General features: G+C 35.8%; 7 protein-coding genes and 8 long non-coding RNA genes across 16 annotated transcripts; 3 read left to right on the top strand and 12 right to left on the bottom strand.

Moving 5' to 3' along the window:
• Positions 1–24,662: 24,662 nt before the first annotated feature.
• On the bottom strand, positions 24,663–33,849 carry LOC121424546. Its single transcript, XR_005971400.1, has 3 exons — positions 33,784–33,849; positions 33,389–33,497; positions 24,663–24,755 (listed from the first exon to the last, which is right to left on the bottom strand). It is a non-coding gene; the product is annotated as an uncharacterized LOC121424546 (long non-coding RNA).
• Positions 33,850–62,897: 29,048 nt separating this feature from the next.
• Positions 62,898–67,604, bottom strand: LOC121424300. The gene is made up of 5 exons (XR_005971358.1): positions 67,279–67,604; positions 65,921–66,019; positions 65,013–65,174; positions 63,685–63,958; positions 62,898–63,302 (listed from the first exon to the last, which is right to left on the bottom strand). It is a non-coding gene; the product is annotated as an uncharacterized LOC121424300 (long non-coding RNA).
• A 9,631-nt stretch (positions 67,605–77,235) lies between these two features.
• LOC121424462 lies at positions 77,236–82,182 on the bottom strand. Of its 2 annotated transcripts, none has more exons than XM_041620157.1 (5): positions 82,162–82,182; positions 81,197–81,413; positions 79,844–79,860; positions 79,004–79,170; positions 77,236–77,864 (listed from the first exon to the last, which is right to left on the bottom strand). In XM_041620157.1, the coding sequence occupies exons 2-5, from the start codon at positions 81,398–81,400 to the stop codon at positions 77,578–77,580; spliced, it is 675 nt and encodes a 224-aa protein (XP_041476091.1). In that variant the 5' UTR covers positions 81,401–81,413; positions 82,162–82,182; the 3' UTR covers positions 77,236–77,577. The 2 variants fall into 2 exon arrangements, with proteins under 2 accessions (XP_041476091.1, XP_041476090.1); XM_041620156.1 differs by lacking the exon at positions 82,162–82,182 and adding an exon at positions 82,067–82,155.
• Positions 82,183–94,774: 12,592 nt separating this feature from the next.
• Positions 94,775–101,580, top strand: LOC121423492. Its single transcript, XM_041618841.1, has 7 exons — positions 94,775–95,074; positions 96,001–96,259; positions 97,417–97,686; positions 98,744–98,846; positions 99,162–99,302; positions 101,046–101,259; positions 101,557–101,580. Exons 1-7 carry the CDS (start codon positions 94,775–94,777, stop codon positions 101,578–101,580), a joined length of 1,311 nt encoding a protein of 436 aa, XP_041474775.1.
• Positions 101,581–101,629: 49 nt separating this feature from the next.
• Positions 101,630–104,830, top strand: LOC121423428. Its single transcript, XM_041618764.1, has 4 exons — positions 101,630–101,670; positions 101,771–101,885; positions 102,891–103,124; positions 104,584–104,830. Exons 1-4 carry the CDS (start codon positions 101,640–101,642, stop codon positions 104,807–104,809), a joined length of 606 nt encoding a protein of 201 aa, XP_041474698.1. The 5' UTR covers positions 101,630–101,639; the 3' UTR covers positions 104,810–104,830.
• Positions 104,831–116,476: 11,646 nt separating this feature from the next.
• Positions 116,477–181,616, bottom strand: LOC121423798. The gene is made up of 24 exons (XM_041619284.1): positions 181,521–181,616; positions 177,809–178,198; positions 176,196–176,294; positions 165,630–165,974; positions 163,416–163,517; positions 162,664–163,044; positions 161,167–161,265; positions 155,065–155,421; positions 148,457–148,567; positions 146,359–146,484; positions 145,609–145,881; positions 145,105–145,217; positions 143,704–143,923; positions 143,107–143,223; positions 141,716–141,837; positions 140,554–140,700; positions 139,887–140,063; positions 138,804–139,238; positions 138,252–138,449; positions 137,313–137,425; positions 136,488–136,771; positions 121,989–122,055; positions 120,732–120,990; positions 116,477–118,662 (listed from the first exon to the last, which is right to left on the bottom strand). The coding sequence occupies exons 1-24, from the start codon at positions 181,600–181,602 to the stop codon at positions 118,210–118,212; spliced, it is 5,070 nt and encodes a 1,689-aa protein (XP_041475218.1). The 5' UTR covers positions 181,603–181,616; the 3' UTR covers positions 116,477–118,209.
• A 337-nt stretch (positions 181,617–181,953) lies between these two features.
• LOC121423491 lies at positions 181,954–193,692 on the bottom strand. Its single transcript, XM_041618840.1, has 7 exons — positions 193,611–193,692; positions 192,511–192,852; positions 192,059–192,157; positions 190,578–190,919; positions 189,323–189,421; positions 182,113–182,466; positions 181,954–181,967 (listed from the first exon to the last, which is right to left on the bottom strand). The coding sequence occupies exons 1-7, from the start codon at positions 193,690–193,692 to the stop codon at positions 181,954–181,956; spliced, it is 1,332 nt and encodes a 443-aa protein (XP_041474774.1).
• A 548-nt stretch (positions 193,693–194,240) lies between these two features.
• Positions 194,241–196,460, bottom strand: LOC121423797. The gene is made up of 3 exons (XR_005971311.1): positions 196,379–196,460; positions 195,931–196,029; positions 194,241–194,555 (listed from the first exon to the last, which is right to left on the bottom strand). It is a non-coding gene; the product is annotated as an uncharacterized LOC121423797 (long non-coding RNA).
• A 2,498-nt stretch (positions 196,461–198,958) lies between these two features.
• On the bottom strand, positions 198,959–205,565 carry LOC121423455. The gene is made up of 3 exons (XR_005971288.1): positions 205,405–205,565; positions 204,988–205,086; positions 198,959–199,109 (listed from the first exon to the last, which is right to left on the bottom strand). It is a non-coding gene; the product is annotated as an uncharacterized LOC121423455 (long non-coding RNA).
• A 3,751-nt stretch (positions 205,566–209,316) lies between these two features.
• Positions 209,317–212,578, bottom strand: LOC121423456. Its single transcript, XR_005971289.1, has 3 exons — positions 212,521–212,578; positions 212,076–212,174; positions 209,317–209,597 (listed from the first exon to the last, which is right to left on the bottom strand). It is a non-coding gene; the product is annotated as an uncharacterized LOC121423456 (long non-coding RNA).
• A 7,822-nt stretch (positions 212,579–220,400) lies between these two features.
• Positions 220,401–229,067, bottom strand: LOC121423490. The gene is made up of 4 exons (XM_041618839.1): positions 228,988–229,067; positions 225,489–225,824; positions 225,068–225,166; positions 220,401–220,777 (listed from the first exon to the last, which is right to left on the bottom strand). The coding sequence occupies exons 1-4, from the start codon at positions 229,058–229,060 to the stop codon at positions 220,401–220,403; spliced, it is 885 nt and encodes a 294-aa protein (XP_041474773.1). The 5' UTR covers positions 229,061–229,067.
• Positions 229,068–232,939: 3,872 nt separating this feature from the next.
• On the bottom strand, positions 232,940–238,229 carry LOC121423842. Its single transcript, XR_005971317.1, has 4 exons — positions 237,976–238,229; positions 236,910–237,070; positions 236,466–236,542; positions 232,940–235,166 (listed from the first exon to the last, which is right to left on the bottom strand). It is a non-coding gene; the product is annotated as an uncharacterized LOC121423842 (long non-coding RNA).
• A 3,634-nt stretch (positions 238,230–241,863) lies between these two features.
• LOC121423843 lies at positions 241,864–247,515 on the bottom strand. Its single transcript, XR_005971318.1, has 2 exons — positions 247,474–247,515; positions 241,864–241,947 (listed from the first exon to the last, which is right to left on the bottom strand). It is a non-coding gene; the product is annotated as an uncharacterized LOC121423843 (long non-coding RNA).
• Positions 247,516–248,071: 556 nt separating this feature from the next.
• Positions 248,072–274,245, bottom strand: LOC121423489. Its single transcript, XM_041618838.1, has 9 exons — positions 274,142–274,245; positions 258,409–258,450; positions 255,631–256,733; positions 253,932–254,142; positions 252,031–252,201; positions 251,107–251,277; positions 250,380–250,478; positions 248,570–248,908; positions 248,072–248,220 (listed from the first exon to the last, which is right to left on the bottom strand). The coding sequence occupies exons 1-9, from the start codon at positions 274,230–274,232 to the stop codon at positions 248,072–248,074; spliced, it is 2,376 nt and encodes a 791-aa protein (XP_041474772.1). The 5' UTR covers positions 274,233–274,245.
• Positions 266,852–268,577, top strand: LOC121424518. Its single transcript, XR_005971397.1, has 2 exons — positions 266,852–266,892; positions 268,410–268,577. It is a non-coding gene; the product is annotated as an uncharacterized LOC121424518 (long non-coding RNA).
• Positions 274,246–288,358: the final 14,113 nt, after the last annotated feature.

The following is a 288,358-nucleotide window of genomic DNA, read 5'->3' as shown; positions in this document are numbered from 1 at the left end:
GACCAGCTAAGGGCTACGTCGTAAAAAATTGAGTTTGTGAAGGTAACGAGCTAAAAATGCCTGCGTCAGAAATGTGCTATTTTGACACTGCTATTCGCAGCACCAGACTAGCCCAATCCCTTTATGTGCCCGACTTTCATGACTTTTTGAATGGATGATCGTTGTTACTGAATGCTTGTCGTGCGGACTATTTTAGTGCTGGCCTGGTCCAAATCATAAAATCGCGAGTTACAAAAAAAAATGGTATAACCGGCTCAGTACAAAGATTCCCCTTGAGGATGTGCTCCTTCCCCGATCAACACCCATTCTGCAAAGCCTCCTGTGTTGATTTAACACCAGGACGGAATCGATATAAATATGTCAACACCAGCGAAGTATTGAAACAACACCAGTTCGGAATCAAACCGATGCTGTTTAAATACTAATTCGTGTATAACCACCTATAAGGTGTTAGACCAAAGCGAAACTGGTGTTGTTTAACACTTCTCTGATGTGGACATATATAGATTCCAGGCTTGGGTTTAATTAACACCGGAGTTTTTGCAGTACACATGTATAACAACTAGATTGATAAAAATAATGTCTATTTCAAGTTAAAGTCAAACATTATGCACACTGACGATTATCTACCACAGGTTTTAACATATTTTACATGTTTAATTCGTAAAAAAGAAAAAAATTACATTTCATATATATTAACATTGCACTCTAAGATATATATCATTTAACTCGATGCAAGTAAAATCGTTTGAAATATATTTACTTGAAAGATCAATAGCGAAGATGTCAACATCTATGAAGAGATTGGTTGCGTAAAGTCCGCCTATGACAGCCATCCACATCCGATTGATTTCTACATAGACATCATCAGAAGATCTTATTGTAAAGCGATCTTCGATGATCCTGATGACAGACTGTGGGTCAGATGGATCAGTACCTCTCCCTATTTGGATTTGATTGGAAGATCTCATATAGATATCTTGGAACACAATTCGAAATCCATTCGTATCATTTGTTTGTAGCACGGTTGCGTGGTAAAATCGCCTGGTGTAGTTGCTTGGTATGTAGATTGAATACATTTCACCTGATTGCAGATACGTCGCTGTGTAATCTATTTGTAAATCCAAAGAAAAGTTGTAAATAAGATATTTGACCAAACCTACCAGAGTGAACACACAGTCACCACAATGTGATACACAGTTTAACAATGTTGCATTTTACCCTGTTTTCACTTAATCATTTTATACCGCATATGATAAAAAAGTTTTCACGTAGTTTGACAACATTTTATACCCGAACACTGCGAGTTAACAGGAAAATGAAAATTAATCCATTCTATTCAAGGGAAGTTCACCCTAATAAAAAAAAATGTTGCATAGATGCCCGAAATTGGATAAGATTGAAGGAAAACTTCATTTTTTTAATTTGTGACGTCGAATGTGAACAGTTGTCTCAATATGTAAATCTAATTTCTTTTAGTTGTTCATGAGGACTAAATAAATTCTTCTTTCAGAATTTTGGATAATGATTTATTTGCTTGTGGTATGCTTAAGTACAATCAATAAAATGTAATTGTTTTTGAGAAGATTTAATTTCAAGATCTTTAAATTCTTAATATATGGAAAGCTACTTCCATATGAGGCTACAAAAAAAATCTAGCATCTTTTTTTTTATTTGAGAGATTTTTCTGTAGCCTTCGCCAATCTTTTTCTATTTTACTATTTGTTCTACTCTGTATACAATGAACTTGTTGACAGGGTGGACTGACAAAAAAGTAGACATTTGATTTACAATAACATATCAATTAACCTTACAGAAAGTAAATTAATTGACCGAAGGATCAAATTTATCTTTACTTTTGAACAATCGCAGAAGTAGTCCTGATATGAACACATATCACATAATCACGCGAATTAAAGTACATTTTAACAATGTGGCCGTGACTGGTGTTTTATATACACGTCTGTATTTATCAGAAATATCACTTTAAGTAACCTACTTTCACTTCTAAATAGATGATAAAGAATGCGGTGGAATTAATTTGAGCGGAATGAGAATGCTTCGTAGTTCCTCTTGTACGATAAGCTTAAAATAATAATAAAAAAATGAAATAGATAATGATACCGATAATTTTTAGAACAATAATACTTATATGATAAAAATAGTAATGAAAATGTTAATAGCGAAACTAATAATAGACATGAAAAATAATAAGATTAAGTATCATTAGATAAAAAATTATTTCATTTAGAATTAAATGACAGAGTATTGAGAGCTGTTGAATGGTATTAAGGATGAATATTACTTGTCCATTGACTTACTACACGTCGATTCGTCCTCATGATAATTGCATTGGTAAAGTCCATCGCAGAGATCATTAGATGATACGTTTATCATTGATATTGGGCAATAGAACGGGACTGGTACATGTGAAAGAAGAGAGGCAAAATAAAGGAAATGCTATAAGATTAAACATAGTGACCAATCAATAAAACGATTTGTGCCTTAACTATTCCAACGTTGTCATTTTAAGAAAAGAGAGTAGATTTATTTTGAAGGATAATATCACATGAAAACATGAAGTTAAGGTTCCCCATCCGCTTTAAAACGAGGGAGAAGATATAATGCACTGATTAGGTTCTTCAGTCACCAACGTTTGAGGAAGGCAACTGACACCGCATTCAGGAACTCCAAGTTATATATCATTTAACTCGATGTAAGTAAAATCGTTTGAAATATATTTACTTGAGAGATCAATAGCAAAGATGTCAACATCTATGAAGAGATTGGTTTCGTAAAGTCCGCCTATGACAGCCATCCACATCCGATTGGTTTCTACATAGACATCATCAGACGATCTTATAGTAAAGCGATCTTCGATGATCCTGATGACAGACTGTGGATCAGATGGATCAGTACCTCTCCCTATTTGCATTTGATTGGTAGCTATCATATAGATATCTTGGAACACAATTCGAAATCCATTCGTATCATTTGTTTGTAGCACGGTTGCGTGGTAAAATCGTCTGGTGTAGTTGTTTGGTATGTATACTGAATATATTTCACCTGATGGCAGATACGTCGCTGTGTAATCTATTTATAAATGCAGAGAATTTTATCATTAAGATGTTTGATGAATGAACACACAGTCTCGACACTGTATGTGAAACATATTTTAACAGCGTTGCATTTTACCCTTTGTTCACTCAGCCATTCAACATGTTTTCACGTGGTTTGTCAACACTTCATACTCTAACACAGCGACTTATAATAAACAAGAGAATGAAAATAACCCTAATTTATTCAAGGGAAGGCTCATCCAGATGAAAAGATTGTTGTAAGAATGAGACAGATTGGTGAAGGTCTGAGAAAAATTACGATTTTTATTTTATTCACGATGTCACATAATGAGCAGCTGTCCCATATGTTACGTAATATACAATACATACATTTCATTTCTTATGATTATTCATGGGACTTAACAAAATATTTTTTGAATATTAGATGATTTTTTCTGATAATATACTGAACGTAGACCGACACCTAAGCCGATTTTCATTTTTTAAAAGGAAATAACATTTTTTTTCCCCGTTACTCTTGCAGCCAATATCTAGAACATGTTATCTGAGTTGCAATATAAAGCAGATCATGAATAGTAGTGCTTTGTTACAAAAAGTGTTTGTAATTGGGCTTCTGTTAATATATATTCTAGTACCCGAAAAGTACAATAGTTGATATCAATGCCTCGTCATTTTGCCCCCCCCATGCATATCTTCGCTTTTTCTCTTGTGTTTGTTTTGCCCCCCCCCCCCCGTTTCTTCTTACTTTGGTCTTTAACTTTGATTTGATTGTTTGGTGTCCCTTTAAACCCCTTTTCCACTAGGGCCAGGACAGCGTCAGGACAAGGCGCGGAATGTAATAATTACAATCCGCGACCCTTCCGCAACCTGTCCGGACATTCCTAGGAGTGTCCGCACGCTGTCCTAAACCCTTCCTGGTGTTCGGGAAATCAAAATTTGTCCGCATCCAAATTTTGGTCGAGACCAAAATTTGGACGCGGATAATGAATTCCTGACACCTTCGGGACCCTGTCCTGACGATGTCCTGATGATGTCCTGCCCTTCCTAAACCCTTCCGCGTCTTCCGGAAACCATCCGCAATCAGGTCAGCTTCAAGAAGGAAAGAAGAAGCCATGCGGATTTTATCAGGAACATGCGGATTGGAATAGGAAGGCAAGCGGACAGTTTCAGGAACGTGCGGACAGGAATAAGAAGGCAAGCGGACTGTTTCAGGAACGTTCGGACTGGAATAGGAAGGCAAGCGGAGTGATTCAGGAATGTGTGGATCCAATGCTAATATGTATGGAACGAGTACACAAGTAGCAAAAACCATTTGCAAAAGCACTAGATGGAGCAACGGGATAATACAAGACAAGAAAATTACAAAAAGTAAAGAAATACGGGGTCAAGGGGCCTAATTAGTATATACTAAGCAAACCTGAGAACCTAGTATTTCAAGCAGTGTTTTAAACATAATTACGCGAGCGCAAAGCACGAGTTGATTTTTTTATTGGAGGGGGGGGGGGGGGGGGTTACAGACTTGAAGAAGGAATATTTCAAGCATTTTCTACTGATCTGAAAAGTGGACTTTTAAAATATTTCTTGCAATAGTTAAACTGGCAATGATGTGAGCAGATTATTTTATTCTGTACTGATCATAAAAAGATGTTTCATGCAACGTTTGATTATGAACTAGATTATTTTAATGTACTCGACTGAAAAAAGGACCTAATAGGCAGCGCTTGACTTTACAAATAGGACAAATATCATAACAAAATTAATAATACAGGTGTAGATTCCAAACTGAAATTCAAGTGTATATTCCTATTACATTTTAAGCACTTTGTTTGATCATGAATGAGGTGTCATTAATAAGAAATAATAATAAATGGTAGCAAGTTTATAAATATCGCTTTTATCAGAACGGCTCAAAACGATTTACAGCAGGGGCAAAACGATTTACCCCAGGATTCATTTCAATCCCGCATGAAAAGTGCACGATTTCCACACCCTGGGAAGCATTCCTTGCATTTATCCCGGTCTAAAAATTGAGCTGGCAAATTCAAGCATACAATAACTTTCGCTTCCAATCGGGTACCCATTTAGCACCTGGGTGGAGAGTGGCAAGGTATGCAATACGTCTTGCCAAAGGACGGTTTAGACCGCGGTGAGAATCGAACACACGACTCTCCGTTTACAAGGCGGGAGTCAGAACCACTACACCACGACTCTTTACAAAAAAATAGGCCTTTCTGAAAAAAAAGTCGTGCACAGAGCATGTTTCTCATAGCATAAAATATGAGCGCGAAGCGCGAACTCACTTCTTTCAAACATCAAGGACGAAAAAGAAAAGACCTAAGTATTTTTCGTAAAAAATGAACAGCGTGCACAATCTTCTTATGATTAAACTATTGAAAGTATGAAGCGTGAAATGGACCATTATTTTCTAAAAATTGAACTAGCTGAAACGCAAATATTCTCCCCGTCTGCAGGTCTGTCAATTTCTTCACTTTGGAGGCCCACTGACTCTTCCTTTTACCCCCCCCCCCCCCCTCTTCTTTGGTTACTCCATTTTTCCTATTTTTACGCAGTCAATAGTGCGTAGCGTTCGCATTCGGCCTCCTGGAATTGCCCATTTACATTTTCTTACTTAGTCTATTTCAATTGGTACAAGAGGAGGCAAAGGCGATTAGACACTGGATTCACATTTTCGTCTATAAATTAAAAATGATATTTCTAATCTTACACTTTCATAATCTCGACCAATTATTTTCTGTTCATTATCGCGATTTTTTTTCCTCGATTCTATTTCACCTTATTTCATTCTTCTCCTTCGTTTATTCCTATTTCTTTTGTGCTGTTTGTATATCTATTTAATACTGGGGGGTAAGCCAGCAGCAGGGAGAGGAGGGCCGCATCAGCACGGCACCCCCTTTTTCTTTTCCACCATATCATTTTTTTTAAGTTTCCCTTTCCATTTCACTTATTTTTCTTCTGTTTGTATTTTTTTTAAGGGGGAGCAAGACCACCTCACCCCTTGATCCGCATGTGCCTGTCGAATGCAATTTGCATCCTAACTTCCTGTTTTCTTCCTCTGTTGTAATATATGATTATGTATTAAATTGTAAAAAAATTATAAGAAAGTAATGTTATAAAGAGAGCCCCGACTTTGCTATGAATATATGCAGTCTTTTTAAAGTTACCTTAGTTGAAAAAAAATCAAGATCCGAGATAATTTATTGTTATGTATAAAAATGCACAAAATCTGCTTTCAAAAAGTGAATACTACATTACACCGCTAACACACTTTCCTTTATCCTCCACATTTCAATCAAATAATGCGAGCGCGAAGCGCGAGCTGAACATTTTTTACATTCTTACCTAAATACTGGGCATTCTAAGCACCTTTTAAAAGCATGAACAGGAAAGGAGTATGACTATACACTTGATGTGAGCGCGAAGCGCGAGCCGAAACGAAATTCGACATATCACGTTTTGTAAATCAGAAAAAGGATGGATAATTGGATAGATGGATAATATTCCTACATTAATAATAATATTTGGTAATCTGATCTGAAACTGGCACAAGATTCGTATCTAAATAAACATGCGTGCGTGTGTTTAGATCCGGACCTAGAATCGGGAACTTCCAATTACATTCTTTATTATAATATCAATAATAAGAGCGCGATGATCGAGCTAAATATATTTGATTTTAAGATCTAAAAAAAAAAAAATTTAAGCGCAGTTACGAATTGGATATTGATCTCGCTTAATAAATGATGCGAGTGCGAAGCTCAAGTTTATATTTTTATCATTGCATATATTTTGAGTAGCAACCGGGACATTTTAAGGTCATTTTTTGTCTTCAAATGACTATGATGACTATCTTCCTAAGCGAGATATGAAACTTGTCGATATTCCATTCTGAAAAAAAACCGGACAATGATTATTAGGAAATCGTGAAAATATTGTTACATGACTTATTAATCAAATGAGGCTCGAAATTGATATTAAGGTCAGATAACTGGACATTTTGTAATCATGAATAGGATACATGGTTGATATATTTTTAACAAAAATAATGCGAGCGCAAACTGTTATCCGAAAATTTTAATAAACTGTCATAAAAGAGGAATTTAAAATAATTTGTTACAATTGATACAGGTATACATAACTCCCCAATCAAAATGCAAGCGAGCAGCTTTAGCTGATACTATTCACAATCAGACCATCCTAAAAAGGGATATTTAAAAAAAATATGGAATACACGAAGAGAATAGTTTTTGACAAATCAAATAATGCTAGCGCGCAGCGCGAGCGGAAAATGTTCATATTTAGACCATAAAATATAGTCATCTTATAGAAAACTATAAAATCTATTTGTAAATCAAACAAATTGAAAACTTAATTTCCGAGAAATGTTTTGTATATTTACTTCAAAACTTGATCTTTTAAGCTCAATATAAGTCTATTGAGCAAGTTATACATCTCATAGATTAGGCAATGCGGGCACAAAGCGTGAGCAAAAATTTAACATAGTGACATGAAATCCCCCCCCCCCCCCAATCTTATATAATTCACTCGTCTTTCTCCTCTTGTTTTTCCTCTTCGTTTTCTCTTCTCTTTTCCCTTCTGGTTCTTTTTTTTCTCGTTCCAAATATTGGGGAAGGGGGGGATTTGATATCAAATGCCCCCCTTCCAAAAAGTGAGGGGACGCGTCGCCCCTGTCCCCCTGGGATGTCCACCAATGTATGCAATTTGATTTGAAATAAAAGAAAATCCTATATAGTCTTTGTAGTCGAAGAAAACCAAAATAACACCCCTAAATTCATTTAAAAAAAATGTATGGATGATAATTTTCATGGAGTATTCGCAAGTTGTCCGATTGTCCTAGTCCTTGAATTTACCACTCGTGACGTTGTCCTAAATGTCTCCGGTTCTGTCCTAATACGATCTGCATGCTGTCCGCACCGAACGCCGACAAATTTATTTGGATAATCTTGTCCTAGGACAGTCCCAGGAGTGACCTACGACAATACGCAGACAGTCCTGGTTGTGTCCTAGGACAAGATCATTTGCATAATCCTTTACGGAATTTGGTTGCGGACAGCATGCCGAAATGACAAAAGTAGCTTCCGCAACCCTTCCTGGTCTTGTCCGCGCCCTAGTGGAAAACCGCCTTTACCCGCACGTAGTGAGTATATACTGTATAGACCAATTTCACAACGTGAGAGGGCAGCAGACTGGTCGCCATGCTGCGGTGGGCGAATCAACTTTAATAGTACACAAGTCAATAGGGTATTTGGTACATTCGTTCGATTTTTTTTTATTTTGGACCAACTGAGCAGATTTCTTGTAAAATTCACAATGAGCATTAATCGGAGAAGTTCAGGTCGCAGCTGTGCTGTGTTCAATTGCCACAACAATTGGAGAAATCTTCAGGATTGGAAGCAAAGTGAATGTGAAATTCACTCGCCTTGGAATCATGAAGCCAGTTTGTGTGTGAAGCCGTACTCCCTGCATAGGTTTCCAGGCCGTGATGAAGGAATGCGTCGCCAGTGGATAAAAAACATCAACAGAAAGGACTTTAAGTGTGTGTGTGTGTGAGAGAGAGAGTGGGGGGGGGGTGGCCCATAGGTAGATTTACCTAGATGAAAAAAGCATTATGTTGTTGGATCTGGACCCCATTTCATAAAGAGCTGTTACAATAACTCTTTCTGGAATGACAACTTTCACCAAAAAAGCCATTCAAGGCCCTGTTTCATAAAAAGTTGCTATGATAGCAACTCCTACTGGAATGGTAACTACCATGGCAAAAGTGAGAATTCTGCTTCCTGATTGGCTTTTTTAATAAAAGTTGCCATTCCAGCAAGAGTTGCTATCATAATTTTTTTATGAAATGGGCATTCTCACTGTTACCATGGTAGTTAACATTCCAGCAGGAGTTGCTATCATAACAACTTTTTATGAAACAGGGCCCTGGCCCTCTCTTCCCCTTCCTCCTTTCTCCTTCCTCTCTGTTTTATTCTCTTGCCTTGCCCCCTCCTTTTGGATACTTATAGGCCTGCATAAAATGTGGTGGTGGTGGTTTTTTTTGTCGGGGGGGAGGGAGGGGGATTTATGTGATCATGCTTAGATGGAAATATCAGTCCCCCTCTCTCTCTATCTCACACTATCCCTCTCTCTCTCTCTCCCTCTCACTATCCCCTTCTCTGTATTACACTATCCCTCTCTCTCTCCCTCTCTCACACTCTCTCGCTAGCCCCCCCCCCTCTCTCTCTCTCTCTCTCACTACCCCCCCCCCCCTTTCTCACTATTCCCCTCTCCCCTCTCACTATCCCCCTCCTCTCACATATACTCTCCCCCCTCTCATCCTCTCTCTCTCTCTCTCACTCTATGTCTCGTTCACTCTCCCGCTACTCTAACACAATTTACTAGCAACAAGAAGTGAGCTCCCTGATGAAAACCAACAGCGATTCTTGGTCATCATCAACTCACTTTTACTGACAAAACTAAGGGGAAAAAGTAGCCAAAGTGCAAAAATTCATCATACCTTCATCGGTCAGATATGACCATTGTCTTACATCGTCTACCCAGGTGTCCATGCTTTATTTTATTGATTTATGATGAAGTTAATGACACAATATCAGAGCTTATCTGTAATCTTTCATTGAATTTGTACACAGAGCCAATCGCGGTCAGCGCACTTGCCCACCGCAGCAATGGCGTCGCCGATAAAGGGCTAAATACATAAACCTGCCGTGAAATTGGCCTATACTTTGACACACAGTATAGTTTCCCCTTGACAAACAAAACTTGTGTATTCTATCATTCTCTAATTTAATCCTTTCTCAACTGCTCGCTGATGAATGCATGGTCACGGCTTTGTCTTATATTCTTTATTTTTGGCGACTCGTTTAAGTTTATTTGAATTATCTTCTGTGTGTTTGTTTGTCTTTTTTTTTCCTTTCAAGTCATTACTCATTATATGCTTGTATTTGCTTTTTATCCGTTGTCTATACGTTTAGTCGTATTGACAAGCTTTTTCCCAGCCCCCACAGCTATTATATCCTTTTCTCCTTAGGTGGCCAATGACTACCCTTTATGGCAAATATTGTCACTTCTGGTACTGACCTAACTAATGACGATTTCCTGAATGTCTTTCAATCATTAATGCATTCCCACTCTAACGATTGCGACAGTGATTTTGTTCATGATTAGATCTCTACTCTCAACTCAAATAATTTGGATTTTGTAGCCCCTTTTGATTATAATGAGCAAGAACAGGTGAACCCTTCCTCTTACTACACTGAAAATCAACTTGTTTCTCACTTAAATGTCTTAAACCATGTCAATGACTCCATATAATTTTTTTAAGAAATTGAATTCGTCGGTAGAAAAAATATTGTAATTGGAATAATATATAATATATCCACCTCCTAATTCCAGTCATATTGATTTTTTTGTTAAATCTCGAAAACATTCTTTCTAACCCAATTTTATGGAGTAAATATATTAAGTTGATGACATCAAATAAACCTTGTGAATTGGTCATCAATTTTTCTGGTGGCCCCGAAAACATTACTGACAAAGAAATTGCCGACAAAATTAATGATGGCTTTTTGGAGATTGCCGAACAGATTCCCCCATTATCAACATCCAATCTCCCAGCATCTTTCCCAAGAAGAAAAAAAATTCCCTTTTAATGTACAACCATGGAATGTCTATCGCGAACTTCAGAAACTTCAAGTAGAAAAGAGCGCTGGTCCAGACGGCATTTCTACCCGCTTGATGAGAGAATATGCCCTCGAACTTTCCACACCGATCTGCGAAATAATCAATGCTTCACTGGAACAAGGTATTGTACCACAACAATGGATCAACGATAGTGCCTGTTCCTAAATCTTCCCCTGCAACCATTGATAAACTGAGACCGATTGCCCTCATCAGCCATTTCGCAAAACTTGCTGAAAAATTAGTTTGCAGGTGGCTACTCCGAGACATAGAAAGCACATTGGACCCTCATCAATATGGAAACAGGGCTAAGACATCTACCACGCACTACCTTGTCAACTTGTAAGACTTCCTCCATTCCAATGCTGACAAACCTGGTTATACCTCAACAGTGGTACTGACGAACTTTTCAAAAGCATTCGATCTTGTAGATCAAAATATTGCTATTCGCAAAATCTTTTCTATTGGAGCTATACCTGAACTAATCCCATGACTGTCGAGTTTCCTAACCCAATGAACCCAATGGGTGAGGTATAGTGGTGAATTATCAGACCAGCAAGTAACACATGCTGGCGTCCCTCAAGGGACACGATTGGACCCCTTGCTCTTCCTCGCATTCGTGAATGATGCCCTCCTTGAATCATCGGTCCCTAGGTGGAAGTATGTTGATGATCTTACACTGGCAGAGAGTCGACTATCAACATCCACTGGCAGCATTTCAATTGTTGTGCAGGAACTAGTGACTTGGTGTAGAAACGCTAAATGAAGCTTAACATAGGCGGATCCAGGGGGGGGGGGGCCGAGGGGCCCGGGCCCCCCCTATTGGCGGAGCAAAAAAAAGGGGAAAAGGAAGGAAAAAAGAAAAAGGGAAAAGAGAGGAGAAAAGAAGGAAGGCAAGCATAAGAGGAGGAAGATGAGTGAATAAAATAAGATAAGGGGAAGACTTGGAAATTATTTTTTTTTAAATCTTTCATGTCGGGATATAAAATTTTCGCTCGCGCTTTGCGCTCGCATTGCCTTTTAGGTGATATCTTGCTCAATATGGACCTTAAAATATCAAATTCTGAAGTCAATATACAAAACATATTTCAGCTGGGAAATTGAACTTTCATTATTTTGTTTTATTTACAAATTGATTTTTTAAAAGTGTAAAAATTTCTGTTTTATGGTCTGAATATTAACAATTTCTGCTTGCGCTGCGCGCTCGCAAAATTCCTAAATTATGCAAATGAAATGAAGTATAATTAGAATTTTATTAATAATAACGAAATACAAGTCGAAGAGGGATAGCATATTCCAGGTGCTAAGGCAGTGCTTCACACAAAAGAATTTCAAAGTAATTTAAAATTCAAATGAGCTAATTCCCCACAAGGCTATAAAAGAGCGAGGATAGGGAAGGCATTCATCTTTTCGAAGTAAATGAGAGCAAGGTAAACAAAGAACATTGATTAAATGGTAATACACTTGATTCAACCAACCAACATGAACATTCATGAGTTTGAAGAAACAAAGTCATTCGGATCCTTTACTTTTCTAACAATAAACATTCAGATCAGTTTCATTCAAACAATTATCATTCGGATCAGTTTTATTCAAAACATAATAAACATTCACATCAGTTATATTCACAACAATCATTCAAATCTGCAGAAGTACATTCAATCATTCATTCAGATCAAATATATTCAAACAATCATTCAGATCAGATAAAATAATCATTCAGATTATAATACCATACAAACAAGAACAAGATATTTGTCAACTTCTGTGATTGGATATATATGGGACGGGTATAGCACAAAAACTGCTGGATGGGACCCTCTTCGACTTGTATTTCGTTATTATTAATAGAATTCTAATTATACTTCATTTCATTTGCACAATTTAGGAATTCTATTACATAACATCTCATACAAGTCTTCAGAGGGATAGCATGTTCAAAGTAAGACACAGAAGTTGACGTTTAGAAACGATTGAGAAACAGATAAAAGGGACATAGTCGAAAAAATCAGGTTGAAATATCCGTTTAATGAAAATACAAACAAGCCATATGGCTTTAAACTGCAAACGTGGTCATCAAGGTATGACACATCATTGGTATAAACAAATAACTGAAATCGTGGAAGAACCAACCAACACCCCTTGGGTAAAAAGGTTCCTATAACCATTAACAGTTGTCTTGTTTTCTTTTTTGACATGTCGTACAAAGCAATCATTGAAAAAACAATATACTCTCCAGTTGGGAGAAGAAACTGTATGATATACATAACGAATATCAATATTTTTCTTTCATTTCTTTTTCCAAAAAGTTATGTTTGATATATTACATAATGGTGATAAATAAACTAGATTTCAGTCCGATTAAAAAACATTTCTTGTCAGGACATTACACAGAATCAACTGTCATCAACCCTCGAATTTACACCGTACATTCGATCCAAACAAAATGACAGTCATCATTGAGTGAATTAACGAGAATCGAGGACAGCTGATTGGAAGGAAGTTTCAACAGGTTTATGATAAAAAAGTCTGAACATGCGAGGATTCGACCAGTTAGCAGTCGAAATAATGTCTTTAAGTGTTGCACCATGAGCGAATGCTGACGAAACAGTTGCACTACGATAACTATGGGCTTTGAATATAGCTGTGTCAATCCCAGACAAACGTAAAATATCTTTCATCCAACGAGCTAATGACGAAGAAGTTACACGTTTATGGGGAACTTTCGTAGAAATGAAAAGTCTGCGCTCACCATTTTCAATCCTTAAAGGGGTAGTACGTTTCACATACTCTAGCAGGGACGATATAACACAAACTTTCTTATCATGTGGATATGAATTAAATTCAACAGTCTGGTTAATCAAACTGTTTTTGGTAGAAGTTGTCTTTTGTAACTCTGTCAAGTAGAATACCGCATGATTATTTGATATAGAAGAAGAGGAAATATCTAAACATAATAACGTCTGAACCCGCTGGGCGGAAACAAGGGCCATCAAGGCCAGAAGTTTTTTACTTAACAGTGTTAGGGTTAATTGTTCATTATCGGGTAAAGACTTAATGTAGTTCAAAACAATTGACACATCCCACATACTATTGTACCTAGGCTTAGGGGGATTTTCATTGAATATCCCTTTCATTAAACGTACGACTAAAGGGTGTTGACCCACTGAATGCATCTCAATGGGTGGAATGGCAGAAGATAAAGCAGATCTGTAAGAATTAATTGTGGAATAAGCTTTGCCTGAGGAATGTTCATGGGCAAGGAAGTTAATTACATCAACTATAAATGGTGAACAGGGATCAATTTGTTGTTTACAACACCAATCACACCATTGATTCCATGCAGATTGATATTGTTTAGATTTGATTTGATTGATTTGATTGATTTATTTATTGACGGTAAAAGCCCTGTTCAGCTACTAGGCTGGTTTACAAAGGGGCCGTGCAAAATAACAAATACATAAAACATGCATGACAATAGAGATACATATTATACAGAACTCAATGAAAATAGGAATTACCGATGACACAATGATAAAGGAAAAATGAAAAGTAAAATCAAATTGTGTATATGTAAAATGAAAACATACAATTATAAATTTCGTTAAGCTACAAAATTGCAACGTATTTAAGATTATCTAAGGAAATATGAATAAATAAAAAGCATAGAACTATAATTTATGTCATGAATAAAATAAATATATAAGGCTTACTTAAATATGCCTAATACCATGATAACATGTAAGTTATAAAAACAAATTAATGCAGTAAAGTGAGATGCACAAACTTATTAAATTATTGAAATAGAGGAGGTATAATACGGACTAAAATGTATGAAAAACTCAAAAATAATATAATAACACAAAATTGCAAGTAATGTAAAACAGAATAAAAGAATTCTTATAAAGAATAACAAAAACAGACGTTCCTTGTCTCCAAGATCGGGCGAGTAAGTTGGCAGCTGATTTTGAAATGCCTGCTGCATTCCATCGTCTGCCGAGAGTATCCAAGCGGCTAGGTGCAGACTTACTGGATAGTTGTTGGGGCGACGTAGACAGTTTATTGGGAGAAGAAGGGGTGGGGCAACCAGCATGTGGAGAAGAGAAGGGAACCAGTGTTGCGCTCTCCACATCGGGGCTATGACGAGGGCCAGTCTTGTTTGGTCTGCTTGAAGTTTGAGAAAGATTCTAGGGATAAGGCAAAAGGGTGGAAAATATAAGGAGAAAAGAATTCCCACGAAATGGAAAAAGCATCAATAATATATGCAAATGGGTCGTACTTCCAAGAAGCATATTTTGCATGGAAGTTGTTTATTTTCAGATGATGCAAACAAATCAATGTCAGGGCAAATGTGGTATTGATAATGCTATTAAAAATACAGGGCAGTAGGCTTAATTCCTTGTTCATGTCCCTCCTTGAAAGGACATCAGCAAATGAATTATCTTTCCCTGCCACGTGAGAGGCGGAAATCCAAATTCCTTTTTTAATACACCAAAACCAAATGCGTAACGCTATGTCATTTAAAAAGGGTACATTACCTCCCATCTTATTAACATAAGCGACCGAGGTGCTATTGTCAGAGAAAATACGAATATGGATATCCTGACATTGGCTACATAAGGTATGTAGTGCTTGTTCTATTGCTAGCAATTCAAGAGCATTGATATGCAAATCTTGTAACCCAGAAGACCAAAAACCTTGAGAGAAAGAATTATCTGAATGACGCACAGCTCCCCAACCTGATCTGCTTGCATCAGTGGATATTGTTATGGAAATAGGCAGGTCGTGAATACCGGTTGAAAAGGAAGCTGGTTCTTGACCAACCCACCAAAATATTTCCTTACTTCTGAACCTAATCTAATAAAAGAATCAAAATCGCCGAATGAGTTCTGGAGAACTCTTGTTTTTGCTTTTTCGAGAGATCGAAAATGTAATTTGCCAAGCGGGAAGGCAAAAAGGGAAGAAACAATTGAGCCAATGAAACTGGCAAAGTCTCCTATCTTTACATCGTCAGAATTTAATAACAAACTCCCTTTGGAGTGTATGCGATGAACTTTATCTTGAGGTAAAGAAATAGTCATTTTCTCAGTATTAATGTCAAAACCGAGATATAAAGCTGATTTCTGGGGAATCAAACACGATTTTTCAAAATTGATGATAAATCCTAAATCATTTAATAAATCACACACGTAGTTTGTATGATCTCTGCTTTCTTGGCAGGAACGTGAAATAATTAAGATATCGTCTAAATAAATCAAAATCCTAATACCCTTGCTGCGAACTGCTGCAATTACAGGTTTCAAAATCTTCGTGAATACCCTGGGTGCAGAACTAAGACCAAAAGGAAGGCATTTGAAAGCATAATATTTTCCATCCCACAAAAAGGAGAGATAACCCTGGGAATCACGATGAATAGGAACTGAAAAATAAGCGTCTTTAAGATCAATAGACGTCAGAAATTCATCTCTATGAATCATATTTTTTAACAAAGAAACATTCTCCATTTTGAAATGTTCATATCTCACAAAGAAATTCAAGTTCTTGAGATTGATAATTGGTCTCAGATCTCCGGATTTCTTGCGAATCGTAAATATGGTAGAAATGAACTTGCATTTTTCTCGAGAAATTTCCTCGACCGCATTCTTTTCTATTAGGGTACAGATTTCACTGTCTATTGCCGCCTTTTCGTCTGATGAAAAGGGGAAATTAGAAGGCAATGAATATTGAAAGGGCTTATGCAAAAAATCAATCTTATATCCTGATATTGCCTGTAATATCCATCGATCAGAAGTTATATGAGACCATTTATCAACAAAAAACTTAAGTCTCCCTGCATGAGTAGGAATACTCACTAGTTTTTTGCATTATATCTTGATGGGTAATCGGTAGACTTTCCATGAGGTTTCTTCTGATAGTTGTAGGTCGACTGATGAGGAGGCCTCGACATCGTCGCCGCGGGACGGGATTTCTTGAAGGCTTCCCGGCGTGATGCTTGGAAGTCCCTTTGGTATGGGCTGAACTCCTTATCTCCGCGATTTCCTCGACGGGAAAAGGAGCCTCCGCGACTGGAGGTACCAGAGCGTTTAGGAAAGGCAACTTGACGACCGACGTTGAAGGCCTCAGCCACAGACTTCAATGTAGATGATAAGTCATTTCCAAATAGACCATCTGTTATTGGGATAGACTTTGAACATAGCCCTTGGTATTTTGGGTTAAGGAAGGGTCGTATGGATTCCCTTCGTTTCATACTTAGCAAGTAACTTGCATGACCAGTCGATGTCCTGCCGTCAACAGAAAGACTCTTGAGTAAATCAAAGTCTAAAGCTTTTTTGCCTTTAGCCGACTCTTGGAGGTGTGAGATTATATGTACATAAGGCAATAGACCTTTGACCACATTAGATTGAAGTTTTTGAGTTTGCGAATCAAAAGCTCTCGCTTGGGGGGGAGAGATTGCCACACCTCTCGCTCCACTTTGGGCACAGTTGCATTAGACGCGTTGGATGGAGGATTATACTTCTCTTGGATTTTCGAAAGAGCCTCTTTCTGAGGAGGAAGGGTCACCGCCTTGTTAAGGCGCGTAGCCAGACCGTCTGAGATGGGTGGAGACAAGTTGTTCTGCTCATCATATATGTTACTAAACTCCATATCGTCTAGTAATGCTCTCTCCCCTTCAAGCGGGGAGGAAATTAATGAGGCTAGAGGATCGTAATCATTGCCTTCATTCATCATAGTCATATTAATAGGCTCAGCCCCTACAGGCGGGGACGAAATTTCACTCTGATTATCAGCGAATAAGCTAACGATATCATCCATATGGGCCTCCGAAGTCCCGGTTACAGCACCAGGGGTGTCACCCGTGTGTTCCCTCACACGACGGGGAGGTTGGCCAGCATTAATCATGTTAATAGAGCTGGCAGTAAGGAGAGACACCGTCTCTGTCAATCGCCGAATCTCGTCTGCCTGGGCGGCTAGTTGGGTCTCCATGTCGATATCCTGTTGTGTAGAGGTCCTCTCTGATTGAGACATAATTCCGTCATAGGGCACTGCCGACACACGCTGAAAAGATGAATGCCTTCCCTATCCTCGCTCTTTTATAGCCTTGTGGGGAATTAGCTCATTTGAATTTTAAATTACTTTGAAATTCTTTTGTGTGTAGCACTGCCTTAGCACCTGGAATATGCTATTCCTCTGAAGACTTGTATGAGATGTTATGTAATAGAATTTGATTTGTAAGGTACCTATCAAGTTATTTTCCTGTATTCCATAAAGTTCTCAATATATCCCTATTTAGGTCAGATTGTCAAAACGTATCAGCTAGCGCTGCACGCTTGCATTTTGATTAGTGAGTTATGTATATCTATTATCTCAATATTAATTCTAAAACAAACTACTTAAAATCACCATTTGATAACAATTAATCATAAATTTCTGCTCGCGATTTGCGCTCGCATTGATAGATTTTAAACTCATGCATCTTATGCATAATTACAAAAGTGCTTAAATGTCCAATTTTCAGGCCATAATAGTAATAGATTTTGCGCTCTCATGCTTAGGAAGAGAAATAGGAAGATAGTTATCATATTCTTATGATGACATAATGTCTTTATAGAATATCCCGGTCCTATGTCAAAACTAAAAGTAACAATAAGTGAAAATATCAGCTCTGTTTTAACTGTGATCCTTCTTCACCTCACTATTTTTCCACAAAGTGCTTGCAATACAGAGCTTAAAGTGACCCCTTTTCAGATCTGAATATCTTATATTTTTAGCTCGCGCTTTGCGCTCGCTTTATTGATTTTCATGGTAAAAAAAAAGGTATTTAGAATACCCAAATTCTAGGTCGATATCTCAAACACACGTTTATTCAGATACGCAGCTTGTTCTCCATTTAACTAATAATCCAGTTTCAGATAACAATATAAAAAAATTGTCTGCTCGCGCTTTGTGCTCGCATTATTAATGTATGAAAATTTCCAATAGATTAACCTTTTCATGATTTACAAAACATGAATAGAGTGTCCAGAAATTTTCCGCTCGCGCTTCGCGCTCGCATCAATAATGTTCAGTTTTTGTCTTATCCTTTCCACGATTACAAAAAGTGCTTGAAATTTCCATTATTCAGGTAGAAATGTCAAAAATTTCCAGCTCGCGCTTCGCGCTCGCAATATTTTAATGTTGAAACATGATAACGTCTTCATGGCTAAGTTCAAGCAGTCCATAACAAATACGTTTTCGATCAGCTCAAAACGTATAAAAAATTTTCCGCTCGCGCGCTGCGCTCGCATTATTAATGTAAGGAAGATCCTTTTCATGATTTACAAAACTTGAATAGAGTGTCTCGTTCAGTAGGTCTAAATCACGAAATTTTTTGCTCACGCTTCGCGCTCGCACCAATCGTTTAGTTATATACCTATTCTGTTAAGTTACAAAAAGTGCTTAGAATTTCCATTCCTTAGGTAAAAATGTCAAAAAATTTCAGCTCGCGCTTCGCGCTCGCATTATTTGATTTTTTAAAATATGTAACGTCTTCATGGCTAACTGCAAGCAAGTCCTTAACAGTACCTTTTCCATCAGTTCATTTCTGCTCGCGCTTCACGTTCGTAATAATTATTCACTTGCATACACATCTTTTTTCAGGATTGCCCAGAATGTTCAAAACTTTTAGAAAAAAGTACATAAGATTCCCCCCCAAAAAATAGCTCGCGCTTCGCGCTCGCATTATATAAATAATGATTATGGTATTATATATTTATGTTTATTCATAAGAATAAAGCTAAGAAGTGACTAATAGGACTACCCCTTTAAATATACCAAAAATCCCGGCAAATACCATATTCGAGTGGCCGATCGGGAAAATATGGCTGAAAAAAATTCCGCCCCCCCCCCCTATTGGCGAAGGCTGGATACGTCCCTGGCTTAACCCTAGCAAATGCCAATCCCTTCAAGTGTCTTTCGGTAGAAACCCCCCATTGCCACAAGCAATTAGCATCTCTAATCAAGTCATCGAAAATTAAAATCATGTAAAACTGTTGGGTGTCTCAATCCAAAATGACTAGAAGTGGAGTCTTCACATCACCGACATCGTATCCAGAGCAAGTAAAAAACTGTACATGATTCGTAGTCTGAAAAAGTTCAACCTCTCTAGAAAAGACCTGCTTACTTTCTTTACATGCTATCTACGACCCATTCTAGAGTACTGTGCACTTGTGTGGCACCCGTCCATAACAGCCAATGAATAGAATTTATCCAGAAAACAGCATTGCGTATCATTTTGGGCAAAGATTATTACTCATATGATAATGCACTTTCAACTTCTGGCCTTACAACCTTATATGACAGACGTGTCACGTTGTGTATGAAATTTGGGTTACACTTCGTAATTCCGAAGGTTCTTTATTCCGAAGGTTCGTAATTCCGAAACACGTAAATTGCCTATACCTCGATGTTCGTTAATCCGAAAACGAAAAAGGGTTCGTTAATTCGAACATTTGTAGCGTAATTCCGACGGTTCGTTATTCCGAAGGTTCGATAATCCGAAAATGTAATAAGGTTCGTTGTTCCGAAGGTTCGTTAATCCGAAAACGAAATAAGGTTCGTTAATCCGAAAACGAAATAAGGTTCGTTAATCCGAAAACAAAATAAGGTTCGTTAATCCGAAAAATGAAAACCGGGAAAGCAGAGGCAGAGGCAAGGGGAGGGGGGCGGGGGACACTGTTGCCGTTCAATTATAATGAGGATGGGAACTCAAGAGCAGCCGAACGGCCAAAAATGAAACTCATACGTCAAAATGGGCACTTTGGTGATATTTTCACCTTAAGATTATCATCTGCTTGAAGTCATTGTGTGTTTGATAGTGATTAAGTAGAGAAAAACTTTTTTGAAGTGACTTCTTATTATGGCAAAATGTATATTTAGGCTTTATTTTTCGGGAGAGAGTATAATGAGCGAGCGGCTTGGTAAAACAAATTCAAAGGTGAAGTTGTAAAACGTTTTTTTGGGTCAATTATTCTTAAAATGGCATTATTGCGAGGTGTTGCGAGCGTGAATCACAAGCTAAAACTTTAGGGTATTTCAATAAAAAATGAAAATAAGTTTTTAAAAATCCGAGCAGATTTCTGCTGTCATTAAAAAGATGTGCATCTAACTAAAGAATTAACACGAGCGCAAAACGCGAGCTTAAACATACTGACCAGAAAAGGAACCTGTTAAAAAAAGCATTTAGTGACCTCTTTAGGATGCATATTTCACCAATCGAATGAGAGTGCGAAGCGCAAGCTGAAAATTTGCAATATTCCAGCCTGAAAACTTAACTTGTATACTTTAAAAAGAGTATTTCATTTTGAAAAAAACATGAAAAACGGCATATTCATTTTTGAAAAAGGAACTTTCCCATTTTGGAAAATATTAATTTCCCTGTTCTTTTCATTTCATTTTTGGGGAGCAAGTGCCCCCTGCCTCCCTCCCGGCGGATCCAATTTTCGTCAAATAGGGGGGGGGGGCAATTTTTTTTCAGTCATATTTTCCTCGATTGGCAGCTTAGAGTTGATTTTTGTTTGTTTCTTTGAAAGGGTAGTCCTAACGGTCAATAATTAGCTTTATACTTATAAAATAAAGTAAAAACCCTTTTTAAATAATGCGAGCGCGAGCTATTTATATTTTAATATGATGGGCAATAAGTTTGTGATCTTCAAAACGAAATGCCTATGTAACTAAATTTAGATAATAACTGCGAGCAAGAAGCGCGAACAGAAATTTTTAATATATAAGCTCTGACCTGATCTAAAGGGGACATTTTAAGAACTTTTTGCAGTTAGCCATGAAGCCGATGCGTGTTTCAACCAATGGCGGCGGAACTTTTTTTTATTTTTTCGGGGGGGGGGGGCAGCAAAGCAAAAAAAGGCCAATAGGGGCAATTTGGTGCAAACGGATATTTTCACCATGAGATTATCATCTGTGTAAAGAGGCTGTGTGCTTTGTAGTAATTAAATTGAGCAATTTTTTTATAGGTGATCACTAGAGTTATATATTTACGTTTCATTTCTGCGAGCGTAGCGAGCAAGCGGTTTGGGGAAAAAAATCAAATCTGAAGATGTAAAATTCGCCTTTTTGGTCAATTACTGTTAAAAGGGCATCCTTGTGAGATGTTGCGAGCGAATCACGTGCTCAAACTTTTGGAAATTTCATGTAGGCCTAGAATGATAATAATGATAATATTGATATAGATTATTATTTACCAAGGAAGCCACTCCAGTTCTGAAAACTGTTGTCCCAGCTATTATTATTTTTTTGTACAAGAATGCTTAGAATGTCCAGTTTTCAGGTTGGAAAATCGGAAAAATTTGGCTCACGTTTCTCGCTCGCATCAAGTATTGTTTATTGGGGAACTCATTCTATTCCTGGTTACAAAAAAAGTATAAAATGTCCAGTTTTCAGGTTGGAATATCACAAATTTTAAGCTTGCGGTTCGCGCTCTCATTATTTAGTTCGTGAGATATATATTCTATTCATGAGTCACTAAATGCAGTCCTTAAAAGATTACTTTCTGAAGCCTGTTGCATAAAACTTTTTACCTGAGAAAACTCTGGTAAAAACTGAAAACTAAGATTAGTCTGATTTCCGCCATTGACTTTAGCACAGGGCAAAAACTCCAGTAAAAACAATTTGAGTTTTCTCAGGTAAAAAGTTTTATGCAACGGGCCCCAGGTCACTGTACAGCTCGCCCTCGCATTAATTCTTTAGAAAGATACACATCTTTCTCACGATTACAAAAAATGCTCCGAATGCTCACTTCACGTCTTGTTACATGAAATGTCTACTAGTTTGAGCTTGCGATTCGCGCTTTCAACATCTCACAAGGATCATTATTAGTATTATTTTTATTTTTATTACCAGCAGAAGCTGTTATTAAAAATGACATCCCCTCCAATACAAATCCTATTATCTAGAGGTTACTCGCACGCGACCAACACACTTGATCCCCTGCATCTTTAAACCATTTGCTTAGGCATCAATTGCTCAGATAAAATCGAAATCAGCCTATACTTGATCAGGGCGCCTATATTCTTAATGAAATACATGCTTTTGGCCACAACACACGCATGTATCATCGATCGTTATTACTATCATTGCATAATATCGTGTAATATTGTAATGACAACATCGTTTTTGTTACCAAAATGAATTATTTTCATTTTCGGAATTACGAACCTTATTTCGTTTTCGGATTAACGAACCTTCGGAATTACGAACCTTATTTCGTTTTCGGATTAACGAACCTTCGGAATTACGAACCTTATTTCGTTTTCGGATTGACGAACCTTCGGAATTACGAACCTTCGGAAATACGAACCTTCGGAATAACCGAACCTTCGGAATTACGAAGCTTCGGAATTACGAATGTATGCGGAAATTTGCACTGTCCCTTGAAAAGTTCTTCCTCATTGGCTACCCCCAAACAATCTGAATTTAGAGCCCTCCGAAATAGCGAGATATATAGACTGACGAAGTGCCGCACAGAACAAGAAAAGTACCATGCCCTATCTAATCAGGCTTTTGAATGATAGATGAGTAACACATAATGATGTTTCTATGAAGCTTAAATATGCTACGTATTTCCCCAAATGAAATTATCTTATAATGTATTAATTACCCTTTTTATATTAAATATTATCAATTTCCTATGTATGTTTAAGTAATTATTCCAAACACCAGATGAACGAAACAATGGCCAATTTTACCAATTATGCCTTTATCCTATTTTTGTAACAATGCCCCATTTATTTTGAAACTTAAATAATAATTTGCTGAAAGATGGTTCCCCCCTTCCATATATCGTTATTCCCATTATGTTCAACCTTTTCGATTTTTTGTTCAGCAGGACCGTTTTTTCCTCTCCATGTTCTACTTGTAAATGCTTCCTTACACACACTCAACTTATCATTTCTCTCATTTTGGAATCACTATTATTCATTGAAATTATTATGGTTAATCGGAATTAGTATTGCAAATAAGAATAATTATTTTTGTAAATTTGAATTATCACTGTATATTTGAATTATTATGGTTAAATTGAATTAAAATTATTATTTGTAACAGAGATTTTATTCATGTCTATGTGCAATTTATATGTTTTTATTGTAAATTCAATGACAATTCAGCCTTAGTAGCTGCTAAATTGAATAAAATATATCTTGAATCTTGAGTAAGGATTGCTTTTAATGGGTGATTTTAATGCTAATATACTGAAATATGATTCTGATTCCTTTGTTCAGGAGTTTTATGGAACATTACTTAGTCTTACGTTTAAGATAAAATACACATTCGATTTTACAAAAGTGTCTCAATATATAATATATATATAAATATAACACTTTTGAATCCTGCTCTTTCCGTGATGGCATGATTATAACAAGCAAGGTATCATTTCAAAGTATATTAAATAATCTTGTGAATGATGCCAAATATGGCCAAACTCAGATTTCCAAACCTTTTTTGATGATGTTTTATCCACATTTGAGAGATAATACACGCAACATCCCCAAGGAAACCTTGGGGCTGCTTCAGTACCTCCGCTTCCCAGGGCCATGAACATACTTCCAATTATCAGTAAGTTACATTAGACAACGTAACTGAGAACATTTGAAATAAATGGAAAGCATAGTTATTTCATTTGGTTGGGTAAAATGATTATTCAAAATAATTTCGTTCAAATAGATCTATAAATGTCTCTGAAATGGAAATCAGTGGATATTACTGGACATATGATATCAGTGGCAGCGGAACTTAGGAGACATATTTTACTCCCCTCCCACTTTTAAAAACATTCCACGGCTCATGGGTATGGAGAAACCTGAAACTTACTGCAATTTGATTCATCCTCGTAATAATCACAGTCGTAATGTCCATCACAAACCATCGCCGTAGACACGTTCATGTTTGATAATGGACAAGGAAAATGCTCTGTAAGCGTAAGAAAGAAAATAAAGTGTGATATTTAACAATAGTTCAATTACAAGGATTACACTATTAAGCTTAACTAATGCTATTTTGTTCCATTACATTTTAGTTAACATGGAATATATATCCCCCCCCCCCCCCCGACTGAATAGAGAGAGAAGAAAAGGTCTCAATGTCCAGATCCGGAATAGACAACGTCAATATACCGTGCGAGTAAAAAAACATACACCCACCAATCCCAAGTTTAAGGAGAAAAAATCTCATGAACACATAATTATTTTGTATTCACGAATAGTATGTTTTTCCAAATAGTTTGATACAATTATTATGTGGTATAATATGTTAACGCTTGGATGATCAGGAGGTATCCTTTGCACTGATGTAAATTTTGATTTGCGCCAAAGTCAGACATGACTGCAATGCGTGCATTTAAGTGTCAAATTATTTTATATTTTCCATAAAGGCTATGCATTTAAATCGATATGAAATATCGGGTATGATCGTGGATTCTACTTCATGGACATCGGGCGGATTGCTGGAGTATGCGTTGTGTATTGAGTTCCCCCTCCCCGTTTCATACAGTTAAGGTATGGTACAGGGAAAAAGAATCACTCAGTCCCTCGGACAGGACGTTCATTGTAGGCCCCAACTAAATGATTTTGAAGGACAAGCCCACCCCTAAAAAACGTTGACATTTTTTAAGTTTCCCTTAATCTCACAAAAGAGGTATATCCACTTTCTCAAGTAAAACAACAATTAATTACCCCTGAACAAGAACAATTTGCATTTTGTAGAACTATATGGTTCAAGCAAGTTTGTTCTAATTGTTAGATCTGTAATTAAAAAAATAAACATTGTTGGATTCAAACAATAAAAAAAAATAGTGATTGAGGGACATTATCGACCGTCCCATTTGCATGTCACTGAGTTGTGCCTATCACTACTGTATGAAAAATAAGCGAAAATATAAAATGTCATAACTCTCTTTATTTTAAATCCAATTTTGATTAAAGTGTCAGCGATATGCTTCTCTGATATTTCGCTATCGATTCAAAGCAACATTCTAGGGGAGGGTCGCGGGGGGGGGGGTGGGTAGGGACCAGGTCTGAGTATGTTGTTGAGTTTGAATTTATTTGAGTGAAGAGGCCGATGTGATGAGTTAATATATATATATATATATATATATATATATATATATATATATATATATATATATATATATAAATATATGGGGGGGTGGGTAGGGACCAGGGCTGAGTATGTTGTTGAGTTTGAATTTATTTGAGTGAAGAGGCCGATGTGATGAGTTTATATATATATATATATATATATATATATATATATATATATATATGCTGATGGCCTCAATTCGTTTAGGTTTTATTAATGAGTTATTTTTTTTGTATTTGGAAAATCTCTGTTTTTATTTGACACTGAAAAAAATAAATATGTTGAATTTACTGTAGAAGTTTCTTCTTGATAATATAGGGTATTTATATTGCGCACATATCCACCTTGTTAGATGCTCAAGGCGCTCCTATATTACCCGGCTAAGCTAGGCGTTCATAGCGCACACAGCTTTTTAAGGAATTACTTCCTCCCGGTACCCATTTACCTCACCTGAGTTGAGTGCAGCACATAATGATGCATACAATTACCATCAATGTTATATATAATGATGTATTGGAAGATGTCTGACATTGTGTTTTATTGTGACATTCATGAAAAAAATGTTGTTAAATTTATGAGTTGTCAAGGTATTTGTAAAGACATAAAAGTTTTATTTGTTATATATATTTTATTTTGCATATGAATTGAAGTTGTCAATAAAAACTACTCAACACAAAAATTTTGGGGGTGAGCTTGATCCTTAATAGAAATAGACCTATCCGACGTGGTAAGAGGAATAGGAAAATTAGTTCTGGGAAAAATATAACTTATGAAAAAAAAATAAGACGATTGACCCTGTTTTATAACACGTCCTCGCATTGGCCTAGGCTAAACGGTTCCATGACATTTGCTCCAGCGACAATTGCTCCGATGTAAAATCTGCACGTTTAACCTAACCTCCAAAACTAAATAAACGATAATCCTTATCTTTACATTATTTTGAATAAAAAGAAACCCCTCTCTGACCCTACGCCCTCTGGCTCACTCGATTTTTATATTATTTTATAACGTTTGTTCCATCATGTACTTTTGATTTTTTTTAAATAATGTTTTTATTCTGATTTCATGAACAAAAAGTTACATAACATTCCAATTTAACATGTCAAATCATATATAATACTTTACACTTCATATTTTCATTTTTTTTCACTAACTTAATAAAATCATGAGTCATATATATCTTAAAAAAACAATGAAATCAGTTATTATAAAATGCTTAAAGACCAAACTTCCCCTCCCCCTCCCTCTTCCTGCCCCAACAAACACACACACACAACACACCACTGTCCAGAAGATCTGCTCACACTCATCATAAATAAATCATGTTTAAAAATACAAAACAATTCGATAAACAATTTTTAATATAACAAGCACACGGGAGAAGAATATTATATTGAAAGTAAGTATAAAGACTTACAACTTAACCTTGTCACAATTTTACTGTTTCCCATTCTTGCAAGTGCCGCCCTAATTTCCCCATTTTAATAGCTATTTTCTTTTCTTGATCCTTATATTCTAAAATAAGTTTATGTATATCGTAAATGGTTGGTAAACCCCCCTCCTTTCTAAATATAAATAATATATATATTACCATAAAAATAATAGTATTACAACTTTTTATTCTATTTGTATTGCCTGACAAACCAACAAATATATCCCGCCAATTCAAGTCTTTTATTTCATCTAATTCAAAGCGCTGTATCAAAGTTTCCCATATCAGTTTGACCTTTAAGCAAGACAAAAATATATGTGAATATGTTTCCGTTTTCCGTTTACAGTACGAACAGAGATTATCTTCAACAAATCCAAATCTAAACCAATTAACTTTAGTGTGAGTTGCCCCATGCAGAATCTTAAATTGAAATTCACTCTGTCTTCCAATTAATAATGTTATTCTTGGTCTAAAAAAACATTCACCAATTTCTTTCTCTGTATAATTATAATTATTTTGTCCATCTCTTATCTGTAAATCATATGACTTTTGCAATTCTTTAATAAAATATTCATATATTTTTCTTGATGGTACCTCCTTAAAGCTAATTTTCCTCCCCAACAGAACCAAGTTTATATTATAGTTAATTAATTCTATCTCACAAAATTGTATCGAACCTAAATCATTTCTCCAATCACTTGGAATTGCATGATATATTTCACCTATTGTCGTGATTGTAAACAAAAGATCACTTCCCATACCAAGGTTCAAAAAGTATGCGACTGGTTTAACATGTCCATTGTCAATGATATGTTCAACCTTAATTAACCCTCGTTCTAATAAATCTTTATCAAATATCATCTTATTTTCTATACAAATATTCTTATTATTGAAAATGATTGGATTTTTAGAACCATTGAAATGTCTTAAATTATCAATCTCTTCCCAAGCATCTAGCATTTCCAAATAATAAGATGGAATATTCAACTTACTTTTTATCTTTTAAATTTCATAATCACATAAAAAATTAACCTTCCTCCAACTGAACTTAGGGAATAATCAAAAATTAACTTCCACCCCAGATTTCTTTCTCCATACAAAAGTCTTTTTACCCACATTATACGCTGCGTTCTAACAAATATTTCAAAATTCATCATTTTAACCCCACCACAATTATAATTCTGATAATTTTTTATTTTAATACGATCTTAATACGATATAAAATCAAAAGATAATTTCTCGATTTCTATATACACCCATGAGGGGACAACAAGGATGGATGAAACATAATTTAACTTTGTCAATGCATATGTTTTCAATAAATGTATTTTTCCCATAATAGTCAAGTCTCGTTGTTTCCACCAACCTAAAAGCTTGTTTATTTTGCTTAATATTTCTTTATAGTTCAGATCATCTTTTAATCTAAAGTCAACTGAAAATATTACTCCTAAAATTTTAACTTTCCTAACATATTTTCCAAATACATATACAGGGTGATTTGTTTTTCCATTTTCCTTACCCATGTACATAAAATGTGTCTTGTCCATATTTACCTTTAAGCCACTGACTTTTTCAAATTCTTCAAAAATATAATGCAACCTTTTTATTGAATTCATGTCTTTCAAAAAAAATGTCATATCATTGGCATACAAGACCTGTCTTATTTCATGCTCCCCCAAACTTATCCCTTTAATAATTTTGTCTCTTCTTATTTCATGTGCCAGTAATTCTGTTGCAATCAAAAACAAATAGGGCAAAAGTGGGTCACCTTGTCTGACCCCCTTTCTACATTAAAGTAACCGGTGGAATACCCACCATTCATAACACAACTACTTATATCCTTATATAGTATTTTCACCCAAGAACAGAATGACTCCCCAAAACCAAAAAAATTGAGTGCTTTCAATAAGTATTGATGAGAAACAGAGTCAAACGCTTTTTCAAAATCTACCGCAATCAAAAATCCTTGTCCTTGCTCCAAGTAATGTCTAGAGTAAAATAATATATCTTGTATCTTTTATGTATCCCTACTGATCATAATGGATTATTTCGTTTAAAACCTGTTTGATCCTTGCTGCCAAAACCTTAGATAATATTTTGTAATCTACATTTAATAACGTAATGGGTCTGTAATTTTTAATATATAAAGCATCTTTTCCTTCCTTCTCTATCAATGTGATAGTCCCTTGTTTTTGAGAAATTGTTAATTCCCCTCTTATATATGTTTCGTTTAATACTTCTACCAACAAATCCCCTAACACTGGCCAAAGTGTATCATAAAATTCTACGGTAAAACCGTCATTTCCAGGTGACTTATTCCATTTCATTTCTTTTAACACCTTAAAACATTCTTCTTTTGTTATTTTACCTTCACATAATTCTCTGTTCTGTTTACTTAACTTCGTTAAAAAATAAACTATTATTATAACAACTTTCATTTTTCAAAGAATAGAATTTTTCATAGAAAATCTTTATTTCTTTTATAATATTAGTTTTGTCCCTAATAATTTCTTCATTTTCAATGATTAATTCATCAATAACACTTTTCCTCTTATTCATTTTTAACAGTTTTTCGAAGTACTTCATATCATTTTCCCCTCCTCAAACCAATCTGCTCTAGAGCGAACTTTAATTCCTTGCCGAGAAAAATTATATAATTCATTTAACTTATCTTTTTTTTCAATTTAATTCTATCAATCACAGATCTCGATGAACCTTCGAGTACCTGCTTTTCTAAAGTCTTGATTTCAGCCTCTACTGTTTCTATTTCGCGTTTTCGTAATTTTGCTTTTTCCCCGAGAGTATTTCATAGCAAATTCCCTCATTTTCATATTTTAAGAAATCCCAGAAGACTAATTTATTCGAAAACCTAGGTGCCCATTCATTTTTCGATTCAGATATAATATCATACATCTCTTTAATAAAATCTTTATCCATACAAAGACTATTATTAAATTTCCAGTAAAATTTTCCATAAACATAATTTTCTTTAAAATTCTAAGATTGTAGAATAATGCCCGAATGATCCGGTGTTACTAATACTAAGATTTCACACTTATTCACTAATTTTTCTAAACTGCATGATATAAACCAATAATCTAAACGACTTTGGACTAAAGGCGACCTTTGTCTAAAAGTGAATTGTCAAGCATTAGGATTCCTTTTTCTCCATATATCTTCTAAATCATACTAATTAAAAAATTCTTTCAAAACTGCACTAAACCTAGAGTTTGATATGTTTGGCCCTTCATAATCCATACTCCCGTCCATTACAGTGTTAAAATCTCCTAATATTATCGAATAATCCGAATCAAGAACTTTATGAATAATTTTATCTAGCTTATTTAAAAGATCACCTTGCAGTGCTACTTTGTCTCTTGTAGGAAAATACACATTTCCCAACAAAAATTTAACCCCTTGAATTTCTGCTTTAAGTATAATGTATCTTCCTTCTTTACCTGTAACAACAACATCCCTTTTAAAATTTAAGTTAGGGGAGAGCAATATAAGAACACCCCTACTGTGGTTTGACCCATGACAAAAGAACATTTGCCCACCCCATTCTTTTTTCCACTGTTCTTCTACTTCTATAGAACTATACATGTATGTTTCCAGTAAAAACGTCACATCACTCCCTTTTCTTTTACGCCATTCCCAAATGCGTGTTCTTTTAACCTTATCCCTAATAACCCTCTAACATTTAAAGTAATTCAGGAAGAATTTGGCATTATAAACCTCTGTAAGTAACTTAACGTCTTATTGTACTAAACAAATGAAACCAAGTAATACATTCGTGTCCTTCGTGAGCTCATATACCATATATCCATTTTATCACCAAACAAAGATAAGACGAACTGAAATAAATACCTCTTCCAGACTGCGAGCAGACCCCAAACCCAAACACCCCACACTACATCCAAATGACATTGTATACCCCTTTTCAAATAAACGAAAAAGTGTGTGAGGGATACAATCGCACACACAAGTACCGTAAACCATCTTTATGTACAACAGGACCACACGTGAAAGGCACTCCCGTAACCAATTAATATTTTAAAAAAGTAACAGAATTGTTTTCGATCTTTTTCAAAAACACTTTTTTTCCTTTTCTTCCTTTCTTTTAAAGAGGAAAGAAAAAGGATTTATAGATGTTTCAAGGTAAAAAGGTTGACGTTTGTAAAACCTATATAAAATTTTTCAGTTAGATAACAGACCGATTTAAACAGATTCGCCAAGCCCAGTCAGTCTCTTACTACCTACACGAAAACTGCAACTTCAAGAGTTTGAATATAGTGCACCGAACCAGTACGATATAACTAGTCTCGTATAAGCATGCATATTTCATTCTGCATAGCAAAAAAGTCCTTATCCTATTTAAGTCATGACGAATGACGAATAATAATAATAATAATAACAACAAACCAACCCATAATGGAAGAAATTGTGAAATCTCAACCTTGACTGATCATAAGCTACTCATGCATATAAATTATGTATTATCTAATCAAGCACCCATGATGATATACACACGTACACACACGTACCACACGTACCCACACACGCATCTTTAAAAAACATAAACTTCAGCGAGTATATACCTCCGATAATTGTTTGGCACACTGGCGGATCCAGGGGGGGGGCAAAGCGGTCACATGTCCCCCCCCCCTTTGAGAGGCACAATTAAAATTTGTAAAGTAAGAACGCCTTGAAAACTGAAGCCTGCTGCCCTTTTGAAAGTAAAGAGCCTTTTTGTTTTCTTTTGTGTGTGTGTTGCTTGTCATTTAATTTTTGGTGGACGAAATGTCCTTTTTTTTGGTTGAATACCTTTTTTTCTTCGAGGAAATAAGCCCCCCTTATGGAAATTAATGGACCCGCCCTTGGCTTGGCGTTTTGTATTGTGCTCGGGGGTATCAGAGTGACGAAAAGACGTGTGTTTGTGTATACTAGGGCGTGCGTAACCATTAACGAGAGGACTTGGGCTGATACAGTTGAGCAATTTAACAGGAACACACACACACAGTCACACTCCAAAATAAAACATTACACGCGCATTTGTTCCTTTGGATTCTTTTGACCAAAGTGTATCATTGGAGGTTCATAACAAAAAATAGCATGGGCGTCGGCGGTCATCCGAACCGTCGTATCACACACACGACGGTGTAAACCAATTTTAGAGAAAATCGATTTCAAAGTTTTCTAATATTTTCCCTAGCCTTGCAACATATTCATTTAATACTAGAAATGTACATGGTTGGAAAGACCAAGACAATTGCTTGACATTGGTATCCTCATTTTGACACAAAAGCAAGGATCACTAAAACATATCGCAAAAGAGTTCTATGCTTCTTTTATTCGGTTTGAGCGATTTGGATTTCGCCTGTACAAGAAACTCCATCGGGGATACAACGACCCTGACCGCGATTCCAATGCATGCTGTCAGTCAAAATGTCGTATCGCCTTTCACGTGCAAAGTCAGTGCAGTGCCCATGGCCGATACGACGGTTTGGCAATGGGATTTGCTCCTTTCATCAACAATTTTAATGGAATCTCCGTGAAACTCCCCTCATATCTCAAAAACGAAAATAAATTGCTGCCTAAAAATTTAGTTATGATTAGACTAGGACTTGTACTTTCATTATCTACAAAAATGTAAAATCGTTTTTTTTAAGCCAAAATTTACTGATACGACGGTTCGGATGAACGCCGACGAATGTGTGGGTGAACAATGAAGCAGATTAACATGACCACGCTCACGTTTCTTTTGCAATATTATTTGAACTTGTTTCATTTTTCATGTATTGATTTGTCTAGTGGTGGTCTTTTCTTAATCTCTCATTGCTTACTCTCCTACAACCTCGCCCCCTTTTTCTTTTTCCCTTAACATCTAAATAACTTGATAAATAAATGATATTAATCTTCACTTATTAAACATGTGTTAAAAAACAAGGTTTATCTCACTTATACATATACGCTATGGACCAAATTTCACCAATAAGTACATTTTGCATATGATAAATTTTGATTTGATACTTACGACCAGCTGCATAGTGGACCACAGTATACATCCAAAGAACAAGAAGAAGTCTGGAAAACGGATAACCTCCTCCGTAGATTCTCTCCATCATTCTTGATAAGCACCGCCTCTATGTGAGCACAACAACAAAATTTCAGGATGATACCATAACAAAAGGAATATCATTAAAACTCATGTAATGCATGTACAATGCTAAAGAATCGGAGGATCGACATTTCTCGAGTAACTCATAGTCGTCAGTTTCCCCGTGGCCTACAAAGTAGAGCCCTCTTAAAAATCAGATAACATATTTTTGACTGCATATTTCCACTATGTTGAAGCAATTTTGGATTAATCCCTCATTTTATCCTTTTAGAATATTATCTGCTGAACTTGAAGAGGTCTTGTATACTCACGCTCCCCAATCCTCTATGCCTATTTGGATCAGAAACTGTCAAATTTTGTATCTGTCTAACCTGTGCTCTAGATCATTCGTGTTAATAAGTGTGCACGACGATCTCATCACAGTGGTTTTGTTAACACAACAATAAGCCAGTTGAATCAGTAACGAAAATAAAAGTTGCATTGTGTACATACCACAAGGTGTACATGTAATGGATGAATGCATATTGATCGGTAATATTTAGGATGTGGTGTCTGAAAGTATGGTTTACCTTGAAGCAAAAATTTTCATATTTGTTTTTTCTTTGTCAATATTCCTGGGCCCTGTCTTACAAAGAGTTCCAATTGATCCAATCAATCGTAACTGTATGGAAATCCATCGGTGTCAATTTTTTCTACAGGAAAGTTGCACAATGTCTTTTGGAAACAAAAGGCACAGTGAATTTTAAAGAGAAAAAACAATGAATGCATGAATATACATCATAGTTAAAATATTTTAAACAGACATGCATAATAGATGTTGACGTTGCCGGCCGTCCATAGTTAGGATTGATTGGATCGATCGGAACTCTTTGTAAGACGGAGCCCTAGAGATTGTTTAAAATCAGCAAGGACTATAGGCCCGTCCGCAAATTAAAAGAAGGATATAAAACAAATATATCAGTCGTTTCGGGAAACCCTCGGGGGGAAATAGTAATTGCCAGTCCAACCTCGGATTAATAAATCCCACTATACTTCCTCAAAGCCTGATATATTTGTATAATATAAAAAAATATCCAAATAAGCAGCTGACCAAACTGTCAAGCACACAATGACATTATTCAGATTACATTCTTGCATTAGCTTCACTCAGCATCCATGACTATTATCAAACCTATTATTTCATGCTAAAATTATTAGGCCCTACATATTAATTCCTCTTTTTTCTATGTTTCCTTCTTTTTCTATCACTCTTCTAAAAATTCTCTTCAGCTCCCTGTTTCTGTTTCTGACAATGACAATGTCACCCTTACAACGGTATTGAAGAATATCATATAACAACAGGAAAAAAATTCTCAGTATAAAATAACACCATATTTACATTATTTTCAATATTACATTCGAGTATACCAGCTAAATACAGGCAACAATTTTAAGAAGAGATTACGTGTTTATTCTAAAAAGAAATGTATAAAAATCAAGATAAAATGTGAGTAAACATAAAAAGATGAAATAATTAGACATAATTTAAACACAAAAACTTAACCATTATAACATATTTTCAAAATCATGCATTATTCATTTTAATAAAGTATTTTGACGAAATTCTATTTTGCTCTTTTATTCTAATCACTAACAATGAAACCGATTAAGAGTGATATTAAAGCGCGACGGAAGATGGCGCTGTGAAGCACATAACGTAATTTGCAACTGGTGAAAAAGACCGAGGAATTTTAACGAGATGAAGAGGATCTTAAAAAATCAAAATATATATAAGTATCTGGAAAAGATTGAAGACGAATCAGAAGCCATAAAAGAAGTAAAAAACAAAGAAGGACAACAAAATATGGAAACAGAGCCCGTTGTCGACCATGCCGGGTCGCGTGCTGAAGAACTAGACACCCGCGAGGAGCCGAGCCTGAGGCGCGGACTGGGGAGAGTCCAGCGCTCCGCCGGAGGATGGACATGTTGATAAAAAACGTCGAACGAACGGGCATGACAGCGAGGCAGGTAACCCGAATGATATGAAAGAAATGCTTCTTACGATCATCACCAAAGTAGATTGTACCAATAATAAAGTTGACAAGATGAATGTGAACTTAGATCTGGCCCTTCAGAAAATTAATGAAAATAGAAAAGACATTGACAAACTGAAAGAAAAGGAACAACACACTGATTTTGAGCTGAAGGAAATGAAGGACAGAGTTAGAGAGCTTGAGAAAGAGAATGCAAGAATGAAGGGTCAATTTGTTGATCTTGCAGCCAGAGAAATGAGATGCACTGCTGTATTCTTTGGCTTTCCTGAAGGCTGTGAGAAAGGCAATTGTGAGAAGCTGATTCAGGCCTTTGGAGAGTCTCATTTGGATCTACGAGGGCAGGATTTATGCATAGAGAGGGCACACCGTTCAGGTCAGCGATCTGAAAGAGGGGCACCCCGCCCGATTATGGTGGCATTCAATAGGTATACCACAAGAAGCTCTGTACTTGCAAGTGCTCGAAAACTACTAAAAGACAAGCCATTCGTCTACGAGGGGAAGGGGAACCCCATATTCATTGATGAAATGCTGCCGAAGGAGATAAGAGACCAGCGAAAGAAGATGTCGCATACCCGACAGAAGCTGAAGAAAGAGCATGGAAAGGCCTACTTCAAGTATCCGGCTAGGCTGTTTTATCGGGACAAACAAACACAGAAGGAAGAAGAGTATAAACAAGGCTTATAAGATCATTTTGTTCACCACGCAAAGCGTCACTCCAAGCATGAAGCAAGTGGTTGGGAAAGCCGCAATCATTCTGTTTTTTTGTTTGCCGTTATATTGTAATTGTTTGTGTTTTTTAGTGGGACCATCGTCTGATTTTTTCAAACAATGGATTTAAAATTAATGACGCATAATGTAAATGGATTAGGGGATTTCAAGACTAGAAAACGATACTTCAATTTCTTATCGAAATTAAAAAAGGACATAATTTTGCTACAAGAAACACATTCCACAGAAAAGGATGAGATATGGTGGAGGAATCAAATTAGATCAGACATATTATTTAGTCATGGTACATCAATGAGCAGAGGAGTTTGTATGATTTTGAGGAGAACACCTGATATTAAACTTCTCGACTCGATTAAAAATAAAGTAGGTCGCTTTTTATGCATCAAAGTTGAAGTACGAAAGGAAATATATATCATTGTTAATGTATATGCACCCAATAATGAAAAGGAACATGTGGAATATTTTACTGATCTTTATTTGAAATTACAAGAATTTAATGATGAAGGACACAAATGCATAATAGGAGGAGACTTTAACTTTATACAGGACTTGGATATGGATAGAGAAGGTGGTAGTATGAGAACAGTGTGGAAACGTTCATGTACAACAATAGAAAAACTGAAAGAATGCTTTTGTCTTATTGATATTTGGAGAACAAGAAACCAAACAACAAAGAGGTTTACATGGAGGAGACTTAATCCATATATTCAGTCAAGACTGGACTTCTGGTTGGTCACAGACGCTCTGCGGTCTGTTGTCGTAGAAAATGATATGTACCCATGTGTCTTATCTGATCATGATTATGTTACCTTGCAACTCCATATTGAAAAACAAAAAATGGGACCCTCATATTGGAAATTTAACAACAGCTTACTAAGGAATGAGGAATTTGTTACAGCTCTCAGTGACAGCCTCCCATCTTGGGTTGATGAATGTGAACAAAAACATGATAAGAAAATGTTGTGGGATTGGCTGAAATACAGAATTAGAAAATTTACCATCCCATACTCAAAGAAGAAAAAAGGTGAAAAGGAAAAACAAAGACAAGAACTAGAGGAGGAATTGAAAAATATATGTGAAAGTATTGAAATGGAAGGAAATGGCTTAGATGAAGAAGTTGTAGATAGAAAGAAATACATTGAAGAGGAATTACATAAATTGTATGATTATTTTGCAGAAGGGGCAATTTTGAGATCGAGATGCAATTGGTATGAGAAGGGGGAAAAAAAGCAACAAATATTTTCTTTCATTGGCGAAAAGCCAGGCTGAAAATACATCTATTGATGTATTAGATACGAATGAAGGGACTTTCAGAAAACAACCAGACATTCAAAGATTTATCAAGGAATATTTCACTGATTTTTTTAAAAACAGAGATATAGTAGATGAAGAGATCTCTAACAATTATATTTGTCATAGTAATCTGGAGAAAATAACAGAATCAGAAAAGGTTTCATGTGAAGGTTTAATCTCATGTAATGAAGCAAAAGAAGAACTGGTTAAAATGGCTAAAAATAAAACACCGGGAAATGATGGCCTAACAGTGGAGTTTTATGAAACATTCTGGCCCCTGGTCTCAAAATATATGATAGACTCTTTCAATGCAGCTTACAAGGACCAGTCTATGTCAGTTTCACAAAGACAAGGGGTGATAAAATTGATCCCAAAGCCCAATAAAGAAAGATCCTTATTGAGTAACTGGAGACCAATTACTTTGATAAATGTTGATGCAAAAATCCTTTCCAAATGCTTAGCCAAAAGAATTTCTAAAGTAATAGGAAACTTGATTAACTGTCAACAGACAGCATTTATAAAAGGTAGAAACATTGGTGAAGGAATTCGATTAATATCAGACTTAATGTTTTATGCAGAAAATGAAGACTTTCAAGGCATAATTATGGCGTTAGATCTTACCAAGGCATTTGACTCATTAAGCCACTCATTTATTTTTCAATGTCTGGAAGCTTATAATTTTGGGCCTTCGATTATCCAATGGGTAAAAACTGTTTATAATGATATCAATAGCTCTGTTCTCGTAAATGGATTTACTACAGGCTATTTCAAAGTAAGTAGAGGAGTAAGACAAGGGGACCCTCTTGCGCCCTTATTATTTATTTTGGGATTAGAGGTTTATTTGAATAGAGTTAGAAATAATGACAGTATAAAGGGTTTTGAAGTGGAAGGAAAGGTAATAAAATATACTGCTTATGCAGATGACATAACATGTTTCTGTAAAGACCGTCACTCCCTACAACATGTATTTTTAGAGTTTGAGGAATTTTCTAAAATATCTGGTTTATGTATCAATAAATCAAAAACTGAAGGCATGTGGATTGGTAAGAATCGTCATCTAGGTGAAAAGGACAGTGTTATCTTATGGCCAGAGAAAGGAATTAAAGTTTTGGGCATCTTCTTTTCATATGATACAGAAGAAGCAAGGAAAAGGAATTTTGAAACCAGAGTTAAAGAGATGAGAATTGTACTAAATAAATGGAAAAACAGAGGACTTACCTTGATTGGCAAAACACAGATATTGAAAACTTTTATAATGTCCAAAGTAATTTATTTATTATCCAACATCTCATTACCCATTGCTTTTGTTAAAGAAGTTGAGAAGCTCATGTTTTCATTTTTGTGGAATGGCCCAGATAAAATCGCACGTACTACTATGTTTGCTGATTATGCAGAAGGGGGACTAAAATTCCCAAACATTCAATGTATGATCAACACTCAGCTAGTGAAATGGGTCCAGCGATATTTCTTCAGATCAAATCATAGTTGGATAACCTTGTGTGAATATTTTGTAAAGTCATATGGTGGAAAATTTATATTTGTCAGTAATTATGCAATGGAGAAACTACCAAAAACTAAGGATATCCCTCCATTTTATATTGCTTTATTAAAAGCGTGGTTAAAGACGGATATCTATTTGGACTTGGTTACTAATGATACAAGCCAGGTTAGCATACTGAGACAAGGTGTATGGAATAACAAATGCATATTGATAAATAACAAGTCAATGTACTGCAGTGCCCTTCATGAAGCAGGGCTATCTAATATTTATCAATTATTTAACAGTGATGGAAATTTTTTACATTTTGAGTATTGGAATGGAAAAGGTGTTAAAAATAATTATTTTCTACAATACATGGCAATAATCGAGTCAGTGAAGAAAGAATGGAAATGTGAATTCCATTCCCTAATATTACAAATGTTTTGGGATAAAAATAATGAATATCAGTTACAACAAGAAAAAGTGACTCCTGCATTATGTAATGTGAAATCCAAAGCAATTTACAAGAACCTTTTATCTGGGTTGATAACCAGACCAGTTAGTGAACAATTATTTTCTACAACCTTTAATATTCAAGATGATGACTGGTCTCAAATCTACACCCTTCCGTTCAAGTGCACAATAGAAGCAAAAATGAGAGTTTTTCAATTCAAATTAATTCATAATATACTGTATACTAATCTTAGATTGTTTAAGATGAAAGTGGTCGACTCAGAAACTTGCACGTTCTGTCACTCAAATTTAGAGACACCTGTTCATTTGTTTTATGACTGTGATGTTATTTATAATCTTCGACGGGAATTTATCTATAAGATTGGCAAGAGCTTTAATACTAAGTTTGAAGATTTTACTAAGAAAAGAATGATATTTGGATTCATTATGGACTGGAAAGGCCCCCACAAAATGCGACTAAACCATTTGGTACTAATGTTCAAAAGATATGTTTACGTAGAAAAGTGTAAAAACACACAACCATGTATAAGAGGGCTAATATCTTTTATTTCTAATATTAAACTGATTGAACTTAACATTGCAAAACAGAGGCATATTGAAGGATTGCACTATAAAAAATGGACCCCTGTTGAAAAAATCTTTTGATTATACCATTGATATACAGATAATGTTATTTGTTACCCACTTTTCATGTACAACTGTGATGTATGTTTTTGTATCGTTTTGTTTGTGAGTGTATCCTATACCATTGTAAATGTGATTGATATCATGATTATAGCTGTACATACCGATTGTTTGATCAATAAAAAGTTTAAAAGAAAAACAAAAGAGTGATATTAAAGTGCGTATCAAAAAAGTTTGCACTTAGAAAAAGTCTTGTAAAATTATACATATATGTGATTTTTCCACATTTTAACATTGGTGGAGATCTGTTTAAACAAATTACAAAAATAATAGTTCAAAAATCATTCTGCTTGAGTAAGCACCGCTTACTATTTAAAAGTTCTTAAAATGTCAGAGAATTAATACACACACACACAAACAAATCTTCAACACGTCACTTTTGTAACAAAGATATACTCAGCTCCGTATATTTAGATCTATAATATGTTTCCATTATTATAGACTTGGGATCACTTTTTTAATCACTGTATTTTTGTGGTGCCCTCTATTGGTGGAAAGTAGGAATTTTAGGATTCTCTTTCTCACAAACTCTCTTTTTAAATTAGAAAATATAATGCAAAGAATTTAATCATTTTGGGGGCCTAAGCTACGAACTTTGTTTACAAATGATAAAACTATCCCAATTAAGTTTAATATTCGGACAGTTTGTCTTTCTCTGAATCTGCTGTGGTAAATATTCTAAAGATCAAACCAAGAAGAAAATATCACAAAACGAAAATCCCGCCCTGTTTTCCGCCTTATGTTGAAGGGGTCTTAAAGCTACGCACTCGATTTATCATGCAAATAAATTTTCCATGCTTCAATTTCTGAAGTGTTTCTATTATAATTATTATAGGAAAATATGAAACTAAAGGAAATATAACCACAGAATTTCACAGAGGTCTTATTTTCTATACACAAAGTGATTTGTTGCAGCCAATTTTAAACCAAAATGAATAGGAGTAGTTCATCACACTGTTCTCACGGTTTCACACAGAGAGTGCACATTTTGCCATGGAATTAGTTGCTTGCTAAATGAGTGGTGCGTAGGACACGCAAAATAATTAGGCCTAAAAATACGTCAATTTACTTCAGAGCAGCAAATTTACATAAATGATGAATACAGAATAGTAGACCTACTAGAAACTGATACTGATAGTGTAAAATGTATCAAGCATTTGTCCCAAGAACAATACGCATTTCTTCCGAACCATTCAACAATAACGTGCCTACATCGTGTCTTAGATGATTTCTATGATGCATTAAATATGAAAGAAATGGTTGCTGCATGCTTTCTAGACATCTCAAAATGTTTTGATTGTGTAGATCATGGACTTCTTCTATTCAAACTTGAAAAATATGGAATTATCAATAATATGCTCACTTTGTTAAAAAAAACTACTTAAATGATAGAAAGCAAGCTGTATTTTCCAATGGTAAATTATATGATATTAAAAAGCTTTCACTTGGAGTACAGCAGGGCAGTGTTCTGGCCCCCATCCTGTTCTAATTTTTTTTTTATAAATGACATATCTGAATGTATTACTGAAGGTACGTGCAGCATATTTTCTGATGATGTAGTAGTATTTGCCTCTGACAGTGAGTTGGAAAATGTAACAAAGAAATTACAGAAAGATGTAGACGCCTTAAATGACTGGTATAACCGAAACCGATTAGGCATTAATACAAGCAAAACAAAAACAATACAAATTAAATTAATATCATCTGATACATTAAATATATTCATTAATAATGATCTGATTGAACAGGTAAAGTCTAACACAATAGGGTAAAGGCGTATAGATTTTTTTTAAATGCAGTGTGGGGCTTTAATTTAATTTGGGGGGGGGGGGGTAAAACAGTTCCCAACATTTTTCAAGCGCTCCAATTAGGTACCCATTTTCATCGCCGAAATAAATTATTCACACAATGTGCCCCTTTCTATTTCCACGGTTGTGTGCCTTGTCCTAATCTAAAAAATGCCCTTTTGGGCACAGTCTAAATTTTGAAACACCTAATTTTGTTTCAGAAAGTTCATTTCGAATATGGGGTTTAGCTGATAAAATGTAGAGGGGAATTTTTACTTCCTGTTTTACAGAATACACCTGCAAATGGCATTTAATTTCGTGTGAGCCGTAAACACATTTCATTAGCTCGAGGATAAGCGCATTATTGTGCATGTTGTAAGATGACCTACCCAATACAATGTCAAGCGTGATTAATTTTGAAGCCAGCATAATAATAAAAAAGGTTAAAAAAACTATTTTTACGGAGATGTTTTCAAATGTTTTTGCATAGAACTCATTATTGTACAAGCAACACGTTCACATAGTTGTCTGGTAGCTTTGTGCTGTTCTGTAATGAAATCCAATCTGTAATCATGTGATTGTCTGTTTTAAGTATGTCTTTATACAAATTTGGAATGTTTAAATAAGCGAATAAAGTACATAATTAGAGGGAGAACTTATGATTATGATAACCAGGCGCGGTTCCATGAGGGGGCCGAGGAGGCCTTGCCCCCCCCCAAAAAAAAAAATAAGATAAGAAGAAAAAAATAGAGAGGAGGAGGGATAAAACGATATAGAAGAAGAAAGAGAGAGAGAAGGGAGGGAAGAAATAGGGGGAAGAGAGAGGAAGAAGGGGAAAGGGAGAAAGGAAGGGAAACAGAAAAGAAAGAGGAAAAAGAAAAAAAAAATGATATAAAAAGGAACAAGAAAAGGGGAAAAGAGAAAGAAGGGGAAACAACTAATAAATGAGCGGAAGCGCCCATTTGATGTTGACGGGAGCGCCAATTTTTTATGTTTGACGAGAGGCGAAAAATTCATGCTTTTAAGAGGGGGGAGTGTAAATTGATATTTCGCATGGGGGGTGCCAAATTCATGTTCAACTGAGGGTCCCACATTTACCTTAAACTAAGGGGGCGCCATGCAAATTCATGTTCGACCGGGGGCAAAACATTGCTCGCATTGCCTGTTTATAGTGAGATACGTGTCCTGCCCCAATAGGTAAAATGCGGCTGAATTAAAATATCCCGTTTTTGCGATAATAGAAAAATATGTGCCTGCGATTAAAGATGGGTTCACGATTACAAAAGGGAAGAACTGTTTAAAACATTCAACAGAAATGGCATTCTGGATGTCTTCCGGGAGTTTGTTCCAAGTTATTGCTCCGGCATATTCAAAAGATATTTTAAATAGGGATATGTTAGGTTTGGGTAATACTTAGTGAATTCGCATCCCTAGTGTTCATGACATGGCGATCGAAGTAAATTTCAATTTCATTTGATAAGCAGGGAGGGGCAACGCCCCTTATAGACTTGTACATTTTAATTGCCAGAAAATAATATCGACGTTGGTCAATAGTTTGCCAGGAGAGTTGATTTATCAATGCATTCCCGCTCGCAATTTGATAGTCAGAAATTCCAGATACATATCTGGCAGCTCTTTTTTGCCATCTGTTTAGGGACAATTTGTAGGCTGCTGGACAGTTACCCCAAACAGAGATTGCCTAATCTATACAGGGCTAGATTATGCATTTATACAAGATATTTAGTACTTGTGAACTCAGGAATTTATTCAACTTGCCTAAAGAGTACATCTTATAGGCAATCGATTTACATAATTCTCTTAAATATACATTCCACTTAAGGCTTTCATCTATCACAATGCCTAAATATCTTATAGATTTAATGTTGTTTTTTTTTTTTTTGGGGGGGGCAAGGCCTCCTCGGCTCCCTCATGGAACCGCGCCTGGTTATCATAATCATAAGTTCTCCCTCTAATTATGTACTTTATTCGCTTATTTAAACATTCCAAATTTGTATAAAGACATACATTAAAACAGACAATCACATAATTACAGATTGGATTTCATTACAGAACAGCACAAAGCTACCAGACAACTATGTGAACGTGTTGCTTGTACAATAATGAGTTCTATGCAAAAACATTTGAAAACATCTCCGTAAAAATAGTTTTTTAAACCTTTTTTATTATTATGCTGGTTTCAAAATTAATCACGCTTGACATTGTATTGGGTAGGTCCTCTTACAACATGCACAATAATGCGCTTATCCTCAAGCGAATGAAATGTGTTTACGGCTCACACGAAATTAAATGCAATTTGCAGGTGTATTCTGTAAAACAGGAAGTAAAAATTTCCCCCCTACATTCAGATTGTGCCCAAAAGGGCATTTTTTAGATTAGGACAAGGCACACAACCGTGGAAATAGAAAGGGGCACATTGTGTGAATAATTTATTTCGGCGATGAAAATGGGTACCTAATTGGAGCGCTTGAAAAATGTTGGGAACTGTTTCACCCCCCCTCAAATTAAATTAAAGCCCCACACTGCATTTAAAAAAAATCTATACGCCTTTACCTACTGTGTTAGCTCCATATATACATCTTCGTATTCTATTCATTTGATGTTCATTTCTCTTAATTCATGTATCTTTTTCCCCTTCCTAATTTTCATCTGAATTCACTGACTCCTAACTTTTCCTCTTATCCTTCTTTTATCTTCTTCTCATCCTTCTTTTTTCCCTTTTCATCTACCTCTCATTATCATTATTATCATTCGTCGCTTTCTCCTCATTTTTACCTCTATCATCTGCTCTTTTATGGACCTGCGAATGCTTGATCGTGCCCCCATGTCTTTCTGATTTGTTTAAGTAGTTTTATTTTGATACTTACTGTATTCTACATGTTTATCATCTCAAATGTGTAAAAAAAGAATGCAATATTGTTATATCATTATGTTATCATTGATGGTCTATTACGTGTCAACCAGTCTGTGAGCAAATATGCTTCAAACTTATTTGAATGAATTGAGTTGACTAGAGGAATTAAGTCAATTTTAGTCAATTCACCCATTCCATAGGTTCTTATTCGTCTTTAACTTTTTCATTGCATTTAGTACACAACTGTTGAATTTGTTTGAACACAATAAATTAAATCGCCTTCTAATGTCACAGTGTGTATTTCCTTTTTCCCCTATTATTATTATTATTATTAATGATGATATACATTTTTAATCATTTTTTTTTACATTTTTTTTTTTTTTTTTTGGGGGGGGGGGAGGAGATGAAAGCTGGAACTGGAATATGGAGGCGTAAATCCTACACTCCAGCTACAAAAGAGCTTCTGGCCCCAAATCACAATCTTCTCAGTTGATTTACCTATTTTCGGAGCTAAAATGTCTAAAGAATAATATACTGTTCACTCCAGAAGGAGCTACACTGCACTCTCAAAAGATGTAAACCCCACTCCAAACTGATTGGTTCCTCGTCTCACTCTGAGAGGAGTATGATTGGGGACCAGATTAGCTCATTTGCATTTAGAGTCTATGCTCACAAAACCTCATGTACATTAGATTTGTGCTTACAGACAATCAATAGATCAAAATAAGATAACATAAAGCCCTCTTTTCACTTTTCTGGAAAATACATTCCATTTCTTTGTTAAAATAGGTTAAATCAGACGTGAGATTTATGATTTTTTGAGTCAGATTCATGACAAAGCAAAACTATGGGCGAACAAATCGAGTATAGGCGAATTAAGATTTCTTTTATAAAAGAAGGCGTAAACATAGGGTATTTTTGCATTCAAAATTAAAGGACAAGTGGAATGCCTCTGGCGGTCTCACCTGCATCATGCGATTCAATATAGCAGCAGTGCTGACTTTGAAAAGTACTATAAAATAATCATTCACAAAAAACCGCTATTCATATAATGATACAATACTACATTCATTGATAGTTGACCTTGATCATGTGACCTAAAACTTTTCAGTGATACTTCATTACCCCCTATATCAACATTTCCACACTATGTCTATAAACTTTGAAAGTTATGACAGCAATCTAATAATTACCTCTAAAATGGCCAAAGTTCAATGACCTTAAATGACGTTTGACATTGGTCATGTGACCTGAAACTCGCGTGAAATGTTCAGTGATACTTAATGACACTTATGTCGAAGTTTAATGAACTAGACAAATAGACTTACATAGTTATACTGATAATTCAACAAATACCCCCAACATGGCCAAAGTTCATTAACCTCTGACCTTGGTCATGTGACGTGAAATTCGCACAAGATGTTCAGTGATACTTGGTTACTCTTACGTCTAAGTTTTATGTACCACACCAATAAAATTTCAAAGTTATGAGAGTAATTTAAAAAAAACCAATATGGCCAAAGTTTATTGACCCTTAATGACCTTTGACCTTGATCATGTGACCAAAAACTTGCACGGGATGTTCAGTGATACTTGATTACTATTATGTCCAAGTTTCATGAATCAGATCCATAACTTTCAAAGTTATGATGGTAATTCAACCCTCAATCTGGCCAAAGTTCATTAACTCTCAATGACCGTTGACCTTAGTCATGTGACATGAAACTCAAGCAGGATATTCAGTAATACTTGATTAAACTCATGTCTAAGTTTAGTGAGCTAGGTCCATATATTTTCAAAGTATTTGATGACATTTCAAAAGCTTAACCTTACGTTAAAATTTTGATGTTGATTCCCCCGGCCTGCCCAACATTGTCTAAGTTCATTTACTCTAAATGACTTTTGACTTTGGTCAAGCGACCTGAAACTCAGTATATTCAGTAATACTTGATTGATCTTATGGCTAAGTTTCATGAACTAGGCCCGTATACTTTCTAAATTATGCTGTCAATTCAAAAACTTAACCTTCGGTTAAGATTTGGTGTTGACGCCGCCGTCGCCACAGTCGTCACCGCCGCCGTAGGAAAAGCGGCGCCTATAGTCTCACTCTGGTATGCATGTGAGAAAAAAAAACCAACTTAGATATTGAAAATGCTCTACAATAATTGCTCAGCTTTGTGTTACAGGCCCTATAGATCTGCTTTTCGTGTGCAAAATTCTTTCACGAGACACGCGCACCATACGTGCATCGCCTAGTCGCCTAGCAATCTTGTTAGCGACGCATGTGAGTACCGTCTTGCTCACTCTCCAAAATGTATGCGATATTAAAATCCTAAAAACTAATGGAATCGTTAAAATTTAGTAAGGTTATGAATGTTTATCATTTACATTGACTATCAGTGTATCAACCTTTATCGAATTTACAGGCAAGTGTGGATAAGATTTCGAATTACCAGTAATTTTGATGAGTGATACAATATGCCAAAATTTATGAAAATATCATAGCGTTAATTTTAGATAGCATTTCAAAATCGTTTCAATATCTTCATAATTTTTCATTGTTTTGAAATACATCTTATTACATTAACTAGAATTTTCTCAAACTGATAACGTTGGTAGGCTATTTTCTCCATCTCTTAAAATGAAATGTCAGGCCTTCGAAATCAGGTTAAGTTTTGTTATATTTCTAAAAAAAAATCGTTAGATTCGACCTACTATACCATTGTTCTCCCGAAGAAGGTTTATCATCTCATAATGTTGTGTAAATGATACATAACAATACATCTTACGAGTGTAGCAATCCATGTTGGATAAAAGTCAACCGTGGTCACTGCAAGGGGACAAGGTACGTGGAATATACCACCCGACACCAGTATGGGACTAGATAATCCCGTGTGACACACCAGGGGATCAGCCATGTCTGCGCACGTTAAAATTTATCATTCTGCGGCTCTATATTCTCATAAATTTTGGCACTTTGTTTCACTCATTAGAATGGCTGGTAATATAACCGTCACTTGCTGGTAAATTCGGTATGAGTATGTACACCGATAGTCAATGTGAATGCTAAACATTCATAGCCTTAAATTTTAACGATTCTATTGGTTTCTAGGATTTTAATATCGCAGACATTATGGAGAGTGGGCAGAACGATGCTTACAGACGTTGCTAACAGGGTTGCTAGGCGCGAAAATCCGATTTAGCTCCGCCCACTTTTTACACTGAGTCGGAGGGATTCACGTACGTGCTCCAGCAGGGCGTCGATCCTTTTTTTCAGATGGGGGGGGGGCAAAATCATTTACGTTCCAAAGGCGCTCGATCGTACAAAACACCCATCCACACACACACACACACAGACACACACCCATATATGTATATATATATATATATATATATATCAGTGTTGTAGTGCCTTGATGCTCGGCCTTGGCCTTAAGGCGCCTATTTTTTCAAAGCCTTGGCCTTGAGAGGGCCCTGGCCTTGAGGATTTTGAGCCTTGAAATTTCAAGGCATTTTGTATTTTGTACTTTCATTTGTTTTATAAAAGTAATTATAAATGTTTCAATTGTTCTGTACATCTAATGACACTAAATACTACCAGTCAGCAGCAGCAGTAAGTGTACTTAGCAGTGCCATCAATTGCAATTATCATCACATAATTATGTAACAAAGAGAAGTGATGAAAATTAATATTATTTATTGGTAATATGATGTAATCATGACTAATAAGGATAATGACAATATCAATAATAATGATAATAATTATGATTAGGATTATAGTCAGTGGCGTAACTACAGGGGGGCATGGGGGCACGTGCCCCCCCCCCATCGGCTGACTAAAAAAAGGAGGAAAAGAGGGAGAAAGGAAGAGAAACGTAGTGGGAAAGAAGACATTAATGTTCATTATAATGTTATAATTATGTTATGTTACATTACATAAGAAACATTTTTTTCATATAAATGAAACATAATTGGCTCAGGGCATATATGTCTTCATTGTTCCTGGTGCTCTCATTGTCTGTTTACCGAGATATATAATCCTGTTATACTAAAACCTCCCGTTTTCCAGTCAATATACACCAAACTACCAAATATATTTCCTCGCACTTCGAGTTATTCTTTTTCATGTACAATAGTATGCTTCTTTTTCATGAATACTTTAAGTGATTGTCCCATTTTAAGGTCTTAATATAAAACATTTCCTGTCCGTGCTTACGTTCGCAGTAGTGGATTGGTGAAAGATGTCTGCTCTCCATCAATTCCTAGAATGAGTCCTTAAAATGTCCCTTTTTCTGTTTTCTGATCTGAATATCAAAAATTTTCAGCTCGCGCTTCGCGCTCGCATCATTTGGTTAGTGAACTACGTAAGGTCTTCTTGAATTCCTACAAACAAGCCTTAAAATGCCCCTCTTCAGGTCTGAATTTCCTAAATTTTCAGCTCGCGCTTCGCGCTCGCAAGATTTGATTACTGAGATGGGTATGTTAATCATGATTACAAGTGCTTTATGTGCATGTTTAGATGTAATTCTAACAAAATCAGCGAGCGCTTATTGGCACTCCCATTAAATGACTATGGTGAGATGTGTATAATCTTAATAGATTTAAGATTCCTAAAATATAGTCCTTAAAATCTTCCTGTTTATGGTCAATATTTACAAAAATTTCAGTTCGCGCTTCGCGCTCGCATTATTTAGCGAGACAGGTATGTATCATGATTACAAAAGATTAATTGTAATGTCCCTTTTTAGGTTTGAATATCAAAAATTTTAAGCTCGCGCTTCGCGCTCGCATTATTTGGCTAGTGGGATACATATAAAAATATCTCTATTAGGTCAGTATACCTGGCAACTGGGCGCGCTTCGCGAGCTCACTAGGCAGTTCCAAGTTTTTGCTGGTGACCCCAATGCCGTGACCGACGGTACGCCACTGATTATAGTGATTTTATGACAGGAATAATTCTGACAGATCTGACTGCAATTTTGACAACAATTTTCATACTTTAAAAATAGCTTACTCTAAAGAATGATAACAAGGTTGATTTCTATTCCATTAGGTTTTCCTTGTATTATTTTCTTTGACCAACAAGAATGTTTTAAGTCTTAATGATATTCTGAAAAGATTCGGTAAACTTGAACACAAACTTCAATTTCGTCATTTCCAAATGGGCTATGGCATCAATGGCATGATGAGCCAAAAATTTTGAGGGGCCAAGCATGGCATACAGAGCAAAATTTTAGGTTTCAAAATCAACAAATTTTGGATTGTGCTTGCATAAATTATTGTTAAGTAAGGTTCGCATTCAATTTACACCCCAAAAAATGCTTAGAATGTCTAGTTTTAGGTCGGAATATTACAATTTTTTTAGCTCGCGCTTTGCGCTCGCATTATTTGATTGGTGAGTTATGTATCCTATTTATGAGTCACTAAATGCAGTCCAGAACAGCTTCCTTTTCTGGTCAGTAAAAATTTCAGCTTGTGTTTTGTGCTCGCGTTAATTTGTTTAGTAAGATGCACACCTTTTTCATGATTACAAAAACAGCTCAAAATATTTAAATTTAATTTCTTATTACATCTTATTACAACATCTCGCAAGGATGACCTTTTAACAGTGATTAGCACCATAATTGACCCAAACTCAAATTTTACAACTTCAAAATTGATTTTTTTTTTAAACCACTTGCTCGCTATGCTTTCTATAGCGGGAAATTAAAGCCTAAATCAAAATATCTGTCTTATCAATTAGAAATCACTTAAAAAAGCTTTGCTGAACTGCACCAAAATTCTCATTTTGACTTATATTGTAAGTGCATTTTTGGCTTTGACCTCCCCCCCCCCCCCTCAAAAAAAAAATACATTCTGCCTCCCCTGTACTAGGAGAAAGAATGGGCATGCCAGGATCAGATCACCTTGGTAATAATAATTATTGCAATGTGAATCGCCTGGAACAATAATTAAATGTTTTTATGTCTAAAACTACATGATCTATCATGAAATTATTTTCGTTTTAAATGTACATGTACAAGGGTCCAAAAATTTGCTCGCTCACACCTTTTATACATTTGGTCCTGTGTGTCATGTATGCCGCCTAAGCATTGTTGTCTATTTTTTTTTCTCCGTATATTGTACAATTGAAATGCCTTGGCCTCAGCCTTGGTTATTGAAGCCTTGGTCTTGGGTATTAAAGCCTTGGCCTTGGAGGTTTGAGCCTTGACTACAACACTGATATATATATATATATATATATATAAAATAAATAAAGTTACACAGATAACGTGTGGTTCATCGGTACTTTATTGATTTGCTACTCTGAGTTTCACGCACATGCGATCTTCAGGCAACAATAAAGGCTAGTGGCAATACCATTTGAACATTAACAATTCACTGAAAAAGCGCGCATAGCGCGCAACCCCATTTCACGCATATGGAGCGCAAGCTACCATGGTAATTTAGCGCGCTGGGATGGTTCCACTGACAAGAAAGAGAGAGAGAGAGAGAAAGAAAGAAAAAGAAAAAGAAAGAGAGAGAGGGGGAGAGAAGAGAGAGATCGCGGGGGGGGGGTATGAAGCGACATGAGTCATATCTATATATATATATATATATATATATATATATATATATATATATATATATATATATATATATATATATGACTCATGGGACACAAACACGTATCTCACCAACAAATTAATGCGAGCGCAAAGCGCGAGCTGATTTTTTTTATTACTGACAGGAAAAGCGTGCCTATTTAGGACTGTTTGTAGTAACTCATGAGGAGGATACATATCTCACTACACATATTGTACGAGTGCCGAGAGTGAGCTGAAATATCTTAATGTTCTGACCTGAAAACTTGATTTTCTAAGCATTTTTGGTACCAATGATTAAGATTTGTATCTAAAAGAAGAATAGATGCGAGAGCGAAGCGCGAGCTGAAAAAATTGAAATTTTGATCTGAAAAAAAATGACAGTTTAATGGACGTTTTTCATACAGAACAAGATATATATCCAAGAAAAGATGATTGCAAATTGAAGCAGGAGTTCTTTTGAGGCTTAGAACTGAAAACGGGACATTTACATTCACGTATTTAATCATGAAAAGTATGGGTTTGTTACAGAATGATGCGAGCGCGAAGTGCGTGCTGAAAATTTTTATATTCCAATCTGAAAAGTGGACGTTTTGAGCATGATTTTAAATAAAGAACGAGTTGTGTATTTCAATCTCGCTTGCTGAACATTACAATCTTGTTTTTAATGCATATCCGGAATTGGTGGGGCGATCGCCCCCCCCCCCCCCCCCCCAGGATCGACGGCTCTGTGCTCAAGCTCCGTAGTAGCCTGGGCTAGTGGGCAAACTACTGACGGGCGAGGGCGCAGCCCGAGCGCCTATCATCACTGGTTATTTACCTTGTTCCGTTCGTAGAAATTCTACGAACCCCAACTAAGCTTCAATATGAATATTCATAACTGTTCGCGAACACGGACCAATATGCGACGAGGCTTGAACGTGACGTAGACTGCGATGATATTTGATTGGTTGAAACATAAAGTTGATCGCGATGTAAGGGTTATCTCATGAATGATGCATAATAAAAAGTACGTCACGCATATGATAACCATAAATGAATATTGATGACTTTACCAGTGATGATAGGCGCTCGGGCTTCGCCCTTGCTCGTCAGTCTGCTTCGCGCGACCAGTAACTTGCTCACTATAGCCCGGCGCATATCAGATAGGCTACATGTAGCTCTGTAGATGCGGCGACGAATTGAAGACGTCCATAGTCAGGTCCAGATTTTTAAAAATGTGCTCAGAAAAAGTGCTTTAGGCATTTTGTGTTAATGCTGATTTATCGATTGTTTTGAGGTAATTCAGGGGTGCTGAATCCAAAATTGCTGTTTGGCAAACTTGATTCCGACGTTTTCATCCTCAAATCGGCAAATAAACAAAATGGCTGCATTTTGATGCAGTTTCCCATATTAAACGATTCGTATGGGTGATATTATTTCAGAAATTAGGGTCTATGCCTTATTTTTGATACCCTGGGTTGCAAACATAATGCATCCGATTGATTTGTCAGCCATCTTTAATTCTAAGATGGCTGCCATGATTCACAGCTGCTAATTAATGAATGATATTGCCAAATGTTTGATAATCTGGGGGAAATGCTGGCATAATCACATTGTGATATCTTTAACGTGTCTGCCATTTTTTTCTCGCCAGCATAGCAGAAGCAAAACATGGACGCCGCTTTTCTGACGGCGGCGATGACCATGGCGCCGGCGAAGTCAACATCAAATCTTAACCGAGGTTAAGTTTTTAAATGTCATAACTTTTAAGGTATAGCTATTTCATGAAACTTGGGGTTAAACAAAGTCTATTGAGACATGCTACAGTTACAAAAAGTCAATCGTCCAGGGTACCTGGAAATCCAACATAGCGTCCATAATGGCAGTTGTCGTACCATCAACTAAAAAAAATTAAAGTATCTCATCAAAATGTTTCAAGGCAAATAACGAATTAGGAAATGTTTACAAGATAGTCAGTGAGTGTGTCAGAGACCTTCCAAAATTGCGTCTATAATGGACGTTGTAACTTTGAAATGGTCCAAATTCTTATAATATCAACCTGGTAGAAATAACTTTGGGGTCTACCGAGAAAAAAATAAAATATAACAAATCACAGAAGACGAATTACAGGGATACGCTGCTGTCCATTATGTAAAAAAAAGAAAAACGCTAAAAAAAACTGCATTCGAATTGGCCACCATTGATACAAAAATGGCAATACTTCATATCCCACCTAGCGCCACTATTTTGGTGTGTCTGCTTTGTTTAAGGCTCATAATCATATGTTTTACAAGAGTTAGTGACACAATTAGATGATGGGGCAACGATGAGTAGACATCCAAAAATCAAACTCTAAAAAAAATGAAGTACAATTTCACCTAAAAGTACAATAATTCACTGATAAGTATTTCACGACACAACATTTTAGTGCTTAGGACTATCCTATGGTTTCATGATTATGGGACAGCAGTCATTTTTACGCAATTTTAGAAGTCGCATTGGACTTTTTAAGACGAAAAGGAAAATTGACCATCCTTATAAATTGTCCCGATTTATTATTTTAGCCTTCAAACCACAACAGTGTAGATTTTGTTCACCTATAGTTATGACTATGTTTGAATAATGGAAATCTTTTTAGAATCGTTTTGAAAGCCATCTTTGAAAGACACTAACATAGGTAATAGATAAATTGTGAATTTTTAGGCCATGGCAGCCATTTTTACGCAATCTTGAATTTTTAGGTACCCTGGAGTGCTTATGTTCGCGCTTTCCTTTTGCCCCCTACACCATTGAATACATGTAAAAGATGTCTAGGGCCGATAAAATGTCGGTTATGTCATGTATGTTAATTGTCAGCGAATGGCGGCAATCTCAGACGCTATCTTGAAAATAACCACTTTCCTGGATGCGGATTTTAGTAGATTTTTAGTATGTTATTTCTGATATCAAATAGTGCCAAGAACAGTTGCCAAACATTTTTTATACAAAATTTGGGGGTTCAAAATAGAGCAAAACAGGTGTAGAATGACGGCCATCTTTTTTTTTGCCAATTTGAGAATTTTAACATCAAAATCAAGGTTGGCAAACATCATATCTCGACTCAGCGCCCTCAAATTATGCTAAAATACTTCTCACTTTAGCATTAACACGATTTGCCTAAGGCAGTGTACTTTTCTCAAATCTGGACCTGGCTATCTATGGAACGCTACCTTATTCGGAATCTATGAAGTGCCGTACGCTTCGGTTTGTAGAAATATCAGAATCAGTAACAGGAATTAACAATAAAAGTAGTTACGCAGTAACCCGGAAGATCAATAACGTAGTAAGAACAGAAACGTCAAACGTCGTAGTAACCCGGAAGACCAATAATGTGGTAGTAATACACCGTAACGCACCGTAACGGCTGCCAGAAAAAGGAAAACCAATATTATAAGAATACATAGGGTCAATATTAAAGTATCATCTTAACAATGGCATAAGTTTAAAGGCCACGCCCTAATCCACATAAAACTCCTATATGACTCTTAGTCAATCAATTCAATAATGCATGAGTTAAATACATGAAGTTATCAAATCTCTGCTAGCACTTGTATCAAAATTTAAGACATGCCTATGCTCTTAAAACATTAACAAAAACACACTTCCTACTTTTAAGGAGTATATGTCCTTTCAAAAGCAAAAGCTCACAAGCTAAATAACATGTTAAATATCTTTGATATTTTATATTAAATGAGAGAAATGCCTCGTATATTATCATGGCAATAAAGTCAAGCTGGTTCACTACATTCATTCTATGAACTTGTCAAACTAAAAGTAACTTACTGTCAGCAAATCTTGTTAGCACCAGGGTATAACGGGTGTGGCTATCTGGAGCTACACCAGCTCATAAAACGGGTCCTCTCAGAAGGAGAGCTGGCTGCAGACTGATTAAATCACGCTGAAGGGCATGCCTAGCATTGCAGTATACAGAAGGTCTACATAGCACCACGGAAAGGAATCTAATTATCGATACAAAAACTGCCCCTAACTTAGGCTATAAATCAGACTCTGTTAGCAATGATAGGGAAAATAATCAAGATTGTGACAATTGCCCCAATTTCTAAGAAAATGTTACATTTTCTCCAAAACAGTTAAAATCTTGATTTATTTCAAGTACAAAAAATATCAAGTTTACTTTCATGCTCAATATCAAAAGTGGAAAAATATCCTGATATCGAACCATCCAAGAAATGATAAACGATCAATGTTCACCTCAAAATTATATGTGAAAAATGTATTAAAATTAATGAGTACGAAAAGCATTGGGTATATTATTTATAAAAATATTAATCACAGCTTATCGGAATAGCTAATTCCCCCTTTTTTACTATATACACCGTACATAAATCTACTCCAACTGTAATTTTAAACAAATACCCAAAACAAATTAACCCTATAATATACTACCAGCTTTAAAAAATAGATCGAAACCAAATCTAATTATGTTACTATAGTTACGTTCTACTCAAGAAATCTGCTGCATGGTTCTCAGAACCAGTGATTGCCTCCACCCTGAACCTATAAGGCTGTAAGGCCAGTGCCCAACGCATTACTTGACGATTGATTGATTTATTTTATTTGTCAGGTAACTATGAACAAGTACAAGAAAATATGAACAGAAGTGTATACCTTGACAGGATTGCCATGAAATTGATGCACTTGGTACGATTAAGATAATAGTAAAGGCTGGTGATCAGTTTCCAGTACAAACTCCTTTCCATCCAGGTTGACCTAAAATTTACTGATACCCCATATCAAGGCCAAACACACTCTCTCTCAATGGTTGAATAATTCTGTTCACGCGGCAGCAATTTCCGACTCGCATAAGCAACTGGAAGTTTTTCGCCTTCCTCATTTCTTTGGAGGAGAACAACACCAAGTCCAGTTGACAATGCATCAGTCTTAACAATGAACTCTTCTTAAACAACAGGAATTAATACGCAAAATGGGAGCTTTACTCAAGCTCTCTTTCAGTGTCGTGAAAGACTCTTCTTCCTTTTCCGACCAATGGATTTGATTAGGTTATTTGCTCTTTGTTTTGTCGGTCAAAGGGGAAGCTTTAGATGCGAAGTTTGGTATAAACGGCCGGTAGTAATTTTTTTTATAAACATGAAAAGAATAGGCATCAACAATTTATGCGAGCGTGAAGCGAGAGTTAAGAATTTTTTGACCTTCCGACTTTTAAACTGCATCTCTTTAAAGCCTTTTGTAACCATGAACAGAATAGGTATCTAAGTAAACAACTGAGGCAAGCACGAAGCGCAAGCTGAAAATGTTTATTTTCCGAATTTTAACCAGAAAATTTTAGCACTTTCTGCAACTACGAACAAAATAGATGTTTCACTAATTGATGAGAGCGTAAAGTATCAACTGAAAAAAAAAAATGATTTTTCGACTTTCAAACAGGTAAATTTTAGCACTTTTTAAACATGTACAGAATGGCAGAATAGGTATCTCACTAAACAACGGATGCGAGAGCAAAATGCGCGCTAAAAAATGATTTTCAGAAGGAAAAGTTGATGTTGTATGGCTTAGGCCTACTTTTTGTAACCATGGAGATAATTGGTAGCCCTATCTGATCAAACGACTGAAATGAAGCGTAAAACGATAATTTTTTATTTCAATTTCACGATCTGAAAAGCGGATATTCTGAGCACTTTTTCTTACATTGGAAATGAGGGATACCTTCACTAAATAAATAAGGCGAGCACAAAGAGCGAGCCGAAATTTTTCGATAAAAAAACCCTATATTTAAATCATCTTTTACTAAAAAAAACACACTGTGTAACCCCCCACAAAAAATAAACTGTAAGCGCGAATCGCGAGGAGCAGAAATGTTTTATCTACTGACTTAACTAGGACACTTTAACCCTATCTAGGCCGGGGGGGGGGGGCTCGGAGGCCCCCTCAACGAATCGCGCGATATTTTCGCCTTGCGAAATTTTTTGACCGCGCCGCTCACTGAGTTTTTACTTTCAAGTCTCACGCAACTTTTGAGACCAATTTCGCGTCACCCGGGTACTTGGTTCTGAAATTACGCAACATTATGTAAGTGCATGTCAGACCGATAATTGCTCAAAAACGTGATTTCGTGTACAAAGTCAATGCAAATTGTGTTTTCAACCAAAATTCATAAATGTATGATTATTTTTAGTTTTGTTAGTCTAAATGTAATCATTTTATGCTTTTTATGATCACAGAGGAGTCCCCGACAAATTTCATTGAAAAAACAATGAAAAACAAAAGGTAAAAAAAAAGAAATACATAAGAAATTGCAAAAAACAATATAATACATAAGAAAATGATTTGATATCACAATTTTTTCATGTACTCTTGCTTAGGACACCACAAAAAGTTTCTATACCAAAAATTAGTACATTTGGAGCTTGATTTAGGGAGTTAGAGGGAAAGTATGATTTCGCATACTAATTACGCATAAATTTGCATAATCACTTAATAGCGATTCGCATGAAATAAATTACTATACAATCTTGTAGATTATGTCCTAGGCAACCCATGTGCCAATTTTCGGCGCGATCGCGCGGTCGACGGCCGAGACCCGGCCATAGGAACTCCCAAAATACCCCGGCCTAGATAGGGTTAAAGCTCTGATTCCATCTCTATTTTTTTTTCTTGTTTTTTTTTCTCCTCCTTTCCTTTTTTATCACCGCCATGGAGGAGGGGGGGGGGGGGGCAAAATCGAAAATCAATTTGGCGTACCCTAGTTCGAACATCAAGTGGCTCCCCCTAGTTCGAACATCAAATCTTTCCTTTTCCTTTTCCCTTCCTTTCTATCTTTACCTTCTCCCCTTTCTTTCTTTCCCCCTCTTTCTCTCTCTTTTTTTCCCTATTTCTCCCTTCCCCTCTTCCTCCCTCTCTTTCTTCTTCTATATCTTTTTACCCCTCCTCCTTTCTATTTTTTTCTTCTTATCTTCTTTCGCCCTCGTCATTTCTCTCTTTTCTTTTCCTCATTTCCCTCTCCTCTTTCCTTTTTTTTTTACTTTCCACCCTTTTCTCTGTTTTTTTTTTGCTTAATCTTTTGCTCCCCCTTCTTCCTCTCTTTTTTTTCTTTTCTTTCTCCCCTTTCCCCTCTTTTTAAAAAATCTTTCTTCCCCCCCTCCTCCTCCCCCCTTTTTTTTTTTGGGGGGGGCATCCTCGGCCCCTCATGGAACCGCGCCTGGCTATCAAAATCATAAGTTCTCCCTCTAATATGTACTTTATTCGCTCATCTAAACATTCTAAATGCCGTGCTTTTTATAAACACATACACAAAACAGACAATCACCTGATGCAGATTGAATTTCAATACAGATCAGCACAAAGCTACCAGACAACTATGTGAACTCGTTGCTTGTACATTAATGAGTTCTATGCAAAAATGATTGGAAAAAATCTCCGTAAAATAGCTTTTAAAACCTTTTTTTATTATTATCATGCTGGCTTCAAAATCAATCACGCTTGACATTGTATTGAGTAGGTCCTCTTACAACATGCACAATAATGCGCTTATCCTCGAGCGAATGAAAAGTGTTACGGCTCACACGAAATTAAATGCCATTTGCAGATGTATTCTGTAAAAGAGGAAGTAAAGATTCTCCCCTACATTTTTACCTCCACTTTTTTCCTAATTGACAACTAGTGCCATTAGCTAAACTCCACATTCGAAAATGAAATTCCTGAAACAAAATTAGGTGTTTCAAAATTTAGACTGTGCCCAAAAGGGCATTTTTTAGTTTAGGACAGGGCACACAACCGTGGAAATATAAAGGGGCATATTGTGTGGATATTTCTGTGATGAAAATGCGTACCTAATTGGAGCGCTTGAAAAATGTTGGGAGCTGTTTTTATCCCCACCCCAAATTAAGTTAAGGCCCCAAACTGCATGGCCCGAATTCACAAAGGTGGACTAAAGTTATACCGGGGTTAAATTTAGTCGGGGGTTAGCTAATACCGGGGTATAAAGTTAGTCCACCGCGCTATTCACAAACGGTGGACTTACTAATCCATGGACTAACTTTATACCGGGTGCTAAAGTTAGTCCACGGCTGAGTTATACCCCGGGTATAACTTTAGTCCATGGATTAAATCATGAACTGAAGCTAGCATACTATTATAGCACTGCACTGAGCATGCTCAGTGTAATAAAGCAGTACTGAGCATGCTCAGAGCCGTATTTGAGAGTTTAGTCTGCTAGGGCCGTATGAAACGTCGCCATCACATGAATTAGGAGGCAGAACTCAACCAAAAAATCATGTATCAGCAGCATGCACTTGAATTTCTTAGCAATGCGGTGTTGAGAACGAACATTGTCATTACTTATTTGTTAATATTGGCCAACTTAGGTTCGGACTAGCGCTACCTGCGTGCGAGCTAGCTCGGCTGCGCCTGCAGCATCGTACCGTATCTCTATCGAGAAGTTCAAGCTCACCACAATGTATACGGGTGTATACGGTACACCGTATGGTAACGTGAACAAGTTATAACTTTTTTTAGACAGCTGCAGCAACCGGCTGTTTCGAGGGGGTTGTAAACATTTTTTTTTTTCAATTTCTTATTTCTCAATTGGTGAGTGGAGGCAACGGAGTCCAGCGGAACAATCACAGAGACCAAAGTTGTTTTTAGTTTTGCCTTTTTGGTCTTATGTATGAAGTCCATATCGATCGGCATCGTAACACAGCAGTACGACGTGGATCTATAGGCCTACCTAATCTATCTAATAGTACTGTACTGCGTTTTTTTAGGCTTGAGGAAGTTAGATCTACGGAAGTTAAATCTATTAAATCTAAATGTTAGATTGAGTGCACATTATGATTTGTTTGAAATAAATCATAACCAATCTGATACTATTGTATAATCCTACCTACCTTATCGAAGTCCGGTGGAACTTTGCCCGGAGCTAGCTTTGATTGAAAATGGAAATATGGAATTGAATCTTTGTTTGGGTTTTGTCCCGGTCCCGGCGGGTTAAGGTTGTGTACGTTAATTGGTACATGGTATGGTGGGGCCAGCGTCGCGTGGGGCCAAGCGACATGACCTTGATCTGATCCCGCGTCCACAAGCGTGCCCCTTTTCCTTTCCCTCAGAATTGACTTTCCCATTTGAAGTATTTTTTCAATTCATTTATTTATTCTTGTCTTTTTATATGTATCTCGATAAATGGATTAAAAAAAATAATTTTAAGCGAGCAATTTTTTTTAATTGACAATTAAATTAACAAATATCCAAGTTTTTGTTAGATTTTCACATGATATATATAAAAGAATAATTCTATTTCACCCTTATTTCTTTTATCTTTCTTTTCTTGGTCATGAATTTATTATTTTTTTTTTTTGGGGGGGGGAAGAGCCCCAAGTCCCCCCCCCCCACTCTGTAAGTCAGTTCTACCAACATCTCTAAAAGGAGCTGAGAAACTCATTGGTAGCTCCTCCACACTCAGGTCACTCTTGCAATCGCATTATTCCCAACCTTTACCTATTCTCCAGTTTGTGCTTGCAGTATTTTTTTTTTTTTGGGGGGGTTAAGCTATTCACCATGCTTGCAGTATTTTTTTTTCTTTAAAAGAAACACAATTTCCTTATCAGAAAAATAAAGACTTATCAACCCTGGATAAGTGTAAAGGGTATTCCACCCAATCAATGATATATTTGAAATTGGGGAAATAACAGTGGTGTACGTATTAAGCCCAAAATTTTGAGGGGGCTAAATATGGCATATCAGGTAAAATAAAATAAAAATTGCAAGGAAAAATATTCAAAATTTTAATTGCAAATATCCAATTTTGTGATAGATTTGACATAATATTCAAAAAATATGTTTTACCCTTCTTTCTTTTTTTTCTTGGTAATAAAGATTTTTTGGGGGAGGGGCTTTTTTCCATGGTCAGTGGTCCCCCTCTATACTTTCAAACTGAAGGGACTAAATTTCCCTAAAAGAAAATAACTTTTAACAAAGATTTATGCTATAACACCACTGGCCATTCTCTCAGTGACACATGTAGCAACTTTTACTCCTTTCATTTCTCATTTGCTTCCATCACATGTACATTATTGTGCATCTTAACGTGCCAAATACTTTTCTCTCAAAAGTTTTACTATAAATAATTTTGCAGTATACCCTACAACAAGTTTCTTGAAGTATATCCTCCTGCACAAGCAAGCAATCACTTGACTTTCTTCATACACAACCTTAACCAACATACCATTACCACCGCCACTGTCTTACACATAACATTAATCTCTCCTTTGCAGTCTTTCTTATATAAATTTATTTTTTGCTTCCTGCAAGAACGATGAAACATGCAGCATATGGACAGAATTGATAAAAGAATTTCAGTTTTGTTTTCTCCTGACACAATTACTTGAAAACGATATCAAAATAAAAGGACAAGTCCACCCCCACAAAGTTGATTTGAATAAAAAGAGAAAAATCAAACAAGTGTAACACTGAAAATTTCATCAAAATCTGATGTAAAGATATTAAATTATGACATTTTTAAAGTTTCGCTTGACCACACATAACAGTTTATATGTACATCCAGGTCGGTATGCAAACTATTTCTTTTTATTCTACTAGATGAAATATTCGAATTTCTCTTCATTGTCAAGTGAACCCAAGATTAGTCACTCCCTGAGCATGTGGAATTTGCATTATTTTAATAATATCATTTAGTTTAGTCAAGTTGGCCCTCAATGTCAAATCTGTAAAAAAATGAAATGTTGTACAATTCATACAACAAAAACAAAAGAAATAGTGAAGGACATCATTGACTGTCTCATTTGCATGCCACTGATCTCCACATATAACTGTGTTGTGAAAAATAACCCAAACTTATAAATGTCATAACGTTCCTATTTTACATCCATTTTTGATGAAATTTTCGGCATTATGCTAGGTTGATTTTTTTCTATTAATTCAAATCGAATTCTTTCTGGGGAGGACTTGACCTTTAAAATCAAAGCTTATATGTACATGTGTAGTAGACAGAGCAGTTTATTTTGTACATTATTTTTTTTTAAAGTAGATTGAAATTCTTTACATAATGATACGAAGATTGAATAGACTGTTTACATTTTCTTAACAATGCATCAGAAACTCTGAATAAAAATAGATAAACAATGGATTAAAAAAAGTTTAGTCAAGATTTTAAACTCTACAGCTACAGCATGAATATCGCAGGTAATTAGGCAATTATATTTCTGAAAGAAATTAAAGGATGATTCTATCATAAAATAGTAATATCAAACAAATGATAATAGCTTGCAATGTATATATAGTGCTTACTACAGAAATGTATCTTAGTGCCTATGAAAATAGGTGGGGAAAAAAAGGATATTCAGCAAAAATGATATTATATAATTTAAATTTGATAATTAGGAAGCTGCATATGCTTAGAAATATGACCATTTAATTAACAAAGAGGTTTTGATATTGAAATCATGAGGCTTCAAACATTGATTGTTGTTTAAAAAAAATGGTATAAAAATAGACTTGAATCATAAGAATGACCAAGACCATCTCATGCCAAACTTAGTTAAGCATGAGCAAAATGTTGCTTATACCTCTCACATCCCTGCTTATACATTAGCCCATCGTGTGTGTCATTTATTTCCTGGAATTCACATCCCAAACCTTTTGTCAAACAAGAAAAATGTTGTGAATTTGGGTTTTTAAAAGCAAGATGGTCATTTGATCACTAATGATAAATCGGAATGCATGAATACATCCTATCAACTAAGCTACCATTTTGTGATCACAAGTGTCCACTTTCATACACAGATAATCCAATGGAATGCTTAATACCCGAAGCACATGGTCCTTTTCTATTGACAACAGAATGCAGGCAGGAATTCATCAAAGAGAGGAGCAACGGATACCTGCAATAAGGATCAAAACAAAATGAATATTAAAAAATTTGCTCTTCGTTATTCTTTCTGGAAATATATCTTCATTGATCAAGCAATTAATACCCCCTTTACCTGAAGAGCAAAATGCATTTTTTTTTTACTATTTTTCATTTCTCCTGCAATATGAAAGTTAGCAGATTATCTATATATTTTTCTTCTGTGAAATCTTTAAAATTGTCTTATTTCACATATAAAGAGTATAAAATTACAAGAAAATTTGACCAACAAGATTGAAATTTGATTAAATACAGTATGTAGTAGGGGCCAATATATGTTTTCTTCATTATCACATACATCTAGTAGGTGTTGAATACAGAGAATATCAAATTGAAAACTGAGTGTGTATACCAACCTATACATTTACAGAAGACCTGTTCTTCCTGCTAAGTACAGGGCTTGTTCCCCATCAGGACTCCTGATGTAGACATGGCCCCAATCGATAGCACCTACGACTCATGGAAACCTGTAGCAATCATCAAATTGTCGCTGGGTGGTTTGAATTTCTCGTCATCGGACACTTCATTAACTGTTACTCCTTGCCATTGCCTCAGAAAAATCTTTGATGATTCTGCACACGGATGACTATGATATAGTTGCTTTGTCTGCTTGCATCTTCTAAAAGGTACCTTTAGTTAATGAATGATAAGTGATGTTGTGTAATTGCTTTATTGATATGAAAGCCAATTGATACTTTACCATTTACATTTGCAAACATTGTGCTTCTGTTATGAGCTGATGTTTATGATGCACTGGAACTGATTAAAGAGATTTTTCTTAGATTCACTAAAAAAAATCTACTGCAATAACAATCCATGCAAAATGGAGAATATCTCTCTCAAGCTGGAATGACATACCAATATTTCTTTTTGGGTGATTATAAACCATCCTTCATGATAATTTTCCACTTGAATGACATATTTGTATTAAAAAATGTTGCTACATTGTAAAAAAATGAGAGAAAAATAAAATCCCCACCCATTTGCAACCCAAAGGGTTACATGTTTCATTTCCACAAAAACCTTTCTCTGAAATACCCCAACACTCCCCCTCCCCTGTACTCCTGACTGAAAGCAGAAACAAAAATCATACAATTTGGATGATGAATTATATTAGGTTTTTGCATTAATTATTTCTGTAAACCATGTGCATGTTATCATTAATATGCAAGAAGTGGCCTGATGATGTCACATCCACACATTTTCCATACATGAATGTACAAGGGTTCCACGATATTTGCTCTGGCGACAATTACTTAATGGAAAATCTGCATGCTATGCAAAACATAAAACTTAATTTTCATGACTAGATACTTCCAACCCTTGATCCTTACATTATTCTGAACTCGCAATAACTATCTTAAATATATAATCAGCAGTCAACCACATTTTTACATTCCTGGAGGAAAAAAATGAACGATTATAATTTCAAATCACTAGAGAACAAGTGGGGATGTGAATATTGCATATTCATGAGGATACACAGAACTGTTTCCCCCAAGTAATGTAAAACTTTAAAATTGAATCAATTCATAATTCTCCATCCAATATTGATGGTTTTTGCGAGCCGAATTTTTCTTTATAAAAATCTCATTATTTTTGGCCTGGAGAATCGCTTTCATAGAACATAATTTGACCAGCCCCCAATTACCTTCTGCTTTATAGTTCGCATATGCAAACTCACCAATGGCATAAAAACAAAGTCCTGTCAAAACATGTAACATGTCAGGCAATGTGTCGTTTCTCTCTGTTGGTAGCCCACTCTGAAAGGTTCATCCTTGTAGCATTCAAATGGATTCTTCCTGTCTCTTAATCCATGCTGTGGTCTTCCTATGTGTTGCTGAATCTGCATGGAAGTTGAAAGATTGTGTTTAAGAGTCATCATGAATGGGCAATTTACTCTTTGAATTTCATTTAATTCAAAAGTGTTTAAAGTGAGGAACAGAATGTCAAAGATTATACAGAAATCCCTAAAAAAAGATAGGATAAAAATGTCTAATTGTCATGAGTAGCTTTTCTATTTACCTACATGTACTTGTAAATGTGAAGAAAGAAAACTGCCAATTGTTGCTGATCATCATCATTGATCAAACCATGCGCGTCTAAGAGATGCTGAATCACTTTCAATTGGCTTGAATAGTGAAGGCAAGGCACTAATTTTATGGAACATTGTTTACACAAAAAGAGGGTATTGCTTGCGAGTGACTTTCGAATAACATATTTTCATGAATCTTCATCAAAGTCTCATTAAACTTTTTATTCTACATCCACCCCCCCCCCTGGCATTCATAAGACTGACTATGCTTTTTTTCTCTCTTTTAAATAAATATTCAACAAAATGTCAGGATTAATTGGAGATCAACAAGCCTTTAAAAAAAAGCTAGTGACCAGTACACATATGCTTATAACATACAAGCAAGGTCCCCCCCCCCCCCTCTTCCTTTTTGTCAATTACTATGACAAGAATGGAAAAGTAACATACATGATACATTAACAATTACAAGATGAATTCAAATCACAGAAATAACACTAAATGCAAAATGCCATTTTAATGATATCTAATTTTTTTCAATATGAATTGATAAGACATACCTCACTCTGTTGCAAGAAGGCACAGCAGTTCAAAAATGTGAGCCATGTTTGTCGTCTTGATTGATCACAATCTCACAATCTGCCGAGTATGGTCTGTTTCTGATATGGAAGAAAAAAAAAGAATGAAAAAATATTTATTCATCAATCATACTGCAATGTACTAGGCCTTATATCAAAGAAAAAAATAAAAAGCAGGTACAATTGTAGAATGATAAAATCCGCTGTTTCAAAGGAGTCTTTCAACATTTTCTGATTTTTTTGTGAGAGGGGATGCTGCGGAGCCACATGAAGTCTCAGGGAGCATATCTCTGACAGAAATAAACCTATTTATCGGTCTACTACAAATGTTTAGAACTAAAGATCAAATGCACTTGTAGTTATGTGCGGTCTCGTGTGGATTTAACATTGGAAGGACACCTTGTGAAAAAAAAATACTTGAAACAAAGAGAGTGGGGTAGAGAAAATAACCCCCAAAAGATAGAATTTTCAAAGACAAAGTTAGACCTCAGTTAGAATTACTCAAATTATTCAATTAGGCCTAGGATTTCCATTATTTTTTGTTTTGACGACACCGTAAATCTAGAAGTGATCGCAAATGCGATGCCGAAGGTAAGTAAAACTTAGTTTTAGTAAAATCAAAGTCATATTAAAATTAAGTTCATATACAGCTGTTGGAGTAAACAGTGGTGAGTGGAACCCAATCTTTTTAAAACATTTTTTTCCAAAAATATTTAAATCAGGGCTTAGCCTTAGACTCGAGTTGACCCTTATTAATTTTTTTTTTTACTCCAACGATGTTGTAGGACTAACTCTAACATGGCTACCAGGTAAGCCTGGCCATCTATCCAAGCCAAGGCAAAGCCAGCCCAGGGTAGAATGTCTAACTCTAACGTTAGACCGGCTCTTGTATTTGTAATGTTAGAATTTTTTTTTATTTATTTTTATCGCTGCTCTCCTTGGTCTTGATTCACTTTTCAGACAAAATTCGATGCACAGTATTGTGTTGGCAGGGGTATCGTAGACAACAAAAATTCCATGAAAATCACACAAAATCGAAAATCACTCAAAATCACTGCCTGGCATAACTAGTATCGGCCTTTCAATCACGCCTACCTCGCCTGTGAGTGTGACTGCTAATTGCGTCTCGCACTGCACTGCTCATCTGATAACCAAGAACGCACACAAAAATACATGGCTGGGACTGAGCAGCTTAGAGACGCGACGATAACAATGATTAAGATACCATTTCAAGTTTTCGAGTACACTTTTTGGAAAGTTAAAGCTATCAATGATAGTTACAGATGGAACTGAATTCTCCGTCATGATTTAAGCTCCAATAAATTATGTAATTTACTTACAATCTCGGTCGAAGTCGTGAAATTTTAAGCTTTAGATAAGCCGATCACACCGAATCTCATCTCCGTCCAAAAAACTTTTTTTCGCAGCAAACTTTTCTGCAACCGCAATGCTGCTCTCTGATTGGTTAAAACCGTGGACTAACTTTAATCCACCGATTTAGTCCACCCCAAAGAGCTGACTAAATCGTGACGTCAAATGACGCGTTTTATACCCCGGTATAACTTTAGTCCACCTTTGTGAATCGCAAAAGTTAGTACCTAGGTACTAACTTTAGTCCATGGATTAAAATGACGTCAAATGACGCGTTTTATACCCGGGTATAACTTTAGTCCACCTTTGTGAATTCGGGCCAATAAGATGAAGAAACAAAGTAAAACATTTAGCAATCATAATAAGTGTTATTATTATTTCGCATTTGTGTATTTTTTTTAGTTATTATTAAAAAAACCCACATCGCATATGAAATTTTCCATAAAACATTTCTTATTCGATGTGTTTTTTTTAATAATACATCGAATATTTGATTTGATTTGATTTTATTATTTACTTCTGCAATTACATCATTCGTATATAATACATTTTCCATAACATAACAAACATAGTATATTGAGAACTTTTTTGGCATGAATCATAACTAAGTGTACTAAAATTATCATTACAAACAAAACTGATCTCATACCAAATTAGTTAACATTTACAATTTGCAGGAGAAGGATTGTCATCATAAGCAGATTGCTTGAAAAAAATGACAACCCCAGGTTAAAACTCATTGATTCATATATAATACATTAATACAGCATATGAAATATGAAATATGAAATTTTCCATAAAACATTTCTACGATGTCTTAGAGCATGGAGCTATTAACACATGCTTAGAATGACCATTGCAAATATAGTGTATGAGGAATCTCATATTTAACAAGTTAACAAAAACTTGGTAAAGTTAATTTTGATCGACCAATTGCAGTCAATACAATCAATTTACCTCCTTGTAATACGGATACAGACAGAGAAGACTACATACCTAAGTTTGGCACTTCAAAATTCGAGAAATTTCTTAAATCTGGTAAAAATCCGGAGTTCAACAATTAGTCTTCTCCAACAAAGTGAAAGTCAACACATACCGACCGGTGTATATAACTGTCTTGATCAACGAGGATAGCTTCATACTGAAAATTGTGACGTTATATATAGCGAGCTTTATACATGGCAGACCCTACCTAATTTTGTTTGATGAGTAGCTCCCGGATGTGATGACGTACTCTTGGTTTCCAGTATTATTGGGTTTATTTCACCTCCAGGGTGGGAGGGTACTTGGTGGAAAATGATTTGGATTGGATGTAGCACTTCCCAGGCGTCGATGTCATTTTCGCTTAGATCTTGGAAAAGGAATACTCGATCGATCGAAGTTCACCGTCATGAGCACTCTCTTGTGTCCTCCCGTAATCTCGATCGGCATCACTATATCAACCTAGTCTGCATGCACAGACCCTGATTGAAACTTTGATCAGCAAGTGTGTCTCCACGCAAAGACAAGCACTTACAAAACTTGCTGTATTTACACAAGACAAGAGTAGGCTGCAGTTCAGACCCTTTACTCGAGTGGAGGTTTGCACAGCAGACTAATATCAACCGTCAGATATGTGGTGAACTGATGAGGTATATTCGGGCACATGCCACTGGAATTGGTCGCCCTTTGAATGAGAGAAAAAAACCTAGACATACAATATGTATCTGTCCGTGCAGAATCACGATAAATGTGACTTACGTTGTAGTATTTCAGCGTCAGGCCTTTTTAAAATTCATCTTTTCTATGTATATATTAACAGCTAGTAGTACTTCTTTTGGTGGCCTTGGCCTAGCATCGATCATTTGCTCTGTTTGAAATGTGATCAGGCGCGGATCCAGGAGGGGCCGAGCCGGCCCCGCCCCCCTATTTTTTGACAACCTGCAGAAAAAAGTTTACTCTTTACCTTGATAGAAACTACGAAAAACAGAAAGAAAAGTAAGAAAGAGGTATTTTACCCATGATGTGTAATTTACAGCCTCGTAACGACCGGCCCGACCCCGAAAGGAAACAAAAAAAAGGTGAGGGGAATCGCATTGCCTGTGTAATGAATCCCATTCAAGAAGATTAAATGACACTAATATATAAAACCAATATACAATATATCCAGTTCTGATATCAATTTGCACACAATTTTTGAGCACATCAAGCATTTATTATTTTGTTTGATTTACACAAATTGTTAATGTGTATCAAAATGTTCAGCTCGCGCTGCGCGCTCGCATTATTTAATTTGTGAGATACCTATATGCTCTTTGGAAATTTTTACCAAAATTTGTCAAAATGCTCCTTTATCATGTCAGTATATCAAAAAATTAAGCTCATGCTTCGCGATCTCATTTAATTGTTTGAGATACACAGCTTTTTTATTTAAATAAAACGCGCTTAGACTCATTTTTTTCAGGTCGAAATATCAGAAATTTCGAATCGCGCTTCGCACTCTCATTATTTATTTGGTGATACTTGTATCCTCTTCAATAATCACTAAAAACAGTCCTAATTGAGTCACTTTTCACGTTACTATATGATAAAATTTCGGCTCGCGCTTCGCGCTCGCATTGTTTAGTTGAATACTTATCTTTGTTCATGATTATAAAAACTGCTCTGAATCTTCAGTTCTAAGGACATAAAATATCAAAGATTTTTAGCTCGCGCTTCGCGCTCGCATTATATATCAAGACCACATGAGATACCTTCTATTGTTTATAGCAATAAAAACTAACATATACTTAAAACTTCAGTCTTTAGTTAGGACTACCCCGTGAAAAACCAACAAAAAAGCCAGATTGTAGCGGCCAATCGAGAAAAATGTTGATCAAAATATTTTTCGGCCCCCCCTATTAGCGAAAGCTGGATCCGCCCCTGGTGATGAGTTTTCTGTTCCAATAAAGAGAATAAAGTTGAATTCAAAAGAAATAATATGTGATATTATGATTATACTTGTACAGGAGACATTTGATCGTTTGACATTTGATATAAACTAAAAATCATACTCAGGACAGCTAGAGTTTGGGTTTGTAATATTATATACACTAAATAATGATTGTTGCAAACTTATAGAAAGTAACAACATAGCCCTAGTTTTATTTATAGTAAATAATGACAGGACAATTAATGAATAAGATACCCTTGGTATTTTCTTAATATAAAACAAAGATCTGGTAGGTGTTTTATATAAAGCTGTTTGTAAATTACGAATCACTTTCCTGACATCGTTTCTTTAATGTCTTTATGAAAGTGATATTTCGCCAATATGAACCAGTTGAATAAATGTCTTTTAATGACATCATGCAGAGTTGAAATGCAGTTGCTCGCATGCTCAAAATGTCATCTGTGGTTTCCTCTGAATCTTTAACTTTTTATATCGATCAGAATTGTTCTCATTCTGTATCTTTCTAAATTACATAGTTTTTTTAATAGGCAATATCTTTGGTTTTATCAATTTAAAAGTCTATTTGACCAATATAATCTTTCCAGTTTGCAAACACCTTTTGAATACCCACTATGTTCAGTTAAGAATGGTAAGTGTACAACAGCCAATTAATTCAGACTGTAAGAGATTAATAAATTATGAATCGATGGATGGAAAAAATGACAATACATGTTGAAAAGAGGGCCTTTACATCTCATGTTTATGCTCTTCTTCTATTCCTTTCCTCTTTTTCCGTTGATAGGGACGTTCGCCACCAAGGATTAATTACCTGGACCTTTCGCAAAAAATTCATATTTTTTTCTATCCTGGATAGAAATGTAATAAAGACTGGTAGGAAACCAGGTTTCCTGATTTTAATTCGATTGTTCCGGAGAGATAAACAATCGAGAGGGTTTATTGAAGTCATGGACCTGCACGGGAAAATAAAAGGGGTTTTCAAAATAGTTATACACCAGGAAACAGGAAATATTACTTCAGGGATGCCAGAGATTCAACCCTCAACATAACAATTAAAAATAAAGGTGTTTCTTTTTTTACTAGATTTCTGAAAAATTTGTTCGGTGATAAAGTTTGATTTACAGAATCTTTGAACAAATTTCGGTGAAGATAAAAGACAGTTTAGATTTCGGCATTTTGGTAACGATCATATTCATTATTATAAAATCATTGCCGTGAAAATTTAAGAAATACTCATGAAATTGTAAAGACCTAAGCCAGAATTTCGAGAGGCAGACATGGCGCATATGAGAAAAAAAATTCTTAAAAGTCGCGAACAATGGGGGTGTATTGCCCGACCCCCTGCCATCTATTATATACACAGGCCTTTGTATATATATGTATAATAAAAATATATAAAAACATAAAAACATATATATTGGCTTTGAAAGCATTACCATTTTTCTTCAGCATATTTTGTTACTATATATATATATATATATATATATATATATACACACACATATATATATATATATATATATATATAAATTTATATACATGATTCTAAGCACTGTTTGACAATGTTTGAAGGCATTGGATTTTTGAGACATATTTGAGAAAGCTTATTCAGGCTCTATACAAGAATCCGTCATCATCATCATGATCATCATGATCAACATTATCATTACAGAATATTTCAGTCAATTAGCCATTGGTGCTTATCAGCTATTTATATAACCATTCACATCATTAACATCATTCAGGTTTTCGCCATCACCATTGTCATCATCATCACCATCATCATCATCATCACCATCATCATTACCATCATCATCATCATCATCATCATCATCAACATCATCATCATCATTGTCGTGTACAGGATGAAGTGTTTAGTAATTTCTTATTTGTTTTTATACTGTTTTTGTTCAACTTGTAAATCGATTTTTATTTAGATTTGAATTTACCGATTGAGGGCGTATTGCTTTTTGTCCAGTCATGGGAAGCGTGTCGCTTGCCCGGGGGGGCCACTTCCATTCACGAGTGGATACCATGCGCGACCATGGGGTCTCGAAAAGCACCCTAAACACGTAATTTCCATATTCTGAAAATGCACCCCTTAACAAGTATTGGCGTGTGAAACCCTACCCTTAACAAGTATTGGAAACAAAACGATACTCTTGGCAAATATTCCCTGAAATGAACCCCTAAACAAGTACAGGAATGTTTTATTGTTACGGGTCCTTTGATTGTCGGCTTTACGGGGCTTTACTTTTTGGTTTTGTACGACCCCACCTTCTACACCTCGTGCAAATAGGACTCTAAACACGTAGTGTTGGGGCAAAAAGGACATCCTTTATAAAACATTTTAATTTTGTTTTATCATCACCGCAAATTCGACCCTAAACACGTAATTTTCCTAGCGAAATAGATACCCTTTTTCCCTTATTTTTGTGTTTTTGACACCCTTTTCACGTTACGTACGTAACGTGCCCTATCGTGAAAAGGTCATCCTTTTTACGTGTTTTTTTGGTCGCGCATGGTATCCACTCGTCAATGTAAGTGGCCCCCCCCGGGGTCGCTTGTCCGTAGTTGTGGTTAAATTTCTCTAATTTCGTGATACGAGCCCAATGACGTAAGTATTATTTGTTTATTTTGAAGTTTATAAGTTATATTATCGGATAAGCCGAGTGTCCAAGTTATGTAGGCCGAGTGAATGTGTGCAAATGTAAACCCTGCATACGTGTACATGCATGCATTACGGAATAGAAAGCGTACGAGGCGGTAGTTGTGTATAAAAGGCAAGCAACTTGAATTTGACGCCTTCGGGCCACTGATCTCTCCCCTAACTGGATATGCTGGGAGGGTCCTTTGTTTGAAGCCCGCGAGTTCTATTGTCCGCCATACCAGTTCCCCCAAAAGGAACGCGATCGCCCCATTAGCATGTGCATTGTGAGCGATATGCTAGCTGTCTGCACACTGAAGCACTCATTGCTTTTTATACAAAACTTCATATATTTAAGGTGCCAGAATTCGCAATTTTCTTGAAACCATGGTACTTTCCCAGTATACAATTCGGAAACATAATTTTGAAGGTGTTGGTGTTTTTCTCACCTACGGAAGAATGGATGAAATCCTTGATTTGTATAGGGGTATTTTGGAGGTTTTCCAAATAACCATCTTAGGATCGATATGGCGAGGACTTTCTAGGTTATGAAGGCTTATAACACTGGGCTTGAACCCCCCCTTTAATTTAAGTCTACCCCACCCCCCCAAAAAAAATCAAACAAGTGTAACACCGAAAAATTCATCGTTTTCAAACGTTGAAAATGTAACTTTCATATTTTATTTCTGATTTTGATTAAATTTTGAGCATTATTGTGTGTTTTTCTCTCTATTCAAATAATCATTTTCATGAGGTGGACTCGCCCTTTAAAGAACAAGTCCACACCCAACAAAAACTTGATTTGAATAAAAAGAAAAAAAATCAACAAGCATAACCTCTTCAATTATCCTCTACCCAGTTTGTTCATATACACTGTAGGCAGCGGAAGCGGGGGGGGGGGTCCTGTACCCCTAAATTTTAGGTGGGGGACAGACCCCCCAAAATTTATGTTGACAACTTTTTTTTGTTCTTTTTGCTTGTCAATTTTTTTCCTGCATCCCCTTTAAATTCAGGTGGACCCCCCTAAAATCGTTGTGGTCCGCCCTGAAATTCTGGTTGATAACCCTTTTTTGATGCTTGTCAGATTATTTCTTTTGTTTTGCATCCCTTCCTAAATTTTGGGTCGATAACCTTTTTTTGCTTGTCAGATTATTTTTATTGCGTCACCCCTAAATTTCTGGTTGATAACCCCCCCCCCTTTTTTTGCTCCACCGAGACATTTTTTCTTTGAAGACATTCGGCATCTCAAAATAAGTTCTGTGAAATTTCTGAAGTCTGTTAATCCGTCTCTGTAGCTTAATGTCTTTTTTACGTACTTAAAAAAAAGAGTTCTTGGAAAAAATAATTCGATCTATTGTTGACAGAGAAATATCACAAATTCACACGCCACAAGTTACGTAAGCCCCCTAAAGTCCTAGTCCTATACCGTACATGTACCTATAGCTTGTAATTTTCACAAATAAAAGATAAATAATTTTCAGAATACCTTGTAGATCCAGTCCTTGTCCCAAAAATCAGTCTATTTCGGTCAGGATCTATGCTTGCAAAAAATATTTTTTTAACTCCTCCGAAACGGCAGATTTTCAGTCTTAACTTAAGTTTCACAATACATGCTATACACGGTCAGTATTTTCGTGTCTCAGTCGTGATATTCTTCTGTCCAAACATGATTGATAAACTCATAAAACTTGGTGACATTTGTGAATATTAATAAACTGAATATTCATTTGAATCATGGTTTGAATTCATCACGCTTCCAGAGAAATCACAACAATCGATAACCCCCCCCCCCCGGAGTTTTAAAGTTTTGGAAACTTGCTCTGGTAATTTAGAATTACCACACATGTATTTGAGCACATGGGACTACATAAAGTCTACAACTATGCAGTTCACCAGCTTGTCTTATCTGTGAAAAGTAATCCCATTTTCTCTGTTTCCACGGTCGTCACAATAAGTGCAATTATACGTGGCACAGGACGACATCTTAAACTTTGTATCAGGTATAAATTCACATTGAAAAGTGCTGTTATAAGAGTTGATTTGGTAAGTATAATTAAGAATTGACACTATTGCCGTGTACCAGACTCTACTCCGATTTTGGCTTTTTTGGGGGAACTCGGCGTGCGGAGGTACCAACTTCCGGTGCTTCAACACGGAATAGGCCAATCAGCGTTATTGTTCCCATCCAGGTAGGGGAGAGATCAGTGCTTCGGGCACGTGATGTATGCATTGTCATAAGCTATGCGAACATCAAGAAGTAAACAGGAACGCATTCAAATTCGTAGTTGATTTCTTTTAACATGAAAATTGCTTTACAATAAGGTGAATTTAGGGTGTGTTAGGGCATTATCGTGATATTGGGAACCACCGTTCACTTCATACAGCAGCGCTTTATTCAGTCACACGCACGGTTCCCTATTTCCACCTCCATTCAGTTTGGTTCCCAAAACCACGATTTGGCCTGCATTAGTCAATACATGATATTTACAGTATGACCTTGATATGAACATGTCAAGGTCGATCTTAGTTGTTGACTAATTTATGTTGGAATGCAAGTCGACGTTATGCCTGTTTGGAAACCTGTAGACATTTTTATGTGTCATGACATGTTGTCAATTCAGCTTATACAAGTATTGTTTATTCTGTTATTAAATTGCAGATTGCCTTGTTTCGACGTATCACACGCCACAATCATCATCATCATCATCATCATCATCATCATCATTACCATCATCATCATCATCGTTATCATCATCATCATTACCAGTAGCGGACCGTGACCCGGAGGAGACAAAGCATCGGGGGGGGGGGGGCACTGCATTGTTTGTGAACAATGCCGTGCCCCCAATGCTTTGTCTCCTGGGGTCACGGTCCGCCACTGATCATTACCACCATCAACATCATCAGCATCATCATCATCATCATCATCATCGTCGTCATCATCATCATCATCATCATTACCATTACCATCATCATACCATCATCAACATCATCATCATCATTGCCATCATAGTAATTTTCTACTCTAACAACACCTACGCCAACACCTTCAACAATAAAGAGGGAGAAAAATCAAGAAGGAAAGAGGAGGGAAGAAAGCGAGGGAGAGAGAAGGAGGGGGCGAGAGAGAAGAGGAGGGGGGGGGGGGCAGAGAAGGAGAATGGGGAATGGGAACTAAGGAAGCTAGGTAGAAGTAAGGGGAAAACAAAAGTAATGCAAAAACGAAAACCTTTATCACTTTTGGATAAAGTTGGATAATTTGTTTAGGTGCTGGTGGCGACTTAAATACATCCTCCACGAATCAAAGAATATAACTAATAAGAATTTGTAATAAATCATTCGCATTTCATACTTCAAGGATTTGTTATCTTAAGATTATACATAAAATAAAAGTATCAGTCTCCATAAATATTTTTTTAATTCAATTCAATTCTTTATTCCATTTCCATTAAAAATAATACAAAGTAATATAAATCAGATACAATTTACAGATGAACATTCTTACTTCGTAAAGAAAAAAAAGTACAAAACTTAGCATAAATAGAAATGGGGGGGGGGGGTCCACTAAAAGCAAATCTTGTAAAGGTATCAAGCTTGTAAAGATATTCAAGGTATCATGCTGGTTTTAAAACCGACTGTTTTTTTTTGGTCTTTGAGAAAATTGTTAGGGTCTACATTCGACGAAATTGACAATGTGAGGGTTTCATATGTACATCATAATAAACAAAATTATGAAGTGCGTTCCACAAAAAGGGAAACCAATTTTCAGAGATAGACTTCACAATTATTACATTGTGTTTTACTATAAAACTCCTTGCATGATTGGAATCTCATGTCTCATTTGAAATCAACAGCTCAGCAATTCGTGGCAGGCGTGTCAGATTGCAAACAATAAATATTGAGGTACTTCAGAAACGATTCGCACAGAAATTATCGTGTGAATCTGAATCCGCTCTAATTTAAGGGATTAGTAACATTTTAACAAAGAATACGGTTGTCGTATCACAAACCAATCATGTGCAATTTTCTGCGCAACCTGGTTTGACATTGAAATTTTAAACTCGTCTTGCTCATTAATGCGTGACGTGTTTGTCTCAAATTTGGTATCAAAATGAATTAGAATAATTGAATAATAGGATAATTCAAATGAAAGAAAAAAAACACAGTGAAATCCCGGTTTCCCTTTCCTGGGACGCACTGTTTAGGCGAGGAATACATCATTAGGTTTTGCAAAGAAGTTATTATATCAATGACTAGTCTTACATTCTGTTTTATAATCTTTAGGCGATAGATCCGACGTATGGACAAGCAATTCGGTCGGTAATGAAGCGGCTTTTTTGTTGGCTGTGAAATTATGACGCCCTTCGTTTCTGTAATACAAATCTATGTACACAAGTCAGGAATGATGAAATTTTTATGAAATGTCTTTATTGCTATTTTTGTAAAATGATCCACAAACATTAATGCAGACATGATAAATGAAGGTACATGTTCATAGGCAGACCATTATTTAGACTTGAAATTGATCTTATCCTCGGTTTCACCAGGCAGTTCTCTTTTTCGAATTCTCCAAGTTATCGATATATTGGAGATCGACCGGCCAGGTTCACGTAATATCGGGGGATCGGTATATAGGTTAACTTGATCCGATTTCATTTCCCAGGTTAAGTCAATGCTGTTCATAACCTGATATCAATTGTATCGTTCAAGGAATTTGGTATTCACGTTCAAGACGGTGTTGGAGTGGAGTTCACGAGGTAGGAACCGGTACCTGTATCGGGGGTCGCGCATTGCCCTAGGATTGTGAGGATTGTAGTGTCTCGGTATTCTGGGGATGGGTTCTCGAGGTATGCTCCCAGGTGTTGGTCTCTCCGGTGGAATATCATTCGGTGTTTCCGCCACTTCTTCGAGAGTCCTGTCCACCTGTTCGGTTGGTAGACTGAATGGCTGTAGCTCATCAAGTGAGATCATATCATCGTCTGTAAGTTAGAGTAATAATATAAATTAATGAGACACGGTGATGGAAAACGATATTGAAGGTAATTTCGCATAAATTAGTTCACTTTGTCTGATTATAATAATGGGTTTAACATAGACGTACGTAAAATGTGCTTCCTGTTTTAAAATCATAATAGTTGATAGTAATAATAGTATGTGTTTTATATAAATGATGATTGAATGACATTGTTTTCGTTGAATTCTGGAGTTCATTTGTATCTTATATTAGGGCCACGATCATTATCATCGCCAATGGCGCAAAGCGAACAAGATTATCGCTATACCAAATATTCAATACATACTAACCAGAATAATAAAGCATAACAAATGAAAAAAAATCACTGAGCAATTGTGGATTAAATTGTTATTACCAGCACAACGGTCGTGACTAGAAATACCTCTGGAAGTGATAAGTACTCCATATGCAGGGGTCCGTTTATAAAGACTTGCTATGGAAACACATGCGCGGTTTCTATAATCAATTTATGATCAGCCAATCAAATTGAATGATTTCAGTAGCTTTAAATCGTTACTGAAAATCTAATATTATATTAAGTTACATGAAATAGGCCCCAGTTCTATCACATCGTCCAAGAGTGAGACACTTGATAATAAAACATTTCTATGGAAACGCAGCACCTGACACATTTAAAAACCGACATGACATGAACGTTTTTGCTCCAAGACCAACTTGCGCAAAGTCTAGCTGAACTGCGCTCTTGGAGAAAACTGAGGAAGTACTCTCCGCTCGACTTTTTAAACCTTTTTGTAATTTTTGTCATAGCATGGCAATCTAGAAATTGATAAGGCCTGATCATACGATCAGTTAAGTAATATAAATCTAGGGTTGTTCTGAAAAAAAATTGTGGTTGCGCATGTGTAAGCAAATAGACCTTCTACATTGGCGTCATGGCGCCATCTTAGAGGCTGAAGCCATTGCCTTGCATGCGTTGGAGATCTGCAGCTGGCGCATCTCTGACAACTCCATTTACGCATATTCGTTTATCTTCTGAGTGAGGGCGCTATGAGGTTATGATGTGATATTTATGCACGAGGTCTATAATGTTGAACTCAGCCAACGCCCCTCCCAACGCCCCGGCAGTTTCACGTCACTTCTTACCATTGGTATCAAGTCGACGAAGCATATGAAGGTATTCCGACCCGGTACCGCCTTCCACAATCCACTCGTCAATGTCTACCAGGCCATCATTATCAAGATCGATGCTTGCGAAAGCTTCTTCCTTGCTGATCAATCCAGCGAAGTATCTCGCAACTTCTTCGGGTATTCTGTTCAAAGTTAAAAGACAATAATTATAGAATGTGGTTGTAACATCGTTAAATTGCAGATTTCTCTTGTGGAAATTTAAGATAAAAAAGCTCCCTCCGAAGAAAAAATCTAACTCTGTGTTGAATGTATAATTTATAAAAAAGAATCAGCGGGTTATTTTTCTATAGGGGACGGGTACATTAGGAATTCAGAGTTTAAGTTGAAAGACAAGTAACAGCTCCACATTTATTCCCCCCCAAAAAAAAAAAATGGAAACTTAATCATTGGAATTTAGAAGGGAATATCCAAGGTTCAGTAACTATATCAGGTACCAAAAAAGTAATTTCAGTTGAAAATTAGTGGGCAATATTATATAATCGGTCAAATAAAAGAAGAAGAAGTGAATTCGCAACATAACAGGCATATAGGGGCAACGTTCATATACATGTAGCGCAGAACACGAAGGGAAGAACATTGTTATTTCAATATGCGTAATAATTATTTTAGCTTTGAGCCTCGATAAACTGACAACCGTGGTCAACGATGAAGGAAATATATTAGTTTATCAATTGAATTAAGGATAAAATGTTATCATTGGTACTTTCTATTTGTACATTTATATTACCGTTACTAATCGATTTAGCATGCTTAGAATGATTTAATAGTATAAGGTTCAAAAGTAAATTTCCTTACCTTGGACGGCTTGGTCCCTTTGGTTGAGAATGGCGAGGTACAGGGGTGAGGAGGCAAGAACAAATGAAAAAGATTGAATAGATGTGATAGTGGAAGGGGGAAGAAAGCGAGGGGGAGAACAAATGGACAATCATTCATACATATACGGCCTAAAATTGTCGCTTAATAAGTTTCAAGTTTCATAAACAAGATCTAGACATGCAAATGTGGATAAAATCACATTTTATAGTCATTTTCTTGTTTTCGTACATGGTTGGTGAAAAAAGAATGGAGAAGATGTGGAGCCCCCCCCCCCCGACTCATGCCGCGGTTCCTTACCCCCTTATTATAACCATATGAGTAAACGAAATTGAAATGAAAGGGATGCTCCGGCCTGAAGATATTTATATCTCAATAAACAGAGCCAAAATTCACAGAGCAAAATGCTGAAAATTTGATAAAAATCGGATAACAAATAACGAAGTTATTGAATTGTAAAGATTTGCATTTTTCGATGTAACAGTTATAGGCATGCCTTCATGAATATTCATTAGAAGGGCTGATGATGTCATATCCCCACTTTTTTATTTCGTATGTTATTATATGAAATCAGCTTTATTCAAGTTGCTTCTACCAAGACCTTAAACAAATGGATTGACAATTGATAAGTGCATTAGTAATTTCTTGCTGCAATTTATTTCATAACAATGGAGACACATCATTTATGAAAGATGAAACAATTATGATTTCATGGAATGACAAAAGAAAAAGGAAAGTGGAGGTATGACATCATCAGCCCACCTAATGAATATTCATGAAGACATGCCTAGAACTATTTCACTGGAATAATGCAAATCTTTAAAATTCAGTAACTAATCGTTATCTGTTATTCGATTTTGATGAAATTTTCAGCATTTTGCTTTGTGAATTTTACTCACTTTATTTAAATATGAATAATTTCATCCCGGAGCATCCCTTTAATAAGGATATGTAGTCTTTCGATTGCGCGTGTGAAGTACGAGAATTCTTAATTGGGAGCGTTTCATCGACATTTTTCGTCCGTCAAGTTGTCAGATCTGACAACTTTACTAGATTTTTATTGGTATAGAAGCACGGACTGTCACTATGAATTGACGGATGAAGAATCAAGTTTCAAGAATCTTTTATTGGTCAATGTATGCATGCAAAGAAATTTTGTTTCCAATGGCTTTCACAATAAGTATACACAGAAGACTTGTCGGATACAATGTCCGACATACTACGTTAATGAAACGCTTTCCAGATGAATATGCCTATGGGAGGATCGACGAATGTGATCGATTAGTCGTGTCTCGGTGGGAAAAAATGAATATAAATGAGTAGGGGTGAACTCACCTCTGGGCCTTCTGGACCTGGTCTTGGAGCTACACCTGGTCTAGGAGCTACACCTGGTATTGGCATTACACCTGTCGGTCCTCCGCCTCTTCCAAGGCCAGGCTTGGATATCTCCCACGATGGACCCGCACCAGACACACATCCCCATCCCATTGGGATGGTGCATACCATGTATGCGAGGGATAGAAGAAACGCTTTCATCATCCTTATCTTGCTCCTATAGGGAAGCGAAAACGGATGAAGAACAGAATGGGAAATCAGTATTTCTGAGTGAGAATTCTAGATCCTTTTGTTATACTCTGCAGTAATCAAGCTAACACAATTACAAAGAAATCACAATGTTAGCTTAAGGTTAAGAAAACATATTTTGAAATGCAAAAATCTATGGTTTAGTAATATCAAGAAACAAAACATAACATTTAGCAATCATATTGTTAAAGTGTCATTATTATATTTTGCATTCGTGATTTTTTTTATTTAATACAATAAAAAAAATCGAATGTAAAATTTTCCATAAAACATTTCTACAAAATCTTAGACTGACCATCGCAAAAATGGTGTGTGAGGAATCTCATATTGAACAAGTTAAAAAACTTTGTAAAATTATTTTTGATAACTTTGGCGGCAAACATTATTCTAAATCGTTAACATTATGCAAAAAAAAAAATAAACATTTTGCTCCATCTCTGATAAGACTCATATAAACCCCCTAAATAACAACCGCAATGATCAAGAATTCCAATTAGCTTTTTAGCCAGACTAAATGATAAATAAAAAAAATTATTAGTATCCCATTTGTCGATTGACCAATTGCACTTTTAATTAATTTACCTCCTAGCAATGCCAATACATACAAAGTAGGCTACATACCTGAGTTTGGCGCTTCAAAATTCTAGACCTTTCTTAAACCTAGTGAAAATCCGGATTTCAACAATAAGCTATCTCCAAAGAAAGTCAACACGCACCGACCGGTGTATATAACTGTCTCGATCAACGAGGAGGGCATGTAATACTGAAAATTGTGACGGTATATAGCGAGCTTTATACATGGCAGACCCTACCTAATTTTGTCTGATGAGTAAGTAGCTCCCGGATGTGATGACGTAATCTTGGTTTCCAGTATTATTGATACGCATTTGTGTGGGTGGGTTTATTTCATCTCCATGGTGGGAGGGTACCTTGGTGGAAAAGGATTTGGATTGGATGTAACATCTTCCCAGGCGTCGATGTCATTTTCGTTTAGATCTTTGAAAAGGAATACTCGATCGATCGAAGTTCACCGTCATGAGCACTCTCGTGTGTCCCTTGATATCGGCATCGCTATATCAACCTAATCTGCAGGCACAGACCCTGATTAAAACATGGATCAGTGTGTCTCCACGCAAAGACTAGCACGTACAAAACTTGTAATTACACAAGGCAAGAGTAGGCTGCAATTCAGACCCATTACTCGAGTGGAGGGTTTGCACATCGGACTAATATCAACTGTGCGATATGGGGTGAAGTGATGAGATATTCGGACACATGCCACTGGAATTGGTCGCCTTTTAAATGAGAGAGAGAGAGAGAAAAAAGCCTAGACATATAATATATCTTTGTACCTGCAGAATCACGATAAATGTGGCTTAAGTTGAAGTATTTCAGAATCGGGCCTTTTTAAAATTCATGAGTGGACGAGTTGGCAAGAGACGAAGTTTACCTATGAAACACCCACCTAGAGCACATGGATTGTTTTATTCGGACCAAAGAAAACTTGGCACCATTCGACAGATTGGAAAGTTTTTGATATGGTTGTTCCGGTGGGTCTTCCATATAAGGATTTATTTCTGCTTGCTTGGAAATCGAGCGGGGATGAAATCAAGAACAGGGTCATGATGTCATTCCTACTCAAGGATATTCAGTCACGCAGCTGGAAAATATATACAAACTTGTTTATATACTGAACTGCAAAATGGTATTGGTTTGGTTTGGTTTTATTTACTTTAGAAATTGAATAGAAGTGATATTTAGAAATCACAACAAACACATTGCACAAAGTATCAAGATTAATTATATAAACACTTCAAAAGATGCGAATGAAGCACCATATTCAGAGCAATTGATTAATGTTTCTGTTCCTCCTCGAGGTCCAATTAGGTAAATATATGGTAAATAGATTCGGAGAACCCTGAAAGTTTTAGGGGGTGTCCCTCGATCAGGATAGGTCCTCGTTTCCAACTATTCTTGGACTTTGATTTTTTTTCTGATATCACCCTTATTCGAAATGAAAATAAAAGTGAGTATTTCATTTCATTTGAGTGATTTTTGCATCTTTTCCATATACAAAGTAACAAAGACAAAACAATAGAGTACATAACCAAATATCTGACAATCAAACCAAAGACCAAAGTTATTTGTTATTTTATATAACATAACGATTTAAGAATGTTGCAGGGACTGCCACTATAAGCTCAGCTATGTACGTGTGCGTATGCTTGTAGTTAATTTAAAACTATTATCGATAACATACTTATGCACACATATGTATATACACTTTTAAAGCATGTGTTTTTAGTGATTTCATCAAAATCGATTTTTCATAAACTCGAGGGAAGTGATTACAATGAACTTTACAAATCTTCATTTTTGTTATACAACATAATTTTACAATAAACATTAACGAACTAATGAAGCAAATGATGACGGAATGAAATCCCTGTAAAGAAATGTACAAAAGTGAAACTTTAAGAACCGATCCTCTACTCAGGCCTCACAAAATTGCCTTATACGCCCCCCCCCGGTTGGTTTTTGTTTTGGTAGCTCTTTTTTGTTATAGGGATTGACCCTTGAAAGGTCTTGAGGCATATTGTTAATCCAACCACTTTCTGATATTTACTGCATTCACAATATACCCTTTTGTATTCGTGTTTGAATGTATTTTGAATGTTTATTTATGCTATTGTACCTCTATTTTTATCAGATTGTGGAAAATAAATACATCTAAAACTTTAAAAAGATATGATTATCAACATATCGAAAACCATGTCAAACTTCGCTGATGTGGTTTACGGTACACCATGTGGAGTGTTATAGAAACAGTGGATAGAAGAAGAGAAGAAATGGATAGGCGAGAAAGTGGAGATTAAGAGAGTAGAGTATTCTTTCTTGAAAGTAGTCCAGAAAAGGACTGTAAACCAGAAGGAATTGATGATGACTCCTGAAGACGAACAGTCAACCTGCCCGAAACGTCGAGTCTCTCTACTACCATGACTACTCATCATCTCTACTCGCCTACTCAAGCCAGCATCTCCTCATCAGCTCTACTACTCAAGCTGTTTCCACATGGTGTACCGTTAACCACATCAGCGATTGTACATGCATGCCACCATGCAAATCTTCAAACAACAAATGTCCAACTTGAATATTGCTCCTGATCGTATCCATTTTGCATCAGTACTCGGCCTACATGTATACCCCCAACCAACTTACATGTGAGGAGTGCACATGTATGTAATTAATTTGCTGCATCAGAGTGCACAAAAAGCTGTAAATAAAATTTCAACAAGAGAAAGGAAAATTTAGAAAATGACGCAAACACACGCAAACCCACCCACACACGCATATGTATATAAATGTATAAGTATATATATTGCTTGCCTGGAAATCTGAATTAATGCTCTGTTTGTTGCAGTATTACATAAAACATTTTCAACGCTTGATTTTTTTCTCATAAAAGAGGTGTTTTTTTTATCAATCAAAATCCTGAGTTTTCCAAACTTTACATTTTGAATTTCGTAGAATAGAAACAAGTAAAATGGATTGATTGTTTACCCCGCTTGGCCCTCTCTTATAATGCATACAGCTATTTCACAGTTTTCTCAATTATCTAAAGCTTTTAAATTAGGTCCCTTTTTTATCTTACAACCGAGTCTGCTTAAACTCGCATGTTGTGCTTGCTTGTCTTTAATTTGAATAAGCTAAAAGGATTGGGACACAACGAAATGCAATGTACAGATGAAGTTTAATTACTTTCTCATTAAGAAACTAATCTTTAATTAACAATTCAGTCCAATTCGTGTGGGATCTAGTTGGAGTGGTAATTAACCAGTTCACTGAAGTAATGTATAGCCCTATGGCTATTACTGGTTATCTGAAGGGACCTATCATTTGCATCTTCTGGACCGTATTCTGAAGTCAGGTTTAACTTTGTCAGGTTTAAAGTTGTGGTTCAAGTATGGGAAGCCAAAAGTATCATTTTTTTATTAAGTACGTTTCTTATGTTTACTGTGCTCTTTCCTGATTCATCGATGGTGAAGACAATAATCTATACATACTTCCTAGACAATAATGAATGATTTGAGAGCCAAATGAGCTAAAATATATCTCTACCATTAGTAATTTATGTTACAATTGGCTGTCCATACTTAAACCACAACTGTAAACCTGAGTTTAAATTAAACCCGACTTCAGAATTCGGACCTCTGTGTTTACGTAATGTACAATCTGGGGTGGCGCCATTGTGTAAAGAATGGAGTGAGGGCAAAAGGGTCTAAACATGACGTCTTTTTTTCAATAAAAACATAGCGGGGCTAGGAACCGTCCTAAATTTTCCTTAGCCATGTTTTTTCCTTCTTTTCCTCATTGTTTTCTTAATCCCGTTTTGATTTATATCTGATCACTTGATACAATCAGGTATTTTAGCAGTTTCCCCTTCTCCCACGTGGTACTACCCTGAGTACCAGCAATTCATCTTCGATCTCGTATAATTTGGCATAATTGTGTTGCATCAAGCGTTGTCGAAGCCTGGGTGTATATATCTCCGTGTAGAAACATGGACCTTCAGCGTGTTAAGAACTAGTGACTAGATCAGGTTACTTGGAAATTGGGACTTACAGATGGGGCAAATGTCAAGAGCAGGATAATGACGCCACACCTAATCAAGGTTATTCAGTCACACAGCTGCAAAAAGTCGTTATACCGAATCGCTGGTAAATATCGTTACGGAATAAAAAGTTCACTGTTGAAAATAAAACTGTAAAACAACAAAACAAAACAGTATTTATTATTGGCAGCTAGGACTCCCAAACAGTATGAATTGTTGAATTACGGTGGGCTGTAAAAATGCCCCACCCCAGAAAAAAAAGAAGAAGAAAAAATGAATAACTGTAACAAAAACCCACCATTTAAACATTCATTTAACATAAAAATCGCCATTAAGTTACAATACGAACACGACGATATTTGCACTGCAATTAACGTAAAAACACGATAGTCCGTTGGTATTTTTACAAAGATCATTATAATATTTTAATATGTTTTACATTTAACTTGTAATTCTACGTTACACATCACTGTATACATGCGTTTGGTTTGTTAAATCATTGCGTCGTCTGTTTTTAAAAGGTAAACATCCTATAAATTTACGATTTTTCTTTGTAAAATCACTAGTATTGATTCTGCACGGGTCCAAGTCACTTAGCATGTTGACGCAGTTTACATTTTGTTAAGTAATCTATTAAAAGTATGGTTATGATTATGTTAATATAATGATTAAAATGATTAGTTGCTTCCTTCAATTCAACCCAAACTCAGTAAATGCATGATATACATGTATAGATGCGTTTAATTGCAGATTCCTGCTCTTATGGAACACTTCACGCGTACATAATTACATTAGCTCGGTTAAGTCAGAGTCTCACAATACAAATATTTGTGATCAATATCAAGATGGAAAGGACGAATCTTACAATTTTTATATCAATCTGGTGATCAATACATACTTGCATCTATGATCTCGATTAGAAATTGTTGATTGTTGACTTGTATTATGGAGTCTGGTTTAACTAAAACTCAGGTTTAAAGTTATGGATAAATATGGACAGCCAATTGTCACATAAATCACTAACAGTAGAGATATCAAATTTCAGCTCATTTGGCTCTCAAATCATTCATGATTGTCTAGGAAGTATAAATAGATGATTGTCTTCACCATCGTTGAATCAGGAAAGAGCACAGTAAACATAAGAAACGTACAACTTCATAAAAAAATTGATACTCATGGCTTCCCATACTTAAACCACAACTTTAAACCTGAGTCTAAGTTAAACCTCACTTCAGAACACGGGCCTTAAAGTTTTCTGTTGCAAGCCTAGGTCTAATGATTTGTGGCGATGGGATACTCGCTCCCCCCCCCATCAGAATTAAATCTTGAGTGGAGTTGAAAACAGAATCTTACTCTAACTATAATGATTTATTCATGAAGGTTTATGCCGTCATAATTAGATTTGTCAATTTGACACGTATCATTTGAGCCCAGGTTCTGGTTGTTTGATGTCTAATAATTTATTCATGAATATTCATAAACCCAGTGATTGAGGGTGTTAATTGTACACACCCTGTGTGAGTCAATTACAGTTTGGATAAATCTGGAAACAAGATTTATGTTCTTCCATTATACGGAAAGGAGTGAAACAGATTGAAAACAGGAAAATTTACAATGACTTTTTATCACTCATTTTAGGGATCATGTGGAGACATCAGATTTGCCAGAAGAAGAGTGATTTCAAACCTATCGGCCGGATTAAAAAATGAAACATAAGGTCACTAAATCCTTTAATTGGCAATATGGTGTTTTGAAAAAGATTTACTCACAGGATGTGTGTGTGTGTGTGAGAGAGAAATTTTCTCATTTTCATATGTTTCACTACAAGAGAGTTGCCACAAGTTATTTGCATTTATCTAATCTCTCTCGCTCTCGCTCTCTCTCTCTATATATATAGTCGTTTAACCAAACTCTTATTAGCTCTCGGTGATAATATTTATGGAAAATAAATATATTTTCCTTTTAGATTGTTCTGAATTTATAAGGATTAATAGATGGAAAAATTACGTTGATGACGGTACTGTTATCACTTTATCAACTGAATCGAACTAATTGTAGATGTCAAGACCTAACGAATATCCCAATTCACATTTATCATAAAAAATGATGGTATATAACATTAGTGTGAATATGGGCATTTTCATAGTGAATATTCCGCCCCTTCACAAGGTAAAAAAAATTGAATAATCCAGTGAAAATATGGCTAATGACGAATATTTAGCACGTGTGAAACCAAACTAGAACATGATTAGAATCACGGACGCTTATCACAGTCATGGTAACAATAGCGATCCTCATTACAATGATTATTCAAGATTCACGTGTGAAAAGGCCCCTTAAATCATTGTAATGATGATTGCTCTTGTAATCGTGACTGTGATTCGCGTTCGCGATTCTAATCATGTTCTAGTTTGGTTTCACACGTGCTAAATATTCGTCATTAGCCTTATTTTTCACTGGAATCATCATTCAAATTACGATTATTTTACAGTGTGAAAGGGTGGTCAGACAGGTCTAGGCTAACTGAAGGCCTAGTTATTTCCTGTACATTATGTTAATTGCGTGTAGACGCGGAAACGCGAAGGATTATTGTGCCACGTTTGTTGGGGCAAAACTCGGCTAAAAATATTAATACTTTTTGTTTGGTTGGGATGAGTGTGTATATGTGTGAATGTCTACTAACCTTCTTCTGGGGACATTCTCTTTCACTTACAGTTAACCAATCATTGAGGGACCTCCTTGGACTTTCAAAAATACCATGATAATCGATGTTTTATATCCCTCTTGTGAATATTCATGAGTATTCTAGATAAACGATTGGTCAATTCGCGATCATGTGACAAAGTATAATTTCAATAGGAAAGCACATTGCTGCAAGTAGCTCCGTATAGTTTTCTTCTAGATCGGTATGTATTTCGATATACTTTCATGGGGAGAACTGCGCATGTTCATGCTCGATATGTTCCACAACGTTGAACTGCGCATGCCTCCTTGACCCGTTATCCGCCAAAATGAATAAATGAAATAAAATACAATCTCTTGCTCAAATTACTTACCGAAAATCTGAAAAAACGAGGGTGGATTCGGGTATACATCATCATGCAGAAAATTTAATTCCATGACGGCCTTTCATACACGATTATTCCCACTATATTTTCTCAAAGCCTGATATATCTGTATAATATAGCTCGGTATAAAATCTAACTATAGTTCTATATGTGAAGGGGGTAGAAAGATTCCCCGGTTAGCACAATATGATCACATTATTGATTGAATTAGTAACTTTTGACTGTTACAGTATTAGATTGCCAAGTTCATCCTCTCTTTGTCGATTAATGCTACGTGGGTCCCGGATTGTCAAATAACAATATTGTGTTTATCTGTGGGTGTGTATGAGAGAGAGAGAACAAGGACCGGGGGGGGGGGGGGTGTTTATGTAGTAGAACCGGCTGCGAATACATTCGTAATTCCGAAGCTTCGTTATTCTGAAGGTTCGGTTATTCCGAAGGTTCGGTTATTCCGAAGGTTCGGTTATTCCGAAGGTTCGTATTTCCGAAGGTTTGTAATTCCGAAGGTTTGGTTATTCCGAAGGTTCCTATTTCCGGAGGTTTGTAATTCCGAAGGTTCGTAATTCCGAAGGTTCAGTAGTCCGGAAACGAAATGAGGTTCGTAATTCCGAAGGATCGTTAACCCGAAAACGAAATGAGGTACGTAATTCCGAAGGCTCGTTAGTCCGAAAACAAAATGAATAACAAACCTTATTTCGTTTTCGGACTGACGAACCTTCGGAACAACGAACCTTATTTCGTTTTCGGATTATCGAACCTTCGGAATAACGCCACAAATGTTCGGATTAACGAACCCTTTTACGTTTTCGGATTAACAAACATCGAAGTATAGGCAATTAACGTGTTTCGGAATAACGAACCTTCGGAATTACGAAATGTAACCTTTTGGCTGTGGTGTGGTGGTGGTGGTGCTGCTTTGCAAAGAAGAGAAAGTGGGAAAACCGCACACACCAACGTATATTGATAAATAAACAAATACATACATATATATATATATATATATATATGAGTATGTGTGTGTGTGTGGGTTTGTGTGATGGGTGTGTGTGCGTGTGTGTGAGGGTGCGTGTGTGTGTGTATTGTGAAAGAAACGGGGGAGAGTGATAGGCGGAACTGGTTTTTAAAATATTTTAGTTTTTCTCGCTGTGGACTGACTGAAATTCTGGTTAGTTTTGTTTCAGCTCGAGTATCAATTTTATGAGCTGTACAATAACCGATTAATCGACCTAATTTGTTGTTCTGTAAATTGTAATTATCTCAGTTATTTTTCAATCATTTTTGATGAGCTGTGATTTAACACGTGAGTGAGCGGGAATCTGAATTGCTCATTTGTGCCCTGTAAACTCCACATACCCTTGGTCAATCGTAGCTGGCGTCATGCCAAAATGTTGCAATAATAGACATCAATATTCTGATAAATACAAGTATCATCAATGAGAAATGACGGAATCTGAGCACAAATTCTACTATTCCGCCAAGCAAAATTATGGACTGTGCTGCTCACTGACTATGATTTTCCATTCCTGCGCATCTAAAACAGTTGTATTTGCTGATTTTAATCATTAGTATTCACTGTATGTGGGTTTCTTCGTTCTTGCGCATTGATAAAGTCAGTATAGCTTTACAAGTAACAAACAAAATATAAACGAAAATCATGTGTTTCTTTGCATTTACATGTTTTAAATTTATGTTTTTGCGAGGAGAGATATTTTTCAATATTGATTTGAAATGGGATATTTTAAGTCCCCTCCAATGCTCTTTACCGGGATGTGTATTTTACCGAATAGACGATGCAAGAGATACTTTAGTTGCTTAGTGACTTTAAAAATATTATATTTTCTAGTCAACCACTCCCTTTTTTATCTTTCTTCTCCTTCTTCGATTTTCCTCTTGTTGTTATCATCTATTTCCTCTCCTTTGTGACCCTATCTTTCTCTTTGTCCATTTTCTTTTATTTCATATTTTAAGTCTCCGGATCCACCTATGTGTATTTGAAAATATGAGGATACGGACATAGTAAGGAATAATTTGTTCCCAAGTTTAGGGAGCCGAGTGACTCTTGAACTGCTTTTGGGTATTTTTTTTTCAGGACAATCCTCTATTCGTGTTAAGAATATTTTATAATTCATCTAAGAGGAACCTAAAGGCTCTAATCTCTATTTATGGTCACTTTCAGACCTTGATGCTTGAAACTAAGATATTGAATGTCATTTCCTTGATTTACTTTAAGTTGTGTTCATTTAATGAAAAATGTTGTCTCGACAAACCTCCGCTATTATTACCTATAGATCCCATGACAGATTAAGTTATCGCAGGTACGTATGCACTTCCTGATTGCAGTTGTAATTATAGCCAAAACTAAACAGCATTTCAGGCAAATTACAAATATATGATACTGAAATAACTAACAATATTGTTCTTAAAACGCTATTGCATCATGAAATTTGAGCAATTTGATAACAATCAAATTTGCTTTCTGGGCCCCTTGAAAGAAACACTGATGATATATTTTCGTCATAGGTGAATGTAATATTATAAGTGTTAAATTCCCCCCTCAATTACAGGTGGTGTCAAGAGCATAGATATGAACACTTGGTATCAGAGTGGTTTTTAAGTGGCTGAATGTATTTTTCCGTCAGTATATGTAGTTTCAATGTATAATGTAACATGTTTTCTACGAGAGGAGACATATTTGAATCTCCTAAATCCTCTTTTGGGGAGATTTGGTGGAGTAGTACCCGGCGCATTCTGTCATATTCTTTCCGATTTGCGCCGACATTCGGGTCGTCACCTGAGCACCTGGGCAACATTCGGCTCGATTTTGGCCAATTGTGTTTTTTCTTGATACTATTTTGGGTTTGCATTTGGCTTTGATCGGAAATAGCCAAAAATGATTCGAGTAAATTCTTGGCGATTCTTTTTTTGATTCCAGACCTATCTGATTCGGGAGCTCCCCAAGACACAAACCAATTGGTTCAAAATTCACCGAATTCAACCGAACAGGCCATATTCGGGCAGAATCGTTTCTAATTTATTCGGGAAAATTTGGTTTTTGGGGTTGACCATGGCTTTACCAAATTGGACAGTAAGTCTATATATGGCCTATGGCAAGTGGAGGTACACGCGTGGTGCACTGTTTCAATTAACATTAACAAACATTAAGCATATAAGTAAACGATATAAAGCAATTCGAACCATACATAATATGTCTCTTTTCCAAATCAAACCAAGACATTTTTATACAATTCATACTGAACAACAAAATGACCACCAGAGAATCAATGTAGAACAGGATCTTGACATACATGCTTGACACAAATTTCAATATTCGAAGGGGGGGGGGGGTGTCCCCCGGAGCCCATGCACAACGAGTATTCTAATAAAAAAAATTAGTTTGAATTAATAGAAAATGGTATCTATTCATAATGTAGGTTAATACGATGAACCATTCTTCCGGTGTCCATTTTGCATCTTATCTTTGACGAAAAGTTGTTCTTTTACACGGCTTATGCTCCATATTCACATTTTGTTGCTTTCGGTGACCTTTTTTATATAGGTATTAACGTTATCCATAATTCATACACAGAGGTACATAAAATCGTAAGCAGCATGACAGGCCGTGTACAATTTCAAGAATTATGGGCGTGACTTATCAAATGCCAATTTAAAAAATTATTAAATTGGAGTGTACTTAAGTTTGAGAGCCATTTGCGGATTTTCTAGGCTCAAGGACTGTTGATTTTAAATCTTCTCCGACTTCGAGAGTTCTACATCCTCATTCAATAGCTTTGTGGCAGGTATGTGTCTCTATTTCCATTCCGTATATTAAAGTTCGAACATTAACTTTTCGTCTTTTGTTCTTCTTCGTCGTCATCGGCGTCTATACCGTCTCTGATTTGCTCTCTTTTTGGCTCTTTTTTTATTCTTGTTCTTCTAAATAATGAGTAACAGATTGGTAAATTGTTCGTGCTGCATTACAGTTTTTTCAAACTAGGGTTTAGCAACTGTCACACCTTCCTCTTCGTCGTTTCTCCTCTTCCTTCTTCTTCCCCTTCTGCTTCTTCTTTGTTTTTTCCCTTCCCTTTTGCTTCCTTTTCTCCATCTTTTATCTTCTTCTTCTTCCTCCTCTTAATAGAGACTGGTTTCATTATTACAATTAGCATGAAAGATAGTTTATTATAAGACTGATAGTTTATGACCACGCGTATGAATCATTTTGTAATATATATTCCTGTTTACAGAATGGCGTTTCGGATTCGTTCGTCCTCTCTCATATTGGTTTCTTTAGGTAAGATTACAATGGGAATCACTAGCGTACCAATGGGGGGGGGGGCAGACCCCCCTGACGAGTCACAACCCATGCAAGGGACGTATCTCTGTCGTCCCTGACGAGTTTGAAGTTGAAGACCTTTTTTTTTTTTGCTTCTCTATTTTTTTTCTGGAGCGAAATCCTTTATTTGTGGTTGAAGACCCTTTTTTTGCTTCTACTGATGGGAATGATTTGATATTGATAATATTTCTGGTTACATTAACCGTCTCACAACTTTCTCATAAAACAGATTGGTCTTGTCATTGTCTAATCAATGCATATATTGCTTTAAACACGTTTTCAAACTATTCGTTCATTCTAATTACTTTGATCAGAGCCAAATCTAGATTTTTCTTCCGTTGGCCTTCGCTGATGAATATACATTTCATTTATTTATATTAGTGAATATTAGTAGCGAGGTCAAAGAGCATCTTGTGACCAATATGATTTTTTTTAGTTATGATGTGAATGATGTTGAAAAAAGGGATTATTTTCTTTAATCTCGATATTGATTCACAGGTATGTTGACTTTCTGTACAATACCTGCAAAGAGTAATAGACAGTACATCTTTGCCCCGATGCCAAACAAAGACGGTGTTAATCATGACATTGGTGTTGTTATCCAGGCTTTGGAAGAAAATGAAACATACATTCGTGTACTTTTCCCAAGAAAGTCGTTTGAAGATCAAATAACATTGCCGACTGGATCTGGTCCGTACAACTATACTCTACCAAACTCTCTGATCAAACAAACAAAAACCGATGTTATCAACTCTACAGTTGTTCTAACATCCGATCACGATATAAAAGTTATTTCATATAACATCGCAAAAGCTACATCAGATGCCTTTTCTGCTGTACCCATGAAGTATTTGGGTAAGGAATACTTCTTAGCACTGTTTTCAATTATGAGAAGCGAGAAAGATTATCGGGGTACAGTCACGATATCTGCTTTAAATAAGAAAGCAAGGATTGAAATCTTCCTGAACTCTACTGTCCAGTTTAAGAATACCATATACTACAATGGTGACATCTTGCGATACACTCTTCATCCATTCGAATCTCTGCAGCTTCGTCCAAAATATACAAATATAACTGGCTCTCGTGTCGTCGCAAACACATCCGTTACAGTAACAGTTGGCGCTGATTGTGTCAATGTTCCCGACGATATCAACTTCTGCGACCATCTAGCAGAACAATTAGCACCATTTGAAGCATGGGGAATACTGTATGTTTTAAGCCCATTTCCAATGAGACGTTCTGGATATCTATTTCAGATAGTAGCTGGTCGGGATAGCACAACGGTACGCTTCCACAACGGAACTGCTTTGGAAATGAACATGGGTGATTATATTACAGTTGATATTTCATCTCAAATCATGACCTTCGTCTCTGCAGACAAGCCAATTTCTGTCATTCAGTATGTCAAAGGGAAAACCTCAGACAGCATGATTTATTCTGACCCTTCAATGATTCGAGTCATTCCGATCGAACAATATGTAAGAAGCACAGTTTTTCCTGTACAAGAAGCTGACAGATTGTCAACGTTGACGAACATTGATACCACCTATCTTGAAATCACCTCCGAGTGTAAATACTTGAAGAACATTTCGGTTGTTCAAAACTATCAATCATTGTCAGTAAGTTTTAAAATCAATTAAATTTGTATCATATCGAACGTAATGGATGCCAAATGTAGGCCTATATTCCTTATATTGTACAGCAGTATAATTCTTTGATGTGGATTTGATATTTTTAATTTCCACGTTCACATATATAGCAGTCATACGTACTATTCGGGGAGCTTCTCGAATCAGAAACGAAGAGATTCTGAAATCACCGTATCTAAACCGAATAAGGCCACATTCCGGCAAAATCGGTCTGAATTTATTCGGAAGAATTCGGCTTTGGTGTAACCCTATAGCTTTACACACGACGTATGGCCGCCGTAAATTGGGTGCCGTAACTGTGATCTAATTGGCAAGGTCATTGTAAAATACAAAGTAGTTAAGGGTAAACTTTCATTTTATTTCTTAATGTATACAATATTTCCATCAGGTATGAAGTAAAATATGATTTATTCCTGAATTTGATAATCAGTTTTTCGCTGAATTAACTGAATTCAAATATAATATTTATTATTGGATGGCTCAGAATAAATATTGCATAAATTATAGCATTGAAGATTAGTGCAATGATTAAACTAACGAGTGAAAACTTTTTGATATACCATGAAAAACAATCCATTGTTCTTATTATTGTTGTTGATATTATCGTCATTATTACTATTGTCATTATTACAATTACTAATAATAGTAAGATTTGTGTAGACTTGAAGACTTTCCGTCTTAAATAAATGCTCACGGTGCTTCAGAACGTGAAAGAGATAAAACGAAAATCCCAAAATGAATCAAACTTACAATACATGTTCAAATTTTAACAATGAAAATATTGTCATTTTTATAATTATTATTAATATTATTATTGTTATTATTATCAATATCATTAGTTATTATTTTCATTACTATGGTTATCATTATTATTTATGTTATTGGTGTTGTTGCAGATAGAATGGATAGAGGAATATTCTCTTAATATACTCAACGGAACTGAAATGTGCTCAAGATGGTGTGTTGTTACCCACGGTAGATACTCCGTAGAAAGTGATCGTGTCATCACGGACGACGGACAGGTGATCTACCCCAGGTTTAGTGCTGTCGTATACGCTACAGGTAGTGGGGAATCGTACCTGTACCGAGCAGGAGCCAACGATAGAACATTGAACCTTGAATCAGATAGTGCTACGAAAACAGGTCACTTTCTAGGTATGGAAATGCGACATCTTATATCACCTTTTATAATGAATATTTTTTTCGCTCAATTTGAGGAATGTAAGATGAAATTATCAATATTCTATCCAGAGATATACACAGTCATACACTCATTGAAAATCACACATTTTGTACTGTTGGTTTTTACTATTTTAGATAATGTATACATTAGTGCATGTTAAAATATAATCTTGTTTCACATATGAGGAGGATTGTTGTTTGCTTCAGATGTTTTCATATTATTTGACTGATGTAACATGTATGTATTTTATTATCTTTTTTACATATTCCAGTTTTGTTACAATATGTTAATGTTTTATACTAACTATAGGACCCCATTGGAAATAAGCCTTTCGGCTTTCATGGGCTATCCTGTCAAGGTATTCTTCAATTTCATTGTAATCTCTTGTGATATTCTTGACGAATAAAATCAATCAATCAATCAATTGTTTAAATGAACGCAAATCAGGGTGAGGAATTATCTGAAGGAGACCGGAAAAGGCGTAGAAATTAATTTTGAAAATCCGTAAGGTCTTTTATCATGTTTATCGGACTATTTTTGCCCTGCCTCCGTCTGCTCCATCTTTCCGATTTGGGTAGACAATTCGCATGACTAAAAAAATTCCACATCCAGGGGGAAGGGGGTGAAAGATAAAAAGTCTAAAGAAGAATATAGGAGAAATTGTTCAAATATGATTTTTTTTATGATACTATATGTAAAAATACATCACAAAATTAGATTTTACGTTTTATATTCTCACAGAATTTCTTTTTCAGTAGTAGCAAGTTTGGTCGAAACAAGATTGGCCAAACGTCGACTTATCGCCCTGGATAAAACATCCTCGTGGTCAAAGAACGACGAATCTACAACGGGGGAAGATCACACACAAAGATTGTAAAGTGTATGTCGAATTGATTGCTAAGTAAAATGCTAACACCTACTCTTAGGTGATCATTTCAACATTGCCTGGCTTGCTGGAATTGATTGCATAACAAATTTACTATCAACCAATCAGGTTGAAGCATTTTACCTGGTATTGCAAATTTGTCATTTTGACAAGTTATATGAAACTGGTCCCAGATAGCATAAGATGCAATTGGCATCTTGCTTTATTAAAATTCTGGTCCCAATGTGTTTGATCCTTCTGCAGTTTTGATCAAACCTCATATCGTCACCGTAGAGGCCACTGAACTCGTCGTATCCTGGGTGATAACAGAGGATGGGGTTGGTCTCTTTGATAGGTGCACTGCATTTATTACAGGAGACGCCATAGACCGATCTGTCCTTATCAACACCGAGCCAACTGTAAGCCTTTCAGGACTTCTTCCAGGAACAACGTACTCCATCAGGATCAACTGCTCCAACAACTTCGGAATCCATGACTGGATTGACTTTCCACCCGAGACCACTCTCAACGCTGGTATGTCTATACACAGGGCCCTGGGAACGATTTTTTTGGCTGGGGGTGCTGATGTCAATTTGACAAGAAAAAAAAAAGCACACCCGCTTCCCGCAGCCATGTCTATACACGTATTTTAGTGCTACATTATATTATGCTAAGAAATGTTTGTTCTGTTTGTTTGCTTTTTCTTTGTAACATTGAAGATATTTTAACTGTATATCTATTATGTATCTTAATTGCATATACATGTAATGTGATTTTAATATGTATGCACGGCCGTTCAGAAGAACAGCCGTTGGCTGAACTTCGTTTACCGTGTTGAAAAAAATAATAGTAAAATTTAACTCTGAGGATTTTTAAAGTTGTTTTTAAATCTGGTTTGGCTGTTGATTCGAGTGGCTCCAGGTCATGTCCCGATGTGGCGTTTTTGTGTCTTTCGATGGTCAATTGAAGCCTGATCTGTAGGTGTTTGGAGTACCACTGCATTTGAAAATGTTGAATTTCCACAATTAACATCAAATGAGTAATGATTACCATAACAGCTGGAAAAGGGATGCAAAATTTGTTGAGTCAGTGATTTGTAAAAGACAAATTATACTTACTATATATAACTACAATTATCTAATGGTAAGTGGGAACTGGGAAGCTACAACTCTAAACATGGCGATTCGATGTTTTGGGAATACTTGTATGGAGAAAAGATAAGAATGTAAGACTCCTGAAGGAGCTCATCACCACATTATTTCTTACGAGCTTTCGTCACATGTCTTCATCAGGCACTGTGGACCCCTACTTGTCCTCTGTGAATCAAAAACACACCTACCTGATAAAGGCTTTTGCAACAATAAAGTGGTGCCAACCTACGTCTCGGGTGTCTTGCATGCGTAATTGAATAATAAAAAAGCGTTGCAAAAGCTGTTGTACATGTACTTTCTTATATTCATTATAAATGTGTGCATTTTTACACCACTACAAAATTGGTTTATTTTTATGACATATACATAATTATGTCCCAATTGTTGGATTCTATATATACCTACACGCTTACAATTGAAGTGACGATATCTCATTGCAGTTCCTGATAGACCTTCTGTTCTATACGAGGCTGTTGGTGGAATTGACCGCTACAGCTTTCAAGTCAACGTGCCATCATATACAACATCGACTGGACAGATCAGGTAGGATTCATTCAGAATTTTCCTAATTGTGTGCAATGGTCATATGATGTTATTTTTAATCAGGCATAGGCATATTAATGACTACGAATTTCACAATCAATCAAGCCCAGTTGAATGTGGCATCCTTAAAACGACGTTATATGGGAATAACATGAGGAAATTGGAGAACTCAGTTACATTAAACCAGTATATCGTAAAAAAACAACGTTACCGAACATGAAACGTTAATCACATCGTCTTTTACTTACAAGTAGATGTGGACATCATATTTGTTAGATTTTTTGCCTTTGTTCTTTATGGCAAATTTATTCACAGCTGCTATGAATTCATCGTTGTCCAACTGCACAATTCTTCGGGAAACATTGATTCCGATGACGATGCTTACAATGATGTCAGTGATTACAACATCACCAACAACCAGAAAGGAACTCCCTTCAGAGTGATAGTGCTCAAATCGTAAGTACAGGTATATTTGCAAATGGCATCTTAAACGTCATTGATTGTAAAGTGAGATCCATGTATGCTCTCATTATCAGAGAATCTGAACATTTGCCCTTCGAGAAATTGGGGGAAGGATTATGAGATTTAAGATTTGAAAAAAAATAAATCATTTCAACATTTGAAGATGGTCCAATTGACGAATTGATTTTTTTTCCTTCTCATTTCTCTTTAGATATTTGTGTGTGTATGGGTGTGTGCAGAGAGATAAAACCTGAATACATAATTCATATGGTGGTTTATTATTATTCACTTAGAATATAGCTTTTCAGCTACATGAGCAATATATCAATTTACAGGAAAATATAGTTATCTTATACGCAGCCGAAGGAATGTACCCAAACCTCCAAACGTAAGGCAGGGGAAGACAAATTGTAGCAGTGCTTGGCTTAAAGTGGTTAAGCCCACTGAATAATGGAGAACGGTAACTGGCGATAGACTACCACTAGAGTTCGGAGAAACCCATGAGTCGCGACTCTTTGCTAACTGCAAAACCGCGAAAGTTAATTTCAGATATTGAACAACCATGGTGAAAACAATAAAAGATGCATGTAATCCAAGAAATGTTAATCCAACAATAAGTAAAATCCAATTGCTAGTATAGATAAATCCAGTAGTATAAATCTTAAGATGTGGAGAAAATATTTCAGTAAATATGAAGAAAAAATGACTAACTCATTACATAAAAAATGAAAATAATTTCTATACTATAGTGCTTTTGGAGCAAGGGTCTGATTAATCGATCATGTCAAAAGGGCTAACCTAGGTGGAGTGGAGGCCAAATTCTGAAATGATGTTCATTGGCTGATTTAATTAATGACGTAGAATTATGCTGAAAACTGAATGGTTAAATATTGAGGATGAGCTTTGATTGGTTTATATAATGTTCAGCGAACTATAAAGTATTGGTATGTGATTATGATGTCATGGATGTGGTGCGCTTAAGATGAAACTTCCTGTATATGATACATTTCAGTGCGAGAAATGTTTGAAACAAGAAACAAAGAATGTCTGCATACACGTAAATGAAGAAACGTAGTCAGAACAAATAAGATGAAAGGAAATTCGAAACAAAGTATAAACACAGTCTTGTTTCGAAAAAAATTTGTGCAGAATAAACAGCTAAAATAAGGTGGGTCACTCCATGGAACATGTTGTTCATCGTTAAAACCACATCCATTTACCCAAATGGGCTAGATCTTTGTATCGTGATCCTAATAAGACTTTCAACCATCAAATATGACTGGGTAATTAACGTATAATATTACAATCAGTATGTATTTTTCTTTCTTATTTAACCACATCCATTTACCCAAATGGGCTAGTTCTTTGCATCGTGATCCTAATAAGATTTTCAACCATCAAATATGACTGGGTAATTAACGTATGATATTACAATCAGTATGTATTTTTCTTTCTTATTTAACGCAAAAGCGTTGTCGTGTCATATCACTGATTGAGATTACATGACATAGTTATATTTTTGGGCCCTTTTTAGGCACTCGTATCTTCTTAACAATTTCCGTAGACGGTGTTTCAAGATTTCGAAAAAAAAAGAAATGAAAGAAAAGAAAAAATAATCGGGATGCACTATTAAATACTAAAAAAAAAAGAAGGCGGACAGCACATCTTACCTTCAAACTTAATCATGTTGATGGCATCAAAGTAATTTTTAGTATTTTTAATTTTAACTATGTTCAGCCTCCCGATCGATAACGTCATCACGATCGGATCGGTGATAGAGAGACAATCAGAATGCAACATGGCGGATGGACGTAGCGAAGATGATGAAAGAACAAAACGAGATGCACGTATTGTGAATAGTACTATTCTCAGAGCTACAAATGGTCCGCTTAATCCAGGTGGATATTACACCTGCTTTCTTCGAGTTTACTCACCAACCGGCAAAGGCAGGGTTAGTATTCTCATTCTTTTCTCCTCAAAGTCATCTCTGCTGAAGTTTTATGTATTTCTTTTAAAATTTTGAAAGAAGTATAGTATTTGCCATTGGCCTTGAAGTTTAAGTATGTAAGTTCATAATTGTGTATTAAAGGGGTAATCCTTTTTCGCGGACATCATCGTTTTCTTACGATTATGATGGTTGTGTGCGAGTGTGATGTGCGGGTGCGTGCCTTTGTGTGATAAAGGAACTGTGCGCGTGGATGGGTGCTTGGTTACGTTTTGACGTCACTTTTGCCTTTCTTCTCCCCAGAACCTAAAAATCTTTATCACATGAATAAAATATTTTCTCTCTCTTTTATATTACAGAAATTTTACTACGTCAATGGACCTGCAATGAAACCAATTCAGCTCAGTCATCTCAAATGTGAGTAAATTAGTTTTTAACAATTACTATATGGGTGATTTTATTTCTTTTACATTTTAATAACAAAACAATGTCGTGATCTTTATTTTTTCATCATTAGCCATTTTAGAAGATGCCCAGAGTGGAATGAATTATAGTGCAATAGTCACACCAGTCTCTTGCATCCTTCTCCTCATCATGATAATCATTGGACTCGTCATCTACAGACGTAAAAGGTAATATATCAACGTGTCTATCGCGTCCGTAATTATGTGCCCATTTAAGAACACAAAGTTTGGGAAAGAAAAGGAAGAAACATTCTGGCACAATACTGATTAATTTTTTAAGGTAGATTCAAATAGGCGTGTGCAAGTATGTGAGTGTAAAAGGTTGCCTTTTCTCCTGTTGAATCTGCGACGGATTTTGGTCCAATCCCCGTCCGTGATGTGGCACAAGTGCGGAAAGTTTGAAGCTGCCAAAACTCTTTAGCAATGGTTACTCAATAATGGTGGATGTATGATCTCCGCCATCTTTATCATACGTGTCCTTTAAATTCTCATGGATCTATTAGGATCGGTAGATTGCCGATTCGGCTACTGCCAACTCGTCCACTCACCACATGGTCTACTTTCATTTAGTCCAATGCCATTCAGTCCATCAACATTTCGTCTAACAACCATTTGGTCCAATAACCACTTATTCCAATCATCACTTCGTCTAATTACCATTTCGTCAATGACCATTTCGTCCCATAACCAGTTATTCTAATATTTAATTCATTTTCATTCATTTTGCACAACTAACACCTAGTCCAAGTAGACCAAATGGTATATGGACCAAATGGCTATTGGACCAACTGGTTAATAGACGAAATAGTGAGTGGACGAATTTGCAATTAGACCAATAGTGGATGAACTGATGGTAGACCAAATGATAGTAGACGAGTTGGTAGTTGGACGAATTGGCATTAGACGAATTGGAAATAAACCTGAGGATCCATGATAATTCTTACATGACCATGATGACTGAGCGAAAATGCGCTATTCCCTTTGTTCAGAATAAAAATGGAATTCGATTATGTTATTCTCCCTTGTTCATGTTGTTTAAATTGGAACTTTCTTTAACTCTTGATCACCTTAATTCCCAAATTTTGTATTTGGATTATTGTAATTTGTAACTGTAGGCATGATATGATTTAATTCATAAACTGTTTGTTTCAAAATACATAAATTTCCATTCAGTTACAGATCTAATGAAGCCAGTGTGGCCCCTACGTCATCAGCCGATGACTCCCAGACAAAGCCGAATGAGCAAACTGCAGAGGATTATACCCGATACAACCAATTTTCTGGACAACAAGCAGCAGCAGAGGATATCTATGAAAACACCGAGGCTCTACATGAGGATGATGAATATCAGAACGTTACATTTGAATCGAACTATGCTGTGAAATCAGCATACCTACAGAATATGGGGTAAGAATATTGAACAACCATAAACATAGATATGATATCAAGGGGCCCCATGACACAAATCTAAGCAATCAATGGTAGAACTCTTTTCTACGATTGATCACATTGACTACAATGTACAATCAATCGTAAAAGTCAAGCATATACAATTACTCGGTAACCTTCGTGTTACAGGACCCTGGTCCGCCCTACATAGAAATAAAAGAAAGGGATGCATACATTATTTTTTTTCATTTCTTTTTTTCCCCTTTCTTTCTTTCTTTCTTTCTATCTATCTTTCTTTTATTATTGTTTCTTTCTTCCTTTCTTTCCTTCATGCTGTGTATCTCTTCTTCTTTTTACTTTTCTCTGTTTGGAAGTGTTTCAACCCTCCAACCCTCTATAACCTAGTCAGATATTCCCACCATTCTCTCATTATTTTACAAGAATATAATTTTGAACCTATAATATATAATTATGTAAAATTTTCAATTACAAAATAAAACGGTCACAAAGCCATTTAAGTGATCAGATGCTTGAAAAAATGTTAGATATAATACAGCATCCCGTGAAATTGGTTACTTAGAATCTATTAAAGTGTTAACTTATGCAAATTAAGTCAAAGTTACATTTACATGTACATGCAAGAAAGGCACAAAATTGTAACAGAATTCTATATCTAAAATCCTTTTGTCTTCCTTGTGTTTCCTCCTTCATATGGAGCTTTAATACAATATACGTAAAAATGTGATGAATGGGACCTTATTTAAAGTGCTAATATATGCAAAATTGTAAACAGGAAACACAAAATTCGCCTTATCTCAACGCAGAGAAATGGTAAAGCCCAACTCTTGCATGCAGGCAATTTATAGTTAGATAATCAATGTCAATGAAATATATGAATGTTGACTTGTTGATAATTGAAAGTGAGAATTTTATGCAAATAAAATGCTACTGTTCTCAAACACAAATTCAGGACAACGTCTTTTTGTATCTGTCACTTTCGAATAGAGCATCAATTTTTGATGGGATTCGATGAAACTGCTGACTGGGACTCAACTTTAAGTTTTAATTCATGCAAATTATATCAAAATTACATGCACATGCATTTTGAAATCGTGGATTTACATGGGGATCGTGCTGTCACGTTTCAACAGGGATTAGTGATCCAAATATTTAGCCATCTCTGCCATCTTTACAAATTCCGTCCTTTATATTCTCCTTCCCATGGATCTAGTAGGATCCATGATATTCCGTACTCTTGTTCAAAATGGAACTTTGTTTAACTTTTGATCTGTCCAAAACTTCAAAACATTGTATTTGGATTATTGTAATGTTATTATCTAACTAATTTTCAAAATACAAAAATCAACGTATTTCTTATATTATAATGTTTTGGTTTCACAATTATTGTCTCTTCATGGTAAATTTTTGTTTCGATATTATGAGACTTCTATTTTGGGGTTTTTTCATTCGGTTTCAGACGTGATGAAGCCAATGTGGCCCCTACGTCATCAGCCAACGAACCCCAGCCAAAGCAGAGTGAGCAAACAGCTGAGGATTATACCCGATACAACCAACGTTCTGGACAACAAGCAGGAGAAGATATTTACGAAAACCCTGAGGTTCTAAATGAGGACGATGAATATCAAATGGTTACATTTGAATCAAATTATGCTGTGAAATCAGCATACCTACAGAACATGTAGTAAGGTCTGCTGTACATTAAAAAGTAACATACATGGATGGATAAATTATTAATATATATATTTTTTTCTTTCTTTTATTCTTTTTTCCCCCTAATTTCTCTCTTTCTTTTATTCTTTGTCTTTCCATAGCATCACGGGCACATATCCAACCACATCCACTTCAACACTCGCACCTGTTTATACTGTATAAGATACATCCAATCTTTCCAAGTTTTGTAGTATTAGTAGAACTAAGTGTTGAAACCCACATGCGTATAATTATGGAACCTTTTCGATTACAAATTGAATAAAAGTCGCACAGATATTTAAGCAGTTAAGTAATCAGATGCTTAATCAAATTATATACAGTACGTCCCACAAAAAACGAAACCGAGATTCATCGATGATTTATCATAACTTAATCACAAATACAATAGACAAATGACCTACCATTGTAAAGCTTAGAATCTCCTCTTTCATCTATAATTACTTGGATTATTTTTTGTCATTCACGCAAGAGTGAGCGAAAAGAATTTGAAAAGGGGATACCGAAAAGTCATTTGGTGGGTTGTATCTGGGTTAAAAAAACATATTTGCAAAAAGTTCAATACCTGCTCTTTAATTTGATACCTCAATGACAGAAAATGGTCAAGAAATAAGAAAGTTCTGGTTATTTGAATCAAATCTTGATTTTTCAATAATTTCTTAAATTGAAGAGATGACAGGCAGCGTTCAAACTCACTCGACACTCTGTTTTGTTGACGATCAGCCATGCATTAAGTCTTTTGTTACCGTGCGATAGTTTCTGTGGGAAACCGGTGAAAACACGTTTATTTAATGAAATTATGGATATACAAGCATTATTTCGAGGGATCATAACTTCTTGACCGTTTTCTGTGATTAAGGTATCAAATAAAAGAGCAGATATGGAACATTCTAGTCATGTGACTTTCTTTTTGAAATTCAGATACCCCCCGCCAAATGAGTTTTTGGCATCCTTTCTTCGAATTGTTTTTGCTCACTCATGCGTGATTGGGAATAATCTAAGCATTATCAGATGAAAGGGGAGATCCTTAGCTTTACGTTAGTAGGTCATTTGTCTATTGTATTTATGATTAAGTTATGATAAATCTCGGTTTCGTTTTTTTGTGGGACGCACTGTACAGGCCTATACTCGAATGTAGACCAGATTATTGATATAGTGGAAGTGTAAAGATCCAATAAACTTAGAAAAAAGATGAAAGAAAGATTGAACTTATGTATACAATCATAAAAAGTGTGGTATAGCTAAAATTAATTTCATGTAAAAACTGTAATCAGAAAACAAAACATGGTATAAGCAGATGATATTATATCTCTATGTATACACGAATGCACACTGCTCCTGTCTGATCTTCAACTCGCTATCTTTACGCCTTTACCTATTGTGTTAACTTCATATATACATCTTCGTCTTGTGTTCATTCGATGTTCATTTCTCTTAATTCATGTATCTGTTTCCCCTTCCTCATTTTCATCTAAATTCACCGACCCCTTCTTCGTTTTCCTCTTTTCCTTCTTTATCTTCTTCTCATCTTTCTTTTTCCCCTTCCCTCTTCCTCTTATTATCATTATTATCATTCATAGATTTCCCCTCATTTCCGCCTCTATCATCTGCTCTTTTATAGACCTGGGAATGCTTGATCGTGCCCCCATGTCTTTCTAATTTGTTTAAGTAGTTTTATTTTGAAACTATTCTATATGTTTATCATCTCAATGTGCAAAAATAAAATGCAATATTGATATATTATTATGTTATCATTTATTGTCTATTACTATATTACTTTATTTTGAAACTATTCTATATGTTTATCATCTCGGTGTGCAAAAAAAAATGCAATATTGATATATCATTATGTTATCATTGATGGTCTATTACGTGTTAACCAGTCTGCGAGCAAATATGCTTCAAACTTATTTGAACGAATTGAGTTGACTAGAGGAATTAAGTAAATTTTAGTCAATCCACCCATTCCATGGGTTCTTATTCGTCTTTAACTTTTTTATTGCATTTAGTACACAACTGTTGAATTTATTTGAACACATTTAATAACATAAATTGCCGCCTAATGTCACGGTGTATTTTTCTCCTTTTCCCCTATTATTGTTATTATTATCATTATCATTATTAATAGTGATATATAATTTTTTATCATTTTTTGGGGGGGGGGAGATAAGATGAAAGCTGGAACTGGAATATATAGAGGCATAAATCCTATACACTCCAACTACAAAAGAGCTTATCTGGCCCCAAATCACAAGCTTCTCAGTGGATTTACCTCTTTTCGGAGCTAAAATATACACTGTTCACTCCAGAAAGTGCTACACTGCAGTCTCGAAAGATGTAGAACCCACTTGAAACTGATTGGTTCCTCGTCTCACTCTGAGAAGAGTATGATTGGGGACCAGATTAGCTCTTTTGCATTTAGAGTCAATGCTCACAAAACTCATGTACATTAGATTTGTATTTACAGACGATCAATAAATCAAAATAAGATAACATAAAGCCCTCTTTTCACTTTTATGGGAAATACATTCCATTTCATTGTGAAAAATAGGTTAAATCAGACTTGAGAATCCTTATTAGGAAGACTATCTGACTTATGGTTTTGTTGAGTCAGACTCATGACAGAACAAACTATGGGCGAACAAATTAAATAAAGGCGAAAAAAGGCGTAAATGCCATCATAGTATTTTTGCATTTAGAATGAAAAAAAACCTAGATGTTGAAAATGCGATTCCAATATGTCACCTGGACGAAATAATGAAATTCAGGAGTCCAAGATTCCCAAGCATGTGAGTTTGTAAATTATTATTTGCAGCTTGTTTTTGTTTTTAAATCACTCAGTGCTATTTTTTCATGCATTTCCCATTTTATCCGTTATAAGATATAAAACGAGTCATGAATCATCACTATCTGGTATGATTGACTGATACGAATGAAAATGGCAAATGGAGGAAGAACATTTAAGGAGCTGATTAAAAATTTAAAATTAAAAAAAAAACTTTTTCATGGCCTGATAAGTGGGAGAGCTGAAGCACCCAAGATTTGTCTGGGAGGAACTGCGCGTGTTGTTCCCCATAGGCAGCACTCCCTGGAAATCATGCAGGTAGGTATGTTAAAACGTGGAAATTTGGCCAACATCACCTGTCAGATTTTTCTGACCCAACTCACCTTTATATTATAGTTAAACCTTTTTCTATTTTTATTTCTATTATTATCATTTTTTGATTGTCGATTTGTTTTCTGACCCAAATTAACTCCACCTTTTATTTTGGCTTGTCTAATTTTCCTTCAAAGCCAGCATAATAAAGAAATCATTCCCAGTGCCCGAACCTTCTTCTTTTGATAATAAAAATCAGTCAATTAATCATATTTTCCATAGGGGAAAGAAATAATCCTCATTAAATTAAAATTATGAAAATCCGGGTAGTTTTAGTGATTATATTCGCGGAAGAATACTTTTTTCGTCTTCAAGAGATGAGCAGTCAACCTGCCCGAAACATCGAGTCTACTCTCCCGCTTCTGCTACTATTCTACTCGCCGACTCTAGCCAGCCTTCAATCACCTACTCAAGCCTGACTACTAATTAACTTTCCACTCAATTTGGTTTACAGTCGTTTTAAGGACTACACTCATTTAGAAAAGAATACTCTACTTTCAAACACGCACTTTCTCGCCTTTCTATTTCACCTCCTTTTGATGACAGCCACATAGGTCTTGATGCAAATGGAAATATTGTTATTTTAAATTCCTTATGCAATAACTTTTTTTCCAAAAATGTATCGTTTCAAATTTCTCAAAAATATCCGACGAAAGCTAAAAAAAAGAACATAGTGAACCTGACTGAATATATTATTTCCAAAAGGGATGCTTCTCATCCTGAACAAATAACATGGTAGAAAATCGGATAATGTGGTATTGCATAAGTTGGGTCTGGATGTAGTTTCTTGTGAACGAGCGAGCGCAACTTCAGAAAGGGAAAATGTGCTATAAAACGCATGATTCTGCTGGACTGATTTTTTTTCGGAAGGAGTCTGTTTCTACGATTTAAATAAAAAGAAGAGTGAGGGGCAGCTAATAGTATACAAAGGAGGAACAGCGACTGACATGACAGAATGAATAAAAAAAAACTGTCAAGTTTTGGAGATTAAAAATTGCACATGTATTTAAGAACACTTATTTTCTACTTGAAAGCATTTACTCACTATCTTCAAAGTGCTTTACAATAATTCTATCAGTTTTCAGAATCTTGGGAGGAGCAACGATTAAAATGGGGGTAGAAAATATCCCCACCCAAGTATGTGACCACTGCTCATTTTTACTTTTATAGTGTTTTACATCTTTTCAATTATAAAAAAGCACGACAGTTCTACAACATAGGTTCACAGGCTCTCATAGTAAATTATCTGTGGTGAATGACACTTTTTTTTCTAAATTATTGGATTTTGGTTTTGCTGTAATGGCCCCGAATTGAGAACGTAGAAAATTAAATGTGTTGAAATAGCACATGTACATATATTCAGTCAGTTGGCAGGTCCTCAAAAGTAGCTTCCTTTATCAAAGTGATATTCATGACTGAAAGGTTTTTCATATTCAATTAGCAATTAGCTTGGTACGGACGAAATTGCTGCTCTAAACTTGACAGATTTCAGGTTTTGGGTATCTTTATACAGTTATACAAAAAACAATCATTTAGGTCATGTGTCTGGATATGGGTAAAACTTTTTGATCTAAAACATGATACAAAATATTTATGTTCATGCGACAATTTTTTTGTTTGTTTTTATGCTTAATTTCCGTTTGAGATGGCAAATACATGTATGTTAAGGGCGAAAATGCTGTTTAATTCACAAATTTTCGACAAAGACTTCTTGGTTGTGCTTTCCCATGAAGGGCATTTTACAATACATTTTCTATGTTCTTGAATGCACTTATCACAGTCACGGTTATAAAAGTAATCATAATTACATTGATGATTCTATTCACGTGTAAATAGGCCCGTAGTTTCTTCGACGTCGGCGCGTCTTATGGATACATTTCAGGGGCTGCGGAGACTCCCTACTTTCCAAATCCGTGTAAAAGAACGTCAAAATCACCAACCGATTGAGTTTGTTGCATGGTTAGCCCCCTCCAACTTTCAAAAACCGTTCCCTGCATTTATAAAGGAGACCTCGTGTCGTGGAGACTGCTAAAAAAAATATTGTGCAATTACCCGGGGACTCCAGAATTTCGGAGAGGTCTCTGCAACAAGCAAAAATGTGGACTGGCAATGTACTTTTAAAGACTAAAATTGCTTCAAAAATATACGAATGAATTAAATACAGAATTGCATCAATTGAACCCTCGACTGTTATGAAGTAAATATGCACCCGTTCGGAGTTCGTTCATCGCTATGTTAAATATAGGGCCTCATTAGCAATTTTCTTACTAAAGCATATCATTAACCGTATTAGACATCTGAACTGGGAAACTTTAATACATTATTGCCTGCTTATAACTGTGACCAAATGGTTGGTCAATGAGTTTCCAATTGTATATTAACGGACTCAAATTACTGCCCACTTAGGATTCAAGTCAATGAGCTAACATCCGGGCTTTCTACGCGCCTTATACGCGCCATATTGAACTGCGCAGCACCAATATTATAGATATATGGACTGCTTTGAGAGGCATGGTTGTTTCTAGAGCTCTAGGTCTGGCCGGTGCAGTACCAGCGAGCCGAACCATGTCTCGAATATAAAAGCAGTCCATACATATTTTATGAACCGAATTAAACGTAAGATCTAGTCTAGGTCTAGGCTAGCCTCTTAAACAAGTTAAACCTAAGACTAAAGCCCTAGCCCAGGCTAACGTTAGGCCCAACTTGTTGTTGGGCCCTACCTCAGTCCTGACATTAACGTTAACTTAGGCCTCGAAGTCGAATATAAAAGCAGTCCACAGCAGTATAAGCCTAAGCCTTAAAATAAATTTCCAATATAATATAAATTTAGATTTAAGTTAGCGTCTAACCTTAGATCTAAATTCTAACGTTAGATCTACGTCAGATCTTAGATTAAAAGGAACATGTCATTAGTTCTAACTTAGATAGGTCTAGAATCGACTCTAACGTCTGAGCTAACGTAGGCCTAATAGTAATAGATCTAACGACAACGTTGTCATTACTTTAGAGTTTTAGACCTTTAATACACCCCGACCTAGCCCTAACGTTAGGGGTCCTAGCTTATATTGTTGTCGTTTGTCATACCTGGCTATAACTTAGAAAGTGCAATGACCGTTCTTCAGCCAACTCACCTTTTGCGAGCATGCATTTGATTTTGACCTGCAACAAGACTTGATGATTGATAACGGTACATCCGTTATGTCCTTAATAAGTTAGTGTTCTTTTCATTAATGCCAACATTTTTTTAAACAGGAATAAACAAGCAAAACCCAAAGATCGGCATCGTTCTATCGATTTGTCATATTCGTTGCGCGCACTTGCGCAATAAGCGCGAATTGTATGAAACTTTCGATCAAATCGCCCGGACATTTATGGTAACATTTTGCACGCAATCAAATGGAGATCTCAGCCAAATTTTGCCACGCCCGTCGTTAAGTGATGGGTTAGGGTGAGGGGTCAACGGGCAGAAATCTGGTTAACTATGCCCGTTGCCCCTGGTTGTTCTGCAGGCATGGTGGATTTCATGACCTCAATTTCGACCAATCAGAAGAACGGATTATTCGACATCCTTAAAGAGAGGTTTATAAACATGTATGTATATGTACGTCATAATAAACAATAATTGAAAGTTTGAAAGTTCGCGTCCCAAGGCCAGGGACGCGACATTTCAATTACTTTACAATGGTTAAGTTCAGAGGCCCATTCATCACATGATAAAATAGATTCCCATTCTTAAAGGGTAAAATAAATAATCAAGATATTTGCTCTAGATGTGTGATTTGGATAATAATACAAATGTTGTCTGGCTTTTCTTTCGGGAAACATTAAATGTATTGCCCTGATCAGGAAAATTGCCTTCGCCTAAAGACTCGGGCCAATGTGATTCTATTGCGGGCAATATAATTGATGTTCCCCTCAAGGCCAGTCAATATTATATAATTGTGCATTTAACGTTTCCTTTCAGGTTATCCTACCTTTGTCAATGAAAGAACCCTGGTGGCTAAGCTTCCATGATGTGTTATAAATCTGTAGCGTTCGATGTACAGACTGGAGAGAACTGTTTTCGCCAGGTATGTGAAGTCTGGTTTTAATGCATTGTATCAGTAAATGGAGTTCACGCCTAATGCCTCGTAATAAAGCCATAATATCAATCGCGAATTTTTTTCAAACTTTTCAATACGACCAATTCCTGAACAATATCATGCATCTAGCCGCAATACAGGGTGTTTCGAAAAAAAAGAACCTAAGTTCAAAGGTCAGCTTTTTCAAGAATTTATGATTTATTTTTTGTAATTTCTATTTGCCCAAACTGAGTAACTAATCATCAACATAAATTTGGCATCATGTTTGCGTCACAATTGTCACGGATCACAGAGTTACATTGCTTCGAAGGCGAGGGTGTAAGAAACCAACTTTTTGTAAGGCTTCGTTTTCCTCAGAGATTTTCCCTGACAAAGAACTATAAGCACTTGTTTTTCTTTTGTACCTATTTATCCTGATAGATTCCATATGCATGATATGCTTTTCTCTAAGAAGTTTGGGATGCTGAGTCGCTGTGATCGCGTTGTCAATTCGTTATTTTATTGATTCTCTGTATTTCCTTGCTACTACACATCCATCCTTAATTTCCGCCCCAACAATGCCAAAAAGGAAAGGTCTTAAGTTTTAACTATTTACGCTTCAACTTCTCCAAATGCATTCATGCCAGCTTCCGTTTTTCCGTCCATGAACCTTTTTAATCACTTTTCTGGTTTTTCTTTCTTTATGTTTTTTCCCTCGATTTCTTTATTTCCTCTTTCCATCTGATTTCCCTTTGTTTTCTCCCTTTCTTTTCTTTTCTCTCTTTGGACTCTTTTTGTTTTTACTTTTTTTTCCGTTTTTTTTTTCAGTTCCCCTTTCCTTTTGCCATTTTGTTCTCCTTATTTCTTTCCATCCCTTCTCTCTCTTTCATTTGTGCTCATGAACAAACCCAGACAAACTGAAAAATGATCACACCTGTCGTTATTTTTTATAATTTATTTGTTTTTTTTGTATTTTTTAATACATTGTTGCATTGTCAGGTACAAATCTTCCTTTCGCAGCGCCCTTCGCATAACACACAATTTGTTTCAGTTAAAACAGTAATATTTGCGTTGCCCCACTAGCGCAACTTGTCGCGTACAATGGTATCAGCAAAAAGATTTTCACCTTGTAAAGTTCTTGAAAGTTAAATTGATTAAAGCATGGGGATACTTTTTCCAACATTTTTAGTGATGTTTTTATCTCATCTATCAGATGAAAGTATAATTTTGGACAAAATTACAAGTATTGCTAGCATTACGCTTCAATGAGCACTGTCCACCATCTATGTAAAGCTCGCCGAAATCGGTTTGCCAAAAAATAAAAAGGCCGATTTTTGTCCACGCTTTGTTAAAGGAATAGGGGAAAAAAGAACCGACTGCGCTGTAAATTTCTCATATATATAATTTTTCGAGTTTATAGTAAAAAAAGTATATGATTTCCGTTATTTGTCATGTTTGTAAGCAAGAGAACTGATAACGACCAGGAAAGTTGGGTTCCGAATGTCAAGCCATTTCGGAGTTCCATTCTGCGCATGATCAGAAGACTCCTCTGCCCATGATCAGAAGAAGGCCATTTTTTTATAAGGTGACATGGTTGCTTAATATTCAAGTAGATAAGCACCGAAATTGATGTCCTGATTATTCGTAAATTTTTTTAATGTATTTAAAAATAGATCCACAAAAACAGCTATGCGTCTACTAGCGAATGGTGTTTAACAAGTGCATTGTGATAACAAAGCGCTATTGTTTTCAAAGTAGGAATGCAACAAATAACTTCATAGTGTTCATTAGGGTTGTATTATACTCATTTACAATGTGAAGTTTCAGATTGATGATGCAATTTGCTTTAAATATATTGTATTCCTTTTAAGATTTTTACTATCGGGAAAATCCGATATTAACCCTCTGATACAATGATTATTTCTCATCATCTTTTTGTGTTATTTTTGACGCATGCAATGAACAGATCATGATTATGCCACGGGCTGTGTTACTTTGTTACTTTGGTGGTGACTTCTTGATTCATATTAGAGGCAATGCATGGCAATTCTAAGTAATTTAGCAATAAAACCATGAGTGATTGGCCATAGTAACGCAACCATCACTGAACAATCATATAGAGTAGCGTACACATTTATCTGCGTACAATGTATGACCACAAATAAGTCTGGAGTAGAAAAACGATATGAATTTATTCACCATATTTATGCTGATGATAACACCGATCCACCATGTAATACAATAAAAATAAGTTTATTACAGCAGCACAACATTATGAATGATAAATTTGGCATACTATTATTCTTTCAAGAAACAACCCGATTAGCTGAATTTCTGATTCATTAACTGGAATAAATGCGTGAAAATTCTGAGTATTTTAGTAGTATAATAAGGAGTGATTGGCCATAGTAACGCAACCATCACTGAACAATCTTATAATGCAATGTACACATTTATCTGCGTACTATGTATGACAACAAATAAGTCTGGTGTAGAAAACAACATGAATTTAGCACGGAGGATTATACCGACCCACCATGTAATCTTATTAAACAAATTTATTACAGCAGCATTTACCAGAACAATATTTTTGCATACTTAAAAACAAATTATTCTTTCGAGAAACAACCTGATAAGCTGATTTTATGCGCCACTCATAGCTGAGTAATTCACCTAAAATATGAACAATACACTGTATACATAAAATAGTAATCCGTTAAGATATAATTATATTAACAACTGAAGAACATTTTAGTGTTTACATCCTGCATCGCAGCATTCATTATTTGGAAAGCTGTGATATGAATCATACTACTAATTAATGCATATCCAAAAGAAAAATGAAGAAAAATATATATCTCCTTTCCGAGTAATACACCTCAATATGTCATCTAGCAGGCATGACAAGAGCTGCATTTCATTCTGAAAAAAAAAGATTTTCATCCCTACACCAAACATACAAACATATACGCCATCTAACATGCAATCACACACACACACACACACACGCACGCATACCTCACATGAATTGTACTTATCTACTGGATTATTGGTATCCGTGAAAGGCCACAGAACAATTTGGAGAGGGGGGGGGGGGCTGCAGCAACATAATCACATTTGACCGTAATGTTTACGTTTATGCGCGCATGGTACTGAAAAACGAAGTGTAAAAGGAGGTTAGGACAGCCCCCTCGCCGATCCCTTGGCCTCTGTAATATGAGAAACCATTCTTGTTATGTAATAACTTATGTATTAAAGAGAAATTCCAGTAGTTGCAGTAAACACTGATTTCATGAGAAAGTCTGTAAAACAAGGCTTAATTGTCAGTATATCATCGAGGATCTAGATCTGGTACAGTTAAATTAACTGAACTTTGTGAAATCTTGAAATCTACGCTGAAAAATGTTCACACCGAAGATCCCCAACACAGATAAGCGCACGTGGGACAATGTATAATTATTGCTTAGGGCGTCGGGCCCGACGCCCTACCCGATTCCTGTGCTTATTTGCTGATTTCTCAGCAATTACACAATTTCTTCCAGAATTCTTTGGCACATGCGTTTTATTTATACAAACAGACACTTTGGTGGTCATTTCATTGGATTCTGTACGAACTCATTTTGATATCGTTACCAAAACTAGCATTTACCTTTAAAGTCAAAGATCTCTTATATGTCGGCAGTGTTATGAAATTTAAGTATCTCTGATTAGTCAATTTGATAGTTGTAGAGGAAGAATGTCGAATGGCGGCGCGCCGGCGTCGCCGTCTTCTTTTCCGGACATTGAATTTTTTGTTCTTTTCCTCTTAATATCTTATTTTGTTGATCCATGTCTCTTTCTCTCATTAATCTTTTCTTTTTTTAGAGTGGCTCCAACGTATATGGTTTTAATAAATGATACTAACAATTAATTTTTATTTTACTTGGGATGTTGTGATACAAGTACTTTCCGCCGAGGGCCTGTTTGTACCACTTAGAAAATTTGTTTTATTCTCTCATGCATTCAATATATATTTGCAGTGATATCCACTAAAACTTGTGATTATTTTTTGATAAAACATCGATCGTTCGTAGTTTCGCATGGGCAGCAAAGCCAACATTAGAAAACAGAAATCAGGTACAAAAAAATAAACAAACAAACCTGTTCTATTTCTCCCATTTTTTTGCTATTTTAGGAACAATGACTTTATGGTTAGGTAAATTATAAATTGAAAGTGCTATTTGTTTAATCAATATATTGTATTCATATCATCATCGTTATTGTCTGGAACACCTGAAACGAGCACTATGGTAGAATAATTAATCATCATGATGTTATTGTCGAATTCGTATGCGATGAACATATCATGGCCATGTCTTGGGCTGCGTTACTTTGTTGATGACTGGCTGACACATAAACTGCAAGCAATGCATGAAAAATCTGAGTATTTTAGCAATTTAATCAGGAGTGATTGGTTAGTAGGCCTAATGCAACCACCACTGATCATATAATCTTGTATACACATTTATCTGCGTACAAAGTATGACAAACAAAAGTCTTGGGTAGAAAACAATATAAATGTAGCAACAATATCTATGGGGCGGATAATAGTGACCCACCATGTAACACAATAAAATGAGGACTATTACAGCAGCATATTCAAGAATAATAATTTTGCATAGTTTAAAACAAATCATTCTTTCGAAAAACAACATAAGCTGAATTCCTGATTCTTAAACTGGAAGCAATGCATGGCAATTCTGAGTATTTTCGTGTTAAAATCCGGAGTGATTGGCCATAGTAACGCAACCATGGCTGACCAATCATAAAATAGCGTACAAATTTTTCTGCGTACTATTTATGACCACAAATAAGTCTGGAGTAGAAAACAATATGAATTTATCCACCATATTTATGCGGATAATTACACCGATCCAACATGTAATACAATAACAATAAGTTTATTCCAGCAGCATAACACATGAACAATAAATTTTGCATACTTTAAAACAATTATTCTTTCGAGAAACGACCTGATTAGCTGAATTCCTGATTCATAACCTTGAATAAATACGTCAAAATTCTGAGTATTTTAGTGATAGAATAATGAGTGATTGGCTATACTTTAATAATGCAAGTATCACTGATCAATAATGTAATGTACAAATTTATCCGCGTACAATGTATGACAACAAATAAGTCTATTGTAGAAAACAACATGAATTTAGCAACGATATCTTTGCAGACGACTACAATTATCCAGCAATGTAATACAATAAAAAGAAGTTTCTTACAGCAGCATTTAGAAAAACAATAATTCTGCATACTTAAAAACAAATTATTCTTTCGAGAAACAACCTGATCAGCTGTATTTTATAGCTGAGTAATTCACCTCAAATATGAACAATACACTGTATACATGAAATAGAAATCCGTTAAGACACAATTATATCAAGAACTGAAGAACATTGTATTGTGTTTACGTCCTGCATCGCAGCAGTCATTATTTGGAAAGCTGTGATACGAATCATAATACTAATCATTGCATATCCCAAAGAAAAACATGTATCTCCTTTCCAAGTAATACACCTCAATATAGCAGGCATGACAATAGCTGTATTTCATTCTGAAATAAAAAACGATTTTCATCCCTACACCAAACATACAAATATGTACGCCATTTAACACACAATCACACACACACGCACACATACCTCACATAAATTGTTCTTATCTACTGGATTATCGGTATCCGTAAAAGGCCACAGAACAATTTGAAGGGGTGGGGGAGGGGGCTGCAGCATCATAATCACATTTTACATTTTTGCGGTACCGAAAAAAAAAGTGTAAAAGGAGGTTAGGACAGCCCCCCCCCTGCCCGATCCCTTGGCCTCTGTAATATGAGAAACCATGCTTGCTATGAAAATAACTTATGAAAGTAGTTAAGCAAAATCTCTTTTATAAGTCGGCAGTGTTATAGATAAGCAATTAAAGTATCTCTGATTAGTCAATTTGATAGTTGTAAAGGAAGAATGTCGAATGGCGGCGGTGCACTTTCAACATTCATCCTGGTTATTACCAGACTCAACAGTAGAAGCAACTCGTTGCTGACATCGTTGAAGCGGTGTCAGCACCTTTAGCTGATCTAACCATAGGTCTTACTTATCATGTCTAAGCACTACTGAGTGCCCTCCTCCCGGGTCTCTTGGGCCGGGTCACCAACGTGGACACTGACCATCCCAGCATCAGTTGCATCGCTTTCTTTGTTCTTCTGCCCCTCTTTAGAACTCTGGACATCATTGTCAAGCGGTGGAGCAACGTCTTCCGCAATCTGCCATACTTCATATGTTGGGTTTTGCAGACATACAGGGTCCGCTTTATTTGTAGGCAATGTGTAATTACCAGATGAACCCGGAGACAACAATCCAATCGCGCCGCCCATGACACCAGCTGATGTGCTGGATGGGTTTAGTGAGCTTTGAACACCACCAGAAGTAGTGCTGACTTCTCTCTTCTTGTCCAAACAAGTGAGCCCCCATTTCTTGCGGATGTGAGGTTTCCTGACGCAGTAGAGTAGGAAGATGAACAGTCCTTGGAAGGAGTTCAGTACGATAAAGATTGGCTGAGCCACCTGTTAAACAAAATATATAAAATCAATATCATCACAATTTGTCATAGAATCCTGTCATGATTTTTCCATCCAGAATTTTACTAATGCTGCCAGAAATCTTAAGTAGATATAATGTAAATAGGAGAGAGGAAGGGGAGAAGATACGTTCGTAATATCGAATACCGTTGTTTACGTACATGTATATATATATATATATATATATATATATATATATATATATATATATATATATATATAGGCGAAAAATTACAAGACGATTTGACGTTGCTGATAGACCACAATTTTAATCCCCGAGCTTTCGGCCTTAGGCCTTCTTCATGGGTTCTATACAAAAATGAACGAAACAAAATCAATAGTACAGGAGGAGGAACAGATGGACATATACATGTACATATAATACTGATGTGATAAAATACGTAACAATGACGTTTTACGTATACAATATATGCAAATACATATACATACATATACATATTTGCATATATTGTATACGTAAAACGTCATTGTTACGTATTTTATCACATCAGTATTATATGTACATGTATATGTCCATCTGTTCCTCCTCCTGTACTATTGATTTTGTTTCGTTCATTTTTGTATAGAACCCATGAAGAAGGCCTAAGGCCGAAAGCTCGGGGATTAAAATTGTGGTCTATCAGCAACGTCAAATCGTCTTGTAATTTTTCGCCTATAAGTAGTTGGTACAAGACACAGTCGTCATGTTAAAGAGTGGATGCCTGTTTACATTTATATATATATATATATTATTTTTTTTTTTGGGGGGGGTAATTAATTATGCCTACATTGTATAAAATCGAGTCTCTTTGGACCTCAAAAAATCCGTTCGACGTACAAAAGATAAATGACTATCTTGCATAAACTGGCCGCAAAAATAACTTGGACATAGTCGATTATTCGCCTTATTGAAGGTCGACTTATACAGAGTTGACTTCATGTCATATTAGTGAAATAAGGAAAGGTGAAATATTATATAAATCTACCGGGTTTGGGGAAAGTATAGTGGAAACATTATATATTAGATGCTCAAGGTGCTTCAGAGCAGAAAAACATAAGATACTGCATATAATATGTCTGAACAATAATAAGTCAATGTCCATGTATGTCCAAGTGTGTTTTCAGGTTGCCCTCGAAGCTGGTCGCTGAAGTCTGGGTTTTCACTATGTGGAAGAGAAATCCACAGGTCAGGCCCTGCATGAGCAAAGCTCGTTCCCCCCAACTGGAATTTGTAAGAGATAAGACGATGAGGATCGTGATATGCCATGTCATTCATTTTTGGGATGCATGCATGGGTATGTGGTTATGATTTCATGCATCAAGTGCATACATGTATTATACCTCAAACTGTTAAAAAAAGTGTCTTCATGTATAAATCCACAGTGAATTCTGGCCTGTATTTGTATCATTATTTGTAATTTCGATAATTTTTGCAAATTATTTCTATAAAAAAACATAAAAAACATAAAAACAAAGAGTAAAAAATATACATTTTTTTTAACGAAGTATTAAAAAAACACCATTCAAATCACTCTTATACTGATTTTTTTTATTATGCATCTGATCAGAATTCCTCAATTAAAACAATAAGCCGTTCGGAGGCTTTATAGACATAAACCAGATTTTGATTTCAAGGACAAAAATTGGCAAAATTGATTCAAATGAATAACGCATATGTCTTTTAAATTAATCTTTGAAACCCATCATGTTAGTCACTTTCTACCATTGCGTGCCATGTTATTCTCTATAATTGTTTACCATTGTTGTTTAAAACGATTTAAACTGTAAAAAGAAAACAATAACAAACGTTTTTTTTTTATAAAAACTTTTTTATTACAATCCTCGGCGCCATCCTTGCATTAATCGATTTTCCCGGTGGATATATTCTGTCGTGCGCTGTGCCCGAGTGATTGAGTGGTTTTCATCTCTGATGAATTTCTTGTTTCTGATGAAACTATGATCAGTCACTGAAGGTCTCTCGACCAATTACACATTTTCAGTGAGGGATACAAAGACCGACATATAAGTTATAATCTTTGTTACTCTATATTTACCAGACTAAATGATGGAATCAGCAGAAAATAACCTGTGATCCAAGTCAGACCAAGAAGGAGGAGGATACAAATCGCATTCTGGACTCGTTCGATGGTCTCTCGACGTTCAACCTCAGCTTCCCTCTTCACCCGACCAGCGATTTTTGCTGATTTGAACAACTGACGAATGACCAGGACGAAGATGACGATGTTGATGACGAGGATGATAGACATAGGAATCAGGAGACCACCAATTTGAGCCCAGAATTGTAGAAAACACCTGTTTTTGGTAATGATGTATTACATTTTATTATTTGAAGGACCGCAACCCTTTTGTACCTTACTGCAAATCCAATACATGTCTGTATAATGCCAACAATTATTTCAATTAATTGTTCATGCATCAAAGGGACAATTAAGGTAAATGCCATCTTTATACACAATACAAAAATAAGATATCGATTAAGCCTGTCATTCTAACAACAAGTTGTTTAAACCTTTAGGTAATTGTTTAAAGTTTTGAAACAACTTGTTAAAAAAGTTTAAACATTTGTTTACAACATTTAAACAATAGTAGTTGAGTGACGTGCTTAACATTTTAAACAATGTTTTTACATTGTAAAGAGTATATCATTCTTACCAATTTCTTGGTTTTAGTTAAAATAATAATTTTGTGAACTTGCGAATCGCAGCATCTAAATGTTGAAAAATAACGAAAATACCAACATGCTCATGTAGCGCATATCACTGCCAAATGTGTCCTTATACGCCCACTTTGATATTATTACCCTGGCTTTAGCCCCGCAGCCTTTTACAGTGCGGTGGCATTTCAAGGAATAAATTCCTGCCAGGTTCCCATTTTCCTCACCTGGGTTGAGTGCAGCACAACTGTGAATTTCTTGCTGAAGAGAGAAATTACGCAATGGCTGGGATTTGAACCCACGACCCTCTGTTTCAAAGTAAGAAGACTAATCCATTGGGTTACAAAATTCCCTTTTTTAATTTTCTAAACATTACTAGTGTAGTAGGTTTCATGGTACACTATGTAACTTTCTTGGGAAAGTGTTCCCAATCTCGACGTTTCAACAAATGTATTCTTGTCGTCTTCAATTCATTCTTATGAAGATGACAAGAACACACTTGTCAAAAGGTCGAGATTGGGTGGTCCTTTTCAGGACCAACACTTGCCAAAGAAAGATACATGGTGTACCGTGAAACCTACTACATTATTCTTCTTCTCCATTGAAACCTTCAGAAGTTCTAAACATTACTACTTACAGGTCATCATGGGCATATGAGCCTCTGGCAATAACTCCTGTGAGAAGCACAATGAGTGCAGGAACTCCTAGAAGCAAAGATATACCCAATAAGACGTTTTATAAAAAATGTATTTTGTATATCGATGAGCAATAACTTGTAACATTTGATTTTTCGTTCCGTGCTACAGACTAAACTTATATGCTTTGGTACAATGTAATATGAATATTCGCTGGCTATAAATGTTGGTATTAAATAGTATTATAGGTCCCCTATTCAAGATTGCAAACCAGCGTTTCAGAGCCTATTAGGGGATTTTAAGTGATTTTCTTTTCTTTTAAAAATGCATACTTTTGAAGAAAAAATCCCGTAATTCTTAAGTTGTCCTGTGGAGCATGAAGACTTGAGGTTCATGATGTGTTTTGATTTGTCATTGTCCCAGTATTTGTTGCTCCCATTTTTATTTGGATATTTGCAGCATGACTCAGTGCACAATCTGCAGATGACTGCAGGATCTTAGTGGATGATTAAATTAAATGGTTAAATAATATGTGTATAAACATACCCTCACTCAAACTATTTCAACATACACAGAATCAACACCAACACGCGTCAATTATCCCTGAAACACATTGTCATCCCTTGCGCAAGAAAAAAAAAATTTCACGGTTGTCCTTATTCATGATCGATGTTTATATTTTAACTAACTGTCTGTGAGTGTGTGTGTCGTGTGTAGGTGGGTGGAAGCTTAGTTTTGTTGAGGAGTGTAAATGTGTACTCATGCGTGCACTGGTGTGGATGTGATAGGGTGTGTGGGTGTGCATGTGTGTGAGAGTATATGTGGGTTTGGGGCTGTGGGTGGTGAGGGTGTGTATATGGTTTGTGTAAATGAAGGTTTTTGTGGGTATGGGCCTGTGAGCATGTACAAAGTAATACACTCTAATTTTCTAATTCTTACCGACCCGCTTGGCGTGACTGAGATTTTGCTGTCTTCTAAAGATTGTTATTCACCCATGCGTGTAATTATCCAAATAATTCTAGGAGGTTGACCCTATTGTGATATATCATGAAACACAGGACTACCTTGCTCCTAATCTTCACAAGACAACTTCAAAATTATTCATTGACATTATGCATATTAAAAATATATACAAAAATCACGCAATTTCCTGGCAAACGTTCTGAGTGTGCTATCACACAGTCATGATTGGGTGTAGATCGGCACACTGACATGACCACCATATTATGCTGCATGCACAGCGATCGGTGAAAGAAAAAATAGATCATAAGGGGAAATTCGGCAACAATTGGTAGATAACGTAGGCTTTGATTTGCGGGTATAACCTACATGTAGTGGAATTACCAGTAATTACGCTATAAGCAACAGACAGTGGGAATAATGTAAGTGATGGCCTTCGTACCATGCATATCCCAACTGTAGTAAAGGTATAGTAAAGCATCAGGGTACTAATGGATAATTCGTTTTTCATATCCGTTCAGCGTACAGCGAAAACGGAAAATCAGTACGTGGTTCGGTCTTTGAAAACAAAAAACGAAATCACAGCGTGAAAACCCGTGCTGTGATTTCGTTTTTGTTGCTCAAAAACAGAATATTGAAATCAGAAATGTTTTCGGCTCTCTCTGATTTCTCATTTTATATTTGTGTTTTTATGTATCAAAAACGAAACCAGAACACGATTTTCGCTCTGTGACTTGTGTTTTCATGCATCAAAAACAAAATCAGAACACGCTCTCCGCTCCGTGATTCCGTTTGTAAAAACGAAAACAGCGAAGACGAGATCAGAGACTCCCTTTTCCAGTCCCTGCAACGTGATTTCGTTTTTCGTACAACCTCCAACCACTGATCTCTCCCCTAACTGGATATGCGGGGATGGTCCTTTGTTTGAAGCCTGCGAGTTCTATTGTCCGCCATACCAGTTCCCCCAAAAGGAACGTGATCGCTCTGGAATTAGCATATGCATTGTGAGCGATATACGCTAGCTGTCTGCACACTGAAGCTCTTGCTTTTTATACAAAACTTCATATATTTAAGGTGCCAGAATTCGCAATTTTCTTGAAACCATGGTACTTTCCCAGTTCATTTCGGAAACATAATTTTGAAGGGGTTGGTGTTTTTCTCGAGATCACCTAAGGAAGAATTGATGAAATCTTTGACTTGTATTTTGGAGGTTTGCCAAATAACCCCTTACGATCGATAGGGCGAGGATTTTCTAGGTTATGCAGGCTTATAACACTGGGCTTGAAACCCCCTTTAATTTAAGTCCATCCCACCCCCCCCCCCAAAAAAAAAAAATCAAACAAGTGTAACACCGAAAAATTCATCGCTTATAAGTAAAACTTAAAAAAAAACTTTCATATTTTACTTCTGATTTTGATTAAATTTTGAGCATTATTGTGTGGTTTTTCTCTCTATTCTAATAATCGTTTCCGTGAGGTGGACTCGCCCTTTAAAGGACAAGTCCACCACAACACAAACCGTTGATTTGAATAAAAAGAGAAAAATTCAACAAGCATAACACTGAAAATTTCATCAAAATCGGATGTAATATGAAAGTTATGGCATTTTAAAGTTTCGCTTCATTTCACTTAACAGTTATATGCACATCTCGGTTGGTATTCCATTATTTTAACATTTTGTGCTTCAGGCAAGGAGATCCTATAATCGTCAAATTCGTAAAATTGAAATATTGTATAGTTCAAACTATAAGAAACAAAAGAAATAGTGAATAATATCATCGACTCTCTCATTTGAATGTAACTGGCTTGTTTATATCACAATCTTTTTTTAAATAAGCGAAACTTTGAAATGTCATAACTTTCTTATTTTACATCCGATTTTAATGAAATTTTCAGCATTGTGCTTGTCTGATTTTTCTCTATTGATTCAAATCAATATTTTTCTGAGTTGGACTTGACCTTCTCTCCTTCTGTCACATCGATCGACCCTCTTCAATTATCCTCTACCCAGTTTGTTCATATAGGCAGCGGAAGCGGGGGGGTCATATCCCCCTATATTTTAGGTGGGGGATAGACCCCCAAAATTTATGTTGACAACTTTTTTTTGTTCTTTTTGCTAACCTTGTTATTTTTTTTTCCTGCATCCCCCCTAAATTCAGGTGGACCCCCCTTAAATTATTGTGGTCCGCCCTAAAATCCTGGTTGATTTCCTTTTTTGATGCTTGTCAGATTATTTCTTTTGTTTTTCATCCCTCCCTAAATTTTGGGTTGATAACCTTTTTTTTTTGCTTGTCAGGTTATTTTTCTTGCATCACCCCCTAAATTTCTGGTTGATATAACCCCCCTTTTTTTGCTCCACCGAGACATTTTTTTCTTTGAAGACATTCGGCATCTCAAAATAAGTTCTGTGAAATTTCTGAAGTCTGTAAATCCGTCTCAGTAGCTTAATGTCTTTTTTACATACTTTTCTTTAAAAAATGAGTTCTTGGAAAAAATAATTCGATCTATTGTTGACAGAGAAATATCACAAATTTACATGCCACAAGTTACATAAGCCCCCTAAAGTCCTATCCTACCGTACATGTACCTCTAGCTTGTAAATTTTATTGTCCTTTCACAAATATAAGATAAAATAATTTTCAGAATACCTAATCGTAGATCCAGTCCTTGTCCCCAAAATCAGTCTATTTCGGTCAGGATCTATGCTTCGCAATTTTTTTTTAACTCCTCCGAAACGGCAGATTTTCAGTTTTAACTCAAGTCAATTAAATTTCAGAATACAGGCTACACGGTCAGTATTTTCGTGTCTCGTGATATTCTTCTGTAACTTGGTGACATTTGTGAATATAATATTAAACTGAATATTTATTTGAATCATGGTTTAAATTCATGACGCTTCCAGAGAAATCACAACAATCGATAACCCCCCCCCCCCTGGAGTTTTAAAGTTTTGGAAACTTGCTCTGGTAATTTAGAAATACCACACATGTATTTGAGCACATGGGACTACATAAAGTCTACAACTATGCAGTTCACCAGCTTGTCTTATCTGTGAAAAGTAATCCCATTTTCTCTGTTTCCACGGTCGTCACGATAATTGCAATTATACGTGGCACAGGACGACATCTTAAACTTTGTATTAGGTATAAATTCACATTGAAAAGTGCTGTTATAAGAGTTGATCTAGTAAGTATAATTAAGAATTGACACTATTGCCGTGTACCAGACTACACTCCGATTTTGGCTCTTTTGGGGGAACTCGGCGTGCGGAGGTACCAACTTCCGGTGCTTCAACACGGAATAGGCCAATCAGCGTTATTGTTCCCATCCAGATAGGGGAGAGATCAGTGCCTCCAACCTACAGGCATATTAAAGAGCGCCCTCCAGGAGGTGAGGCAAGTTTCAATGGAGGTTTTAATAAACTGTACCGCACATATTATGTTGAAGCCAGTTTAAAAGGAGGTGAGGCAAGTTTCAATGGAGGTTTTTATAACTGTACTCTAAATTATGTTGAAGCCAATTTAAATGGAGGTGAGGCATGCAGGTTTCAATGAAGCTCAGTTATTTAAAAAGAATCAACTGTACCACACATTATGGTGAAGCCACTTTAAAAGGAGGTGAGGCAAGTTTCAATGGAGATTTTTATAACTGTACTCTAAATTATGGTGAAACCAATTTTAAAGGTGAGGCAAGTTTTAAAGGAAGTTCTTTCTAACCGTACTCCAAATTATGGTGTAGCCAAGTTAAAAGGAGCTAGGTGAAGCAAGTTCCAATGGAGTTTGTTATAACTGTACTACAAATGATGGTGAAGCCAATTTAAAAGGAGGTGAGGCAAGTTTCAATGGAGGTTTTTAAAAAGAATATATTGTACTGCACATGATGGTGAATCCAGTTTAAATGGAGGTGAGGCAGGTTTCAATGGAGGTTTTTAAAAAGAAAAAACTGTAACGGTATTATGGTGAAACCAATTTTAAAGGAGGTGAGGCAAGTTTTAAAGGAAGTTTTTTATAACCGTACTCCAAATTATGGTGAAGCCAATTGAAAAGGAGGTGAGGAAAGTTTCAATGTGTAGGTTTCTTAAAAGGAATAAACTGTACCACACATTATGGTGCAGACAGTTTAAAAGGAGGTGAGGCAAGTTTCAATGGAGGTTTTTTAAAAAGAATAAACTGTACCACACAAATTCTGTTGAAGCCAGTTTTAAAGGAGGTGAGGCAAGTTTCAATGGAGGTTTTTATAATTGTACTCTAAATTATGGTGAAGCCAATTTAAATGGAGGTGAGGCAGGTTTCAATGGAGCTCAGTTTTTTAAAAAGAATCAACTGTACCACACATTATGGTGAAGCCACTTTAAAAGGAGGTGAGGCAAGTTTCAATGGAGATTTTTATAACTGTACTCTAAATTATGGTGAAACCAATTTTAAAGGAGGTGAGGCAAGTTTTAAAGGAAGTTCTTTCTAACCGTACTCCAAATTATGGTGTAGTCAAGTTAAAAGGAGGTGAGGCAAGTTCCAATGGAGTTTGTTATAACTGTACTACAAATTCTGTTGAAGCCAGTTTTAAAGGAGGTGAGGCAAGTTTCAATGGAGGTTTTTATAATTGTACTCTAAATTATGGTGAAGCCAATTTAAATGGAGGTGAGGCAGGTTTCAATGGAGCTCAGTTTTTTTAAAAAGAATAAACTGTACCACACATTATGGTGAAGCCACTTTAAAAGGAGGTGAGGCAAGTTTTAAAGGAAGTTCTTTCTAACCGTACTCCAAATTATGGTGTAGCCAAGTTAAAAGGAGGTGAGGCAAGTTTCAATGGAGGTTTTTTAAAAAGAATAAACTGTACCACACATTATGGTGGTCGAAGCCAGTTTAAAAGGAGGTGAGGCTAGTTTCAATGGAGTTTTTTTTTTTTAAAGAATAAACTGTACCACACATGTTATGTTGAAGCCAGTTTAAAAGGAAGTGAGGCAAGTTTCAATGGAGGTTTTGAAAAAGAATGAATTGTACTACACATGATGGTGAAGCCAGTTTAAATGGAGGTGAGGCAGGTTTCAATGGAGGTTTTTTAAAAAGAACAAATTATGGTGTAGCCAATTTAAAAGGAGGTGAGGCAAGTTTCAATGGAGGTTTTTATAACTGTACTCTAAATTATGTTGAAGCCAATTTAAAAGGAGGTGAGGCAATTTCAATGGAGGTTTTCTTTTAATAGAATTAAATGTATTACACATTATGGTGAAGCCAGTTTAAATGAAGGCGAGGCAAGTTTCAATTAATGGAGGTTTTTTAAAAAGAATAAACTGTACCGGTATTATGGTGAAACCAATTTTAAAGGAGGTGAGGCAAGTTTTAAAGGAAGTTTTTTATAACCTTACTACAAATGATGGTGAAGCCAATTGAAAAGGAGGTGAGGCAAGTTTCAATGTAGGTTTTTGAAAAGAATAATTTATGGTGAAGCCAGTTTGAAAGGAGGTGAGGCAAGTTTCAATGGAGATTTTTAAAAAGAAAAAACTGTACTGGTATTATTTAAAGGAGGTGAGGCAAGTTTTAAAGGAAGTTCTTTATAACCGTACTCCAAATTATGGTGAAGCCAATTTAAAAGGAGGTGAGGCAAGTTTCAATGGACACACTTGAAAAGGCCATCTTGTAGCTTCTTGTCAACTTCTTGATTCACAATCACGCACGTGGTAGTATAAAAAAATGCCTGCACTGTATGTACTGACTCGATGCAAGCGCTGCGTTCACGTGTATAATTATCGTGAAGGGTGCTCTTTAATATTGCCTGTAGCTCATACAAAAAAACAAATCATGGTGCAGAAAGTGGAACCTCCATTGAAACTTGCCTCACCTCCTTTTAAACTGTCTGCACCATAATGTGTGGTACAGTTTATTCCTTTTAAGAAACGTACATTGAAACTTTCCTCACCTCCTTTTCAATTGGCTTCACACTCATGTGTAGTACAGTTATAAAAAAAACTCCATTGGCACTTGCCTCACCTCCTTTTAAATTGGCTACACCATAATTTGGAGTACGGTTATAAAAAACTTCCTTTAAAACTTGCCTCACCTCCATTCAAATTGGCTTCACCATAATTTAGAGTATGTTATAAAAACCTCCATTGAAACTTGCCTCGCCTCCATTTAAACTGGTGCCGCTTCACCATAATGTGTAGTACAGTTTATTCGAAAAAACCTCCATTGAAACTTGCCTCACCTCCATTCAAACTGGCTTCACCATAATGTGTGGTACAGTTTATTCTTTTTAAAAACCTCCATTGAAACTTTCCTCACCTCTTTTCAAACTGGCTTTACCATAATGTGTGGTACAGTTTATTTTATTCTTTTTAGAAAACCTCCATTGAAACTTGAATTACCTTCATTCAAATTGGCTTCACCATAATTTAGATTACAGTTAACCTCAATTGAAACTTGCCTAGCTCGCCTCCTTTTAAACTGGCTTCACTATAATGTGTAGTACAGTTTATTCTTTTGAAAAAAACTCCATTGAAACTTGCCTCACCTCCTTTTAAAGTGGCTTCACCATAATGTGTGGTACTAGCCTATTATTTTTGAAAAACTGAGCTCCATTGAAACCTGCCTCACCTCCATTTAAATCGGCTTCACCATAATTTAGAGTACAATTATAAAAACCTCCATTGAAACTTGCCTCACCTCCTTTAAAACTGGGTTAAACATAATATGTGTGGTACAGTTTATTCTTTTTAAAAAAACCTCCATTGAAACTTGCCTCACCTCCTTTAAAACTGGCTTCACTATAATGTGTGGTATAGTTTATTCTTTAAAAAAAAACCCTCCATTGAAACCTGCCTCACCTTCATTTAAATTGGCTTCACCATAATTTGTGGTACATGCAGTTTATTCTTTTTAAAAAACCTCCATTGAAACTTGCCTCACCTCCTTTCAAACTGGCTTCACCATAATTTAGAGTACAATTATAAAAACCTCCATTGAAACTTGCCTCACCTCCTTTAAAACTGGGTTAAACATAATATGTGTGGTACAGTTTATTCTTTTTAAAAAAACCTCCATTGAAACTTGCCTCACCTCCTTTAAAACTGGCTTCACTATAATGTGTGGTATAGTTTATTCTTTAAAAAAAACCCTCCATTGAAACCTGCCTCACCTTCATTTAAACTGGCTTCAACATAATATGTGTGGTACAGTTTATTCTTTTTAAAAACCTCCATTGAAACTTGCCTCACCTCCTTTCAAACTGGCTTCACCATAATGTGCAGTTTATTCTATTTAAAAAAACCTCGATCCATTGAAACTTGCCTTAGCTGCATTTAAACTGGCTTCACCATAATGTGTACAGTTTATTCTTTTGAAAAAACCTCCATTGAAACTAATTGCCTCAATTCCTTTTATGGCTTCATCATAATGTGTGATACAGTTTATTCTTTTAAAAAAAACTCCATTGAAACTTGCCTCACCTCCTTTTAAACTGGCTTCACCATAATGTGTGGTACAGTTTATTCTTTTTAAAAAACCTCCATTGAAACTTGCCTCACCTCCTTTTAAACTGGCTTCACCATAATGTGTAGTACAGTTTATTCTTTTGAAAAAAACTCCATTGAAACTTGCCTCACCTCCTTTTAAAGTGGCTTCACCATAATGTGTGGTACAGCCTATTCTTTTTGAAAAACTGAGCTCCATTGAAACCTGCCTCACCTCCATTTAAATCAGCTTCACCATAATTTAGAGTACAATTATAAAAACCTCCATTGAAACTTGCCTCACCTCTTTTAAAACTGGGTTAAACATAATATGTGTGGTACAGTTTATTCTTTTTAAAAAAACCTCCATTGAAACTTGCCTCACCTCCTTTAAAACTGGCTTCACTATAATGTGTGGTATAGTTTATTCTTTAAAAAAAAAACCCTCCATTGAAACCTGCCTCACCTTCATTTAAATTGGCTTCACCATAATTTGTGGTACATGCAGTTTATTCTTTTTAAAAAACCTCCATTGAAACTTGCCTCACCTCCTTTCAAACTGGCTTCACCATAATTTAGAGTACAATTATAAAAACCTCCATTGAAACTTGCCTCACCTCCTTTAAAACTGGGTTAAACATAATATGTGTGGTACAGTTTATTCTTTTTAAAAAAAACTCCATTGAAACTTGCCTCACCTCCTTTTAAACTGGCTTCACCATAATGTGTGGTACAGTTTATTCTTTTTAAAAAACCTCCATTGAAACTTGCCTCACCTCCTTTTAAACTGGCTTCACCATAATGTGTGGTACAGTTTATTCTTTTTAAAAAACCTCCATTGAAACTTGCCTCACCTCCTTTCAAACTGGCTTCACCATAATGTGTGGTACAGTTTATTCTTTTTAAAAAACCTCCATTGAAACTTGCCTCACCTCCTTTCAAACTGGCTTCACCATAATGTGTGGTACATGCAGTTTATTCTTTTTAAAAAACCTCCATTGAAACTTGCCTCACCTCCATTCAAATTGGCTTCACCATAATGTGTGGTACAGTTTATTCTTTTTAAAAACCTCCATTGAAACTTTCCTCACCTCTTTTCAAACTGGCTTTACCATAATGTGTGGTACAGTTTATTTTATTCTTTTTAGAAAACCTCCATTGAAACTTGCCTTACCTCCATTCAAATTGGCTTCACCATAATTTAGAGTACAGTTAACCTCAATTGAAACTTGCCTAGCTCGCCTCCTTTTAAACTGGCTTCACTATAATGTGTAGTACAGTTTATTCTTTTGAAAAAAACTCCATTGAAACTTGCCTCACCTCCTTTTAAAGTGGCTTCACCATAATGTGTGGTACTAGCCTATTATTTTTGAAAAACTGAGCTCCATTGAAACCTGCCTCACCTCCATTTAAATCGGCTTCACCATAATTTAGAGTACAATTATAAAAACCTCCATTGAAACTTGCCTCACCTCCTTTAAAACTGGGTTAAACATAATATGTGTGGTACAGTTTATTCTTTTTAAAAAAACCTCCATTGAAACTTGCCTCACCTCCTTTAAAACTGGCTTCACTATAATGTGTGGTATAGTTTATTCTTTAAAAAAAAACCCTCCATTGAAACCTGCCTCACCTTCATTTAAATTGGCTTCACCATAATTTGTGGTACATGCAGTTTATTCTTTTTAAAAAACCTCCATTGAAACTTGCCTCACCTCCTTTCAAACTGGCTTCACCATAATTTAGAGTACAATTATAAAAACCTCCATTGAAACTTGCCTCACCTCCTTTAAAACTGGGTTAAACATAATATGTGTGGTACAGTTTATTCTTTTTAAAAAAACCTCCATTGAAACTTGCCTCACCTCCTTTAAAACTGGCTTCACTATAATGTGTGGTATAGTTTATTCTTTAAAAAAAACCCTCCATTGAAACCTGCCTCACCTTCATTTAAACTGGCTTCAACATAATATGTGTGGTACAGTTTATTCTTTTTAAAAAACCTCCATTGAAACTTGCCTCACCTCCTTTCAAACTGGCTTCACCATAATGTGCAGTTTATTCTATTTAAAAAAACCTCGATCCATTGAAACTTGCCTTAGCTGCATTTAAACTGGCTTCACCATAATGTGTACAGTTTATTCTTTTGAAAAAACCTCCATTGAAACTAATTGCCTCAATTCCTTTTATGGCTTCATCATAATGTGTGATACAGTTTATTCTTTTAAAAAAAACTCCATTGAAACTTGCCTCACCTCCTTTTAAACTGGCTTCACCATAATGTGTGGTACAGTTTATTCTTTTTAAAAAACCTCCATTGAAACTTGCCTCACCTCCTTTTAAACTGGCTTCACCATAATGTGTAGTACAGTTTATTCTTTTGAAAAAAACTCCATTGAAACTTGCCTCACCTCCTTTTAAAGTGGCTTCACCATAATGTGTGGTACAGCCTATTCTTTTTGAAAAACTGAGCTCCATTGAAACCTGCCTCACCTCCATTTAAATCAGCTTCACCATAATTTAGAGTACAATTATAAAAACCTCCATTGAAACTTGCCTCACCTCTTTTAAAACTGGGTTAAACATAATATGTGTGGTACAGTTTATTCTTTTTAAAAAAACCTCCATTGAAACTTGCCTCACCTCCTTTAAAACTGGCTTCACTATAATGTGTGGTATAGTTTATTCTTTAAAAAAAAACCCTCCATTGAAACCTGCCTCACCTTCATTTAAATTGGCTTCACCATAATTTGTGGTACATGCAGTTTATTCTTTTTAAAAAACCTCCATTGAAACTTGCCTCACCTCCTTTCAAACTGGCTTCACCATAATTTAGAGTACAATTATAAAAACCTCCATTGAAACTTGCCTCACCTCCTTTAAAACTGGGTTAAACATAATATGTGTGGTACAGTTTATTCTTTTTAAAAAAAAACTCCATTGAAACTTGCCTCACCTCCTTTTAAACTGGCTTCACCATAATGTGTGGTACAGTTTATTCTTTTTAAAAAACCTCCATTGAAACTTGCCTCACCTCCTTTTAAACTGGCTTCACCATAATGTGTGGTACAGTTTATTCTTTTTAAAAAACCTCCATTGAAACTTGCCTCACCTCCTTTCAAACTGGCTTCACCATAATGTGTGGTACAGTTTATTCTTTTTAAAAAACCTCCATTGAAACTTGCCTCACCTCCTTTCAAACTGGCTTCACCATAATGTGTGGTACATGCAGTTTATTCTTTTTAAAAAACCTCCATTGAAACTTGCCTCACCTCCATTCAAATTGGCTTCACCATAATTTAGAGTATGTTATAAAAACCTCCATTGAAACTTGCCTCGCCTCCATTTAAACTGGTGCCGCTTCACCATAATGTGTAGTACAGTTTATTCGAAAAAACCTCCATTGAAACTTGCCTCACCTCCATTCAAACTGGCTTCACCATAATGTGTGGTACAGTTTATTCTTTTTAAAAACCTCCATTGAAACTTTCCTCACCTCTTTTCAAACTGGCTTTACCATAATGTGTGGTACAGTTTATTTTATTCTTTTTAGAAAACCTCCATTGAAACTTGCCTTACCTCCATTCAAATTGGCTTCACCATAATTTAGAGTACAGTTAACCTCCATTTAAACTTGCCTAGCTCGCCTCCTTTTAAACTGGCTTCACTATAATGTGTAGTACAGTTTATTCTTTTGAAAAAAACTCCATTGAAACTTGCCTCACCTCCTTTTAAAGTGGCTTCACCATAATGTGTGGTACAGCTTATTCTTTTTGAAAAACTGAGCTCCATTGAAACCTGCCTCACCTCCATTTAAATCGGCTTCACCATAATTTAGAGTACAATTATAAAAACCTCCATTGAAACTTGCCTCACCTCCTTTAAAACTGGGTTAAACATAATATGTGTGGTACAGTTTATTCTTTTTAAAAAAACCTCCATTGAAACTTGCCTCACCTCCTTTAAAACTGGCTTCACTATAATGTGTGGTATAGTTTATTCTTTAAAAAAAAAACCCTCCATTGAAACCTGCCTCACCTTCATTTAAATTGGCTTCACCATAATTTGTGGTACATGCAGTTTATTCTTTTTAAAAAACCTCCATTGAAACTTGCCTCACCTCCTTTCAAACTGGCTTCACCATAATTTAGAGTACAGTAATAAAAACCTCCATTAAAACTTGCCTCAACTCCTTTTAAACTGGCTTCAACATAATATGTGTGGTACAGTTTATTCTTTTTAAAAAACCTCCATTGAAACTTGCCTCACCTCCTTTCAAACTGGCTTCACCATAATGTGCAGTTTATTCTATTTAAAAAACCTCGAAACATTGAAACTTGCCTTAGCTGCATTTAAACTGGCTTCACAATAATGTGTACAGTTTATTCTTTTGAAAAAACCTCCATTGAAACTAATTGCCTCAATTACTTTTATGGCTTCATCATAATGTGTGATACAGTTTATTCTTTTTAAAAAAACTCCATTGAAACTTGCCTCACCTCCTTTTAAACTGGTTTCACCATAATGTGTGGTACAGTTTATTCTTTTTAAAAAACCTCCATTGAAACTTGCCTCACCTTTTAAACTGGCTTCACCATAATGTGTGGTACAGTTTATTCTTTTTAAAAAAACCTCCATTGAAACTTGCCTCACCTCCTTTCAAACTGGCTTCACCATAATGTGTGGTACAGTTTATTCTTTTTAAAAAACCTCCATTGAAACTTGCCTCACCTCCTTTCAAACTGGCTTCACCATAATGTGTGGTACATGCAGTTTATTCTTTTTAAAAAACCTCCATTGAAACTTGCCTCACCTCCTTTCAAACTGGCTTCACCATAATTTGTGGTACATGCAGTTTATTCTTTTTAAAAAACCTCCATTGAAACTTGCCTCACCTCCTTTTAAACTGGCTTCACCATAATGTGTGGTACAGTTTATTCTTTTTAAAAAACCTCCATTGAAACTTGCCTCACCTCCTTTCAAACTGGCTTCACCATAATGTGTGGTACAGTTTATTCTTTTTAAAAAACCTCCATTGAAACTTGCCTCACCTCCTTTCAAACTGGCTTCACCATAATGTGTGGTACATGCAGTTTATTCTTTTTAAAAAACCTCCATTGAAACTTGCCTCACCTCCATTCAAATTGGCTTCACCATAATTTAAAGTATGTTATAAAAACCTCCATTGAAACTTGCCTCGCCTCCATTTAAACTGGTGCCGTTTCACCATAATGTGTAGTACAGTTTATTCGAAAAAACCTCCATTGAAACCTGCCTCACCTCCATTTAAATTGGCTTTACCATAATTTAGAGTACAGTTATAAAAACCTCCATTGAAACTTGCCTAGCTCACCATCTTTTAAACTAGCTGGCTTCACTATAATGTGTAGTAGGCCTACATAGTTTATTATTTTGAAAAAACCTCCATTGAAACTTGCCTCACCTCCTTTTAAACTGGCTTCACCATAATGTGTGGTACAGTTGATTCTTTTTAGATAACTGAGCTTCATTGAAACCTGCATGCCTCACCTCCATTTAAATTGGCTTCAACATAATTTAGAGTACAGTTATAAAAACCTCCATTGAAACTTGCCTCACCTCCTTTTAAACTGGCTTCAACATAATATGTGTGGTACAGTTTATTAAAATCTCCATTGAAACTTGCCTCACCTCCTGGAGGGCGCTCTTTAATATGCCTGTAGGTTGTACGAAAAACGAAATCACGTTGCAGGGACTGGAAAAGGGAGTCTCTGATCTCGTCTTCGCTGCTTTCGTTTTTACAAACGGAATCACGGAGCGGAGAGCGTGTTCTGGTTTTGTTTTTGATACATAAAAACACAAATATAAAATGAGAAATCAGAGAGAGCCCAAAACATTTCTGATTTCCTATTCTGTTTTTGATCAACAAAAACGAAATCACAGCACTGGTTTTCACGCTGTGATTTCGTTTTTTGTTTTCAAAGACCGAACCACGTACTGATTTTCCGTTTTCGCTGTACGCTGAACGGGTATAAAAAACGAATTATCCATTAGTACCCTGATTGTAAAGCTGCCTCACGCTGGTCTTACAAAATAAAAAGAAGTGCTAAACCTACCCCATGCAGCGAGACATGCCTTGATCATGAAGTTCGGGATGTAAGTATTGAATATCTTCACAATGATAAGATATGTATTGTATCCTTCCACTCCCATCCAAGCAATAGAGGAGAGAACGAAGTAGTGTACAAGGGCTGAAAGGAACCCACAAGGTCCTGCTTGAACCTCACGGTAATCTCTGCTCGAATCCAGAGAGATCATGATGACGAACGTTATGTAAAGACACAGTAAGGTTGCGCAAAGACAGATGAAGATCTGGCTGGTCTGTTTCGTCCTCAAATTCCTATCAAGATTGTACCATTGAAACAAAGTTAACGATGATTCGTAATGAACTTTGAATCGAAATGAAATAAAAATCGATTTGTTCATACCACCAAACAAAATATCCATTAAATCATTATATTCCAGGACCTGACCACGGAGGATTATTGTATTGTTACTGGGGATGTGAGTATTGTCGCAACACTCCAGTAACAATGGATAATCCTCCGTGTCTAGGTCCAGACTTATATTGCATCTCACTTGCTACAGCCAACTGTTATGGTGTAAAATTTAGGACAAACTATTTCTTATGTTTCAAATACTGGTCATAATTCACTGATTCAGACACACATCGATGTTTAGGTTCAATGCCTTTGGAATAACATATCATGTGATTGTGATATGCAGGTATTTCATTTTTGATGGCACAGAATGGCGGCGGCATATATTCCATTTCGATGAACATTTGTGTGTTAACAAGCGTTAACTAGGAAAAGTCATAAAGGCAATAGGGGCGCGAATGATATAGCGCCCACCGCCTTTTTTTAAAGTCCGGAACTCACTTGTTCCAAAGATAGGTTGCCAATGTTACAAGGAGACTGAGGATCGAGAGACAGCATCCGATGTAGGTTAGAACGTTGTACACTTCCTCTGGTGAATCCTGTATTCGGATATCCTGTATAACGAAACAAATAACAAAACAAATCCAGCAGTTATGTCATTTTGTGATTGCCACGTTCCACAACATTTGGTGGGAACAAAAGATAAAAGAAATTAATGAAAAAAAGTAAACACGGCAAAGAAAACTGTCATCTCGCAAAGTTTGGGAAATATCGAAATAAGTTGCTATCCTGTTGTTAATCTTGCACTACATTAGCCCGAAAAGGACTTGGATATTTCAGAAATATTGAGGACGGGAGGGGGAGGGGCGTGATGCCCTCAACCCCTTCTGATCTCGGCAGCCGTTCGCGCGATCGCGCCGAATTTTGGCACGCAAATTCTTTACCTAGTATAAAAAATATATAGAGTATGAAAATGAGCCATTTTCGGCATGAAATTTTCTTGTAAAAAGTAAAGTGACGTCGTGATGCTATACCCGTATGTCGCAAATTTGGTTACAAAAGTTGCATGATTATTAAAAAAAGTCATACAAATCTGCGGTGACATCGTTGTGCGTTTCGGAAATATCGCGCGTAGCGTCGAGGGGGGCCATCATGGCCCTCCAGTCCTTTTAGGGTTAATTGAATTCGGAGACATTTATTGTCATTGTTAGATCATCAAACAATCGAAAAAATAACTTTGTACACAATCAAATCGGAGGATTGAGAAGACCGAAGCTAATATCGATCGACGGTTCCTGTTTCATTAATGTAATCATCAGAATAATTGATGCTAACTTGATGCTAACTTCTGCAATATGTTAACAGATCGAAGAACTTTCCAGGAAATAGACCGCTCATATACTGTAAATCACGTAGGAGCTGAATCATCTTTTCCCTCACCATTAGTACGGCGAAGTTGGTGAGATGGTCACACGCACAGCGCACTCTCTCACCAAAAGAACCATCCTGTGTTGATTCAGAGTTGGCGTAATTATCATCATCGGTTGATCCGTCTCTTGAAATAGGTGAACATCCATCTTTGGACCAATCTGCTTCTTCATCATCCCAGAATGAACACATAGGATTAACATATCCAGACTATAAACAAACAGAAGGAAATGACAATAATTTGTTTACAGTCCATGAAGAAGATAGGTGCATTGATAGAATGAATACAATAATACGGATAATATAGCTTGAAATAATGATGGCACATATGTCAGTTTGTAGTCCTTAGCAGAAGTACCAAAAATCTGATTTCATGGGAGCAATTAACCACATGATGGAAATAAGAGCTTCTGCATCACGCATGCTTCCATGATTGCAAAAGTAGTAACAATTGTGTGGACAAAATAACATCTTCAACCTAAATCATTTAAATGGTACTCATGGGCAGATGGCGATTGTAGATTTGGTAGCTGGAAAATTTTGCATTTATTTAAAGTCTCTTACCATTAATGTCGAAAATGTAAAGCTAATGGGTTCAGCCAAGGATTCAACTTTTCTCCCACCGATGCTGACGGATATGACAGGAGTGTTAGCTGACCGATTTACGGCTTCATTATCTGCGCTGAATTCACGCAGTGATTTAGAAATGAATAAGGCTGGAGTTGAAAAAACGTTGAAGTTTATACGGATGTATTCACCGCTGCCATTCGACGACGATCCCGTAAGAGGATTCGTGGATGATATGGCAGATGAAACCGAAGATGGGATGTTGACCTGTGCGATGGTGTCTGGTTTGGAAGCAATACTGTCATCGTCCTGGTGGTCACCTTGGGTCGGAGCGCTAATGGTAAAATTGGCCTTGGTTAGATCAGAAAGACTAGATCCGGCCAGAGAAAGAACAAGTCCATCCATTCCCTCATCAGCAGATACACTCTGGATCTAATATACAGATTACAAATCGAAAATGTAATCCTTTAACTTTGCTGTTCAAAATTGTATTTTGCATGCTGACAATTTCAAACTGCAGTGCACATAATTTAATTTCCCTCCCTCAATGCAAGTTTGATTCATTTATTATGATAACAAAACGTTTAAGTTCATGTATGCAAAAAGGGGGAAAATACAAAATATGATGAAACTTGAACGAATAGAAATATGACAAAAAAATTATGAAATGTTTATTAATAACCTATACTGTATTTGTAAGCAATCCCCACACCACCACCACCCCCCAAAGAAAAATTCAACTTTGATTTGGATGGGAATTAATGTCCTGGCATTCTTAAATTAATCTGCAATCAAGATTTGTTCGATTTAAGTTAACTTGAAAATTTATTACTCTATTGGTTTATTTTGCATGTAGACCAAGTTGTGAACATAATGGGGGGGGGGGGGGGTGGAATGAGAGTGTATTTCAATTCCCTCATCCGATATGACAGGCTATACAAGACGTTGTATTTTCTCAGTTTCATGACAGTGTTATTCAAAGTTACACAGTCTAGAATTACGTTTTTCTAAACTTTTGCCTTCTACCTTTTCCCCTTTTTCCTTCCTTTTGACAATTTCGGTATAACCCATCATAGTCACCTGCACAGCAACATTTGGCTGCTGAATGTTGAGCATCTCACCATCGGCAACCTCAACTTGACTGATTTGCTCCTCAAAAGCTTCTCTTAATATAGAAACTGCATCCCCCGCAGCTTCGAGTACGTCTGTTTGCACTTCTGCTACGTTGCTTAGAGTACCAGTTAAATCCTTGGTTACCTGTGGTGTACATTAAAAAAATGAAAGTAAGTTCATTTGTTCAGAACTTAAAACGAAAAGTTAAAATGAATTTACTATTTCTGCAGTGACAGAACCATCAATGGGATTATTCAATTATAAATACTCCATTCATTTATTTATTTTATCCAGTGGATGACATTGGTGTATTGATGAATTATGAAACTATCTATCAATTTTCCGGGGTTAAGCTTAGCCCACCTCGGTTTCCACTACGTTATGTAAAAGAAAACGGTGAATAGTACGGTACTAGCAAGAAATTGCACGTTAATGACGCCTTGTGTGGTAAAAATCATTAATATTTATAAAAGAAGGAGTTAACCCCAGCTAAGCAAATAGTATTTGAATAACGAAGACAGTGTGACCCCCCCCCAAAAAAAAAAATGCGGTTAATGATAGTATTGGCATTAAGGAAATGCAGTGTCAAAAGCATATTGCAGATGTTACCACAGATATCAACTTTGGAAATTACCTGCTCATTTGTAACATTTTGTTGGACAATACTCGATGTAATCTCGGCTATCAATGTGACGTCATCTGATGTGATGTCTTCGACATTTGAAGAAACTGCTTCCACTTGTTGACTCACTTCACCTGCGTTTTCTTTACTTATGGTTGCCTAATATCAGACAGAATAAAATGTACCTACATGTACATAAATCGCCAGTTCCGTTTTTAGAGCTTGAATATTATTTGAACAGCACACATTTCAGTAGTCATAAATTGCTTTGAAAGGCAATATAATTATATCCTACTATATAACTTGACAATCAAAAACATTTCCCATCAGATTTCTGAAATGGATATACTGACAAGAACGATTCTCGTTCATTATGCCCGTTGGGTTTATCGCGTTATAATTTTGTTTAAAAGTCATTCACGACTTTAAACATGTGAATTGGATGGTTCTGCAAGGAACAATGTAGATAGTCACTGTTAAGTGACATAACACAATTGTAGAAAACACGATAAAAATTAAAACAGATCAATGAATTCAATTAAAAATGGGGACATTTTCAATGTATCTTTATGGTATTCTACTGTATCGCCCCCTAAAGCTAAATTAGTTAAGAAATGAGTATAAAAATGTAACTGACAACTTTTTATCCATAACGATATATTCCTTTCCAATGATGAGTGCTATACTAATACCTATAAATACATTAAATATATTCAACATAGTTCCCTTGTGTGACACATGTAAACAAGAAATGTTAGACATTTGTACCGTTTGGAAATAACGCTAGGACCTGCCTTTCACATGCAAATTTTCACCCTAAGACAATTCTTCCACCTTCAAAAGAAACAGTAGGCAAGAATTGCTCGCGTTAAAGGTGCAGAGTTGCACCATTTGAAAAAAAGCGAAAATACCTTCTGAGCATAAAAATCTATGAGACACTGCACGGTGCAAAATGGGGCCTCATTATGATGCAAACTGACCCTTTTTTCCGTGCAAAGAGAAACAAGGGTTGCATTATAAAGGTTTAATAATAAGGATGTAATACTGCATCCACATGGGCGTTGCCAATGTTCAACCTAGGGAGTAAACTTTATCCCTTATGTCTTTGTGTCTAACTTGCATAAACCTTAGCATGACAAATAATAAATTTGAACAGAAGAAAAAGACATATCACCTCTGCAATTTGTGTGAGAATATCTGTCACATTTCTATAAGGTCCACAATTATCCATAGGTTGCCACTGACTCTGTGAAATACCATCTCCGATACAAAGCGCTCGTCCAATAGGCTCATCAGCTGTTTCATGTAAAAATAAAATAACAACTAGATGGTCTTTTAACTCAATGGCTCTTGCAAGTCCAAGCAAGCCATACATTTTTTCGAATAATAACCTTTAAGACATTTGACACAAGACCGCAAAATTTAATCACGTATAGTATATACATATATATATATATATATATATATGTACGCGAGCCAAACTTGAAACTAGTCCCTAAGGGCGTGTAACTATTGTAAAAGATGATATACCAGTTTAAAAATATGACATATGTGGCCTTTGATCAGTGTGACTCAAAACAAAAAAAGGCTAATCACCCACAGGCCTATGCAAGAACGAACATTAAAGACATGCCTTAAGTCGTCTTCCATTACCGTGAGAACTGTATATTGCAATGTACCTTAATACAAAGGCTTCTGTTTTCCGTGACATTTGACATCGTGACCCTAAAATTTAATAGGATCATTTGAATAAATAAACCTATTTTTTAACTGAACCCTTCATCAGTTATTTTCTGCGAGGACCATAATATTTCGGATATATTTGTAATAGTGATCTCCATGAAATGTGTTCTTTTGCTAAACATAAAATCCGGTACCAAATCGATTTATATATAATATAACATAATTTCTGAGGATTTCTTTGCTCTTTGTTGTTTTTTATTACTATAATTACGACAGGTTTCGTTTGTGGCATTATTTTAGACATGCATGTAAATAGCATTAAATCAAAAGACGTAAGAGGTAACATCTGCATGCTAAACTGATTCCTATGAGCAAAATAATCAACTTCAATAGAATCTATGGAGAATGAAATTGAAAGTAAACGATTTGAAATGAGATCTCGTTTTCGGGTATGACATGCACGTACAAAATATTGGATAATTTCTAAACCACGTACCAGGGACTAAAAATCTTGTCCAGCGATCAGTGAAAGGCACATAAAAAGGGAAGTTCGTCGCGGTAATAACTTAGCATGCTTAGGGTAAAACGTAACGTGTCAAAGAAACACCATGGACAATTGAAATAGATAAAATAGTTCCAAAAAATCAACATTCCTGAATCGTGTTTTAATTTGTCATTGCCCCTCTGCTATATTTAACATTATGCTCAGAATACATGTACCTGGCAGAGGTAAAGAATATGATTTGAGTGGTGACATTTTCATTTTGTTTACATAAGTATATGAAAATCTTATTTTGCTGTGGCTGTTGTTTAAAGATAACTGTCTGACTTAAGAACAAAGTAAAAATATGAAAACAAAAATGATAATAAAAACAAATAAACCATGCGTAGTGTTGAATGGACATCTTCCTGTTGACTTCGCCCACGTTCCGTTTTCGCCAACTGGAAATTGGACCCTCTCGAGACGAGGGGATATCCATGATGTATTCCGGCATATTGCTAAACAAAATAAATGTACAGAATGTAAAAGTTAAAAAGCTTTTAGAAATGATAATGTTTAGCAACGTGAATCTTGTAAAAGATCGCAATAGAAACTTACTTTCAAGAAATCAACCGCGGTATTATAGCAAATAAGCTCTTGTGCCGGAAATGTGGCTGAAACAAATAACCAAATTCACTCTCAAATGCATCATGGTTTCAGAAACGAAAACAAGGCCCGCAAAAAAGGAGTAAAGTATCGAAGTCACTATTTCCTCCTGACTTTTAAAAGGCACCCTAGAGGAAAGGATACATTACATTACTCTTTGCTATAAAATCCGTACGAAAAATCGCACGACTGTCATACGCCATCCTCGTAAGAATGTACATGTACGATTCACAGGATGTAATATCACCTAACATGCCTAACGATGCCCTTAAACCATGTAAACCGAATGTTAACGGAGCATAACTACTCGGTCCCAAAACTACAGCTCTTACCGTTATTTTGAACTGAAATCGCGGATGAATCTAGAAAACCATTGGAGTTTTCTGCCATACTTTGAATAGATTCACTGATTAGATGTTCTGTATCCAGTGCCGTCATATTGGTGTCATCAAGGTAGATATTCAAATCAGCCTCGATGCTTCCTGGTCTTAGAGCTCTACATACTACCGATACACCTTCTAGACCTGTACTTGTTCTCAGGCCTTCCTCCATCTTTGCAATGTATAAAACGAAGTAAACATTGACACAGTTCGTGCATGAATCATCAACACTCGAAAAACATTCCTATAAATTTGTCAGATTTACATGTGGTAAATGTTAGCTAATTCTACTGTAAGATGTGTTTTTATGTCCCCCATGCTTGTTCATGTTATTACTGATTTATTGTGAATCTGTCTGTTCACTTCATCGTTACTAAGAAGATTTTTTTAATGTTAATAAGAGGGTCTTCCTAGGCAGCCGGTTTTTCCTCATAATCAACAGTACTGATATCAACCGAAACTTGGTGAGATTGTCTTTTTCATAGATTCATACATAGATACATTTCTATAAATTTGTCATGTTTGCATGAAAGCTAACTTTTTATTTATTGTGTAAAATGTGATTATGGCCCCATTTTTATTCATGTTGGTGATTTACTGTAATTCTGACAGTTTATTTACGTCACAGAGAAGATTTATTTTTATGTTAAGAAGTGGGTATTCCCAGGGGGCTATTTTTCTCATTTTCTTGGTTATAATTAACTGTTATTAACCAAAATTTCGTAAAATGGTCTGGGGAATATTTCAGTAAACATCGAAAATTAGGCTTATTCGGAAGTCCTCAAATGATGTAAATAAACATAATTATAAAAGAAAATGTAAAATGAGTAAATCGGTCAAAAAAAAATCCATGTGAAGGAGAATCACTGAGGATTTTTCAGAAAGTATGCATCGATGTTTTTTTTTACTATAACGTTGAAACGCATTGATGTGTTTCCTCAGACGAAAACGTAGATTTGTATGGAAAGCGATTTGTAAATAAAAATGTCGCTAACGTCATCAAAATATTATAAAATCAAATTACCTAGTTGGTACCAGTGTCCTCGTTAGACGGTGTATTAAACAAGTAAAACGCCTCAGGCCGTCTCGCCTGTATTACGCGATTCGATATTGCATGTGTGCATGTAACTATTTTGTGATAAATAAGCGAAACTCCAAAATGTCATAACTTTCTTCTTTTGCATCAGATTTTAACGAATTTTCCAGCATTATGCTTGGTCTAATTTTTTTTATTGATTAAAATCAAAATAATCCGAGGCGGACTCGACTTTTTTTTATCGTTATTGAAGTATATCATAATAATAGGAAAATGACACGTTTTGCAAGGCGAAAATTGGCGATAATGAAACTTACAAAGTTGGTGATGTTGGAAGCCGTTTCTTTATAAATCATTGAAGTTTGGTCACGAAGCTCTTCGCGAAATGGAGTAGCAAATCGAACATTCAAAACTTGTATATTGGTTAGGTCTGGAAAAAAAAGAACACAATGATAAAAGTTGGGTGGTATATTCAGGGGATAGCAAGTTTATTGCCATGTTAAAAAAAATCATACCTGAGATTTATGAAAGCCGAGAATATACTAGCATAACATGCAGGAAGGGACTCATGTCGATCCATGACATGGAAATAAAGAGAGGTAATTTTGGTTAAGGTATTCAATTTGAGAAGTAAAATTTTCTCATGTTGGTTCCGCTCTGCACCTTTAGTATGCTATCACACCATGGTCTACTCTTTGGAACTGCGATGGTTCTAATGCATTCAGAACAAATATATATCTGCTTATTACAGCTGGAAAACCAGGAAATTCAAAAGCAAAACAAAAGTCTCAAAAGGTTGCATATTATAAGATTGTACTTACCTCTGAGATATACAGATGCTCGCAACGTCTCCAAATGTTCTCCATTTCTCCCTTCACCTCTGCAGAAGTAATACCCGATGTCATTGTGCGAGACAGACATAATCGTCAAAGGATTCCGATTCTCACTGTTAGGTAAAAGGACACCATCTTCTCCTTCCCTGTCATTTTTGTACCAGTAGTACTGCTTGGCATGGTTGAAACCGCATGTCAGGTTCACATTGGCATTGATATTGACTATTTGGCTAGACGGATGGTGAGAAACCTCTATTGGAACTGGAATGGGAGCATAAGGATTTCGAGCAAAATGTAAAGATAACAATTGTTACAAAGGTGATGACAATGGTGATAAGTGCACAAGACAATAGGAGAACAAGAATGTTACAAATAATTATGCCTATGTTGTACTAGACAAAAGGAGACAAAATAATAAATACTGTCACAAATATTTATAATGAGATCATGTTTAATCACTCTGTTTTGTCGTGTCTGGCCTTCCATGTCCGGAATGATTGAGTATGACTGAGTTGTTTTACATAATTATACAACGAACATTGTTGGGTATGAACTACTAGGTGAGGGCTTCGTTTTCGTAAAAAAAAGTTATAAAAACTCTTCCCGGAAATGACTCCAAAGGATTTTATTTAAACTTCAAGTAACTACTGGATAAGAGTGAAATAAAAAAAATTGAGTTGAAATGCGTTGCACGATCAAATATTTTTTTAAAATGAAGATAGGAATTTTATTACTTACGAATTGGTTCATCACAATGAATCCCGTCATAATTATCTTGGCATTCGCAATGATATTGTCCTTGTCCTACGTTAATGCAAACACCATGGGCACATGGGTCTTGTTCGATACAAGGATTAGGGTATGCTTTAAAAAAAGAAAAAAAAAGATCCATAATGAAAGAACGAGCGGGGCGCGCGTTTCCGTTTTACACCCTGGCGAAGGCATTTTCCGGAAAAGTAGCCAAAAAGCGACTAGTGAAGAGTCTACACACGTCGCTGGTTGCATGCAGCGTGCGACACAGGCGAGTCCACCACCGCAGAGTTCCTCGGCACTTCATGTACAGAGAGAGCGGCACAGGAGTGAAATCCGAACATGCTTTTGCAGACGCGTTGTTTATATTTTTTTTCTAAAAATAAATTATTAATTAAATGAATAGAAAGACAGACAAAATCAAAATAAACAGATAATAATGGAAAGACAAATTGAAGTTTGATGGATTGATACACTTAGAAGCTGCCGAAAGATATAGAAGACTGATAAACAGATAGAGACAAAATAGACAGATAGATAGATAGATATATAGATAGAAATAGAGAGAGAGGTGGATAGATAGAGAGAAAGAGGGAGAGATGGATAGATAGATAAATAGAGAGAGGGGGAGATCGAGACAGAGAGGTCGATATATAGAGGGAGAGGGGGAGGAGAGAAAAAGAGAGAGAGAGAAGGATAGATAGAGAGAGAGAGATGTTGTAGATAGAAATATTGACGGACAAAGAGAAAGAGAGTAAAAAGACAGACAGATGCCTAGAGAAGGAGAGAGAGAATTTGAGAGACAGATAGATAGAGGTTAGATAGATAAAGAATGAGAGAGACAGAGAAGATAGACAAATTAACAGATAGATAGATATATAGATAGATAGAGAGAAATAGAGAAAGACAGACAGATGGATAGATAGAGATAGATAGATGAGAGATAGATAGATGTTAGATAGATAAAGAGGGAGAGAGACAAAGAATATTAACAAATTAACAGATAGATAAGTTTAAAAAATAGATATATATATATATAGATAGAGAGAATAAGAGAAAGACAGACAGATGGATAGATAGAGAGAGAGATTAAATAGATAATTAAAGAATGAGAGAAACAGAGAAGATTAACAAATTAACAGATAGATAGATACTCTAGTTAAAAAATAGATAAATAGATAGAGAGAAATAGAGAAAGACAGACCAGAAGGATAGATAGAAGGATACAGAGATAGATAGAGAATTTAAGAGATAGATAGATGTCAGATAGATCAAGAATGAGAGAGAAGAGCGACAAATTAACAGATAGATACTGTAGTTACATAGGTAGGTAGAGAGAGAGAAATAGAGAAAGACAGACAGAAGGATGGATAGATAGAGAGAGAGAGAATTTGAGATAGATAGATGTTAGATAAAGAATGAGAGAGACAGAAGATTATTAGATAGATAGATAGATAGATAGATACTGCAGTTACATAGATAGATAGAGATAGAATTTGAGAGATAGATATATAGACAGATAGAGAGAAAGACAGACATCAGCAAATCGGCAAGGCAAATGATCAAGGCAAACATTCGTATTGAACCTGGAAAGTATAAGCTCAGCTGCATTTCTGCGGATAACTTCGGTGCGGACTTTGGATCGCGCGCCCAGCTGATAATGTAAACAAACGTAAACGTAGACTCTTCACTAGTCGCTTTTTGGCTACTTTTCCGGAAAATGCCTTCGCCAGGGTGTAAAACGGTAACGTGCGAGCGGGACATACTACCCGGTGTTTTAATCAGTATGGAATTTACACCAGTCTGAATATATCATATAAGTATGAAATTCTCTTTGTATATACATGCAGTTTCGAATAATACCTTTAAAAAAATGCAAACTCAGTTGAGCCAGGTAATAGGACCCGTGTAATAAAAAAATAAAAGTTTGTGTTTAACTCTAGCATTTAGATCAACAAGTATAACTTGTAGAAAATATGGTCGTATAATCACGGTTGTAAAAGATGTCAAAGACGACTTTCAGAAAAAAAACTGTGTAAAACAAAAATCCGTTTCCTTGGTAAACTTTCTCCTGGTTTGCACAAACCTATTTCACAGTTGGGACCGGTAAAGGTATCCATGCAGTCACATCGGAATCCGCCATCAACAAGGTGATTGCAAGTCCCTCCGTTAAGGCAGGGGTTTGAGAGACATCCACCTTTCCAATTAAGAAAAGAGTACAGAATCAACCGTAATCCAATATGAAAGTGGTGTTTGGTTCACAACCTACAAGCTAACAAATTACATTCAGTCGCATGCGATTTTAAATAAGACTGAGAGGTAACATCTACAATCACAATTCACAAAAGGAGAACAAGAACGTCAACAAATTAAAGGGCCTATGTTGTACTAGACCAAAGGAGACAATAGAATAAATAATGTCACAAATATTTATAATGAGATCATATTTAAATACTCTGTTTTGTCGTGTCTGGCCTTCCATGTCCGGAAAGATTGAGTATGACTGAGTTGTTTGTACATAATCATACAACAAACATTGTTGGGTTTGAACTAGGTGAGGGCTTTGTTTTCGTAGTTTCTTCCCGGAAATGACTCTACTTGATTTTATTTAAACGGTAACTACTGGCTAAAAGTAAAAATAAAAACACTGAGTTGAAATGCGTTGCACGATAAAATAATGTTTTCAATGGAGATAGGAATGTTATTACTTACGAATGGGTTCATCACAATGAATCCCGTCATAATTATCTTGGCATTCGCACTCATACTGCCCTTGTCCTACGTTAATACAGATACCATGGACGCACGGATTTTGTTCGATACAAGGATTAGTGTTTGCTTTAAAAGAGAAAGAAAGGAAAAGGGATCCATAATGAAGAAACGAGGGGGACACACTACCCGGTGTTTTGATCAGTCTGGCATTCACACCAGTCTTTATATTTGTATGAAATTCCTTTTGTTTACATACAGTTTCAGATAATATCTTTAAGAAAAGGCAAACTGAGTTGAGCCCGAAAAAATGATTCGGGTGATAAAAAAAATGTGAGTTCACATGAAAATGTCATGTCATACTGGAAGAGGAATATTGTCTGTTGACATACAATAATTTGCCTTTAATCAAATATCTATATGGAATATTTTAACTTTTATAAGTGTCCAAGAACTTGTTTTGCAGAGTGTTTATTGAATAACAGACATTGTCTGCAATGTGCTAAGTAAAAAAATTGGAATACTTTATAGATTGAGGAATTATGTAACAAAGAGAATCTTAGTTATGTTATACAACTCATTTATTTTACCACATATAACGTATGGTCTGGAAGTATGGGGTGGGACGTGCAAAACAACCCTGAACCCTATATTATTACTACAAAAACGAATAGCTAGAATAATGACGTTCAACCATCATACTTATCACTCTGCTCCTTTATTTCATGATCTAAATATTCTCGATATTTTCAAACAATACCAATATTTGATAGGAGTATTTATGCACGATTTAATTAATATTCGGTTGCCACATAGTTTTACTGATTATTTTTCATTTATAGATCATCCTTACAATACATAGAGAAAAGCGAAATGTTAATCTTGAGAAAAATAATACCAATTTGGGAAAATAATCAATTTCATTTTCTGGTCCTACTTTACGGAAACTTCTGCCAAGTAATATTATAAACAACCCCAGTTGTAAGACATTTAGCAAATCGTTAAAATTAATGCTACTGGAAGATTATACCTAATTTGATATGGTAAAATAATGCCTGAAAACAAATAATTCTATGTAAAGATTTTGTGAATAATTAAGATTTTTTTTTTTCTTGTAAATAGTGTAAATGTGTTCACTGAAAATGATCGAAACTTTCTGAAAAAGTAATAAGAATTGGTATTGAATTTGTTGTACAATATTGAGATTTAGTTAAATTTATTGTTTAAAGTATGATAATGACATTATTTGGGGCTAACCTCGATTAGCATCTTGCTATTATGTTTAATAACTCCAATTACCAAATGTTTTGTTTATATGTGATGTACTATTCCTTGTAATTGTACCTGACAATAATATTTGGTAATAAATTCAATTCAATTCAATAAGCAAAACTATTTAATAATATTAAATCCCATGTGATTCTAAATTAGAATCATAGGGAACATATTTATGCACAACTGAGAGATTCATAATTGATCAAACCTAGTACTTCCAAATCAACAATCAAGTATCATGAAAAAAAAACCTTCTATAGACTTTTCTCTTGTGTCCTATCAAATTGGCCAAAATTAAGCAAAGATAGCGATTTTGTTCCCAAAGTAACCCGAAACCTTAAAACCATATGTCGTGGTCAGCGGCGTACCAAGGATTTTCCAAAGGGAGCGAGGGGGGGGGGGGGGGGTGTTGGAGGGAGTAAAATTCGTCAAAAGACCCGAAAAAGGTCTTCAATCGCAAATAAAGGACATTTCGCATAACAAAAAATTGACAAGCAAAAAAAAAGTGTTCCATTTTCAAAGGAGGGGCCTACTTGTGGCTCGTCAGGGATCAGTTTTGACTCGACAGCGGGGGGGGGGGGGGAGGGGGGCAGGGATACATCCCTTGTATGTGTTGTGACTCGTCAGGGGGGGGGCACTCTGCACACCTATAGGTACGCTAATGGTCGTGGTTCTCTGCAGTTTTGTAGCATCAAGTTGGATTTACATACCAGAAATAAAGAAGATCGGAACTGTTAAGATTTGTTGGTCTTCGGCAGTTTAGTTGGGTCTCACGGTATTAACATAGAAAGACGTTTGAAATAATTCTTTAGCACGAAGTGGATTTGAACAATGTGAGTTTTTCATGATAGTTTTTTCTGAAGAATATTTTTAATTTAGATTCTGGTCACGCTTTTATAGGCATGTTCAACATGTTAATGGTTTCACAAGTCATGGGACTGAATCTGTTTGAGGGAAAGGCCTTTCTCATTCATTCTGATGGTTCTTCCGTTGTTTTTCTTCTGCATTCTTCAAAATTACATGGTCAAGGTTGCCCTAATAACACTATACAAAAAGTGATATGATATATTTTTGCGTAAAAATCCTAGAAAATACATTTACTATGTACATTTGTATAATCATGTTACTACCTTAACCATAGCTGATATAGACGCTAAATCATTCAGGAAATGAATGTACCTCCCAAAGTAGGCTAGTATCTAGACAAGATAGTTGTCGAGGGTGTTATTTAAAAACATTCCTGAACGATAAGCTGGGTTGTTTTAAGAGTGTGATGATATAGGGAATGAATCGAATAAGCCACCATGTGCTTCAACACGTACTGAAAGCTCATTTATGCCGACAATATCCTTTATTTATACAGGAACAACCTTTGATGAAGGCTGAGAGGTCCTCTCCGATCCCCTCGAATTTAGATACTGACCAGTAATACCTTGGTCACATTTGCTCTACGGCGGCCGTACGGCGAGTCGACAGCAGCCGTTTATTGATTTTGATTCAAACCACCTATATGTAGTTGGACAAAAAAATGTTAAAACGGCTGTTTTCGACTCGCCGTACGGCCGCCGTTGAACAAATGTGACCATGGTATAAGTGACACCCATGTGTAGAGACAATCGATCATCTCGTCACATCAGCTTCCTTTAGACAAAAGACCAAATGACTACATGTAGATCATGGATATTGTCATGTCAATATCATACGAAAGAGTTGATTACGTTAGAAGATCTAAGATCAAGTCATCTCAACATCCTTCAGAGGAGATAAAATGACAACATATCCTCGAAAGAATTTCAAATATTGCGTTTTAACATCCCAATTATTTCTTCAGAATTCAAAAATACATAATTATAATACACGTCAAAAGGATCTGATTCGTCAGCCATTTGCGAGAACAAATGACACTCTGACCTCCTTCCATATATCATGTATTAAAGAGTGGAACAATTTACCTGTTGATATAAAAAATAGTAAAACTCTTTTCATGTTCAAAAGATTATCCAAAACTTATTTTCTTGACAGATTTTGATTATTTTCCTTCAATATGTGTTTAAGTTAATGTATTTGCATTTAAGTTGATGACCTACTCAGAATCTATGTTTAACATGTATATTTGTGGGTGGATGTGGTTGTGTGTGTGTGGGTTTGTGTATATATGTGTGTTTGTAATAGTTGTTTCCATTCTATTTTTAGCATCTTAACCTTATTATACATTTTTTTTCTCTCTCTGTATCTTGTAGATTAGTATATCCTATGTTTTATGTTAATAATCATAAGTATTCCAGGGCCCTACTCACAAGCTTTGCTTTTAAAGGGGTCCTAAAACCAATTCGTATATGCTATAGTCTGATTGATGTATGTTCATGTAGTCATTTACGTTGTATGTACATCATTTTTTATAGTGATGTTTTTGGTTTTGAATAAATAAACTTGAATAAATAAATAAATAAAATAAAATAAACCACTGAAGAGATAATCGGATTACATGATCTTGGATTTCGTAATGCCTACATTCTTAATACCTTGGTCATGCTTTACGGCGAGGCAAAGACAGTCGATTTATTATTGTTAATTCAAAACACCTAAGCAGCTGGTCCAAAATGTTAAAACGGCTGTTTTCAACAGGCCTTACGGCCGCCGTAGAGCAAATATGACCAAGATTTTAGGACGTCCCATTGATGGGATCTGGTATCGCATATCATCTGAGCGTCTCTCTTAAAGGAGAGATATATTGATTATGAATGTGGTCTTATTATATGGAAAGATAATGATGTGGGGATTATCAGTAGGTCATTCAAAAATAACAAAAATAATACATAAGGTGAATATCGCCGATTAAAAAACGTTGATTGGCTCTCCCACGTGAAGCTCCACTTGCATGCAAAACCTGTTGCAAGGGTACGTTTTCTCCACACTGTCACTGAATACTTCGATCGCGAAATGAAAGAAAACCCAGAATTTTATCTAGATTTGGATTTTCAAATTGATGATTTTGAAGATGAAGGGAATGATGATGAAGTGAACAACAAAGTGACGTAGGTGGAGGTAAATTGGGGAAATTACACCGATGATGATGAGTCGGACAATTCAACTTGCAACACGATCATACGCCGAACTCATGCAGCTGCTACAAGTGCTGGCTGCACCGCGCGGGCCAAATTGAATTCCTGAAAATAAATTACCACACTGTCCAGACAGAGTCTCTTACCGCTGTGACTATGAGGAAGGAAAATAATGATATAACTGTACTTACAAACAAGTGAATATAATTCGAACCTGAAGGCAATTAATCAACTCAAAGAATAGCAGCAGACGATATGCACCGACGATAAACTTCATGTGGCTGGGATAGATTGTCACTCGTTCTGTAGATGCAATTTTTATCTCATTAATTTGACAAAATTACGAAACTCGGGGAATTATTTATCTATATAAAATATAGTAACATCTTGTGTTACTTTTTTAAATTACGATAAAACCTTTTTTGAAGCAAAACGTTTAGGTAAATTGAAATTAAATGTAAAAGGTGACCCCCAACATGCGTAGCTTGCAACCATGGACCTATAGGTCCGTGCTTGTATGTCATTGCAAACAAACCATCTCAAACACAGGAACTGGTATTCCTTCCTTGCTCGCCTTGCTGAATGAGAGCTGTGCAACACGTGCATAGATCTACTCTCTCAGCCAAGGTGAGGCAAGCAATACGGCATGTTTGTGATGGTTTGTTTACGATCACTATACGAGCTGCGCATGTTGGGGATGATCTTTTACATCTAATTTTAATCTACCTCAACGTTTTCCTTCAAAAAAGGTTTTATCGTCATTTAAATAATGACACGAGATGTTACTATATTTCTATATAGATAAATAATTCCCCGAGTTTCGTAATTTTGTCAAAATAATGAGATAAAAATTACATCTAACAGAACGAGTGACAATTCCCAGCCACATGAAGTTTATCGTCGGTGCATATCGTCTGCTGCTATTCGTTGAGTTGATTAATTGCCTTCAGGTTCGGATTATATTCACTTGTTTGTAAGTACAGTTATATCATTATTTTCCTTCCTCATAGTCACAGAGGTAAGAGACTCTGTCTGGACAGTGTGGTAATTAATTTTCATGAATTCAATTTGGCCCGCGCGGTGTAGCTAGCACTTGTAGCAGCTGCATGAGTTCAGCGTGTGATCGTGTTGCAAGTTGAATTGTCCGACTCATCATCATCGGCGTAATTCCCCATATTTACCTCCAACTACGTCACTTTGTTGTTCACTTCATCATCATTCTCTTCATATTCAAAATCATCGATTTGAAAATCCACATCTAGATAGAATTCTTGGTTTTCTTTGATTTCGTGATCGAAGTATTCAGTGACAATGTGGAGAAAACGTATCCTCGCAACAGGTTTTGCATGCAAGTGGAGCTTCACGTAGGAGAGCTATTAATCACGCCTCTCGTACAGACAGTGACGTCATAAAAATTCCCAATTTCGCGGACGTAATTCTGCGTGTTTGAAGCATTCAGAGAGAGAACTTTAAACTATCAATTAACTGAGTTTAATCGGTCTCCATGATAAATGATGTACACCACCGTGTTCTCTTTATTTTATCCTTTGATTTGATATATGATTCTTCATTTTTACGATTTCAGTATATTTCTACTTTAAAGGATTCCAACATGATTAATATAATAAGTAAATCCACCATAACTCACCGGAAAGAGAAATAGCAGTTACAATTATATCGACATGACCATTAGGGTAGTCATAGTAGGCAGAGTCCTTCTGACCAGTCATGACAACCCACATGTGGGTAGTATTCACATAAACATCATCTACATAATTTGTATATCCCTGGATGGACATTATAACGGACTCTTCGTCAGATAGGTCAGTTCCCGTTCCGATCTGCACACGCTCTTCACAACAGCCAAGAGAGATGTGTTGGAACCTGATATGAAATCCAGAGTATTGGTTGGTTTGTAGAATGAAGGCATGGTATTCCCGTTCAAACAATTCCAAATCTGAGATGGCATAAGATTCCCCTTCACTGATGATGGTCGGTGAATGGTCTGTCAAAAACAAAATAAACAGCAGACTATTAATCAGCGCACATTTTTAAAGCTATATTTAAAAAAGGGGTAAATTTTCCTTTCAAACCTTCAAGTTAAATATTCACTTAATACATTCAGTAAGCCTACTTCATTTAACATGTTTAAGGGATGGTAAAAGCTGGAGATATTCATGTCTCAATAAATAGAGTAAAATTCACAAAGCAAAATGCTTAATATTATTTTGATCAAAATGCAAAATGGGGTAAGAAATAACGAAACTTCTGAATTTTAAAGACTTTCGTTAAACCGGTGAAACAGTTATAGGCATGTCTTCATGAATATTGATAGGCGGGCTGATGATGCCATATCCCCACTTGTTCTTTTGTAAATGGAATTAGGTTTATTCTAGATTTTTCTACAAAGAACTAAAACAATTGGGTTGACAACTTATTAAGTGCATTAGTGATTCATTGCTGCAAATTATTTTATCATAATGGAGACATATCATTTACACATTTCTCAATTCTCTCGTTCTGCGACTCTCATGTCTGACAGCTCAGTTATCTCTCCAACATGTTCGCACACACACACACTCTCTCTCTCCGCCCCCTCTAGTCGCCGAAGAATGAAAGCGAGCCGGAGAACAGGAAATCAGAGGGATAATAGAAAAATATTTAAGCTCAGCCGGACTGTCCATAAATTCTAATTTAGTATTCAATTCCACTCTTCCAAATTCATTGATCCCCGAAAAATACTTATTCTAAATCACAGACAGCCCAAAAGGCAAACAACAATTCTTTCATTCCCACATCCAAGCACGGCCGGCCTGAACCAGAAAACCGGCAACTGAAACACATATAAAGAGTGCCAGGCAAACCAACTTTTTAACAAAACAAACAAATTTCTATTTTCCACCCCGCTATATATTTATGTATTTCGTGTTCAAGTTAAATTATTAGGTGGTCTGTCTATGACAGATCACCTATTGTTTTCGTCAGAATTTTCTTTCTTTCTTTATTCTTGGCACCTATGTCTGTCGCCAACTTTTCTCGGAATTGGCTGATTCAATTTTGCTGATTTTTTCGTCATACATAGAATCTATCACAGAGACGGCATACTAAGCTTTTCAAGGTCATATGATCGTGATGACGTCATCTACGCGCCATTTTGTAAAATTCTTCATTTGATCATATCTTCATTATTAATCATCAAAAATTAACAATATTTACCTGACATTATCTTCAGGTCAAGGGTCAACTGTCAATGTCATCAAAGGTCATGTAAAGGTCATGACGCGCGCGTATGCGCGTCAAAGGTAAAAAAAATCGTCCAAATGGCCTATACAATTTCTTTTGGTACGTTTTAGGTCATTTAAAGCATTTCAAAAATTTGCGCGCGCGCGCACATATGCGCGCGCGTTCCGCGCGTAACGCCTTAACGCAATGCAGAAACACCGTTTTTTTTAATATCATTGCATTGATAATGAAATTCTGAGCAATTTGATACCCAATTTAGCTCTCTATGACCAATAGTAACGAAATTAACACCCGTTAAAGTTTGCAGCACGTGTGCGCGCGAGCTCGCACTATAGGCCATATATGGGCAAAAACATGCCTATTGAAAATTCACTGTAGCTCTTTAAATAGTCCATTGACCCCCATTTTTTTTCATATATCGATAGAGTATTAGTTGTAGATTTGATTTCATGTCACCATTGTCCCTGAATTTGATCATGACGTCATCAAAATGGCGCCTAAACTAAAAATTTCATTTTTTCAAAAATGACGTCATCAAATTTATGCTAATTTGGTTGTAACTTCTCGAATATAGATCGTTTTTCGCCCAGATTTTGATATGTTGTAGTTTAGAATATACTCTTTCTCATTAATTCACATAAATTTTCGTTTTGAGAAACGCATCATTGCGTAAAACAGCGATGAAAAGAGGCATGTCATTTTTCCTTATTTTGTGTGTAATGTCTATGGGAAATGACTTTTTGTCAAAACTAGATTCGACATTCCTCTATTTCGTGAGCCATATCTCCATTTTTTCGTGTCAGTTTTTCCTGAGCTTTAAATATGTTGTAGCTGAGATTCTAAGCTTTCGGAAATGTGCCCTCCATTTTTTGATCAGATGCCGGAATCATGCCCGTTTTTCACTTGCAAAATTGGAATTGTATTTCTCAAAATTGCTTACGTGTATTCTCTATGGGGAATATCGTGGCTCAATGGATAACGCATTTGACTTGCTTTCTAAAGGGCGCAGGTTCGAGTCCTGGGGTAAACAAGATTTTTTTTCAATTTTTTTTCTTTTTACCACCTCGTACATGATCCTTCATGATAATTTAATGGTATAAAAGTTAAAATTTAGCAAGATAAAACAGATTATAATTACTTTTTTTCATATCACATGTATTGTCATACATCAAAGAGACCCTTTTCACAGTGCTTTATCATCTCCCGTCTTTCACAAGTATTCCATCCATAATGAACATTCCGTCGTCATCATGAAGATCATATTGATCTGCATGAACATGGTAATAGTGATCATGATGGCGAGAATAAAGACAGACCACCTAATTCGTCCGCATGACGAATTAAATTCTAGTTATATTTCAAATTTGACCAAATGGGCATTTGAATAAGTATTTATTCAACAAGGAGCTAAATCCTTTAAAATTACAATTAAACTAAACATTTTTCAAAAATTTATATTGAATGCTAAAAAAAACCCAGATGATTTGGCCTCACCACCAACTAAAAACCTTATCTGCCCATGATCCTCCCTTACCAAATATATATACGAAAGGTGCCTCTCTTGTTTGAGATTGCTGAGTACATTCAGAGGTATTGACATAGTTTTGTGGTGCTGGGTAAAAATGGCAGAGGTAAAAATGGCAGAGGTAAAAATGGCAGAGGTAATAATGGCAGAGGTAAAAATGGCAGAGGTAAAAATGGCAGAGGTAAAAATGGCAGAGGTAATAATGGCAGAGGTAAAAATGGCAGAGGTAATAATGGCAGAGGTAAAAGTGGCAGAGGTAAAAATGGCAGAGGTAAAAATGGCAGAGGTAAAAATGGCAGAGGTAAAAATGGCAGAGGTAAAGGTGATAAAGATAAGCTACATCATAATAATTATCATCCATGACCGGACTCTTGTCGACGAAATTGGCTATAAAAACTGATTAAATATTATGTTGTTTTTCGTCATTTAAGATCTATACTCTGTCATTTATATGACTAAACTCAAGCATTTTCTTGCCAAAATGATTTCAATTAGTGACTGCATGATGAAAGGATCTTAAGCTCGTAAGCAGAACAACGCTTTACATACAAACCCAACGATTTTTTAAAAATGTAAACACCAATGTGTGCATCCACTAACCCTCTGAAACGAACAAGTTCGGGTCTACGTCGAACTACTTTCATAGTTTAAACTGGATAAAAAAATAACTGAACATTCTGTAATAAAAGTATTTTTTTATTTCCATATCATGATGGATCATGATGAATAGATTTTGATGTCCATGGCGGATCCGTGGGGCACAGCTGGCCCGTCCCCCCCCCCCTTGAGAGGTACAATTACAATCTTAGCAAATATGCTAACTTAAGTGTGCCCCTTTTAAAGCGAGACCCTTTTCTGCTTGCTAATTATTTTTGTGGACGAGTTAGTAGGCGGAAAACTTTTTTGCGTGTCATTTTTCAGGAAAATGTGCCCCCCTTGGAAAATCCTGGATCTGCCCCTGATTAATGTGATACGTTAAATGTAAATGATACAATTATTTTTCAGCAATACCTCAATGCAGCTAGTCAAAGTGGATGCCAGGTTCCCAAAGGGTTTGACGTCATATGGGAAGCTGCCCCATGACATTTTATGCACTAAAAATGGTCCATAATTGTTTTTAAAAAAATATTTCAGGAGCGTCAGTGAAATGACTTGTCTCTTGATATATACTGAAGATAAAAAAACATTTGATTTCTTTTCTATAGAAAATTACATTTCATTAATATTTTCTATACACCAAATATGGGAAAGCTGCTCGCAAATGACGTCATCATTGAATTATAAAAGTATAGCTTTTTAATCTTTGATTGATTTCCTAAACCATCACAATATCATTTTATTTTTTCTGCTATTCTACAATGACTTTTAACTGAGGTTGAACGTCCCCTGTAATGAATTAAAGTGATTGGTTCACATTGGTTTGACTTTTTAAAAATCTGAGCTAGAAGGTCACACTTGTCGCCTGTGTCTGTGATATGTTACAAAAGTGAAGCCCAGAAAAAATTGCGATTAAAAATAATTATTTAGTGCTTAAAAAATTGAAATATAAAGTGACCGGAAACACCATCTTAATTTCATCCCATACACTTGTGTGTATTATTTAGGCGTCTATCAGACACCTATTTACAAAATCAGGGTTTGCCTTGTAGTTTTAGCTTTTCATTCTCAATAATGGTTGTTTTAAGGGTTTATTAGTTCTAATACATGCACTTGTACACATGTTTCATCTTGGTTTGAGAATTTTTTAAATCGGCTGCTCACAAAGTTAAACAATACCTTTAACTAAGAAAGGTTCTAAGAAAATAAAAATAATGGAAAGGGTGACATTCTTAAAATCATAGATAGATCGTCTGCACCAAATTGATAATCTTTTGGCTAGAATATCTTATTTTTTCTGGACTCTCATGGACGGCCTTCTTATGTCAAATCGGTGTATTCGAATTTGAAGCACACTCTTGATCGCAATTTTTATTTTCTTAGAACCTTACTTAGTTAAAGGTATTGTTTAACTTTGTGAACAGCCGATTTAAAAAATTCTCAAACCAAGATGAAACATGTGTACAAGTGCATGTATTAGAACTAATAAACCCTGAAAACAACCATTATTGAGAATGAAAAGCTAAAACTACAAGGCAAACTGATTTTGTAAATAGGCGTCTTATAGACACCTAAATAGTACACATAAGTGTACGGGATGAAATTAAGATTGTGTTTCCGGTCACTTTATATTTAAATTTTTTGAAGCACTAAATAATTATTTTCGAACACAATTTTTGTGGGCTTCATTTTTGTAAAGTGACAAGTGTGACCTTCTATATCATATTTTTTAAAAGTCAAACCAATGTTAACCAATCACTTTAATCTATGTAGGGCTTACATGCGGGGGCTTTTTGATTTTTTTTCATGGGGGTTTAAAACTCTTTTTACCTGCAATGTATACCATTATGACCTCTGCCATTTTTACCTCTGCCATTTTTACCTCTGCCATTTTTACCTCTGCCATTATTACCTCTGCCATTTTTACCTCTGCCATTTTTACCTCTGCCATTTTTACCTTTGACATTTTTACCTCTGCCATTTTTACCTCTGCCATTTTTACCTTTGCCATTTTTACCTCTGCCATTTTTACCTCTGCCATTTTTACCTCTGCCATTTTTACCTCTGCCATTTTTACCTCTGCCATTTTTACCTCTGCCATTTTTACCTCTGCCATTTTTACCTTTGCCATTTTTACCTCTGCCATTTTTACCTCTGCCATTTTTACCTTTGCCATTTTTACCTCTGCCATTTTTACACCGAGACAGTTTTGTATACCTCAGTCACACTTCCCTTACGGTGGCCGTAGGCGGCGACTCGAGAGGAGGAGCCGTTTTTTTTAAATCAAACCGTCTACATGTAGCTGGCACAAACATTAAAACTGCTGTTTTCGACTCGCCATACGGCCATCGTAGGGTAAATGTGACTGTAGTAGTAATCACTTACCACATGATGTTTCATCTCCGTAATCGTCGCATTCGTACCGTCCGTTACATTCGTAATCTGGAGGCACACTTGTTCTTGAATCCTTGCATGGTATCCATCCTACATGTAAAAAAAATTATTTCCTTCATAATTGACATGGTGATGAATTATCAAAAGTAAACAATGAATATGTTTGTCCCTTCCCGGGCCTAGTTATGCTTCAGTGAAATAAAAACATAGTCAAAAATGAAATTTACATGATCTCACAATTCTTCCAATAATGATTTCGATCAAATCTGTGTTCTTAAATATTCCGATCCTCACCAAATCTTCATTTTTGAAAAAAATATAAATGGAGATGTGATTTATTATTGGGTATATTTTGTTTGATTTTAAATAAATCAAAATTCTAGAGTATTTTTTATTGTGATTTGGATTTCGACCTCATGGGAAACCAATAACCAAGAACCTTTGTCAAGCTTAAATATGTTTTGATGCGCATCTATGTGTATTATATTTTCATTGATACGACTATCTTCCCGAATGTTTGCATAGTCGTATAGTGAGGGCAGTTGATAATTTTGAATACTCACATATTATTTCACGAAAATTTAAGAAAAGTCACCTAAAGTATCGACAATTTTTTTTTAAATGTCACTTTAAAATGCAAAATCAAGACAAACTCTATTGCTTCGCACCCTCGATTTCAAGATTCTTTTAAAAAATGTATGCGTCCCCGAGGGATAAATCTGCGCACTGCCACTGGTTTTGTCACTTGAAAGGAATTGCCTTCAAATAATAAGAGCCTCGGTTTTCGTATCGTGATACATTGTATATATGATTGCGTTTGTTATCAATGGAATGAATCCACGGATTGAATCCGCATTTCAATCCATATGGATTAAATCAATATTTCAACATCAGTCGGTGCTATATAGCAAACCTATTGGACAAGCTTTGAAATCGTCAATGGTAAACAATATTCAAAAAAATGTCGGCATTAATGATTATATCGAGAGTCCAATTCGGGCCCAGTTCATTTGTATTAGCATCCATGTTTGATTTATTTATCCAGCTGCCCACTCGGGAGTATTCACGCTCAGACGACAGGCCCATCGATGGCCCAAGTTAAAGGCATATATTGTACAATCAATGTAAAAAAAAAATAATGAGGAATTGCGATCAGCCGCCAGACGTGTCATATCACGGCGAAAATTCAGTAAATATTTTATTTCACCAAATTTAATTTTGTATTTGGATCAAAAGTTTAAAATTATTGGAAGATGACTAGCTCTCGGCTTTCAATTACCCTTGGCATCAAGCGTGTAAAGAGTACGAATTGGTCATAGTTATTTCGATTGCATATTAGCTAAGCATGAGTGGGCGACTTATTCAGCAGGATTTATTCGGCTGAGGCCTACCCCCCCCCCCAAAAAAAAGATAGAAAATCATCCGTAACTGATATGGTACCAAAGCAAAATGATACACTTATCCTGATTCATGTCATTGAATACTTACCGGACATGTTAACGGCAGTTATGTCTAAATACAGACTGTCGCAGTAATAATGTTCAACAAACTGTGGACCAATCAAAACAATCCATATATCTTGGCTCGCAACATGCAACTCCTCATATCTCCAATAGTACGACCAATGATTATCGTTGATAGTGAATGTTTGAAAAACTGACCCCTGGTTGGATGAATCTTTCCCTGTCCCAATAATAACGGTGAACTTATGTCCATAGTATTCGTAATTACAGTAATCCACGTAATACGATAATCCAACACGAAAGCCATTTCCGGTGTTCGTTTCGAAGAGCCAATCTCTGTAAAATCGTTGATATTCGAAGACACTGAAGTAAAACGGATCGCCGTTTATAAGTACTGAAGATTGGTCTAATTTCAACAGAATAATAAGTAGAAGTGCCATTTTATTGTCATTATATTAGTTGATGATTCGCTATCATATCAGGTTCATTTGACATTTCATTTTAGAGCACAAAAATAATAGTAAAAAATGGGAGAAATATTAGTAAACTGGTGAGTATTGTACTCCTGTGCGTTTCCCGTCGTATTTTACTTGTGAATTAAGAAAACAATAACACAAAACATCAATTTCGATAAGGTAGAACGTAAGCAAGTTAACATGAATTTTACATCCTGCCCCTATCTGCTAATTTCTCGAAATTTATAAGATACAAGAGAAAATTGAACAAAAGATAAATTAAGAAAATGCAACATAAACATGATAAATCCTCTGGACTTACTGCATGACAATTCATCTTCATAGTTGCTGCAATCATACCTTCCATCACACAGCTTGCTTTGAGGAAATCCGATATGGGGGTTTCCCGGGCAGGTATACAAGTCTGATTTGAGAGAAATTAAAAGCAATAAAATTATTACTTTCTAAAGGTCTAGCTAAATTTTGTAAAGGTAAGCCAGCCAGGTCGGCCATTGATAAACATACAAGCACCACATTAGTGTAAGCTCTCTCTCACATACTTAATTTTTTTCAATAATTCATATACTATTTACATCTATTTGAATGCATGATACTAGGATAAACGAGCATTTTTTTATTACCTCGGACGTTGCTCTCTTTTCAATGAAAACAATGCCTAATATTCACTTTTGGTCGGAGAAAGGACCAACGAAAGAGAGAAACGGAAAGAGATAGGAAAAAAATAAATGAAAAAAGGTGAAGAAAATATGGAAGGCGGTATTGGCAAAGAGCAACCATTACAGCTGCAAAGAGCAAACATATGTCTTGCAGACCTATACATCAAGACTAATGTCTGTGCCAAATATCATGAGAATTGGTTGAAAACATATGAAGGCATTCAAACCACAAGATTTTAATCTCATTTCATTTAATTGTTACACTGGCATCATAATTCCTGATGCAGAAAAAAAAATTGTCTTGCACATCTTCATCTCAACACTAATGTCTGTCCCACATTTCATGAGAATTGGTTAGAAACTGAGGAAGAAGTTTAAACCACATGGTTTTAACCTAATTGTGTTATTTGATATGCTGTTACCATGGCAACACGATTTTTGATACGGACAAAAAGTATGTTTTGCATATTTTCAAATCAAAACTAATGTCTGTGCCAAATTTCACGAGAATTGGTTAAAAACTAAGGAAGTAGTTGTAACTGCAACATTTTTACATAATTTTTGCCTTGATAAACCGTTACCGTGGCAACATAATTTCCGACACATGCAAAAATGTGTTTTGCACATCTTTACCCCAAAACCAATGTGTCATCTAACATTCATGAGAATCGGTAGTAAACTGATGAATTATTTTAAACTTTAATATTTTGTTCTTAATATACCGTTACCATGGAAACAAAATTTCCGAAAAAGGAAAAAATGTTTCTTTCACCTCCTTACCTTAAGACTGTGTGTTCCAAATCTCAGGAGAATCGGTTAAAAACTAAAGTAGCTCAAAATGCAAGATAGGCATAAATTCTATATAAAAAATTGCTGGCCATGATTTGTCTGATTTAAACCAGGCTTAAACTACCCTCTGCGCGAGTCTAAATTTTTGAGGATTTATTACTACACTGAGACCAGGATTAAGTTAAACCTTGCTATCAGAATACGAAACTTAAACCTAGGATTAAAAATGGCGGCTTATTACCACACTTATGGGGTGTTGCAAGAAACTTGCGATCAATTGCAAGTCAATTTTTGGTCCCTAAATCAATCATACGTCTTGCAGTTAATTGCAAATTAGTGATTGACTGCTAATTTGTTCCTTGAAACAAGAAGTTTAATCTGATTTGCTACAGCTAATGGTGATCTATCAGTTGTAAAATGGCAACAGAATATTTGCAATTGATGGCAAATATTTTCTTGCAACACCCCCTTAGACTAGGGTTAAGTAAAACTAGGCTATCAGAATACGGACCAAAGTGTTTCGCGCAGCAACAACATACGTCATGATAAACACAGTAGTGGATTCGTGCGCTGGATATGCATCCCTAGGGACGCGCTCAAATAATTACAATTACGTAATATAATGGTATAGTGCAGAACATGTCCCGTGATATAAACATGGCACAGCAGATACCTACTCTTGAAAGAAATATCTAAATTTTCATGATTTTTGCTCTGGATGTCTGATTTGGATGATAATAAACACATTCACTGGGTTTTCTTTCAGGAAACATCAAATATATTTTCCTTAAAAGAACCATATTGCCCTCGTCAGACTCGGGCCAATATGGTTCTTTTGTGGGCAATATATTTCATTTCCCCTGAAGGCCAGTCAATATAATATAATTATACCATTATCCTTCTTTTTCTCCCACTTAGGTTCTTTATATTTCTCCCTATTTTTTTCCCCCCCCCCTTTTTTTGTTGGGGGGTGATTCTACGGAGTGCGATTGAATTTTCAACCCCCAGATCCCGGCGTGATGTATATATTATCATTTATCATTACAATTCTACACTTATAAACTGCATACCTGATACGTCAACCGAAGTGAAAATGATTTCCGTAAATCCATAATTCGGATAATCTCCACCAATGATGGCAATCCATATTTCGTTTGTTGTCACATACAAGCCATAATCATAATATGAATAGTAGTAGCTACTGCTGAAGGACAATTGGTAGATTGGACTTGAGTTGTTAAGAGTGCCAACTGCAATACGAGCCCCATACCAAACATCGTAGTAGAAGCCAAAATGCACTCGGAATCCCAACGTTGAATTCGTACGAAGTATTGTAGTATTATATGATCTGCGTGCATCATTAGCTACGTTTATACCAAACGATTCTCCTTCATGCAAAATTATATCTGTATAATCTTTAAAAAGACAAAAATAAAATAATTACTACATTGCATAAATAGCAATTACTTAATGGGAAAAATAGATGAAAATTATCTTTTTTTTTTTTACAATAACCATAAGGCCGAGAATATAATACATGTAGGAAAAATATGAAAATAGTCTAAGAGATAGGGGCCATACTCGGATATTTCGGTCGAAAAGGATTGACAAGCTTTATATCTGGGGAAAAAATTGCGCTAATTTAAAAAATTTGAGTTTTAATGACCCTATTTACCCGCCCATAGTCAATTTTGCCACTTGTACCCTCAAAATCACCAATACCATCATTTTAATTTATCCGAAAAGACTTAAAATCTGTTCTTACCAGAGCATGCAGACAAAGATCTAGAGTGTGCTGTGACAGGGTCATCCCGATAGTCCGTGGTGTATGTAAAATTATGATCAGGATATCGTCAGATCAAATATCATCGAGAGGTGAAAGGTCAAATAAATAAGAGACCATGGGGTTCTATAACAATAACCCAAAGGGCAATCGCCCCCTGTCAACCACTTGAAGGAAATTATCATCCCCATATTTTTTTCCGCCGGAGACTAGCCGGGACAGGAGGCGCGATTCCGTTTTACACCCTGGCGAAGGCATTTTCCGGAAAAGTAGCCAAAAAGCGACTAGTGAAGAGTCTACACACGTCGCTGGTTGCATGCAGCGTGCGACACAGGCGAGTCCACCACCGCATGCAATTTGCACAGTTACTGATCAGAGCACACAGAGTTCCTCGGCACTTCATGTACAGAGAGAGCGGCAGTCAGGAGTGAAATCCGAACATGCTTTTGCAGTCGCGTTGTTTATGATAGTTTTTTTTTCTAAAAATAAATTATTAACTAAATGAATAGAATGACAGACAAAATCAAAATAAACAGATACTTATAATGGAAAGACAAATTGAAGTTTGATGGATTGATACACTTAGAAGCTGCCGAAAGATAGATATAGAAGACTGATAAATAGATAGAGACAAGATAGACAGACAGATAGATAGATAGATAGAAATAGAGAGAGAGAGAGGTGGATAGATAGAGAGAGAAAGAGGGAGAGATGGATTGATAGATAGAGGATGCGTTTATTCGACACTTTTTTACCCTAGAATCATGATTAGAATCATGATTCAAATCACGATTCTGCAGAATCACGATTGCGTTTAGTCGAAAGTGGAAATAAACGTCTTTCAAATCACAAACATGAAACACGGAAAAAGGGGCGTTTGGAAAGACGTTTCTGTAGAATCACGAACGAAAAAGGTCGTATAAACGATATCGTGATTTGAATCATGATTCTATGACGTCATTGTGTCGTGCTTCTTCCGGGTTCGACTCAAAGGCGCGCGCTGTGTTTCGTGCAGGTTAATTTTCGTGTAGCAGTATTGCCAGTGTACCGGTATATGCCAATTGTCACGTGCATTTAGGAATTATCATTCTGTGTATTGTACCCCCGGGGTTGTACTGTAGCGTCATTTGTATATTTCATTGTTTTCATCAATCATATCTTCAAGTTCCAAAGGCACAAATTGGACTGACGACGAACCCAGGGCTCTGCTTGTGCTTTGGCCTGAAGCAAAAGCATCCCTTACCGGCGGCGCTTGCGAGGGAGGGATTTCTACGGAGATGTGGCACCGCCTGTCGAGACAAAATTAACAGAATTCGTGCCCAGTACTACGGCTACCGAACACCATTTTCGATGAACCGACAAGATTTAATACAAGTAAACAAAAACAATACGAGGTACAATACACGGAATTCTGGAAGTAAAAGATTTATTTTTCGGAAGCCGAGTAAACGTTGCACAAACGATCGCGCGTTAGCTTGGGCGGCAGCAAAAATCTAGCAGCCGACTTGAAGTTAGAAACACGCGCGAAAATGTTGACCTATACTTCCTGGGTCAAACTGCGCACTGTGATGCGCACTGGATCGGCCCGAATTCAGGGAGAAACAGCGTTAGAAAGATGGTCGTATAAACGCTGATTCTGTCGGATCGTGATTCATGTTGCTGTTTTGAATTATGATTCAAATCATGATTCAAATCATGATTCTGGGTTGAGGTCGCATAAACGCAGCCAGAGAGAGGGGGAGAGACAGAGAGGTCGATATATAGGATACGTTTATCCGCCACTTTTTTACCCTAGAATCATGATCTGAATCATGATTCAAATCATGATTCTGCAGAATCACGATTGCGTTTATATAATCATGATTAGAATCACCAACATGAAACACGAAAAAAGGGGCGTTTGGAAATCACGTACGAAAATGTTCGAATAAACGATATCGTGATTTGAATCATGATTCTATGACCTCACTGTGTCCGGCTACTATCGGTTTGACTCTTGCCAAGCCCAAGGCGCTCTATATGCTCACTGTATGTACATGATTATGTACTATGCATGCATTTCTTGTCATGTTCAAGTTCTGTGTTGGTCATCGCATCGTCCACTACTTTTCATTATTTGGTGATGTCTTCAACTTCAAGTTCTAGTAAATGAATTAACTGGACAGACAATGATCTCAGTTGTTGTTGTACACAGTATCAATATTAAATTGGATCTGAAATTCACTTCCAAACACCATTTTGGATAAACTAACAAGATGAATAGAAGCATATGGACCCTATATGATAGAAGTAAACAAAATGAGGTGTAGACTGAATTCTGGATGCAAACTGCGCACTAGTGATGCGCACTGGATTAGCCCGAATCTGAGGAGAAACAGCAGTGGAATGAAGGTCGTCTAAACGCTGATTCTGTGATATTGTGATTCATGTTTGTGTTTTGAATCATGATTAGAATCATGATTCAAATCATGATTCTGGCTTGAGGTCGCATAAACGCAGCCATAGAGGGAGAGGGGGAGAGAGAGAAAGAGAGAGAGGAGGATAGATAGATAGAGAGAGATGTTGTAGATAGAAATATGGACGGACAAAGAGAAAGAGAGAAAAAAGACAGACAGATGCTAGAGAAGGAGAGAGATAGAGAATTTGAGAGACAGATAGATAGATGTTAGATAGATAGAAAGATAAAGAATGAGAGAGACAGAGAAGATAGACAAATTAACAGATAGATAGATACATAGATATACAGATAGAGAGAAATTAGAGAAAGACAGACAGATAGATAGATAGAGATATTAAATAGATAATTAAAGAATGAGAGAGACAGAGAAGATTATTAACAAATTAACAGATAGATAGATACTCTAGTTAAAAATAGATAAATAGATAGAGAGAAATAGAGAAAGACAGACAGATGGATAGATAGATGGATAGAGAGATAGATAGAGAATTTGAGAGGTAGATAGATGTCAGATAGATCAAGAATGAGAGTAGAGCGACAAATTAACAGATAGATACTGCAGTTACATAGGTAGGTACAGAGAGAGAAATAGAGAAAGACAGACAGATGGATGGATAGATAGAGAGAGATAGAGAATTTGAGATAGATAGATGTTAGATAAAGAATGAGAGAAACATAGAAGATTATTAGATAGATAGATACTGCAGTTAAATAGAAAGATAGAGATAGAATTTGAGAGATAGATATAGACAGATAGAGAGAAAGACAGACATCAGCAAATCGGCAAGGCAAATGATCAAGGCAAACATTCGTATTGAACCTGGAAAGTATAAGCTCAGCTGCATTTGCAAGTACGGTATGTTCTGCGGATAACTTCGGTGCGGACTTTGGATCGCGCGCAGCTGATAATGTAAACAAACGTAGACGTAGACTCTTCACTAGTCGCTTTTTGGCTACTTTTCCGGAAAATGCCTTCGCCAGGGTGTAAAACGGAAACGCGCGGACAGGAGCACGATTCCCGGCCGGCGATGTAAGCCCGGATGTTGGACGGATTTGTACGCGCCACCATCTTCACTAGGAAAATCGTCGACGCGATTTACATGAAGATGTCGGTTATTCTTCACCATGGATTCTCAAAATAAAAAAAAAGTAATGATTCTCTTGGCGTGCTTGGGATGTCGAGCTTGTAGTATGAATTTGGCAAATTGGATAAGAATTCGTTAAAAAATGAATATCACGTTGAATTTCATCGATACACTTTTACACAGATGGCGGGAAACGATACATGAGAGACCCATTTGTATTAATTATCGCATTTAAAAAAATAATCATTAGAATTATATGTCTTAAAGTAGGAATGGGCTATAAATGGGTCAAAAAAACCTTTTTTGTCATTTTAATATGGCAACAGTTTTTATTTATTCCTTGTAATGTATATCAACATGAAATGGCAATATTTGTTGTCTCGGGTCCGAGAAAAAAAGTGTGCCGAGCCAAAATGGCCGCAACCCCCCCCCCCCCCCCCTCACAGTTTTGGCCACAACTTCTTTATTTGGTGGTCCTTTTCTCTGGTTTTGGTGTCTTTATATGTTTTGGGAGCAGGTAATTTGTTTTACCTAAAATTAGTACTTGAAAACCATTATAGTTAAAAGGTGATTTTACCTAAATTTACCAATTTTTAGACTCCTTTTTCAGCCAAATATTAGGTTTCACCGTCTTGTGGTTTTTGATATTGGACGATACGAGTTATACATTAGCAAGTAGTTTCATATAGCTATATTGCTCTTATTCCTCTACTCTGGATTTTACGGATATTTGCGAAATATAACTTATTAAATGAAAAAAAAAATGTTATCTATCCATAGGGGCTATGTCAATTGTACATAGTGCACTGCATACATGAACATGTATGTCCATGCATTGACCACCATGACAAGGTTTGGTTACTAGCCTAATATAAACTATAGTGTCATAGAAATGAGCTCTTGAATTAGATGCCTCATAAATTGAAGGTCCTGTATGTTTTGTATCAGAAATCGAAGACATGTTTTGCCAAATATGCTCATTCATGGGGCGAAAAGAGGAAAATATCATTAACAGTGGATTATAGTCAACCCAGCATTATGGCATTTACACTGTGGCTATTCTGTTACCATTATGGTAATTTTGCCATCCATTGGTAACTTGCATGGAATCCTTGATTCTGATTGGCCGTTGATCAGCGTTACCATGGTAATTACCTGAACCAATAAACATAGGGTGAGAATTAGATAGAGAAGATATGGCTAAAAATGTGATGGACGTACATGAAAATTTTGTTTTTGTGCAATTTATGTTTATCATCGGGTTACATCATCTGACAAGCAATGTAATTCACAAGTTACAATTTAATAAACCTCAGGCAGGAGCTCACTTCTATGACAATATAGTTTATATTAGGTCTATATACATGACTTGCAATATGGCATGGTGGCCAAAAACATTTAAATATACACTAAAACCATTGAAAAGGACCACCAAATAAAGATGTTGTGGGCAAAACTGTGATTTTTTTTTTTTTTTGGGGGGGGGGGTTGGCGGCCATTTTGGATTTTGGCCCGGCACACTTTTTTCTCGGACCCGAGACAAAAATATTGTCATTTCATGTTGAGATAGGGTAAAAGAAATAAAAAAAATATGTTGCCACAGTAAAAAAAAAAAAAATCTATATATAGACCAATTTCACGGCCGGTTTATGTATTTGGCCCTCTATCGGCGACGCCATTGCTGCGGTGGGCAAGTGCGCTGACCGCGATTGGCTCTGTGTACAAATTCAATGAAAGATTACAGATAAGCTCTGATATTGTGTCATTAACTTCATCATAAATCAATAAAATAAAGCATGGACACCTGGGTAGACGATGTAAGACAATGGCCATATCTGACCGATGAAGGTATGATGAATTTTTGCACTTTGGCTACTTTTTCCCCTTAGTTTTGTCAGTAAAAGTGAGTTGATGATGACCAATTAAGAATCGCTGTTGGTTTTCATCAGGGAGCTCACTTCTTGTTGCTAGTAAATTGTGTTAGAGTAGCGGGAGAGTGAACGACAGAGTGAGAGAGAGGATGAGAGAGGAGAGAGGGGGGGAGAGTATGTGTGAGAGGAGGGGGATAGTGAGAGGGGAATAGTGAGAAAGGGGGGGGGGGGTAGTGAGAGAGAGATAGAGGGGGGGGGGCTAGCGAGAGAGTGTGTGAGAGAGGGAGAGAGAGGGATAGTGTAATACAGAGAAGGGGATAGTGAGAGGGAGAGAGAGAGAGGGATAGTGTGAGATAGAGAGAGAGAGAGAGAGGGACTGATATTTCCATCTAAGCATGATCAAATAAATCCCCCTCCTTCCCCCCCCCCCCCACAAAAAAACCCCACCACCACCACATTTTATGCATGCCTATAAGTATCCAAAAGGAGGGGGCAAGGCAAGAGAATAAAACAGAGAGGAAGGAGAAAGGAGGAAGGGGAAGAGAGGGCCAGGGCCCTGTTTCATAAAAAGTTGTTATGATAGCAACTCCTGCTGGAATGTTAACTACCATGGTAACAGTGAGAATGCCCATTTCATAAAAAAAGTTATGATAGCAACTCTTGCTGGAATGGCAACTTTTATTATAAAAGCCAATCAGGAAGCAGAATTCTCACTTTTGCCATGGTAGTTACCATTCCAGCAGGAGTTGATGTTTTTTATCCACTGGCGACGCATTCCTTCATCACGGCCTGGAAACCTATGCAGGGAGTACGGCTTCACACACAAACAGGCTTCATGAGTCCAAGGCGAGTGAATTTCACATTCACTTTGCTTCCAATCCTGAAGCTTTCTCCAATTGTTGTGGCAATTGAACACAGCACAGCTGCGACCTGAACTTCTCCGATTAATGCTCATTGTGAATCTTACAAGAAATCTGCTCAATTGGTCCAAAATAAAAAAAAATCGAACGAATGTACCAAATACCCTATTGACTTGTGTACTACAGTGCGTATCAAAAAAAAGTTTACACTTTGAAAAAGCCATGGGAATTAACAAATATACAACATGTGGGTAATTTTTTCACATATATTTTTGTAAAGCTGGCAGAAATCTGTTTGCGCAGAAATGCTTGTTTTTACGCTGTGTCAAGGGGAAAGGGCGAAATCAAACTTACCCTGCGAAGCATTTCTCATAAATTTCCCTAGCACTTTTAGTCAATTGACATAAAACGGATACATTCAAGCATTTTGTAACAATTTTGCCGCCCAAATTTGAAATTTCAACACTTAGTAAGCACAACCTTTACCCTTTTTGTGCCAGCTGGATCTGAGGACATAACTGAATCTGAACAAAAGTTTGTATCAGACATCTCCAGCATTTTTCACCAAGTTTTTATCATTTAAAGTTGGTTTACATTTGATTTTTCATTTAATACTTGTTTCTCCACACTTTTCCCAAGCTTGGCAATGATTAACAAAATGAAAATCAATCCTAAGCCATTTCATGTAAATCACAGCTCAGTGTAAAGCAAATATCGTCACGATGGACTCGGTGTGTTGGGGAGTGGGGTGGGGCGCAATGCACTCTTAAAAGTGTTTGGGCAAGGAAACAAGTTTAAAAAGGTAAAAGATATCTTCAAATCAATTTTACTAACTAATTTCCACGTGTTCTTCATGATTAAGGTCTACTTTTATTTGCATAACTATTTCTAAGTTCTGCGCAAATCATTTTTCACCAACTTTTCAAAAGTAAGTGGTGCTTGCTCAAGCGGAAATATTTTTCGACAGTTATATCGTCATTTGCTTAAATGGATCTGTACCAATGCTAAAATGTGGAAAAATCGTCAGGATATTACAAATATATAATTTTACAGGATTTTTTCTAAGTGTAAACTTTTTTTTGATACGCACTGTATAAAAGTTGATTCGCCCACCGCAGCATGGCGACCAGTCTGCTGCCCTCTCACGTTGTGAAATTGGTCTATAGCACACTCCTACTTAAAGCTACCAGACCCATATAAAACTACCTTAACAAAGTTTAGGCATGGAAATCATCGACTTCCCGTTTTATATACATAAATAGATCAGATCGTGGTTGTACAACTTGTAATTCAAGGACAATTGGTGATGGATATCATTATTCGTTCGAATGTTCCAAAATCGTGTAGAATATAATGATTTAGTTTAGTTTAAAGCATAGACAGGCATATTCGGTTTGTTCATAATTCTATCATAGTAAATGCAACATTCATAATTATGACAGCAGGATTTTATAGTATGCGATGTCTGTTTAAATAATTTGTTTACTTTTTAAAATATTTTTTTTATAAATTTAATATGTAAGTTAGTTTATGCCAAATGTACACTAAAATTTACGGACCTTGCGATAGTATTCGGTGTAATTTTTGTAAAATGGCTACCTTTTTGTCAATTCATTCATTTTCATTTTTTATTTTTTCTTCATATATCTAACAATTGTAACTGAATTAGTGTAAAATCTGCATATAAAACTGCAAATATTCAAATTATTGTTGTGATTGTAAATGTAAGCTTATGGCTTTCTCCAATTCCCATTTCGGGTGACATGAGGAAATAAAAATCACATTGGGTGATTTTCAGTCCGGTGTTGGCCTTGGTGTTGCTGTTGAAATTTGGATTGCTTACCCTAGCTCCAAAACTTATTCAGAGTTTGTAAAACTGATCCAGATCACATCATTGACATCTGAACAACTTGTGAGTGACTTTTTGGGACCATCTTCATTTTACGTTTAGTGTTATAATCGTGTGAAAATTGACCTAACACCAACACCAAAAGGTCAACACCGTACTTGAAATCACCCATAGTCATTGTCACAAAGCACATGCAATACATTGAATTATATTTTTATAGTGACGTATCAGGTCACCTTTGCCTGACCCGTGCAGCAGTTCACAATGGACGGTATGTACATTGTGTGCACGAATGTACCTCTTATTTGCTCGCGTACAACCAGCCAAGTATGGGTTGTACAATCGGAACAATCGCACTCATAAACATTGCATATTTATATATTATTTCAAGCATTATCAGTCAAAAATGATCAGATGAAAGACTGGCCCGAATCTCATCATGTCAACATCTTTTAGAAGAGATGATCAGATGACATGATCCTGGATCTCATCATGTCGACATCTTTTAGAAGAGATGATCAGATGACAAGATCCCGGATCTCGTCATGTCGACATCTTTTAGAAGAGATGATCAGATGACAAGATCCCGGATCTCGTCATGTCGACATCTTGTAGAAGAGATGATCAGCTGACAAGACCGATCGTCTTGTCTACATCCAGTGGAAGAGATGATCAGATGACAAGATCCCGGATCTCGTCATGTCGACATCTTGTAGAAGAGATGATCAGATGACAAGATCTTTTATCTCGTTATGTCTACATCCAGTGGAAGAGATGATCAGATGTCATGATCTCGTAACTCCTCATGTCTACATCTTTTAGAAGAGATGATCAGATGACATGATCATGGATCGAAGATCTTGTCATCTGATCATCTCTTCTAAAGGATGTCGACAGACGAGATCCGGGATCTTGTCATCTGATTATCTCTTCTACAAGATGTCGACATGATGAGATCCGGGATCTCGTCATCTGATATTTTGCTTTCATGATGTCGACTTCTCAAGATAATTATCTCAACATCTGGGTGGCACTTTTAAGCTTCAATAGTAATGACTTTAGAATTTCCCTTATTTTTTTCTTCTTAATTTTACGTCGTTACCGTAACAACGCAGTGACCGACACACTCGTTTTTTTTTTCTTCTCGGTGTATAGAGCCCAAAACCATAATTATCAACCTTGACTCCGAATTTGTCTTTTTAATTTGTTTTTTTAACGAAAAGTGCGAGATCCCAAACATAAGTCCCTCGGATTTTCGAGAGCATACATTGAAAATTGTTCGTAAACCTTTGAAAATGCAAACTAGTTTCTTCTTTAACGGCTCCATGTATTCTACATGTAGCTATTTCATTTCACGAGAAAGCCGGTCTCGTGAAGGACTTTTGACAAGTGGAAAGAAAAACAAGCGAGACAAAACGGCAAATGCTGATGTTCAACACTGTTGTGGTTATGAGGAATAACATCTGTATTTAAACATTTTAAAAATATCTAAAAGGTAGAACGTGTTGCAAAGTAGGCCTATGAAAAGTAATACAAAAGTGATTTTTAAAGGAGGAGGGGGCATGAAGTGAAGGCAAATATTGATAAATATGGCTGGAAATCCCTTATGTCCAAATGGAAATGAATTCATGTCCTGGAGATTTTTTTTTATATTTTCTTTCACCTTCACAAAATTATCAACTATGTGATCTGTGAGTTAACAAATCAAATTGTACTTCTTGAATACTTACCGCAAGGTATTTCATCCGAATAATCATCGCACTGATAAAATCCGTCACAGATATCGTCTTGAGAAATCACCTGATTTGAGTTGGCACAGGAACTGAGACCTTTGTAAAAAAAAAAAAATGATGCACATGTACTGTAAGTCAATTACAAACATTTTCGTAAACAGTTGCTAGCGGCAATTATTACTAGAATACTTGCTAGTAAATCGGAGATTTTATTTCATTTATTTATTTATTATCTTACAATGCAGGGCCTGTTTAGTTTAGAAGGGAAAAATGTTTCACAAATACGTCCTGCAATTAAACAAACATCATTTAACAACAAAATACAGATTAAGGTAACATCAAACTATTAACGACAATAGGGTTGATAAATGTTACTTAAAGTTAAATTCCAACCAAAAAAATATTGATTTTAAAATATAAAGAAAATTATACAAGCAAAACGTTGAAAGTTTCATCAAAATTGGATGTAAAATAAGAAAGTGATAATAATAATAATATTCAGTTCTTTTATAGCGCATAACACATAGCAACACATGCGCTTGGATGAAACTAAGGAAAGTAATTAGAAAGTAAAGGGTGTTGGGCACTGAATTCATTAAAAGTTAAACAGATACCCTTAGGGAAGTCTTAAACTTATACAAATCATGTATATTTCTCATATAATTAAGAAGTGCATTCCATAAGACGAAAGAGGTGATGATATTTCAAAGTTTCGCTTCTTTTTCACAAAACAGCTAAAGCACAACTCAGTGACATGCAAATGAGAGAGTCGATGATGTCCCTCACTCACTATTTTTTTCAGATACACATTTGTCTTTTTTTTACAGACTTGACAATAAGGACCAACTTGACTGAACCATTGTTTAAAATGGACGTTCCACATGTCCAAGGAGGAATAGAATTTTCAAAAGACAATGAGGGGGAAATTAGAATATTTCATGTAATAAAAGAAGAAATATTGTGTGGTTGACGTCATCAGTCCCTCGTTTGCAAACAAACAAGGGTGTGCACTGCATACAATTGTTTTAAGATTAAGATTTTTAAATGTCATGAATTTCTCATTTTACATCCGATTTTAATGAAATATCCATTGTCATACTAGTTGGAATTTCCACTTTTTATTGAAATAAACTTTTTGTTGGAGTCCACTTGTCCTTGAAATATGGAAGGCTTTGCTTTTTCTTTTTTCCAAACAGGCGCTTGCAGTGAGTCTAGTGAAGAAACTGGCTTTAACATATAAAAAAATCTGTTAAAATCTGTCAATGAGCGGGGGAACGGAACTTTTTAAAATCAAACAGAAAACAATTATAAAATGAAAGTTAAAAGGAGAAGAATAACTCAATCTTGAAAATTGAAAAGATAACTATGTTTATTTTCTTCTATTTTCTTAGTCAATTTTCTTTCCACACATCGATTCCCAACGTCCATCACAGCTTATTCTGCATCTTCGATTTTCCTCACATATAAGAAGATTTGTTTTAATTTCTAACCCTTGTTTGCATACCCCCCCCCCTTCAGAATTTAAATATCCTATAAACCGTTTCGCAACATTTATTGACTTGACTGTTTATTTGTGTTATAAAAAAATCAGTTAAACCTCCGATACTTACTATTCAACCTGACAGTGCTCACTTCAATTTCGCCATGGCCGGTAAAGTACTTTGAGCCATACCTGACATATCTCCAAACATCGCTGATTGATATCCACATCTCACTGGATCCCACGTAAATATCGTCTTCGGAATAAGTGAAAGCACGAATTGTTTTCACAATTGATTGTCTGTCAGCACTACTATATCCGGTGCCTATCTGAATGATAGCATCGTCGCATTCTCTATTATCATAATAATTAAAGCAATTGAGGTAGATATCCAAAAACCTTAATCGAAATCCATTCGAGGCGTTGGTCTTAAAAAGTGATACATTGTAGATCCGTTCTTTGATATCGGAAAATGCAATTGTATAATTTTCGTTTTCCAGCAGAAAAATTGATGGATGACCTGTTGAATATGAGAAGAATTGTAATGATAATACAAATAACAATAATCATAATAATAATACCAACATTAAGAATGACATTACAAAGAAGAATAAATTATTTAAAGCTAAAAGAAAACAAGTGGAATGCCTCTGGCCGTCTCACCTGCATCACGCGGTTCAATATAGCAGCAGTGCTCACTTAAATACTACTCTAACTCGCACAAGATGTTCAGTGATACATCGTTACTCTTATGTCCACTTTTTATGAACTAGACCAATAAACTTACAGAGATGTGATGGTTATTCAAGAATAAACCCCAACATCGCCAAAGTTCATTGACCTTACATGACCTTTGACCTTAATCATGTGACCTGAAACTCGAACAGGATGTTCAGTGATACTTGATAACTCTTATGTACAAGTTTCATGAATCAGATCCATAAACTTTCAAAGTTATGATGGTAATTCAACAGATACACCCAATTCGGCCAAAGTTTATTGACCTTTGACCTTGGTCATGTGACCTGAAACGCACACAGGATGTTCAGTGATACTTGATTACTCTAATGTCCAAGTTTAATGAACTAGACCAATAAACTTTCAAAGTTATGATGGTAATTCAACAAATACTCCCGATTCGGCCAAAGTTCATTGACCCTAAATGACCTTTGACCTTAATCATGAGACCTGAAACTTGCACAAATTTTTTAGTGATGCTTGATTATTATTATGTCTAAGTTTCATGAATCAGATCCATAAACTTTCAAAGTTATGATGGGAATTCAACAGATATCCCCAATTCGGCCAAAGTTCATTGACCCTAAATGACCTTTGACCTTGGTCATGTGACGTGAAACTCATGCAGGATGTTCAGTGATACTTGATTAACCTTATGTCCAAGTTTCATGAACTAGGTCTATATATTTTCTAAGTTATGATGACATTTCAAAAACTTAACCTCAGGTTAAGATTTCGATGTTGATTCCTCCAACATGGTCTAAGTTCATTGACCCTAAATGACCTTTGACCTTGGTCATGTGACATGAAACTCTAATAGGATGTTTAGTAATACTTGATTAACCTTATGGCTAAGTTTTATTAACTAGGTCCATATACTTTCTAAGTTATGACGTCATTTCATAAACTTAACCTCAGGTTAAGATTTGATGTTGACGCCGCCGCCGTCGGAAAAGCGGCGCCTATAGTCTCACTTTGCTTCGCAGGTGAGACAAAAACTTAGCAGTTCGAACGTGCGGATAATTTTTGGCAATGTGGATTCTTGAACCGTATCCATTTCATTCTCCTGAGAAGTACAGTGTGTAGATGAAAACTCATCGTAATCAAATCAACTGGCCTGGATTGTCATGACTGATACGGATTGGTCAGCGTAACGTTGGTCATAATCTCCGCTGGCAGTGGGAGAGCACCAATATGACACGGCTAAGCATGGATTCAAATTTACTTAAACGACTGTCAACACCAGCTATGTGTTCATTTTCATCCGTGGCTGGAAGGACTGCTCCTCTTTTTATTAACTTTGAGTTGCATCTGAAGATCCGCTATTGCATTCTGAAGCATTGTTTTAATTGTTTCCTTTCTACATTTTCGTGACAGATCGTTTATCGGTCTTCTTTCCGCTCATGGAAGAGTTGGGCTCATTACTTATGATCATTTTGAGGTGGATAGGCTCGCGGGGTATGACGTGCCCTCCATGCCATAAACATTCATTCATTCACATAGCGGGGCGATTAGACCCATAGTGCAGCAACGCCGCCGGAGTTTTGGGGCCCGAAGAGGTTCCTAGTACGCTCGGAGACCCGCTGAAATCAGCCAACTCCTGATCACGAGACTTGCTCGGACTCATTGAAAACCGCAAAATACGATTCCAAATGCAAGAAATTATCACCTTGCTTTAGGTAACTACTGAATATAGATATGAATAGTCCGTTCAGTAAAGATGTGTCATATTTCGGAAGATTGTTATTTTTTCTGGAGAGTGCAACATGTGCTTGAACTTGCTATTTTGCGATGAAGCGATAATGAGCGCGCATATGTGGAAGGCGGGATCTCAATTAGTCTCCTCTCGAGACGAACGAAATGAAATAAAGATAAAAATAATGATAACACTATAACTGATAATTGGTAGTGATATTGACAATTATAGCAGAGACAGCGAAACTATCTTACTCCTACCAATGATGATCATAATATGATTGTAATACAATAATAATAATACAATAATATTGATATTGATAATGATAATAATCATCATCATTGTAATCATATAAAATAAGATTTAAGTAATAATCATGAAGCATATGCTTATAACAATTATTAAGAATGTTTTGCCCCTTCTGTACAAAATCTGTACGGAAATCATTATTAATATCGTCTTAGAGGCAAGTATTTTTGGCAATTTAAAAAAAAATCTAATACATAAAAATACATAAGACATCTGAAAGTATGGGAGTGTTGAAAAAGAAAACGCAGATAACAAAAAAAATTACGGTATAAATGAGGGCATTGGCGGCGGAAGCCAAAAATTTTAGGAGGGGACAATAACAAAAAATTTGACAAGAAAAAAAAAAAAAAAAAAAAGGGTCTCAACCCCAAAATTTTAGGGGGGACGTAGAAAATAATTTTGACAAGCAAAAAAAAAAAAAAAGTTCATCAACAACAAATTTAGGGGGGAACGTCCCCCCCTCCTCAAATTTAGGGGGGACACGTCCCCCCCGCTTCCGTCGCCTATGAATGAGGGCATAGAAGAATCCGTAAGAGACAATTCACAAAATTGTCGTAAAATCACTACCGGGAATAATTAACATACGTCGCTAATGAAATTTCTAGATTGAATATTGGTAAAACTAATGAATATATTGTTTGTATATCATATCTATTGAACTAATAATATGGGACATACTGAGCTGTACAAGTTCAACAAAAATTCTTATAAGTGGTAAAGATGAATAAAAGTATAAATAGGAGCGGAAGAAAATATCACAAATGAAAATGGCCAGGGCAAAGGTTGTGGAGGTATATGGGGGTTAATATATTGTTAAGAGGTCAAGTTAGGAAAAAGTGCAGATTGGTAAGGTGGTTAGAGAGTTATTTTGATAACCTTTCTTCCTCAGACTGTCATATTACTTCGAACATTTTATCTCTGAAATTTCCACGAATAAATTTTTACAGGTTTTTTTTATATTTCAACCTTACATAACGGAACTAGCATTTAGAATGGTCACACAAGAATGGCCCAACAAATTGACCCGTATAATGAATCGATTGTTTGTAGACAGTAAGGTATCTCTTAAAAACTAAAAAAAAATAAAAGGAAATCTTACTGCACGCTTTTTCATCGGCAAAGTCTGGGCACGTGAGGACTTCATCGCATCGGTCATTGTTTGAGAAAAACAGGCCAGTCATTCCGCATTCCTGTAAATCTGTTGTGAATGTAATTAGGGGCAAATTGGACATCACATCTGGGATAAATTTATGAATATCTATATTTGAGACGTATTACTATTTGAAACATTTGCTGAAAATTATTTTGAGATTCGTACTGTAATTTTTTTGGGAAATCGAAGCCAGTCACTCCGCATTCCTGTAAGTATCTTGTGAATATAATTAGACGAAAACGGACATCACTTTACTGGACATCACTTAAAATCAATTTACGAATATGAATACAAGTATTAGTGCTGAATTATTATTGAAAATATGAACTTAATTCATGTAACCAAAAATTCATCCATGACAATAACGATCTTCAGTGGCTTAGAGAACTTGAACTAGGAATAGAATGAAGATCATATTCTTAAACAGCAGACCACAATTATTTTAGAATAAGATTTATTAGAAAATAGCAAAGCATCAAAGCTAATCATGATTTTACAACTATTCTAATAGTAAATACTAATAAACATAAATACTTACTAGACCTGTCAATGGCAGTGACCTTAATGTTGATCTCGCTGTTGCCGTAATTATAGTCATAGTAGGTGTAGTCCTTATGACCGACAACAGCAATCCAAATAACATTTGGCCGTACGTATATATCATGATGGTAAGAAGAATGTCCATAGAATGTTCTAATGGCTGATTTGACGTCATTTCCGGTTCCTATTAGAATTGTTTCATCATAGCGTTGATAATGATCCTCCTGGAACTCGAGTCGAAATAGAGCGGTAGCGTTTGTGCGTAGAACTGATATTCCAAAATGCCCGCTGTCCACGAAATAAGGGGTGATGAAAGTAAATTGGCCAGCGGCTAAAAACCTTTCTGAGTGATCTATAGTTAAAAAATAGATAATCTTACATCAATGATCCGTTATATATCTTCAGATGTGAACGAGGCTCGCACTCATGGGACACTCGGATCATACTGCAAATTGAAAACTCTTTACGGACCAATCAAGTCAAATGTGGAGCCTATTTGATCAAGCTCGGCAAGATAACTATAGTATGGGTCAATCTGCCTTTTAAGTTATCGACACTTTACAGTCGTGAAACAATTGACCTACATGTAACACCAACACCCATAGGTCAACACTGAACTTGAAATCACCCATTGATTTGATATACGATGGAGTAATTCTGTTCCGGGGGGGGGGGCACTTGTACATTGACGAGTGGATACCATGCGCGACCCAAAAAACACGTAAAAAGGATGTCCTTTTCACGATAGGGCACGTTACGTACGTAACGTGATAAGGATGTCAAAAACACAAAAATAATGAAAAAGGGTATCTATTTCGCTAAGAAAATTACGTGTTTAGGGTCGACTTTGCGGGGATGATAAAACAAAATTTAAATATTTTATAAAGGATGTCCTTTTTGCCCCAACACTTCGTGTTTAGAGTCCGATTAGCGCGAGGTGTAGAAGGTGGGGTCGTACTAAACCAAAGAAGGTAAAGCCGACGACCGAAGGACCCGTAACAATAAAACATTCCTGTACTTGTTTAGGGGTTCATTTCAGGGAATATTTGCCAAGAGTATCGTTTGTTTCCAATACTTGTTAAGGGTAGGGTTACACACGCCAATATTTGTTAAGGGGTGCATTTTAAGAATATGGAAATTACTTGTTTAGGGTGCTTTTCGAGACCCCATGGTCGCGCATGGTATCCACTCGTGAATAAAAGTGCCCCCTGGGTCTTGTTCCTTTCCTTAAGTACATGCCTTGAAATTATGTTAGCAGTACGTTTAGATAAAAATGAAAACGTTATATATACCAAAATCTCAACGAACCTATGTAAAAGTAATTTTGGGAAATCTTCCACCCCTTGCGTTCACTGTCATATACAGTGCGTATCCAAAAAAAGGTTTCCACTTAGAAAAAAATCCTGTAAAATCCTACATTTGAAATATCCTGAAGATTTTTCCACATTTTAACATTGGCACAGATCCATTTAAGCGAATGACGATATAACTGTCGAAAAATATCTCCGCTTGAGTGAGCACCACTCACTTTTGAAAAGTTAATGAAAAATGATTTGGGCAGAACTTTGAAATAGTTATGCGAATAAAAGTAGACCTTAATCATGAAGAACACGTGGAATTTAGCTAGTAAACATGATTTAAAGATATCTTCTACCCTTTTAAACTTGTTTCCTTGCCCAAAACACTTCGAAGAGTGCATTGCACCCCACCCACCCACCCTCACACCAAGGCCATCGTGACGATATTTGCTTTACACTGAGCTGTGATTTACATGAAATGGCTTAGGCTTAATTTTTATTTTGTTAATTATTGTCAAGCTTGGGAAAGGTGTGGAGAAACAAGTATTAAATGAAAAACGAAATGTAAACCCACTTTAAATGATAAAAACTTAGTGAAAAATTGCTGGAGATGTCTGATATAAGCTTTTGTTCAGATTCAGTTTTGTCCTCAGATCCGGCTGGCATAAAACGGTAAAGGTTGTGCTTACTAAGTGATGAAATTTAGATTTGGGTGGCAAAATTGTTACAAATGCTTAAATGTATCCTTTATATTATTTTAAAAGACTAAAAGTGCAAGGGAAACGCATGAGAAATGTTTCGCAGGGTAACTTTAATTTCACCCTTTCCCCCTTGATACAGCGTTTAAACGAGCATTTCTGCGCAAACACATTTCTGCGAGCTTTACAAAAATGGCAGTGCTCAACCCAGTGTAACATTCGGTCAAAACTTTTAATTTCATTGGATAGATGAGACCCAAACCCAATAATGTATGTGGAAAAAATTACCCACATGATGCAAATTATATAATTCCCAGGGCTTTTTCAAAGTGTAAACTTTTTTTGATACTCACTGTATATTGTCATATAATTCATACAAATCAAATAGGATACGTGTTAATAAAAGGCTGACTGGCGACAAATAACGTAACGTTTGCTCACCACATTTTATATAGATAAGAAGTGGGGCTATAATATAAATTGAGTTTACCATACCATTTGGTTGTCTCAACTTAGATTTACTGTTTTTATGCTTAGAGAAACAAAATTTCGGTTCGTTTTATTTTCGACGTTGGGTAAAAGTTTTCTGTACAAATATAAAAAGCAGTGTTGCAATTAATGGGTGGAATTTTTGAATCATTTCATGCCAAACGGGGTATTAGACATGGGTGCCCTCTTCCCGTCCTTCTTTATTAGTCAAACTAATAAACAACAAAATCAGAAAAAAGAAGTAAAGTCATTTAAAACAGAGAAACTCAATATGAAAATCAAATTACTACAATACGTAGACGATACTATTTCTTGTCCTTGATCCTTTTTTCTCTTGTTGAAGAATTAATTATTTTTGGCTAAGTGGTCGACCCAAAGTTAAATAAAATGAATAATATGATTTAGATTGGCGAGTCATCCTCCAAGTGGGATAATTCTAAACATAATTTGTCATCGGTTGGCAAACCCGTGAATTATTTGGGTCATTATATTGGTATGCAAAACGAATCTCACCTAAAAAAATGATTGGGTAAATAAATAATCAAAATTACAATATTCTTCGATAGTGGAAAAGAGGAAATTTGACTAATATGGAAAAGCTACTCTACTTAAGTCATTAGCACTGAGTCAAGTTATTTATTTGATTATTGAAGTCCATATCTGATAATTTTTAATGAATTGAGAAAAACTTTTTCAATTTCATTTGGGGAATTATTAAGAAAAAAGTGGTGTTATCAAATCGTTATGTATGTGGAGTCACCAATATTACTGCCATTTTTTAAAGATTAAAATGGTCACGTATTTCTTTTTTTTATTCCGTCAATGACACTATCTCCCCTTTTAGAGAAATAGGACATTTTTGGTTAAACCAATTAGCTAGTTAAATCTTTTCTTTAATTGTGATAATGATAACGAAATGAAAAAGACGATGAAAACAAAAATGATACCAAAATAATATGGTGAATTCCATATACATGGATGTTAATAAGGTCACATATCGAACGACATGATATAAATAATGATAATAAAGCAGGAAAATTTTCATCGTTTGATTAAAAAAAAAATTGATAGAAGTGTGCTATTGGATCAAAATTGGCATTTTGTTCTTAAGTGATATTTTTGACAATGGATCATTCAGGATTGGAAAAAAATTATATCAAATTTTTCACTAGAAAAAAATAAAGTGATTTTTTATAGTAAATTACAATAAGTACCAAATGCATGGCTACAGAATGTTATAAATATTTATAGCAGAAGTCTTACGTTATTTACCGTTGTTATTAACAAAGAACGTATATGATTTAAGCAGTAAGCAATGTTACAGACTGATTTTGTTATGCAATAGATTACCATATGTAAATTTTGAGTTTTATTGTTTGGTCACATGTTTTCGGACATTTGATTAAAGAGATTGACGATAATAGACTTCGTTAATTCAGTTTACTTTATAATTTACTACCCACTCGGAAAAACCTTTACAAGTGGAAAAGAATCAAGAGTAATTTATGATCAAATTGCAATTTTGAAAAAGACCTATTTTATTACTGCGAGTTGAACGTAGCACTTCTAATTTTCGTTGGATATATTTTTTAAGTCTTCCATACTGAAATAGAAATCAATATGTGTTACTTATTAATGCACAATGCCTAATTAGCTTGTTGTACGCGAGCAACTGGTGGGGGGGGGCTGAATAATAATGATGGAGTGAAATGCCTTTAGAAAATATACTTTTATACTAAGACAAGTGGAGCGCCCTTGGCATTCTCACCTGCATTATGCGATTCATTACAGATGTGCTGACTTTGAAAACTACCATAAAATAATTATTCACAAAAAACATTCATAATGAAGCAATACTACGTTCTTTTACCCTAACATGACATGACCTTGATGATCATGTGACCTAGGACTTTTCAGTGATACTTGATTACCCCATTGTCTACAATTCATAAACTATATCTATAAACTTTGAAGGTTATGGCAGCAATTTAATAATTACCTCCAACATGGTGGCCTTTAACTCGCACAGGATATTCAGTGATACTTGATTACTCTCATGTCCAAGTTTTATGAACTAGACCAATACAATATCGGAGTTATGGTAATACAACAAATACCCCCACAAGTACATTGATCTTAAATGACCTTTGACCTTGGTCATGTGACCTGAAACTCGCCCATGATGTTCAATGGTACTTGATTACTCTTATGTATAAGTTTCTTTAATCAGATCAATAAACTTTCAACAAATACCCCCAACTTGGTCAAAGTTCATTGAACCTAAATGACTTTTGATCTTGGTCATGTCACTTAAAACTCAGACAACAATATTTGATCACCCTTATGGCTAGGTTCATGAACTAGGTCTATATACTTTTTAAGATATGATGATTTTTCAAAAACTTAACGCTTTAGGTTAAAATTTCGACATTAACACCCCCAACCCGGTCTAGGTTTATTGACCCTAAATGACATTTGATCTTAGCCATGTGACCTGAAATTCGTGCAGGATTTTTGATAATACTTGATTAAGTTTATGTCCAAGATTCATGAACTAGATCCATATACTATCCAAGTTATGCTGTCATTTCAAAAAACTTAACCTTCGGTTCAGATTTGATGTTGACGCCGTCGTAATAGCGGTTCCTAATGCAGGTGAGACAAACACTACACTCAGCCCCGATCCTCTATGTGAACCTAATATTATATAAGAACTAATATTCATTAATATTCATACACACATACCATCCCACGCACACAAACACACTTTTTCCTTTGAATTAAGTGTTACGTCATGCATGGATGAAGTCATATTTGGGAAGCCCCATCCGCTTTCTACGTTGTGACCGAATTTGGGGAAAAACGAAAAAAATCTCCATTTTTGACGAAATTTACAAGGGGTACCATCACGATTTTGGTGAAACAATTGAAGGTTCTCCGTTTAGAGCCAGGAACCAGGGTTCGATTCCAAGCGGATGCACTTTCTCAACCTTTGATTAAGAATGGATGACAGCTCTGAGAGACCTTGAATAAAGCTCCGCATCTATTATTCTCTCGTTTTCATTTCTTTCATTGTTTATTATTTACAAGAGAATGGCCTCAAGTTGTTTGAATTCATCTAATTTCTTTCAACATACACATACACACACACTCACACGCACACGTATATATGGATGCTGCCACTAATCTCTACCATCAAGATGTACGGTGGTTCGTGATCAACGACTCTCGCCTGATTTCCGATTAATAAAACGTGCAATACGATCTTTGATGCAGAAATAAAGAAATAAGAGCAAGTTGAACAAACATTTTAAAGGTTAAATTCACCACAGAAAATGCTGCACACTGATCAACATGTATTAAAAAATGTGGATTAAAAATCACTCATTGTTTATCAATTAAATGTCGATCATTATTTTTTAGTCTTGCGTGGGGTAAAGGTTTGCTGAATAATAATAATATTAACTAGCATTTAGTACGCTCTCCATAGTTAACTATATCACAGCGTTTACAAACGAGTTTAAAACAAGAGTACATAATAATTACAATAAAAATACATTCAAAAGAAATTAATCGGAAAAGAGGTATGTTTTTAGAAGTTTCTTGAATTGATCTGAAGAGTTTGATGATTTAATGAAAGTGGGTATGTTGTTCCATTCTTTAGAAGCAGTAACACTAAATGTGCGAATATCACCTGATTTTGTACGAGTTTTGGGTATGGCAAGCAAATATGGGTCTTTAGATGAACGGAGATTAGGGCGAGTTGGTCTATGGGAAGAAAGGCTATCTTTGATATATTTTGGCATCTGGTTATTAAAGGCTTTGAAGACAAAAAGAAGTAATTTAAAGACAATTCTCTTCTTTACTGGGAGCCAATGAAGAGATTTAAGTGAAGGGCCAGATGAATAATATCCTTATTTTTAATCTTGCTGATTACTTTGCGACAAACATAGATTAAATATAGTATTTCGGCTTTCCCAATCAGATCAATCGAGATAACTGATAATTTGTAGGTAAAAGTTTAATCAGTTTAATCACAGCTGATCAAATGTGCATGTACTGCCGCCATTTTTTTTAATTTATTTTTTTTTTTTGGGTGGGAGGTGTTTGCGCTTGTTCAAAGTGGATTAAGATGTGAGCGCATGCGCATATTGAATTTCATGCAATTTGGGCATTCTGCTCGAACTCGCTCAAAATATTTGTGACAAAAATGGAAGGAGTCCTCAAGTATCTACGTGATTGGGAGCTACAAGGACTATTAATGTTTGAAGGTAAGAAACTCTATTCATATATGTGAAGAAAAGGAAGTGTCTTCGGAATGGTGCATTAATAAAGTGCACATCAGCCATCCACAAAGTTTAACTTCATCTAAACTCTTAAAACAGATCAGTCAAATTGACTAGATCAGGAGTCAACTGGGAGCAACTGATATGACGATCCCTGATATTCACATTTCTGACATATATTCTAGTAAAAAATAACTCTGTTCTTGTAAAATATGACTAGAAAATAGTCAAATATAACGTAGAATAAGAGTTGCACCCAGCTGACCGTATTAACTAGTCATTTTTGACTGATTTGTTTTTAGATTGTACCATAAGATTCAAAATATTACAGGAGGAAGGGAAGTGGTGGTTTCTTTTACAGCATTGTCCATAAATGGCAGTGCCAAGGTCTTATCATTTGCGGTACAGAACTGAATAATTACTCTTGACATACTTACTGCATGCTAATTCATCCTCGAAATTATCGCAGTGATAAAATCCATCGCAAAGGGTGGATGATGGAAAAAGTTTGTCAGAAATCGAACATCTATAGAGAGCTATGAAAATATGACATAAGCAATAAATAAGCATTCATACATTTGTATAAAGTTTTATTCAGCCTGATCTACTAGGAGCCTCTGCTTATGCTTTTATTGTTACAATAAATTTCAAATCTTTAAGAATGTATAAAGCATCGTTCACGGTTTTAGCAATTAATACTAAAATCAAACAACGCTGTTAACCATATTTGAATTAATAAAATAGGTGGTAGGGGAAGGCGGGGGTAAGTTGTGACACTTTTTGCATTTTGTATTCTAGAATTTATATGACTAGTACTATTGTAGAAATGAGTACCTTGCCTTTAAATGTGATTCTTGGGAAATGTTTTTCACCTACATATAACTTTCTACCCCCACACTGAAAGTCATCGTGACCTTTGAAAAAAACGATGTCAAATGGCTCAACTTGCCCCATATATGGGGTAAGTTGTGCCACCGTCTGGGGTAAGTTGAACCACAAAAACTACGTACAAAATGTATGGGGGAGAACCAGCATGTCATTTTTTTTGTTTAAAGTCTTTTCACTTGCTAATTCTCTATAAATACTAACATCCTTTAAAAGTAAAAGAGCAGTCATGTAAATTTGCTCCTTTCAGCCTGCATTTCAATCGATTTTTATGGTTTGTTTTTTAAGATACATTACCATAAGAATTACCATGGCTCAACTTGCCCCATGCTGTTTGGCTCAACTTACCCCAGTCCAAACTTAGTGCGATAATTTTGTATCCACACATTTATTATGCATCCATCATATAAAAGACTATGACAAGAATGAAGATCCACACCTGGACTAACATTGTTGTTATCATGTCTTTATTATATTTAAATACGTGTGTGTGTGTGTGAAGCACTTATCTATTTCACACTCTTTTTTTTACTTTTTTTGGCTGAAATTCATACTTTCCGCTCTAAAAAACTACTTTTTGTTTCAAAGTGGAAAACAATGTGATGGGGTTATAAGGGGTTATGCTATGGGTCATCAATACATGACAACACCACGATATCTGACTCATTCATTATTGGCCTGGGGCTGGTGGCTCAACTTGCCCCTATGCTCAACTTACCCCGCCTTCCCCTACATATACAAGCCGTTCATGATATAAGTAAATCAGTGAAAATCAACATAAAATGTTATAGTTTTAAAATCGCTCACTTGAAAGATCAGTAGATATTATCTCAGCATTCAGTTCAAGCAGGGGGTATTCCATGCCTCCTATGATAGCAATCCACATATCACTGGTCTCTACGTAAACATCACTGGGACAGCAATGTCTATATCCATTGATGGTTGTGATGACAGACTGTAGATCAGACGGATCAGTACCATTCCCTATCTGGATTTGTTCGTCATAATAGAGATATAGATCTCTGAATATAATTTGAAATCCATTCGTAACATTTGTTTGAAACAAGTGGGCATTGTATAATCTTTTGCGTGTGATGTTGTTGACGTAGATAAAATATTCGCCTGTCTGAAGATAGCTTGTGGGATATTCTGTGGAAAAAAATATTAAAAATAGTGTACCAAATAAAAAAATACAGTTTTTTTCGAGAGATGTTTGCGCTGGTGAACGTTTTATCAAATTGGATTAAGATGTGAGCGCATGCGCATATTGAATTTCAAAATAGTGTACCAAATAAAAAAAATACAATACACAACACTATTCCTCTGGCGTAGATGGTTCTGTTTGTGATCACAATTAAAATAAAATCATCTTTTAAATCATATTGTTTAGTTACGTCTTGTACGTTACTGAAGAGTTATCCATAAAGAAAATCTATACCTTTTTTATTTTGCATTTGGTATTACTGAGATTGTTTTGCTTTATGCTTGTTTAGTTACCCAAATCAAATTTCGAAGAGGTTATTGAGAAGAAAAGTTGTGCGAGACATAAAAAATAAGAAAATAAACTTCTTGACGTGATCTCTATTTGTTTCAGAATAGTTTTTTTAAGAGTATGAGGTGCACCACGTTGTACTTTTGTTCTTGGGGTGAAAGGGTACATAAAGAATATGCTTATGGGTGCAGTTCATTTGCACAAGGGTCGTGAATAAAGTGTATCACAGAATAAACGAAACCGAGAAATCTAACAATAATAACAAATAACAATAATAATAACAATCATATTAATAATGGTGATCATACTAATAACAATTACGGTATTGACGTATATGGAATGGCAAGGACCCAGCGTTGGCTTTATAACTTTATATGACGTACTAGTAAATTGTTGGTGATCGTATCATTCAGGTTTTTGCCACGCGAGCCGATTCTGCACTGCGAGCTGTGACATCGTGTAAACGCAGTGCAGGATAAATAAAAAATGTCGGTGTGGGGGGAATGTGTGAATGTGTTTTGTTAGTGGGGTGTATGCGTTTACTATCACACTCTTAAAAAAAAGTTTTACCCAATATTGGGTAAAATGGGAACGTGCGTGTTGGTTAGGTAAAAATATATACCCAATATTTTGTAAATTTTACGCAATTTTGCGTTGAAATTAGCAAATATGGGGCAAAAACTACCCTGGGCAATCATGTATGTTCTTTTTCTACCAAATTATTGGGTAAAATTTACTCAGTGTTTTTAGAGTGCAGATCAATCATAATGTAAAGACACATTATTGTATTTCTTACTGCATGATGATTCGTCTTCATAATTATCGCAGTCGTAATATCCGTCACAAGTCAACGTCACTGACACGTTCATGGAAGACGATCTACAAGGAAAGAAATCTGAAATTAAAGAAAAATAAATCTTAAACTGATGCTAACCACAATGTACATGTATGTATTACTCAATGAGTTTGCAAACCATAATAATAATAATAATAATGATTACAAATTATTACCAATGTGTTAGTTTATACATTATCGTAATACCATGCCACATTATAATATTTCTCATTCTTGCAGTATGGTAACATTTTGATTTTGTTTGAGTCTGGTCTGACATTCATGGCGTAAAAATGTAATGAAATTCTTATTACATATCGGCTCTAATGCAAATGTCATGATTAAAAATCGTAATAAAAAACTGAAACAACAAAACATTTAATATTAGAATTAAATGAAGTTCAAATACTCACTAAGAGAATCAATGGCAGTAACGCTTATTTTCAGATTAATATAACTGTTCTGTTTCGATCCTAAAACAACAACCCACATTTTGTGGGTATCTATGTATACATCTTCCGCGTAGTATGCATATCTATGGACAGTAGTAACAATAGACTCGGGATCAGATGGATCGTTCCCTGTCCCTATTCGGATTTCATCATCATAAGACTTAAGATACAAACGATGAAACACAATTCGAAACCCATTTGTAGTATTTGCTTTCAACAGGGTTGTATTGTAGAATCCTCTTGTGCTAGATTCTGTGCTTATAGTAAGTGATTGGCCTTCCTCGAGGTATGTAACTGAGTTATCTAAATCGCAGGAGTAGATTCAGAAAAGAAGAGAATAAAAAAGGTTAGTCCTCTATGGTGATGGCTCCTATCCGAGTGAACTAAAATACAAATATTCATCTCGAGAGAACGTTGAATGAATTTTGATTGGTTTATCTTCCCGGATATCTAGTGACTCTTTATTGCATAGGTGATTGAATCCCAAAGAACCATCTTTTCTCGATCTCAAGAAAAGTTATGTAAATTCGGACATCTTTTCTCGATTTCAGGAAAAGTTATGTAAATTCGACTTAAAGCTTTCATTGTTTATATTTCGAACAAGTGATAAAAATGAAATTTACCATTATTTGATTACTTTTACCTTATGTCAATTATATAAGTTCATGACTCTGTCTCTTGCTCTAAAAAAAAATATTAACAACAATAATGACAATTATTGCCCATATACCAGTCGGTCTAATTGGAATTATAGTCCAGTCAATCTAGCCAGAATAGGGGAGGGGGTAACCCACCACTAATTGCAACATGGGATATTCCACTGAAATGCTTTCCAGGAAGGCTCATTAAACAACATAGTAAAAGTCCTCAAAAATCCGGGCAGTGGAAATTTATGAAATTTGCATATTATGTGTGATGAAAGTACATCTAAAGTTATAAATTAGCGCACCAAAATTAGCGCAGAAGTGATTTAGCACGTTTTTGTATATATACTTTCACTATTGCACTACCTGATTAACATATTTGTATCTAGCACTCCCTTAGTCAATGTGTACACTTACATAGCAACATGACAGTGCATTTGACTTTTGGACATTGGGTTGTGTGAGGGACCAGGATTTTGCCCTTCAAAGTCAGAAACATCCTGGCTCAGAAGACATTCAATTTACTTGAGAAAGCAAGCAAAGAGGTTAGTTGACATCAACTTGCCCCAGTCCAAACTTTGTGCGATAATTGTGTATCCACACATTTATTATGCATCCATCATATAAAAGACTATGACAAGAATGAAGATCCATACCTGGACTAACAATGTTGTTATCATGTCTTTACTATATTTAAAGACGTGTGTGTGTGTGAAGCACTTATCTATTACACACTCTTTTTTTACTTTTTTTGGCTGAAATTCATACTTTCCGCTCTAAAAAACTACTTTTTGTTTCAAAGTGGAAAACAATGTGGTGGGGTTATAAGGGGTTATGCTATGGGTCATCAATACATGACACCACCACGATGTCTGACTCATTTATTATTGGCCTGGGGCTGGTGGCTCAACTTGCCCTATGCTCAACTTACCCCGCCTTCCCCTACATATACAAGCCGTTCATGATATAAGTAAATCAGTGAAAATCAACATAAAATGTTATAGTTTTCAAATCGCTCACTTGAAAGATCAATAGATATTATCTCAGCATTCAGTTCAAGCAGGTGGTATTCCATGCCTCCTATGATAGCAATCCACATATCACCGGTCTCTACGTAAACATCACTGGGACAGCAATGTCTATATCCATTGATGGTTGTGATGACAGACTGTAGATCAGACGGATCAGTACCATTCCCTATCTGGATGTGTTCGTCATGATAGAGATATAGATCTCTGAATATAATTTGAAATCCATTCGTAACATTTGTTTGAAACAAGTGGGCATTGTATAATCTTTTGCGTGTGATGTTGTTGACGTAGATAAAATATTCGCCTGTCTGAAGATAGCTTGTGGGATATTCTGTGGAAAGAAATATGAAAAAATAGTGTACCAAATAAACAAAAATACAATTTTTTCGGGAGATGTTTGCACTGGTGAACGTTTTATCAAAGTGGACTAAGATGTGAGCGCATGCGCATATTGAATTACAAAATAGTGTACCAAATAAAAAAATACAATACACAACACTATTCCTCTGGCGGAGATGGTTCTGTTTGTGATCACAATTAAAATAAAATCATCTTTTAAATCATATTGTTTAGTGACGTCTTGTACGTTACTGAAGACTTATCCACAAAGAAAATCTAAACCTTTTTCATTTTGCATTTGGTATTACTGAGATTGTTTTGCGTTATGCTTGTTTAGTTACCCAAATCAAATTTCGAAGAGGTAATTGAGAAGAAAAGTTGTGCGAGACATAAAAGATAAGAAAATAAACTTCTTGACGTGATCTCTATTTGTTTCAGAATAGTTTTTATTAAAGAGTATGAGGTGCACCACGTTGTACTTTTGTTCTTGGGGTGGAGGGTACATAAAGAATATGCTTAAGGGTGCAGTTCATTTGCACAAGGGTCGTGAATAAAGTGTATCACAGAATAAACGAAACCGAGAAATCTAACAATAATAACAAATAACAATAATAATAACAATCATATTAATAATGATGATCATACTAATAACAATTACGGTATTGACGTATATGGAATGGCAAGGACCCAGCGTTGACTTTATAACTTTATATGACGTACTAGTAAATTGTTGGTGATCGTATCATTCAGGTTTTTGCCACGCGAGCCGATTCTGCACCGCGAGCTGTGACAGCGTGTAAACGCATTGCAGGATAAATCAAGCATGTCGGTGTGGGGGGAAGGTGCATTGGCGGCGGAAGCCAAAAGTCTTAGGAGGGGACAACCAAAAATTTTTTGACAAGCAAAAAAAAAAAGTAGGAGGGGGGACGTTGGAAAATAAATTGACAAGCCAAAAAAAAAAAAAAAAAAAAAAAAAAAAAAAAGGTCATCAACAACGAATTTAGGGGGGGGGGGGACCGTCCCCCCTCCTCAAATTTAGGGGGGGACACGTCCCCCGCTTCCGCCGCCTATGGGAAGGTGTGAATGTGTATTGTAAGTGGGGTGTATGCGTTTACTATCACACTCTTAAAAAAAGTTTTACCCAATATTGGGTAAAATGGGAACATGCGTGTTGGTTGGGTCAAAAGATATGCCCAATATTTTGTAAATTTTACGCAATGATGATTTGAAATTGGCAAATATTGGGCAAAAACACCCTGGGCAATCGTGCATGTTCTTTTTCCACCCAATTACTGGGTGAAATTTTACTCAGTGTTTTTAGAGTGCAGATCAATCATAATGTAAAGATACATTATTGTATTTCTTACTGCATGATGATTCGTCTTCATAATTATCGCAGTCGTAATATCCATCACAAGTCAACGTCACTGACACGTTCATGGAAGACGATGTACAAGGAAAGAAATCTGGAATTAAAGAAAGTAAATATTGAACTGATGCTAACCACAATGTACATGTATTTATTGCTCAATGAGTTTACAAACCATGATAATAATAATAATGATTACAAATGATTACCAATGTGTAAGTTTATACATTATCGTAATACCATGCAACATGATAATATTTCTCATTCTTGCATATGGTAACATTTTAATTTTGTTTGAGTCTGGTCTGACATTCATGGCGTAAAAATGTAAAGAAATTCATTGTACATGTCGGCTCTAATGCAAATGTTATGCTTAAACATTGTAAAAAAAAAACTGAAACAACAAAACATTTAATACCAGAATTAAACGAAGTTCAAATACTCACTAAGAGAATCAATGGCAGTAACGCTTATTTTCAGAATAATATAACTGTTCTGTTTCGATCCTAAAACAACAACCCACATTTTGTGGGTATATATGTATACATCTTCCGCGTAGTATTCATATCCATGGACAGTAGTAACAATGGACTCGAGATCAGATGGATCGTTCCCTGTCCCTATTCGGATTTCATCATCATAAGAATTAAGATACAAACGATGAAACACAATTCGAAACCCATTTGTAGTATTTGCTTTCAACAGAGTTGTATTGTACAATTCTCTTGTGAAAGATGGGGTGCTGATAGAATGTGATTGGCCTTCGTCGAGATGTGTAACTGAGTTATCTAAATCGTAGGAGTAGATTCAGAAAAGAAGAGAATAAAAAAAGGTTAGTCCTCTACGGTGATGGCTCCTATCCGAGTGAACTAAAATACAAATATTCATCTCGAGAGAACGTTGAATGAATTTTGATTGGTTTATCTTCCCGGATATCTAGTGACTCTTTATTGCATAGGTGATTGAATCCCAAAGCACCATCTTTTCTCGATTTCAGGAAAGGTTATGTAAATTTGACTTAAAGCTTTCATTGTTTATATTTCGAACAAGTGATCAAAATGAAATTTACCATTATATAATTACTTTTACCTTATGTCAATTGTATAAGTTCATGAATGTGTCTCTTGTTCTAAAAAAAAATATTAACAATGGTGACAATTTTTGTCCATATACTAGACAGTCTAATTGGACTTATAGTCCAGTCAATCTAGCCAGAATAGAGGGGTAACCCACCACTAATTGCAACATGGGATATTCTACTGAAATGCTTTCCAGGAAGGTTCTCTAAACAACATACTAAAAGTCCCCAAAAAAATCCGAGTAGTGGAAATTCATGAAAAGTTCATGAATGTGTCTCTTGTTGTAAATAAAATTATTAACAATGGTGACAATTTTTGTCCATATACTAGACAGTCTAATTGGACTTATAGTCCAGTCAATCTAGCCAGAATAGAGGGGTAACCCACCACTAATTGCAACATGGGATATTCTACTGAAATGCTTTCAAGGAAGGTTCTCTAAACAACATACTAAAAGTCCCCAAAAAATCCGAGTGGTGGAAATTCATGAAATTTGCATATTATGCAAATTAGCCATAAAAGGGTTGAAAAAGAAGGGAAACAATCCAATGATTGGAAATTAAGTGTTCAAAACAATTTAACTTGAATGAAAGTTCATTATAAATAACTGAATTTAATGTTTTTAATCAAAAGCGCAAAAATCTACCTCATTGCATTTTATGCAAATATTGATGCAAATAAGCATCCATACGTTGAAAAGAATGTCAAGACATTGTGATTGTGAGGGCCTCTGACTGGGCCTCTGAACTTTACCAATGTGACTTAAGTGAAATGACGCGTCACTGGCCTAGGGACGCCATATCCAGCGTTGTCTCAAATTGATTACCATTATGACGTATAGCTCTGCACGATTCAAGGGCGCGTATAAAAACGCGTAGAATGCCCGGCTTTATTATGACGTATATCGTTGGTGCGCGGATCATTTCAGGGTTTTGCCACGCGAGCCGATTCTGCGCCGCGAGCTGTGACAGCGTGTAAACGCAGTGCAAGATAAATAAAAAAATGTCGATTTGGGTCTGCGGTGGGTGTTAAAAGAATGTGTGAATGTGTTTTGTAAGTGGGGTGTATGCGTTTACTACACACTCTAAAAAAGGTTTACCCAATATTGGGTAAAATGGGAACAAGCGTGTAGACTGGGTAAAAAGATATACCCAACATTTTGTACGTTTTACGCAATGTTGCGTTGAAATTGGCAAATACATGTATGGGGCAAAAAATACCCTGGGCAAACATGCACGTTCTTTTTCCACCCAATTATTGGAGGAAATTTTACTCAGTGTTTTTAGAGTGCAGATCAATTATAATGTAAAGACACATTATTGTATTTCTTACTGCATGATGATTCGTCTTCATAATTATCGCAGTCGTAATATCCATCACAAATCAATGTCACTGACACGTTCATGGAAGACGATGTACAAGGAAAGAAATCTGAAATTGAAGAAAAGTTAAATACCTAATTGCGAGCTACCTTGGGGTACTTATTAAAATGATGCTAATCACAATCTACATGTATGCATTGTTATACGAGTTTGATAACCCTTGCAGTAATAGTGATATAAATATTTATTATGTTATTGAAAACCATATTTCTTGATGAAATAATTTAGTCCAAAAGTACATGTATATGCAATCTAAGGTGATGTAAATCTTATTACATGTTGGCTCAAACATGTCAAATGCAAATGTTCCGATTTAAATTTTCATCACAAACTGAAACAATACAATTTGTATAGGAATTAAATGAAGTCCAAGTACTCACTAAGCAAATTGATTGCAGTAACGTACAGGTCCAGATCATCACGACCATACTGTTTCGATCCTATAACAACAACCCACATTTTATGGGTATGTATGTATACATCATCCACGTAGTATTCATATCCATAGATAGTTGTAACGATAGACTGGACATCAGATGGATCGTTCCCTGTCCCTATTCGAATTTCATCATCAGAATTATAACTATACAAACGATGGATCACAATTCGAAACCCATTTGTAGCATTCGATTTCAACAAGGTTGTATTGTATCCTGTGTAAGATAGCGTGCCTATAGTAATTGATTGGCCTTCCTCGAGGTGTGTAACTGAGTTATCTAAATCGTAGGAGTAGATTCAGAAAAGAAGAAAATAAAAAAAAGGTTTGTCCTCTAGGGTGATGGCTCCTATCCGAGTGAACTAAAATACAAATATTCATCTCGAGAGAACGTTGAATGAATTTTGATTGGTTTATCTTCCCGGATATCTAGTGACTCTTTATTGCATAGGTGATTGAATCCCAAAGCACCATCTTTTCTCGATTTCAGGAAAGGTTATGTAAATTTGACTTAAAGCTTTCATTGTTTATATTTCGAACAAGTGATCAAAATGAAATTTACCATTATATAATTACTTTTACCTTATGTCAATTATATAAGTTCATGAATGTGTCTCTTGTTCTAAAAAAATTATTAACAATGGTGACAATTTTTGTCCATATACTAGACAGTCTAATTGGATTTATAGTCCAGTCAATCTAGCGAGAATAGAGGGGTAACCCACCACTAATTGCAACATGGGATATTCCACTGAAATGCTTTCAAGGAAGGTTCTCTAAACAACATACTAAAAGTCCCCCAAAAAATCCGAGTGGTGGAAATTCATGAAAAGTTCATGAACGTGTCTCTTGTTGTAAATAAAATTATTAACAATGGTGACAATTTTTGTCCATATACTAGACAGTCTAATTGGACTTATAGTCCAGTCAATCTAGCCAGATAGAGGGGTAACCCACCACTAATTGCAACATGGGATATTCTACTGAAATGCTTTCAAGGAAGGTTCTCTAAACAACATACTAAAAGTCCCCAAAAAATCCGAGTGGTGGAAATTCATGAAATTTGCATATTATGCAAATAAGCCATAAAAGGGTTGAAAAAGAAGGGAAACAATCCAATGATTGGAAATAAAGTGTTCAAAACAATTTAACTTGAATGAAAGTTTATGATAAATAACTGAATTTAATGTTTTTAATCAAAAGCGCAAAAATCTACCTCATTGCATTTTATGCAAATATTGATGCAAATAAGCATCCATATGTGGAAAAGAATGTCAAGACATTGTGATTGTGAGGGCGCCCTTGATTGTAGAGGGCGTTGTTTCTAAGTTATTATTTCCCTTTTGAATACACATTGATATATTGTTTATTGGAATTGAACCAATATCGACTAAGTGATGATAAAAAAAGAATGGAATTAATCTTTATCATATGTAGATACTGCGTTTTTCCATGGGGAAACCGGGCATTTGCTTCGAGTTTCCCCCAAAGTATGTACATTTTTATCAATAACTATTAAACAACAACAACAACAAATTTGTTTGGGGGCCCTGAAATAGGCATATTTATACTCCACAATTTGATAACAAAGGGATTATAAAAAATCAATTAGTTTCGAGCGGCTTTGAAAAAAACAGAAAATGCTTAATATCTCAACTAATGCTAAATGTAGATACTGCGTTTTTCATTTGCACAAGGGTCATAAATAAAGTGTGTCCCAGAATAAACGAAACCGAGAAACCTAACAATAATTACAAATAAAAATCGTAATAACAATCATTATAACATTGATGATCAAAATAAAAAAAGCATTGTTGACTGACGTCGGGGCGATACGAAATATATCGCCCCAACTAGATTTATATCGCCCGAGTCGTGGACGAGGGTCAAATAAATTTAGTGAGGGTGATATATGTCCTTTCGCCCCCAGGCTAGTCTATATTGTTATTATTAACCAAATCAGACATCTAGAGCAAAAATCCTTAAATTTTAGATATTTCAAATATTTAGAATGAGAATGTAGTTTCTCGTGTTAAGCAGACTGGGCCTCTGAACTTTACCAATGTGACTTAAGTGAAATGACGCGTCACTGGCCTAGGGACGCCATATCCAGCGTTGTCTCAACTTGATTACCGTATGACGTATAGCTCTGCACGATTCAAGGGCGCGTATAAAAACGCGTAGAATGCCCGGATGTTAGCCCTGCCTTTATTGCCCGCTACATTTACACGCATTTTCTCATTGACTTTCCTGAGCGGGCAATAAATTGGGCCCGTGGATAAACAAATGGAATTTTTTTGACCGGCCTTTAATTTTCCCGGGGTATTTTGATTTTTGTCATCCCCCCCCTAAAGATATCAGCCGGGGATTGCGCGATCACAGCGAAAATTTACGCAGTTGCATTGGTAAATTTCACTGAATTCATATATATTTATTTTATGTGAAATATGAATGAACTATGCTAATTTATTCATGAAATCATGCTTTTTGCTCTGATTCACCAAATAAAGCTCCGAGAATGCTATTTCTTGGTGAAAATATTCAATACAGTATTCCTAACAATTTTAAATGAAATAAATTCTGGTACCAAGACCGATTTTTTATGTATTTTATTGTTTTTGTTTTGAATTCTTATGTATTTCCTTGTTTTTTACTGTTTTTTTTTGTTTTATCGATAGAAATCGTTCCAGACTAAATTTTGATCAAAAACAAGGCAAAATGAATAAGGTTTAATCAGTAAAAGTAGAAATAATGATGCGTTATGATTTTTGGCTAATTTTGCCAAAATTAGCATTGGATTTGTACAGGAAATCACGTTGATGAGCAATTTTGGGTCTGACATGCACTTACATAATGTTGCGTAATATCGTAAAAGCGTACCCAGGCGTCACAAATTTGGTCTCAAAATTTGCGCGAGACTTGAAAGTAAAAAGTCGGTGAGAAGCGAGGTCAACAAAATTTGCGCAGCAGATATATCGCGAAAATTGTCGAGGGGGGCATTATGGCCCCCTCCCCGGAGAATTAGGGTTAAGCAGGCAACAATGTTTCAAAGTTGCCCTGCTCAGATGTCTGATACTAGACTGTGGGATGGACAGGGAAAATGTCTTTAGTTTTTCATTTCCGTGGGGCGGCAAATACAACCACGGTTCTTGGACATGATAATATGTAAAATATTATGAGTGAATACATGCACAATGTTGCCATCGGTAAATTTTGCTCCTGACCTCAAAATTAAAATAATAATATGCAAAATCGTACTATTGAGTCGACTGGAAATTCCGCCATTCACCCCGTGAGTTAAGGACTTCCGCGAACGCGCGCAAGCGTGCACAATGCATGTAACCTCGTTCGCGTTTATTTTTTTTATTCGTTGTACATGATACAGAATGTACGATGGTGGATAAGATGTCGTCGTCTTCGTCGTGTTTTGACAGCGAAAATGGCGATTTATCACTAGCAAATATATGCTACATGCACGTCTTACCCAAGGAAAGAGGGCCAGTAAATTCCTTTCAAGTAAAGAGATAGAACAAATTTAAGCCTCTGCTGCATTCGTTGATGTAGACTATCTGGGACTTCAGAATAAAAATAGCTATTCGTGCAGCAGAGAAGTTTGCGATTGACTTGCATGCAGCCCGGCCCAGGGAGCAGTGGCTTAACAGTGCAGGGGGGGGGGCAAGCTATCCCCCCTGGCGGAGTTCACCGGGAACTTAAAGGGGAAAAAAGAAAAGGGGGAGAATGAAAGGGAAAGGGGAAAAAAAGAGGAACTGGAAAGGGAAAGAAAGAAGAACAGATAGATTGTCATGAAAAGGTGATTTTATTTTAAAAAAATAAGCATGCAAAATCATAAACAAAATCTTGTTTGCCGTGGCGTACAGAACAAGAAAAAAAAAGGAAAAGGAAAGAGAGAAGGGTGAAAAATATGTTATCTTCTTTAACATTATGTCAAAATCTAAAATTGGATTTTTGTAATAAAAATGTAAAATTTTTTGCTCACTCGCATTGTTTTTTTTACCCGATACACCATATCGCCCCTCAAAATGTTGCCTCATGACGTCATTGCCTGCCCACCCCCCCCCCCTTTTGAGAAGCAAAATACTAAAATTTGTAATGTAAATATGCCATTAAAACAAAGGTGTGCCCCCTCTTTTGAAATTGAAGACCCTTTTTTTCGTGTACGAAATATACTTCATTTGTGGGTGAAAACCTTTATTTTTATTTTTTTTTGCTTGTCAATTGGTTGAAAAACTTTTTTTGGGGGGGGGCTGGTCGAAACTTTCCTCTGAAAAATGTGCCTCCTTTTGGAAAATTCTGGATCTCCCCCTGATAAGACTGGAGATTTTTTGCTCTTTTGCACATCCTGGCCACCGACCCCTGTTGCACTCCTGCCCAGCCCGACCAGCATTGGAGCAAGATCCGAATGGATCAAACATTCCAGCAATCAAGCTATCGAAGGTGAAAAAGATACAGAGGATGATTTTGAGATGGTGATCCTTGTTATAGCGATCTTTGTCCATGCCAAAATTGTTTCACTTTGTGCTTTTGCATTTCATTCTCTGCAAAAGTGAAGCAGTACAAGCTTTGATGATTTTTGTATAGGTCTAGATTTCTTGATTGAATCAATACATAATGTGACTCAAAAAGTCTGGGGTTCGATCCCCGGCCGAGGGAGATATGCCTGTGAGCAAGGCATTTAATCTACAATGCTCTTTCATCCTGCTTGAAAATAAATGGAAATGCAATATGCAAATGGAAAAAAAAAAAAAACTCATGTCATGACTTACTTCACCGCCACATTTACAAGCGTATGAAAGAAGACGAAGTAAGTCATGAGTCACATTATTCATCGACTCAATTAAGAAATCTAGATTTGTAGACCTATACAAAAATCATCAAAGTTTGCACCGCTTCACTTTTGCAGAGAGTGAAATGCAAGAGCACAAAGTGAAAACAAATTACCTTCGATCGCTTGATTGCTGAATGCTGGTGATACGAACGATGTTTGACCTGGCTCTGGGCAAGATGTAAATTAACGCGGTACATCAATATTTATTTTGATCCATTCGGATCTTGCTTAAATGCTGGTCGGGCTGGTCTCCCGGGGCCGGGCTGCATGCAAGTCAATCGCAAACTTCTCTGCTGCACGAATAGCTATTTTTATTCTGAAGTCCCAGGTAGTCTACATCAACGAATGCAGCAAAGGCTTAAATTTGTTCTAGCTCTTTACTTGAAATTTACTGGCCCTCTTTCCTTGGGTAAGACGTGCATGTAGCATACATTTGCTGTGATAAATCGCCATTTTCGCTGTCAAAACACGACGAAGACGACGACATCTTATCCACCATCGTACATTCTGTATCATGTACAACGAATAAAAAAAATAAACGCGAACGAGGTTACATGCATTGTGCACGCTTGCGCGCGTTCACGGAAGTCCTTAACACACGGGGTGAATGGCGGAATTTCCAGTCGAATCAATGGTACGATTTCGCATATTATTATTTTAATTTTGAGGTCAGGAGCAGAATTTACCGATGGCAACATTGTGCATGTATTCACTCATATTTTACATATTATCATGTCCAAGAACCGTGGTTGTATTTGCTGCCCCACGGAAAGTCACAATTTTAGCGACCATCCCACAGTTTATACGGTTAATAATAATAATTACGGTATTAACGTACTTGGAAGCGCCCGGATCCAGCGTTGGCTTTATTATGACGTATATCGTTGGTGTGCGGATCATTTCAGGTTTTTGCCACGCGAGCCGATTCTGCACCGCGAGCTGTGACAGCGTGTAAACGCAGTGCAAGATAAATGAAAAAATGTCGATCTGGGTCTGCGGTGGTGTTTTAGAAGAATGTGTGAATGTGTATTGTAGGTGGGGTGTATGCGTTTACTATCACACTCTAAAAAAGGTTTTCCCAATATTGGGTAAAATGGGAACAAGCGTGTAGACTGGGTAAAAAGATATACCCAACATTTTGTACGTTTTACGCAATGTTGCGTTGAAAATGGCAAGTACAGGTATGGGGCAAAAAATACCCTGGGCAAACATGCACGTTCTTTTTCCACCCAATTATTTTGAGGAAATTTTACTCAGTGTTTTTAGAGTGCAGATCAATTATAATGTAAAGACACATTATTGTATTTCTTACTGCATGATGATTCGTCTTCATAATTATCGCAGTCGTAATATCCATCACAAATCAACGTCACTGACACGTTCATGTAAGACGATGTACAAGGAAAGAAATCTGAAATTGAAGAAAAGTTAAATACCTAATTGCGAGCTACCTTGGGACTTCTTAAATGATGCTAATCACAATCTACATCTACTGTATGCATTGTTATACCAGTTTGATAACCCTTGCAGTAATAGTGATATAAATATTTATTATGTTATTGAAAACCATATTTCTTGATGAAATAATTTAGTCTAAAAGTATATGCAATCTAAGGTGATGTAAATCTTATTACATGTTGGCTCAAATGCAAATGTTCTTATTTAAATTTTCATCACAAACTGAAGCAATACAATTTGTATAGGAATTAAATGAAGTCCAAGTACTCACTAAGCAAATTGATTGCAGTAACGTACAGGTCCAGATCATCACGACCATACTGTTTCGATCCTATAACAACAACCCACATTTTATGGGTATGTATGTATACATCATCCACGTAGTATTCATATCCATAGATAGTTGTAACGATAGACTGGACATCAGATGGATCGTTCCCTGTCCCTATTCGAATTTCATCATCAGAATTATAACTATACAAACGATGGATCACAATTCGAAACCCATTTGTAGCATTCGATTTCAACAAGGTTGTATTGTATCCTGTGTAAGATAGCGTGCTTATAGTAAGTGATTGGCCTTCCTCGAGGTGTGTAACTGAGTTATCTAAATCGTAGGAGTAGATTCAGAAAAGAAGAAAATAAAAAAAAGGTTTGTCCTCTATGGTGATGGCTCCTATCCGAGTGAACTAAAATACAAATATTCATCTCGAGAGAACGTTGAATGAATTTTGATTGGGTTCTTTTCCTGGAAAGCTAGTGACTACTGCATAGGTGATTGAATCCCAAAGCACCGTCTTTTCTCGATTTCTGAAAAGGTTATGTAAATTCGACTTAAAGTTTATATTGTTTATGTTTCGAACAAGTGATAAAAATGAAATTTACCATTATTTGATTACTTTTACCTTATGTCAATTATATAAGTTCATGAATGTGTCTCTTGTTCTAAAAAAATATTAACAGCAATAACGACAATTTTTGTCCATATACCACTCGGTCTAATTGGACTTATAGTCCAGTCAATCTAGTCAGAATAGGGGGCTAACCCACCACTAATTGCAACATGGGATACCGGTATTCCACTAAAATGCTTTCCAGGAAGGTTCTCTAAACAACATACTAAAAGTCCCAAAAAATCCGAGCAGTGAAAAACTTATGAAATTTGCATATTATGCAAATTAGCCATGAAAGGGTTGAAAAAGAAGGGAAATAATCCAATGATTGGAAATTAAGTGTTCAAAACAAATTGAATTTGAATGAAAGTTCATGATGAATATCTGAATTCAATGATTTTAACCAAAGTGCAAAAATCTACCTCATTGCATTGCAAATAAGCATCCATATATGGAAAAGAATGTCAAGATATTGTGATTTTTCTCATAACGACTGCTTGAAAACATTTCAATAATGTTGAAATGTTGACATTTATATGCTACTTTCACTAAGCATGAGAATTCATCCCTAATGCCTTAAAATTAATTTGCATATTATTCAAATTAGCCATTAAAAATAGAAAAAAAGGATAATAATCCAAAGATTACAAATTAAATGTCCAAAGCAAGTAATTTGAAAAAAAAATCATGAGGAATGAATAAGTTCAATACCTTTATAAAAAAAGGTAGCAAATGTGCCTCATTTGCATATTGAAGGTATTTTATAATCTAAAAATGAATATCATAGTAAAAAGATGTATTGAAGATATTCAGTTTCAAGTGGATACGATTGTGCATTGAGCTTTTCAACAATATTGAGGACTATTAACGGTTGTACGTGTGAATTGTGAAAAACAGGAGTAGGTCTATATATGAAATTGCCAGTTTGGGGAAGAAAGAATAATCCTGAAGTTACAAACCGAACTGACACATTCAAGTAAATAAACTGCATAGAATTTTTTATTTTTTGGGCGTCAAATAATAACCAATTGTATAAAGACAATTATAAATATTTTTTAAAATTGAGATCTGTCAATGTAGATAGAAATATGACACCAGTGGCCGTGGACCGAGAAGATTGAAGTGCTCCAGACCCCCCCCCCCCCCATAGGCGGCGGAGCAAAGGATTATCTTTTGGTGTGGGGGGGGGGGACGCAACAATAGCCTCCCCCCAAAAAAAACACAAAAGATAATCCTCTGCTCCGCCGCTTGAATGCCCCCCCTTTCTAAAACGTGTTACGGCCCTCGATTGTGGAGTTAAAGGAGCTGATACTCACTGCAATTAGATTCATCCTCGTAATGATCACAATCGTAATATCCATCACAAACCACAGCCATCGGTACGTCCATGTTTGATAGTGAACAAAGAAAAATCTCTGTTTAAGTAAGAAAGAAAATAAAGAATGATTTTTTAGGAATAATTCAATTTTAAAAGGATTGTACTAAGGTTGACATGTTATTCACATTTGGAATATTTATCATACTAGCAGGTATTTGTAAATATTGTTTTTCAGTAACGAGGAAAACATATCAAAAAAGAAGCATATTACGAAGACCATCCTATACAAAAAGATTTAGACTAGATAACGCCCAATCATACGTAGGTTGCTCCCTTTCGATGACATTTAAGTTTGATTGTAGTATGCATATCCATTGACAGTAGTAACAATAGACTCGAGATCAGATGGATCGTTCCCCGTCCCTATTCGGATTTCATCATCGTGAGAATTAAGATACAAACGATGGAACACAATTCGAAACCCATTTGTAGTATTTGCTTTCAACAGGGTGGAATTGTAGAATCCTCTTGTGTTAGATACTGTGCTTATAGTAAGTGATTGGCCTTCCTCGAGGTGTGTAACTGAGTTATCTAAATCGTAGGAGTAGATTCAGAAGAGTAGAATAAAAAAGGTTAGTCCTCTACGGTGATGGCTCCTATCCGAGTGAACTAAAATACAAATATTCATCTCGAGAGAACGTTGAATGAATTTTGATTGGTTTATCTTCCCGGATATCTAGTGACTCTTTATTGCATAGGTGATTGAATCCCAAAGCACCATCTTTTCTCGATTTCAGGAAAAGTTATGTAAATTCGACTTAAAGCTTTCACTGTTTATATTTCGAACAAGTGATAAAAACGAAATTTACCATTATTTGATTACTTTTACCTTATGTCATATATATAAGTTCATGACTCTGTCTCTTGCTCTAAAAAAAAATATTAACAACAATAATGACAATTATTGTTCATATACCAGTCGGTCTAATTGGACTTATAGTCCAGTCAATCTAGCCAGAATAGGGGGAGGGGGTAACCCACCACTAATTGCAACATGGGATATTCCACTGAAATGCTTTCCAGGAAGGCTCTTTAAACAACATAGTAAAAGTCCTCAAAAATCCGGGCAGTGGAAATTTATGAAATTTGCATATTATGTGTGATGAAAGCACATCTAAAGTTATAAATTAGCGCACCAAAATTAGCGCAGAAGTGATTTAGCACGTTTTTGTATATATACTTTCACTATTGCACTACCTGATTAACATATTTGTATCTAGCACTCCCTTAGTCAATGTGTACACTTACATAGCAACATGACAGTGCATTTGACTTTTGGACATTGGGTTGTGTGAGGGACCAGGATTTTGCCCTTCAAAGTCAGAAACATCCTGGCTCAGAAGACATTCAATTTACTTGAGAAAGCAAGCAAAGAGGTTAGTTGACATCAACTTGCCCCAGTCCAAACTTTGTGCGATAATTTTGTATCCACACATTTATTATGCATCCATCATATAAAACTATGAGAAGAATGAAGATCCATACCTGGACTAACAATGTTGTTATCATGTCTTTACTATATTTAAAGACGTGTGTGTGTGTGAAGCACTTATCTATTACACACTCTTTTTTTACTTTTTTTGGCTGAAATTCATACTTTCCGCTCTAAAAAACTACTTTTTGTTTCAAAGTGGAAAACAATGTGGTGGGGTTATAAGGGGTTATGCTATGGGTCATCAATACATGACACCACCACGATTTCTGACTCATTCATTATTGGCCTGGGGCTGGTGGCTCAACTTGCCCCTATGCTCAACTTACCCCGCCTTCCCCTACATATACAAGCCGTTCATGATATAAGTAAATCAGTGAAAATCAACATAAAATGTTATAGTTTTTCAAATCGCTCACTTGAAAGATCAATAGATATTATCTCAGCATTCAGTTCAAGCAGGTAGTATTCCACGCCTCCTATGATAGCAATCCACATATCACTGTTCTCTACATAAACATCACTGGGACAGCAATGTCTATATCCATTGATGGTTGTAATGACAGACTCTAGATCAGACGGATCAGTACCATTCCCTATCTGGATTTGTTCGTCATAATAGAGATATAAATCCCTGAATATAATTTGAAATCCATTCGTAACATTTGTTTGAAACAAGTGGGCATTGTATGATCTTTTGCGTGTGATGTTGTTGAAGTAGTTAAAATATTCGCCTGTCTGAAGATAGCTTGTGGGATATTCTGTAGAAAAAAAATATAAAAAATAGTGTACCAAATAAAAAAAAATACGAAACTTTTTTTTTCGGGAGATGTTTGCGCTGGTGAACGTTTTATCAAAGTGGACTAAGATGTGAGCGCATGCGCATATTGAATTACAAAATAGTGTACCAAATAAAAAAAATACAATACACAACACTATTCCTCTGGCGGAGATGGTTCTGTTTGTCAGTGGCGTAGCTAGGATTTTTTTCCCGGGGGGCACTGGGGGGTCCTTGCTTTTTCAGGGGGGGCACCGGGAATTTTTCCGGTGTGTGTGTATGTGTCCACAAGGGCGGATCCGACTCTTGCCAATAGGGGACGGGGCCCAAAATTATCTTCACCTATATCAGTCACTTTCTTAGTTTTATTCTTATAAAACAACATTAACATAAAATAATCTCATAAGCCTTACAAAAAGTGCGAGCGCGAAGCACGAGCGATTTTTTTTTTTACTTTAATGTATTTTCTCCTGAAAATTTAATTTTCTGGGCAATGTTATGTGTGATCCTGAACAAGAATTCTATGTACCCCAAGCGCGAACAGAATTTTTTTATCAACTGTTCTAGCATTATCAAAAAGGGACCTGTTAAGGACTGCTTACAGTTACCACGAAGACGGTACATATTTCAATAATTTTTTGACATTCCGACCTAAAAAAATTGTCATTCGAAGCACTTTTTGTATTAATTAATGTGATAGGTATGTAACTAAACAATTGATGCGAGCGCGAAGCGCGAGAGGAAGAAAATTGAGATTTTAGACCTAAAGCGGGACACTCTATCATATTTTTATAAGTCATAAAATAGGATAAGTCAATTAATCATTAATCATTAATAATGCGATCATGAAGCGTGAGCAGAACAATTATTGATATTCTGATGTGAAACTGGATTAATTTTAGTACATTTTAAATAAAGAACATGCAGGCTATTGCGCATGGTTTATATTTAGACCTAAAACTGGGGCATTTGAATACATTTGTTTATGGAACATTATGGAATACACACATATGAACTTGGCAAATCAAACAATGTGAAACGCAGCGTGAGCTTAAAAATGCTGATATATACCCATAAAACGGACATTTTACAGAGCACTTAAATTTGTAAATGAAAAAAAATAATGAAAGCTCGATGTCCGAGCTAAAATATGTTTTGCATATTGACTTCAAAACTTGCTCACATCAGCCTATTGAGCAAGATATAAATCCATCGAACAGGCAATTATGGCGCGAAGCGCCAGCAAAAATTGTATATAGTAAAAACATGAAAAGATTTTTTTTAATTGCAAGTTTCCCCTCACATTATTTCATTCACTCGTCTTCCTCCTCTTATTTTCCTCTTCTTTTTTCTTCTGTCTTTCTTCTTTTCCTTTTTTCTTCTTTCTCCCTCTTTTCTTTTCTTTTTTTTTTGCTCTGCCAATTTTTTCTGGGGGGGGGGCACCTGGGGGGGCACACCAAATCTCAGGGGGGGCACGTGCCCCCCCAGGCCCCCCCGTAGCTACGCCACTGCTGTTTGTGATCACAATTAAAATAAAATCATCTTTTAAATCATATTGTTTAGTGACGTCTTGTACGTTACTGAAGACTTATCCATAAAGAAAATCTAAACCTTTTTAATTTTGCATTTGGTATTACTGAGATTGTTTTGCGTTATGCTTGTTTAGTTACCCAAATCAAATTTCGAAGAGGTTATTGAGAAGAAAAGTTGTGCGAGACATAGAAAATAGAAAAATAAACTTCTTGACGTGATCTCTATTTGTTTCAGAATAGTTTTTTTTAAAGAGTATGAGGTGCACCGCGTTGTACTTTTGTTCTTGGGGTGGAAGGGTACATAAAGAATATGCTTATGGGTGCAGTTCATTTGCACAAGGGTCGTGAATAAAGTGTATCACAGAATAAACGAAACCGAGAAATCTAACAATAATAACAAATAACAATAATAATAACAATCATATTAATAATGGTGATCATACTAATAACAATTACGGTATTGACGTATATGGAATGGCAAGGACCCAGCGTTGGCTTTATAACTTTATATGACGTACTAGTAAATTTGTTGGTGATCGTATCATTCAGGTTTTTGCCACGCGAGCCGATTCTGCACCGCGAGCTGTGACAGCGTGTAAACGCAGTGCAGGATAATCAAGCATGTCGGTGTGGGGGAAGTGTGTAATGTGTATTGTAAGTGGGGTGTATGCGTTTACTATCATACTCTTAAAAAAAGTTTTACCAAATATTGGGTAAAATGGGAACATGCGTGTTGGTTGGGTCAAAAGATATGCCCAATATTTTGTAAATTTTACGCAATGATGATTTGAAATTGGCAAATATTGGGCAAAAACACCCTGGGCAATCGTGCATGTTCTTTTTCCACCCAATTACTGGGTGAAATTTTACTCAGTGTTTTTAGAGTGCAGATCAATCATAATGTAAAGATACATTATTGTATTTCTTACTGCATGATGATTCGTCTTCATAATTATCGCAGTCGTAATATCCATCACAAGTCAACGTCACTGACACGTTCATGGAAGACGATGTACAAGGAAAGAAATCTGGAATTAAAGAAAGTAAATATTAAAATGATGCTAACCACAATGTACATGTATTTATTACTCAATGACTTTACAAACCATGATAATAATAATAATGATTACAAATGATTACCAATGTGTAAGTTTATACATTATCGTAATACCATGCAACATGATAATATTTCTCATTCTTGCATATGGTAACATTTTAATTTTGTTTGAGTCTGGTCTGACATTCATGGCGTAAAAATGTAAAGAAATTCATTGTACATGTCGGCTCTAATGCAAATGTTATGCTTAAACATTGTAATAAAAACTGAAACAACAAAACATTTAATACCAGATTAAACGAAGTTCAAATACTCACTAAGAGAATCAATGGCAGTAACGCTTATTTTCAGAATAATATAACTGTTCTGTTTCGATCCTAAAATAACAACCCACATTTTGTGGGTATCTATGTATACATCTTCCGCGTAGTATTCATATCCATGGACAGTAGTAACAATGGACTCGAGATCAGATGGATCGTTCCCTGTCCCTATTCGGATTTCATCATCATAAGAATTAAGATACAAACGATGAAACACAATTCGAAACCCATTTGTAGTATTTGCTTTCAACAGAGTTGTATTGTACAATTCTCTTGTGAAAGATGGGGTGCTGATAGAATGTGATTGGCCTTCGTCGAGGTGTGTAACTGAGTTATCTAAATCGTAGGAGTAGATTCAGAAAAGAAGAGAATAAAAAAAGGTTAGTCCTCTACGGTGATGGCTCCTATCCGAGTGAACTAAAATACAAATATTCATCTCGAGAGAACGTTGAATGAATTTTGATTGGTTAATCTTCCCGGAGATCTAGTTACTCTTTATTGCATAGGTGAATGAATCCCAAAGCACCATCTTTTCTCGATTTCAGGATAGGTTATGTAAATTCGACTTAAAATTTTCATTGTTTATATTTCGAACAAGTGATCAAAATGAAATTTACCATTATTAATTACTTTTACCTTATGTCAACTATATAAGTTCATGAATGTGTCTCTTGTTCTAAAAAATTATTAACAATGGTGACAATTTTTGTCCATATACTAGACAGTCTAATTGGATTTATAGTCCAGTCAATCTAGCCATAATAGAGGGTAACCCACCACTAATTGCAACATGGGATATTCTACTGAAATGCTTTCCAGGAAGGTTCTCTAAACAACATACTAAAAGTCCCCACAAAATCCGAGTAGTGGAAATTCATGAAAAGTTCATGAATGTGTCTCTTGTTCTAAATAAAATTATTAACAATGGTGACAATTATTGTCCATATACTAGACAGTCTAATTGGATTAATAGTCCAGTCAATCTAGCGAGAATAGAGGGGTAACCCACCACTAATTGCAACATGGGATATTCTACTGAAATGCTTTCAAGGAAGGTTCTCTAAACAACATACTAAAAGTCCCCAAAAAATCCGAGTGGTGGAAATTCATGAAATTTGCATATTATGCAAATAAGCCATAAAAGGGTAAAAAAGAAGGGAAACAATCCAATGATTGGAAATTAAGTGTTCAAAACAATTTAACTTGAATGAAAGTTCATTATAAATAACTGAATTTAATGTTTTTAATCAAAAGCGCAAAAATCTACCTCATTGCATTTTATGCAAATATTGATGCAAATAAGCATCCATATGTGGAAAAGAATGTCAAGACATTGTGATTGTGAGGGCGCCCTTGATTGTAGAGGGCGTTGTTTCTAAGTGATTATTTCCCTTTTGAATACACATTGATATATTGTTTATTGGAATTGAACAATATCGACTAAGTGATGATAAAAAAAAGAATGGAATTAATCTTTATCATATGTAGATACTGCGTTTTTTCCATGGGGAAACCGGGCATTTGCTTCGAGTTTCCCCAGAGTATGTACATTTTTATCAATAACTATTAAACAACAACAACAAATTTGTTTGCGGGCCTGAAATAGGCATATTTATACTCCACAATTTGATAACAAAGGGATGATAAAAAATCAATTAGTTTCGAGCGGCTTTGAAAAAAACAGAAAATGCTTAATATCTCAACTTGTGCTAAATGTAGATACTGCGTTTTTCATTTGCACAAGGGTCATAAATAAAGTGTGTCCCAGAATAAACGAAACCGAGAACCTAACAATAATTACAAATAAAAATCGTAATAACAATCATTATAACATTGATGATCAAAATAAAAAAAAGCATTATTGACTGACCTCGGGGCGATACGACATATATTGCCCCGGCCAACTAGATTTATATCGCCCGAGTCGTGGACGAGGGTCAAATAAATTTAGTGAGGGCGATATATGTCCTTTCGCCCCTGGCTAGTCTATATTGTTATTAACCAAATCAAACATCTAGAGCAAAAATCATTAAATTTTAGATATTTCAATATTTAGAATGAGAATGTAGTTTCTCGTGTTAAGCAGACTGGGCCTCTGAACTTTACCAATGTGACTTAAGTGAAATGACGCGTCACTGGCCTAGGGACGCCATATCCAGCGTTGTCTCAACTTGATTACCATTATGACGTATAGCTCTGCACGATTCAAGGGCGCGTATAAAAACGCGTAGAATGCCCGGATGTTAGCCCTGCCTTTATTGCCCGCTACATTTACACGCATTATCTCATTGACTTTCCTGAGCGGGCAATAAATTGGGCCCGTGGATAAACAAATGGAATTTTTTTGACCGGCCTTTAATTTTCCGGGGTATTTTGATTCTTGTCCCCCCCCCCCCCCCCTTAAGATATCAGCCGGGGATTGCGCGATCACAGCGAAAATTTACGCAGTTGCATTGGTAAATTTCAGAGAATTTATATATATTTATTTTATGTGAAATATGAATGAACTATGCTAATTTATTCATGAAATCATGCTTTTTGCTCTGATTCACCAAATAAAGCTCCGAGAATGCTATTTCATGGTGAAAATATTCAATACAGTATTCCTAACAATTCTAAATGAAATAAATTCTGGTACCAAGACCGATTTTTTATGTATTTTATTTTTTTTTATTCTTATGTATTTCCATGTTTTTTACTGTTTTTTTATTGTTTTATCGATAGAAATCGTTCCAGACTAAATTTTGATCAAAAACAAGGCAAAATGAATAAGGTTTAATCAGTATAAGTAGAAATAATGAGTTATGATTTTTGGCTAATTTTGTCAAAATTAGCATTGGATTTGAACAGGAAATCACGTTGATGAGCAATTTTGGGTCTGACATGCACTTACATAATGTTGCGTAATATCGTAAAAGCGTACCCGGGCGTCACAAATTTGGTCTCAAAATTTGCGCGAGGCTTGAAAGTAAAAAGTCGGTGAGCAGCGAGGTCAACAAAATTTGCGCAGCAGATATATCGCGAAAATTGTCGAGGAGGGCATTATGGCCCCCTCCCCGGGAGAATTAGGGTTAAGCAGGCAACAATGTTTCAAAGTTGCCCTGCTCAGATGTCTGATACGGTTAATAATAATAATTACGGTATTGACGTACTTGGAAGCGCACGGATCCAGCGTTGGCTTTATTATGACGTATATCGTTGGTGCGCGGATCATTTCAGGTTTTTGCCACGCGAGCCGATTCTGCACCGCGAGCTGTGACAGCGTGTAAACGCAGTGCAAGATAAATCAAACATTTCGATTTGGGTCTGCGGTGGGTGTTAGAAGAATGTGTGAATGTGTTTTGTAAGTGGGGTGTATGCGTTTACTATCACACTCTAAAAAAAGGTTTACCCAATATTGGGTAAAATGGGAACAAGCGTGTAGACTGGGTAAAAAGATATACCCAACATTTTGTACGTTTTACGCAATGTTGCGTTGAAAATGGCAAATACATGTATGGGGCCAAAAATACCCTGGGCAAACATGCACGTTCTTTTTCCACCCAATTATTGGACGAAATTTTACTCAGTGTTTTTAGAGTGCAGATCTATTATAATGTAAAGACACATTATTGTATTTCTTACTGCATGATGATTCGTCTTCATAATTATCGCAGTCGTAATATCCATCACAAATCAACGTCACTGACACGTTCATGTAAGACGATGTACAAGGAAAGAAATCTGAAATTGAAGAAAAGTTAAATACCTAATTGCGAGCTACCTTGGGACTTATTAAATGATGCTAATCACAATCTACATGTATGCATTGTTATACCAGTTTGATAACCCTTGCAGTAATAGTGATATAAATATTTTTTATGTTATTGAAAACCATATTTCTTGATGAAATAATTTAGTCCAAAAGTACATGTATATGCAATCTAAGGTGATGTAAATCTTATTACATGTTGGCTCAAACATGTCAAATGCAAATGTTCCGATTTAAATTTTCATCACAAACTGAAACAATACAATTTGTATAGGAATTAAATGAAGTCCAAGTACTCACTAAGCAAATTGATTGCAGTAACGTACAGGTCCAGATCATCACGACCATACTGTTTCGATCCTATAACAACAACCCACATTTTATGGGTATGTATGTATACATCATCCACGTAGTATTCATATCCATAGATAGTTGTAACGATAGACTGGACATCAGATGGATCGTTCCCTGTCCCTATTCGAATTTCATCATCAGAATTATAACTATACAAACGATGGATCACAATTCGAAACCCATTTGTAGCATTCGATTTCAACAAGGTTGTATTGTATCCTGTGTAAGATAGCGTGCTTATAGTAAGTGATTGGCCTTCCTCGAGGTGTGTAACTGAGTTATCTAAATCGTAGGAGTAGATTCAGAAAAGAAGAAAATAAAAAAAGGTTTGTCCTCTAGGGTGATGGCTCCTATCCGAGTGAACTAAAATATAAATATTCATCTCGAGAGAATGTTGAATGAATTTTGATTGGGTTCTTTTCCCGGAAAGCTAGTGACTACTGCATAGGTGATTGAATCCCAAAGCACCGTCTTTTCTCGATTTCTGAAAAGGTTATGTAAATTCGACTTATAGTTTAGATTGTTTATGTTTCGAACAAGTGATAAAAATGAAATTTACCATTATATGATTACTTTTACCTTATGTCAATTATATAAGTTCATGAATGTGTCTCTTGTTCTAAAAAAATATTAACAGCAATAACGACAATTTTTGTCCATATACCACTCGGTCTAATTGGACTTATAGTCCAGTCAATCTAGTCAGATAGGGGGCTAACCCACCACTAATTGCAACATGGGATACCGGTATTCCACTGAAATGCTTTCCAGGAAGGTTCTCTAAACAACATACTAAAAGTCCCAAAAAATCCGAGCAGTGAAAAACTTATGAAATTTGCATATTATGCAAATTAGCCATGAAAGGGTTGAAAAAGAAGGGAAATAATCCAATGATTGGAAATTAAGTGTTCACAACAAATTGAATTTGAATGAAAGTTCATGATGAATATCTTAATTCAATGATTTTAACCAAAGTGCAAAAATCTACCTCATTGCATTGCAAATAAGCATCCATATATGGAAAAGAATGTCAAGATATTGTGATTTTTCTCATAACGACTGCTTAGAAAAATTTCAATAATGTTGAAATGTTGACATTTATATGCTACTTTCACTAAGCATGAGAATTCATCCCAAATGCCTTAAAATTAATTTGCATATTATTCAAATTAGCCATTAAAAATAGAAAATAAGGATAATAATCCAAAGATTACAAAATTAAATGTCCAAAGCAAGTAATTTGAAAAAAAAATCATGAGGAATGAAATAAGTTCAATACCTTTATAAAAAAAGGTAGCAAATGTGCCTCATTTGCATATTGAAGGTATTTTATAATCTAAAAATGAAATATGATAGTAAAAAGATGTATTGAAGATATTCAGCTTCAAGTGGATACGATTGTGCATTGAGCTTTTCAACAATATTTGAGGACTATTAACGGTTGTACGTGTGAATTGTGAAAAACAGGAGTAGGTCTATGTATGAAATTGCGAGTTTGGGGGAAAAAAAGAATAATCCTGAAGTTACAAACCGAACTGACACATTCAAGTAAATAAACTGCATAGAATTTTTTATTTGTTGGGCGTCAAATAATAACCAATTGTATAAAGACAATTATAAATATTTTTAAAATTGAGATCTGTCAATGTAGATAGAAATATGACATAAGTGGCCGTGGAACCGAGAAGATTGAAGTGCTCCAGACCCCCCCCCCCATAGGCGGCGGAGCAAAGGATTATCTTTTGTGTGTGGGGGGGGACGCAACAATAGCCTCCCCAAAAAAAAAAAAACACAAAAGATAATCCTCTGCTCCGCCGCTTGAATGCCCCCCCCCCCTTTCTAAAACGTGTTACGGCCCTCGAGTGTGGAGTTAAAGGAGCTGATACTCACTGCAATTAGATTCATCCTCGTAATGATCACAATCGTAATATCCATCACAAACCACAGCCATCGGTACGTCCATGTTTGATAGTGAACAAAGAAAAATCTCTGTTTAAGTAAGAAAGAAAATAAAGAATGATTTTTAGGAATAATTCAATTTTAAAAGGATTGTACTAAGGTTGACATGTTATTTACATTTGGAATATTTATCATACTAGCAGGTATTTGTAAATATTGTTTTCAGTAACGAGGAAAACATATAAAAAAGAAACATATTACGAAGACCATCCTATACAAAAAGATTTAGACTAGATAACGCCCAATCATACGTAGGTTGCTCCCTTTCGATGACATTTAAGTTTGATTGTAGTATGCATATCCATTGACAGTAGTAACAATAGACTCGAGATCAAATGGATCGTTTCCCGTCCCTATTCGGATTTCATCATCGTGAGAATTAAGATACAAACGATGGAACACAATTCGAAACCCATTTGTAGTATTTGCTTTCAACAGGGTGGAATTGTAGAATCCTCTTTTGTTAGATACTGTGCTTATAGTAAGTGATTGGCCTTCCTCGAGGTGTGTAACTGAGTTATCTAAATCGTAGGAGTAGATTCAGAAAAGAAGAGAATAAAAAAGGTTAGTCCTCTACGGTGATGGCTCCTATCCGAGTGAACTAAAATACAAATATTCATCTCGAGAGAATGTTGAATGAATTTTGATTGGTTTATCTTCCCGGATATCTAGTGACTCTTTATTGCATAGGTGATTGAATCCCAAAGCACCATCTTTTCTCGATTTCAGGAAAAGTTATGTAAATTCGACTTAAAGCTTTCATTGTTTATATTTCGAACAAGTGATAAAAATGAAATTTACCATTATTTGATTACTTTTACCTTATGTCAATTATATAAGTTCATGACTCTGTCTCTTGCTCTAAAAAAAATATTAACAACAATAATGACAATTATTGTCCATATACCAGTCGGTCTAATTTGACTTATAGTCCAGTCAATCTAGCCAGAATAGGGGGAGGGGGTAACCCACCACTAATTGCAACATGGGATATTCCACTGAAATGCTTTCCAGGAAGGCTCTTTAAACAACATAGTAAAAGTCCTCAAAAATTCGGGCAGTGGAAATTTATGAAATTTGCATATTATGTGTGATGAAAGTACATCTAAAGTTATAAATTAGCGCACCAAAATTAGCGCAGAAGTGATTTAGCACGTTTTTGTATATATACTTTCACTATTGCACTACCTGATTAACATATTTGTATCTAGCACTCCCTTAGTCAATGTGTACACTTACATAGCAACGTTACAGTGCATTTGACTTTTGGACATTGGGTTGTGTGAGGGACCAGGATTTTGCCCTTCAAAGTCAGAAACATCCTGGCTCAGAAGACATTCAATTTACTTGAGAAAGCAAGCAAAGAGGCTAGTTGACATCAACTTGCCCCAGTCCAAACTTTGTGCGATAATTTTGTATCCACACATTTATTATGCATCCATCATATAAAAGACTATGACAAGAATGAAGATCCATACCTGGACTAACAATGTTGTTATCATGTCTTTACTATATTTAAAGACGTGTGTGTGTGTGTGAAGCACTTATCTATTACACACTCTTTTTTTACTTTTTTTGGCTGAAATTCATACTTTCCGCTCTAAAAAACTACTTTTTGTTTCAAAGTGGAAAACAATGTGGTGGGGTTATAAGGGGTTATGCTATGGGTCATCAATACATGACACCACCACGATGTCTGACTCATTCATTATTGGCCTGGGGCTGGTGGCTCAACTTGCCCCTATGCTCAACTTACCCCGCCTTCCCCTACATATACAAGCCGTTCATGATATAAGTAAATCAGTGAATATCAACATAAAATGTTATAGTTTTCAAATCGCTCACTTGAAAGATCAATAGATATTATCTCAGCATTCAGTTCAAGCAGCGGGTATTCCATGCCTCCTATGATAGCAATCCACATATCACTGGTCTCTACGTAAACATCACTGGGACAGCAATGTCTATATCCATTGATGGTTGTGATGACAGACTGTAGATCAGACGGATCAGTACCATTCCCTATCTGGATTTGTTCGTCATAATAGAGATATAGATCCCTGAATATAATTTGAAATCCATTCGTAACATTTGTTTGAAACAAGTGGGCATTGTATAATCTTTTGCGTGTGATGTTGTTGACGTAGATAAAATATTCGCCTGTCTGAAGATAGCTTGTGGGATATTCTGTGGAAAAAAATATTAAAAATAGTGTACCAAATAAAAAAATACAATTTTTTTCGGGGAGATGTTTGCGCTGGTGAACGTTTTATCAAAGTGGATTAAGATGTGAGCGCATGCGCATATTGAATTTCAAAATAGTGTACCAATTAAAAAAATACAATACACAACACTATTCCTCTGGCGGAGATGGTTCTGTTTGTGATCACAATTAAAATAAAATCATCTTTTAAATCATACTGTTTAGTGACGTCTTGTACGTTACTGAAGACTTATCCATAAAGAAAATCTAAACCTTTTTCATTTTGCATTTGGTATTACTGATATTGTTTTGCGTTATGCTAGTTTAGTAACCAAAATCAAATTTCGAAGAGGTTATTGAAAATTAAAGTTGTGCGAGACATAAAAATAAGAAAATAAACTTCTTGACGTGATCTCTATTTGTTTCAGAATAGTTTTTAAGAGTATGAGGTGCACCACGTTGTACTTTTGTTCTTGGGGTGAAAGGGTACATAAAGAATATGCTTATGGGTGCAGTTCATTTGCACAAGGGTCGTGAATAAAGTGTATCACAGAATAAACGAAACCGAGAAATCTAACAATAATAACAAATAACAATAATAATAACAATCATATTAATAATGGTGATCATACTAATAACAATTACGGTATTGACGTATATGGAATGGCAAGGACCCAGCGTTGGCTTTATAACTTTATATGACGTACTAGTAAATTGTTGGTGATCGTATCATTCAGGTTTTTGCCACGCGAGCCGATTCTGCACCGCGAGCTGTGACAGCGTGTAAACGCAGTGCAGGATAAATCAAGCAAGTCGGTGTGGGGGGAAGGTGTGAATGTGTATTGTAAGTGGGGTGTATGCGTTTACTATCATACTCTTAAAAAAAGTTTTACCAAATATTGGGTAAAATGGGAACATGCGTGTTGGTTGGGTCAAAAGATATGCCCAATATTTTGTAAATTTTACGCAATGATGCGTTGAAATTGGCAAATATGGGGCAAAAACACCCTGGGCAATCGTGCATGTTCTTTTTCCACCCAATTACTGGGTGAAATTTTAATCAGTGTTTTCAGAGTGCAGATCAATCATAATGTAAAGATACATTATTGTATTTCTTACTGCATGATGATTCGTCTTCATAATTATCGCAGTCGTAATATCCATCACAAGTCAACGTCACTGACACGTTCATGGAAGACGATGTACAAGGAAAGAAATCTGGAATTAAAGAAAGTAAATATTAAACTGATGCTAACCACAATGTACATGTATTTATTACTCAATGACTTTACAAACCATGATAATAATAATAATGATTACAAATGATTACCAATGTGTAAGTTTATACATTATCGTAATACCATGCAACATGATAATATATTCTCATTCTTGCATATGGTAACATTTTAATTTTGTTTGAGTCTGGTCTGACATTCATGGCGTAAAAATGTAAAGAAATTCATTGTACATGTCGGCTCTAATGCAAATGTTATGCTTAAACATTGTAATAAAAAACTGAAACAACAAAACATTTAATACCAGAATTAAACGAAGTTCAAATACTCACTAAGAGAATCAATGGCAGTAACGCTTATTTTCAGAATAATATAACTGTTCTGTTTCGATCCTAAAACAACAACCCACATTTTGTGGGTATATATGTATACATCTTCCGCGTAGTATTCATATCCATGGACAGTAGTAACAATGGACTCGAGATCAGATGGATCGTTCCCTGTCCCTATTCGGATTTCATCATCATAAGAATTAAGATACAAACGATGAAACACAATTCGAAACCCATTTGTAGTATTTGCTTTCAACAGAGTTGTATTGTACAATTCTCTTGTGAAAGATGGGGTGCTGATAGAATGTGATTGGCCTTCGTCGAGGTGTGTAACTGAGTTATCTAAATCGTAGGAGTAGATTCAGAAAAGAAGAGAATAAAAAAAGGTTAGTCCTCAACGGTGATGGCTCCTATCCGAGTGAACTAAAATACAAATATTCATCTCGAGAGAACGTTGAATGAATTTTGATTGGTTTATCTCCCGGATATCTAGTGACTCTTTATTGCATAGGTGATTGAATCCCAAAGCACCATCTTTTCTCGATTTCAGGAAAAGTTATGTAAATTTGACTTAAAGCTTTCATTGTTTATATTTCGAACAAGTGATCAAGATGAAATTTACCATTATATAATTACTTTTACCTTATGTCAATTATATAAGTTCATGAATGTGTCTCTTGTTCTAAATAAAATTATTAACAATGGTGACAATTTTTGTCCATATACTAGACAGTCTAATTGGATTTATAGTCCAGTCAATCTAGCCATAATAGAGGGGTAACCCACCACTAATTGCAACATGGGATATTCCACTGAAATGCTTTCCAGGAAGGTTCTCTAAACAACATACTAAAAGTCCCCACAAAATCCGAGTAGTGGAAATTCATGAAAAGTTCATGAATGTGTCTCTTGTTCTAAATAAAACTATTAACAATGGTGACAATTTTTGTCCATATACTAGACAGTCTAATTGGATTTATAGTCCAGTCAATTTAGCCATAATAGAGGGGTAACCCACCACTAATTGCAACATGGGATATTCTACTGAAATGCTTTCAAGGAAGGTTCTCTTAACAACATACTAAAAGTCCCCAAAAAATCCGAGTGGTGGAAATTCATGAAATTTGCATATTATGCAAATAAGCCATAAAAGGGTTGAAAAAAGAAGGGAAACAATCCAATGATTGGAAATTAAGTGTTCAAAACAATTTAACTTGAATGAAAGTTCATTATAAATAACTGAATTTAATGTTTTTAATCAAAAGCGCAAAAATCTACCTCATTGCATTTTATGCAAATATTGATGCAAATAAGCATCCATATGTGGAAAAGAATGTCAAGACATTGTGATTGTGAGGGCGCCCTTGATTGTAGAGGGCGTTGTTTCTAAGTGATTATTTCCCTTTTGAATACACATTGATATATTGTTTATTGGAATTGAACCAATATCGACTAAGTGATGATAACAAAAAGAATGGAATTAATCTTTATCATATGTAGATACTGCGCTTTTTCCATGGGGAAACCGGGCATTTGCTTCGAGTTTCCCCAGAGTATGTACATTTTTATCAATAACTATTAAACAACAACAACAAATTTGTTTGCGGGCCTGAAATAGGCATATTTATACTCCACAATTTGATAACAAAGGGATGATAAAAAATCAATTAGTTTCGAGCGGCTTTGGAAAAAACAGAAAATGCTTAATATCTCAACTTGTGCTAAATGTAGATACTGCGTTTTTCATTTGCACAAGGGTCATAAATAAAGTGTGTCCCAGAATAAACGAAACCGAGAACCTAACAATAATTACAAATAAAAATCGTAATAACAATCATTATAACATTGATGATCAAAATAAAAAAAGCATTATTGACTGACCTCGGGGCGATACGACATATATCGCCCCAACTAGATTTATATCGCCCGAGTCGTGGACGAGGGTCAAATAAATTTAGTGAGGGCGATATATGTCCTTTCGCCCCCAGGCTAGTCTATATTGTTATTATTAACCAAATCAGACATCTAGAGCAAAAATCATTAAATTTTAGATATTTCAAATATTTGGAATGAGAATGTAGTTTCTCGTGTTAAGCAGACTGGGCCTCTGAACTTTACCAATGTGACTTAAGTGAAATGACGCGTCACTGGCCTAGGGACGCCATATCCAGCGTTGTCTCAAATTGATTACCATTATGACGTATAGCTCTGCACGATTCAAGGGCGCGTATAAAAACGCGTAGAATGCCCGGCTTTATTATGACGCATATCGTTGGTGCGCGGATCATTTCAGGGTTTTGCCACGCGAGCCGATTCTGCGCCGCGAGCTGTGACAGCGTGTAAACGCAGTGCAAGATAAATCAAGCATTGTCGGGGTGGGTCTGCGGTGGGTGTTAGAAGAATGTGTGAATGTGTTTTGTAAGTGGGGTGTATGCGTTTACTATCACACTCTACATGCTCTAAAAAAGGTTTTCCCAATATTGGGTAAAATGGGAACAAGCGTGTAGACTGGGTAAAAAGATATACCCAACATTTTGTACGTTTTACGCAATGTTGCGTTGAAAATGGCAAATACATGTATGGGGCAAAAAATACCCTGGGCAAACATGCACGTTCTTTTTCCACCCAATTATTGGAGGAAATTTTACTCAGTGTTTTTAGAGTGCAGATCAATTATAATGTAAAGACACATTATTGTATTTCTTACTGCATGATGATTCGTCTTCATAATTATCGCAGTCGTAATATCCATCACAAATCAACGTCACTGACACGTTCATGTAAGACGATGTACAAGGAAAGAAATCTGAAATTGAAGAAAAGTTAAATACCTAATTGCGAGCTACCTTGGGACTTATTAAATGATGCTAATCACAATCTACATGTATGCATTGTTATACGAGTTTGATAACCCTTGTAGTAATAGTGATATAAATATTTATTATGTTATTGAAAACCATATTTCTTGATGAAATAATTTAGTCTAAAAGTATATGCAATCTAAGGTGATGTAAATCTTATTACATGTTGCCTCAAACATGTCAAATGCCAATGTTCCGATTTAAATTTTCATCACAAACTGAAACAATACAATTTGTATAGGAATTAAATGAAGTCCAAGTACTCACTAAGCAAATTGATTGCAGTAACGTACAGGTCCAGATCATCACGACCATACTGTTTCGATCCTATAACAACAACCCACATTTTATGGGTATGTATGTATACATCATCCACGTAGTATTCATATCCATAGATAGTTGTAACGATAGACTGGACATCAGATGGATCGTTCCCTGTCCCTATTCGAATTTCATCATCAGAATTATAACTATACAAACGATGGATCACAATTCGAAACCCATTTGTAGCATTCGATTTCAACAAGGTTGTATTGTATCCTGTGTAAGATAGCGTGCTTATAGTAAGTGATTGGCCTTCCTCGAGGTGTGTAACTGAGTTATCTAAATCGTAGGAGTAGATTCAGAAAAGAAGAAAATAAAAAAAAAGGTTTGTCCTCTAGGGTGATGGCTCCTATCCGAGTGAACTAAAATATAAATATTCATCTCGAGAGAACGTTGAATGAATTTTGATCGGGTTCTTTTCCTGGAAAGCTAGTGACTACTGCATAGGTGATTGAATCCCAAAGCACCGTCTTTTCTCGATTTCTGAAAAGGTTATGTAAATTCGACTTAAAGTTTAGATTGTTTATGTTTCGAACAAGTGATAAAAATGAAATTTACCATTATATGATTACTTTTACCTTATGTCAATTATATAAGTTCATGAATGTGTCTCTTGTTCTAAAAAAATATTAACAGCAATAACGACAATTTTTGTCCATATACCACTCGGTCTAATTGGACTTATAGTCCAGTCAATCTAGTCAGAATAGGGGCTAACCCACCACTAATTGCAACATGGGATACCGGTATTCCACTGAAATGCTTTCCAGGAAGGTTCTCTAAACAACATACTAAAAGTCCCCAAAAATCCGAGCAGTGAAAAACTTATGAAATTTGCATATTATGCAAATTAGCCATGAAAGGGTTGAAAAAGAAGGGAAACTAGAACTGCAATCGTTTCAGAACGATGTGCATGCATTGACGCCTCTGATTTAATAGAGGGCAAGAAACAGGAGGAGATCAAGAGAAAACTCTAGATGATATACATTCTCAAAATATTAGAGGGCGCTATTTCTTAAAGGAAAGGTCACTGATGCGTAAAACACAGTTAGATTATGTGAAATGATACAATTGGCAAACCCTGAAAATATGAGACAAAAATAAATTCAAAGGAAGTTACGGCAATTCAACTATTTTAAGACTTTGCAATAGAGGGCGCTATTTCTAAAGTTATGGTCACTAATTATGGATAACATGTCTACCAAATTAGAATGAATTTTGATGAGGAACGGTGGCAGGGGAGGACTAACAAATATTACATGTTAATCAAATTGGATATTAGCACATTTTGCTGTCCATAGGAAGTTACATTCTCGAGTAAAATTTTTTAGACCATATTGGCGGCCCATGCGTGGTTGTTGAAAATGTGTGCATTGTGAGCAGTATGCCATGTGTTCAGATTGACTTATCTTGAAATTTTCTGTTGTAACCTATGTCGTATTTGGTATCACTGGAAAGAGTATTCCAATGCGGTGACATTGATACCACTTTTATTTGTGTGGAAGCAATAGACCGGAAGTAAATGCCATATAAAGAAAGACATTAAAAATGAAGGTTTTGCACAATAATTTTAAGCTACCGTCAGCAATTTGTTAGTTTCTGTTACAAAACATTAACGAACTGTTTAAGTATATATCAATACTCATATCTGCCAAGTTAAAAAGAATAAGCTTCAATAATAAGGAAATAAGAGCAAGTTGAAGTTGTGCTGGCAGTAAAGTGCATTTTTGGGTATTTTGCTGATTTTCGGGAGCATTTTTGAGATATTTCGTCAGTTGTAAGGTATATATTTTTTTAAATGGCATGAAAGGGCATATCTTAAAGACCCTAAATCCAAGAAAGGGTACGGGTTTGGCCATGCATGACGCAATGAGGGGCATTCAAAGGTAAGCGTTTTTGAAACTTTAGAGGGCGCTATTTCAATGACGGAAGATCAATGATGCGTGAAAACGTAGTAGCATGTATGTTATGATACCGTGATCAATTTCTAAAAGAATGAGCGCAAAATGAATAAAAACACAAAAGTTACGGCCATTTTACGACTTTTAGACATTACATTTCAATAAATATGAAGTTTTTGAAGGAAGGCTATTTCGGATTTGAATTTAAGGCATGAAGATGGCATTTTGAAGGTCAAGTTATACGTCGCAGATGATGGAGCAACTCTTGGACTATCTATAGCAATTTGTTAGAAGTCTGTAGCATGCAGGATAACTGAGATATGAAAGAATGAAGAATGGTATGCAAATGGACTTGAAATTGACAAAATGGCGCCTGGATGGTCATGCATGAGTGATTTTGGAAAATGGAAGACGAGAGGCACAACTAGGGATGCTGGACAACATGTCTACCAAATTTGGATGAATTTGGATGAGGGACGGAGTCAGGGTAGAGCTAACAAAACCATGTGTTAAACAAATGGGATTTTGGTGGAAGAAGAAGAAGAAGAAGAAGAAGAAGAAGAAGAAGATTACGGAATAGGAATATGGAACAAGAACAATGCATTGTCGCCATTGGGCGTCAATGCAATAATCCAATGATTGGAAATTAAGTGTTCACAACAAATTGAATTTGAATGAAAGTTCATGATGAATATCTGAATTCAATGATTTTAACCAAAGTGCAAAAATCTACATCATTGCATTGCAAATAAGCATCCATATATGGAAAAGAATGTCAAGATATTGTGATTTTTCTCATAACGACTGCTTGAAAACATTTCAATAATGTTGAAATGTTGACATTTATATGCTACTTTCACTAAGCATGAGAATTCATCCCAAATGCCTTAAAATTAATTCGCATATTATTCAAATTAGCCATTAAAAATAGAAAATAAGGATAATAATCCAAAGTAGGTAGCAAATGTGCCTCATTTGCATATTGAAGGTATTTTATAATCTAAAAATGAAATATCATAGTAAAAAGATGTATTGAAGATATTCAGTTTCAAGTGGATACGATTGTGCATTGAGCTTTTCAACAATATTTGAGGACTATTAACGGTTGTACGTGTGAATTGTGAAAAACAGGAGTAGGTCTACATGTATGTATGAAATTGCCAGTTTGGGGGAAAAAAAGAATAATCCTGAAGTTACAAACCGAACTGACACATTCAAGTAAATAAACTGCATAGAATTTTTTATTTGTTGGGCGTCAAATAATAACCAATTGTATAAAGACAATTATAAATATTTTTAAAATTGAGATCTGTCAATGTAGATAGAAATATGACATCAGTGGCCGTGGAAGATTGAAGTGCTCCAGACCCCCCCCCCCATAGGCGGCGGAGCAAAGGATTATCTTTTGTGTGTGGGGGGGGGGACGCCCCCCCAAAAAAAACACAAAAGATAATCCTCTGCTCCGCCGCTTGAATGCCCCCCCCCCCTTTCTAAAACGTGTTACGGCCCTCGAGTGTGGAGTTAAAGGAGCTGATACTCACTGCAATTAGATTCATCCTCGTAATGATCACAATCGTAATATCCATCACAAACCACAGCCATCGGTACGTCCATGTTTGATAGTGAACAAAGAAAAATCTCTGTTTAAGTAAGAAAGAAAATAAAGAATGATTTTTAGGAATAATTCAATTTTAAAAGGATTGTACTAAGGTTGACATGTTATTTACATTTGGAATATTTATCATACTAGCAGGTATTTGTAAATATTGTTTTCAGTAACGAGGAAAACATATAAAAAAGAAACATATTACGAAGACCATCCTATACAAAAAGATTTAGACTAGATAACGCCCAATCATACGTAGGTTGCTCCCTTTCGATGACATTTAAGTTTGATTGTAGTATGCATATCCATTGACAGTAGTAACAATAGACTCGAGATCAAATGGATCGTTCCCCGTCCTATTCGGATTTCATCATCGTGAGAATTAAGATACAAACGATGGAACACAATTCGAAACCCATTTGTAGTATTTGCTTTCAACAGGGTGGAATTGTAGAATCCTCTTTTGTTAGATACTGTGCTTATAGTAAGTGATTGGCCTTCCTCGAGGTGTGTAACTGAGTTATCTAAATCGTAGGAGTAGATTCAGAAAAGAAGAGAATAAAAAAGGTTAGTCCTCTACGGTGATGGCTCCTATCCGAGTGAACTAAAATACAAATATTCATCTCGAGAGAATGTTGAATGAATTTTGATTGGTTTATCTTCCCGGATATCTAGTGACTCTTTATTGCATAGGTGATTGAATCCCAAAGCACCATCTTTTCTCGATTTCAGGAAAAGTTATGTAAATTCGACTTAAAGCTTTCATTGTTTATATTTCGAACAAGTGATAAAAATGAAATTTACCATTATTTGATTACTTTTACCTTATGTCAATTATATAAGTTCATGACTCTGTCTCTTGCTCTAAAAAAATATTAACAACAATAATGACAATTATTGTCCATATACCAGTCGGTCTAATTGGACTTATAGTCCAGTCAATCTAGCCAGAATAGGGGGAGGGGGTAACCCACCACTAATTGCAACATGGATATTCCACTGAAATGCTTTCCAGGAAGGCTCTTTAAACAACATAGTAAAGTCCTCAAAAATCCGGGCAGTGGAAATTTATGAAGTTTGCATATTATGTGTGATGAAAGTACATCTCATAGTTATAAAATTAGCGCACAAAAATTAGCGCAGAAGTGATTTAGCAGTTTTTGTATATATACTTTCACTATTGCACTACCTGATTAACATATTTGTATCTAGCACTCCTTAGTCAATGTGTACACTTACATAGCAACATGACAGTGCATTTGACTTTTGGACATTGGGTTGTGTGTGGGGACCAGGATTTTGCCCTTCAAGTCAGAAACATCCTGCTCAGAAGACATTCAATTAATTGAAAGCAAGCAAAGAGGTTAGTTGACATCAACTTGCCCAGTCCAAACTTTGTGCGATAATTTTGTATCCACACATTTATTATGCATCCATCATATAAAAGACTATGACAAGAATGAAGATCCATACCTGGACTAACAATGTTGTTTATCATGTCTTTACTATATTTAAAGACGTGTGTGTGTGTGTGAAGCACCTTATCTATTACACACTCTTTTTTTACTTTGTTTGGCTGAAATTCATACTTTCCGCTCTAAAAAACTACTTTTTGTTTCAAAGTGGAAAACAATGTGGTGGGGTTATAAGGGGTTATGCTATGGGTCATCAATACATGACACCACCACGATGTCTGACTCATTCATTATTGGCCTGGGGCTGGTGGCTCAACTTGCCCCTATGCTCAACTTACCCCGCCTTCCCCTACATATACAAGCCGTTCATGATTATGTAAATCAGTGAATATCAACATAAAATGTTATAGTTTTCAAATCGCTCACTTGAAAGATCAATAGATATTATCTCAGCATTCAGTTCAAGCAGGTGGTATTCCATGCCTCCTATGATAGCAATCCACATATCACTGGTCTCTACGTAAACATCACTGGACAGCAATGTCTATATCCTTGATGGTTGTGATGACAGACTGTAGATCAGACGGTTCAGTACCATTCCCTATCTGGATGTGTTCGTCATGATAGAGATATAGATCTCTGAATATAATTTGAAATCCATTCGTAACATTTGTTTGAAACAATGGGCATTGTATTATCTCTTTTGCGTGTGATGTTGTTGACGTAGATAAAATATTCGCCTGTCTGAAGATAGCTTGTGGGATATTCTGTGGAAAGAAATATTTAAAATAGTGTACCAAATAAAAAAAATACAATTTTTTTCGGGAGATGTTTGCGCTGGTGAACGTTTTATCAAAGTGGATTAAGATGTGAGCGCAAGCGCATATTGAATTTCAAAATAGTGTACCAAATAAAAAAAATACAATACACAACACTATTCCTCTGGCGGAGATGGTTCTGTTTGTGATCACAATTAAAATAAAATCATCTTTTTAAATCATATTGTTTAGTGACGTCTTGTACGTTACTAAAGAGTTATCCATAAAGAAAATCTAAACTTTTTTTTATTTTGCATTTGGTATTACTGATATTGTTTTCCGTTATGCTAGTTTAGTTACCAAAATCAAATTTCGAACAGTTTATTTAGAATTAAAGTTGTGCGAAACATAAAAAATAAGAAAATAAACTTCTTGACGTGATCTCTATTTGTTTCAGAATAGTTTTTTAAGAGTATAAGGTGCACCACGTTGTACTTTTGTTCTTGGGGTGGAAGGGTACATAAAGAATATGCTTATGGGCGCAGTTCATTTGCACAAGGGTCGTGAATAAAGTGTATCACAGAATAAACGAAACCGAGAATTCTAACAATAATAACAAATAACAATAATAATAACAATCATATTAATAATGATGATCATACTAATAACAATTACGGTATTGACGTATATGGAATGGCAAGGACCCAGCGTTGGCTTTATAACTTTATATGACGTACTAGTAAATTGTTGGTGCTCGTATCATTCAGGTTTTTGCCACGCGAGCCGATTCTGCACCGCGAGCTGTGACAGCGTTTAAACGCAGTGCAGGATAAATCAACACCCACAAAAAAAAAGTGAGTCACCTTGACTCACTTTGGCGAGTCACCAGTTTGTCCGTATAGCGAAACACTTTTACGAATATGTGAGTCACCATGACTCATTAAAGATAAGTCTGATCATAAAAGACTCATTTTTAATGCATCATAGTGACTCATCTTTGCCTTGCAGACTCATTTGTAATGAGTCATGGTGACTCACATAATCTAAAGACTCACTTCAAATGAGTCACCTGACTCATTTAAAGTGAGTCATTAAGACGCAGACTCATTTTTAATGAGTCGTGGTGACTCATATAATCTCAAGACTCACTTTAAATGAGTCACATTGACTCGTTTGAAGTGAGTCAGTAAGACTCAGACTCGTTTGGAATGAGTCACGGTGACTCATGTGATCCTTCTAGTGTGTCGTTATACGGACAAACCAGTGACTCATCAATGATGAGTCAGGGTGACTCACTTTTTGCCTAGGTGAGTCACATGACTCAGATGGTTTTACTTAAATGAGTCATTACTTCTGTTCGTAGATCAAGCCTCTTGACTCACTTCATGTATGAAGAAGTGAGTCAAGGCGACTCAACTGAAAATGAGTCAAATACATATGTGATAATTAAACCAAAAGAGAAGGGTGTAAAATGATGCCAAATAAAATAAATGGTCTGTTGTCATCATAGGGGCTTTTCGAAAAATGCGGTTTCCATTGCCAACATTTTCCAAGTAAACATAGATCATCAGCAAAATTGAATGGATCAGGAAGTCTCTTTGCATGCTTTAGAAGTGCCGATTATGATGGACCTACAACCAACAGATCAATAGCCTAATGCTAACTTAACAGACACATCACAATCAGTTAAAGCAAAAGAACTAGAATGTATAAATGCATTGTACATGCCATCTGATTTATTTCCTCTCAACAATAAATCTCCGGAGTCACCACCAATATTACCAAAACAAAAGTGACCATTATGCATCAGTGATGTAACCACAACAGACAGAAATGTGTTTCATGGGATAAATGTTTAAGAGTTTACTTGAAAAATAATTATGTTTAATGTGCATTTCTTTCTATAATAAAATCTATTCTCAAGCATAGAATCCAGTCACCAAACATGTAAATAAGTGCACTGCTACCTCTCATCAAATAAAAAATAAAACTATCAAGAGAGAGTGATAGATTTTATAACTGATTGGCAACATGGTTTAACCGACTAAACAAAGATAAAGCTGTCACAAAACGTCTATGAAATTGGAGAGAGTGTGATAATGATAGTCCATTATTTCTCACAGTAATTATCCTTAATAACTTTTCTTTTTACCCTGATATAACAATGTTTCGACCTCGTTATAATGAGATTCCACTGTAATTCAAATATCGTACTTCACAAAAATCTCTTCCCAAATCGTACATTTTTTACAGTAACATTTCTTCACTGAAATTGAAACAATTCATAATTCATTGAAATTCATAATTCACTGGAATTGAAACAATTCAATGAAATCATAATTTTTTTATAGTATCATTTCTTCACTGAAATTGAAACAATTCATAATTCACTGAAATTCATAATTTACTGAATTTGAAACAATTCACTATAAGTGAAACCTTCAAACATGAATTCCTAAGACTCTGCTTACAACACAATACCATTGTTTTGGTACTTCAAAACCAATAACAGCTTTCCAGAAACCTAAAATTCAGAAATTTTTCAAACTTAAGCATACGTACAAACACAATTTAAATTTAAGAATCCCCATGCATGACACGGGAATCCCCCAAATGTCAATTTTTGCTGTAGGAAAACCCACAAAAATATTTTACTACTAATAGTACAAAAGACAATTTCAAAATGTGCAATTTGGATTCTCAATTAATTTTTAAAGCACTTCGCAGAATCCCCCATTCTTAATACCATTTCTCTCACTGTGAAGCCCTGGTATTTTCCGCAAAATCTGCCTCCTATAGCAGCTGTATCTTCAAGCAGATACTGACCTTTTCTATTTAAATATTTTTGTGCAATTTTTTTTAAAGGCAATGATAATTGTGGTGATTGGGCTATTAAGCAATACTTTTGACATGCTTGGAAGTGTGCAGATTGGCTTAAAATTAATGACAGTGCTTTGTCAAATTTATAAAATTAGTTTCAAATCAGTTGCATGTGCTTACCATCTCAATAAATGTAAACATTGAGAATTGTTTCCATCATGTACTGATGTTGGAAGCCATAATCTTGAAAAGTGCCTTTGTATAATTCTTGGAATTAAATACTAAGTTGCTTGAAACTTACAAACTAACTAAAATTCCATAGAGAACCTTTAAAATGTTGTAATTCTTCGAATTTGTGGTGTTAAACTTATTTACATGTACAGTAACAAAATGTGTACAAAAATCAAAAAGTAGAATATTAATAGCTTAGTCTTCAATTCCCCCCCCCCCCAAAAAAAAAAAAATTGTTGACCATCTGATCTGTAAAAATTTTGGGTCCAAATATCTTTTCTTTTTTGTGTGTGCAAAATCCTATTTTATCTGTGACAAAAATTTCATTAAGCATTTATACGTAATTCTTGGGATATGAAAAGATTTCCAATTCAAGGGCCACTGAAATTTGTACTGAAGCAAAGCGAAATAATGCACATACTTGATGTCTAAATTCACGGTCAACCTGTCGTATCTATTTCAATCTATTTTGCACATAAAAGACAGATACAACACCTAAGGTGATTGCACGTAGAGAAAGTGTGATCAGCTGTGTTGCAGTAGCATCACCCAAGTAATTAATTTCTCTTAAACTGAAGAACTACAGGCTTCTTACGACCTTGGATGAGGGTTGAGATGTGGAATCTATGTTCATCAGAATCTTCTGAATGAATGTGAGGGTGTTACCCATCTTGGGGGTGTATGATCAGTTGAATACATAATGGGCCGACATAAGCAGAGAGACTGCTGACATGAGGTAGGTGGTTTTCTCGCAGATGACTTCATTCTCTGCTGTAATATAGGATGATTGCAGAATTTCCGTGAATTTTTCATGATCACTGCTCAGAGTCAGACCTGCACTGTCGGGCTTACTTTTGTAGATGATTTTGGCGATTGTTCCGTTTTTTATCCTAAAAAAGGGAAACATAAGTGAGAAATGCTGATTAGTTTATTTCTGGTAATGTGCACAAGGCAAATTGGTTGATCCTAGTGAAAATGATAACTTCAAGGTTATGCTAATACATATACTGCTAACTGTACTGTAGTCCAAGATGTATGATATTAAATGAAACACTATAGTATTTATTTTGATACTTTACAAATTGTAGCCTAAAGAACCGCAAGACTTACAAAATTGTAACTGTAATAAAGAATTTCTTAGCCATGGTTGAGTAAGTGTTCACTATGAATTATCATCCAAGCTCTATCAAATTACATGGATGGAAATGAATAATAAATTGGACTCAGAGTTGAGAAATGTACTACTTTCTTGGAAACACCAAAACATCAAGTTGAACAGTTTGTATAGCCATCAAATCATTTATATACAAGTGGAACGCCTCTGGCAGTCTCGCCTGCATTACTCAGTTCAATATAGCAGCAGTGCTGACTTTGATGGTCAAAGTTCATTAAAGGACAAGTCCACCCCAACAAAAACACTGACATGGCAACACACCTGGCTCATGACATACTCCATTGAAAGTGCTTTTGTTGTTTTTTGGAAGCCCCCCAGTTATGGCCGCCACAAGTTACAGTGAGGTGAAGTCGAATTCACCTATACTTTTCTTAAGCCACTTTAACAATTTCTAAGTGCCTTTTAAATCTGAAGTACTATTATTGCAACTTTCAATTAGAATAATATTAGCAATGAATTAATATTTTTTTTTTTTGGGGGGGGGGGTGAAAATTAAGATATAGGACCTACTCTTCACTTTAAACCCCTATGAATTAAACCCTGGTGAGATATTGGTTTATAGGCTTCAGGAGGATGTTCTCAATTTATGTATCAACTCTGGAGATAATTTGAGATTCAATAAATCAATTTTCACGAAAATTATACTGATGTGTAATCTTCTTTACATTGATGCTAAACAAAAGTTAGCAATCAAAATACTTAATCAAATGGGCAAAATCTAATCCCTTATTCTCATAAGTAGAATTCTATGGTAGGCAATGTTCTTTTCTTAATCTTTCGAAGGTTAGGATGAGTTATACATCATTTCAAAACTTATTAGAATTTCCTGTGTTAAAAGAGAGATTAAATCCAATATCTATTTCTTCTGACTTTTAAGAGTTTTGTGGTGCCAGGTCTCATATGGCCTGTCAGTTGAGCTATCTAAATGGACATGCCTGCGACAGCTTCACTCACTCACTCAAAATTCTGCTGATATTTGTATAAACCTTAAATGAATTTTAAGCATCAAACTTACCTGGCTATGCTGACAAAGCAATGCCTTCTCTCCAAAAATAGTAGGAATCAACAGAAGTGCTCCACATGATTTGATCACTGCAAAGAAAAAAAATGAAGACTGAACTCAAGCAATGTAAATCGAACTCCAGAATATCAGTATTTTTGTGGTTGTCCATTCAGAAATATTAAAAATATACAGTATACAATATACATTTTGACCAACTGGCCTGGGTCATCCTTCTTTAACCATTTGAATTGCACATCAGGTATAAATAGAAGAGTACACTTTGGAGCCATGTAATTATTGTCTTTCTCTCTCTTGAAATTAAAATGGGGTATATGGATTTGGGGCTGGTAAAACTCGGGGGGGGGGGCAAGTAACTCTTTAACCATCTTCAAAGTTTTCCTCCCAAGAATGAAATTATTGCAAACCCACTCCTTATCAAACATCTCAATAACATACTTTTCCTGGTGTCTTCATTTTCTGCTGCTGCAGCCAAGATCAGGTTTTTGAGCTCCAAACCTTGCTTGGGAGTCTTACATATCTCTAGTAATGGATCAGCATATTCAAATGTCCTGCTTCCAACTTCTGCTTAATTGGGTCCTCTGACAGTCTCTCAAACTCTTTCAACATCAAATGAAAAGAATAAACAGGGAATTTAAACAGGGCAGTCTTATGTTTCTCTGCGTGAACAAAAAAGAAAAAGAATAGGTGTGTAAAAAATGGCTCAATCAAGAATAATTTTGAAGACCATGTGCAAATCTCTACACTCTTGATAAAATGACCCAACTGACTCCAGTCTTTCTTTGTCTCCACGAGTTGGAATCACTTTCATTCTATATATACAATGATCAATGTATTGAATTCATATGGAAATTTATTGAACAATTACATACAGTTCTTGAAATGGGCCTATCACTTAACCCATTCACAAAGATAAGTTTTTGCATATGAGATGCTCAGTGAAATTGTCCCTTACTTGTCAGCAAGAACAAAAATTCTAGTAAGAACGAAGAGTAAATATTTTGCTCTTGTAAATTTTAGCACTTTGCAAATTTTGATCTCCTTTAACTATCATAATTTTAAGCCTGTACACGCTATTTACTGCATTGAGTGTGAAATGGTAGGACCTTTAGATTCTTCTCGATCAACAGACATGATATGATTGAGATCAGATAAAGATTAAAATTTCAAACTTTCTAAATAGTATGTTTTCACACAATTTATTGATTATTTCAAAGATGGATACTAATAAACTAGGTTAAAATACAGAATGTGATTGCATGATCCTAGAAATGTGAACATACCCATTTTTAATTCTAGTTAACCCTAACTAGGCCGGGTTTTTTTGGCTGTTCTGTGGCGGGGGGGGGGGGGGGTTGATTCAACCCCCGGCCTGTTTAGGGTTAAGCATGGACTTGCTTATTGCAAAAATAGACCCTTGTTAGTTGTTACACGTTAATCTAATGATAGATTCTTGTTCATAAATGAAGTTTCTTGATCTGTATTAACGCTGATTTGAACTTACCTCATCTTCATGGAAAAGGTAAGGGTACATATCCTTCAAGTAGGATTCAGTCCAGTTGCTGTTGATGATACCCTTGCGCCTATGGGCTAAAGTTAGTAGATTGTCTATCATCAAGCTGTCCTGTCTTGTTTTTCTGGATTCATTCTGAAGCATCTTGATGTGAGCATTGATCGTTTCTTCATCCTCACCTTCTGGGGATGCAGGAAGGTACTTTCTTTATGCCATACATGTGTTTGCCTGCAGCTTTGTCTGGTTTGAGACACTAACTGTACTTCCGTGAATACTTTAACTGATATGCCGTTTTATTCCTTGAGTAATGATGACCTCTCCATTAATTTGAATACACATAATTCAAATGGCAACACTCAGGCTAATTTGGCGTACAACCACTTTGTAGCAAACAACATCAATGCATCATCAGAACTTCTAGATTTTCACACTGATCATGACTTAATTCGCAATCCTTCATCAGAATACATCACTGAACTTCAATTCAAAAACACTAGTAAACAATTCTCCAAAGATATTTTTTCTTTATTACATTTAAACATAAGAAGCATAAATAAACATTTCGAAGAGTTCCAACTGCTTTTAGACAATAATTCATCTAGACATTCGTTTTCCATTATTGGACTTACAGAAACTTGGTTAACTGATGAATCCAATATTCCATTTGCATTTGATCAATATGATTTAGTTTTTAATAACAGGAAAGATAGACATGGCGGTGGTGTTGCGTTATATGTTTCCCATAATTATGAATAAAAAATTCATGACGAAATCACTACTATGAATGAATATATAGAGTCACTTTTTATCGAAATCAATGTCCTAAATTCCAAAAATATAATTGTAGGTGTTACATATAGACCACCAAATTCCAACCACAATGATTTTTTACTTTATCTTTCTAACTTAATTAGAAATCCATTGTTGGTGAACAAAGATGTTTTTATATTAGGAGATTTTAATATCGATATATTGAAGCATGACAGCAACAATACTGCCCATGAATTTCTTGAAACATTTTTGACTTCTTCATATTTGCCATTAATATCAAAACCCACTCGCATTGCAGATCGCTCTGCAACCCTTATTGATAACATATTTTGTAACATCATGCCGTCTCCTGATTCTGAAATAATACTATCCGATCTGACAGATCATTTTCCCATTATGTCACATTTTTCCCTTAAAAATTCGTGTATTAATCCTTCCAAGCCATCAAGGCGGAGGCCTACTCCCGAGAATCTTGCAAGATTGGGTGTTTCGTTAGAATCTGTTGACTGGTCGCCTATTTATAACAATAACGATGTAAACACATGCTTCAATAACTTTCTGAATATTTTTAACAGTGAATTAGACAAGCATATTCCAAAAGTAAAAGATAAACAAACTAACTACAAAAAATCACCGAGACTTCCTTGGATATCGAAAGCACTTTTGCGTTCAATCAACAGAAAAAAACAGTTTATATTATAATTCCAAACTTAAAGGTATACTCTTCAGGCAAAAACTAAATACACCACATATAAGAATACTTTAACTAAAACAATACGTTTGGCAAAGAAAAGATATTTTACTGATCAAATAATTCTGTATAAACACGACATTCAAAACACATGGAAAGTTCTTAAACAAGCCATGAATTTATCCAGTAACAAGTCCGATATAACTGAAATTAGGTCTAACGGTGATATTATTGGAGATCCTGAAAATATAGCTAATATTTTTAATGACTATTTTTCATCTATAGGAACTAACCTAGCTCGAGACATCCCCCCTTCAACAAAACACTTTCATGATTACCTAGGTACACCTAATTCTAGTTCAATATTTTTCACTCCCGTAGTCAAAAAAGATATTACTGATGTTGTATCTAATTTGAATAATAAAAAAGTCCTGGTTATGATGATGTCAATAACTTTATTTTAAAAGGTATAATATCTGAAATTATCGATCCTTTGACATATATTTTTAACCTTTCTCTAACCTCCGGTCAAGTCCCTGATCGCATGAAAATTGCCAAGGTCATTCCATTGTACAAAAAGGGTGACAAGTTCAGTGTCAGTAATTATCGCCCAATTTCTTTATTATCATCCTTGTCAAAAATTTTAGAAAAAGTGGTTTATAGCAAAACAATTGATTTTTTTAAATCTCACAATATTTTTTCTAACTTTCAGTTTGGATTTAGAGAAAAACACAACACAGAACATGCACTATTGAATTTCGTTGATAAAGTGGCCCACGCTTTTGATAATTGCTCACATTTAGTCGGCATTTTTCTGGACTTCTCCAAGGCCTTCGACACCATTAACCATGATATCTTATTACATAAACTTTCTCATTATGGTGTGCGCGGGAAGGCCTTGGAGTGGTTCAGAAGCTACTTGTCCGACAGACGTCAATTTGTATCTTTGAATGGTCATGCATCCAACATGCAATACATTAATTGTGGAGTCCCGCAAGGCAGTCTGTTAGGCCCTTTATTATTTATCATTTATATTAATGACTTTTGTAAATCATCTGATATCCTTTCGTTCATTCTTTTTGCAGACGATTCTAATATATTTTATTCCCATAAAAATCCATATACCTTAGTAAATACTGTTAATAATGAACTTTTAAAAGTCACACAATGGATAAGATCCAACAAATTGTCTCTTAATCTACTTAAAACTAAATATATGCTATTTAGCAATTCCATTGATACACTTCCCATGGACATTGTTTTAGATGACACTAATTTAGAAAGTGTCACATTCATTAAATTTCTCGGTGTTACCGTTGATAATAAGCTTTCCTGGAAATACCACATAGATTGTATATGTAAGATTATTTCGCGAAATATTGGCATTATCAATAAACTAAAATATCATTTTTCGTCGTCATCACTTTTAATGCTATATTCTTCCCTGATCTTGCCTTACTTGAATTATGGGATACTTGCCTGGGGCAGCACCCACCAAACCATTTTAGATAGACTGTTATTACTGCAAAAGAAGTCCCTTCGTGTTATTCATAATTCAGCTTTTCGCTCACACACTGACCCACTATTTTTTGATAGCAAATTGCTGAAGATAAGCGACCTATACTTATTTCATTTAGGACAATTTATGTTTAAATTTGACAAAAACACACTTCCACGTGTATTTGATTCTATGTTTCCTCTTAATCGGTCTTTTCATAATTACCCTACTAGGCAATCTAACGAATTTCATTTACCCCGTTTTAGAACTTTATTGGCTAAGAGTACATTTATGTTCGATATTCCTAGATTTTGAAACTCCCTCGACATTAACATAAAAAACACCCCTTCCATACATTCTTTTAAAAGAAAACTGAAAAACTTCTTACTTCAATCCTACCGAGGTCTTCATTACTAATTCCCGCTCGTTATCATCTCCTCTCAGACTTCAAGTTATGTTTTTGTCTTTATCATTTTGTTTTATCCTCTCTTTTCGGTCGTAATTTGTCCTGATTCTATTTTACGTTTATTCTACTTTTGTCGTCCTGTTTTGTTTTTTCTTTTTATTTTTATTATTTTTTCGTTTTGTCTTGTTCTGTGAGTTATCCTGTTCTTTTTCATCTATTCTGTAAATCTTCGTAGGCAAATAGCAACCATTGCGTCTCTCTCTCTCTCTCTCTCTCTCTCTCCTCTTCCTTTAGGGGGGTTCACATTATAGAAGCGATGCTTTTGAGTGAATCCCCCATTTCCACAGATACTTTTCATTCCAAAGTATAATTTTCTTTTCTATAAAATATTTTGTATTTTTTTATATGTTATTATCATTAATGTATTGTAAATATTTGTTAAAATGTATATTTGCTATTTCTGTTGGAAATAAAATCTGAATCTGAAATCTTGGGTGTAGTCCCTTTTTTTGCTTCCATTTGTCCTAATGGATTATCACGTTCATGACACTTCCTGCAATTCCTGAATCTGTTGCGTAGTGACTTCTTCCAGTAGCCCTGTAAAAAAATAATAATAAAATTATAAAACAAGTGGAATGCCTCTGGCCGTCTCACCTGTATCACGCAGTTCAATATAGCAGCAGTGCTGACTTTGAATACTACTCTAACTTGCCCATGATGTTCAGTGATACATGGTTACTCTTATGTCTACTTTTTATGAACTAGACCAATAAACTTACAGAGATATGATGGTTATTCAACAAAAAACCCCAACATGGCCAAAGTTCATTGACCTTACATGACCTTTGACCTTGATCATGTGACCTGAAACTCGAACAGGATGTTCAGTGATACTTGATTACTCTTATGTACAAGTTTCATGAATCAGATCCATAAACTTTCAAAGTTATGATGGTAATTCAACAGATACACCCAATTCAGCCAAAGTTCATTGACCTTTGACCTTCGTCATGTGACCTGAAACGCGCACAGGATGTTTAGTGATACTTGATTACTCTAATGTCCAAGTTTAATGAACTAGACCAATAAACTTTCAAAGTTATGATGGTAATTCAACAGATACCCCCGATTCGGCCAAAGTTCATTGACCCTAAATGACCTTTGACCTTAATCATGAGACCTGAAACATGCACAAAATTTTCAGTGATGCTTGATTACTATTATGTCCAAGTTTCATGAATCAGATCCATAAACTTTCAGAGTTATGATGGGAATTCAACAGATATCCCCAATTCGGCCAAAGTTCATTGACCCTAAATGACCTTTGACCTTGGTCATGTGACATAAAACTCAAGCAGGATGTTCAGTGATACTTGATTAACCTTATGTCCAAGTTTCATGAACTAGGTCCATATATTTTCTAAGTTATGATGACATTTCAAAAACTTAACCTCAGGTTAAGATTTCGATGTTGATTCCTCCAACATGGTCTAAGTTCATTGACCCTAAATGACCTTTGACCTTGGTCATGTGACATGAAACTCTAATAGGATGTTCAGTAATACTTGATTAACCTTATGGCCAAGTTTTATTAACTAGGTCCATATACTTTCTAAGTTATGACGTCATTTCAAAAACTTAACCTCAGGTTAAGATTTGATGTTGACGCCGCCGCCGCACAGTGGGCCAGGAGAGAGCAAAAGTGCGCCAAAACTGGTTTTTGGTCATGAAACAAATTTTGTTTTTTTCATGTTCTAAGCAAAGATAAGAACCTGTAGGATGTCTCCATACAATATTTCTCCATGAAATTGATTATTAGTTGCCCATTTTATTCAATATTACCGGAAAAATGACCCTTTACGGCTACCGCATGTGAAAATGACACGTTTTAGATATTTCACTGTTTCAACAAAACGGATAGCTTAATTTATTTTTAATTCACGGTACTTTTTGATGAATGATTGTTTTAAGTGATCAAAAATTTTCAAGATAAAATGATGATCCCTTCAGAGGTAATTTTGGACGAAACCATTTGACAATGGGGGGTTTTAGCAATTTTTTTTTTCATGAGCATTTCTTTTACAAATTGCTGCCGATTGCTGCGCTATAAATACCATGACGGTCTTTGTTATAGTTCATGCTTTACAATGATACCAAATTTAGCTGCAGATACGTGCATTTTCTGGAGATATAACCAATTTTCCAACCACATGTTCGCCGTATTTATCACAAAAAGTCGTTCCAAGTTAGTGTCCCATTATGCGCGTGCCGAACGTTGCGGGTGACATTAAACAAACTCCCGCTCCCTTCGGCACCGGATAAGTCCGTATCACTGTGAAACTCACCGTCGCGTAGTGGGAGAGAGACTGAGAGGGGGGGGGGGGTGTCTGGCTCAGGTGTCTGGTTCTTTAGACTGGTATCTTCCTAAAATATTTTCGTTAAACATACGTTAAGACAAGCTGTCATTTCCACTTCCACTAACTATATAGTAATACATGTAAAACAACTTCATTTTGATGTCAAACTGTTCCATCCCGTGTTGCATATATGCTGTCATTCTGAGAAGATTAATTCTTAAGGTAAGATTCCGGGTAAGATTATTAATTTGTTTTGTTGTTCATAAACCAAGTCCTACTGTATATCGCTATAACACACATGACTAGGGATGTGATTGGTTTCACTCAGTTTCTCCGCCAAAAAAATGAAAATGACAGATATGTGGGATCTATACATGTATAAAGTTGCATTATCATTATTAGTATTTATCCCCCCAAAAAAAAAAAAAGAAGAAAAAAATGAAGGGTTTGTAACTTCACATACACGTATGAATTCGTTTATCTCTTGGCTTATTCTAAATTTGTTATAAATTATTGTTAAAATCAATCAAGAAGGAAGTGCATATTATCATTTCAAGGATTGATTGGTCTATGACTCTTATTGACTTTATATGTATTCCACAGACTAATGGTAACAAGTGACATTGTGATTAGTAGCAAATTTTTAAGAGTACAACAAGCACAGCCTCTTCCTCCTGATGTTCAAAGTACATGTATGCTAAAAGATCCTCTCACCAAAGACATAATGGCTGTTGAGATAACAGAGAGAGACTCTGTTTCGGATAACTTTGTATACGCTGTTCTTGGTGAAATATATAGGTAGGCCTTGTACCGATTAACCTGCAGAGGACCCGGCCTCTATTATTTATCATTGGGATAATTATTTTAAAGATTTCACTGTCCAATACTGGCATCAATCCATTTTAATTCATGTAGGTGTGGTTAATCATTGTACCCATTGAATAAAAATACCCCTTTGCATTTTTTTTACAATTTCACTTTGAATTTTACAATTCCGGATTCATGGTAGGGCGCCCTCTTTAACCCTAAATAGACTGGGCTATTTCGACGCCTAAGAAGACGGGGGGGGGGGGGGGGCTAATTCAGCCCCCCTTATGATCTCGGCCGTCGATCGCGCGATCGCGACGAAAATTGGCAAACGCATTACCCTTGGCATTACCTACAAAACTATAACATCAAATTCTTCAAAAAATCTCATGTCTCATTAATGATGCTAATTTATGCGTAAAACCATAAGTTTGCTCTAATTAATAAAATAATGCCCCTGAATTGCTTATTTTTGTTTCACATACTCTAGATAGGCATCTGATCAAATTTATTTTTAAAAAATTTCAACATCACATTTATTTTCTTATGTTTTCTATTGTTTTCTAAATTTCTTATGTATTTCTTTGTTTTTCGAATTTTTGTTTTTTTATTGTTTTTTCAATGTAAATTGTCAGGGGCTTAATTAATTGATTTTAAGCAGTAAAAGGAAAAATAATGATACATTTATGAATTTTGGCTGAAAACACTATTTGCATTGGATTTGTACACAAATTCACGTTTTTGAGTAATTTGGGGTCTGCATGCACTTACAAAATGTTGCGTAATTTCGGAACCGAGTACCCGGGGGTCACAATTTTGTGTTCAAAAGTTGCCCGAGACTTGAAAATAAAAAGTCAGTGAGCGACGCGGTCAAAAATTTTGCGCGGCGGATTTATCGCGAAAAATGTCGAGGGGGGGCTGAATCAGCCCCCAGTCTTTTTAGGGTTAAGCGATACTCAAGTCACAAATTGAATTGTTTGTACCCCGAGCACAGACTTTTTTTGTTTGTTTGCCTGTTTATGTGTTTGCTGTTTGCTAATATGCTTCCTTATTGCTGAAATTTCTCTAAAACTAGTTTCTGAAAATTTGAAAATTATTGTAGAATTAGAAACATGTAATTTCTTCTCAAATGTTAACAGCCAATCAGAAAACAGTATTTTAATGACGTCATCAATATTTGAAAATACTTTTATTGAATTCTACGGGTGAAATTACCCCTATCTACCAAATTTAATCGTATAAATATGTGAAAAAAGGGTTTTGTCGCACTTTGGGTTCATTCTGGCCCACTGTGCGCCGCCGTCGCCGTCGGAAAAGCGGCGCCTATAGTCTCACTTTGCTTCGCAGGTGAGACAAAAACAAATAAAATGTGCAAAAAAGAAAACAATGAATTGGAAATATTCTTAATGTTATTTTGATGGGATAAATGTGACACATGCTTCAGATAGTGACTGCATTTCCAAGTTAATGAAAACAAAAACCACATCCATTCAAGATGTGGGCTCACATCTCAACATTATCTAATAAAAATATTCATCTTAATTATTGTTGGGAAAGGGGCACTTATCAAATTAAAAACACCTCAGTAGACCAGGAATAGGTCCTACATTACACATCTACATTTTTCTGTGAGAAGGAAATGCATGTAGTCTAGACTCACCCAGGGTTCATTACATGCCTGCCTGTGGGGAATCTAGGACTATATGGTATGCCAAAGCTGTACACAGCACACAATTTAAAAAATTATTAAAATATCACTTTTGTTACCATAATACTAATTTCTGTACAGTTGCAATTTATTTTTCATTAGTAGCTTGAGGGTAATTTTTGTATTCACCAGAGCGCTCGAAAACTTCAATTTTGGGCATATTTTGAGTACGCCCTCTATTAGTGGAAAAATATAGGCAAGACAATTGTAGTTTTTCAATCTCTATTTTGAATTAAGAAAAATTAATTTAAAGAATCAAATTTAATCAAGAGACAAGTTACATGTAGGCCTATATGATAAATAGCTGTAATGCAACCTAACGGTGTCAAAAATTAAACATTATGTCCCAAAGAAAAGGAGAAAATAGGCCAAACATTGCCAACCTTATTTCACCACACAGGGAGCAGTAACACTAACAGAGAACAAGGTTATATCATAACCTTGTTGATAGAATGAGTGGTCTAGATTTGATATACCTGATGTGTGAGTCTTTTTGAACTGAGATATCGAGTGACAAATAATAATGCTAGACCTATCATCCAATAAGAGCAAGAATTGAAAAATACAGGAACTTGTTCTTCTCAGTACCGGTACCATCATCAATCAAATGGAACCACCTGATTGACATTGAATAAACTCGCCATCGACAGACTCATTCAAGAAGGCCATCGAAAAGACCTTCTAATCATCCCTTCGCCCTCCCTCAAGCTCACCCGATGCGTTTATGCCCAGGATGGCCCTGCATCGTACACATCCAGATCCAGATTTTAGGCCTAACTGCATATTAGATGTGGTAATCTGTTTCGTAGGATGGGGGGTCAGGTGTCCGGTCATTTTCTTTTATGTCTTTGGATTACCCTAAAAATATGAATTCAATAGTTGTAATCATCTTCTATTTTGTTCTCTATAATATTTCCTACATTTTGTACTAAAAATTGATGAAACTTCGCCTGTAAATTTCTTTGACTTGCTAAAGTCCGGACACACAACCTGTCCGAACACACAACAATACATATCTACACTACAGACGCGCAGCGGAGCTACACTACAGCCATATAGCACACACACATACACGGCCCGTCTGGTGCACGGAATCCTCTCAAAGTTCCACAAATCATCACCTAAATTGAGAATTATTCTTGTCCACCAAATTTCCTCTCATTCTCTTCAGCAAATTAATTTCTCAGCGGCCTACAGGTGAAATGAACAAAATTATTCACAAAACTGCAGGATTAAAACGATTTTACTCACAGTATTCTCTTGATCCAATTCAGCAATGGCGACGTCAAACGGAAGGTTCGCGCGATGGTTGACGTCGTCATAGCGTGCAAGTAGCGCATGCGCGCACGGCTTTCTTCTTGACTCATTTTTTTTGTAAATGAGTCAATCGCCGATCTTGACTCATTTTTTACAACTATGTGAGTCAGTCGGAGCATTCTGCAAGTGAGTCATTTCGTTATTGACTCACTTGTTAATTACAGATGAGTCAACTAAGACTCATTTAATTTTGTTAGTGAGTCAAGTTTCGCCTGACTCACAAATATTATATATAAATGAGTCACATGACTCACTTTTATCTGTGGGTGAAGCATGTCGGTGTGGGGGGAAGGTGTGAATGTGTATTGTAAGTGGGGTGTGTGCGTTTACTATCACACTCTTAAAAGAAGTTTTACCCAATATTGGGTAAAATGGGAACATGCGTGTTGGTTGGGTCAAAAGATATGCCCAATATTTTGTAAATTTTACGCAATGATGCGTTGAAATTGGCAAATATGAGGCAAAAACACCCTGGGCAATCGTGCATGTTCTTTTTCCACCCAATTATTGGGTGAAATTTTACTCAGTGTTTTTAGAGTGCAGATAAATCATAATTTAAAGATACATTATTGTATTTCTTACTGCATGATGATTCGTCTTCATAATTATCGCAGTCGTAATATCTATCACAAGTCAACGTCACTGACAAGTTCATGGAAGACGATGTACAAGGAAAGAAATCTGGAATTAAAGAAAAGTAAATGTTAAACTGATGCTAACCACAATGTACATGTATGTATTACTCAATGAGTTTACAAACCATGATAATGATAATAATGATTACAAATTATTACCAATGTGTTAGTTTATACATTATCGTAATACCATGCCACATTATAATATTTCTCATTCTTGCAGTATGGTAACATTTTGATTTTGTTTGAGTCTGGTCTGACATTCATGGCGTAAAAATGTAAAGAAATTCATATTACATGTCGGTTCTAATGCAAATGTTATGATTAAACATTGTAATAAAAAATGAAACCAGAAAACATTTAATACCAGAATAAAACGAAGTTCAAATACTCACTAAGAGAATCAATAGCAGTAACGCTTATTTTCAGATTAATATGACTGTTCTGTTTCGATCCTATAACAACAACCCACATTTTGTGGGTATCTATGTATACATCTTCCGCGTAGTATGCATATCCATGGACAGTAGTAACAATAGACTCGGGATCAGATGGATCGTTCCCTGTCCCTATTCGGATTTCATCATCATAATTAAGATGCAAACGATGGAACACAATTCGAAACCCATTTGTAGTATTTGCTTTCAACAGGGTTGTATTGTAGAATCCTCCTGTGTTAGATAGCGTGCTTATAGTAAGTGATTGGCCTTCCTCGAGGTATGTAACTGAGTTATCTAAATTGTAGGAGTAGATTCAGAAAAGAAGAGAATAAAAAAGGTTAGTCCTCTATGCTGATGGCTCCTATCCGAGTGAACTAAAATACAAATATTCATCTCGAGAGAACGTTGAATGAATTTTGATTGGTTTATCTTTCCGGAGAGCTAGTGACTCTTTATTGCATAGGTGATTGAATCACAAAGCACCATATTTTCTCGATTTCAGGAAAAGTTATGTAAATTCGACTTAAAGCTTTCGAACAAGTGATAAAAATGAAATTTACCATTATTTGATTACTTTTACCTTATGTCAATTATATAAGTTCATGAATGTGTCTCTTCTTCTAAAAAAAAATTATTAACAACAATAATGACAGTTTTTGTCCATATACCAGACAGTCTAATTGGACTTATAGTCCAGTCAATCTAGCCAGAAAAGGGGGGGGGGTAACCCACCACTAATTGCAACATGGGATATATTTCACTGAAATGCTTTCCAGAAAGGTCCCCTAAACAAAAATACTAAAAGTCCCCCAAAATCCGAGCAGTGGAAATTTATGAAATTTGCATATTATGCAAATTAGCTGTAAAAGGTTGAAAAGGAAGGGAAATAATCCAAAGATTGCAAATTAAGTGTTCAAAAGAACTTAATTTGAATCAAAGTTCATGATGAATAACTGAATTCTGTGTTTTTAATCAAAAGTGCAAAATTTCCCTTACTTGCATATTATGAAAATATGCATCCACATATGGAAAAGAATGTCAAGATATTGTGATTTTTCTCATATTGAGTGCTTGAAAGCATTTTTAATAATGTTGACATTTAAATGCTACTATCAATAAGCATGAGAATTCGAAATGCCTTAAAATTAATTTGCATATTATGCAAATTAGCCATTAAAAATAGAAAACAAGGATGATAATCCAAACATTACAAATGAAATGTCCAAAGCATAATAAAATATGAACAAAAATTAATGATGAATAAATGAGTTCAATGTCTTTATTTAAAAAAAAGCTAGCAAATTTGCCTCATTTGCATATTGAAGTTACTTCATAATCTAAAAATGAAACATGAAATTAAAAAGATGTATTGAAGAAATTAAGTTTTACATGGATACGATTGTGCATTCATCTTTTCACCAATATTTGAGGACCATTTACGGTTGTACGTGTGAATTGTGCAAAACAGTAATAGGTCTATGTATGAAGTTGCCAATTCGGAAAAAAGAATAATCACAAAGTTACAAACCGAACTGACACATTCAAGTAAATAAACTGCATAGAATTTTTTATTTGTTGGGTGTCAAATAATAACAAATCGTATAAAGAAAATTATAAATATTTTTGAAATGAAAATCTGTCAATTCAAGTAGAAATATGGCATCAGTGGCAGTAGAACTGAGAAGATTGAAGGGCTCCACACCTTCCCCCCCTTCTAAAACGTTTTACGGCCCTTGAGTGTGGAATTAAAGAAGCTGATACTCACTGCAATTAGATTCATCCTCGTAATGATCACAATCGTAATATCCATCACAAACCACCGCCATCGGTACGTCCATGTTTGATAGTGAACAAGGAAAAATCTCTGTTTAAGTAAGAAAGAAAATAAAGAATATTCAGGAATAATTCAATTAAAACGATGATACTAAGGTTGACATGTTATTCACATTTGAAATATTTATCATACCAACAGGTATTTGTAAATATTGTTTTGAGTAATGAGGGAAACATATCACACAAGGAAACAAATGAGGAAAATCATCCTATACATAAAGATCTAGAATAGATAACGCCCATTCATACGTAGGTTGCTCCTTTTCGATGATATTTAAGTTTCATTGTCTCACCTGCACAGCAGATTGAGACTATATGCGCCGCTTTTCCGACGGCGGCGGCGGTGGTGTCAACATCAAATCTTAATCGAAGGTTTAGTTTTGAAATGACAGCATAACTTCGGAAGCACATGGACCTAGTTCGAAAAACTTGGCCATAAAGGAAATCAAGTATTACTGAGCATCCTACTTTAGTTTGAATTTAAATGACCGAGAGCAAAGGTCATTAAGTGTCAATGAACTTTTATATGACTATGATATAATATTCTATAGATTGGTATATAACTTTGATGTTCAATTGTTATATCTTTGTAACTTGTCTCCATCTTTCATTACGATATTCAACCTGACACAAATAAAAATAGAGGTTTCCAATCTTACCATAACAGACAGGAGGTTCAGTGAGTGTTCCATTATCACACATGAGCTCTGTTAGATTGCCCATACCGGTGGAGTAGCCCGGATGACAAGCTACAACGATACTTGCACCATGGTCCACTAAATCAACCCTTGTTTGATTTGAGAAAGGAATTGCATCTATGACACAGTTTTCTGTAGAGAGAGAGAGAGAGAGAGAGAGAGAAGAAAAAGATGCCTGGGTAACAATACTTCTAACAAAGCCCTAACTAATGAAAATCCATTCTATTTCAGTTCGAAACTAATAAATAATGATGAAACAATGTTTTTTCTTAAAACTGCATTAGTTTTCTGATTCATAATGGCTTCGAGAGTTACTAGTATGATTAATCAAAAAGTTTTGACCATGTTAGGGGGTATTTGTTGAATTACCATAACTCTGAAAGTGTATGGTTCTAGTTCACAAAAAGTGGAAATACATTTACGAGTAATTAAGTATCACTAAAACTTCTGTACAAGTTTCAGGTCGTTCACTGAATTAAAATGTCATTTAAGGTCAATGAACTTTGGCCATGTGAGGGTATTATTTTGTTGAATAACTATCATAACGTTGAGAGTGTATGGATCTAGTTCATAAAACTTGGACACAAGAGTAATCAAGTATCACTGAACATCTCGCGCGAGTGTTATATATAATGAAATTCGCTATCGGAAACAAATAATGATAGAGGCAAAACAAAATAAATAAATAAAAAAAGAAAAGAAAACAAGAACGCATATTGACAGCTTTCCATATCATATTTTATTTGATATGACTTTGAAATAATATTTTATATAAATTGGTACAAAACTTTGAAATTCAGTTGTTATAACTTTGTAACATGTCTCCATCTTCCATTACGTTATTTAGACTGACACCAATAAAAAAAATGAGGTTTCCAATCTTACCAAAACAGACAGGAGGATCAGTAAGTGTCCCATCATCACACATGAACTCTGTTAGATTGCCCATACCGGTGGAGTAGCCCGTATTACAAGCTACAACGATACTTGCACCATGGTCCACTAAATCAACCCTTGTTTGGTTTGAGAAAGGAATTGCATCTATGACACAGTTTTCTGTATAGAGAGAGAGAGATAAGAAAGAGATGCTCGGGTAACAATAATTCTAACAAAGCCCTACCATTTTGTATCCGTTTCATTTCAATTTTAAACTTATGAGGGATAATATTGAAACAATGTTTTTGTCTTAAAATTGCATTAGCTTTCTGATTCATAATGGCTTCGAGAGTTGATTGATTAAAACATTATGAAAGCAGCAGGGGCGTCGATCCATTTTTCAGATCAACATAACAAAGGCGCTCGATCGCACAAAACAAACCCACACACACATACATCCTCCCCACACATATTTCATATATATATATACAGTGCGTCCCACAAAAAAACGAATTCGAGATCGAGCGATGAATTATCATAACTTAATCTCAAATACAATAGACGGGTGACCTACCAATGTAAAGCTTAGAATCTCCTCTTTCATCTGATACTACTTAGATTATTCCTCGTTCACGCACGAGTGAACAAAACAATTTGAAGAAAGGATATCAAAAACTCAATTGGCGGGGGTATCTGAATTTCAAAAGGAAAATCACATGCCTAAAAGTTATACCTGCTCTTTTATTTGATGCCTTCATCACAGAAAATGGTCAAGAAGTAAAAAATATGTTCCCTCGAAACAATGCTAGTATTTCCATAGTTTCAGTAAACGAACGTTTTTTCCCCCGTTTCCCATTACATCGCACGGTTAACAAACGACCTAATGCATGGATGATCGTCAACAAAACGAAGTGTCTAGTGATTCTGAACGCTAGCCTGTAAAACCTCTTAATTTATGAAATTCTTGAAATCAAAGCCTTATTTTAGATAACCATAACTTTCTTTTTTTCCTGACAATTTTCTGTAATTGAGGTGTCAACTTAAAGAGCAGATATTGAACCTTTTAAAAATGGGATTTTCTTTTTGAAACCCAGATACGGCTTGCCAAGAGACCTTTTGGTATCCCTTTTTCATATTTTTTTTGCTTACCAATGCGTGAATGAGGAATAATTTAAGTTATTTTTGATGAAAGAGGAGATTCTATTGCATTTGTGATAGATTTATGATAAATAACGATAAACATGATAAATATCGGTTTCGGTTTTTTTTTGTGGGACGCACTGTTTATATATATATATATATATATATATATATATATATATATATATATATATATATATATATATATATATATATATATTAGGGTGTGTGTGTGTGTGTGTGTGAAGAGTAGAGTAGAATCAAGGATGAAGCAAAGTATACACTATGTTGTAAAGCTTTCGGCCCTGGCCTTCTTCAATTTTTATTTGCTGACATGGGTCATAGCAAATTCTTCTCAATTAGGGTTGTGTTGTGAACCGTGCGTGTGTTATTTACAAAGTAAAAAGTTTTTACTTTGTAAATAACAACCCCCCCCCCCCTCAGTCTTCTTAGACATCGAAATAACCCAGTCAATTTAGGGTTAAATAATTGACTAAGCGGCAGTGGATTAAGTGTCTAGGTTATCATACTAAAATTTAAAAAACCCTACCGGAATTCAGAGAAGAATGGGTCATGGCAAATTCTCCCGAATTAGGGTTGTGTTGTGTACAGGAGGGTAATTTTTTTAAATTGCAATGATACTATTAAAGGATTTCTTATGAAATTATTGTAGGACTCAAGACTGTGTGTAGACCAAGCAACAAAGTGCCATAAAAATGACACTCTATCAGAGAGTGCATGAATTGACAATGGCTCATATTTTTCCTCACCTTCCGATGTCGTCAAGTCTTTGTCACTTGAGCCAGCCCGGTACAAGTACGTTCTGCCAAATGACGTACCGTACACCACAGCATGAAACCCTGGGTAGGTTCCCTGCCCGTCGCTCTCTACTGAATATCTTCCGTGGGTAGCAACCATCCATTTTGAGCACATTTCGATCCCATCAAGGATTTGTAGAGAATATTCCTCATCCCATGGTACCTAGATAAAATTGCCAGAATTTACAATGGGGGAGGTTCAATATAGTGTCATTCATTTTTCGCACGGCTGATAGTTGATAAAGAAAAACCTCAGCTTAATATCTCTATATAACATTTTTTGTCAACTAAAATCACTTATTGTTTGTTTGCAATATTCTTGTTGAGAAAAGTTATAATCATAAAACGTCTTGAACCATCCTCGTCGCCAATTCATTTAGATTATTTTCCCATGCAATGTACTCCGTGAATGATGGAAATTGTAACGTGACAAAGTCTTTTCTGTTTACATTGACATCGACAGTTCTGCTTGGAATAAAACATCAAACAAGGCTGTCAAAGAAAAAAAAGAATAATACATTGATGTCAGGGTTAGTACAAACCTGCGTTCATGTCAAATTTAAACTGGACACGTTGCCACCTTTTGCTGAGATTTAACATTGCCATGGAATTATTCAGTATTAGATTCTAACAAATTAGGACTTGCCACTTTCGTAGCTCTTACGCCTTCTACTTTCTGTACCTAACTGACCAGCCTAAAAAAAAAGGAAACGTACCGTTTTTTATAGGTTTAATGTTATATAAGACATTGCAACTTTTAGCATAAAGAAAGACAATAAAAGTAAGGGATATGGAGGTCCCTATCCTGTATTGACCGCACAGAAACGCTGTTAGCGCTAACAATGTGCTAACAGAGGCCCTGTTACAACAGGTAATGTTGCAGCGATGCCTCATGTTACATCTCCGGATTACACATATGCATTACTTACGCATTGAACATGTTGAAGTAAATGTCTTGACTTCATAATCCGAAAGGTGTGACTGATGGGCGCTCTGTTACGCTTACAACGTTTCTATGCGGCCGATACAGAGTTCAATTCAGGCTTAGAAAAAACACAGCGCCTACTCACAATGATCTGACACTTGACTACCTGACAGCTCCCTCAATCATACCGAGCATATTATCAGTTTCCAACCAATAACTAATACCATGGTCACATTTGGTCTACGGCGGCCGTACGGCGAGTCGATAACAGTCGTTTGAACATTTTTTGTACCATCTACACATAGGGATTTGGATCAAAATTAATAAAACGGCTGTTTTTGACTCGCCGTATGGTCGCCACGGTATAAACGTTAATCACAAAAGTCTAATCAATTAAAGTCTTTAGCGAGTGCATGATTTCGTTGCGATCGTCCTATCTATTTTATTCATTTATATATTCATCTATTTCATTTTTTTTAATTTATTTATTCCTTTTTTTTTGGGGGGGGGTTCTGTTTGGGCAGGGGGTCTGAAATGTACCTCATGTACACTAAGGGAAGAAAGTTATATTCATGTATGGATTTCATTTTTTTTCTTCAGAGGTGCACAGCGAGTAGTGACATCGTGGTAATTAAAACATGAATGGGTAGAGATCATTATAAAGTTGATTTTTTTTTTACCAACATGCAATGGGGTACCCACCACGGCCTACTTATATACACTTACCGATAGAAGTTGTTCGTTTTGGTAAATTGAAATGCCCCTGAATTGCTTGCACTCTGCAGTCATTCCAATATATGTGGTATCATTTGATGACGTCTTGTTGAACTCGAAGACTGGAATCGTTGTTCTTGTGACATACTGCTTGATTGGGTTAACTCGAATCATTGACGGATCACTGTATGAATTATTGTCTAAACTCCTCCCTTTGCTGTACTGCATCACTGAGATGGGTTTGTCTGCATACACGAAAGTCATGTTTTGAGAGGGGTTATCAACTGTGATATAATCGCCCATGTTCATATTCACAGTATTGTTATCGTACATCGCCGTTGTACCATTCCGACTAGCTACTATCTGGAATACGTAGCCGGAAAGTCGTCTTGGGAACGGGCTCAACACATGGAGCATTCCCCAAGCTTTCACTGGAGCTAACTGTTCAGCAAGATGGTCACAAAACATGATGTCTTCAGGCACATTAGCACATTCGGTACTCACTGTTACTGCAATCGAAGAGTTTGCGGTGATCCGAGATCCTGTTATGTTTGTAGAATTTGAGATCAATTGGAAAGAATCAAAAGGTAGAAGAACGAGTCTCACAGTGTCGCCATCGTTATAGGTATCGTTCTGGAGCTGAATGGACGAAGTTAGAAAGATTTCAACCATCACTATCTTTTTGAAAGCAGATATCATTATAGTGTCATCAAACAAACCAGATATCAGGGTGATAAAGTATTCCTTACCAAGGAACTTCGCGGGTATCAGGGAAAATGTGTCCGATGTTTTGAATGCGATGTTATATGAAACAATTGCTACGTCTTGCTCTGATGTTACAAACACCGTCGAATTGATAATTCCCGCTTCTGCCTCCTGACTTATCAGAGACGCCGGTAATGTATAGTTGTATGGAGGAGACCCAGCTGGCAGGATGACATGGTCTTCATATGATCTTCCTGGGAACGACACTCGAATGTCGGTTTCTTCTTGACCCAATGTTTGGAAAATCATACCAATCACAACATGATAAGGGTATTCGCGGTAATTCGACGTCGGGGCGAATATGTACTGTCTCCCACAGTTTACAGATGGAATGCAGAATGCAAAAAACCCTGAGTTTTAACATAAAAAGAACATATAAAAGTGTTAGTCTGTTGATATCGACTACTATCATAAAATGATAGTCATTAAATGCTTGTATTAATTAGAATTATTCTGAACGCCCTGCTTGAGTAAGTACTAAATTAAAATGTGAACTTACAAAGCAGAGTTCTGTTGTTGTTTTTTTGGTAATTTACCCAGGTAATAAATCTTGTAAGCAGATGATTTGCATAAATCCACTTTAAATTTTCCTGTATAATAATGCTGAAATACCTGACAGAATTAACTTGCTCTAATGAGTTCATTATCAATATAAATATTAATAATTTTTGTTGACCTAGTAGAAATTAGCATTGTCTTCGTTTTTACTTTTACATTTATCCAAAATGTCAAAATGGCTACGTTGCTGAAAGTAAAAACAAGACACCTCTAAGAAATTACCTACTTTATCCTCAAGTCAAATGAATATCTTTGGACAATTGGACAGAGTAAATATTTCTCTTTTTTTTTAATCAATTATATCATATAAAATATTTTGATAAGTGAATTTCAAGCCTAAAAATGAGCATCAAATATGATTTTTCTTTCTCTGTTTTCTTTTGCAAATTGTGCAAAACTTTTCATTTTGAGCCTCAAAGATATCTGTATCACCAAAAAGCCCAATTATTGTACTTCCTCACTTAATATTAAATTCTTAATAAGCGGCACCGTCGGGTCAAGATCACACTTTTCCCACCAAGGTACAAGACGAGATTTATAAAAGTTTTGGAGTAGTATGAAATCTAGAGTTATGATTGGCTGGATAAGGATTCAAAACAATAAGAGCGGGTAATTTGATGAGATTACCACATGGGGTGTGACCTCGAACCGTTGAGTATGTGGTCTCTCTGACCAATCAGAGTGCAGTATTCTTGTTTGCAAGCTACATAATGTACTTGGTTATTTAAAAGTGTGATCTTGGCCTGATTAACCACTGTTTGTTTTGAAACCTATACCATTTTAAAGCATAGTAGATATTCAACTTGATCGTGATATAAAAATCATTCGGGCTCAAACAAAAATAATGGTAAATGTAATGTTAAAACCGCAACTTTCATATTCTTCTTAACAATGATACCAAAATCATGAAATTTAATGTATATTTAGAGCAGCAATGGCCGAATTTAAAGTGGTGCTTTGGTCTGCATCAAGCTCATCAAAAATGCAAAACCTCTCTAGTCATGAATATTGGAAGAAAGAAGCCACTTTTAGTGGGACCTGCCCTCTGACTGATGTCAATAACAGTTCTCGCTACGCTCTCAGTACGCTGTAGCAGTTCCCACTACGTCAATGCCTTTTTTTCTTTCAGGCAGAGATAAGTGCAAGGACGTGGCGTTGGTGTTATGGGGTATCAGATGGCTCTACGTCCAAACAGACGCCATATGGACGTAGCACGCACGTGAAAATTTCATATCTATCGAGAAAATCAAACGAGGTTGGCGCCACGTCCCTGCTTTTCTTTTGAATTTCAACAACGTAGCGGGATCTTCATCTGGTGTAATGGGGGCTTCATAAAACAAGCCCGGATCTCTTATAACCACAAAAAAAAACTTGCGAATTAAGGACATTCCATGCAGAAATTGTATACCGCAATTATCGTATATATATTCTCGTTATGTAAAACAAATAAAAGGGAAGGAAAAATACCATCGCTAGTGTACATCTGATCCGTCGTTGTATCCGTTGTCTCTGAAATGAAAAAAAAAAGAAAATGGGATTGTGCAATTGAGAAATGCCATTGTTACATAACATATGTGATATAATAATGAACCTTTATGATCTATTTATTGATTCATTTAGTTATTCATTCATTCACAACTACCTAAACAAGTTCCCAAGTTTAAAGATAAAATTGTTTTTCATCTTGGTCTTGGGCCGTATTCTGAAAATGTGCACGATACAGCTTTAGAAAGGTTAATTCATAGGCGATATGATTATTATTCCAATATTTTTTGCTAATTTGTTATCAATTTCATTTATGAGTTGTATCCATGTTCAATTACTCTCCATGATAACACCTTGAAAACTAGTATTTCCAACTCTGGAAAAAAAATGATGTCAAGCGTAACCTCTACATCATTAACAGACCAAAGAGCCATTTTGGAAAAAGAGGCCTGGATAGATTTCGAGATGTATTTTGGGGTAAAAGAGGGGAACCGGAATATTTAACATTATTCAAGTGTGCTGAATCTGTTTAGACCGATTCCAAAGCTGATTTCTCATGTGTTAATTAGGTGGTTTTAACCACTTGATTTGCATAACAAAATGGCTGCCAAATTGGCCATTCTGAATTTATGTTTCTGATAATGATGATGATATTAATATTAACGAAACTGATTGCTCATGCTAAAACAAGTTAGTACCTCAAATCAGTCACTAAAATCATCTTCCGTCGTTAAAAAACAGCAGTCAATTGCCGTGGAAATCTGACATCCCCAACACTTTTCGCGAATAGGACGCAGTGTGGGCATATGCTCTGTATTGACTGGGCTGGAAATCTCCTTGTTCTTGCCCATGGTTTTATCACATCCAGAGCTAATCTGTTTTTAGCTCCACGTTTTTATCTTTTCTTATTCTGTATTCAATATCGTTTGACAAAGGATTGGATAGAAGCACAAGGGTATCTACGGGGGGCAAACTGCCACCCCCCCCCCCCTGACGAGTCACAACTGATCCATGACGAAGTAGAATACCTCCTTTATTTATTTATTTGTTTTTTTTTGCTTGTCAATGATTTTTTCTGGTGCGAAATGTTCTCTATATACTGTTGAGGACTTTTTTTCTTCTCACTTTTTTGGCGGACGATTTTGCCCCCCCCCCCCTGTAAAAAAACCCCTAGGTACGCTACTGGCATAGAGGCCATAGTCTTCATCTATTACTTTAATGATCGATTTGGAGGAATACATCGTCACCAATTAAATAAAGAAAATAAACAAACAAATACATAAATAAATCGGTCATGACTAAGAAAATAAGCTATCGATCCGGTAAAACAGGACCCCAGCATTTATACATTACAAATTGTTATTTGGTTAATTGCGATGATTGCAGTTGTAATGGAGCTGAATCAAAGATATAATTTCGTTCCAAGGATGTTAACAATGTATTGATACTAATATCTGATTAATAATTTACACTGCAAAAATGATTGATACTAATTAGAACAATCTGTTATCTAATTACAAAGGGATATACAGTGCGTCCCATAAAAAACAAAACCGAGATTTAGCGATGATTTATCATAATTTAATGGTAAATACAATAGACAAATGGCCTACCACTGTGCTTAGAATCTCCTCTTTCATCCGAATTACTTTTCATAATTCCTCATTCATGCATGAGTGAGAAAAAACAATTTTTGAAGAAAGAATACCAAAACTCATTTAGCGGAGGTATCTGAATTTCCAGAAGAAAAATCACATGACTTTAATATCTTCTCTTTTATTGTACCTTAATCACAGAAATGGTCAAGAAGTAATAAAGTTCTGTTCCCTCGAAACAATGCTTGTATTTCCATAATTTCATTTAATAAACGTGTTTTCACCGGTTTCCCCCAGAAGCTATCGCTCGGTTAACAAAAGACTTAATGCATGGCTGATCGTCAGCATAATGGAGTGTCGAGTGAGTCTGCAACCTAGCCTGTAAAACCTGTTCATTTTGTGAAATTATTGAAACTCAAGCCTTATTTCAAATATCCAGAACTTTTTTATATGTTGACCATTTTTTTGTAATTGAGGTATCAAATTAAAGAGCAGATATCGAACTGTTTAGAAATGTGGTTTTCTATTAGAAACCTAGATACAGTCCGCCAAGTACCTTTTTATCCCCTCTTCAAATTGTTTTTGCTCACTCATGCGTGAATAAGAAATAATCTCGGTAATTTCAGATGAAAGAGGAGTTTCTAAGCCTTAAAATGATAGGTCATTTGTCTACAGTATTTGTGATTAAGTTATAATAAATCATCGATAAATCTCGGTTACGTTTTGTTGTGGGGCGCACTGTATAACACCACTGAATCTATCTTACTTAAAAAAATCTAATTTCCGCATAATTACCAGCTTATCAATTCCTAAACTCCTCTCTTATTACGAGTTCATTGAGTTTAATCATTGTCGCGATTACAGGATCAGCATCCGGATGCTTTTATTTATTGGACATGTCTGATGTACCTTGCAAGCATATAACTTTCTATGAGGGTGTGTGTGTGTGTGTGTGTGTATGTTAGTTTCAGAGTACAATTAACATTTGTGGTAACAAAAAAAAAGTTTATCAATAATTTAATCTTTGAAGCTTAAATTTGTAATGCCATTGATAAGTAGTCTTTGAAAGACCTCGGAACAAAATGTACACAACAAATGATAGAAAATACCAAGAAGTAAATAGAAAAATTCAAAGAACAATAAAATGCATAAAAATTGACTTTGATATTACATTTAGGTGCCGTTCAGTTATTCATAATGATGCAAATGCTATTCGTACCAAAACTAATAAGCGATGAGCTGAAATTATGAAATTAAACCCTAATATTCCACTATGCATAAAATCAATTAACCACACACAGAAATAACCAATATTATAAAAACAACCAATAACCAATGGTACGCGTTCCCTTATGGAACAAACACAGTGTTACCACAGTGTGTTCACATAGTTGACTATGTGTAAACTATGTGTTAACTATGTGGTCACAGTGTTGTCACAGTGTGAGACTTCAGATCACATAGTTAATCACATAATTGCCCACATAGTTAGGTAACAAACACAGTGTTACCACAGTGTGTTCACATAGTTGACTATGTGTAAACTATGTGTTAACTATGTGGTCACAGTGTTGTCACAGTGTGAGACTTCAGAACACATAGTTAATCACATAATTGCCCACATAGTTGGGTAACAAACACAGTGTTACCACAGTGTGTTCACATAGTTGACTATGTGTAAACTATGTGGTCACAGTGTGAGACTTCAGATCACATAGTTAATCACATAATTGCCCACATAGTTGGGTAACAAACACAGTGTTACCACAGTGTGTTCACATAGTTGACTATGTGTAAACTATGTGGACACAGTGTTAGACTTCAGATCACATAGTTAATCACATAATTGCCCACATAGTTGGGTAACAAACACAGTGTTACCACAGTGTGTTCACATAGTTGACTATGTGTAAACTATGTGGACACAGTAGTGTTAGACTTCAGATCACATAGTTAATCATAATTGTCCACATAGTTGGGCAACAAACACAGTGTTGCCACAGTGTGTTCACATAGTTGACTATGTGTAAACTATGTGGTCACAGTGTGAGACTCAGATCACATAGTTAATCACATAATTGCCCACATAGTTGGGTAACAAACACAATGTTACCACAGTGTGTTCACATACACGTAGTTGACTATGTGTAAACTATGTGGACACAGTGTTAGACTTCAGATCACATAGTTAATCACAAATTTTGCTCACATAGTTGGGTAACAAACACAGTGTTACCACAGTGTGTTCACATAGTTGACTATGTGTAAACTATGTGGACACAGTGTTAGACTTCAGATCACATTGTTAATCACATAATTGCCCACATAGTTGGGTAACAAACACAGTGTTACCACAGTAAGTTCTTCAATCATACCCGAGAAAATTTAACAAGCAAGAACAAGGGTCTTCAAGCTCGCGCAGGGCGGGGGGGGGGAGCAGGGAGGAGTACTAAACTTGAAAAATTGTTTGATGCACTATTCCCAATACAATCTCCATTTAGTTTTTAATTTACACTGAAATTTTGCCGGTAATTTTGATATTTGATGATTTTTTATTTTCTTTTAAGATCATCATCGCAATGGATAAACTATCAGTAAAGGCTATAACGTTAATAGAGTTATAGATCTACCATCTATACTAGATATCCGGAACTCTTCGGTAAATCTCGGCCTCGGAAATCTATTTTCGGCGAGGCATGCTAGCGCGCTAGTGTAATACATGTGCGTTTCAAATTCACTCGCTAAAGCTCACCGACGCCCGTTACAGTTTATCGCTTCATCCAATATTTACGCCCGTTAGAATCTGATCTTACTGCACTTTGTCTTAATCTTCTTGAATTGATAAGGATATCAACCATGTGCGTCTTAGTACACTGGGTGGAAACAAGGAACTGTTACTTCTAGCGATTTTGTAACAAACAAAAAGATGTCGGTCAACTTGGTGGACCCGAAGTTTGAGGGCCTGGTGGAGTCCGGAACCCCGCAGAGAAACGGCCGAAACATTGGCTGGGATGTGGAAGGCCAAGGTGTTAGTGGCCAGTGGTAAATATACATTATTATATCCTGATTTGTACCTAATATGTAATTATTTATGCTCTCCCTTTGTCCAGGGGTAATTGCCGAAGAACCGTATGTATATAGATCTATAGGCTATGTGGTGCTCGACTAGCCTGGAGGCGTCTGAAACTGAAAGTCATGATTTAATTTAACCCAGGGAACTCCCGCCCGCGTAGCGGGCGGGAGTTTCCTGGCCTGGGTTACTATGAATTTAGCTCTACATAGTACTCTACGTAGTCGTAGGGTTACTCCCCACTGACGCCTGGGATCACGAGCTATATTCACCCACGTACTGGTACAAAACCTGAAACTTTCGCCCCCGAGATTTCTACTTTCCCTCTAAATCTAGCCCTAAAACATGTAGGCCTACCTGTCATGGGGTTCAACTTATTTTCCAAGTGAAGTAGATTACCGGGTGTAACATTTCTGCAATATTGATTTCATTTTTAAAGAAGAATTCATAAAAAAACGAATCGCGCGATTTGCGTGCTGTCGCCAAGCGAAAGACAACGAAATCAAGATGGCGACATAAACACGGCCGTAAGCTCTTTCCATCTTTTCTACTAGCCAGGAGGCTTCTAAAGAGTAAAAAATCATTTACTAATACTATACTAACGTAGTCTTGAGGAAGCAATGATGATGATTTTTTTTTAGATATGTCATATACTTCTTCATCATTGACGTCTTGACACTCTCTCCATAGTGTCTTAAGCGAAGGACCAAAACAAAGATGGATTTCCCTAGAAAATCCATCTTTTTAAACCAAAATCACAAGAATTCTATTAATTCTATTCATTCTTACACCTTCCTAGGCCTAATGCGTAGGAAGGTGTTAAATATTATTATATTAAAATATAAAATTTAGAGATAGAAATTAGAGATGAAAATTCTTATTCAACAAATCTTAAAATTTATTTCGTGATCATAAATAATTTATATATATTGATATGAATTATTTATAATGAAAATATAAATTTTAATGGGTTAGTTAATGATTTGTTAAATAAGAATTTTCATCTCTAAATTGTTAAGACGGGTTTGCTTTCCGGAAGTACGTCATACATAAACGGTTCAAGGGTCGACGCTATAGTATTTCCATTGTTTACATGTGGAACGGGGGTCTACGCGGCATCAGTTAGGTAAGAAATCTTCATTTTTTTATATTTTTTTATAATAATATTTAAAACCTTCCTACGCATTAGGCGTAGGAAGATGTAAGAATGAATAGAATTCTTGTGATTTTGGTTTAAAAAGATGGATTTTCTAGGGAAATCCATCTTTGTTTTGGTCCTTCGCTTAAGACACTATGGAGAGAGTGTCAAGACGTCAATGATGAAGTATATGACATATCTAAAAAAAATCATCATCATTGCGTCCTCAAGACTAATACTAACGTATCTTATGGTGTGTTTATGCTTCCATTGCGAGGACAGAATCAGCGATTTCAAACGTCGATTCAAAACGCCGATCGTAAACGTGGTTCTGGGAGTGCTGTTTATGCTTAACTTTTCAGAGCATATCATGATCTCCAGCTGGCTTCGCATCGTAAAGCGAGGTCAAATTGGGCGCGCCTTTTTTCAAAAGTTTTTTTTTCCGATGTTGTTTTTACGTAGAGATAACAAGGAGCAATACGACTGTATTTGCCCGCGGATTTTCATCTCACCGGAAGCATGTACCAAATGACGTCATTTAAACACGTTTATGATCGTGGTTCTGTTTATACTTCCCCAGAAAGCCTGATTCTGGTCAAACAACGTTTACAAACGCACCTTTTTGTGAGTTTACGATCGGCGTTTTGAAACAGCGTTTAAATGAAAGTAAGCATGAACGCAACCGTGTTTTGGACTAATCACGTTTGGAAACGCTGATTCTGGCCTGAAAAGTGGAAGCATAAACACGGCCTTACTCTCACCTAGCCAGGCGGCTTCTAGTTCTAGAGAGTAAAAATCAGTTACTAACGTAAGGTTACTCTCATCCGAAGCCAGGTCTTCTCATTGACCCACACGACGGAAGCCAAACCACCTGAAACTTTCACCCCCAAGATTTCTACTTTCCTTAATAGAAAAGATCTAGGCCTAAATCATGTACATTGAAAAAACTTCATTTCCGACATTTCTACGCTCTCGTTATTTTTGAACAAGAATTCATCAAAAAAATGAGAGAAATATTGTGAAAAGACGGAAGAGACTTGCCCGATGTTTACGCCGCCATCTTACTTCCTATTGTTCTTCGCCAACGTTACCCGACGCACGCGTCTATGAGAAGGAAGACCTGGCTTCGTATGAGAGTAACCTTACGTTAGTAAATGAATTTTACTCTCTAGAAGCCGCCTGGCTACTCTCACCCACGTTACGCGACTCAAGCGTCCGTATCGTGGGTGAAGAACAATAGAAAACAAGATGGCGGTGTAAACATCGGGCAAGTCTCTTTTTTTTCATGACAATTTTTCATTTTTTTGATGAATTCTTGTCTAAAAATAAAATCCATAGCATAGAAATGTCGGAAATGAAGTTGTATCCCAGGTACATGATTTAGGGCTAGATCTTTTAGAGAGAAAGTAGAAATCTCGGGGGCAAAAGTTTCAGGTTTTGGCTGCCTACATGCACATGTATACAATAGAAGCCCTGGCTTCGTATGAGAGTAAGTTACGTTAGTAAATGATTTTTACTCTCTAGAAGCCTCCTGGCTAGACTGGATTAGCATTACATCGGCTAATTAACAAATTTGGGGACAAATTTAATGATGTGAAAGATTCTTACTAGTTTTTAAATAATAATTATCTTATTTAGATCTACTGAAAAATATGTCTACAACTCAAAATAGTTTGTGTGTACAGAATTCAGATAAAATTATTTACGTCTATAACTTAAAAACTGGTGTCTGAATTCTGATTTGATAACTTGTCTATACTCTGTAGTAATAATTCTAATAATGCTAAAACCCCATTTTTACAATGCATTTCATAAATGGCTCTTTGAAATTACTCTGATTATTTATGTCTGTCCTTAATGTGCCTGTCCCTTACAGAAAAAAAAGCTGATGTACTAAAGAAAGAGAAGGAGTTCCTAAACACCGCAACCAGAGTAGATGAGGCTATGGATGAGTCTGATGCCACAGATGAGGACATGGAGGATGAGGCTTCAACCTCAAAAAAAGATGTGAGAAAGAGGGTACGTTGAAACTTTACATTCAACTTAAATTTTTAAGACGTGCATGGATCAGGAAATTTTGAAGCATACTAGCCAGGAAATTTAGTCCAAAGTGATAAGTGTTTACCTGAAGCAGGCCAGACTTTATTCTGTGATTTGCAAAAAAAAAATGACTTATACATAACTTGATATCGCTGCCAGTGGTGATTCAAAAAATTGCTCTTAAATTTCTACTTGAAAAAAAAATTGATGGAATTGGAAAGTATTGGTGGTACTACTTCAATAAAAGAAAATTCATTAGAAAAACTAAAAATAATGATACACTTATGAATTTTGTCTGGATTCCTAGTCTAGATACAGAATTGCATTGGATTTGCACATGACCGCGTACCCAGGTGTCGCAAATTTGAACTCAGAAGATATGCGAGACTTAAATGTGAGTGGCGCGGCGCGGTCACCCCAAAAAATCGTAGCTGGATGGTCTTGAAAAATGTTGAGCGGGGGAGGGGGGGCTACATTAAATTTTAATTTTAAAAATTCTAAACATATTCCATATCTGTTCATATTTTATTTCCATTTTTGGTTGCAGGTTGGGAAAGCTGACAGATCTGCTATGGCAGAGCTTCTAAAGAAGAAAAAGACTGAAGACCAGCGGAACCATAAAGGTCAGTTTAAAAGTTTATTATTTACGGCAAGATTCTGTGGCCAATTAAATGAAAAATCATGACCAGAAAACAAAATTCTCATATGTCCAGAAAGAGTATCTTCTCCAGAGCATTGCATTCATGCTTTTGGTGCAAATAGAATTTTACATCACAACAAAGAATACCTCTTAATTATCGAAGGTTAAACATATACCACATAAAAATTGTATCTGAAATTATGATGGAGTAGATGCTCTTTCAGGACATACATCTATATGAGATGAGAGTTATGTTTTCCGGACATGCTTTTTCATTAAATTGGTGATTTTTTTAAATGTTAAAGTTTTTTTCTGACTCTCTTGGTATATCATTGTAGGATATTGGCACTCTAAATGGATGAATTTCCATTGCTAGCCCTGGCATATCAACATTCACAAATAACACTGTGTCTCACACACAGATTTGCGTTATGGTAAATTCTAGTAGAAGGGGCTATGAAATGATGTGTCTGAGGATATATCCACCGCAAAAATAAAAAAATCACTTTCAATTTTTGAAAAAATTGCATTTTGGCCAATTCATATCGTCTGTGATGTCATAAAATCATATTCTAAAAAAATCTCTGTTCTTTAATGATATTTATCAAACCTTCACTGATGTATTTTTCAATTTTTTTTTGTTTCTTATTACAACCAATTATTCATCAGGGTGAACTTCCCCTTTGATAGCTTTTACATTTTCTTGTGTATTTTGCCAAGAATGATTGTCTCTGCGTGAATCTACAAATGAATTCAGAATATCACAATTACTGTAAATAGGAAGATGCTCTGTAATTTCTCATATTACCAAGCTTGTCAATAATTTCAAGGCGGAGGGTTAGGGTGAATCTCCCTGAAAGAGTAACTACATGTACTAGAATAGCACAGTCTCTCCAAATGGTAATCTACGGTGAAAATAAGTTATTGATGTGGAAACAAAAAAAAAACTAACAGAAAACGGAGGAAAAGGACACCGACTTTGATTTGAATCTACGTAACCATAGAAAACATTTTAATGTTTTAAGTAAGTGATTGATCTTCACAAATGTCTTGTCATTTTACATTTTACAATGATGCTGCCTGTCACCGGTACAATTTCTTCCAGAGCGGCGGACCAAAAAAATGAGAAATTCACAGAGTCAAAGGCTTAGACAATCAACCAGTTTAAGAACTTAATTTCCTTTAAGTCACTTCCTTGTCATTTCATAAGATATTTTCAATCAAGTAGGACTATAGAAATAAGATTACCGAGCCTGAAATCTTGATTTTCTTGCTTTAACTTATCCGCCCCTAATATTATAATCCTGTTTCATGGGTATGCATGTTTTTTTTTGTTGTGTTTGTGACTCTTAGATACTCCACTGCAGCTGAGTAACCAACAGTCACAAACAGACGGAACTTGACTTGGCTTTAATTAATATTTATATATGATGTAGAGTCTTTGATAAAAGTTTGAGACTTTGAGCCAGTTTTTGTGTCCTTTCATTTTCTTATATTCAGCACACACAACAAGCATGACAACAATGTCCCTGCACTTCCACGGGCCAAGTACGTGCACGCATGGGCCAGAAGCTGAAAGATGTCCGTGCATCTCGAAGACGTGCAGAAAAGCAGGTTTAAGTGTGATACCTTTTTTTTTGTTTGGAAATAAGCCTTAATATTGCCTCATACGAGTCATTAAAAAACCCATTTTATTCTGATCATGGGTATATATTACACGAAAATGTCTTTCATGTATTATGACATGTCTGCTAATACAGCCAACTCAGGTTTATATAGTGTGTGCTTTCAAAATTTATCATGACATGCCAACTCCTGCTTTATCACCTTGTGATATTCATCAAACTCAGATTGATATATTTTTATATTTATACTATGACAAATCATTTCTTGCCATGTGCCTTCCGTTTGATACTGTTTCCAAGTTCCAACTAATACAAAGGAATACTTATATGCAGCTATATGGACGCTAGTATATGCACTTCATGCAAGAGATTTGTGGACATTTTTTGGCTCTTGTTCATATTTTTCTGATATTTGTATATAGGTGTGAAAAGGCAAAATATATGCAAAGTGTTCTTATTTTTGAAAAATAAATGTTGGTTACTTGTTCCTGTTTCGAAATTTCACAACTCTCTGTGATGGTAGGGATTTGCTTTACTACATGTATAGGCGTTGCTTTTCCGACTACGGCGGCGTCGTCGTCAACATTGAAATCTTAACCAAGGTTAAGTTTTTGAAATGTCATAACTTAGGAGTTAGGAAGTATATGGACCTAGTTCATGAAACTTGGACATAAGTGTAACGAAGTATCACTGATCATCTTGCATGAGTGTCCAGGTTGAATGATCAAGTTCATTTAGGGTCTAAGTTTTTTTTATGTCATAAATTTAAAAATATAAGGGCCTATTTTATGAAACTTGTACAAAAGTTAAATTGCTGATAATCTTACATTAGTGTCAGCCTGTCAGGTCACATGATCAAAGTCAAAGGTCACAGCACTGAAACCTGAACTGTTAATTTTTTTAACTGTCATCATCATGATCCTATTTCATGAACTTGAACATAAGGGTAATCAAGTACCACTGACAATGAGTTTCAGGTCACATTGTCAAGGCCAATGATCATTTATGGTCAATAAAATTTGACCATGTTTGGTTATCAAAATTGAAATCTTTAACCAAAGTTTTTGAGATGTCATCTTAACTTTGGAATTTTATCGACCTAGTTTAGGAAAATTGGACATGAGTATTTAAAGCCTGTGTATAGCTTTGGTAAAGGGTCAATAATGTGATTGATAATCGAATATCATCTAATATGACAGTCTTACTGAAGCGTAGAGACCGTTAGATATTTTTCCAACTGCACTTCTCTGAGAAAATTTCAAATATTCAAATCTTGGATATATAGCGCCCTCTCTCGGCGATGCTTGTTTTAAATTTAAAAAATGGGCATTCAAGCGCTTATTTTATAAATTTAGTGATGAGATATCCAAAAGTTACAGACAAAGAACATATCTTGAAAGTTTAAGCCCATTCCATGATTTGGAATAGGATTTAATTGAAAGACAAAAACGCACAGATATTTTAATTTGATCGGGTGACCCGATCAAGTTAAATTTCCATGTAAAATTGCAAAATTTATCCTGTAAAACACATTTTCATTTCATATCCTCCACATCATAACTGTTATAGGGCATATCCATTCATATTGGCTAGCAATGAATTGGAATAGTGATAGGTGCATTTTGGTGGATTTACCAAAACTATACACAAGCTTTAAGTTTCACTTATCATCTTGCATGAGTTTTAGGTCACATGATTAAGGTCAAAGGTCACTTAGGGTCAATGAACTGTGACCATGCTCGAGATATTTTTTTAAATGTCATAACTTTGAAAGATTATGGATCTGGTTCATGAAACTTGGATATAAGGGTAATCAAGTATCATTGATAATCTTGCACTAGTTTTTAGTCAAATGATTAAGGTCAAATGTCATTTGACTTTGACTATGTTGGGAGTAATTTTAGAAATGTCTTCATAACTTTGAAAGTAAACTTGAACATTAGGGTAATCAAGTATCACTGTTTTTATTCAAAGTCAGCATTGTTGCTATATTGAATTGCGTGACGCAGGCGAGACTGTCAGAGGCGTTCCACTTGTTTTTTTTTTCAAGTAACCTTTTCTTTTAAGGTTAAACAGGTTATTTTAGTTCGGTGTTTTCATCACTTGTAACCTTGCAAATCTTGTTTCGAATGAAGATACTTGCATTTGAATGAAAGAACAACCTCAAAGATAAATTTGTCAGAATATAGACTCATAAATGTTAGATACCTTAAAGGGGTACATATCAAAATAAATATAGTAAAATCCACCGAGCAAAACGCTGAAAATCTGACAGCAAATAGTGAAGTTATAGAATTTCAAGCGTAGCAATATTTTGTGAAAATGGTCATATGCAAGTCATCATGAATGTGCAATAGGTTGACTAATGATGTCATGTCCCCACCTTCCTTTTTCTTATTTTATTTAATAAAATCATGATCATTTCATATTTTCCTACATGTGTACACGACATGTCTCCCTTGTAACAAAATAAGTTGGCACAATGATTTTCTTACAAACTAAATCAGTTGTCAATCCAATTTTTGTAATTATATTTGGTGACAAAATTTGACTAAATATAATTTTTTGAAATAAAATACAAAAGATTACGTGGGGATATCATCAGCTTGCTCATTGCATATTCATGAAGACATGCATAGCACTGTTTTGCCCTAGTAATGCAAAAGTTAAAAATGTAATGACTTTGTCATCCTTGTCAGATTTTTATGAAATTTTCAGTATTTTGTTTGTCTCATTTTACTTTATTTGTTAAAATTGTATTATGTCAGCCTGGAGTACCCCGTTAATATGTTTACATTTAAGAAATATTTCATACCAGGCTTGTTTTCCCAAACAATTTCATTCCACAACGTATGTTTACTTGTGAAAATCGAGGAGAAAAATTCATGTTTGTATTCACTGTGCTGGTATTTATGACCCAGTTATTTTCATGTTGCTTTTATTTTATTACTGTTTATTAAACTGAACGAAATGAATTTTTTCATTTTTTATTTCTAATTATATTTTCTCGTGTCTTGTGGATTGCTCTCCCTACTCTTCAGATTGGGACCAAAGCACAATGTCTACCATGATACAACCACCCAAGTACCTACAGCCAGTGACAACAGACAAATTCTCAAATCAATTATGTTGTGATCAGGAGGATGGAAATTTTTAGTGTTGATTTTTTTTTCTTTTTTTACAACTGGGTATGCAAAATGATGAAAGATATATTCTAAAATTTGATTTGAATTGGTGACACTATTATTAGCTTCCACTCCTATTGAGATCAGCACTAATTGGCAATGATGGTATACTTTTGTGGTCAAGATCGCGGGACACTGTGCTTCGTTCCAGTTGGCCTGTGTTGCAGTGGTCTACATGGTATGTGCTGCATGGGTATGTAGTGGACTGCATGTGGTAAATGAGCTAGTGGCACATGCATACCACAGTTTGGTGGATTGTGTAGTCAATGTCCGTGTGGTGGACTGTGTGGTAGACATCACAGTAAGATGAGCACCATAGTGTGGGGGACTATGTGGTGTATGTCATAGTGTGGGGGAGTATGTGGTGTATGTCATAGTGTGGTGGACTCTGTGGTATATGTCATAGTGGGGTGGACTCTGTGGTATATGTCATAGTGTGGTGGACTCTGTGGTATATGTCAGTGTGGTGGACTATGTGGTATATGTCATAGTGTGGTGGACTATGTGATATATGTCATAGTGTGGTGGACTATGTGGTGTATGTCATAGTGTGGTGGACTATGTGGTGCATGTCATAGTGTGGTGGACTCTGTGGTATATGTCATAGTGTGGTGGACTCTGTGGTATATGTCATAGTGTGGTGGACTATGTGGTTGATGTCATAGTGTGGTGGACTATGTGGTGTATGTCATAGTGTGGTGGACTATGTGGTGAATGCCACAGTGTAAAGGACTATGTGGTTATAAACGTGTGGTACACAGTGTGTTTAATATGTGTTTCGGACTATGTGGCGACTGTGTGGCAACACTGTTACACAGTGTTGTAAACACAGTGTTACCACACGTCCCAAAATAATATATTAAACACATGTGGTACACGCTGTGAACACACTGTGGTACACACTGTGTTACACACTGTGGTACACACTGTGGTACACCCTGTGTTACACACTGTGGTACACACTGTGGTAACACTGTGTTTGTTCCATAAGGGTTATGTGTGCAGAATTTTGTAGTATCCAATTCTCTTTAAGCGAATTTTATAAAAGGATATTGTAGAAATAAGATTCTGAATGGTCAATTTGACAGCCATTTTGTTTATACAACTTAGGTGGTCAATACACGGAAAATCGGTTTGGGAACCAGTCTAATCAGATTCAGCACATTAAAATTGTGTGAAGTAGAACACCTTTAACCCCAGATAGTTCTAGAACTCCATATTTTCCATGTGGAACTACGTCTATACTCATCTGAAAGGGAACCCTTAAGCGCTGTCCAACACGTAAAAAAGGTAAAGATGACATGGATCTCACTAAATGAATGATGCGAACGCGAAACGTCGGTTGAAATTTAGGCTAGTTTGACCTAAAACCAGGACAACTAATCACTGTCGCTATATATGATGCATTTGGAAAATTCCTACATGGACGAATAGTTTATCATTTTCCGACAGGCGTCAGTCCAACAGCCCCTGCCTTTCATTTTCTTTGTCTGTTTCCTTAATTCTTTCAATTATTTCTTCTTTTTTATCTATTTTTTCACCCCTTTCCCCTTTTCTTCATTTTTTTCCCGACCGGGGCACAGATTTACCGAAGATATCCCTGATATCCTTGCCCCCCCCCCCTTTAGCGACAGCCCTACTTACTACCTCCTCTCCTTCTACCACCTCTCTCTCTCCTCTACCCCCCCCCGCATCCAAAACAACTTCATTAATAAGTAATAGGAATGTTTGCTTATTCATAAAGTGTTTTCGTAAGATATTCATGTATGCTATGAAGTTTTGCCACCTGCGTGATTTCCTTTATCCACAGTAGATAACAGACTCAAATAATAATCAAGTTCAACATGTGAAGAAAATCATGTTTGGAAATTTTTATAATTTATTTGCTCTTTCTTCAAAGTAACATTTTTTCAACGAATGTTGAAAAATTGAATGTAAACCACAGCCCTAACGGTGATGTGTCTTCATGACTAAAATCTAAATTGTTTTCCTCAGTTGCCTACATTTACCAAGTATTATTCCATATCCAATAAAAAATTCTATTGAGGCGACACGAAACTACTAAAAAAAACCCCAGATGATTCAACATAATTATATCCTCTATCTTTACAATTTACATTCCCTGCTTGGGTAAAAAAGAAAGGAAACTTCTTGAAAATAAATGTATTGCTACCTTCAATGGACAACAGACAATGCACTCGACTGCTGCTATAGAAAATCATTTCAATGGCCGAGACTTCCTGAATACTGAATAAATGTACACAGCGACTGTGTGTTATTAACCATGACTGTCTCTCTCCTATGTAAATTAATCTGAATGTTCCTTCACCTATACTGGTTTCAACAAGTATAAGAAATATTAAATTCCTTACTCGACAAGCATGTTTCTATAGTGCACTTTGCATATTAATTTCATACTTACGACTTGCTGCATTGTGGACCGTTGTAAGCATCAAAAGAACGAGAAGAACCTTGAAAAATGGATGACCTGTTTCGCAATTCCTCTCCATCATTCTTGATAAGCACCACCTGTGTGAGTACCCCCACAAAGTGTGAGGATATTACGAGAAAAAAAAGCCCATATCATTAACCTCCAAAAGACTGGGCTATTTCAACGCCAAAGAAGGTTCATCCCCCTCCCTTAGCAACTCGGCTGCGATCGCGACGAAAATCGTCACGCGCGTTACCCATGGCACAGTCTTCTAAATTAGAAGATCAAATTAAAAAAAAAAACATGACGAATTAATTATTCTGATTTACTCGTGAAGTCAAACGTTTGTCAATTAACCACTTAAGGTCCAAAAGCTGTTTTCTTTTTAATTCATGGACTCTTTGTAGGCTTGTGGTCGTGATTTACTTTATATCACAATTATTTTCTTATGTATTGTATTGTTATTTTAAATTCCTTATGTATTTCCTTTTTTCGACTTGTTTCTTATTGTAGTTTCGATGGAAATCGTTGATAACTTTTATCTGACCATTAAAAAGATGAAATCATTATATATTTTATTCTGTATCTGTGTGAAAATAATGAAACATTTACTAATTTGAGCTAAAACACTTTTTGCATTGGATGAGAACGCAAAAAAAATCATATTATTTTGGAACAATTTTTGGTCTGACATGCACTTACGAAATGTAGCGTAATTTTAGAAACGTGTGCCCAGGGGTCGCAAATTTGGTCTGCAAAGTTGGGCGAGACTAGAAAATAAAAGCTTACGTACAGTGCTACAATTGGAGGCCCAACATCGCTGAAGTCACCCAGATACGTCATGAAACCTTTAAAAATCTGTGCAAATTGGACTCTTTTACTTCTGTACTGGTTCGACGGCTCTCTCTAAAAAGTTTTCCGGAGCGTAAACAATAGAGCTCTGGGCCCCGTTATACAAAGAGTTACAATTGGTCCAATCAATCGCAACTCTATGGAAATCAATGTCAATGTCATATTTTTTTCTTTCGGAAATTTTGCTCAATGTCTTTTGAAAACAAAGAGAAGCATACTGAATTGTCAAGAAAACAGTGAACATATGAATATGCGTAATTTCTAGAAAATATTTTGAACAAACATGCATTTTAGATGTTGGCGTTGCTGGCCATTCATGGTTGCGATCGATTGGATCAATCGAAACCCTTTGTAAGATGGGCCCCTGGATGTTAAAAATAAAAAAAGTCATTCCTACTGCATACTATAGACTATGTTAACTTAGTATTTTTTATTTTCATAAATTTCTAATTTCATACTATCATCTGTTAAATCTTGAAGCGGTCTTGTATACTCATAATATCAGAAATCCGAAACTGTCATTATCTGCCTATAGGTAGTACACACATCTTACTGAAGTAGAGATTAATACCTTTGTATAAAACTTTGCCATTTATCTTTAATGGTATAATACAAGATGAGGATGAGCAGTAGCGGTAGTAGTTTTAGGAGTAGAAATGTAGAAGTAGTAGTAGTAGTAGTGGTGGTGGTGGTGGTAGTAGTAGTAGTAGTATAGTAGTAGTAGTAGTGTAGTAGTAGTAGTGGTAGTAAAGTAGTAGCAGAAGTAGTAGTAGTAGTGGTAGTAGTAGTAGTGGTAGTAGTAGTAGTAGTAGCAGTAGTAGTAGTAGTAGAAGTAGTGGTAGTATAGTAGCAGTAGCAGTATAAGTAGTAGTAGCAGTAGTGGTAGAAGTAGCAGTAGTAGTGGTAGTAGTAGCAGTAGCAGTAGTAGTAGTAGTATTAGTAGTAGTAGTAGTAGTAGGAGTAGTAGGAGTAGTAGGACTCAGTAGTAGTAGTAGTAGTAGTAGTAGTAGTAGTAGTAGTAGTAGTAGTAGTAGTAGTAGTATAGTAGAAAGTAAAGGAAGTGGTATTTAGAATGGGGGTTGGGTGTCCGGATACCTTCAAATTGTAAAGGTCTTCTTTTTTTCTTCAGATTACACAAAAATATGAGTTTAATAGTTGTAATCTTCTTCAATTTTGTTCTCTGTATATACTTCCGAACATTTTGTACTAAAAATTGATGAGATTTTGCTTGATAGCTTTTCCAAATGGCTTTTTAAAATCGACTGTCTGTCTGGACAAACACTTACTGGGTATAGTAGTAGTAGTAGCAGTAGTAGTCGTAGTAGTAGTAGTAGTAGTAGTAGTACATGTAGTAGTAGTGTAGTTTACTCCGTGCTTTTTATGAACTGATACTGAAAACAAACAATCACATGATTACAGCTTGAATTTCAATGAAGATAAGCATAAAGTTACCAGACAACTATGTGAGCGCTTTGCTCGTACATGAACATGATGAATGGGTTCAGTACAAATGATCATTCGAAAACACCTTTGTAAAGATCGCTTTTTGAAACATATTTTTTTTTATAATCATGTTGGTTTCAAAATTAATTACCCTTGATATTCTATTGAGTAGTTCTGCTTACAACATGAACAATATTCAACGAATTTATCCTCGTGCGAATGAAATGTGTTGACGACTCACACGGAATGAAAAGCTACTGGTGTATTCTTTAAAAGAGGAAGAGCTATTCGGTAAAGATTCTTCACTTGTGTTTTTTTTTCACCCTTGTTTCCTCATTGACTTCCATGGGCATCAACAAAAACACGACATTGGAAATGAACACTCTGAAATGAAATTATGTGTTTCATAATTCAAACTGCCCAAAAGGGTAATTTTGAGTAGGACAGGACACACACAACCATTTGAACGGATAAGGAGCGCATTGTGTGGACATTTCAGGGGTGAAAATGCGTACCATGCAGCGATTAAACAAATGTTTGGAGTTGTTTCCACACCCCTCCTTCACCCCTAAAACAAATTAAGACCCTGATCTACATGTTTTATAATATACAGCCCTATATTTTTGTATGTTTATTTCAGGACTACATCGCCTTCTTCTTCTTTTTCGTCGTCTTTTCCTCCTCCTCCTCCTTCTTCATCTTCTTTTTTCTAATTCTTCTTCTTTCTCTTCATTTCTTTATCTTTTTCCTCTTCCTAATTTCCATCTCCATTCTCTACTTTCTCTTTTTCTTCTCCTACTTCCTTTTATCCGTTTTTTTCTCTTCCTCCTACCATTATTTTTCGTAGTAGTAGTGTAAGTATTATTATTATTATTGTTATCGTTATAACTATTATCATTATCATCATCATTATTATTATTCTCATTTTTACAATCATCATCACAATTCATCCCTTTCCTCTGCTCTTGGTTATACCACGGACTGCTTGATTGTGCCCCCTGTCTTTATAATTTATTTAATTGGTTGTATATTATGATATTAACTATGATTTTCTGTATGTTTTTCATGTCAATGAGTCAAAAAATAGAAAACATTATATCCCTCTTATGAATATTTATGACCATTTTAGAAAGACGATTGGTCAATTCGTGATCACGTGACAAATTATAATTTCAATAGGAAAACACATCGCTGCAAATAGCTCCATATACAGTAGTATTCTTGTAGCTACGTATATTTTTCGATATACTTTCATGGGCAGAGAATTTCGTATGCTCATGCTCGATATTTTCTCTCAAAGATGAACTGCGCATGCTCCCTGACTTGATCAGATCATATCCGCAATCGATCGTAAATAAAGTAAAATACAAACTTTTGACAATTAAAAAAAAACACTGTCGTGACTGTAGAAATTGGGTCTATATGAATGCAGGAAATGTAATTCCGACGGCCATTTATACAGGATCCTTAAATTTGGAATAATTTGTCCTAACAAGATCATTCAATACTAATTTTTAGAGCATTAAATCTATATTTAGCGTGCGCGTTTTTATTTACATTTTGAGTGCAACTGCAGCAACGGCCAACGCAGCGCAGCGGACCTCTCATTAAGTGCAGTCGGGTAGAAGCCGCGCGCAGCCTACCCAGGAACTGCTTAGCATTAGCTTGACCGGCCTATAGTAGGACTAGGTCCGGCAACGTTAGATTTGGTCTTGAGTGGTTAAACATCAGCAAGAACTAGGTTCACACGTTTTTAAAGAGGGATATAAAACAAAAATATCAGGCGTTTCGTCTCAATGTGTCAAAAATAGAATACAGTATCATTGTAATGCTATCATTAATTATATATTACGTGTCAACCAGCCTGTGAGCAAATGTGCTTTGACATTAAACTGATTTTAATTAATCGAGTTGGGTATAGAAATTAAGTCAAAATTAAGCAAATTAACCCATTCCATGGGTATCTGATAAGTCTTTACCTTTTCATTGCATTTAATGCACAACTGTTGAAATGTGTATTTAACAAATTAAAACACATTCTACAAACTAAATTAACTTTGTCGTCTAACATCACGGGTTTATTAAAGCGATATTGACTGGCCTCGGGGCGATACGACATATATCGCCCAAATTAGATTTATATCGCCCGAGTCGTAAACGAGGGTGATATCAATTTAGTGAGGGCGATATATGTCCTTTCGCCCCCAGGCCAGTCAATATTGCTATTATTAACCAAATCATACATCTAGAGCAAAAATCGTTAAAATTTAGATATTTTAATTTTTTAGAATAAGAATCTAGTTTCTCATGTTGAGCAGACTGGGTCTCTGAACTTTACCATTGTGACGTAATTGAAATGACGCGTCCCTGGCCTAGGGACGCAGTATCCAGCGTTGTCTAAACTGCGCTGCTCAAGGACGCGTACAAAATCGCGTAGAATACCCGGATGTTAGCGCTGCCTATTATTGCCCGCTACATTCACGCATTTTCTCAATGACTTTCCTGAGCGGGCAATAAATTGGGTCCGTGGATAAAAGAATTGGAATTTCATTGACCAGGCAGGCAACAATGTGGCAACAATGTTTCAAAGTTTTCCTGCTCAGATGTCTAATACGGTTAATAATATTTATTATCATCAATATTTGGGGGGGGGGGGGATAGAAATCTGGAACTGGAATATAGAGGCGTAAATCCTACACTCCAACTACAAGAGCTAATCTGGCCCATATTACCATATTCACACTCCTCTTAGAGTAAGAAGATGGACAAGTCGTTTTGAAGTTGGATTTACATCTTTTGAGAGTAGATTTCCCTCCTTTTGGAGTGAAAATGTAAAAAAAAATCACTATTCACTCCAGAAGGAGGTAAAATTCACTCTCAAACGATGTAAATCCCACTTGTCCCAGACGTCTCACCCTGAGAAGAGTGTGATAGGGACCAGATTAGCTCTTTTGCATTTCGAGTGTATGCTCACAAAAATTCATGTACATGTACCAAATTTGTGCTTACAGACAACCAATAAATCACAATCAAATTATATCTAGCTCTCTTTTCACTATTATGGAGATTCATTTTCATTGCAAAAATGACAATAGATAAGAGGAGGCTGGTATAGGTACAATCAGACGTGCGTAGCATTCTTAGGAAGTCTGTCTGCATGACTTATGATTTAGTTGAGTCAGACTCGTGACAGATCACTAAGGGCAACCAAGGTATAGGCGAATTCAGATTTCTTTAGTGAAATTAAGCGTTAATGCTAGCATAGTCCTTTTTTTCATTTAGAATAAAAAAAACACCTCGATGTTATTTTTCAAATTTGTCCCCTTCACGATATAATGAAGTTCGGGGGCCCAAGCTTCAAAAGCATGTGAGTTTGTAAAATTATTTTCAGCTTTTTTTTTTTTGGGGGGGTCATTTATTTCCCCCTTTACCTGTCATAATCTACAAAACGAGCCATGAATTATGAGGATTTTGTATGATTGACTGGGTTACACTTCGTAATTCCGAAGGTTTGTAATTCCTAAGGTTCGTAATTCCGAAACACGTAAATTGCCTTTAGCTCGATGTTCGTTGATCCGAAAACGTAAAAAGGTTTGTTAATCCGACCATTTGTGGCGTTATTCCGAGGTTCGTTATTCCGAAGGTTCGATAATCCGAAAACGAAGTAAAGGTGGTGTCACACCTAAGCGTTTTAGACAGCGTATGCCCGACGTATCAAAATTTCTCTAAAACGTCGGCATACGCTGAACTTTGATTTTTTTTCAACTCTGGGCGTATACTTAGCGTATTCATAACGAGTTGGACGTATACATAATGTATTAGTAACTTATATCGAACGCTTCGTTAACTTATAAGTAACGTATTCCAACGAATGCTTAGCGTATTGCTGGCGTACTCAACTTATCAACCGCGTAGCCAGGATTTCATTTTGGAGGGGGCGGTAAATGCACGCGAAGCGTGCCAACACTTACAGAGTGCGCGAAGCGCGCTCCCTAGGGGGTGGGTGCAGGGAGGGGGAGTTTGCCCCTCCCGCGCGAAGCGCGAAGCTTTTAGTGTTTCATAAATTAAAATGAAAAGGAGCCGTTTCTCTTGTCCTTCCTATTCGGTTGACTATATTGCCATTTTGAACCATGTTTTCAAAAGTGATTGTGAACGCACAAAAGAGGTATACAATGGAGGAAATTAAAATGATAATAACTCCGCGCGAAGCGCGGAAGCTAAAGTGTTTTATCAATTTTTCTTGCCATAAAAAGGGTCCCGAGAAAAGGGTATTCTCAAAAATATATTGAAACTTTCTTTGGAAAGATCAGATTTGATTACAAACAATTTAGCATCAGTGCACACATTTTCAACAACAACGTATGGGGCGCCATATGGTCTAATTTTTTTTAACTCCAGAATGTAACTTCCTATGGAGAAAAAAATGCATATTTAGTTTTAACTCGCAAAACAGAGGAGAAGATTAGTAGAGGAAGATATTCCTCCCCGCGCAGAGCAATGAAACTCTGAAATTTCAAAGGGCGGACGTTTCATCAAATGAAGATATCTCTAATACCCAATCGTCTCTAATTCAATTGATTTTCTAAGATTATTGAACTTCATTACAAGGAAAATAGTGCGCATTAAGTTGAAACTTCTGTGATTTATTGAAATTATCTATCTATATAATAAAGGATGATTAATTCTTTTGACTTATCCTGAAGCGCTTCATTTTTGATATAAAGAAACTTAAGTGTCATTCAAAATTTCAAATTGAGGGCGCAAAACAGGACAGGAGATGAATGCATACAGGGAAATGACATGAAGTTTAATACAATTTGATAAAAAAAATATTGTACTTTTTTATTTAATACGACACGAATTCCATACCTTCCTCTTTTTAAATTAGGAACCTGTTTGCCCCCAAATTATGGTTGTTTATAGTAATGAGCTGAAAAGCGGGAGAAGCTGACTTTATGGAGGTGACGGCAGAAACTGATATAAAGATTTTACCCGCTCGGAGCCGACCAGACTAGAAGTTGCGCGATCAATTGAAGAAAAAAAAAGATAACTTCATATATTTACTTCGGCCTAACCTTACTCAAATTCATGCCCTAATGTATACAATTTTAACTTTAACTGGCAAGAAGCACATAGCTGAGGTGGAAAAACAGGGTTAGAGAAAAGGTGGGGGAACAATGGAGAACTTCAATATTGTCATTTAACCGCGCGCAGCGCGGAAGCAAAATTCATATATGAATTTATAGAGCAAGAAGAGTGAAGGAGTTTCTCTTTTGAGAAAAAAATAAAGAATAAAAAGAAAAAAACACAAAGCTACCTTCCTTTCTTCCCTTTCCCCTCCCTTTTCCTTTTCTCCTCTCTTTTTCCCCTTCTTTTGTTTTTCTTTTTGGGGACGTTTAGGGGGGGCGACCGCCCCCCCCCCCCTGGCTACGCGCCTGCAACTTATGCCCTACGATAGCCTAACTTACGCATAGCGCGCGGCAGCGTATTGCTGACGAACACGTGTCGTAGCCTGTAAAAAGGCTGCCGCTCGACTATTGAAATCATAACCGCACAATACATCACCTATCAACACCACCGCCATGCCGAAGAAAACTCCTGTGAACCCCACCTTTATATACCAATTCCTATAAACTATAAACATGATAAACGTTGTCAATACGCCATTATACGGTTATTATATCTGTTAATTTGTCGCTCTTCTCTCTCATTCTTGATCTATCTGACATCTATCTGTCTCTCAAATTCTCTATCTATCTATCTATCCATCTGTCTGTCTTTCTGTATTTCTCTCTATTTATCTATCTATCAATCTATGTATCTGTTAATTTGTCTATCTTCTCTGTCTCTCTCATTCTATATCTTTCTATCTATCTAACATCTATCTATCTGTCTCTCAAATTCTCTATCTCTCTCCTTCTCTAGCATCTGTCTGTCTTTTTTCTCTCTTTCTCTTTGTCCGTCCATATTTCTATCTACAACATCTCTCTCTCCATCTATCTAATCTTCTCTCTCTCTTTCTTTCTCTCCCCTTCTCCCTCTATATATCGACCTCTCTGTCTCTCCCCCTCTCTCTATTTATCTATCTATCCATCCATCTCTCCCTCTTTCTCTCTCTTTCTATCTATCTATCCACCTCTCTCTCTCTCTCTCTATTTCTATCTATCTGTCTATCTTGTCTCTATCTATTTATCAGTCTTCTATATCTATCTTTCGGCAGCTTCTAAGTGTATCAATCCATCAAACTTCAATTTGTCTTTCCATTATAAGTATCTGTTTATTTTGATTTTGTCTGTCATTCTATTCATTTAGTTAATAATTTATTTAAAAAAAAAAACAACGCGACTGCAAAAGCATGTTCGGATTTCACTCCTGACTGCCGCTCTCTCTGTACATGAAGTGCCGACGGAGGAACTCTGTGCTCTGATCAGTAACTGTGCAAATTGCATGCGGTGGTGGACTCGCCTGTGTCGCACGCTGCATGCAACCAGCGACGTGTGTAGACTCTTCACTAGTCGCTTTTTGGCTACTTTTCCGGAAAATGCCTTCGCCAGGGTGTAAAACGGAAACGCGCGTCCGGAGCACGTCTTCATACGTCAATATACGTTGGAATTAAGTTACACATACGTTCAAAGCACGTTACTCATAGGTTAGAAGTAAGTTTTAGGGTACGCTGGACATTATCTCGACGTACATCGACTTATGAGTAACTTACGAGTAACGTGTGTCAACGATCGCGTAACTTGCCTACAACTTATGGCACGCGTATGCGGGACGTATGAGCCATACGCTGGCATACGTCGAAAAATTTTGTGCAAGCACAAAATTTGTCGACGACCTCGCCGTATGACGACGTATACCAGCGTGTTTTAGCGTACTCTTAACGTATGCAAAACTTACCCGTAACGTATTCGACGTACGCCAGCGTATTCGCCAAATTCTTCATACGTCGGGCATACGCTGTCTAAAACGCCAAGGTGTGACAGCGCCTTTAGGTTCGATGGTTCGAAGGTTCGATAATCCGAAAAGGTTCGTTAGTCCGAAAACGAAATAAGGTTCGTTAATCATTACGTTTTCGGACTAACGAACCATCGGAATTACGAACCTCATTTCGTTTTCGGATGAACGAACCTAACGAACCTTCGGAATTAAGAACCTCACTTTTTTTTCGGACTAACGAACCTTCGTAATTAAGAACCTCATTTCGTTTTCGGACTAACGAACCTTCGTAATTAAGAACCTCATTTCGTTTTCGGACTTGCGAACCTTCGGAATTACGAACCTTCGGAAATACGAACCTTCGGAATAATGAAGCTTCGGAATATCAGAACCTTCGGAATAACGAAGCTTCGGAATATCGAATGTATGCGGATAGACTGATATGATTCAAAATGGCAAATGGACGTAGAACATTTAAGAAGCTGATTAAAAACTAAACCTTTTTCTGGGCTATGTGAAGTGAGAGTGCTGAAGCACCCCCAAGATTTGCCTGGGGATGCTTCGAGTGTTATTCACTGTATACATGATATAGGCAGCACCCCCTGGAAATCAGGTAGGTATGTGAAAGAGTAGAAATTTAACCCAAATCATCTTGTCAGCTTTTCCTGACCCAAATGTATTTCTTTTTCTTTCAGAGAAGAGAAGCCCCCGAGCAAGGGCTAGAGAAGAAATTGACCTCTGATAGTGATTATTTTTGCGAAATCTGTTTTTTTTTATTAAACCCATTTCTATTTCTTTTCTTTTATTTGCTTGTCAATTTTTTTTCTGACCATGTCAACTCCATTTCGTTGTGATAACATTTTCTGGTTTGTCATTTTTTTTCTTCAAAACCAGCACCCCTTATTAAAAATCATTCCCAGTGCCCTGACTTGAATTTTGAAAATCAAAATCAGCCAGCTAATCATATTTTTCCGTAGGAGAACGAAATAGTCCTCATAAATTGATAGAAAATTGTTATGAAAATCCAGGTAGTTGTAGTTATCATACTCGCGGAGAAATATATTCCCTTCCAAAGAGCAACGATATATTATTCACATAATTTGAGTACAATAATAGGTTAGATCCCTTCCAATGATTTTCTGTATAATGTTCATATCAATTTGATGTGGGGAAGTTGTTTCAAAAATGTATATAGTATTTTTTGCAGAGAAGTGTAGCCCCAGAGCAAGGGCTTGGGAAGAAATTAACATCTGATATGGAATATTTTGTGTGAAATCTTTTTTTTTTCATGAGGAAGAAAGAAGTGTAATAAATTGATACCCGACTACACTTATTTTGAATTTATAAAGCTCCCTACATCCACTCTCCTACCTGTTTCTTCCCCCTTTTATACTCCTTCCCTATAACTTACACGTACCTCCACCTTTCCTTTTTCTCATCCCCCCCCCCCTCTCTCTCCCTCTCTCTCTCCCTTCTTTCTCTTCGTCTGTATGTCTACCTATTCATAACACATCTCTGTAGGGGTCGCCTCCACAACGCATAATCAATACAGCGACTATTGAACTATCACGACCAAGGACCTACTTTTTTCCGCACAATGGAGATCCATGATTGTACAAAAGATTCGTTAAAGGAACATAGGTTGTAAAAATGTGCAGTATGAGAGAGGGAATTGAAAGGAAATCCCCACGACATTTCATCGGCCCATTTCCAGTTTAGCAACAGGATTTCAAAACCAGGGGAATTTTTATGGAAGGGAGACGCATAAAAAAATGGCATGTGCCGCAAATATGGCGCGAAGCGCGGGTTTTGATGCCTGGGGTTATTGATAAGAATCCAGAAAATTAAATTTTAATGTGAGCCAGCTTAGCAAGTAACCGAGAAAAACTATCATTTCTAAATGGGATGCATGGCATCCTGAACAGAAATATATACAAATAACGGATAATGATTAATAAGGCATTCCAAATATTGAATCGGGATATAAAATGAATTGTAATGACATGTAAGCGAGCGAGCGGAAGTCCAGAACGAGGAATTATTTTTCTATAAAACGCAGCATTTGGGAACAGTTTTAAATCTATAACATGGGAAAAATCATTTTGCTGGATTGATTTTTTTTTCGTTAGGGGCAGTTTCTAAGATTTAATAAAAACAAATAGAGATGGTCAGCAAATATACGAAGGGCAAGAGCGACCGACATGACAGAATAAAAAAGCTGTCAAGTTTGAGATTGAAAATCGCACATGCATTTAAGAGCTCATTTTATGCTTGAAGGCATTGCTCACTATTTTTAAAATGCTTTACAATTTTTCTTTCAGTGTTTAAAATTTTAGGAAAGGGCAGCGATTAAAATGGGGGTTGCAAAGACCCCCATCCTATCCCAAGGGTGTGACCAGGCTCATTTTTATAAATTAGTGCTTATTTTTCATCTCTCCAATGATCGACCAAACAAAAGAGAACACGACAGTGCTTGAATATGGGCTCTTAGTCTCTCACAGTTAATCAGTCATGGTGAATGAAACCCTTTTCCCTAAATTATTGGATTTTTTGTTCAGTTTTATTTAACGTGTGAAAAATAGCAAATTCAAATATAATACATTTAAAGAAATCATAATTATTTCTCAACTCGGCGATTGTATTAATGTTTTCTTATATCGTAAGGTGAATTTTAAATTACTTCACAGTTTTGCTTTTTTGCTCTCTCTCTAAAGATAAAATATTCCACCTTGGCTTTTTTTAACGTCTAAATTGCGTTTAACTTTTTTAAAGCATGATTTTTTTTCATTTTCTTTTGATTATGGTATGAAATATTGGAACAAGTGAAAAAGATGAAATTAAAGACTTAAACATGCGATGAAGTAGGCTAGGAAGAAAAATCATAAAAAGGGGTATGTTAAATTAACTTTTCAATCATTTTCAGAAATCATATGATATACAATACTAGCTGTAGATCAAATTGCGTGCCTCTAAGAAATAAAAAAAAATCACTGTTAGAAAAGAAGCAAGTTGAAAAACAAATGATAAAATGAATAGTTCGAACAAATTATGATTTATTTTTATTATCATTATTATTTAGAGTGTTTGAAGAACGAGAACCCTGCACTTTAGTACAGGAAACTTGTAAACTACATACAGTTAAACACAACTGTGATATATAACTTCAATTCTCTAATACACTGAACTAATTTTATTTGATAGTTTATACGATTGTCCCTTTATTTTTACTATGATTGTCTTCTACAACATTGTCATGAGTGAAATGTTCTGCTTTGTTCTGATTGACTTGATTTTTCATACAATTTGTACTATTTAAGAAAATGAAACAATATAAATTTTGTCGACTTTAAAAGGGATAGACATGAGATGCATGCATTCTTACAAAGTCATAAATATTATTCCTTTAAGTAATCCCATTTTGTCCACAGCTATTGTGAATAAACTTTAACGGTCAGGTCCAACCCAATATATGTGTGTGTGGTGGGTGCGTGATTGAGCGTGTGTGCGGTGGTATATGCGTGCAGGGGTGTTTGTGATTGACGGTTTTTCTTACAGATGTGTATCAGTCAGATATGATAACGTCATCTACCTAAAGACGTCACCAAGACTCGTACCTCAAACCTGTGCATCAATTTTTATCTCCCTCATATGTAGCCTGAAATAAATGCGCACACCACAACGCCCCCAAAAAGTAAAACATTTTTAAAGTTTCACAAAGCAAATGAGAGCGCTGATGTCCTCACACACTAATTCTTTGTATTTTATGATGCGAATTATTAGGTGTCGTCAGACAATAAGGAAAGTCTTTTTAATCACAGACGGTTTTAGCAATGGCAATATCTAAATGAATAGGGGGACCAAAATTTTCATTGCTTTATAATACTATGAGGAAAACTTGAATCTATTTTGTTTCAAACATTATACAATGAAATTATAGGAAATAATGACTGCATCATGTCAACTACTTACATGTACTTCCTTATTCCATACTGATGTAATTTAAAAATTAAGCGACACCTCACAATGTCATAACTTACTTTTAATTGAATATTCAGCTTCTTTGATTTTTTTATTGGTTTTGATTAAAAAGGAAAAAAAATATGCTAAATCTATTTGTAAAGACATGTTGAAAATCCACAAAGAATAAAAGAACATTTTCATTATTTTTCTATTCTTTGACGTCACATGAGAGCACCTGCCCCATGTGTAAAGATTAATGAATTTCACAAATTCTAAACTGTAGGTTCCACCGGGTAGTTTCACATTTAAATCATTTAGATTAAATGTTATGATCATTTTATTTCGCGATAGCCCTGATCGCCTTGGTTTTCTCTCATTGTTATTCATTATTTGTCACTTGAATGTATTTTCACCCAAATTAATTATCAAACAAGTCTCTAGAATTTAGATAAATAACCCACAAATATAAAAAAAAATCACAAGCATAATCATTTTTTCCGAATGTGGGTACATTATATCTGCAAAACATTATTCAAATGAATCTTCTGAATTTTTATAAAGAGCATGAAACTTGAGGAATTGGAACTTAAGTTATTTATTCCACATGTGAATTCATTATATTTGCAACGTCTTTTTTTCTAATATGTTATTGAGGTGCATGGAAATTAGGAAAATGGGTATTCAAAATCAGATACTGCATAAAGTGGCCGCTGCTTAGTCAACGAATTCCTCGTATAGGCAAGCATATTTTAAATTAGTACATTTTATGTCAAGCAACAAATCACTTAAAATATGTTGATTATTCGGCGATTCTATTTGATGCATAGGCCTACTTTTCCTGTAAGTAACATTTGATATAAATTTGTTATAAAATGTACTAGAAAATATTTTATAACAGTTTAGAATAAAGGCAGAATAAAGGCATCGGATGGTGATATAGAGCCGCCCCTTCCAAATCCGAAACGCATGATATACAAAGTATCACTTATGAAATTGAATTAAATCTAAAATAGC

The sequence above is a fragment of the Lytechinus variegatus genome, chromosome 11 (assembly GCF_018143015.1).
Source record: "Lytechinus variegatus isolate NC3 chromosome 11, Lvar_3.0, whole genome shotgun sequence".
Taxonomy (NCBI): domain Eukaryota; kingdom Metazoa; phylum Echinodermata; class Echinoidea; order Temnopleuroida; family Toxopneustidae; genus Lytechinus; species Lytechinus variegatus.
The sequence above is the reverse complement of the archived record's forward strand: the minus strand, read 5'-3'. Positions and strand labels throughout refer to the sequence as shown.

Excerpts from the sequence above, each read along its gene's own strand:
- LOC121424462 (XM_041620157.1), bottom strand. The coding sequence starts at position 81,400 with ATGATGAAAGCGTTTCTTCTATCCCTCGCATACATGGTATGCACCATC. Across the intron at positions 77,865-79,003 it reads TCGTCGACTTGATACCAATG|ACGATGATATGATCTCACTT; the intron begins GTAAGAAGTGAC and ends TCTAACTTACAG.
- LOC121423492 (XM_041618841.1), top strand. The coding sequence starts at position 94,775 with ATGGGTGATTATATTACAGTTGATATTTCATCTCAAATCATGACCTTC. Across the intron at positions 95,075-96,000 it reads AAAACTATCAATCATTGTCA|ATAGAATGGATAGAGGAATA; the intron begins GTAAGTTTTAAA and ends GTGTTGTTGCAG. Across the intron at positions 101,260-101,556 it reads CACCAACCGGCAAAGGCAGG|AACCTAAAAATCTTTATCAC; the intron begins GTTAGTATTCTC and ends TCTTCTCCCCAG.
- LOC121423428 (XM_041618764.1), top strand. The coding sequence starts at position 101,640 with ATGAAACCAATTCAGCTCAGTCATCTCAAAT. Across the intron at positions 101,886-102,890 it reads GTCATCTACAGACGTAAAAG|TTACAGATCTAATGAAGCCA; the intron begins GTAATATATCAA and ends ATTTCCATTCAG. Across the intron at positions 103,125-104,583 it reads GCATACCTACAGAATATGGG|ACGTGATGAAGCCAATGTGG; the intron begins GTAAGAATATTG and ends ATTCGGTTTCAG.
- LOC121423798 (XM_041619284.1), bottom strand. The coding sequence starts at position 181,602 with ATGACTGGCCTGTTTTTCTCAAACAATGACCGATGCGATGAAGTCCTC. Across the intron at positions 146,485-148,456 it reads CGGTCCCAACTGTGAAATAG|CATACCCTAATCCTTGTATC; the intron begins GTTTGTGCAAAC and ends CTTTTTTTAAAG. Across the intron at positions 143,924-145,104 it reads CTTCCAACATCACCAACTTT|ATGGAGGAAGGCCTGAGAAC; the intron begins GTAAGTTTCATT and ends TACATTGCAAAG.
- LOC121423491 (XM_041618840.1), bottom strand. The coding sequence starts at position 193,692 with ATGTTTCTGACTTTGAAGGGCAAAATCCTGGTCCCTCACACAACCCAA. Across the intron at positions 192,853-193,610 it reads ATGCACTGTCATGTTGCTAT|ATAACTCAGTTACATACCTC; the intron begins GTAAGTGTACAC and ends CCTGCGATTTAG. Across the intron at positions 192,158-192,510 it reads TACTGCCATTGATTCTCTTA|ATTTCTTTCCTTGTAGATCG; the intron begins GTGAGTATTTGA and ends CTTTAATTTCAG.
- LOC121423490 (XM_041618839.1), bottom strand. The coding sequence starts at position 229,060 with ATGGACGTACCGATGGCTGTGGTTTGTGATGGATATTACGATTGTGAT. Across the intron at positions 225,167-225,488 it reads TACTGCAATCAATTTGCTTA|ATTTCTTTCCTTGTACATCG; the intron begins GTGAGTACTTGG and ends CTTCAATTTCAG. Across the intron at positions 220,778-225,067 it reads TGAAGACGAATCATCATGCA|AATATCCCACAAGCTATCTT; the intron begins GTAAGAAATACA and ends TTTTTTCCACAG.
- LOC121423489 (XM_041618838.1), bottom strand. The coding sequence starts at position 274,232 with ATGATGGAGAGGAATTGCGAAACAGGTCATCCATTTTTCAAGGTTCTT. Across the intron at positions 256,734-258,408 it reads TCAGATGTACACTAGCGATG|GGTTTTTTGCATTCTGCATT; the intron begins GTATTTTTCCTT and ends GTTAAAACTCAG. Across the intron at positions 248,221-248,569 it reads TACTGCTATTGATTCTCTTA|ATTTCTTTCCTTGTACATCG; the intron begins GTGAGTATTTGA and ends CTTTAATTCCAG.